This window comes from Mytilus galloprovincialis, chromosome 3, assembly GCF_965363235.1.
Source record: "Mytilus galloprovincialis chromosome 3, xbMytGall1.hap1.1, whole genome shotgun sequence".
Lineage (NCBI taxonomy): Eukaryota > Metazoa > Mollusca > Bivalvia > Mytilida > Mytilidae > Mytilus > Mytilus galloprovincialis.
This window is the reverse complement of record NC_134840.1, coordinates 21,594,072-21,882,429: the sequence shown is the minus strand read 5'-3', so window position 1 is coordinate 21,882,429 and position 288,358 is coordinate 21,594,072. Positions and strand designations below refer to the sequence as shown.

General features: G+C 32.4%; 5 protein-coding genes and 2 long non-coding RNA genes across 22 annotated transcripts; 3 read left to right on the top strand and 4 right to left on the bottom strand.

The window, feature by feature from the left end:
- The first annotated feature begins 3,086 nt into the window (after positions 1-3,086).
- LOC143067411 (lipopolysaccharide-induced tumor necrosis factor-alpha factor homolog) lies at positions 3,087-8,119 on the top strand. The gene is made up of 4 exons (XM_076240663.1): positions 3,087-3,198; positions 4,152-4,209; positions 5,729-5,927; positions 7,672-8,119. The coding sequence occupies exons 2-4, from the start codon at positions 4,155-4,157 to the stop codon at positions 7,775-7,777; spliced, it is 360 nt and encodes a 119-aa protein (XP_076096778.1). The 5' UTR covers positions 3,087-3,198; positions 4,152-4,154; the 3' UTR covers positions 7,778-8,119.
- Positions 8,120-10,117: 1,998 nt separating this feature from the next.
- On the bottom strand, positions 10,118-97,621 carry LOC143067415 (beta-arrestin-1-like). Of its 3 annotated transcripts, none has more exons than XM_076240671.1 (13): positions 97,085-97,621; positions 58,017-58,047; positions 54,093-54,153; positions 45,772-46,013; positions 36,762-36,821; positions 30,415-30,482; positions 29,511-29,646; positions 28,992-29,076; positions 25,667-25,739; positions 20,372-20,518; positions 20,005-20,091; positions 16,655-16,795; positions 10,118-13,756 (listed from the first exon to the last, which is right to left on the bottom strand). In XM_076240671.1, the coding sequence occupies exons 1-13, from the start codon at positions 97,138-97,140 to the stop codon at positions 13,666-13,668; spliced, it is 1,278 nt and encodes a 425-aa protein (XP_076096786.1). In that variant the 5' UTR covers positions 97,141-97,621; the 3' UTR covers positions 10,118-13,665. The 3 variants fall into 3 exon arrangements, with proteins under 3 accessions (XP_076096786.1, XP_076096788.1, XP_076096787.1); XM_076240673.1 differs by lacking the exon at positions 97,085-97,621 and adding an exon at positions 66,593-66,652; XM_076240672.1 differs by lacking the exon at positions 97,085-97,621 and adding an exon at positions 61,219-61,377.
- On the top strand, positions 65,632-68,535 carry LOC143067417 (uncharacterized). The gene is made up of 3 exons (XR_012975947.1): positions 65,632-65,791; positions 66,856-66,924; positions 67,939-68,535. It is a non-coding gene; the product is annotated as an uncharacterized LOC143067417 (long non-coding RNA).
- A 20,261-nt stretch (positions 97,622-117,882) lies between the features above and the next one.
- On the bottom strand, positions 117,883-142,219 carry LOC143067410 (autophagy-related protein 16-1-like). Its single transcript, XM_076240662.1, has 17 exons — positions 142,013-142,219; positions 140,826-140,931; positions 138,744-138,849; positions 138,115-138,188; positions 134,718-134,808; positions 133,290-133,450; positions 132,847-132,918; positions 132,338-132,416; positions 131,823-131,928; positions 128,979-129,049; positions 128,464-128,535; positions 127,927-128,047; positions 126,874-127,047; positions 125,996-126,080; positions 124,523-124,570; positions 121,397-121,495; positions 117,883-120,736 (listed from the first exon to the last, which is right to left on the bottom strand). The coding sequence occupies exons 1-17, from the start codon at positions 142,119-142,121 to the stop codon at positions 120,643-120,645; spliced, it is 1,668 nt and encodes a 555-aa protein (XP_076096777.1). The 5' UTR covers positions 142,122-142,219; the 3' UTR covers positions 117,883-120,642.
- Positions 142,184-224,470, top strand: LOC143067409 (phosphatidylinositol 3,4,5-trisphosphate 5-phosphatase 2A-like). 14 transcript variants are annotated; one of them, XM_076240652.1, is made up of 32 exons: positions 142,184-142,318; positions 160,134-160,213; positions 161,529-161,558; positions 179,121-179,300; positions 188,990-189,053; positions 191,064-191,205; positions 191,895-192,036; positions 193,284-193,418; positions 194,368-194,473; positions 195,509-195,586; positions 196,414-196,554; positions 196,799-196,928; positions 197,432-197,629; positions 198,121-198,320; positions 198,778-198,860; positions 198,932-198,966; positions 200,076-200,172; positions 202,216-202,354; positions 203,058-203,157; positions 203,701-203,792; positions 204,146-204,227; positions 205,078-205,223; positions 206,775-206,832; positions 207,217-207,308; positions 207,879-207,969; positions 213,161-213,257; positions 213,747-213,808; positions 214,630-214,868; positions 215,295-215,378; positions 215,923-216,069; positions 216,658-216,669; positions 222,315-224,470. In XM_076240652.1, coding segments are annotated over exons 3-32 (3,399 nt in total). In that variant the 5' UTR covers positions 142,184-142,318; positions 160,134-160,213; positions 161,529-161,556; the 3' UTR covers positions 222,540-224,470. The 14 variants fall into 14 exon arrangements, with proteins under 14 accessions (XP_076096767.1, XP_076096770.1, XP_076096766.1 ...); XM_076240651.1 differs by having other exon boundaries at positions 142,191-142,327; XM_076240653.1 differs by lacking the exon at positions 142,184-142,318 and adding an exon at positions 158,491-158,506.
- Positions 224,471-229,367: 4,897 nt separating this feature from the next.
- Positions 229,368-234,075, bottom strand: LOC143066358 (mediator of RNA polymerase II transcription subunit 11-like). The gene is made up of 3 exons (XM_076239312.1): positions 233,958-234,075; positions 231,797-231,937; positions 229,368-229,757 (listed from the first exon to the last, which is right to left on the bottom strand). Exons 1-3 carry the CDS (start codon positions 234,034-234,036, stop codon positions 229,594-229,596), a joined length of 384 nt encoding a protein of 127 aa, XP_076095427.1. The 5' UTR covers positions 234,037-234,075; the 3' UTR covers positions 229,368-229,593.
- A 2,628-nt stretch (positions 234,076-236,703) lies between these two features.
- LOC143067408 (uncharacterized) lies at positions 236,704-242,499 on the bottom strand. Its single transcript, XR_012975945.1, has 4 exons — positions 242,387-242,499; positions 239,784-239,910; positions 238,656-238,779; positions 236,704-236,840 (listed from the first exon to the last, which is right to left on the bottom strand). It is a non-coding gene; the product is annotated as an uncharacterized LOC143067408 (long non-coding RNA).
- Between the last annotated feature and the right edge of the window lie 45,859 nt (positions 242,500-288,358).

The window sequence follows — 288,358 nt, the reverse complement described above, 5'->3', positions numbered from 1 at the left end:
CTCTGTCTAATTATAGCTTCTTTGTTTCGTCGGTATTGTTGGGAGTAGTCAATATAGATAAATGTACTGATACTTCTAAATGATAGGGAAATGGAATGTAATAACCATACACTGTTTCGCTTTTAGTTCTAAGAATAGGAAAGAAGTCCTCATTTTTTATTATTCAAATGAAGACATGGACGAATGGTTACACACTTGTAAATGAATCGAGACTTACTTAAAATAATAATCTGATACAATAATCACATTTCACAATTTGTAATGATTGGCCAGTAAAATTTAATAGGATACGAACAGTGATAGAATCATTCTCGATTGTTTGTGGACTTGCTATTGCTTTTAAACTGTGATATTCGTAATTTTGATCATCTGGATTTTACTAAAAAAAATTATGTCCTTTTTGTTCAGTTACCTCTTCAACTGTTTCGGTTGTTTTACATTGATCATGATCATTGGCTTTCAAATATTTGACTTTGAGCGTTCGGGATGAAGGTAAAATTGGAATGGAAATGGGGAATGTGTCAAAGCGACAACAACCCGACCATAGAGCAGACAACAGCCAAAGGCTGTATATTTAGAAAAGCGCTTCTTACGCATGAACTGAATAACGTGGTGTTACCGCTATTGTTTATGTCTTAATCAACTAAGTTTTCAATAAGATCCCCAGTTATACTGCAAGTGCCACAATTGTAAATGAATTCGAGTCGGCAAACAATTTGAATCATAATCACTTGTCATTCTGGTCCATTATTCATTGAGGATTTGTTGTTATCATTTTCATTTGTATCATTTATTTTGGTTTCAGAGGAGTTGCGGCTTAGTGAAATCGTTCTCTTCCTTTAGAAGTATAGATTCAAGAAAGTTATTTGTTAGTACATTGAAATGGTTTTTACAAAATGTTCATGTTTAAAACAAAATTGATAGCGGAAGACAAAAGATCCAATAAATTATGTTTATAACCTATTTTCTGAATAGGCACAAGTACATCCTGTCATCACACGATACATATATTTGATTAAACTCCGTGTTGAAGGCCGTACCTTGACCTATAATGGTTAACTTTTATAAATTATGACTTGGAAGGAGAGTTGTCTCATTGGCACTCATACCACATCTTCCTATCTATTGAATCAAATATGGAGTGTATACTTTCCACGTCATATGATACATTATATTGTTATGTCCATGCCTGTATAGTAGTGGCGTTGTAGATTTAAATAAACGTAATATATGTATAATTGGGACATTATTAAACCATGGATTCCATTTCCACTAATTACTTTTAACCTTTACTACATTCTTTCAAAGATAAAAAAAAAACAAACATTTGTTTGAAATGCTGGCTGTTCCTGTAGCAACCTTAATACAAACACTATGCCTATGTTTTCCGGTGATATTGTTAATAGAGTCCGCAAGTTAAGTTACGATCCATGTAAACTTATTGGGCATTTGAATAAAATTATTCTGAATTAATGTCCATTAAAGATGTATGGAGATCTTTAAATATTGTTTTTATCGGTACTTACATTGATTTTGTTTTTAATAAATTCCGATCCGATCTGACGAGTGGACCAATTTCAAACTTATGTTTACAGTTTGTTTCTATATGTTTTGTTGTGTTACACCACTGTCCCAAATGAGAGGAGTATTTGTAACTTGCTATCAATTTCAACCCCGCCACATTTTGCATTTTGCATGTGCCTGTACCAAGTCAGGCGCCTGTAATTCATTGTTAATTATTTTATTCAAAATATATCTTAGTCTTTATTTATTAACATTAACAGTTTGTTTGAAAATAAAACACGTAAGTTGATGGTAAATCCAATAAGCTTGGAACTGTAACCATTTTCCAAAAGTGAAAATTTTCGTTTCAGTGGTGATCATATAAAAAAAATTGTACACAATTTTCGCTCACAACTTCCAGATATAGAAATAAAAAATAGATTCAATAATATTGAATATTTATATTACCAGCGTCGTAGCTAGACACTTGATAGCGCAGATACTTGACTATACGATGTTGCGGAGGAGGAATTGGTTATGGTCGAAACAATTTTACAAATACATAGATGCAGCATTGATTGATAGATATTCAACGTCAAGTTGCAAATAGTCCATACATAATATGGACGAAAAAAAAAGGATCAACCACACACAGTATGAAAGACGAGGAATTTAAAGGAGATTAAGACAAGACACGAAATCTCTTGAAGATCTATCAGTTGGGAGATCTATATACAAATAGAAAGTTTACAATGGGAAAAAATAAAACCTCTCCGTTGTCATAAAGTTCATTTCTTTTACAGCTTTTTTTTTTAGTTTAGACATTGTCTGACAGGGATTTTTATTTTTTTGTTTTAAAACATTGGTGCATTTTTTTCTATTAACTCAGTGAACAGTGTGATTGATGCATAATCATTGTCATCTATAGACATTTCTCTAATTCTATGGAAATATATCCCTTACCGAACCCATTGTGTAAAAAATTTAATCAACGTGTGGTTGCCGGTGATCTCAGAAGATGATTGGCTGAGTCAAAGGGTCATAACCTTTCTCTGCTCCCTTAAATGATCAAAATGTTCTAACAGGTGTTAATGAAATTGACAACTTCGCGGAAAGTGGAAGGCACTCGAAGGGGATTTTGGTTTAGAAAAAAAGGAAATTTATCTTTTAATCATTAGAGAAACAGATTATTACATAGTAACGCGTGGATTATCGGATTTATCCAATCTCGATAGTTTTAAAAATTATCCTCGCCGAGGCTCGGACTTTAAAATTGATAATTTAACTATCTCGATTGGATACATCCGATAATCCACTTATATCAATGTAATAATCTATATATTTATATATATCTTTAATTTACATATTATTTTTAAAATTTATGAAGTTTCTGCTTCAACTGAGTTTTCTTCATATTTAGAACTTATTTCATTGCTTTCACAATCCGATCACATTGATTGAAATTAATAATTCTTTTACGATATTTATTTTTAATTTATCGATGTACTGAGTGACAACCGTGATGCATATGGATAACCATAGGCCGCCTCAGGCGTATATCTGTAACAGTTTACTTCAAATCAAGCGCATGCCCACCATATTCTTACTTATCGAATCAAACAGACCCGTAAGTAAAAGTGTCCATTTAACACCAGGACAGGGCGGCAAAGTTTAGGCGAGTGAGCTAGAAAAAAGGTATGAAACAATTTAAATCACTTAAGCTAGATTACTTAAATACGCATCTGTTTCTTGTCCTCAATTTAATTTCCTAGATTTAATACAAAAGTTCGGTTCAAGAATCCAACAACGATAGTGAATAGTCTACACATTATAACACATACTCAATCGAAGAACTATGATAAAATATGCTATAACTTTGTCATAATAAGATGTCGCTATTTAAATAGAATATAGTGCAACACATTTAAACTTTAAAAGGGTTCATTTTAGATTCAGCATTGAATATGGACAAACATTTCTGTGTTTACACCTAAAATATGTTTTGAGTACCGACATACAGGTTCAGTTGCAAAACATTTTACGGCCTAACATTCACTAGAGATATATTTTAGTCAAAATATTTTTTTCTGGATTATGCTTTGGAGTTTGTTTCTTCCAAGCAGATGTCCTCACAACAGTAGATGATATAATAAGTGTAACTGAATGAACAGTATCATAAGTATCTTCTGCAGTGATAAACAGAAATGAATCTCAAAGTAAAAAAAAAGATTTTATATTTCTCTAATTGAAAATGCATTTTACTTTTATACATAGGGGTTGTTTCAAACTTAATTTTGCTGAACAGTTTTTCAAAAAAAAAAAAAGTAGAAGCACATAGTTTTTTTTGTACAAGTCAAGTTCAATGTCATGAAGATAGATACTGTAATGTATATTTATACCAAGATGGGAGGTTACCATTTATGATCAATACTTTAAAATTCCTGTTCAAATTCAGTGAGCTTAGATTAAACTTTACCCAATTTCTTATATTTTAATAAATGTGTAACCTAATTATTTGAATCATGGCTTTCAAACGTTTTGGTTTAGAAATTCCTGAACCTGAAGAGCACTTAAAATAAACAAAAGTTATAAAGTGATATTTTCATTTTGCAAATGGTATCCCCTCTATTTTATTTTGTTTATTGCAGATCATGTCAGTACAAGCCCCTGCTCCTCCCCCACAGGCTGTTGGATATTACCCACAAGGTAAGTAACAACTTCTCAGCTTTACTATTGTTCTACTCCATTGCCTGATCTGCTGCTCCATTCTTTCTCTACTCCTTATGGTGCTCTTCCTTCAAAATACATTGGATATTACTGCAAGGTAGGCAACAACTTCTCTGTTCCACTCTTTCTTTACTCCAAAGACTGCTCCTCAACATGCTGTTTGATATTATCATTAAGGTAGATAACAACTTCTCTACTCCATTCCTTCTCAATAGATTGCTTCTATTTTACATGCTTCTAGATTTTACCCCTTAAGGTATAAGCAACACCACATCTACTCCACTCTTTCTATACTCCATTGACTGCTCCTCTTCCAAGGTTATTACAAACAGGTTAAGTAATAACTTCTCTGCTCCATTCTTTCTATTTAACATAGACTGCTTTAACTTCACATTTGGATATAACCCACAAGGGATGCAACATATTCTCTACTCCATAGACTGCTTCCCCTCCAGACTTGGGTATAACCAACAAAGAAAGCAACATATTCTCTGCTCCATCTTTTCTCTACTCCAAAGACTGCACCTCCTTCACAGACTTTGGTATACCAACAAGGTAAGCAACATATTATCTGCTCCACTTTTCTCTACTCCATAGACTGCCCCTTCTCCACAGACGGGTATAACCAAAAAGGGAAACAACATATTCTCTGCTCCACTCTTTCTTTACTCAATAGACTGCTCCTTCTCCACATACTTGGGTATTACCAACGAGGTAAGCAACATATTCTCTGAGCCAGTGTTTCTCTACTCCAAAGACTGCACCTCCTTCACATACTTGGGTATAACCAACAAGTTAAGCAACATATTCCCTGCTCCATTGATCCTCTACTCCATAGACCGCCCCTTTTCCACAGACTTGGGTATTACCAACAAGGTAAGCAACACATTCTCTGCTCCAGTCCACTATTTTTCTACTCCATAGAGTGCCCCTCCTCTGTGGACTTGGATATTTCTAACAAGGTAAGAAACACATTCTCTGCTCCCCTCTTTCATTACTCAATAGACCGCCCCTTCTCCACAGAATTGGGTATAACCAACAAGGGAAACAACATATTCTCTGCTCCACTCATTCTCTACTCTATAAAGTGCCCCTTCTCCACAGACTGAGGTATAACCAACAAGGTAGGCAACACCTTCTCTGCTCCATTCTTTCTCTCCTCCATAGACTTATTATTAACAAGGTTAGCAACATATTCTCTGTTCCACTGATTCTTTTCTCCATAGACTGCCCCTCCTCCACGGACTTGGGTATAACTCACAAGGGAAGCAATATATTCTCTCCTCCAATCATTCTCTAATACATAAGTTACTCTTCCTATACACAATCAATTTCTTAGATTTTGTTTTTACTTTTGTTTTTTTGGTGTTAAAATGTTTGAAATATTGAACACATGTATGTACTGTCTAGAATATATATTCATTACTGAAACAAAATTTGATTTACATTTCTTTTTCAGTATCATAATGCAAATAACACATATATCTGTTCTTGTTAGGTCAGCCTGCTGGTCAATCACAACAATCCAGTACAACTGTAGTAATTCAAGGAAATAATGATGCTCCAATGGGTATGGCTCTTCAGGACTGTCCAATTACAACAAAATGTCCCAGTTGTAAAAGCAACGTTGTGACCCAAATTAAATTTGAGATTGGCTGTATTACAGTTTTGGTAACATTCCTTCTCTGTCTCTTTGGGTAAGTTCTAAGCAATGGTTTGGTATGTGCCTATTTAATTAAGAGTCTGTAAATTAAGTACCATCCAGCTTAGTCAGCTAGAAATACTTGATTTCCTAGCTGAAAATTAATGATTGAATTAAAACTTGAGATTTACAGTTGTATTAATTACTGGATTAGGCAGCAACCATTTGATTTCCGGGGGGTGGGGGTGGGGGCTATGGATTTTTTCCCAGACTTTTTTTCGCGAAGGTGAAAAAACAATATTTTTTTGGCAACAAGTCGAAAACAATTTTTTTCTTTTAGCATTACATATATTGGCAGCTGAGGGTCAAAAACAAATTATTTTTTTCTCCAAAAACTGGAAACAAACTTTTTTTTCCAAAAAAATCCATAGCCCTCCCCTTGAAAAAAAAGTTCAGATTTTTTGTATTGTTAAATTCTCTCTTATTATAAGTAATAGGATAACTATATTTGATATGTGCGTACCTTGCAAGGTCCTCATGTCTGTCAGACAGTTTTCACTTGACCTCAACCTCATTTCATGGATCAGTGAACAAGGTTAAGTTTTGGTGGTCAAGTCCATATCTCAGATACTATAAGCAATAGGGCTAGTATATTCGGTGTATGGAAGGACTGTAAGGTGTACATGTCCAACTGGCAGGTGTCATCTGACCTTGACCTCATTTTCATGGTTCAGTGGTTATAGTTAAATTTTTGTGTTTTGGTCTGTTTTTTTCATACTATATGCAATAGGTCTACTATATTTGTTGTATGGAATGATTGTAAGGTGTACATGTCTAGCGGGCAGATGTCATGTGACCTTGACCTCATTTTCATGGTTCAGTGGTTATAGTTAAATTTTTGTGTTTTGGTCTGTTTTTTTCATACTATATGCAATAGGTCTACTATATTTGTTGTATGGAATGATTGTAAGGTGTACATGTCTAGCGGGCAGATGTCATGTGACCTTGACCTCATTTTCAAGGTTCAGTGGTCAAAGTTAAGTTTTTGAGTTTTGGTCTTTTTATCTAATACTATATGCCATAGGTCAACTATATTTGGTGTATGGAAATATTTTATGATCTTTATGTCAGTAGTGCAGGTTTCTTTTGACCGTGACCTCATTTTCACGGTTCATTGCACAGTGTTAAGTTTTTGTGTTTTGGTGTATTTTTATTAAACTATAAGTAATAGGTCAACTATATATGTTGTATAGAAGCATTGTTAGCTGGACATGTCTGCATGGCATGGTTCATCTGACCTTGACCTCATTTTCGTGGTTCATTGGTCTTTGTTTAGTAATCTTGGTTAATGTTAAGTTTATGAGACAGTTGTAATAAAGCTTTATACTTAGGACTATCAACATAATATCAATGATTAGTATAGAAGGCGAGACATTTCAGCGTGTGCACTCTTGTATTTATTATATTCACAAAGTTCTCTCTGGAATGACAATTTTAAACTGTTATATAACTTATATTGATGGAGACTTTGTAAGGTTAAAAGTTTCTGACAAGGAATCTCAATTCTAGGTTCTGTTTTGAAGAACTTTCAGGATTCTCTGTCCTAATTATACACATCATTCAAAATTTTGGGGCAGAAATTTCTTTGGTTGGAGAATTTCTAGAACAGGGTGGTGTCAGATTAGACACCTGATCTGTATTTTAATCAGATTAATGTCTGTCTACAAACATGGCCTTAAGCACATTTTAAAGGCCAAAAGACTTGAATGTTGTTGTATATAAATGTCTCCTGCTTACAGGTTCTACTTGTGCTGCTTCATCCCATGCTGTGTAGGTAGATGTAAAGATGTCGTCCATTTATGTCCTAACTGCAAATACATTATTGGAAAATACAAAAGGATGTAAAAAAAAACACCTACAGCATGAAAATCCAAGAGGAAGATGCATTGTGCAGAAAACAAAATATTGGGAGAAAATGATGAAATTCTGAAGTGATGTGAAAGATATCAGATTTAAGGGATTGACAGATTATTGAGTGCTGCATTAATTTCCTAATAATAAGTGTATTATCTTCCTTGTGAAACTGTCGGATATGTAAATTAGACTTTGTTTCTATGAGGACACATTTATTTTCCTTAGTGCTGTTTAACGTTTCAAATTTGGTTTATTTATATTTCTATCATGTTTGCCATAGTATTCTTTATAATATATCTACATTTTTACAGAATAATTAAACTGAAACCACTAGATTGAGTTACATTCTTTATTTATTGATAGCCCATAGTGGTAAGTGGGCGCTTTCATAGTTCACTAATTTTGAGGAAGTTTTTTAGATTCCAAGAATTTATTTTCTTTTCTTCAGGGTCAATGATAGTTGTTGTATTTATTCGTTCTTGTGTTTTATTTTGTATATAGTTTTGATCAGTTTCAGATATTTGTGATTTCATCAGCAACCTCGTCACAAATTTCTCAACCTTATCTCATATCATGAAGCTAAACATAGTTATCTCTTCCAGTTGCCTATACTCGTTACATAAGGTAATATGTGCCTCCAGATAGTGACCAGCATGTTTTGCTGACCAGACTGCCATCACATTTATTCTGTGGTCTGTCATAATCCTTATTAAAAATCCTCTTGCAGCACTTATCAAATAAAACCACAACTTTCAACAGTGTTGGAGCCCAACTGGTTGACAGTACTGTGAATTTTATTTGTTATAAATAAAAGGTATAAAATTGAGAATTGAAATGGGGAATATATCAAAGAGACAACAACCTGACCAAAAAGCAGATTACAGCCAAAGGCCACCAATAGATCTTCAATGCAGCGAAAAATCTCACACCTCTAGATGGGCCTCAGCTGGGCCTAAATAAAAATGTGTAAACATCAATGAGACAACAATCTAGCAACACAAAAAATCCAAGACAACTCGAGTCTTGTGTTTCTGTTCAAATTCCAGAATTATAGGAATGCAAATGGTATTGCCAATCTGTGGACAAGGCATACAAGCAATAAAGCCCTGTACAACTTTTTTTTCTATTCAATAGTAGAGGGGCATCATGTTTTCTGGTCTGTGCATCCGTCTGGCTTCATGTTTAAGTTTTTGGTCAAGGTAATTTGATGAAGTTGAAGTCTGAACAAATTGAAACTGAGTACACAAAAAAGTCATGTTCTCCATGATATGATCTTTCTAATTTTAATGCCAAATAAGAGATTTTATCCCTATTTCATGGTCCACTGAACATAGAAAATGATAAAGCGAGTGGGGCATCAGTGTACTATGGACACACTCCTGTTATAGTTTCTTCATATACTGTGCTGTTTCACCAATGTCCTAGGTTAGGGAAGGGCATCCACAAAAATGTTTGTCCCTGCCTAATTCTGTATGTGCTTCAGTCCTAAGTAGGGATCCTGTAATTCAGTGGTTGTTGCTTGTTGCTGTATAACATTTGTTTTTCATTCATCGTTAAGTCTGGCAGTAAGTTTTCTCATTAATATTGTTTAACAGTTTTCAATTTGAGAGCTGGTATAGCTGACTATGCTATGGGTTTTGCACAATGTTGAAGGCTGTACAGTAACTTATAGTTGTTTGCTTCTAAGTCATTTGGTCTGGTTGAGAGTTTTCTCATTGGCAATTATACCACATCTTTTTATTTACTTAAGTGGCTACTACTTTAGGACTGAAATCTTTCCATCCACAGATGTATGTCTCCCCTAATATGTGGGGCAGAGTGGTCTCTGTATTCGAACTAATGTATCACTAGCCTGTCAACACTGAGGTTGTGAGTTCAAACCTCGCATGTGGCAAGGGCACTCAACTCCAATCTTGATTGACTAGGATTGTCAGTTTTCCTACTGAAGGTCAGTGGTTCTCTCCAGGGACTTTGTCATCCTACCAATGAAAATCTGACTGCAAGGAAATAGCACAATAGGGCTGAAAGTGATGTTTGTAAGCAATCAATCAAAGAAGATGAAGATAAAGATCTGTGTTGACATAGGCTGCAAATGTTGACACTAATGCTCTTAAACAAAAGAAACTAAAAAGAAGTTATAAAGCACAAAATGGTTTAGGGTTTAGAAAGTTCTGGCCAATTGTATTGGGCATAAGACTTGACAGTCTTCTCTAGAAAAAACCAACCCAGACAAATACTCAGGTCTTTTAGACAGATGAACAGAGTGGAGAGGTTACTAAACCTCCTTTTCCTGTTGGCCACTCAGGTAACAAACAGATAAAAGATTTCGACTCTATTAAGACAGATTTATTTGACATAATTATTACATGAAATGAACATGTATACAGACAACAAGCTAGAGTTTTGTTTGTCAACAAAGCACCATATAAATAAACAACTATATTAAGGTATACATCACATCTATATTATATGTACATTAGTATAAATACAGCTAACAATATTATATGATTTTATATGTATCAGATCTATCGGCATATGAACTTGGAAAATAGTTTTCCAAGTGACCATAGTAAATACAAACCACCTTTCCTCATTTATTTTAATAGATCTTTCACCTCATTTTAGATTAATTTGGATGAAAAAGGTGTAAAATTGAGGATATTTTATCTTCAAACAATATGTTATGATCAGGACTAAGCAGGAATTAAATTGCTATAGGAATACCATTAATGACCATATCAAGTAATTGCCTAAAACGAGGTATTTTCTATACAATATATATTTATATATGTGTAAAATGCATTGTGTAGTTTCTAATTCAAGCTTGAAATGCAGTGTGTAATTTTATATGCTTTTTAGTTTATTTTCAAACATACCATTGTTCAATACATTCTATCTTAATTATAATAATGTCAAATGAAATTGCAGGATTTTATATATATATCAAAATATAGTAATAAAATGTATCAAAATTAAATGTTACTGAAATTATGCATAACATGCAAAATAAAGCTTTATTTACTCCTCACAAGGAGATGATTCATAGAACTTTTGTTGGTCCTGATACACTCAAAATTTATGTAGTGTTTCAAGAATAATAGAAAAGTCGTTTCATCTTGTCTTAAGTCCTTCCTACACTACACTTGAATCTAACAGTTAAAGTTTACAGAGAGACTTTTACACTCATCAAATATTAAACTTCTCAAACTATTTTCAATGACTTCTGAGCAGCTAGTTTCTGCTGAGGGCCACAAATGTTGGAATTTTTAAAGACAATGTGGGCATCATTTTGAAAAAGAAATATTGTTTTGGCAAGCAATCAATACATTCTTATATATAATAGAAAACTAACTATTGAAGTTGAAATCACATTTACTATATTTCAACAAATTGCTCTACATACTGATACATCTGCAAATTGCTATTATGTGATTTGCTTTTAGATACATTTTGTGTTTCCATCTTAAAAATAAATACATTTCATATTCAGCTGCCAATAATCTTTGCTTACAGAAATTAATGACAAACACATCTACGTAAAGACAGGTCGGCTAATACAAACTGCCAGATATAACAGATACATATCAACAAGATAAAATACTGTGGATTCAATATTGTTCTTGGGGTACCAGTTTTTATGGATTTCGTTGGTACCTCGAAATTATTCATTCAACAAATGACACATTATATATATACCTATATGCAGACATCAGCAAAACCACGAAATTAAATATCCATGAATATGCAAGTTTTCCTTAATCCACAAAAATTGGTACCCACGAAATAAACAGAATCCACAGTAGTTTTCATTTTGTTTTTGTCACACAATATGTAAAGCAACAGTTATCAACCGAGGAATAACTGTCTAACATCATAGCAATAATTAAGTCAATTAGACCCCATCTCAATGAACCTTTACATAGACAGAGAGTTTCATAATAGGTGGTATAACTAAAGAGGTATATTCACTTAGAGGTAACAGCAAATTATATATAGGCTTATCAAAACATGCTTTCTTAACACTGATCTAAAATATGCATGCATTCTATTATCAGAGTCTATGGCAATCAGAGAAAAGCCTACTTTGTACTCTACATGAAGACGATTACATACCTTATCATTACAGAGGTATTTCTGTGGTCAAATAAATACTGGGACTAACACACTTACACAAGACTGACTAGATAAGCCATTAACAAGATGTTATCAAGATTAGGAGATATACAATGTATTGCACAACTAATAAATCTTTTGTCGACATAGTGTGTGGAAATTAATTCAATCAAGTAAATTTGCTCACTTTTTGTTATAAAAAATAATTCTTTAGAAATTTCAATAAAAAAAATTAATCTTCAGCAATTTAAACTTAATAACTAGATTTCTGGAATAAAATCATTTAAAATATTATGAAAAGTACAGACTGTTCTCAAATAGACTTATTTTAAGGAACAATTATGAATATTTGAATAACATAAAGTAACTATAAAAACACAATTCAACATGATTGCCAATAATATGATCTACATTTTAAAAATGACAAATATATCTCATTTTCATTCCAAGAAATTTCTCAGTCACTCATGATAAATGTTTGCCAATACAATACAACATTAATATAACATGTGGTTTATGGTACAAATTGACATTACTATGAAGCATAGTCTACACTTACATTGATACAAAACTGCTTTTATACAAAAATCGATAAACCCTTTTTAATATAGGCATATTTCAATATCTAAAAAGAGTCACTTATCAAGTAATTTGTGAAAAGAGCTGACTGCCATCAAATGAATGCTGAGCAAAGCAATGCAAAAAATTGTGCATGTTTATGCATTATCATTTCAAAGACTGAAATCTATTAGATGTATTCTCCTGTAATATTAAGGAGTATAATAGCCTTACTTGCCCTTTGTGAAAACTACCCTTAATTTTTTTTTATACTGATTAAAATCTTGTGCGATACAGGATTTAGAAAACCAACTTATTTTTATTGATACTTTATTTCTTGTTAAGCCCATTCCCCAAAAATTCTATGCCAAATCATATTAGCATATCCAAAGTGAATCAACTTAAATTCAATGGTGCACTAAATTGTAAGCCTGGAATCTTTTATGATTTTTTTCCCCAAAATCTAAGCATTTTTTTGAAAAGCTTCAATGGATTTTAGACTAGGATTTTCTATTTATGGAATTCATAAGATTTAGAAGTTTTTCCAGACCTATAGTACTATAAATACATTTTATGTAAGGATAATAATTATCATCGATGATGATATAGACTGATATTTTTCGTAAATGAGCTTTTTTCATCGAAATTATTTATCAACAATTTTATCAAATATCAGCTTTACTAATGATAGACTTTTTCCTGATAATAAAATCAATTCAATTTGCACTTAGTTATGCCATAAATTTTCTACCAATATTGTGTCCAATTTTTGAACAACAATTTTATTAGCTTAAAATAACTGGTGAAAAAAAGTATTAAAAATGACCCCATCATCAATTAAGGACTAATTTTATGTGTTGTGATTCTTAATTATGAACCCATCGTATATTCCCTGTACCAGATACTACAACTTCAACTGCCATCACAGTGATATTTCTCCTGTGTTTTTAAATTTTTCAACATCCTTAGTTAGGTTCAAATGCTGAAATTTTAAAATCAATCTATCCTATCTGAGATTGAGAAACATTGTATCTTAAACAGTAATCAATATCAATAATTTATAATTAATAATACATAATTAACAGGCAATCTAAAATAATAGCCAAGTTTGATATTTTTCCCTGTAGAAATTTTATATTACGGTTGATGAACAAGCATGGATTTAATAGTGGTACACCAGTACTAGAGATTTATTCCTAGGAGATTCACTATGCTTCCGTGTCATCTCCTTCATGTCCTTTCAGTCGTAACCTTGCAAAGTCTTCAAAGATGAAATCGTCATTCTGATCTAACTCACCACTGAAAAATAAAACAATTCTATTAAAATCACTGTTGAAAAACTGTTGAAAAAACTACAACACATTTCTGTATGGGTGTCACTAGTGGAGGCTGTGGAGCAGGAATTGCTTTTCCTTCTAGCATGGAAATCAAACAATGTTTTTGATGGGGGTCTATGTAACTCAATATTTAGTTTTCTATTCAGTGTTTTATTGTTGTTTTGCATTTTTGTAGGTTTTTTGGGAAGTCATGCTTTCTTCGGTTTTTTTTCTATTATGATTTTTGTCTGTCCCTTAGTATTTTCTCTCACTTATTTTCAAAAGCGCTAGAAGCTCTCACTTTGATAGTTTTGAACAAACAGAATTTAGATATGCCTCAAGAAACTATATTTCTGTCCTAACTAAAGGAAATAAAATAAGGACTTGTTTGAATAACCTTCCACACATTATTGAGTTCAGATTAGTTGTGAAAAAACTACCAAGGGTAGGGTGATCACAGATACCCCTTCCAACAACAACTGAGAGATCAGGATTTATTAAAAGTAGTCTAAAACATTCCATTAAAGTTTTAATCAAATTCAAAAAGGGGTTCTCCAATTATTATCTGGAAACCACAAAGTTCAACAACAAAGTACAATAATAGGGAATCAATGTCAAATAATGGTCTTCTATTTATCTTCTGGAATTAAAAAACATGTTTAAATTTTTCCCACAATCAAGTATCTTAACTCTGTAATGATAAAAGTGAAAAAATAACCACTATTTTTATTTAGAAACATATAGAGTAGATCATCATAGCATACACATTGTTATCATAGTATATATAAATGATGTTCATGGTGCAAACATTTAGATTGTACTAGTAATAGGAAGGAACACCAATATTGATTACTCCTGTTCATTGAGCATGCAAATAAATAATGATTGTGTGTTTGATATATGATGGTGGTCCTATACAAATTGTGATTAATACCATAAAATAGCTCCCTCCTACTGATTAGAACTTGTCATTTTCCATATCTACTGGGTTATCAGTTTGGCACTAACCTACATGTACCAAGTTAGAGAAAGTAGATATTCAGCTTTGAATGGGTGATGTCTGTTACTCAGAATGATATGGAAAATGACACATCATACTCTATGATCATCAATTTTATCTAATAATTTCTTAATATAACTTAAATGTTTTCAAAATGGTTATAAGGGCCAGAATATATGTTTCTGCAACACAATTTTGTCATTGATAATGGCTATTCAAATGAAGTTGGAGGGATAAAATAAATTTTAAAATATAAAACATGTATGAGCACGCCTTGGGTGCAGGAGTTTCTCCCTGCATTGAAGACCCATTGGTGGCCTTTGGCTGTTGTCTGCTCTTTAGATGAGTTGTTGTCTCGTTGAGATTTTTTCCCCATTTCCATTTTCAATTTTATGAATTTGTGACATTATGTAGTGTATAATTTCAGTTTGAATAAGTGATATCCCTTCAACAGAGGGCATTTAATCTTAGATACATGATTTTTTTTTATTAGTTGTTATTGGCTTTGAACTAGCTGTCAGTAACTGTCTGTACTCTCAAATCCTTACTTCCTGTCCTAAGTCAGGAGCCTGTAATTCAGTGGTTGTCATTTGTTTATGTGTTAAATATTTGTTTTTCGTTCATTTATTGTACATAAATAAGGCTGTTAGTCATTGTTGAAGGCCTAACTTGACCTATAGTTGTTAATTTTTGTGTCATTTGGTCTCTTGTGGAGAGTTGTCTCATTGGCAATCATACCACATCTTCTTTTTTATATGATATGGGGTTTTAAATTCGTGGATTTTGGTTTCTCATAAAAAAAAAAAAATGATCGATGAAAGTCAAACTACCTGTATTGATATGCTATGATAAAGTGTTCATTTAATATCCTCATAATTCTCGTACGTATGGGAAATCATAATTTCATGCTGGGGTTGCTTCTGATATGAACTGTTTTACAATTCAAGATACGTTTATAGCATTTGTTTATGTAACTGTTTTCTTTAGGTGACATGTTTATTGCCTTATTCACCACTTTAATGGTCTTTAATCTGTTAGTCACTCTATATAGAGTTAATTAATGTGATCACTACGATTTACACGTGTCAATGTTTACTTGGCAATTTCCTTCAATCCAGACAATTTGTAAACTTCGTTTCTAATGGCTTAAATTTTTCATTTTTTTTTTTGTAAAACCAAAATCCACAAATTTAAAACCCCACGAACTTGTATATGTCGCTCAAACCACGAAAATTGATATCCACGAATTAAAGTAGTTTCACAGTATGTCATAAAGTATACTTTTATAGAACTTATATGACATCACAATCTCCCAAAAGGAAGTTTAAACAAACTGACTCTTGCTTCATCTTGCAAAGTTGAATTTTAAAATGGCCTTTAATCTTAAATTCACCAGATATACCTATAATATGGGACAACAAGGTGATTATCATTATTTCGACATGCAGCATGACTTTCATAATATAGTTTTACAATTATAATATCTTTCCAGAAAATTACCACACATTTTAGTCCTCCTTTTTGCTAATGCATAAAAAATATTCATTACAATTGACTATATATTACTTGATCAAATACTTCTTACAATCTTTTCCATTTCCCTTTGCATTCTTATATTTATAAATTCACATATTTTATTCTCAGTGAATGAATTTTAAATCTTTGTATAAGTACATGAAAATGTTAAGAAATCAATGTAAAGCCTTAAGAAAAGAATAAGAAATATCACATACTTTTGAAGAATAAATTTTTGTACATATACTTTGATGAAAACTAAGGAAAATTTATTAGTTTCAATGGTTATAATGCTTCTATTCAAATTCATATTTGTTTTAGGTTAAATCTTGCAAAAAAAAGCCAAATAAATCTCCTGACACTTACTTAGTGTCCAGTTGTATAAGATTAGTGTCCACTGGAACATCTCCATCCTCTGTGGGGACCAAACTCACCGACCTTGAGGGAGGGGGAGACTCAAGAGGCTTTGGATGTGTCAATGTAAATGGCAGTTCTACGGATAAATCACTGAAAACATAACATCATACTTTGTGAGACATCACTGAAAACATAACATCATACTTTGTAAGACATCACTGAAAACATAACATCATACTTTGTAAGACATCACTGAAAACATAACATCATACTTTGTGAGACATCACTGAAAACATAACATCATACTTTGTGATAAATCACTGAAAACATAACATCATACTTTGTCAGACATCACTGAAAACATAACATCATACTTTGTGAGACATCACTGAAAACATAACATCATACTTTGTCAGACATCACTGAAAACATAACATCATACTTTGTCAGACATCACTGAAAACATAACATCATACTTTGTCAGACATCACTGAAAACATAACATCATACTTTGTCAGACATCACTGAAAACATAACATCATACTTTGTCAGACATCACTGAAAACATAACATCATACTTTGTGAGACATCACTGAAAACATAACATCATACTTTGTGATAAATCACTGAAAACATAACATCATACTTTGTGAGACATCACTGAAAACATAACATCATACTTTGTGATAAATCACTGAAAACATAACATCATACTTTGTCAGACATCACTGAAAACATAACATCATACTTTGTCAGACATCACTGAAAACATAACATCATACTTTGTCAGACATCACTGAAAACATAACATCATACTTTGTCAGACATCACTGAAAACATAACATCATACTTTGTCAGACATCACTGAAAACATAACATCATACTTTGTGAGACATCACTGAAAACATAACATCATACTTTGTGAGACATCACTGAAAACATAACATCATACTTTGTCAGACATCACTGAAAACATAACATCATACTTTGTGAGACATCACTGAAAACATAACATCATACTTTATGAGACATCACTGAAAACATAACATCATACTTTGTCAGACATCACTGAAAACATTACATCATACTTTATGAGACATCACTGAAAACATAACATCATACTTTGTGAGACGTCACTGAAAACATAACATCATACTTTGTCAGACATCACTGAAAACATAACATCATACTTTATGAGACGTCACTGAAAACATAACATCATACTTTGTCAGACATCACTGAAAACATAACATCATACTTTGTCAGACATCACTGAAAACATAACATCATACTTTGTCAGACATCACTGAAAACATAACATCATACTTTATGAGACATCACTGAAAACATAACATCATACTTTGTGAGACGTCACTGAAAACATAACATCATACTTTGTGAGACATCACTGAAAACATAACATCATACTTTATGAGACATCACTGAAAACATAACATCATACTTTGTCAGACATCACTGAAAACATAACATCATACTTTATGAGACATCACTGAAAACATAACATCATACTTTGTGAGACGTCACTGAAAACATAACATCATACTTTGTCAGACATCACTGAAAACATAACATCATACTTTATGAGACATCACTGAAAACATAACATCATACTTTGTGAGACGTCACTGAAAACATAACATCATACTTTGTCAGACATCACTGAAAACATAACATCATACTTTGTCAGACATCACTGAAAACATAACATCATACTTTGTCAGACATCACTGAAAACATAACATCATACTTTATGAGACGTCACTGAAAACATAACATCATACTTTGTGAGACGTCACTGAAAACATAACATCATACTTTGTCAGACATCACTGAAAACATAACATCATACTTTGTCAGACATCACTGAAAACATAACATCATACTTTATGAGACATCACTGAAAACATAACATCATACTTTGTGAGACGTCACTGAAAACATAACATCATACTTTGTCAGACATCACTGAAAACATAACATCATACTTTGTCAGACATCACTGAAAACATAACATCATACTTTGTCAGACATCACTGAAAATTAAATCATTTAGCAATAAGTATTGTACTGAAATTACACTGAACACACTTTGTAAGGAAACCAAGTATTAGAAAATCATGTAATTCATTAAACAAAATTTTGGTAGCATTTAGGTTGGTTTGATGGGGTGTATTGGTATAAGTACCATGCAAAGTAAGCTACCTTTAAAAACAATCTCATCTTCAATGATATGTACTTGGTTGTTGGAATTTGTAAGTGTTTGAAATATACTTCTTCTTCTTCTTTTGTAATTGCCTTCTGTTAGGAGCACTCGGATGAGACTGGTAAATTATGACAGTATCACTACTATAAAGTTCTTCCCATGTCAAAGTAAAACCTTGGGCAAAGGAAGATAACTCCAATTCTTAATACAATTTTAACAAGTAAGCATTGATAAATTTCTCGTTATGTTCATAAATAGGATGTATAGATTTTTGTACTCAATGCACTGTTCCTGTATGCAATTTTGTAGTAAAATGCAAATGCTGAATTCGATATTGCAATACTTCAACATTTAAAATCAGCAAAACATTCAAAGTCAATGAACCATGACTAAAGGTTACATCCTTATGCCAATATAACTACTCATCAAATATCTAAGATTAATCATAAGTGGTTCCCTTTCAACTGAAGTAATCACAAACCCAATCATGTAAATTTACAAAAGTTTCAAAGTAAATAGATCATGACTGAGGGAGAAGGGCCAAATAATCTCAATTAATATGAGTTACCAATGCCAATACAACCATCCTAAAGATTTATCAAGAGTATTTTCTTTAAACTGACCTTATCACAAACTTCAACATTTAAACTATGGGGAAGTTTCAAAGTCAATAGACCAATAGAAAAGGGAAGTGGCTAATAATCATCCTGGCAATGAGAAGTGATAATGCTTGTACTACTACATACCACATATCAGTGACTAAACATTAGTAATTCACTGTAGCTGCTGCACGAAACAGCACATCTAAGTTTCATCTTTGTTACTTCAATTTGTAAGATTGAGCATGTTAACAAGGTTTTCTTTCTTATCTTAAATCTAATTCAGGTCAACTAATCTTAGATGAATGATTGTTTTATTAGTTGTTATTGTCTTTGAACTAGCTGTCAGTAACAGTGAATACTCTCAGATCTGTACTTCTCTTTTTGTTGTTTGGATGTACAAGTACCCGGTCACGTCCACTCTGAGAGTTGTCTCTTGGCAATCATACCAATCTTTTTTATAGTTTGTTATTTTGACATATGAATCTACTTATAGTCAAAATAACATGATTCAAACAAAATTACATAATACCTACCCTGATCCAAATCCTAAGATAAGACGAACTTTAACTTTATATGACACAACAATCCCTAAGTTTTCTTTCTGACAAGTATCTGTCATTCTGAAAAAGTTTAGATATAACATGTAAAATATTGGTTCTGGCATATATTTGTTAGTTCAATACTGCAACATATAAGTTGTACTTCAGGTAGCAGTTATTTCAATTTAATCGGTCATTAACTATTGTAAACACAAACTTCATTTTTCACTTCTTATTTTCATCAATTCTAATATCTACCAGACTTTATTTGTGTTTTTTTTTATTATCTATATATTTATATACTTGCTGCTGGATTAATATTTTCCCATTTTTTTCATGTACTCTTGCTATAAAGACTTACATGGTTGAAGATCCCAGATTTGTATCTTCATGTTTTAGTTTACCATCCAAGGCTAAACCCCGTTTATCCCGATTATTGGTTAATAATGGAGTTAAGTGGTATACTTTACAAAATCCAGTTTGACTAGGTTGAATAGGAAATCCTTCTCTGTAAAAATAAAAACATGTTATTGATACAATATAAAAATGCTTGAAAAAAAATTACAATATTAAGTCAACAAGTAAATTCTAAATATTCAAAGTCTAAAAAATAATAAAGATATTCTAAAACGAAATTTTATCTCACAAACATCACTGAATATTGTAGAAAATGTATTCATAACAAAATTGTTCTTGGTAAATTTGCAGTAAGTTTTGCATTTTGAATACTATAAAGTATAATGTAGCACTATCTCAGAATTAATAGTCTTTTCTAATTGAGCCCCAAGACCTACCATTTAGCTCAAAAAGAATTCCCTGTGTAGTATTCATGTTTGTTAGCGATAGACACAAAATATCTACATTCAGAAGAGAGGGGAAGAAAAAAAAAAAAAAATAGCCAGTGAATACCTTTTTTGAATTTTACCTGCAATGAAATTCAACCCAAGTATCTTTTTTCTCTCATGTAACAATAGTCCATTTTAATCAAAAGCATAACACTCGGACAAGGAAAGTACAGACACATTATTTATAACATTTTTGGCTTGGTTATCAAGGGTAGCAAAGTATTAGCAAGCACAGCAACTTTTGTCAGCAAGCAATGGCATTGCCATCAAAACACCATACAGCACCATGTATGTAGACAAAAAGAAGGCAAAAATTCAGATATTTGTAAAAATAATGTCTTTTCAAAATGTTTATTTTATGTACTTACATGGCATTTAAGCTGTTGATTTTACTAGATTAAATGATTCAGTATCTTGTTTAACTTATGGGTAAGTATGTTTTGGGAATGAATAAAACAGATGCTTTTCAAGACAATGCCTAACTCATAATATAAATAAATGTTGACACAAATTATTAGTACATTATTAGCATGAGGAAGGGATTTCTGAAAGAGAAGGGAAAAGGATATTTGAGTAGTTTATGATTTATTATGTTCTTTATCAATGCATGCTTTGTTTTCTCAGTAGGGTGTTTCTAATTGATTCATTATACCAGTATTTTAAAAATCAAAAGTTAATCTGAAAAAAAATATCATACAGAGAAGTATGTCACACTAAATAATTTCTTTGTGAGAGCTCTTACTTTAAAAGAACAATTAACAATAGAATCATGTGACTACAATCTAACTTTGTTGCCATAATCCCCCTAGAAACCAACATTTTAATCCTATTATCAGATGTAGTACACAGCCATACTAAAAAACAAAGTTTGAAGAATTTTCCCGAGATTAATCCCGCCATCTTCCATTTCATTTGACCCTTGAGAACATAAATAGAAAACTTTGTATCTAATCACTTGATTATTTACTTTATATTTTCTTCCTTACAATGGCAATGTCTCCAAACTATTCTATGTTCAATGTGAATAAGATTTAATTGTTAACATAGTCTAAGATAAAAAAAATCTATTTTATAAGAAACTATAAATCAATATTCAATAGTGACTTTTAAAGAAACATGTATTTCTATACAGTACACACAATTCATTCAACAACCGTAACAAAAACAAGACTTGTTACAAAAAATTAATCAAATTTAACAACGTTCAAAATATTTCATACCAATGCTCAAAAGGTCTGTGAAAACTACCAATGAAAACAGATAGGATTTCCTAACTGCTGTTTACAAGTATGCATTCCAAGAAACCAATCAGAATAAAATGAAAATCTTATGGATTATTATTTCTAACAGAATAAATGATATTTCATATCCCCTGTTTGACTGTTTCAGATTTATACCCACTGTTTGGACATTCTCACAAACTCGGGTAAACTTTTCAGTATTATTTTATGTTAATGTGGTAAGAGATATCAAACGACAGAGAAAGTCATTCTGTAGCCCTACTTGCATAAGGAAAGATTAAAGTTGCATAAATCAAGTTGTTTCACCAAAGCAATTACAGAAAATAAATTTTATATTTATTTTCACATATATGAATTAAAATTATACTTTTAACACCCAATAATTTTTAAAGTAAGCAAGGGATGTCATGTTGGAAGGGAAAAATAATACAGGTTTAATCTACATGAAAGGTAATAATAAAATGATCTATTTGGTCTTTAGACTACTCTTTTGCTTTCAGTTTCTGGCAATCTTTCATTTATTGAAGATTCTTCACCAGTTGTTGACTATAAAATTTTATAAATACTCTTTTCAGTAAAAATGACATGATGCCATTGAAACGTTTAAAAACACCTAATAAACTTTCCTATGTTGACCATAAACCATAACCCCAACAAAATAAATTAGATATTTTTCAAAATGGGAGTGTTGTGTAACATTTTAACAAAAGTGGCCATCAAAGGATTTAATCTCTGTTATTCCATTATAGTATAAACTGTAACAATAGGTTCCATTTGGGCTCATTAAACATACTACTTGTACTGAAATGAGTTCATGGGTAACATGTGAAGAAAAGTGTTTTTTTTTTTCAGATTTAAGTCGTATAACTGTAGAATGACAGTAGTGAAAATCATCAAAAGGTAAAGAAATCATAACACTACTATTAAAAATTTGATAAAAAATTGAAATAATTCACAACAAACATACTTTCATGAGTGCAGGTGTCATAGCATGACTTAACTTATTCACATACATGATCATACATGCATAGTCATTGTTTTTCATTTAATTTCAATTTGCAAAACTATCATTTTCAAACTCGTTCAAGATATTGCTAATAAAACATGATACAAGTTTCATAAAAACCTGTCAAGAATTCTGCACATGAGAGTGCTAAGGATACAATTTTAAATATAATTAATGTTTCCAAGGAGCATAATTCTTTTAAAAATAATTGATTGGCACTGATTTCCAAGCTTGTCCAAGACATTGCTGATATAAACCCATGATATAAGTTTCATAAAAGCTGATAAGAACTGTACATGTGAGACCGGACGGCCAGTATTTACATTTATCTTACCTCCTATATATTTCTAGGAATATGATTGGTTAAAAGCGTCCGTGTGGAGACCATGTATATTCCGTATTAGGTTAGTAGGGAGGAGGGGATTATTTAAATACACGTTAGTAGTGGCTTACAACTATGGCACTATTTGATTATTCAAATGTAATGAAAGTTCTTTTTAATATTGTTTTATCAAAGTTGTTGATATTAAATTGTTTATGTTGACATTAGTTTTTTGGTGCAGTCCAATGAAAAGAGGTTCTTAAAATTGAATACTAGAACACTTTAATATAAAAATTAGAAGATGTAGTATGATTGCAAATGAGGCAACTCTAGTCTAAATTGAACAAATAAAGATACTTGGTAAGCTGAATTTGTTTCATAGTGTGCTAGTGACCTAATACGATAAATACTGGGTCAGTAAATTCCATATGTGGTTTGCTCTCACCCCATATGGAATTTACTGACTGCATATATATCGTATTAGGTCACTAGCACACTATGAAACAAATAACTAATAGTACCCTACAATGTCATTTTAATCTTAATCTATGACTTTCTACTTTTTTAGATGAAAAAAAAAAATGCTGTATAAAAATAAGTTTAAACGGTGGTAAGCTAACCCTGTAGTCAATATCAAATTATTAAAAACATTAGTTAGGTATTTTCTGTACATTTACTTGTGATAATGCAATGATGTATTTATCTCTTCAGTGTGTTAGGTAATAGACAAAATATAATCATATATATGTATCTGTGTAATAGCTGTGTATTTATTCCATAATAACTTTATGTAATGAGTACAATTATTTGAGGTGTAAAGTAAGGCATGATGCAATATGCCACAGTTATGTATTGCATGTAAAGTTAGGCGTTTCAAAGGATGAACTTATATCAAACAGAGTAAAAATGAGAATAAGAGAATTTTTTTATCAAGAATTTAATTACCTATGCAATTACTTACAAAATATCATGTATTCATGAGGGATCGGAAATGACAGAATTTTGTTTGGTGTCATGGCTAATAGTTTATTTTCACTAGCAAGCATTGTTTCTTTTTTATCACAGCAAACTGTATTAAACTGTAACCAAAAGCCAACATTTCAAAATAGCGCTTTCGAGTAATTCTTCATTCAGATCTACACATATCAGCTGAAAGTCCTCCACTTATTAGAAACTCTCAGCATTGGTTATCAAAAACGTTTATTGACATTTTAATTTAAAATTGTATTATCAAGGAGATAAAACTATTAATTGAGGATAAAAATAAACAACAAATATTACCCCATATCACTACCTTTTTGCTGATCTAATTAATACAAGTGAAAAGACAAAAATATATATATATATATATAATATGTATACTGGTTATATGTAGCTCTAAATTACTGTGCTGCAATGAAAATGTTTACCTTTTTGATATACTATAAGAAGACAAATGAAATTCATTCTTTAAATTAGAAAACAAATATTTTTATATATTCTCGTGAATACAAAACTTAATACAAATAATAAAAGGCAAATCATGCAATCAGACAAATAATATTTTAAAGAGATAGCAGTTATATTAACGCAATTCAAACAAGGTTTGTATAAATGAAAAAGAGATTATAAGAAAATGCATTTGGATTCCTAAGCACCCAATAGATATCTGAAACCCACAAACTGAACCATTTGTGTAATATAATTAAAACGAGTGACATGCTATAACCCCTGAATTTTGTGTATTTTCTGCTTTTATGGGCATAAATTTGAAAATATGTAAAATTCTATCATGAAATATCAACTGATTTTCACATTTTTTTAAAAATGTTTTAAAATCTTATCCTTTTCAGAATATAACTATGGAAAAATTGAAGCAACATGGATGAAGTTTCATTTTCATTTTGTTTACATTTGATTATAACAAGATTTACATTTCAAATGACTTTGTCAATTTGAACTTAAAATAACCCCTTATTGTATGTACAGTCCCATGGACAAGGGTGACTTTAAGTCCCTAATGTATTTTTCAATGCTATAGTTTAAAAAAGAAAGAGCTACCCAGTATTGAAAATTATCATTTCAGAATGTAGTGGTTTAGTCCATGACAATAACATAAACGTGTAAGTTTTGAAAGCAGAATCGGAACTTGAAAACATAATTTTATAAAAAAAAAGAAGTTATTCCAATATCTGCTAGCACAGAGTTTTGTAAAAGTGTACAGTCACCTTTCCTGTTTTGTGCCAATATAGGTTACACTTACTCGCTTTCCAGTTCTGCCACCGTACACTTGTATTGAGCAGTTGAAAATAAACATATGTCTGCAAACTGTCGAACTGTAGTGCAAAAGATAAACCATGCATTATAAAACAACATATATAAACTTGTGCAAATATTTATATCGTGTTATGTAATATTATATATACTTCGTAAACACATCTTATTAGAATCCTAAAATTAGTGGGTAGTGTAAATATTGGCAGTCATATCAGCATAATTGAGAGAAATTTCAAACAATTGATGCCAACTTATTATTGATGGTCTGCCATTCTTCATTCCAAAGAAAACTAATCAGTAATAATTAAGAGTTGAAAATGACAACTTTGGTGCCTCACTTTTGGACATTCTCAGTAGTCACACAAAAACTGTAAAGCAATGCCATGTAGTTATTCTTCTTCTGATATTTTCCATATATAAAACACTGAAGTTTTTCATGCTTGTTATATAATTCATTCTATATCTGTATGAGGGTAAGGTAAAACTTGTCTGATTATAATATAAGTTGTGTGCATGATGGTTTAGGATTAGGAATTCAGGCACAATTAATACCATTAACTTACGATTCTGATGAAAATTTTGTTGTCTCAAAATCATAAAATGAGACTTGAAACAGACATATCTCGGTATGCTGACAAACTAACAAAATACATATATTTTAGTAATTTTATACATAAGTTCAGGAATACAGAAAAGCTTTTTGCTTTTGAACTGCCAAAGATCAACTATAACACAAATGTCATTAATGCGGGGTTCACACATTGCCGATTATTGCTCCCGTTTGAGATCAGACAGGGATAAGACACAAAAAGTGAAAAAGTCAGATTACTATCCTCAATTATCTGGAATGTCCTATCATTGTCTGAAAGCAGTCATTTCAATTCGTAACCGATTCCTACAGGTCGGGAATGGTCCGGATAGTGTGGCAAAGCACTGCAACAGTTAGGTATGTCTCGTAACATTCAGGGGAACTCAGCCCATTTTGTCGAGTCGTGACTATGTCGTGACGAATTCTGATGTATACGATCAAAATCCTAACAATGTTCAGTGTTTTCTGGACAGTGTCCCATGGAAAGGGAATGATCTGGAGAAATTTTTCATTGCTGTTTTTCTGCTGATTGAGTCCAGATTGCATCCAGATCTTGTTGATTGCGAAACAGTCTTTGCCGAAACCATTCCGGAACAGTCCCGTTTTTAATATGAAATTCGTCAATGATACCCACATCAGAGTGCCGACAATTACAGAATATAATACGACTGAGATCCAATAAAGCTGTTTGCAATACGATAGAGCATACCATGATAGGATTATGTTCCGACAGTACATGATCATCCCGAGTATGCCAACAGTTTTCGAACAAATAACTTCCGTCAGTGTCGGTTTACTGTCTGCTCACTGTCTGATCTCTGTCGGATTACATTCAGTAGAACCGGTACGAAGTCGTGACAGACTCGGTCAAATTTTACCATGCCAAAGATACAAATCGGATTAGAAGCGGATTGAGAACGAGATTATCGGGACAAATTCGCTTGGAAACGGTTGAATATCGACGCTTCCTGAACAATATCTGATTGTTGTCGTGATTAAAAAAAAACTTTTTACAAATTTTTATTAAAGTTTGAATTTCCATCAATGATTCACAGGATCTTGATCAGACTTTTGACAAATTTTAATAGGGAAGGGTCCTGTCAAGGACGGCAGTAAAAATCTTGAATGTGTGACCCCAGCTTAAAAGAATATTTTCTCAAAATTATCATTCCCAAAATTGAAACTTGTATTCCCCTAACATGGATACTCTTTGACAAAGTTTACCTCATTATCTTCAAATAAAATAATAACTAGAATTGTCAGTACAAAGACATATAACAGAAGGTAAAGCACATATATTACCTACACAAGATATGAATACATGTCTCAACCTGACCTTTGAACTTCTAGATATGAACCAGACAAAATACCAATACATGTATTAACCTCGCCTCACGGTCATAAAACTTTCGAGCATGATTTTTGTACTCAGACACGAAAATCAACCAATCAAATTGCTGGATTTCATGTTTTGTGCATGATTTTTGTGCTCCGAGCACTGAGCAAAGTTTTATGCCTTCAAGGTCTGACCTTTGAACTTCCAGATATGACCTACACAAATTACAAATACATGTCGCAACATGGGCTTTGAATTTATAAATATGACCCAGACAAAATACCAATACATGTATCAGCTTGAGACTTAAAATTCTAGATATGACCTAGACAAAGTATCAATACATTTAACAGCATGGACCTTGAACTTCTAAATATGACCTTGATACAACATCAATACATGAATCTGCTTACCCCTATAACCTAAATATGACCTTGACAAAATATCAATACATGTATCAGCTTAGACCTGAACTTTTAGATATGACCTTGACAAAATATCAATACATTCAGCAGCTTGAACCATGAACTTCTTGATATGACCTTGACAAAATGTCAATACATGTATCAGCTTAGACCTGCACTTTTAATATGACAATTACAAAATATCAATACATGTATCAGCTGGACCTTGAACTTCTTGATATGATCTGGACAAATTATCAATACAAGTATCAGCTGGACCTTGAAATACTGATATAAATTTTGGACAAAAAATTATATAAACTGAAAACAGTTATAATACATATAACAAACATGATTTGATTTTGAATTTTGGTGTTTTAACTCCACTTTTTAACACCACATTTAGGCTATTTTGTGGCGGCCAGTTTTTATAGGTGGAGGAAGCTGGAGTGCCAGGAGAAAACCACCAACCTTTGATAGGAAAACTGACAATCCTAGTCAATCAAGATTGGAGTCGAGTGCACCTGCACGAGAGGGGTTCGAACTCACAACCTCAGTGTTGACAGGCTAGTGATTACAGTAGTAACTACTTAGACCACCAAGGCCCCCTAATAAACATGACCTTGAGTTAGGGGCATACCTAAACTTATAGTCATGAGCAATATAGTTCAGACACAAAATGACAAACATAAAAAGATGGAATTGATAAAAAAAGAGAAAAACTTTGTTAAAGGTATATGAATAGATGGAACAGATTGAACTTCCAAAGCCATCTGCAAGCCCATATATTATCTAAATTATTTTTGTTTCACAGATTCAGTTGTATATATTGTATTTTTATCTTTGTGATGACCTATTGACTTCTTTGCAAGATGATATGATTCTACATTGTACAGTATAAAGATGTAAAATTACAGTCAAATTTTACCACTTTACTCATACAATGTAGTTAGCTATCATGTCTGTCTAAGTAATAATTTACCAGAAATTTTTATTTTCTTGACTGTCTTATTTGTGTTATTATCCACCAGAACATTAATTGCAATACTTTCACCATGGTAGTATTTCTGAAAAATAAAAAGTAATTCATTTCAAAAGCTGTTCATTTTGTGGTTTTTATTTGCAGCAGTATCTTTAAAACTTAAAACTGTTTTCAAAACTTAATTATAAAATTTTCAAAATAAACTTTCAAGAACACCAAAACAAAAAGTTTCATAAAGTTATATCAGGAAAAGAAATTCCTGTTTTGACCTCTGTTTTATATACAGTGCTATTACAAGGTCACATTATTATTTAACAGTAAAGTATTACTGACTGAACTAAGATTTTTCTATATATAGTCAATGACCAGATAGAGCAAGTATTTGTGAAAGTCAAAGCCTTTGAGCAAATGATTACGTAACTTCAAAGCTAAATTTCATTATGACCATATAAAATACCATTGAAATATTGTATTCAAATGGCAAAAAAGAAGCAATGACAATGTATATTGATACTGTACTTCTTTATCTAATGAGGCTTCCAGTTTTATATTGCCAGGGCTCATCATGAATTCTTTGGTTGCCTCAGCACTTGGTTGTGGGGCCGGTTCTTCAGGGGCATATGTAAGCTTTCTAATTGCCAACCGGACGGAATTCCTACAAAGAAATCAATCTTACTAAAACCATCTAGCAATAATGCCAAACATTTTACAAAACTTTTAAATCCCACAGTTTCATTTAGGTGTCATTTTTTAAATTTTTTTTCTAATGTTTCATGTTTTTTTCTCTTAATGAACAACACATCAAATATTATTTGTAAGATATACAATCATTCCGCAGCCAGACTCAAGAATAAAGTTTATATCTAGTTTTTGTATCTTTTATATAAAATAAGGTCTTTGGTTCTTCTCGTGGGATCTTTTTCTTCATCACAAAGAAAAACCTCCTATCAAAATATTTTGAATTCCCTACAAAAAATTACATTTCAAACCTAACACTATGCTTTAAAATATATTCGCTTGATTTACATACAACTATCTTGAATTTGGCGTCATGGCAAAGTGGTAAATATAATGGAACACTTAAAATTGTTTAATTAGTAAACATTCATTACACATGTGTACAGTAATCTAGCTATCTGCAGGGATGGTTTATCTGAATTTGACTGATGCTTTTTAACTAACATAATCAATCTATGGTAATGAAAATAATAAATATCAAGATCACATACAACCCTTGTACAGATAAATCATGACGTAATATTTAACAGAGGTAGTCAGTTCTCTTCTGAAGTTTTATTAACAGATAAAAACACAGGTATTTCAGATTCTGTTGATAAATGAATATGATAAAACTCAAGTTGATATCCCTTACACTGAAAGTGAAAAATAAAAGTTGCTTTTTAATAACATCACTTCTGTATACCTTTTATGTGGCTTTTCATCGAGGTTCTCTGCTACATAAGTTTTCAATTCATAATCTACTCCACAAGGCTAAAATATAAAATATACAAAAAATATATATATATCTCCTTTTATTTGTATCATAAACAAATTATATAAGTAAAAAAAAAAGGAATATTATTATATTAGTAAAAACAAAATTGTGTTTGCTCAATACTTTGAAGTTTTGTTTTATGACTATAATGTCATCCACTATAAATCCTTGTCTGGAATTTCAAGAGGAACTGAGTTCCCTTATCTATTTTTAATCAAGGTTCATTCTTATTTTGTATAATATAATTTTGTGTTGTATTTTGAAATATTCTACTTTTTTGTGTTTTATTAGATATTGTCCTGTTTTTCCTTTATCCTGAGAAATTGTCGTTTCAGGCTCTAGCAATCAGTAATAAGTTTTCAAGTTTGAGAATTTACATGCTGCTTGCTTTTTGAATTTGTCAATGTCTTAAGACTACCTATCTATCAATCCACTATATGGTTACGGAGGGCTATAATCAAATATATTTTATCAGAATTTACTAATACAATATGAGCAAAAGCTACTAACCATTTCGAAGCACACGAGATCACCTAAGGTCACTTAAAGAGCATGAACTTCTAATCATTCCAAAGCACACGAGATCACCTAAGGTCACTTATATAGAGCATGAACTACTAATCATTCCGAAGCACACAAGATCACCTAAGGTCACTTATAGAGCATGAACTACTAATCTTTCTGAGAGCACATGAGATCTCCTAAGGTCGCTGATAGGGCATGAACTACTAATCTTTTTAGAGCATATGAGATCTCCCTCAGGTCACTGTTGGAGCATGAACTACAAATCTTTCAGGAGCCCATGAGATCATGTAAGGTCATTGATGGGGTTTAAGTTGATCAATATCTAGTTTTCTTTGGACTTTTGTTTGTCTTTCCATCTTTTTTTCTCTTATGGCTATATTTTTATCAATACCCTTCTCAAGTTTCTTCTAACTTTTTTTTGTCTTTCCATTTTTCTTTTTCTTTTGGTCATAGTTTTCTTCTACATTTATTGTTATCAATACCCTTCTTAAGTTTCTTTGAACCTTTTTTTGTCTACGTTGAAAGCAATGACCTCATTTATACAAAAGTGATAAAAAACAAATTAGTTTTACACACACTTAGAGGAAGAAAAAAAAGATATTCGAAGCAATAAAACACGCCATCATTACAGATGATAAATCATTCAGAAGTAGTTCTACTCTTAAGCTCTTTACTTTCATTATCCAATCTGATTAGGGAAAACCCAATATTTTGTCACGATTTTCCGAATGTTTAATTCTACAATCATGCACAGAAAATCTGTATAGCATTTTTATAAGATCTGATAAAACATCCATTTGATTTCTTTGCCAAAAGGAAATTAAGATTACACAACAATTTCAAGAAAATCGTCAGATTCTTTCTAATATTCTTTAAACACTTTTCCACTGATAAATAGCAGCATTTTCAATTCTTAAGTCAACTGTTGCAAGTCAATGCACAGAACATAAATGGCCAATTGTTGCACGACAATGCACTCAAACTAGAGAAGATAAATGATCTTTTGTTGCATGATAATTCACTCAGACTGGAGAAGTTCAATGGTAATTTTTTGCAAGATAACTGGAATTGTTGATGTTAAAAATTTATTATGGTTGTTGTCTGACAATAAGAAGTTCTTGCCTTTTCAATACCATGATTAAACTCGTTTCTATCCAGTATATTAGGCAAACATTAATCTGATTAGAACAGATATCAAAATATTTATTATTCTTATAATTGAAAAATCTCAAATATTCCTGACATTGATCTCTGAATCCTGCTGAAATTATTTTCTGAAGGAATTATATATAAACAAACAGACTAAAAACAATTCTTGAAACTATGAAATGACTGTCCCATATTTTTTAGAATACACATACAACTTTATACTGACAAACTATCATAATGCAACGCCTATTCTGAAATCCTTTAGTAATAAATCCTTTCCATTCATTTAAAAATGTTGTTCATCTGTTTAATGATGGGGACAGTTTTTTCAATGCAACCATTTGATGCATACTAAATTTTTAAAACCTGTAGTGATGTCTCAATATTTTCCTGTTTTTTTTTTGTAATGGAATAAACTGTTGACACAGAGATATGCCTTGCGTGTTATTTTATTTTAATAGTGTAATGCTGCATACATTGTATATGATGAAACTTTTACAGTAAACTAAGCAAAACTTTCAAAGTCAATGAACCATGTCTGAAGGTGCATGCATGCAGGGCTAAATAATCTCCATGAACATGAGGTATGTGATACTGCTTATCCGAAGGGATAACATAAACCAGTTATCTGTTCCAAGTGGTTCCCCATGTATTGACCTAATCAGATAATTAACATGTAAACTAGGCAAAAATAAAAATTCAAAGCCAAAGAACCATGACTGAAAAGACAGGCCCTTTAAATCTTGAAAATTAAGAGATTTAAGGTAGAAAGGTTATGGAATAAAATTCAGTTGTTTAAGTATTTCAGAAATTTTTGAGTGATTAGAAAATGATTTAACCGACATAAAGGATAGACAGTTAAACAAATATATTCAAGGGTATACCACCAATTCCAGGAATGATAAAATAATGACAAATATAACTATAGGAAATTGGATTTACACTCCTTCCCTTTGGTACCTGTTGTTTTTTAAAATATATTCCAGGACTACAACAATTAACTAAAATATAACTTGAGGTTACTCATTTTTGCACCTTTTTTGACAGTTTTTCACCTTTGTTTAATTATGAAACAGAAATTAGTGTTCATTGTAGATACAGTGTATATCCTTATAAGTTTTGTTGTTCCATAAATCTGATTTGAATCCCAAATGATTCATCTAAAATGGGTTTGACCTTACTCTAAGCAATCCAAGATTCTCTATTAAAGTACATAAATTGCATCCATGCTTAACCACACATCCATAAGATTTTTTTTTTATAATTTCTTCACACTTTTTAAACAATTTGATAAAAATTCATGCTTGTAATGCATTTCTTATCAAATGTAGGCCTTGAAATAATTTCTAATTTTCTAAAGTCAACTTTTTGCTGACGTTGCATGCAACATTTCCATAACATTACCAAGTTATTCATAATTTTCTATGCAAAATGTGTGCAAATTGGGTACTGGGTACAGTTTTGGTACTATTAGGTTGGCTTACACTTTATACAATTTGTATTACATAAAGAGAATTTTCTTGGCTAATTCAATCCATCTCAGTATAAAAGCAATCATCAAACTTTCTGATTATAACTGCAATAACCAGATAAACCTCCAAATTAAATTTCATATTTCATAAATTGCAGACCCAACATGCTATAATATTACTATGTTGACAGGAGATTAAATGGGAAAAAAATGTAAGAGAGATATGCTTGTCAAATATTACAAATGATGACTTTAATCCCCAGAGTAAATTGAGACAGTATTTTATTCTGAACAAATGTAAACACAATCTCATAAAACATTTATAAAATTCATTTAGGATGGCAAAAGTGTCAGAGCAGAAATACAGATAACCAACTACTGTATGATTTCCTAATGACACAATCATTAAAGTTCACACAGTGTGACAAATAGAATCATTTCTTATCATTTCCAGGGGAGGATGCAGGATTTTAGGTAAAGGGGGCACAAACTTATTTTTTTTTGCTGTGCAGATCAGTGGGGAAAAAAATTCTGAGGTAAAATTATCAAAATATGCTTTATTAGGCTGATGACAACCCATGCTTTGCAAATTCATGGGGGAGGGGGCATGCCCACAACCCACTCCCATGCCTCAATCTGGCCCTGATTTCTGCTATTTCAGAACACCATAATAGCCTTAACTTTAATGTTCTTTCATCATTGTGCTTAATATTTATCAAAATTATCAATGACCAGAACAACCTGTTACAACAAAGTTACAATAGACTTCTAAGTGCCAAAATCTATATCTTTAGTTCAATTTTTGACCAAAAAATTGAACACAAAATTCAGCATCTCCAGTATATAAATAAGGAGATGTGGTATGTCAGATTGCCAATGAGACAACTATCCCACCAAATTTCAAATGAAGTAGATGTAGAGCAATAATATTTTTTTTATAAAAACTCATGAAACATAGAAGATTGTAGATGATAGAGTCTTGTCAAAATACATATGGTGATAATACTGTACAGTTTCAGTCTGATTAATTACTAGATTCTATCAAATAAACCTCAAATACTGGCAGGTAAAAAACTAAATTTATACAGAAAAGAGTTTTCAGTGAAAAATTTGTTTAATTATAGAATTTAAAGATGCTGTTTAGTCTAATTTTGTGTAGTTCAGGGTTTGGTGGGTATGCTATATCTTTTCAAATGGCTTTTAGTAATGTTTTTATTTTGCCTTCATGTAATCAAAAGATTATTTATTTAATTAATGGTCACCATTATCTGTATTCTATTTTTTATGCTTTTCGTTTTGACATTTGTACCTATGACCAGTTCTTTTAAGGGAAATGACAACTAAAGTGATAGCAACAATTTTGTCAAAGTAAAACTTCAGACTAGTTTATTATTATTTTGATTACATTTTGAAATTTTTACTTCAAACTTATGACAGTATTTGTTATTAGGTATATTTTTAAACACAAAAGACATAAGAAGTCCTAAAGAGTTAACAGTAAATAATAAAGCTTAAAACTACATAACTCAAGATTACTGAAGGTTATGGATCTCAATCATTCTAAAAAGACTTTTCTCAACAATATTATTCCTAAATAAAACTCTGACAAGAACAGTTTCTGGCTTGAAAATATAGTTAGTGTTTATTGATCCTAGCATTTCTGAAGAATGTAATCATGGAGCCCAAAACTAGTAATACACAAATCATCACAGAACTAGGAATTCTCATTTTCAGTGAAAATACCTTATGAATGACATGCAAAAATCAAACAAGCTTATACTGTGTATCATAAAAAATCATTATGAAATCATGGAATCTCATAGCTAAAGAAACAGTGTAGTTTCAAAGAATAAGAATAAAGATTACTTTAACACTGAAGCTAGTAATCAAATATGAAGCATCATATGTTAAGAGGGAGGTACTGAGAGAAAGTGTGACAGAAATGTCTGTTGTTCATATCCAAATTTACAGCATTACGGTGTAGCTACATTGATGGGTAACCTTAAAAGAGGGACGAAAGATACCAAAGGGACAGTCAAACTCATAAATCTAAAACAAACTGACAACGCCATGGCTAAAAATGAAAAAGACAAACAAACAACAGTACACACGACACAACATAGAAAACTAAAGAATAAACAACACGAACCCCACCAAAAAACTAGGGGTGATCTCAGGTGCTCCGGAAGGGTAAGCAGATCCTGCTCCACATGCGGCACCCGTCGTGTTGTTTATGTGATAACAAATCCGGTAAATTGTCTAATTCGGTAGGTCACATTCATGAAAGGGAAGGGGATTGTAGTTACGACGTAAGGAACATATCCGATATCATTTGTGAAACGGCTATTCCATAACGGTCAACCAACTCATGATGGCGTCCGTAAAATTAACGAAGGGATGATTTCAACTTCACCATTTGGAACTCTTGGTTTAATAACTTCCTTGTGAGCAGCAACCCTCTATCAAGAAAATCATGATAGGAAATGCAAGCACGGAAATATCGTATCAATTGGGAGATACATACCCCGTATGCAGGTGCTGCTGGAATGTTGCTACTTAGAAATGGAAAGTTCACAATTGGAAAGCTGAAATCATCTCTTTTGTCGTAAAGTTTTGTTTTCAACCGACCCTCATTGTCAATTTTTAGATGCAAGTCAAGATATGAGGCCGACTTAACTGTATCTGTAGTATCCTTTATCTCTAGCTCGATTGGATAGATGCGTTCCACATAGTCACCAAATTTTGAATTATTTAGTGAAAGAACATCATCTATATAGCGAAAAGTAGAGTTAAAGGATATTGCTAACTTCTTATCTTTCTTCCTAAGAAGTTCCTGCATGAAGTCAGCCTCATAATAATAAAGAAACAAGTCTGCAAGTAGAGGGGCACAGTTTGTTCCCATTGGAATGCTGACAGTCTGTTGAAAAACACGTCCTCCGAATGTAACAAATATGTTGTCAATCAAGAAATCAATCAGTTTCAGAGAATTTTTTGTTCGAATCAGAGTGATCCTTTACAAAGTAGGATTTATCCCTCCCTAAGACAAGATACTTGTATCTTAACACTACTTCTTAATACTCAAAGTTTTGAATTCACATAACACTATGATTTAAGTATATGAAGTACAAACCTTCCCTGTATCTCCTGGTGCTGGTTGTAATGTAACTGAAGCTGGAGCATTGGGTGGCAACTGAAACAACAGAAAATCATTATTCACAAAAGACAAAATGTTCAGTTTTTCACACATTCATCGTTTTTTGTTTGTTTAATTTAACTTCAATAATCTGTCACAAATATTGAGAGATGAGATGGAGGAAAAAACACATGTCTACAGTGGTTGCTGTCTGTCATCTTAAAATAAGAAGATTTGGTGTATTTACCAATGAGACAACTCTCAACCAGAAACAAAACGACATAGAAGTTAACAGCTATATGTCATTATACTTGTTTTTTGCTTTGTGTTTGGTCATAAATCAGGCTGTGTTTTTTTGTTTGAATTGTTTCTCATTTTGTTTACCTAGGGCCTTTAAAGCTGACTGTACAGTGTGTTGCTCATTATCGAAGGATTTACAGGTGGTAAAAACTTTAAAAGTTCCACAATGGAAGATAGCTATAGTCCATATGGCTTGATGAGCCAGGAGATCTTAAACAAGTTCTATTGAGCAATCAAAATACATTAAACAAGAATGTGTCCCCAGTACACGGATGCCCCATCCGCACTATCATTTTCTATGTTCAGTGGACCATGAAAATGGGGTTAAATCTCTAATTTGGAATTAAAATTAGAAAGATCATATCATACAGAACATATATACTAAGTTTCAAGTTGATTAGACTTCAACTTCATCAAAAACTACCTCGACCAAAAACTTTAACCTGAAGCGGGACAGACGGACGGACGGACGCACAGACCAGAAAACATAATGCCCCTAAATGGGGCATAAAAAAATATTGCCATGTCTGTTAGTCTAATGGCCAAATACTACTATTGGTGAAGCAGACTTATATCAGCAAAGAAATGCATACTTAAAAAAATATCAAACAATACATTTATACAATTTTTAAGGTCAGACATAAACCTGATGTTCAAATTACAATTATTGTGTTCATCTTAAATTTTATCCCGATGTTGATATGTGAGTTTGGGTTTGGCTACAGGTTATTATCCTGTATTTTTCAACTCTTCTTATTAAATGAACTGTTATCAGTGTCTATATTATTGACCAGCAATAGAAAAATATTCATGATTATTTCACAAACTGAATGACAAAATATATGTTAGTACTTTTTTTTTTTGAAAACATATAAATGTGAGTATTTTTTATGCATTTATTAAACATTAACATAAAGAACTTGTTAAAAAATTCCCATTAAAAAAATTTCAATGTGTTAAAAAATTCCCATGAATAAAATATAATGTGTACAAAGAAATTTGAGTATATAATGAGTCTTTTCCTGATCAATATGCAGTAAACAAGTAAACTTTCGCCCACTCACACAATTATTAACTTATCTCTTATAACCTATTGCGTAAAACAACTTGATCATGTAAGCATAGTTGTTCGTAAATCATTATTACATTTGTATGCAAATGAAGCTAATGTATCGGATACTATTTCAAGATCAATCTTAAAATACTCTTTTGTTATAGTTTATTTTTCAATTTAAAAAATATATATATTTATTGAAAGGAAGTTGTGTCATCATTTTGACAATAAGAAAGTGTTTCGGTGTATTGCATTATCTACAGTTATGATTTATGTTGACATGGCTACCAGAAACAGCTAGACACAGGAAATTACTTTTACCAATTTGCAAGTCAGAAACTGGTCTTATTACATTTTTTGCATTATATAAATAAACATAAGTTATTTTTATTACAGATTTCTAGAAATAAATTTATAGACTGTCTACAGATTCAGTTCATTAAATGCTTTAATATGGTTTTACCTATTACAATATCTAGGTCTTAAATTCAGCTAGGACTTGTCATGTCATATAATTACAATTACTCGAAGCATGTTTGTGTTAATGAAGATTAGCTTTCAAATATTTAAGGAATCTAGACACATATCAAAAAAATGTGGACCAAAAATTGATTATATAAACTTTACTGCAACTTTACTTTTTCTAATGTTAACACCATGTTGAACTAATAACTGCATAATAACCTCTTTCACTTTTTTGCCTTTAATCAGCTTTTAAAAATTTGCAAGAAAAACAAGAATGTGTCCAAAGTACACGGATGCCCCACTCGCACTATCCTTTTCCATGTTCCATGGACCGTGAAATTGGGTAATTATCTAATTTGGCATTAAAATTAGAAAGATCATATCATAAGCAACAAGTGTACTAAGTTTCAAGTTAATTGGACTTCAGCTTCATCAAAAACTACCTTGACCAAAAACTTTAACCTGAAACTCCCACTTTCATTTTTATGTTCAGTGGACCGTGAAATTGGGGTCAAAAGTATAATTTGGCTTAAAAATTAGAAAGATCATCTCATAAGCAACAAGTGTACTAAGTTTCAAGTTGATTGGACTTTAGCTTCATCAAAAACTACCTTGACCAAAAACTTTAACCTGGACGGACGAACGGAACCACAGACGGACGGACGGACTATCGTAGGTAGGGCATAAAAAGATAGGAGAATAGGTATCCATAATTCCATATGACACCATTTCCCCTTACAGTATTTAATTTGATAAGAATGAGGCACTATACCTATGGGGTACTGTAATTAGTTTGAATCAAATGGAGACCAAAGCCTATAACTACTATATTTAGTTATGCTTTAATACAGAAGGAAGCCTGTAACACCCTCCATCAAATAGGACAACAACCAAGCTTCCTTATATTAAATGGAATCTCATTGGCACTCATACCACATCTTCTTACAGTTATCACTATTGTCAGCAGAATATACAGAAAATCGAATCCTGATGGACAGCAATAGTGATAATTAATTAAAAGTTGCTGGACCATGCACTAGAAAGCATTTAAATGGTCGTCAATCTGATATGCATGCCCCATTTTGTGGGGAAAATTTGTTGTTTGGATAGGAAATCACTGAAGCATGACTGGAGTGGGTCCCCTCTTAGGCAGTCAGTGGATCCCCTTATAAAAATTTCTGGATCTGCCACTGATATGTTTTGATAGTAATGCAACTTATTCGAAAATCAAACTGACATAAGCAAAAAAATTAACAATTTTTTCCCCTGTCGCTGGAAAATGCAATGCCTATCGCATGCAAGACAAAAATAAAGCTGATGAGAGAATTTGACAAAAATAGGATCACAGACTCAATGTGTAATGTGTCTTTAGGTATTCTTTAAGAAGATAAATCTATCTTTATAGAGAATGACAAAGAATTTGATATACCAACCAAATATATCTTCTACAGTCATTATCCTGTATCTTAAAGATATACTACCTCATGTTACAATATATAATTTATTTTTGAAGTCATACTGTGAAAATAGAACCATAATTAGAATCAGTTCTACGTCAAAGATTTTTTTCGGATTATCTCTAAACATATCATTTCCACAGTTTATATTAATCAATCTAATTTATGTATCGATAAAATAATCTATGCACACACAATTCAGTCACTTGGTACATTAATCAAAATTGAAGACTTTTTAAACAATTTTTTTCATAAAAGTAAGGGAAAGTCCTTTTATAATCGGTGATAAATCACATTTTTTTCTCACAAATAAAGTCAAATTAGAGGGAGGGCAGCAGACAAGAAATTTCATAAAGAATCCAAGAAAAACTATGAAAATAATTAATACAAAGAATACAGTAGGATTTCAGTGTAAACAACAAAATTTCCGGCATAGCCTTCATGAAATACGCTTGTAAGCAAACAAAACCCCAAAATACATACTACTGTGGATTCATCATTATTCGCTGGATATCTATTTTCATGGGTTTCGTGGGTACAGGTGAACCACGAAATAAAATTTTCACAGAAATACATATTTTTAATAGGCTTTGTATACAGATATTGTCAAAACCACAAAATCAAATATCCACGAATATGCAAGTTTTCAGCAATCCACGAAAATTGATACCAACAAATTCAAAAGGGTGTAATTACAACAGTAAAACCTAATACAATCAGATTGAGCTGTTTATAGCATAGTTTCTACCCCCTGTCAACTGATCCTACTTTAATACAAAGGTATCAGTTTATTATTAATAATATTATCAGGTATTATTGATAAGTATTGTAATTCAGGTAATGGAAGATTGTATGCCTGCTTTGTTGATTTTCAAAAAGCATATGATACTTTTATTCACACTGGTATTAAACTGAAACTCTTGGAAATCTGTGTTGGATCTCTATTCTAGATCTATAACATCATAAAGAATATGTATGCAATGAGCAAATCATGTATCAACATAAATAATAACTTAACAGAAAGTTATGGTGTCAAGCATGGTGTTAAACAAGGGGATAACCTTTGCCCTAATCTTTTCATATTTTTATTAATGATTTACTTAAATACCTACAGACTATAAATGATACTATAAACTTGAACATTGTTCATTGTTTAATGTATGCAGACGACATTATTTTACTATCAAGTTCTCCGGAAGGACTTCAAAAGAAACTTGATTTACTTGATCAATATTGTAATGATTGTTGTCTTACTGTTAATACCAAAAAAACAAAAGTTTAATATTCAACAAGGCAGGCAAATATATCCATCATATATTTAAAATTAAAAATGTGTTGCTTGAATGTGTAAATTGATACAAATATCTTGGTATTCACTTTTGTGCATCAGGATCATTTTCCTTTGCGCAAGAAGAACTGTATAAAAAAGCCTTAAATGCATACTTCAAATTATCAAAAGATTTATTGTTACTGAATCCTTCTGTTAAAACTAGTATGCATGTTTTCGATCATACAATTAAACCAATTCTATTATATGGTTGTGAGGTGTGGGGAATGTTTAATCCATTCACATCTAAATTTAGGAATGGCTTGTTAACCTTTCATCAAATTTATGATAAATGTCAAGCAGAAAAACTGCATTTAAAATTCTGTAAATATATTCTTGGTTCACTCAAAGGCAACAAATATAGCTGTTTTATCTGAATTGGGCAGACTTCCTTTATATTTCAATATTGTAAAAGCTATGGTTAAATACTATAACAGGTTAATAACAAATCAGTGTATATCTCCACTGCTAGATAGTGCTTTTCATGAATCAATATCTTTATCTGATGCAAAAAAACCTTCATGGTACGGTTAAGTCTCAATGTGATATTAAAAATTATTAAGTCTGCTAACTCAATAAACAACCAAAACATACTAAATGTAAATAGTAAGTTTATAAAAAATTGGTAGTAAACTATGCTCTTATGTACTTTATAAAAATAATTTTGTCTGTGAAAAATATTTATCTGTAATCCACAATGTTGATATTAGAAAAAATCTGACAAGGCTGTGTGTTACAGCACACTCCCTAAAGATTGAAAAGGGAAGGTATCAGGGTATTCCTCGACACGACACGATAGAACTTGTCCCAGATGCTCAAGTTCTGAAGTTGAAGATGAGTTACATTTTCTTCTTAATTGTACCTCATTAAATAATGATAGAAGTAAATTAATACTTTGTGCTAGGAAATATTGTGCTAATTTTGATATGTTGACAGTAAAAGACCAGTTTATTTGGTTAATGAGTAATGAGAACAAGGATATGAAATGTGTGATTTTATAAAACAAAATGAAAAATACTCATGATTCATACCATTGTGTTTTTTGTGTATTCTCTTTTTTCTCTGAGAGCATTGGGACAAGTTGTACTAGAGGCTGCATCAAGATCCAAATATTTTTACACAGAAATTTTACACAATATATTACTATGTCCTTTAAGCACCTGCCCTTGGTGGCTCCTGCATTTGGATTACAACATATTAATCTTATGTATGTGCTTCAGCCACAAGGAGGACTATAATATAGTAATTCTTTTTTAAGTATTAGTTTATGCTTGTGTTGTAAAATGTTTAATTTTTCAGATTTCTGTGAAGAGGCTTGAGTGTCCTTTAAGCATCTGCCCATGGTGACTCCTGCATATGAACAACAGTACTATTTGCTCCTATGCATCAGCCACGAGGAAGGACTTAACTCAAAGTTTTTTTTTGTTTTTTTTTTCTATAAGGATATGATGTTCTTATTCAATATTTAAGCTGCTATATTTAACTGTATTATGGATTTTATTTTGTATGTATTTTTTTTTCTGTTTTCTATTTGTATTAATAGTTTTTGAAGGCCTCATGGAAGATTAACATGTAATTGTCAAATGTGTTACCTTCGTAAAATAAAGAATTTCATTCATTCATTCATTCATGCTGCTTCTGGTGCATAGTCAATAATCACTAAACATACAGGATTTGATATGTGACTACATGTATTATTAACTCAATTTATATTTCATGTTTTTTTGTCAAATGTATTTCTATTTTTATTTTTGTTTATTGTCTATTGCAATTGCGTGATAAAAAAAATAATGTACTGATTATGCCTGTAATGGGTCCACTATTGTAAATAAAATATATCTTATCAGAGGTACCCTAAATCTGTTCCTTATTACACTACCTATTCTTGATGTCTACTTTGTTAACACACCTATATTAATGCCAAGATAATAACCTTACTGGTGTTATATAGAACTGTCTACATTAAAGAGTCAATAACACCTGTAGGAAATATAGCTGTGATGCAGTACAACCAGCTCCTATGAACATAATGTTTTTTAGCAAGCCAAATCAATATATAGTCGTGTATACACAGGAAAGAAGAGGACAAAAATTGATTGTATACCTAAGCTGTCACTGGTTCAAAACAATTTGGTCACATTAAATACGAAATGCCTTAATATCATGTGACCAATTCTGTACACTGATTGGATTTGTCTATTTTTAAATTAAATACAGACTTCTCTCTATTGTAAATGTCTTCACAGAAAATTGATTACCCATAAACTACAGCAGAAGATATTTTGTAGTGAAATGTATTTATATGAGTTGGGTTTGCCAATAGTAAATCTGTCATTATGTCTACTGAATAGTTAGATAGCTATATAAGGCATCAATGCTAAAAAGAAAACATCCTTATCTTAATCTCTAATATGCATTTGAAACTTTTAGAAATGGTATATTGTGCTTGCGATCATTTCAATGTACTCTTAGTTAAGATTGCTATTATAATTGCCTTTAGTTTAAATTACACCCAATATAACCCTGAGGCAAAGAAATTGGACCTCAATCTCAGACTGAGAGGATATGATGGTGACCCCAACAAGTTATGTTGGACATATCAAATATGCAACACTTTGTTTAGACTGGACATACAGGATTGACCTCAGGATAAAATTTGAATACCACAGCCCAGCCATGTCATAACTATTTCTTAAATAATTTAATTAGAATATGATAATTTCATTCATCAAGTAATAATAATGAGAAATATGTAAGTAAGTATAAGATTTACTCTATATAATACACAAGTTTTTCCTTTAATTTAATCAGATTACGTTTTGTCAGAATCAAACATGTTGTGGCAATTCAATAGATGAAATAGACTATTGCTACCATCTTAATGTAACACTGCACATAAATGAATTAAAAGACAATTTGATTTCCAATGTTTGAGAAGAAATGAAGTTAATCACAGTTTATTGTGTTAACTTGAGCAGTAATTGACAAATGAACCAGTAAATGTCTCCAATTATTCACATACAAATATCATTCACTTTTATTTCAAAATACAGCTATGTTGAACTAAAAACAATTCCTTAAAGATTAATTATTATTAACATCTGAAATTCTTTTACAGTTATTCTTATATTTGCTGATTAAAAAGTTTTAAACCGGCTCAACATGAGTTTTATGTACATGCATACATGCATATAAAGATATTGAACAAATTATCATGGCCTTACAAGTATCAGAGTAAAGGAAAGCTAGGATTTATGTAGGTTGATGTTTATAGCCACATTCAACCAGATGCTCCACAGGGCACAGCTTTATACGATAGCAGAGGTTGAACCCTGAACAGTTGGGGTAAGTATAAACACAACATTTAAGCTTGATACAGCTCTGAATTTGGATTGTGATAAAGTAGTTGACACAACATAGGTTTCTGACACAGAATGAATGTGGTCTAAGAACTTAAACTCAAAAACTTAAAAAATTTGAATTGGACTATTACCTATTATGGTCCAATATCCAAAATCTAAATACATGGTTAGATTCAGCGTATCAAATAACCCCAAGAATTCAATTTTTGATGAAATCAAATAAAGTTCAATTTTGGACCCTTTAGACCTCAATGTGGACCAATTTGATAACCGGACCCAAATATAAAAAATCTAAATACATGGTTAGATTCAGCATATCAAAGAACCCCAAGAATTCAATTTTTGTTAAAATCAACCTAAGTTTAATTTTGGACCCTTTGGACCTTATTGTAGACCAATTTGAAAACAGGACCAAAAATTAAGAATCTGAAGTTAAAGTGTGAAAACCAAATGTTTTCGGATGACACCAACGTGATACCAATATACGACCAAAAAATGTTCAATTTTTGCGGTCGTATAAAATGGTCAAAATTGAAAGGGAGTTAAATTTAATATGAATATTTCTTTAATATATTGGCAAAAGAAGTATTTGAAGTCAGCAAACATCTTAAAACCTTGCCACATTCTGTATGTCCCAAGTCGGGAGCCTATACTGTAGAGGTTGTTAGTTGTTGTCTTTTCTATCTGTTTTTGTTTATTGTTTTGTACACAAGTAAGAGAGTTAAGTTATCTTGTTTGAATTGTTTTACATTTGTCAATCAGGGCCTTCAATAGCTAATTGAGGGGGCATGAGTTTTATTCATTTCTGAAGGCCATTCGGCAAGCTTTAGTTGTAAACTGCTATGTCATTTGGTTTCTGGTGGAGAGTTGTCTCATTGATAATCAAACCACATCTTCTTAGTTTTATTTTTTATAACAATACATCTATCACTATTCACTAAAATCCAAAAATATGAAATATAATGAGCCAAATATGTATAAGACTCATACCAAATCTTCATTCATATTCCAAATTAAAAGAAAATAATAACTGTAAAATTACCTCAAAGAAGAAAGGATAAGCATTTGGACCTAGTTTCTTGATTAATCTTTCCTGAAGTCTTGTTAGTGGTCTTTGTTGGTCTTTAATAGGTGGATAAACTTGCATGGAGGCCAGAAAAAGGTCCTTTCTAAATGTAAGTCCCAAGACATCAAGGTCCTCCCTGCCATAACGGAAAGCTGCCAATACATGTGCAAAAACTTTTCTTTCTTTCAAATAGTCTGGATCAACCAGGACTACACCATCTGAAATAACATCAATTATACATTTAAATTTAAGACATTTTATAATTAAAACTTAAATGCCTGATTTGACAGTAGATCTTTTCTTACAAAGTAAAGATAGATAACTGCCCAATGGGACAAATTAGGGTAGACATTAGATCGATTTAAAACATCAACAATCATATAATTTTACATATATATGTCAAACCTAATAACAGTACCAAAATCATAATGGAATTCAGGATATATAAATAATGAGTATATCTTTTTTCATTATAAAAGGTTTGAGAGCTACTGAGTGTTGTTGTGTTCTGGATACAAAAGGTTTTAGAGCTACTGAGTGTTGTTGTGTTCTGGATACAAAAGGTTTGAGAGCTACTGAGTATTGTTGTGTTCTGGATACAAAAGGTTTGAGAGCTTCTGAGTATTGTTGTGATCTGGATACAAAAGGTTTTAGAGCTACTGAGTGTTGTTGTGATCTGGATACAAAAGGTTTTAGAGCTACTGAGTGTTGTTGTGTTCTGGATACAAAAGGTTTGAGAGCTACTGAGTATTGTTGTGTTCTGGATACAAAAGGTTTGAGAGCTTCTGAGTATTGTTGTGTTCCGGATACAAAAGGTTTAAGAGCTTCTGAGTATTGTTGTGTTCTGGATACAAAAGGTTTGAGAGCTACTGAGTATTGTTGTGTTCTGGATACAAAAGGTTTGAGAGCTTCTGAGTATTGTTGTGATCTGGATACAAAAGGTTTTAGAGCTACTGAGTGTTGTTGTGATCTGGATACAAAAGGTTTTAGAGCTACTGAGTGTTGTTGTGTTCTGGATACAAAAGGTTTGAGAGCTACTGAGTATTGTTGTGTTCTGGATACAAAAGGTTTGAGAGCTACTGAGTATTGTTGTGTTCTGGATACAAAAGGTTTGAGAGCTTCTGAGTATTGTTGTGTTCTGGATACAAAAGGTTTGAGAGGTACTGAGTATTGTTGTGTTCTGGATACAAAAGGTTTGAGAGCTACTGAGTATTGTTGTGTTCTGGATACAAAAGGTTTGAGAGCTTCTGAGTATTGTTGTGTTCTGGATACAAAAGGTTTGAGAGGTACTGAGTATTGTTGTGTTCTGGATACAAAAGGTTTGAGAGCTACTGAGTATTGTTGTGTTCTGGATACAAAAGGTTTGAGAGCTTCTGAGTATTGTTGTGTTCTGGATACAAAAGGTTTGAGAGGTACTGAGTATTGTTGTGTTCTGGATACAAAAGGTTTGAGAGCTACTGAGTATTGTTGTGTTCTGGATACAAAAGGCTTGAGAGGTACTGAGTATTGTTGTGTTCTGGATACAAAGGTTCGAGAGCTTCTGAGTATTGTTGTGTTCTGGATACAAAAGGTTTGAGAGCTACTGAGTATTGTTGTGTTCTGGATACAAAAGGTTTAAGAGCTTCTGAGTATTGTTGTGTTCTGGATACAAAAGGTTTTGGAACTACTGAGTGTTGTTGTGTTCTGGATACAAAAGGTTTGAGAGGTACTGAGTATTGTTGTGTTCTGGATACAAAAGGTTTGAGAGCTACTGAGTATTGTTGTGTTCTGGATACAAAAGCTTTTAGAGCTACTGAGTATTGTTGTGTTCTGGATACAAAAGGTTTGAGAGCTACTGAGTATTGTTGTGTTCTGGATACAAAAGGCTTGAGAGGTACTGAGTATTGTTGTGTTCTGGATACAAAAGGCTTGTGAGGTACTGAGTATTGTTGTGTTCTGGATACAAAAGGTTTGAGAGCTACTGAGTATTGTTGTGTTCTGGATACAAAAGGTTTAAGAGCTTCTGAGTATTGTTGTGTTCTGGATACAAAAGGTTTTGGAGCTACTGAGTGTTGTTGTGTTCTGGATACAAAAGGTTTGAGAGGTACTGAGTATTGTTGTGTTCTGGATACAAAAGGTTTGAGAGCTACTGAGTATTGTTGTGTTCTGGATACAAAAGGCTTGAGAGGTACTGAGTATTGTTGTGTTCTGGATACAAAGGTTCGAGAGCTTCTGAGTATTGTTGTGTTCTGGATACAAAAGGTTTGAGAGCTACTGAGTATTGTTGTGTTCTGGATACAAAAGGTTTAAGAGCTTCTGAGTATTGTTGTGTTCTGGATACAAAAGGTTTTGGAGCTACTGAGTGTTGTTGTGTTCTGGATACAAAAGGTTTGAGAGGTACTGAGTATTGTTGTGTTCTGGATACAAAAGGTTTGAGAGCTACTGAGTATTGTTGTGTTCTGGATACAAAAGCTTTTAGAGCTACTGAGTATTGTTGTGTTCTGGATACAAAAGGTTTGAGAGCTACTGAGTATTGCTGTGTTCTGGATACAAAAGGTTTGAAAGCTACTGAGTATTGTTGTGTTCTGGATACAAAAGGTTTGAGAGGTACTGAGTATTGTTGTGATCTGGATACAAAAGGTTTGAGAGGTACTGAGTATTGTTGTGTTCTGGATACAAAAGGCTTGAGAGCTACTGAGTATTGTTGTGTTCTGGATACAAAAGGTTTGAGAGCTACTGAGTATTGTTGTGTTCTGGATACAAAAGGTTTGAGAGCTACTGAGTATTGTTGTGTTCTGGATACAAAAGGTTTGAGAGCTACTGAGTATTGTTGTGTTCTGGATACAAAAGGTTTGAGAGGTACTGAGTATTGTTGTGTTCTGGATACAAAAGGTTTGAGAGCTTCTGAGTATTGTTGTGTTCTGGATACAAAAGGTGTGAGAGCTTCTGAGTATTGTTGTGGTCTGGATACAAAAGGTTTGAGAGGTTCTGAGTATTGTTGTGTTCTGGATACAAAAGGCTTGTGAGGTACTGAGTATTGTTGTGTTCTGGATACAAAAGGCTTGAGAGGTACTGAGTATTGTTGTGTTCTGGATACAAAAGGTTTGAGAGCTTCTGAGTATTGTTTTGTTCTGGATACAAAAGGTGTGAGAGCTTCTGAGTATTGTTGTGGTCTGGATACAAAAGGTTGGAGAGGTACTGAGTATTGTTGTGTTCTGGATACAAAAGGTTTGAGAGCTACTGAGTATTGTTGTGTTCTGGATACAAAAGGTTCGAGAGCTTCTGAGTATTGTTGTGTTCTGGATACAAAAGGTTTTAGAGCTACTGAGTGTTGTTGTGTTCTGGATACAAAAGGTTTGAGAGGTACTGAGTATTGTTGTGTTCTGGATACAAAAGGTTTGAGAGCTACTGAGTATTGTTGTGTTCTGGATACAAAAGCTTTTAGAGCTACTGAGAATTGTTGTGTTCTGGATACAAAAGGTTTGAGAGCTACTGAGTATTGCTATGTTCTGGATACAAAAGGTTTGAGAGCTACTGAGTATTGCTGTGTTCTGGATACAAAAGGTTTGAGAGCTACTGAGTATTGTTGTGTTCTGGATACAAAAGGTTTGAGAGGTACTGAGTATTGTTGTGTTCTGGATACAAAAGGTTTGAGAGCTTCTGAGTATTGTTGTGTTCTGGATACAAAAGGTGTGAGAGCTTCTGAGTATTGTTGTGGTCTGGATACAAAAGGTTTGAGAGGTTCTGAGTATTGTTGTGTTCTGGATACAAAAGGCTTGTGAGGTACTGAGTATTGTTGTGTTCTGGATACAAAAGGCTTGAGAGGTACTGAGTATTGTTGTGTTCTGGATACAAAAGGTTTGAGAGCTTCTGAGTATTGTTGTGTTCTGGATACAAAAGGTGTGAGAGCTTCTGAGTATTGTTGTGGTCTGGATACAAAAGGTTGGAGAGGTACTGAGTATTGTTGTGTTCTGGATACAAAAGGTTTCGAGAGCTACTGAGTATTGTTGTGTTCTGGATACAAAAGGTTTGAGAGGTACTGAATATTGTTGTGTTCTGGATACAAAAGGTTTGAGAGCTACTGAGTATTGTTGTGTTCTGGATACAAAAGGTTTGAGAGGTACTGAGTATTGTTGTGTTCTGGATACAAAAGGTTTGAGAGGTTCTGAGTATTGTTGTGTTCTGGATACAAAAGGTTTGAGAGATACTGAGTATTGTTGTGTTCTGGATACAAAGGGTTTCAGAGCTACTGAGTATTGCTGTGTTCTGGATACAAAGGGTTTGAGAGCTACTGAGTATTGTTGTGTTCTGGATACAAAAGGCTTGTGAGGTACTGAGTATTGTTGTGTTCTGGATACAAAAGGTTTGAGAGCTTCTGAGTATTGTTGTGTTCTGGATACAAAAGGTTTGAGAGCTACTGAGTATTGTTGTGTTCTGGATACAAAAGGTTTGAGAGCGACTGAGTATTGTTGTGTTCTGGATACAAAAGGCTTGAGAGCTACTGAGTATTGTTGTGTTCTGGATACAAAAGGCTTGAGAGGTACTGAGTATTGTTGTGTTCTGGATACAAAAGGTTCGAGAGCTACTGAGTATTGTTGTGTTCTGGATACAAAAGGTTCGAGAGGTACTGAGTATTGTTGTGTTCTGGATACAAAAGGTTCGAGAGGTACTGAGTATTGTTGTGTTCTGGATACAAAAGGTTTGAGAGCTACTGAGTATTGTTGTGTTCTGGATACAAAAGGTTTGAGAGGTACTGAGTATTGCTGTGTTCTGGATACAAAAGGTTTGAGAGCTACTGAGTATTGTTGTGTTCTGGATACAAAAGGTTCGAGAGCTTCTGAGTATTGTTGTGTTCTGGATACAAAAGGTTTGAGATCTACTGAGTATTGTTGTGTTCTGGATACAAAAGGCTTGAGAGCTACTGAGTATTGTTGTGTTCTGGATACAAAAGGTTTGAGAGCTACTGAGTATTGTTGTGTTCTGGATACAAAAGGCTTGAGAGCTACTGAGTATTGTTGTGTTCTGGATACAAAAGGCTTGAGAGCTTCTGAGTATTGTTGTGTTCTGGATACAAAAGGTTTGAGAGGTACTGAGTATTGTTGTGTTCTGGATACAAAAGGTGTGAGAGCTTCTGAGTATTGTTGTGTTCTGGATACAAAGGGTTTGAGAGCTTCTGAGTATTGTTGTGTTCTGGGTACAAAAGGTTTGAGAGCTACTGAGTATTGTTGTGTTCTGGATACAAAAGGCTTGAGAGGTACTGAGTATTGTTGTGTTCTGGATACAAAAGGTTTGAGAGCTTCTGAGTATTGTTGTGTTCTGGATACAAAAGTTGTGAGAGCTTCTGAGTATTGTTGTGTTCTGGATACAAAAGGTTTGAGAGCTACTAAGTATTGTTGTGTTTTGGATACAAAAGGTGTGAGAGCTTCTGAGTATTGTTGTGTTCTGGATACAAAAGGTTTGAGAGCTACTAAGTATTGTTGTGTTTTGGATACAAAAGGTTTGAGAGGTACACTTTAGAGTTACTGTTAGTTATTGTTTTGTCATTACAGAATGTTTGAGAGCTTAAATGAGTATAGTTGTTTTGTCAAAACAGAATGCTTTAAGAGCTACTGCCTGTTTTTGTTTTGTCATTACAGAAGGTTTTTAATGAGTATGATGTTTTGTCATATGAGAAAGCCTTATGTTCTATACTCATTGTGTTTTTGTTGCTATATATGTTCTTTACTCATTGGGTTTTTTTTTTGGTATAAGTTATCCTCGATTTTTTGTCACCCGTTTTGTGTTTGCACATACAAATGGATAACGGAATCATTAAAATATATTTTTGTACATTTAAATACTATTTTTCATCTTTATCATAAATAGCTATGGTTTTTATGTTTATATTGAACGATAATTGTTTAAGTTGTGTAATTTCTTATGCATACATAATACTTGTAATGGTGATAATTTTGATGGAGGATAATTGAAGGATAATTGAAGGTCGTTTGCACTTATATTCTGTTATGATTTGAACACTTAGGACTTTGCACTGTGATTTGAATAAAGCAATTAGTTTGTTTATATTATTGTTTATCTTATTGCATAATTTTTTTATATCCTATATTTATATTGATCTGACAGAAACCATTCTGACAGTATTTATAAACAGAGTAATCCTACACAAAACATCTTACAAAAGAGGCTGATTTATTTCTGTTTCAACATAAAATACCATTCAATTTTAAAAAGAATGACATTTGTGTTTCAGTTTTATCAAAGCAACCTGAAAAGCAATGTTTCTACTGAGACCGTACTCCTAGATTTAACATCAGTCTTATAGTGCCAGAATTACCTAAGATTAGAAATGGTTTCATTATAACAGTCTCATTATTCTATATTGATATTTAGAACCAAAGCCCTGGGAAATTTTCTGTAAAGTTTCTTCAAACCAATCAACACTTTAAAGGATTCATTTCACCATGATTAACAGATATTAAACTTCACATTATAAAAGAATGTTAAATTCAGGCTTAAATTGATTTTTATTTTATTTTAAAAAGATTCTGTGTATATAGAGCAAACTTTATGTCATAAATGTATCTTGATCATTTAACCTAGATGTATGTGTCTTATTTAAAAGATTGCTAGAATTTTATAGTTTGAACACAATTTTATAATAGATATATGATCTACACACACTTTTACAAAGCCACGACATGAAGAATTAAAGAAAAAAAACAGAAAACAGAAAACATTCATCTTGGCTCAAATTTAAATTGGTGCATGAAACCTACTTTTACATTAAATTACTGAAAATTCAGAAATTTTTTTATGCATTTATTTATCATTGTGGTTTTGTCATTTTAGACTAAAATGCGATTTTGATTTTTGCGATAATGAGAAGAATCCTGTTTACTTTATATAACAAAAATTCAAAATGTGAGTTTAAATTATTGCCATTATAACCCTGTCACATTTTTCGCAATAATTTCTGAATTTACAGTATTTCAACCAAGATTCTCATAGTTTTCATTCACATCATTATTAACCAATTTTCAAGTCAGTTTTTCTATCATAACTTTATTAAGATCTGTTTTTTGATTAAAAAAAAAAACGGGGGGGGGGGGGATTATTTGGACTCACACACTCAACTTTAACAGTCACAATTCAAACAGAATGTTGACTTCAACAGTGCTTATTTGTTTTCAGTACGAAACCCCAGAACCCCCTGGCATAACGGTTATGATTTTGTTATGATGCAGCCTTTTATATCTTTTAATGCAGTATGGGTTTTGCTCAATGTAGAAGGCAGTACTGCAACCTATGGTGGTTTGTGTGTTCTGTTGTACTGTTCAATATTTTGGGTAATTCCTGAAATCTTTTTTCTGCATTGACAATTAACAAATGGATTACCATATTTACTGGATATATGTATTGATTATCATTATTCATTGTAGAATATATGTTATCTTCAATATGCGTGAAATATTTGTCACTTGACGTAACACAAAAAACAACTATCTAACAAACTGCACTTGCAAATTGACTTAATAAATACAAATTAATTTGTTTAGTCATATAAAACTAGAGGCTTTTAAGAGCCTGTGTCGCTCACCTTGGTCTATGTGCATATTAAACAATGGACACAGATAAATTCATGACAAAATTGTGTTTTGGTGATCATGATGTGTTTGTAGATCTTACTTTACTGGACATTCTTCTTGCTACAGTTATCTCTATCTATAATGAACTTGGCCCAGTAATTACAGTGGAAAATATATTCTACAAATTTACAAAAGTTTACAAAAATTTATGAAAATTGTTAAAAAATGACTATAAAGGGCAATAACTCCTTAAGGGGTAACTTGACAATGTTGGTCATGTTGACTTATTTGTAGATCTTACTTTGCTGAACATTATTGCTGTTTACAGTTTATCTCTATCTATTATAATATTCAAGATAATAACCAAAAACTGCAAAATTTCCTTAAAATTACTAATTCTGGGGCAGCAACCCAACAACAGGGTGTCTGTTTTGTCTGAAAATTTCAGGGCAGATAGATCTTGACCTGATAAACAATTTATCCCTGTCAGATTTGCTCTAAATACTTTGGTTTCAGAGATATAAGCCAAAATCTACATTTTACCCCTATGTTCTATTTTCAGACATGGCGGCCATTTTGGTTGGTTGGCAGGGTCACGCCACACATTTTTTAAACTATACCTTTTAGGCCAGGTGAGCTAAAAATTGAAGACTGATTTTTTTTTTTTATATTTCATGATGAATGCTTAATTCTGTGTAAGCAAAAAAAAATGTTCTTTTTATTCACACTAACCTATAGGATCTATGTGTGTTATGTGGTCTATAAAATCTCTTTTTCCCAGGTAGGCTGTAATCTGAAAGATAATGGAATCATATAAAAAAAATACATCACATTGATATTATCACATTTTTATGATGTGATAAATATAGAGAGTATTATATGGCGTTTTTAATATATTAACACCAGTATCAACCTAAGACACCAATGTAATCCCTAGAACTTAGCCAGGTGGATTATCGATATTGAAAAAGCCATATCATATACACTTTATTATATATCTATATAAGGTGTGAGTCTTTCCTCCTCTGTACACTTCATAAATGGCACAGCATTAGCACAGCCATGATTTTTAATATGTTTAAATAATGCATGACATTTTGTTCATTTTCTTTATATCCAAGTTTAGATGCAGTTAGGCATTTTGAAGCACATGTCTACACGTAATTTTTGCACAAATGTTTTTTTTATTATAAAAAAAATAATAACGTTATAATCTGTAGATGCACGTGAACTCATCAAAACATTTTAATTAACAAATGTCATTTCTACACTAGTCTATCATTCAAAGTGTTTGGAGTAATAGACAGAATTGTATATCATTATATTCCCCCTTATATCGTTTTTTTTTTAATTTATAGTTGTTGGCTTTAAACTAGCTTTACACTTGGTCTTCATCCAACCTACAATAAAACCCTTGCCACAGTTGGATGTCCCTTTGGCAGTGTAGAATGTATAAATATAAAGTCTAGTCCAGTCAGAATGGGGCTGTTTAATATGTCTACGCTGTAGAGAGAATGCCATACTCTCTACATGTTAAGAAACTTGCAACAACTCTTTCAATTTCAATATAAAGCGATCCGAATGACAAGATTCTACAAATGAGAATGCATGATCCTTATTGTTCAGTCACTGTATTGAAAAGACTTCATGTGAAATAACTTTGGCATACCAGCATACAACTGAACAAAGTCAAAATTGAAGTGTAAGATACTGGCACTCATAACAACCAATTATTCAAATTGATAATATTTTGTCATTTTTGTATTAAGGATGCTTAATAATTTCTTTTCCCTGGTAATGCCCTTCAGATATTACAGAAAATATCTATTGATTTCTCTATCTCATCAGAACACAGCAGATAAAATGTCAAATGCAATTAACATCTTCTGATCATATGCTGAACCATTAATACATAGGAATTACATGATAGAGTAAATTGTTTTAATTAGTAAATCATAAATGTTTTCATCTCTGAAGGTCAATATACTGCTCTAGTGTAAAACCTTTCACTTATAAACTCCAAATCAATTATACAGACAATTTTTTGCCATTCACCATGTTCACAGCATCCATACCAAATGCCATGAATGAGTTATACACTGTTCACACTTAGGGACTCTATTTGTTGACAACAAAAAACAAAGGGAGATAACTGTGTCCTCGTAGCAGATGTGCCTATTCTAACACAACTGCATACCAAATATCATTGACCTACCACTAGTGTTTTTCCTTAAACTGACCTAATAATAATCTTTAAAATGCAAACTAAGTAAGTAAAGATATATATGTAGGACTCTAAAAGTGCGATGGGGTCGCTAAAGTATGATGGCCACGCTAAAGTGCGATGCCTCTATCTGCTAAAGTCTGATGGTCCGCGAAGGTATAGACGTAAAAAACGTAGTTTGATTATGACGTTAACAGTCGTTCACACAAACCAAATATGTAACATGTCGGAAGATAAAATTGAGAATGTTGACATTACAGTTTACTTTGTGGTCGTCCCATTGAAAGTATTGTCGATTTTATTGAAAAGTAACTTCGGTTAAATAAATTAAAATTTAAAGCGTAAATTATAAATTGTCGACTAAAACATCAATTTATACATTGTTGGAAAATATAGCATGTTTTTTGTACTTGCTACAAAAAAAAAAAGAAAGCTCAACGAACTTCGCTTTTTTCTCGCAGGTTAATTAAAGCATTCTACAAATACATTTTACTTATTTCGACAATGACCCAATTTTGTAATTTGCAACTGACGACTGTAAGGGGAGGTGATTACATTTATATTTTTTTTTTAAACTGTGTGAACGGCAATCTATATGTATATTAATATCCAATACCTTCGAATTGTTAAAAATTTATTTACAGGAAATATATTATTTCGTGACATCTAAATTACATTTTTAGCAATTAGTATGTGGTCAGTCTTCTAAATTTAGAAACAATCACATAAGCCTACAGGTAAATCATAAATATCAAAAAGAAGATGTGGTATGATTGCCAATGAGACAACTCTCCACAAGAAAAAGTCTATCACTTGCTATGGTATACCTAAGCATCCCAAGTTTTGCAAAAAGACTTTTTTTTTTTAATATCTATGTATTATATTTTCCAGCCTCGAAGCTAACCACATTGTTCCATCGTACTTTAGCAAACAATCATCCATCATACTTTAGCGTGACCATCACACTTTAGTGTATACCATCGCACTTTAGCGTGACCATCACACTTTAGTGTATACCATCGCACTTTAGCGTGACCATCACACTTTAGTGTATACCATCGCTCTTTAGTGTGACCATCGCACTTTAGCGTGACCATCACACTTTAGCGTGACCATCGCACTTTAGAGTACCATCGCACTTTAGCGTGACCATCGCACTTTAGAGTCCTACATACATAAAGTTAATTTAAATCATGACATAAAGAGGCATGCTAAATAATCCTCATGATAGTGAGATATTCCAATGCTTTTAAACGGTGTACCAATTTTATGGACCTAATATAAGGGGTTTCCCTTAAACTGACCTAATTACAAATACAATGTATATTGTTGCTTTCTAACAGTATCAATGAGTCTTAAGTTTTTGACTTGGTAAAGAAGAGACAAAATTGGAATATTACAAAAACACTGTGGTTTTAGGTTGGCAATTATTTTTGTCAATACATGACTTTATTTGTCAACAAAAAATCTATCTTCCACTATAACTTTAACAAAATGGGGAATGTGTTCATGGGACATAGATCAGGGGCGGATCCAGCCATTTTAAAAAAGGGGGGTTCCCAACCCAGGACAATGGGGGTCCAACGATATGTCCCAGGGGATGGTTCGAACCCCCGGAACCCTCCAGCAGGATCCACCACTAACAGATGATGATGCCCTGGATTGCATATCATATAAAGTTATAAAGGGACAAAACTGAAGAACATTAATCAAAGTGCTTGTAAGCACTGAAGGGTAAAGATTGTTTTAAAATTTTCAGTGAACATTGCATTGTATAAAGCATGGGTTGTAGTTGATTGAACTATAATTATGGACAAAGGAAGATAACTCCAATTTTAAAATTAATTTTAACAAATACATCATTGATATTTTTAGAACAGATATTAGATTCATATTTTTCCATTTGTAAAGGAGCATAACTCATAATGGTTTAAGTGACACCACTTAAATTCAAACTTGATCTGTATTTTATGGTAATAAGCATTGTGTATAAGTTTAATAACATTTGGTTGAGGCAAACTAAAGTTAGAGAACGCAAACAACAAATTCAGCATTTTTTTCATTTGGAAAGGGCATCAGGGGTAAATGTGATGCCACCAAAATTCAAACTTGAATTGACACGTTTTGTGGTAATAAACATTTTGTATAAGTTTCATAACATTTGGTTGATGCAAACTAAAGTTAAAGAACGGAAACCATCTTTGGGATGTACGTACGTATAGACGGACAAGAGTAAAACTTAATGCCTCCTCCGCTATGGCCGGTGCATAAAAATGAAGTAATTGAAAAAAGACAGATATGGCAAATTACAAAAAGTCAATTAGGTATTACTGTTTTCTGTATCAAGTTTGTTAATTTCCAATCGCCAAATACTGCAACAATATCACTGGTTTTCTTCAGGTGTAATTTATTATATGTAAATCAATACTTACTTTTGCATTTGGACTGCTTTTCTTGAAAACTCTGAAAAAAAACAATTTATTTTATTTGAAGTTGATTGTCAGATACAAACACTCATGTCAGATACAAAAACCTATACTTGAAGTGTGAACCAATCAAGATTGTCACAAATTTGAGGAAACTTTAATATAACACTGGTCATATGGAAAAAGTCAAAAACAAGAGCAGCAAAGTTGTCATCCTTATACAAATACATCCATGGAAAAAATAAAGAAGAGTTTTTAGAACTTATAGTTCTGCTTAAAATCTATATATACATGTATGGGACCTACTAACCTGCAAATATCATGGATGTTGGTTGCAAAGATCAATAAATATTGCCTAGTTATTAGTAAGTCAAGTGCACGTCTTTTATTATGTCATAGGTGTAGAAGATGGCACATATATTATATAATAATACATTAAATACGTCTTTTATTATGTCACAGGTATAGAAGATGGCACATATATTATATAATAATACATTAAATACGTCTTTTATTATGTCACAGGTATAGAAGATGGCACATATATTATATAATAATACATTAAATACGTCTTTTATTATGTCACAGGTATAGAAGATGGCACATATATTATATAATAATACATTAAATACGTCTTTTATTATGTCACAGGTATAGAAGATGGCACATATATTATATAATAATACATTAAATACGTCTTTTATTATGTCACAGGTATAGAAGATGGCACATATATTATATAATAATACATTAAATACGTCTTTTATTATGTCACAGGTATAGAAGATAGCACATATATTATATAATAATACATTAAATACGTCTTTTATTATGTCACAGGTATAGAAGATGGCACATATATTATATAATAATACAATTTCTTTATTTTACAATAGTCTGCACTGAATTGACAGAAATATTTAACATTCTGTAAGTGTCAATTTTTTACATGTATCAAGTTTTAATCTAATCTATCCTCAGTATTTTCTACCACTATCTTACATTTCTCCTACCAACACCCACCACCAAACCTTGTGTTATTGTATAATAGTAAGTATCTTTCAACTGTATTTGTTTGAAACACATTTGTTAACATAAAATTACAATGGTTTGAAGACCATTCAAAATTAATGTTGAGTTCACACGTAATTCGAATTAGTTTAATTCGCATTCAAAACGTTTTACGTCGTAACGTCAATTCTAATTCAAATTGAAATGCGTGTCAAATTCACTTTACTGTCCAAACGACCTTAACTTTTAATTCGTATTAACCAAAACATATTTCTAATGTGAATTGAGATTAATTCGAAATAGTTAATTCCAATCAATTCGAATTAAAAAAGACGAGTGTGTGAACGCGATTAGCGAATTCGATTCAAATTCAATTCCAATTAAATGTCCCTGTGAACGAGGCATTATTATTTCAGTTTAATTCTTTTAATGCAAATTAAATCATTTTAATGCTTTTTATCAAATTGTTTTTTTCAGTATTAATGCAAATATATAAATCCCTTTAAAATAATATTTGATACTTTAGATGTACATTAACATCAAACTTGTTCTGGATCTGTAGGAAGACCATATAACTCTAAACAAGTTTACTGCAATTCACAATAAATCTCCCCATAAACCCATCCCACTGAATGAGGTCAAGATTTCAAATAATCAAACTTCCAAATTGCTGTATACTGTTCTTTCAAAAGTAGTATTTGTTTACATAAAAATATTAACATTATTTGTGTAACTACCAAAGCAGCTTGTGTTTTTAAAAGTCAAAAGACATGTTGCTTTTACAGTTCATCTTTTGATGAATCATTTTTTTTTTCCTTCTATTTTTTTTTTTTTTTTTTAAATAAAGAGCACATATCTTCATTCAACACTTCCACTGGGGTTAACATCATATGGGTTATTAATTTCAATTCCTGAATAACTATTTTCCCACAAAGTTTTACCTTCAGAAATAATGTTTAGCTGCCTTACACTAACACAATTATCTTTTAGTACTTGAAGTTGATATATTCAGAAGATTCGGTGATAGCAGATCTAAAGACAGACCATAACATGAGTGTGAGTTTCTTAAAGCTTATAGCTGTGTTTATATTTATATGTGCTTTACTTGTTCTTGACCTCTAAACATCACAGATGATGCTTAAAAAATCTTCAAATATTGCAGAGTCAAATGCAATGCTCTTTGAAAAATGTACAGGTATTGTTTAAATTACTGTACATTCTTTATTACCCAATAATTGACGGCAGAACTTGAACACTTGCTATAGTGATGCTTAAAGTTAATTGACATACCTATTAAATATATGTAATTAAAACAACTTATGTTTATTTTTAACATTTTGTACTTGTAAATGTTTTAGTAGGGCTTTTGAGATGAAATAGTGCTAATTTTAACACTTGACCTTTTATTTGAACTTTTACACTCCTTACTCCACCCTCCCACATTTGTTCCTGCTTTAGTCCTTCATTCCTTATTTTGTAAAATGTCCACAAGTAAAATGGAATGCATTATCTTCAAAAATATTTTAAATGCCTTTAATCCATAATAATATATCCTAAACATTATTCAAAATCATCTAGAACATAGGTAACTCTAAACTAACAAAAGTTTTTTTTTATATTTCCAGTAAAACCACTGAATGAATACTTTGTTGTATCTAATTTGTTTACATGAAAACCATGTATCAATTACTAAATGATTCCTTAGCTACATGCAGGTGCATTGGCTCTTAGTTGTCTGCTGTTCAACTCTCAACTCTGGTAACCACTATCATTTCTCCTACCTAAACCTCCAATAACAAAGTCAAACAAAAAGTAATTGTATACCAGTAAATATCTCTCTTTCAACTCTAAATAATAATATTTTTTTTGCATTTGTATTTTAAAAACATAATAGGACAACGGTTCAAAGGCTATTTAAAATAAATTATTTCAGTTTAATTCTTTTAATGCAAATTAAATCATTTTATAATTTACATCAACATTTTATTTAGTATTTATTCATTCCACTATAGTACCTAATAAACAATATTTGTAATTTTAGATATATAAATATATCAGATGAATTAATTACAAATTTGACTAGATAAATCTTGATACTTGCCTTTTCATAAATAAATGACAAGAACTAGAGAAGGAAAAATAATCTCACAAAAAAATGAAGGCACAGTGAAAAGACACACACATATCTACACCCTACCTTGTTTTACTTGCTGAAATTTTAAGACTGTCTCCCACAGTATTTGCACAAGGCATGTTGGTCAGAGAAACAACCAGACACAATGAAGACTTGTTAAACAAATGACTTTTTACTTAATTAACTAATATCATTAACATGTGATCCTTTCAATCGGCTTTGTTGTCACGTTGATGTGTAGTACTTTTCTATTTTTGATGAAAGCTGATGAAGTAACATTAATAACAGAAGAAGTTCGTGACAAAGACCTTAGGTGATTACAGTCAGGTGAATGCCAATCAGCTCGCCAATCAGCTCAATCAATACCCTGATTCTGTTGATCACACTGTTTATTATTTCTGTGAAATATGTCAATAAAAAAGAATTCTTGCACATTAATTTTCATCAAAAAGATCTATAAAAATCAATTCTTTAACATAAATTTGTATAACACTCATCTCACTAATTAGAATGTCTAATCTCATATTTATAGATATTTGGATTACTAAGTGTTATATTCTTTAATTATTTATTTTCTTGAAGTTTCCAAAAAAAAAAAAAAATAAAAAAAAAAAATATTTGCTTATCTAAATTAAGATACAAAAGAGAAATGTAAAATCATAGATTTTCATAGATGCAAATATCTAAAATTGTCAATTTGTTATTCCAGGTACTTTAAATTCATGTATTTCTATTTCAAGAATTTAGGAACTAGTTATTAAAGTCTGTTGTCATAAAATACATTTATTTTGCAGGAAAGAGAGAGTTGTTGTAACAGTGGCAGGAAAATGAGAGTTGTTGTAACAGCGGCAGGAAAGAGACAGTTGTTGTAAAGCGGCAGAAAAGAAAGAGTTGTTGTAACAGTGGCAGGAAAGAGAGAGTTGTTGTAACAGTGGCAGGAAATAGAGTTGTTGTAACAGTGGCAAGAAAGAGAGAGTTGTTGTAACAGCGGCAAAAAAGAGAGAGTTGTTGTAACAGTGGCAGGTAAGAGAGAGTTGTTGTAACAGCGGCAGGAAAGAGAGAGTTGTTGTAACAGTGGCAAGAAAGAGAGAGTTGTTGTAACAGCGGCAGGAAAGAGAGAGTTATTGTTACCGAGGCAGGAAAGAGAGAGTTGTTGTAACAGTGGCAGGAAAGAGAGAGTTGTTCTAACAGTGGCAGGAAAGAGAGAGTTGTTCTAACAGTGGCAGGAAAGATAGAGTTGTTGTAACAGCGGCAGGAAAGAGAGAGTTGTTGTAACAGCGGCAGGAAGAGAGAGTTGTTGTAACAGCGGCAGGAAAGAGAGAGTTGTTGTAACAGCGGCAGGAAAGAGAGAGTTGTTGTAACAGCGGCAGGAAAGAGAGAGTTGTTGTAACAGTGGCAGGAAAGAGAGAGTTGTTGTAACAGTGGCATTGGAAAGAGAGTTGTTGTAACAGTGGCAGGAAAGAGAGTTGTTGTAACAGCGGCAGGAAAGAGAGAGTTGTTGTAACAGTGGCAGGAAAGAGAGAGTTGTTGTAACAGCAGCAGGAAAGAGAGAGTTGTTGTAACAGCGGCAGGAAAGAGAGTTGTTGTAACAGCGGCAAGAAAGAAAGAGTTGTTGTTACAGCAGCAGGAAAGAGAGAGTTGCTGTAACAGTGGCAGGAAAGAGAGAGTTGTTGTTACAGCAGCAGGAAAGAGAGTTGTTGCAACAGCAGCAGGAAAGAGAGAGTTGTTGTAACAGCGGCAGGAAAGAGAGAGTTGTCTCACAACACTATGATTGGAACAATAACCACTGTCCAATTAACATTATTAGTAGTAACCTGCAGGAACAAGTCATAAAGAACCTATATATATACATGTATATACGTAAGAATCGGTGAAAGAAAGTTATAATAGTTATCTTGGTAAATGGTGTTTATGGAATTTTCCACACTGGTGTTCAGTTCTATACACTCCTGAATACAGTCATTTTATACACCAACACAACGAATTAATTAATGAAGCATAACTTTACTCAATATTTAAAACTTTGTTTCCCTACAAAAATATATATATCTGCCTAAACCTAAAGCTTATTTTCAACAAAATATGATTGAAAACAGAGGAAAACCAGGTGCTCCGCAGGGCGCAGCTTTATACGACCCCAGTGGTCGAACCCTGAACAGTTGGGACAAATTTGGTCAAAATATTCAAGCTTGATACCCTCTGAATTTTGATTGTGATGAAATTTTTGACATAATATAGGTTTTTGCCACAAAATTAATGTGGTTCAAGATCTAACACATCTATTGCACAATACTGTGCAATTGAATATTTCTTATTGAAACTTTTCAAAATTTGAAATTTGAAAAATGTTGAAAAAAAAAAAAAAATCCCTTAAAAAAATGGTAAACTGAGACCCCCCCCCCCCAATTTATTGAAACCCCCCCTTGGAGCAATAACACTTAAACTCAATCCCAGCCTCCCCTTTGTTATATGGTACATTGTGGTACAATTTCAGAGAGATCCATGCAATTACACACAAGGTATTGTCTGGAAACTAGAAAAATGCTTGTTTTGGACCCTTTTTGGCCCTTAATTCCTAAACTTTGGCCCCATAACCCCTTAAATGAATGCAAACCTTCTACTTGTGATTTTTAACATTGCAGTATACTTTCAGAGCAATTGAAATACTGGTAAACAAGTTATAATAACTATCCTGAAACTAGAAAAATGCTTGTTTTGACCCCTTTTGGGCCCCTAATTCCTAAACGGTTCGGACCATCATCCCCCAAAATAAATCCCAACCTTCCTTTTGTGGTATTGAACCTTCTGAAAAAATTTTATTAAGATCTATTCACTTAAACTAAAGTAATTATCCGCAAAGTGTCTTCGGAAGACGACGCAGACGACGACATCATACCATTATACGAACCCAAAATTTTTTTGGGGTCGTATAAAAAAGCAAATAAATTACAGCTTGTTTTTCCCAGCACTTAATTACCATTGCTTTATATTATGGATTTTTAAGATAACAAAAACTGACTGATTGATTTATGGATTGATGTATGCTCAACAACACTTGTAAATTATTTCATGCATATTCTGTACAAAAACAAAATAATTACTAATTACATAGTTTTGTATGTAGACTATACATGTTAAAATTGCTGGTATTCAAGATGGACTATTTTCACTCACACTATTACCATATTTATTATTTGTCATGAACCATTGAAAATTAATTTCCTAAACTCAGCATTAACTGCATCTATATGTCAGATACTAAATTGAGTCCATCAATGCATGTAACTGTATGTTCTTTTTTTTCAATGGTTTCAGTGGTTTTTCTATGCACCACTAACAAAAGCAGTAAATCAAAATGATACCACATTCTCAGTGTTTTTTTCCTAGTGAGATCATCATCATTGACTTCTTATTTTTCATGGTCATATATTGTATACATTTTATATGTGTTTCTTGTTTCTTGTTTTTTATATAGATTAGACCGTTGGTTTTCTTGTTTGAATGGTTTAATTTTACACTAGTAATTTTGGGGCCCTAATTTATTGCTTGTTGTTCGGTGTGAGCAAAGGCTCCGTGTTTTAGGCCATACATTGACCTATAATGGTTTACTTTTATAAATTGTTATTTGGATGGAGAGTTGTCTCATTGGCATAAGACCAATGGATAACAACTGTCATATTCCTGACTTGGTACAGGTGTTTTATCATGTAAGAAATGGTGAGTTTAACCTGGTTTTAAAGCTAGAATTTTGATAAAAATTGAATTTGAATTGTTAGTCTCCAAAGTACAGTATTAAAAATCAATAGCAAAATCAGTTTATGGAACAATTAAGTATTTAAACAGAAAATATAGATCCCAGTAATTAAAGCAACAGAAAAATATTGGAACATTGAGGAAAAAAGATTCGTTACTGCTATGTTCGATATAGAAATTAATTAATCAACATTTGATGATACGTGAAAAATTTCATCTCCTCTAATTAGGAAATGTATATAGTTTAAAGATTACCGGGTCAATACTAATTTTCATTTCACTGAGATATAGATATATAATAAATGGGATCAATTTCAAAAGGTGAAAGGGGTGTCTCCATTTGAGATGTTTATCGTGAGTAAAGAGTAGCACTTTATACATAGCTGTGATGTATGTTTTCTCATATCTATCATCATCATTGACCAGTGGCGGATCCACCCCCTTTTTTTGGCCGATCAATGCATTTGAATGGGAGAATATAGTTGGAAACCCCCCCCCCCTCCTTTACTCTGGGTTGGGAACCCCCCCTTTTTTAAAATGGCTGGATCTGCCACTGTTGACACATATTTCATATAGGTTTGATACTTGTTTATTTACCTTCTTGTTAGCTTGAAAATAATGTATTTTTATGCCTGTTTCTTGCATTCAAATTTTATCCTTCCTACATCAATTCTATTGTGAAAAAATTACAATCAACAACAAAATTTGTTTACAGATGGTTTTTTTCTGCCAGGTCTTTCAAAAAATAGAAGAAAAAAAACTTCCAGTAGACAATGGTAGACAAAATGGAAAAGACCTAGCTAACAATCAACAATCCACAATCCACTAAACATCCCACAGTAAACTAAAGATAAGATCAAGAGGAACCCTATCAAAAACAAAGGTGAGCTCGAGTACTCCTGAAAGGAAGAGTATACTTCCTGCTCCTCAAGTGGTACTTGGATCTTTAACAATGTAAACAATGTAAATTTTTTAGTAACATTTTTGTGTCAATTAAAGTATGATGAAGGCATATTGTGTACACAAAATTCAATATTTCTGGAGTTGACTTATGATCATATATTGTGTATGGTTGTAGATGCATATTGTTTCAAGACTTGTTATGTTTGTCTTTTTCTGCAAAATAATTATGCAAAAAACCTTCATATTGTTTCTGACAGTTTATTTAATTAAATAAGAGATAAGGTAGGAAGTGATGAAGGCATATTGTGTACACAAAATTCAATATTTCTGGAGTTGACTTATGATCATATATTGTGTATGGTTGTAGATGCATATTGTTTCAAGACTTGTTATGTTTGTCTTTTTCTGCAAAATAATTATGCAAAAAACCTTCATATTGTTTCTGACAGTTTATTTAATTAAATAAGAGATAAGGTAGGAAGTAAATGTGTACTTCTCGCTGACTGTAAACATGTTTTGAGCAGATAAAGAATTACATCAGAGAACTGCATTTCTGATATCATTAAGGCATGATATGTTTTAGTAGCAGCAATCTAGGAATCCAAAATTTGCCAAAGCATATTTATCAATGATATATAATATTTTGTATGTTTACTGATTATTCCTCATTATTTTTAATCTCCGTTCTAGAAATGACTGCATTATATTTTTTTCTTCAGCATCTAATTTTCCTATAATCATGTTTCATTTGTATCAACAGAAATTAAAAGTACAAACTTACCCTGTCATCCAAAACGGCGCTTGTCTTAATCACAATAAAATTTTGAAAATATTCCTTACAAACATTTGTGTACATTGTTTTTCTCAGAATAAATCATCATCACGTCCTAGTTAATGTATTTTCACAGTCGAGGTTTTGGCAAAACTCTCACTAATAGTGATTGGAAAGTCATTACCCCTGCACAACTAAAACGAAACTAGCAAGAACCCTGTTCTACTTATATTTAGCATCTCTTTGTTAACACAAGAATGTTTCTCTCCTAGGAATTATGCAGCAGTCCAAAATCCTTATGAAAGATTCTTAACAACTGATTAATCACTTCTTGAATTATGGTAAGGCAATTTAAATTTCTATTTTCCAAGAGAAAATACACATTTGGGAGTTAGCTCTTATATAAACAAAGTTTCCACATTGCAAACCAGTCGTGTCAAACATCTTAATTTTGAGTATAAATCTCCCTAAATATCAATTAAAGAAGACTTTACAGTAAAGACAGCAATCCAACTACACTATAATCAAAAGTTATCTAAATATACATTGTTGCAACATGGACAATCAGACAAAATTATAATTGCATATATCTATTTGTGCATTGTCTGTAGTTTGTTCTTGTGTTTAAACAACTGGGTGAAGAACTGAGAATCATTTACCCCTTAATATTCAAAATAATATATGTTTATCAGATGTTTTTGTTTACAGTTAAGTACATATATCATAATTTGATATATGAATTCATTTAGTTTTTTAAATGATATCTATATTTTTTGATGAATAAAAGGTGTTTTCAATATATGCCAATGAGACAGAAACCAACAATTAGTTTTATACAGAAATAAGAAGATGTGGTATGATTGCCAATAAGACAACTCTCCACATCCACAAGATACCAAATGACTCAGAAATTAACAACTGTATATATGTCTTTTTCTTTTTGAATCCAAATATAAGCTGCATTTTACGTAAATAATATTCTATCCAATGTATTGTATCCATTTTAAGATCCTCTATAAATTACAATGTGTCAACAATTAGGCTTGTAAGAATGATGGTTTACCTATACATGAATCTGGAAATAGCTTTGAAAACATATAAAGAGCACATCTAAGTACAAGTGTTACATAATATAAAGAAATCAACATATTAAGCCGGAACAAACAGATAAATCATATATAAGTCTTTGAAATTCAAATGTATTAAATGTTTTCTTTTTAAATATCAAATTCTAAATCATAGCTATTTAAAGCAATCTAAGACAATCAATTTATTCCAATCTTGATTCTATATGAACCATCAATTATTAATGAAAGCCTGTTAATTTTTTAACATTTTTCATTTAAATATAAAAGTACTCTGATCATGGGATATATACCAGTGATGAATAAAAGTACACTGAGATACAAGCTATGAATTAAAGTATTCTGAGATACCAACTGTGAATAAAAGTATCCTGAGATACCAACTGTGAATAAAAGTACCCTGAGATACCAACTGTGAATAAAAGTACCCTGAGATACCAACTGTGAATAAAAGTACTCTGAGATACCAATTCAACTGTGAACAAAAGTACTCAGAGATACATGTACCAACTGTGAATAAAAGTACTCTGAGATACTAATTCAACTGTGAACAAAAGAACTTTGAGATACCAATTCAACTGTGAACAAGCTTTAAAAGTACTCTGAGATACCAACTGTGATTAGAAGTACGGGTACCCTGAGATAACAACTGTGAATAAAAGTACCCTGAGATACCAACAGTTAATAAAAGTTAACTCTAAATTGTCTAAAAGCACCAAGAGTTACCAACTGTTAATTAAATGAACTCTGAAACACAATTATAAAATTAATGTACTCTGAGATATCAAATATAAAATTAAGTACTCAGATTTACTAACTACGATTTTCTTACTGGCCTGCCCTATGTACTCATTTGTAGAAACCAAAACTCATATCTATTATATGTAGGAACTACAAAATATGAACTGCCTGCCTAAACAAGAACAACTATCAAATAGTTTTGTGGAAGTAATTGAACATCTGCTACAGTAGAATTGAAATGAATAAAATTGACATTCATAAATAAGAGTATACCATCCATTACATTGTTAAATATAATTTAAATGATGCATGAATGAATATGATTCAATATTGAAAAATATTGACTTTAGATGATAATGATATTATTAACTCAAGGCTCTATTCTGTTAGAATTATTAAGAAACTAAGGTACAATTTATCAATTAAAGCTGACCTTTGGCAGGTTTTTTTTTATTAATGTAAGGTCACTTTTTTCATATATAGTTCGAAAAGTTGAAGTATTCAGGTGCGAATCCTGGATTTAGAAAAAGGGGTCCCTTTGAAAGCCAATATGGAGTGATAAAAGTAAAGAACGGAGGGCTGGGTCAGCTCCCCCCCCCCCCTCAAATATGCCTCTGGTATTACATTGTAAAACAGCAATTGGCATTTTCAGGGTGTTTTAAGCCTAAAGGTATAACCAATGAATGTACATAAATGTTATTAAAAAAGGGAAAAGCAAAACTTCTAACATGATTACAATTGCCACTGAATTGTACCACGTCCTTGGAATTTTCATGAACATTGTGCAGACAATTAATTTCATTAAAATTAGTTTCAGTAAGGGAATATTTATAGTGCATATTATTGACATCCAAACCTACTGGTCTACACTAATATTACTTAGAATAATTTAATTGACTTCATTTGCCATATGATCTTGTTATTAAGAGAACATATTAATTTTCTCTTCTCTTGTTTATTTCTCATAATGACATCAACCGGCTCCATACTGACGATTTTTATTGCAAAATTACAATATTTCAATCAGTAACTATGATTCCAGACAGAGAGAATAACAAATACCTGAAAATAATTACTACATGATCAACAGCCTTTGATATATAACCTGAGCTGACCAGTAGACAATTTCTTTATACAATTATAGCTAGGAAATACAAATATGGAGAACAGCGCTTAAAAATTAAGGCAACCATGTGATATCATTAGTTGGTCGCATGATACATTTTTACAATTACTGTTCCTATGAGGAGCAAACTTCACACAATTAGCAGATAGTTTTTTAAGACACCCAAAAACAAGAATAAACTGCAAACATAATCAATTTTCCAAGTGAAATATTGAACCATTGTTCTTTTTCAATCATCTGTGTATTTCAATGGCGCCAGATACACATAGCCATCGGTCAACTGGGATAATGACCATATATACTTTCAGGGGTTGAGAATGATTTTTTTAATTACGTTAATATTGGAAATTGTATCTATATTATTGTTCATATAAATATGCAACAAAATACCATATCTAATTGCTTCTTGCATGAGGATATATTCATTGCAGATCAAATTGTGTGTTACTGCAACAATACATACAAAAGAAAAGATAGAATATCAATTAAAGGATAATGAAAGTGAAAAAAAAAACTGATTCAAAATCTTTCCTTATGAATTAAACTGTCAAAAACAAATGTTTTGTTGGCCTTGCAGAGCCAGGAAATATCAAGAATTAAGGCCCATTTGTTTACTTCCATGCTGTTCCATACTAAATGTACAGAATATAGACAATCAACCCAAGTCAAGGTTCTGAACATTATAAATTTACTTATGTATATATAATCATTATATATATGTGAAAGCAAATTTACAGATCTAACATTGTTGGGTTGATGTTAAGACAAGTTATATATATATATATATATATATATATATATATGAGTCTGAAAGATTGTGTAACAATACCGATAAATAGATGGAAAATAAAACACTAAAAAGTGTTGAATATCATTGCACAAAGATGGAAAAACTGAACAGATGATATAAATTATACAATAATTGCAAATATTTCGGCTCAACAAATGGCCTTCTTCGGTGACAAAAGTTTTAACAATAATGAGATATAATGTATAAGGTGTAAACATAGATCACTAATAATACAGGTAAGTTTTTTGTCGATTGATTTTAATCCAAAATCCTGAATATAATAATATTAACACTAGACTGTAAATTTAATTATTTCTTTCTATTGATTCCATCTGGATGGAGGACACCCAGTGTTTTTATCCAAAACCTCTCCCGATTTTCTCTTTGCCTATTTTGCCATGTACAATCCTGTTCGATCACAAGGATCTTCATGTGATCAAAATCTTTCAGGTTGTGATCTGGTAACCTGAAATGTTGGCTGACAGGAATGTACGTTTTTTTTGTGAGGTCACTCCTGTGGCCATTGAGGCGTTTGTGAAATGGCTGCATAGATTCACCAACATATTGGAGACCACATCTAGGACACTCAAGAACGTAAATAACGTTTGAGCTTTTGCAGTTGACATTGCAAAATATCTTGTATGTCTTTTCTGTGGTCTTACTGTGAAATGTTGATGAATGCTGCAATTGGTTGCAACATTTGCAGCGCTTGTCCCCACAAGGCTGACAATTACCTACAGTATGGTTAGTGTTTTATTTTCCATCTATTTATCGGTATTGTTACACAATCTTTCAGACTCATATAATTTTTCCTGTTTGTGTAGTATTGTCAATTTTGATGATCCAATACCTATTAAGTTTACTGGTTGGTAGATTCTTATAGACTCTATATATATATATATATATATATATATAAATATATATATATATATATATATATATAACATATATATATATAACTCTTCTAAACATCAAGTCCATTTCCTTGCGATGAATACCTAATACCAAATATGTAAAAAGACAAATATATGCTTCGGTTACATCAACACGTCTGCTTTGTTTATAATTCAAAATTTGAAAAACAAAAGACTTCCTCTAATCCTTATGTTTTTTTCACACATGAGTGATTCTGTACTTGAATCATCTGTAACTTTTAAGTACAAAATCAATAACTTCAAGTGAAAATCCTTTCTGTATATTTATTGATCAGAAGTCAGAATGAACTTTTGAGTATCATGATTTATATCTGCTGAATATACAATACCGACTCTTGAGAAATCTGGTTATCATGATTTTACCAAGATCTATATGTCAAGGCTGAGTTACATTACCCTTGGTGGTATGGAAGAAAGCCTAATAAGTCAAAGAACAGTCAGAACTATGTCTTGATAACAGGATGGGCTTATGACGGTCTGGGGAGAATGGACTTGTATGCTACAAAATTTTCAATTCAATCAAACTAGAGGCTCTTGAAAGAGCATGTGTTGCTCACCTATATGTGCATTTTCAACAAAGGACCCTCTCCAACATTGCAGACAAGAATTGAACCCATAACAAATATCTCTGTTTTGTTGATTTTGTCTTGCTGATCCTTTTGTCTGTTTCTATCTTCTTTAGTTCTTGCTTTGCTCAGCACACAAAAGAGGGTAAAAGAAATTCCTTATTCAATTAAGGGCTATCACTTCTATAAAGAGTGACTGTCTATTAACTATATTATTAGAAATTGACTTCATTGTGGAACTTGCCTTGTTGATCATTGTAATTTTAAAGTTTATATATATGATATAAGGCAAAAACCCCCAAAAAAGTAACAATTGTCATCAAAGGGCAATAACTCTAAAAACTCTAATAAGGAGTTGATCGATGATGAACACTCACACCATTTCTGCCCTTGTCAGATTTTATCTATTTATAACAGTTTCCAAAATAATTGTAAAACTTGCATTTCACCCCTTTGTTCTATTATAGCCATGTTGGCCATTTTAGTTTGCAAATGGGGTCATTGGACCCATTTTGTAAGCTAGATCCCTATAATGATGATTGTGGCCAAGTTTGGATTTTTGGTCCAATAAGATTTTTGTAAAAGTTAATGGACTATGGCTGACAATAAGAGACGATGGACGCCAATAGATGAGAAAAGCTCACTTGGCCTTTTGGTCAGGTAAGCTAAAATTCAGAAATCTGTTACAGTGACAGTTGAGTGTTACCTTCATCAATTAAAACTATAACCTAAGTATACAGAAAAGAATCCTTTAAACACTTGTCTTAAAGAAATATTTTCAGAGTTGCTGGACTTCTTCACAGTGCAGGAATAAAATTTTCTGTAAATTAACTATATTGAATCAAAAGTAGGCATAGACATCAGCATGTCTTGTTCTCCACAAATTAATTTAATTCACATGATATGACCATTATAAAGTAAGTCAATTTAACTTACTCTAGATTCATTTATTTTCAGGGTACTAATTTTTCAGGGATGAAGGAAAACTTGCATGTTCATGTATATTTAATTTTGTGGTTTTGGCAAAGTCTTCATACACGCCATTATAGCATTTGTCATTCGTTGATTATTTTCTTGTTTCACCTAAATCCACGAAATCCACAAAAATTTGTATCCACTGAGTAATAATGAATCCACAGGGTCTAAAGGAGTAAAATATCAGAGAAACCTTTAGTGTTTGAAGTCAATCATAGCACATGTTATCACACACACTTACATGCTTCTTGATGTGAACTCAAGAGGCAAGAGCTAGGTCGTTTATTTCTAATTTAGGCATTTTTAAAAGCATTGGATGAAGGTCAAAGAGACTATAATTTGCTAAAACTGCATTTGCATCCGTACACACCAAGTAAAAAAGTATAGTTTGATTTTGTTTTGGCCTTATATGGTCTAAAACCAATTAGATTATAAATCAGAGAACGTTACAACATGATACATGCCTCAATAGTAGCCTACCTCATACTTTGTTCCATTATAATTTCAGTATCTATCTCACTTAATGAATTATACACCATTTTAACAAACTGACAATATCTCATACATGTACATAGAAGTATAGATGCTGCATTTATGCAAATGAAAATCCAGCATATTTTGACTTGTGACATTCTTATTTCATTAATTTTTCACAACTTATTTGATTTTTATAGTTCATAATTTATCAGGAAATCAATGGAAAATGTCAACATAATTTTGTTTGTTGGTTTATTGATTAGTGTTGTCTGCTTATTTAGTGTCCAGTGTCAAATATTTCATGCCTTTTCATCCATGTTTGTTGGAAGACCTTAACAAATGGATGTGTAGGAATTGTAAAATTATATGTTTTTTTTATATACATGTATTATAGTTTGTTCTTATGTTTCCTGATGAGTTGACAGCTACTAGTAATCCTGATGAGTTGACAGCTACTAGTAATCCTGATGAAATGACAGCTACTAGTAATCTGTATGAGTTGACAGCTACTGGTAATCCTGGTGTGTTTACAGCTACTAGTAATCCTGCTGTGTTGAGAGCTACTAGTAATCCTGGTGTGTTGACAGCTACTAGTAATCTTTATGAATTGACATCCTGGTGTATTGACAGCTACTAATAATCCTGACAGTTGCCAGCTACTAGTAATCCTGCTGTGATGGCAGCTAATAGTAATCCTGATGCTTTGATAGCTACTAGTTATCCTGATGAGTTGACAGCTACTAGAAGTCCTGTTGTGTTGACTGTTTCAAGTAATCATCCTTCAGTGTATACAGCTACTAATAATCCTGCTGTGATGGCAGCTACTAGTAATCCTGCTGTGATGGCAGCTAATAGTAATCCTGATGCTTTGATAGCTACTAGTTATCCTGATGAGTTGACAGCTACTAGAAGTCCTGTTGTGTTGACTGTTTCAAGTAATCATCCTTCAGTGTATACAGCTACTAATAATCCTGCTGTGATGGCAGCTACTAGTAAGCCTGCTGTGATGGCAGCTACTAGAAGTCCTGATGTGTTGACTGTTTCAAGTAATTATCCTACAGTGTATACAGCTACTACATGTAGTAATCATTATGAGTTATGGGTTACAGGTTGACAGATACTAGTAATCCTTGTGGTGACTGCTACTGAGTAAACATTATTTGTCAATAGCTAATAGTAATCTTTATTAGTTGACAGCTTCTAGTAATCTTTATTTGTTGACATCTACTAGTTATCCTAATGTGTTGCCATGTACAGCTACTAGTTATCCTAATGTGTTGACAGCTACTAGTTATCCTAATGTGTTGACATGTACAGCTACTAGTTATCCTAATGTGTTGACAGCTACTAGTTATCCTAATGTGTTGACATGTACAGCTACTAGTTATCTAATGTGATGAGAGCTACTAGTAATTATTATTTGTCAATTTGTGTACAGCTACATGTACTAACAATCAATGTGTGCTATATGTAACTGCTACTAGTCCATAAGCCTGGGGTTATCAAGTTTATCTTAGGCATTCTACAGAGTAGTATCCATTCAAATTAAAAAAACATTACTGACAAAATGAAATAAAGGGCTGCGCTTTAGCACATGATACGCCCGTTGTTTGAAAGACGACGGGCGTATAAAAATGGCAAAAAAGACTACAATGACAATGAGGAGCAGCAAGAAGATAACAGGGAAAGTGAAGATGGTGAAAGTGACTCTACTGAAAGTTATGATCTAAATGAGGAAGTAGATGATGAAAGTAAGGATTTCATTGACGACGGGCGTATAAAAATGGCAAAAAAGACTACAATGACAATGAGGAGCAGCAAGAAGATAACAGGGAAAGTGAAGATGGTGAAAGTGACTCTACTGAAAGTTATGATCTAAATGAGGAAGTAGGTGATGAAAGTAAGGATTTCATTGATGATGAAGATAAAGATTTCATTGATGATGAGGAGGCCTCTTCTGAGAATGAAAATGAGGATTTTTCTGATGATGAGGACAGTGATTACAGTGAAGAAGACACTGATGATTAAACCTAGTTCAGCTTTTCAATATTTAGCATAAAAAACAAATATCATTAACATTGGCATATTACATAGAAGTCTTCAATGCAATATAAGGAAAGTGATATATGATTATGGGTTTTAGTAATTCTATGGCTGATTTCCAAATTTTATAGTAGTTTGAAAGAAGGTAATTTTCTTGGGGTATATTTGCTCATAGTTAGATTCTGTTGAACACAGTAAGGAATCCATACTAAATTATACAAAGAATTGTATGCAAAAGTTGTTCAAATGGTGCTTAATATGGTGGATAACGATTATTACCTTTTTATTGTTTAGAATATTCACAAGATGATCATATTGATAAATGTTTAGGAGACTTGATTTCCTCATTTTTTTCATAAAATCACACCCTTTAACATTTAAGGAATATTTAGTCACATGTTAGGATTTTCATGTTGTCACTTGTTCACTTATTATGTTCTATTGTAGACTAGTTATGTTTTATAACATTTTTTATTGCGCTCAACCCTTCCACCGAAACCGAACTCTATAAAAAAGCTGCAATGCTAAGGTATCATTTGTGATTTCAATTGCAACCAATTTTAACAAGAGTAAAACATCCTATATGGAAAAACAGTATTTGATTTTTATCCATAGCTTAGATAGTAAAAATGTTATCATAAAATGATATATGCCTCAGGAACAGTTAGTATCTCAGGGACTGCTAATGTGCTTTCATCCTTGCAACCATTCAATAATAGTACAAACGTATGACATTCATGGAACCTATTTTTTACAAGAAATTTAATGTTTTAAATTGAACTAAAGATTTTACAAATTTTATGTTTTCATCAGATTTTATTAAGTATTATTTGTTACATCAATAGATATAAACAATTCACCAAAGTTTCATGGACATTGGTGAAAACCTTTTTGAGTTATTGTCAGAAGTGTTAAAAATCCCTCTTTTTTATGAATAAAGCCCCATAAATCCAAAACTTAAAATCTGAAATTTATAAAAATTGAAAGGGAGCTTACATTAATAGATATAAACAATTCACCAAAGTTTCATGGACATTGGTGAAAGCCTTTTTGAGTTATTGTCCGAAGTGTTAAAAATCTCCCTTTTTTATGAATAAAGCCCCATTAATCCAAAACTTAACATCTGAAATTTATAAAAATTGAAAGGGAGCTTTCATCAATACATATAAACAATTCACCAAAGTTTCATGGACATTGGTGAAAGCCTTTTTGAGTTATTGTCCGAAGTGTTGAAAATCCCCCCTTTTTTATGAATAAAGCCCCATAAATCCAAAACTTAAAATCTGAAATTAAAAAAAAACGAAAGGGAGCTTACGTCAATAGATATAAACAATTCACTTAAGTTTCATGGAAATTGGTGAAAGTGTTTTTGAGTTATTGTCCGAAGTGTGGACGACGGACGGACAACGGTATACCATAATACGTCCAGTCTAAAAGACGGGCGTATAAAAATGTAATTGTATTTTAAAATTGATAAGACTTAAATATTGAGTAATTTTAAAGTATAAGTATATATCTTCAATTAAGAAAGAGCTACAAATTAAGAAGGTACATCTATCTCTGTCACTACCTCTCTAACGTCAGTAATTATATAAGGGAAGTGTTTGTCTGAAGTTTAATAAATCTAATAACTATCCACACCGTACCATGCTACCATCTACATCATTTGGTCTCTGGTGGATAAATGTCTACTTAGCAATCATACCACATACATCTCCTTATTTATTTTATTTCAACACTGGTTATCTTGACTTTCTGTTAAAGTACAAACCATCACAGACTATTATAATTATTGTGTGGAATAATCAAGCTTAAAATGATTGTCAACTTTATTTAATATCTAAGATTTGACTTTGGTTATCAGTATACAGTAAATTGTATCTTTATCCAAATAATTAAATAAAGATATGAATTATTATTTGTAGATCTGACAAAAGACAGTTTCCACTTGTCCATTGGTTTCTGATAAGGTTTCTGATAAGTTTATTTAACCTTTCTATAAGGTCAATGGCAGCTCAGTAAGATGACACATGCTACATGAAGGTAATGGGATCTAATAGCCAGGCAATATTATTAGTTAATAAGTCTTGTTTTAATGCTTATCCCAATTTGTCTTAGAAATAGCAGTTCTTTGCCATTTAACACATGTATGCAAAGGTACATGTATCATTATGAAAACTCTTCCTCATCTTGATCATAAATACTTTCCCTGCATGTTTTATTTTGTTTTCCATATTTTATTTCTCATCTTTTTTAATTTCTGTCAACTTCCAAGCAATTTTAGAGAATTCAATAAAGGATATTAGCAAAATTAATCACTGCCAAAGGTTTTATTTAAAGAGAACATAATCCTGAATAAGTTGCTTCTCTGAGCGCAGCTGGATACGACCGCAGAGGTCCAACCCTGAACAGTTTGCGCTTGATACAGGTCTGAATTTGGATTGTAATTAAATATTTGGAACAATTTTTTAATAGGTTTCTTACACAGAATAACTGTTAGGTCAAAAAACTTATGCTGTTGTGAATTGACACCCCCTGAAAAAAAAAATTGTACCCCGCCTTTTTTTATTTTATTTTGTGCAATACACTATGCTGTTGCAAATTCTCTAAAACTTGGCATCCAACTAGAATCACCCAATGTAGTAAATGGCTTATAAATAATGAGCTTCGGCTCCAACCTGGTAACTACGATTGCATTCTTTTTGGTCCAAAGAGAAAATTTAAAATGTATCACAAAACAAAACAATTCATGCTATTTAATGTATATGGGCCCAAGAAATACATTTACATCCCAGCTCCTTTGTTCTAACAGGGGTGATCTGAGCCGGATCACCCCTACCAGATCACCCCAGTTTGAGTTTCTTTGTTATGCATGCTTTCCTTTGTTCTGTAACATTTTGGCGGGTATGCCAAATCCACTTTAAAACTTATAATTAATTATACGGAAAAGACTATCTATCAAAATTCACGTAGAAAAAATCCAGTGTATATGCTGGGATTCGAATTCAAGACCTTTAGCATATCAAGCCACGACACATTCCACTACACCAGGACGACTGGATACGAACTATCAGTTATTTAACATACTTAAAGAAAGCAAGATATTTTTATAAGTGGGGCGAGTTGGCAGACCTGTATTCAATGTGGTTCAAACCCTTTTCGTTAATAAGTGAGTTGTCAGACTGATTGTTTAATTTGATTTTACACTTTTTCAAATTGAGCGAGTCGGTAAACAAGAGTGGGGCATTTTTTTTTTATAAAGTGGCGATATAGTGTGGGCCGATTGGCCAGTGGGGCGAGTTGACATTATTTGATATCTACTCATCGTGTTCGGGGGTCATTAAGGGTATACATCATACAGTAATATATAAAGTATATTATAATGGTTGTGTGGCGTTCGCAACTAGATTTTATGAATTGTAAATGGTTTTTCCGTCTAATCTCAAACAACTGGGATGTAAAATAGTTATCCCATTCGGACTTGGAGTGTCAGTGTTAGATCACCCTCTGGCCTCCGGTGATCTTACACTGACACACCGCGTCCTCGTGGGATAACTATTAAGTAGTACATGTATAAAGCAAACTTAATAATCTACTTAAAAAAATGTTGAAACCAGACTGAAACAACTTGAACTGAGTTATCATAATTATGCTCACAAAACTTTTTATATTGCATCTTATTGGGAAAATACATTTATAAATATTAACATTAACACAATAACCACAGTACATGGTCAATTCATTAAAACTAGTATTAATATGTCTTAAATCAGAGGCATCCAATCAACAGCATTTTGTTTTTATGCAATTCAGAAATGGAATTTGTTTGATTGATTAAATTAAGTTCATTATCCAGCTTCAAGTGTTTAAAAAGAAGTCAAGTGTCTGTCATATGCTAGATAATAACTTAATTACTATTATTCATTCTTTTAATACCATGCCCTGATTAAGTATGATATTTTTTTTGCCTTTAAATACCAACTTTAAGCCGATAATTATAAAGCCCATGCCATTGGAAATAAGGTTTTGTGGCTAATATGTTTAGTTTTAAAATATTGAGGTATTGAAATTTCAATGATTAATCAAAGGTTTAATGTTTTAATTGAATAATGAATTTTAATCACCTGCGTATATTCTTGATATTTTTAGATTGTTACAAAAACTACCTTCCTGACATGCTTTTCATGTTAACAATGTGCGAATGTATCCTCAAGGTTTCAACAAAAGGATATAAGTCTAGATCTGTTGTACAGTTAATAGACTACAGTATTTACCCTTTTTCTGAAGAAACAAGATCAAAAACAAACATGAAACAATTCATTGTAATATTTTTATTAATATGTATGTACTTTTTAATATAGTTTGGGATAAATTGTAACCACTCTCATGAGGTTGTAAGGATTTTTAAAGCATAAGGATGTACAAATGTTCAACAATTTTGGGCCTGATCTTAAATGTACTGTATCTCTTGTTGAGAAGACATCTATAGGTCTGTATCATCAATAATCAGTGAAGTAATAGACAACTTTCACTCTTGATTATACTCACACAACTTGTCATTACCTTTATTAGATAACTCTGATGGTGTTTCCTTGAGTACAGTAAATGGCGGAAAATTGATTCCATTTCCTTTTGAGACACCAAGAGAATTCGAATGTTTCATCGTTTAGCTTAAAAAGATGCAACTTTCCACCAAACACAACAGAAAAAGTCACAGTATGGCCTTCAACAATGAGCAAATTACATTCCATTAAGTCAGTAATAAAAGAAAACCATCATAATGAATATGCAGACTAACTTTAATATAATGGCACCATGACAACCTCATGGGTAAATGACCTTGAACCAAAATATATCCTGATTCAAGATGCATGGACACTCCCATAAACAGAGGTCAAAACATATGACACCCTCTACTGTCATGACATGGACAGGGCATTGAAGTTAACCTATTTAAGTAGCAATGGTGAAAAACAAGTACCATAGAGAAACAGGTCATTATTTACATTTTGAACTACAACATATTCCACATATACATGTAGTAATGGTGTCTATTACCCCTTTCATGCTATGCATTTTTAAACCGGGTTCGTCCCTTATCAGTTAATCCAGGTTAAATTTAGGCAGTGTGAATGCCTTAAACTATTACGTGACAAAACATATGGAATGACATCATATTTGACAGACATCCAGTTACCATATTTACAGGGTCACAAATTATGTAACCCATATTAAATTAGCGGCAGCAAGAGGGATATAAGTGTATTTATCCATTTTGAACCAGATGTTCACAGGGCGCAGCTTTATACGACCGCAGAGTTCAAACCCTGAACATTGGGGCAAGTATGGACACAACATTCAAGCTTGATACAGCTCTGAATTTGGATTGTGATTAAATAGTTGACACAACACAGGTTTCTGACACATAATGAATGTGGTCTAAGAACTTAAACTTAAAAACTTTAAATTTTAAATTGGACATTACCGTATTATGGTCCAATATCCAAAATCTAAATACATGGTTAGATTCAGCATATCAAAGAACCCCAGAATTCAATTTTTGATAAAATCAAATAAAGTTCAATTTTAGACCCTTTAGACCTCAATGTGGTCCAATCTGATAACCGGTGTCATATGGTATTTTGAACCCCCTAAAAAGTGAACCCGGGGTCAAAATACCATGCGGTAAAATGACCCCGGGGTCATTATACCGCATGGTATTTTGACCCCGGGGTCATTTTTCACATATGGTATTTTGAACCCCCCTGCGGTATATTGAACCCCCCTGTTTTTGATAAATAGTATTGCAGATAATCTAATTTACAATTTATTGGCTATCATTTTTTTTTAATTTGTGGTTTTAAGTAGGGGGTTCAATATACCGCAGGGGGGTCAAAATACCATGGCTAAGCAAAATTTTCAAAATATCTTTTCCAGCATGTTTAACACATACAAACCACTTATTGGAGTATTATAACTATGTTAAGGAGTTAGAATAGCTTGAATTTTTGAAATTCAAGGTCTATAGTAGGGGATTCAATATACCGCAGGGGGGTCAAAATACCATGGCTAAGTAAAATTTTCAAAATATCTTTTCCAGTATATTAAATACATACAAACTACTTACTGGAGTAATATAACTATGTTAAGGATTTAGAATAGCTTGAATTTTTGAAATTCAAGGTCTATAGTAGGGGGTTCAATATACCGCAGGGGGGTCAAAATACCATGGCTAAGTAAAATTTTCAAAATATCTTTTCCAGTATATTAAATACATACAAACTACTTATTGGAGTATTATAACTATGTTAAGGAGTTAGAATAGCTTGAATTTTTGAAATTCAAGGTCTTTAGTAGGGGGTTCAATATACCGCAGGGGGGTCAAAATACCATGGCTAAGTAAAATTTTCAAAATATCTTTTCCAGTTTATTAAATACATACAAACTACTTATTGAAGTATTATAACTATGTTAAGGAGTTGGAATAGCTTGAATTTTTGAAATTCAAGGTCTATAGTAGGGGGTTCAATATACCGCAGGGGGGTCAAAATACCATGGCTAAGTAAAATTTTCAAAATATCTTTTCCAGTTTATTAAATACATACAAACTACTTATTGAAGTATTATAACTATGTTAAGGAGTTGGAATAGCTTGAATTTTTGAAATTCAAGGTCTATAGTAGGGGGTTCAATATACCGCAGGGGGGTCAAAATACCATGGCTAAGTAAAATTTTCAAAATATCTTTTCCAGTTTATTAAATACATACAAACTACTTATTGAAGTATTATTACTATGTTAAGGAGTTGGAATAGCTTGAATTTTTGAAATTCAAGGTCTATAGTAGGGGGTTCAATATACCGCAGGGGGGTCAAAATACCATGGCTAAGTAAAATTTTCAAAATTTCTTTTCCAGTTTATTAAATACATACAAACTACTTATTGAAGTATTATAACTATGTTAAGGAGTTAGAATAGCTTGAATTTTTGAAATTCAAGGTCTATAGTAGGGGTTCAATATACTGAGGGGGGTCAAAATACCATGGCTAAGTAAAATTTTCAAAATATCTTTTCCAGTTTATTAAATACATACAAACTACTTATTGAAGTATTATAACTATGTTAAGGAGTTGGAATAGCTTGAATTTTTGAAATTCAAGGTCTATAGTAGGGGGTTCAATTTACCGCAGGGGGGTCAAAATACCATGGCTAAGTAAAATTTTCAAAATTTCTTTTCCAGTTTATTAAATACATACAAACTACTTATTGAAGTATTATAACTATGTTAAGGAGTTGGAATAGGTTGAATTTTTGAAATTCAAGGTCTATAGAAGGGGGTTCAATATACAGCAGGGGGGTCAAAATACCATGGCTAAGTAAAATTTTCAAAATATCTTTTCCAGTATATTAAATACATACAAACTACTTATTGGAGTATTATAACTATGTTAAGGAGTTAGAATAGCTTGAATTTTGAAATTCAAGGTCTATAGTAGGGGGTTCAATATACCGCAGGGGGGTCAAAATACCATGGCTAAGTAAAATTTTCGAAATAACTTTTCCAGTATATTAAATACATACAAACTACTTACTGGAGTAATATAACTATGTTAAGGATTTAGAATAGCTTGAATTTTTGAAATTCAAGGTCTATAGTAGGGGGTTCAATATACCGCAGGGGGGTCAAAATACCATGGCTAAGTAAAATTTTCAAAATTTCTTTTCCAGTATATTAAATACATATAAACTACTTATTGGAGTATTATAACTATGTTAAGGAGTTAGAATAGCTTGAATTTTTCAAATTCAAGGTCTATAGTAGGGGGTTCAATATACCACAGGGGGGTCAAAATACCATGGCTAAGTAAAATTTTCAAAATATCTTTTCTAGTATATTAAATACATACAAACTACTTATTGGAGTATTATAACTATGTTAAGGAGTTAGAATAGCTTGAATTTTTGAAATTCAAGGTCTATAGTAGGGGGTTCAATATACCGCAGGGGGGTCAAAATACCATGGCTAAGTAAAATTTTCAAAATATCTTTTCCAGTTTATTAAATACATACAAACTACTTATTGAAGTATTATAACTATGTTAAGGAGTTGGAATAGCTTGAATTTTTGAAATTCAAGGTCTATAGTAGGGGGTTCAATATACCGCAGGGGGGTCAAAATACCATGGCTAAGTAAAATTTTCAAAATATCTTTTCCAGTTTATTAAATACATACAAACTACTTATTGAAGTATTATAACTATGTTAAGGAGTTGGAAAAGCTTGAATTTTTGAAATTCAAGGTCTATAGTAGGGGGTTCAATATACCGCAGGGGGGGTCAAAATACCATGGCTAAGTAAAATTTTCAAAATTTCTTTTCCAGTTTATTAAATACATACAAACTACTTATTGAAGTATTATAACTATGTTAAGGAGTTAGAATAGCTTGAATTTTTGAAATTCAAGGTCTATAGTAGGGGTTCAATATACTGAGGGGGGTCAAAATACCATGGCTAAGTAAAATTTTCAAAATATCTTTTCCAGTTTATTAAATACATACAAACTACTTATTGAAGTATTATAACTATGTTAAGGAGTTAGAATAGCTTGAATTTTTGAAATTCAAGGTCTATAGTAGGGGGTTCAATATACCGCAGGGGGGTCAAAATACCATGGCTAAGTAAAATTTTCAAAATTTCTTTTCCAGTTTAGTAAATACATTAAAACTACTTATTGAAGTATTATAACTATGTTAAGGAGTTGGAATAGGTTGAATTTTTGAAATTCAAGGTCTATAGTAGGGGGTTCAATATACCGCAGGGGGGTCAAAATACCATGGCTAAGTAAAATTTTCAAAATAACTTTTCCAGCAAGTTTAATAAATACATACAAACTACTTACTGGAGTAATATAACTATGTTAAGGATTTAGAATAACTTGAATTTTTTGAAATTCAAGGTCTATAGTAGGGGGTTCAATATACCGCAGGGGGGTCAAAATACCATGGCTAAGTAAAATTTTCAAAATATCTTTTCCAGTATATTAAATACATACAAACTACTTATTGGAGTATTATAACTATGTTAAGGAGTTAGAATAGCTTGAATTTTTGAAATTCAAGGTCTATAGTAGGGGGTTCAATATACCGCAGGGGGGTCAAAATACCATGGCTAAGTAAAATTTTCAAAATATCTTTTCTAGTATATTAAATACATACAAACTACTTATTGGAGTATTATAACTATGTTAAGGAGTTAAAATAGCTTGAATTTTTGAAATTCAAGGTCTATAGTAGGGGGTTCAATATACCACAGGGGGGTCAAAATACCATGGCGAGGTATGTATTAAACTTGTGGGAAAAGATATTGGAAAATTTTACTTTGCCATGGTATTTTGACCCCCTGCAGTATATTGAACCCGTTACTCTAGACCTTTAATTCAAAAAATTCTGGCAATTCCAACTTTTTTTTATGTAGTTAGAATACACCAATAAGCAGTTTGTATGTATTAAACTTGCAGGAAAAGTTATTTTGAAAATTTTACTTTGCCATGGTATTTGGACCCCCCTGCGGTATATTGAACCCCCTACTCTAGGCCTTTAATTTCAGAAATTCTGGCAATTTGAACTTTTTTATGTAGTGAGAATACACCAATAAGTAGTTTGTATGTATTAAACTTGATGGAAAAGATATTTTGAAAATTTTACTTTGCCATGGTATTTTGACCCCCCCCCCCCCCCCCTGCGGTTTATTGAACCCCCTACTCTTGGCCTTTAATTTCAGAAATTCTGGCAATTCAAACTCTTTTATGTAGTAAGAATACACCAATAAGTAGTTTGTATGTATTAAACTTGCTGGAAAAGATATTTTGAAAATTTTACTTTGCCATGGTATTTTGACCCCCCTGGGGTATATTGAACCCCCTACTCTTGGCCTTTAATTTCAGAAATTCTGGCAATTTGAACTTTTTTATGTAGTAAGAATACACCAATAAGTAGTTTGTATGTATTAAACTTGATGGAAAAGATATTTTGAAAATTTTACTTTGCCATGGTATTTTGACCCCCCTGCGGTTTATTGAACCCCCTACTCTTGGCCTTTAATTTCAGAAATTCTGGCAATTTAAACTCTTTTATGTAGTAAGAATACACCAATAAGTAGTTTGTATGTATTAAACTTGATGGAAAAGATATTTTGAAAATTTTACTTTGCCATGGTATTTTGACCCCCTGCGGTATATTGAACCCCCTACTCTAGGCCTTTAATTTCATAAATTCTAGCAATTCTAACTCTTTTATGTAGTAAGAATACACCAATAAGCAGTTTGTATGTATTTAACTTGCTGGAAAAGATATTTTGAAAATTTTACTTTGCCATGGTATTTTGACCCCGCTGCAGTTTATTGAACCCCATACTCTTGGCCTTTAATTTCAGAAATTATGGCAATTTAAACTCTTTTATGTAGTAAGAATACACCAATAAGTAGTTTGTATGTATTAAACTTGATGGAAAAGATATTTTGAAAATTTTACTTTGCCATGGTATTTTGACCCCCCTGCGGTATATTGAACCTCCTACTCTTGGCCTTTAATTTCAGAAATTCTGGCAATTTAAACTCTTTTATGTAGTAAGAATACACCAATAAGTAGTTTGTATGTATTAAATTTGCTGGAAAAGATATTTTGAAAATTTTACTTAGCCATGGTATTTTGACCCCCCTGCGGTATATTGAACCCCCTACTCTAGGCCTTTAATTTCAGAAAATCTGGCAATTTGAATTCTTTTATGTAGTTAGAATACACCAATAAGTAGTTTGTATGTATTAAACTTGCTGGAAAAGATATTTTGAAAATTTTACTTTGCCATGGTATTTTGACCCCCTGCGGTATATTGAACCCCCTACTCTAGGCCTTTAATTTCATAAATTCTAGCAATTCTAACTCTTTTATGTAGTAAGAATACACCAACAAGCAGTTTGTATGTATTTAACTTGCTGGAAAAGATATTTTGAAAATTTTACTTTGCCATGGTATTTTGACCCCCCTGCAGTTTATTGAACCCCCTACTCTTGGCCTTTAATTTCAGAAATTATGGCAATTTAAACTCTTTTATGTAGTAAGAATACACCAATAAGTAGTTTGTATGTATTAAACTTGATGGAAAAGATATTTTGAAAATTTTACTTTGCCATGGTATTTTGACCAACCTGCGGTATATTAAACCCCTTACTCTAGACCTTTAATTAAAAAAATTCTGGCAATTCTAACTTTTTTATATAGTTAGAATACACAAATAAGCAGTTTGTATGTATTAAACTTGCTGGAAAAGTTATTTTGAAAATTTTACTTTGCCATGGAATTTTGACCCCCCTGCAGTATATTGAACGCCCTACTCTAGGCCTTTAATTTCAGAAATTCTGGCAATTCTAACTCTTTTATGTAGTTCAAATACACCAATAAGTAGTTTGTATGTATTAAACTTGTTGGAAAAGATATTTTTAAAAATTTACTTTGCCATGGTATTTTGACCCCCCTGCAGTATATTGTACTCGGGGGGGCCACTTGCTATATAATTAGTGGTAGGGATGAGCCGCTGGAATAGGTCACTTTTTCATGCTCTATGATATATGAAAAGGGTGAGAAATTCAGATGAAATATATCAATAGGTTGATATTATCACTTGCTTGATTATATCATAAGTATCTGAAACTAATCAGATGTCCGCATTTATTCTTGATGCGGTTAAACCACAGTTGTAAATCCATCAGTTATTTGTCAAACCAATTAAACTCTATTTATTCTGATGTGGTATTTCCACTGATGCCAGTGATAGATGCAATAAATCCAACTATTTTGACATTTGCACCTAATTATCATTCAAGGGTTTGTATACATAAAACATGATAACAATTAATTTATTTAAAGAAATTCCATTGTGACAGCGTCCTTTACGAGGGAACGGCAATGAAACTGTTTCTCAGTTTTTAATTAATAATTAAACATGTTACGCTCTGGGGTGATATTACATTTATCTGACCATAGATGTAAAACCATCTATGATCTGACCAAACGTCTTTTATATGTATTGTATTTTGGAATTGAAATATCTTTATAATGAAAGATGTAAAATGGGCAATACGAAAAAAGTGTTTAAGATATATGACGAATTTATTGGAAAAGAAGGTGATTTTATTGCGACTATTTTGCTTCTTAACAAGAACGTAATGATAAGCGGTGAAAATATTGAAATATATCTATAGGTCTGTTTTTTGTTAATTAATATATGACAAGGTATATATTTTTGATTAACAAAATATATGAAAAGGGTGGGGTACTTGATGTCTCAGCTGCTCACCCCTACCAAAAAAAGTTTGAAGTGGCCCCCCCGAGATATTGTACCCCCTAATGAGACCTTTAATTTCCAAAAATCTGGCAATTTGAACTTTTTTATGTAGTAAGAATACACCAATAAGTAGTTTGTATGTATTTAACTTGCTGGAAAAGATATTTTGAAAATTTAACTTTGCCATGGTATTTTGAACCCCTGCGATATATTGAACCCCTTACTCTAGACAATTCAAAAAATTCTGGCAATTTTAACTCTTATATGTAGTTAATATACACCAACAAGTAGTTTGTATGTATTAAACTTGATGGAAAAGATATTTTGAAAAATTTACTTTGCCATGGTATTTTGACCCCCCTGCGGTATATTGAACCCCTTACTCTAGACCTTTAATTAAAAAAATTCTGGCAATTGGAACTTTTTTATATAGTTAGAATACACAAATAAGCAGTTTGTATGTATTAAACTTGCTGGAAAAGTTATTTTGAAAATTTTACTTTGCCATGGTATTTTGACCCCCCTGCAGTATATTGAACCCCCTACTCCAGGCCTTTAATTTCAGAAATTCTGGCAATTCGAACTCTTTTATGTAGTTAGAATACACCAATAAGTAGTTTGTATGTATTTAACTTGCTGGAAAAGATATTTTGAAAATTTTACTTTGCCATAATATTTTGACCCCCTGCGATATATTGAACCCCTTACTCTAGACAATTCAAAAAATTCTGGCAATTTTAACTCTTATATGTAGTTAATATACACCAACAAGTAGTTTGTATGTATTAAACTTGATGGAAAAGATACTTTGAAAATTTTACTTTGCCATGGTATTTTGACCCCCCTGCGGTATATTAAACCCCTTACTCTAGACCTTTAATTAAAAAAATTCTGGCAATTCTAACTTTTTTATATAGTTAGAATACACAAATAAGCAGTTTGTATGTATTAAACTTGCTGGAAAAGTTATTTGGAAAATTTTACTTTGCCATGGAATTTTGACCCCCCTGCAGTATATTGAACGCCCTACTCTAGGCCTTTAATTTCAGAAATTCTGGCAATTCTAACTCTTTTATGTAGTTCAAATACACCAATAAGTAGTTTGTATGTATTAAACTTGTTGGAAAAGATATTTTTAAAATTTACTTTGCCATGGTATTTTGACCCCCCTGCAGTATATTGTACCCCCTAATGAGACCTTTAATTTCCAAAAATCTGGCAATTCTTACTCTTTTATGTAGTAAGAATACACCAATAAGTAGTTTGTATGTATTTAACTTGCTGGAAAAGATATTTTGAAAATTTAACTTTGCCATGGTATTTTGAACCCCTGCGATATATTGAACCCCTTACTCTAGACAATTCAAAAAATTCTGGCAATTTTAACTCTTATATGTAGTTAATATACACCAACAAGTAGTTTGTATGTATTAAACTTGATGGAAAAGATATTTTGAAAAATTTACTTTGCCATGGTATTTTGACCCCCCTGCGGTATATTGAACCCCTTACTCTAGACCTTTAATTAAAAAAATTCTGGCAATTGGAACTTTTTTATATAGTTAGAATACACAAATAAGCAGTTTGTATGTATTAAACTTGCTGGAAAAGTTATTTTTAAAATTTTACTTTGCCATGGTATTTTGACCCCCCTGCAGTATATTGAACCCCCTACTCCAGGCCTTTAATTTCAGAAAGTCTGGCAATTGGAACTCTTTGATGTAGTTAGAATACACAAATAAGTAGTTTGTATGTATTAAACTTGCTGGAAAAGATATTTTGAAAATTTTACTTTGCCATGGTATTTTGACCCCCCTGCGGTATACTGAACCCCCATACTCTAGGCCTTTAATTTCCAAAAATCTGGCAATTCTAGCTCTTTTATGTAGTTAGAATTCACCAATAAGTAGTTTGTATGTATTTAACTTGCTGGAAAAGATGTTTTTAAAATTTTACTTTGCCATGGTATTTTGACCCCCTCCCCCTTTTTTTACCATGGAAAATCAAAACTGCCCTTATATATATATATATATATATATATATACATATGTTATAATTACAAATAGTTAAAGCATTCAAGCTACATATGGTCTAGTTATAATGTGTCAATAAGTATTTTGAATGACATTTTGTTGGTAAAGACTTCAGAGCACTTATACCAAGCAAAGATATTTCTTTTTATTAAGCATGGAAAATGTACCTCCCCTTCTTTTATGAATGATTTTTTAATTTATGATAAGCTTTAGAATAATGTAAAATGTTCTAATATTCATCTTGGATGAAAAAAACAGGGGGGTTCAATTTACCATGGGGGTTCAATTTTCCATACAGGGGGGGTTCAATTTACCATGGGGGGGTTCAATTTACCATAGCGGTATTTTGACCCCGGGGTCAATTTACCATGGGGTTCAAAATACCATATGACACCGGGCCCAAACATCAAAAATCTAAATACATGATTAGATTAAGCATGTATCAAAGAACCCCATATATACAATTTATGTTGAAATCAAACAAAGTTTAATTTTGGACCGCAATTTGAACCAACTTCAAAACTGGGCCTATAATCAAAAATATAAATACAGGTTTAGATTCAGCATATCAAAGAACCCCAAGGATTCAATTTTTGTTGATATCAAACGAAGTTTAATTTTGGACCACGATTTGGACCAACTTGAAAACTGGGCCCATAATAAAAATTATAAGTACATGTTTAGATTCAGCATATCAAAGAACCCCAAGGATTCAATTTTTGTTGAAATCAAACCAAGTTTAATTTTGGACCACGATTTGGATCAACTTGAAAACTGGGCCCATAATAAAAAATCTAAGCACGTGTTTAGATTCAGCATATCAAAAAAACCCAAGAATTCAACTTTTGTTGAAATTAAACAAAGTTTAATTTTGGACCCCAATTTGGACCAACTTGACAACTGGGCCAATAATCAAAAATCTAAGTACATGTTTAGATTCAGCATAACAAAGAACCCCAAGAATTCAATTTTTGTTAAAATCAAATTTAGTTTAATTTTGGACCCTTTGGACCTTAATGTAGACCAATTTGAAAATGGGGCAAAAAAAAAAAGAATCTACATACAGTTAGATTCGGCATATCAAAGAACCCCAATTATTCAATTTTTGATGAATTCAAACAAAGTTTAATTTTGGACCCTTTGGGCCCCTTAATTATTCCTAAACTGTTGGGACCAAAACTCCCAAAATCAATCCCAACCTTCCTTTTATGGTCATAAACCTTGTGTTTAAATTTCATTGATTTCTATTTACTTATACTAAAGTTATTGGGCGAAAAACCAAGAATAATGCTTATTTGGGCCCTTTTTTGGCCCCTAATTCCTAAACTGTTGGGACCAAAAATCCCCAAATCAAACCCAACCTTACTTTAGTGGTCATAAACCTTGTGTCAAAATTTCATAGATTTCAATTTACTTAAACTAAAGTTATAATGCAAAAACCAAGAAAATGCTTATTTAGGCCCTTTTTGGCCCTTAATTCCCAAACTGTTGGGACCAAAACTTCCAAAATCAATCCCAACCTTCCTTTTATGGTCATAAACCTTGTGTTTAAATTTCATAGATTTCTATTAACTTTTACTATAGTTATAGTGCGAAAACCAAAAGTCTTTGGACGACGACGCCAACCTGATACCAATATACGACCAAAAAATTTTCAATTTTTGCGGTTGTATAAAAACCTGAATAATGACAAACGATGAAACCTTTAAAACTTCCATCACTTTTTGGGCAAAACAAGTTCACTTTGCATAAAGTGTCGTTATTTGAAAACATGGAAAGTAGTTGATGTGGAATTTCTCTGAAGTGGTCTGGAGTGCGGTAAAAGAATCAGAATTCAAAATAATGCATCTGTGATGAAAAAGAAATGTAAATATGTACAGTGGACTGATGCGGGTTTCAGTTTGGTGCTTACTTTTCTATTTTTGTTGAAAGGGAAAATCCTAAACTGGTTTAATTTTTTTCAAGTGTCTGTGTGAACTCGGGTAATTAATTCTGATTACAAATGTAGTTATCGCGGGTTTGACCCATAGCATACTTCATAGTGTGAACACGGTATATGTTTCTTAGAGGACAAGGTCATGGCTAGAATTTTGCTAGAGAATTCTTAAGTACACTGTATATGAGTTAAAGTAGTACATGTACTTAAATGTTACTAATTAGGTCAAGCAGGTTGAGCTGACCAAAGATTTTATGAGTCTTTTATAGTAGTTTTTTTTAGGAGTTTCCCTATATAATATGAACTATTTCTGAATCTTATTTAGGTGACAAGCAGTCATGCAGAATAAGAATAAATATCAATATATATATATATGATAAAATCAAAATGGTTAAAATATACAAGGTTACAACAAAAAAATTTAATCAAAATATAATTTCTGATTATGTACCAGGAAACAAATTTGGTTTTCAGTCCTGTATAATCACACTCAATCTACAAAAATAGATATTTATCAATACAAATCAAAATTATTTCAGAGAGGTTACTCTGACATTTAATTTCCACTTAATCTTATAACCTATTTCTGGATGACCTGCAAGTTGCTGTAATTTCCTATTCGAATTCTAATTATACTTTGTGAATGATTGAGATAGTTGATATGTTATTCCACTTTCAGCACTATATACATGATATAGCCATATTGTTGTGGCCAGCTTTTATTGGTGGTGGAAGCTAGCGTGCCAAGAAAGTACCACAGACCTTGTAAAGGAAAACATGCAATGCTTAAGTCAATTAAGATTGGGAGTCTATTACACCTGCTACCTACATGTATAGGGTTCCAACTAACAACCCCAGTGTTGACAGATTAGAGATACAGTATATGAACTACTAGTGCATGCATTTTTTTGTATCCAGACCACTGGGCCAGGGAGACTTAAGGTGTCAGTAACTGAATGTACTCTCATATCTATACTTAGTCTTTTTGTTGCTGTTTTTAGTCTGATGTGTATACAGTCTATACACATTTGTAATTTTAGCCAATATTGGCTCTAACTGACCCAGCAGTTTTAGAGAAGTTCTCACAATGAATTGTATTGTTAATAGTTTATCTTGTGAAAAAAGGTTGGTATGCAATGTCTCTTTCTGTGAACGTGAACAAAAGAATAGAAAGTGAGGATTAGCTGTTCTTCCTCAATAAAACAGATGATTTCCTTAGAAACTACGCATACATATACCATTAGGAAGGATATATGTGAAGATAACATCATAACATTATTATAGGTGTGTACACATCTTAAATCTTAAAAATAAAATTCTCCATCACTGTGAGTGTATGTGCAACTTGATACTATATGTACAGCAGAGGTCTAAACCATGAATAGTTAAGGTTTGGACACAACAGTCAAGTTTGATACAGCTCTGAATTTATATTGTAATTAATTAAACATTTGACACAGAATTATCTTTCCAACACAAAATGAATGTTGTCTAAAAATATATATGTCTTTGGAACTTGGAAGACAATATATACAATGTCATACCTTTATACTACCACACAAAAAGGGGAGATAACTCTCTTATACCATGATAAGCTTATTGCTTCACATTCTTTAATTTATATATCTTACATTAACTGAATCCAGTGAAACATCAAAGCTATATATTGTTTTTCTCGTCTGTTAAATTATAAGGATTTATATTTTACCGCACTCCATCAAGCTTTTAATTTTGTTAGGCATAAATAATAGTTTGAGATATACATGTATACATACTAGCACATGAATGCAGTACATACAGATATACATGTACTTCTAAGTACTGATATTTTGTTGAACTTTTAATCAAGACATTCCATTTGATAACATCAAAAAGATTTCATACACTCAAAGGCTGCATTTCAACTTGATAAAGTAAATAAGTAGATACTAATTACAAATCTAAAGATGATGTAAAGTACATGTACAAAAAAATGTACATGTGATGTGGCCATTGATGAACAAAAAATGTCAAACGTTACAAATTAAAAAAGCATATTATCATATACTTAGACTAAATAACATATGAATTTTACCGTATGATAATAGCATTAAATTAACGTATATTTCATATTTTTTCCAATTAGTGCTTAGCGGGCTGATATGAAAAGTTTATCACATGCTTCGATTGTTATCACATGCCTTTCTGTAACGTTATCACATGGCATTCCGGTGATACTCAGCAAATTCCGGAAAATACACCTCAATACTACGTTTTCAGTGAAAAACATTACAAAGTAGTGTACAAAACAATTATTTGGATACTGGAAAATATATTGTGTAAAATAATATAAAAAAAAAAAAAAAAAAAAAAAAAATAATAATTATTTAATAAATGCATTTTTTAAAAGTTTCAAACATAATTTAGAAAGTTATTTTAAAAAAGGTTGACTTTTCCAAACAATGTTCATTATGTATATTGTTGAATTATTTTTTTTTATCGATTCGTCCATGTTAAAATGGTTTTTTTTTTCTCTGTTGAGGCATATGTTAGAAAGACTCATATCGAATGTACCAAAATTTGGGTCCGACGTCCCTGAACTTTTCACTCTTTGAACTTCTTTTCTAAAAGGATCATTATATGAATCTGTTATTTTTCTTTACTGTTGAAGCATATGATAAAAAGATCATAACATGTCATTTTTCATATCGCATGTATTATCAGCCCTTGGTCAATATCAGCCCTCGAGCCATGCGGCTCTTGGGCTGATATTGAACCTAGGGCTGATAATACATGCGATATGAAAAATGCCATGTAATAATCTGATATTATATTATGAATCTGTCAAAAATGATACTGATAAATAATGTTGTATATTATTATTAACTTTTATGTTACTTTGCCTAGGCAAGAAGCTTAAGCCATTGAGCACTTATTATTATTAAACCGGCCACTGGCCATGGAAAAAAATTGTTTACCTGTTCAAAACTCTGAAAGTAAAAATTCAGAATACAACTTATATATAAATTGTTTGGTTCATGATACAACCAACAGACATGAAAGACAAATTCAAATTCCCTGATTCAATGTAGTTGATCTTCAATGGTCCCTTATTTACATTCTAGTATTCAAGTTTCTGTTTGAATGGAACTAAAAAATGCTGTAAATTTGGTCTGATATGGGTTGTTATAGTCAAGAACTGGGTTACCAGTAACAGCTATAGTATGCCCACTATTTCAAAGTCAAAGAAAACAAATTCAATCTCATTGGTGGGTTCCCTCAGTGTCAGCACATGCTGTAGTGTAAGACTCAACTATCAAACCAAAACCAAACATCTTTGTTTTCCTGGGTCGAATTTATCAGTCCTTCTTCCAAGTGTACATGTACCTACATTTCAGTTCTATGAATTATTGAAAAGGTCAAATATTGTTAACAGTATCTCACCCTAAAAATTGATGTCTAACAACCATCAAACATTCAATCAATACAGCATTTATACATGTAATCAGTTATGCTAGACAAATTGGAGTCAATTATAAGATACAACTGCAGGAATGAACGGATCATGAATAATGATGAAAATTTAATTTTCAAATTTATTAAATACAATGTACATGTATTCAAAAACTTGCAAAAACCAATCCTGCTTCAAAATTATAAATACTTTTATTATTGATGTCAGCTGACCTAGGTTTGACCATTTGTTGATTTCCAATATTATTGTGTAAGGTGAGGAAAACCACCTTTGTACAATTTCAGCTATTTCATCACAATTAACAAGTTTTCTCATGGAACTGCATCTGGTTTGCACAACCATTAATAATCTATAAGATCATCTATCGGTACATATAAAATACTGTTTTTGAAGTTTGGAAAATAAAGTAGGATCTTTCTGCAGTAATCACATTATTTCTGTACTTTAATATATCAAAGTCTTATAAATAACATGTGATCAGTAATAACTATATGTAGATCATATGAAAAATGTATGATATGCTACAGTCATTGACAGTAAATTTCATATACATGTACATGTAGATATCTGAAACAGATATGATCTGCTACAGTAAATATGGATACATTTTGTACATTATCTAAGACAGATTTGATTTTCATTGTATTACATTGTATTACATGTACATGCATGTACAGTAGAAATGGATATCTGAGACAAATATGATCTACATACACTAACAGTGTACGTTTTATTTCAGTAAACATGGATATCTGAGGCTGGTACATGTATGATCTGTTACAGAAAATACGGATGTCTGAAGCATATCATGTAATCTGTTATGGTATGGATGCTTTAAAAATATATTATTTTTTAAGATATTGGGGTCTTTAGCAGATCATATAATCTGTTACGGAATGGAATCTATGAATGTCTAATAACATGAATAAATATATTACAGATGTATGTGATCTGTTAAAGTATGGATGTTTTCAAAAGATCAAATTACATTGTATCTGTTAATGAATGGAATCTATGGATCCCTTTACTCTCTTGTTGCGCTATTTATATGTGGTTACACTCCGTTTGCCAAGAAAAACCGCAGCTGGACCTCAATATATGATGTTATAAATAAACAAACAGAGACAACATAAGCTCATAGAGCTTTTAACCAACATAAATGTTAAGCAATGATGACCTAATATGCTTCAATTGGTGACCATTTGAAGAAAAGATTACACAATAGAAGGTACCTGGTATAATCTTATTTTACTTTAAAGAGATACAATAGGTTTAGCGAAAAGGTGCTTGCATAAATGAAAAAGAATGGACATATGTGTGCCTTGGGCACACTCAGAACAGTCAGTGTTGACATATGTGTCCCTCCTGCAGCAAGAGGGTTTAAAAGATACAGTGGGATTTACATTTGAAATCATGATTATGTGACTAGATGTTTAGCTGAATTGAGATCTTACTTTGATGGATTCTCGGTTGTCTTCATGTGTACAATGTATGGATAGACTACACATATACATATACATGTATATGCTACCTTTGACCATAACAGAAGGTCTGACGGAAGAATGAACCTTTTATATTGACGAGAAAATGAAGAAAGGGCCCATAATGATATTCTATGTTTAATGTTTAAGAGTTCCATATTCATTCCTACCTGTACCAAATGAAGAATTGGCATTTAACCATTTATTCTGACAGAAGCCATATGAAACTCATTCAATTCTACATGTTCTAATCAAATATATTTACCATAAACATGAACCACATGCAGTTTCCATAATTTACCAAATTCATTTGTTTATTGTAGTGTACCAACAAAAAATGATGGCTTCACTATGTTTTGTGAAATATCAAGATTATGAACAAACTAAATACATATTTGGTATCAAAGTTATGATGTACTTAAATTATTAATTGATTCAGACATTCTGTATCAATAATTTACTTGACATGTTTATTTATTTACAATATATTTCAATTTGGATTCACCTGGTGCATAACTCACCTAGTTCCCTGTTTATGCTTCTGGTCATCAGAATCTGTTTGTCCGTTCCCTGCCATTTGTCGGTATTATGAATAATATTTCCAATAGCCCATTAACAGTTAATAAACAAACGATTACTGTCCAATACACTATTTTAAGGAAGCTGAGTCTAAACGGACTGAGTGAGCTGCTTAATCCCAGTATCTGAACTACAAACTTATAACGTTTTTAACGATTTTGAAAGCTATCATCTTGTAAAATATTATAATTCAAATTTATAAGATCATAGAGATAACAAACAGTTTCGAGTCTGCATCATACGAGATGTAAAATCGCCATGTTGACGGATGTTTTCACCTATAACCTTTTTCAATAATCACTTTAAATATGAAACAGACATTAGTACATTTTTCGCATTGCTTCCAAAATGTATGCTTTGTAATGAAATTCGATTATTTCACCATGAATTACTAAGTTTTGATTATAAATACAAAAATCCTCGTTTGATTTCCATTAAAATATTATCGTTTCATGTTCTCCGTTTATTGACACATATGTCACGTGACTAGAATACACATTTTGTATGACGTCACGATAGGGAATTCCCTCCGGGCACCTGCTACACAGTGGATACCCATCATTTTATTCAACATAAATCTCATCCCAGAATGGAGAATGGAAAACATTATTTTCCAAAGAAACGTTTCATCATTCTCAGTGTGTTAGTACGGTTTTAGATTAGACAGAGGGTTGATTAAAAGACCATTTTAGAAATTATTAAACTCATCTTTTAACTTAATAATATTCTAATAGCACATTGCTGGCGGGAGAGCTTCAATCGTGTTCTTTTTGATAATATGTGTCTTAGATATAAAAGTTGGTGCCATCGTCCGTCCCTGTAATCAAGATCATAGGACATACGTATCTGTTTGTATCTCAGAGACTCAGAGAAACCAATCGGATTTGTATACCAAGATATAGTTTACTAGACATTGGCCTGAGAAACCGCTGTTATATCTATGGAGAAACTATACATGATACCACTGATTATTTAAAAATCCTTTCAATAAATTATAAAGGCAGGTTTTTTTATCAAGGCTTTATAACGGTTCCGACTTAGATGTGTTTCGTATTTGCACATGACCGTAAAGAAGGTAAATTCTGCAGTCTTTGGACAAGGTTCACTAATGGCACAAAATGGCATAAAATATCAAATTTATCCTAAAACACCAAAAAAAGTCACAATTTAGTTCGTAAATGGGTTTAGTTTAAAAGGCTTATTGCTAAATAAATCCGATCTATTCATAAAAGTACATAATATTCACCAAAGTAAGCCCATTTGGGACATTTTGTCAAAATATGATGATTTTGTGCAAATTTTCAGATCTAAAAGGGGGGTCTCACTGGGGGCTTCTGATCCCGGATCCCGCTTACTGTTTTGTCAGATTCCCGTATCCCGCTCAAGGCCGTAACTACCCTTGAGGCAAGTGAGGCAATTGCCTCACTAAAATTTCGACACTGATTATTTTTTTTTTATATACATATATGATATATATAAATATAATAGTCATTTGTTGTTCTGTCTCAACCTTAATTTCTATAACTTGTCATCATTCCTTTTAAACTATTCTTCCTGGATATAACTCAGCATCTCAACGGGTGATGTTTCTCGATTACATTAACCTAGTAACGATAATCATCATGGATCTTTAGTTAAAAACAGGCTCTTGCAGAAAAAGAAAAGCGACACTGAAGGTAAAGAAGGAATAATTCTAGTAAACTAGTGTTTTTTGTGAACAGAGTCTGATTATTGCATATAACTTCGTTAGAACAATCAAAAAACGATAAGTAGACTGACAAATACAGTACTGGTCTTCGGAAGGGGGCAGTCCTGTCTGCGTATTCATTTCTCCGTTTCACCAACTTTTGACAAATCAAGTACTGGGCATCGCAAGGGGGCAGTCCTGTCTGCGTATTCATTTTACGAACTTTAAACTTTCTCTTTACAGAAAAATGAAATATAAATAATATGAAACATGAATGCATGGATTAGTTTTTATCCATGTTTCTTTAACCTTAAAAATTGAAAGAATATCCCATATTCCAATTTGATATTATTGAGGAATGGTAGAACCTTAAACACAGGATTTTGTCTTTACTTATTCGGGACTACGGAATTTCGTTTCTTTATATTCGGGGTTTCGGAATCGGACACCCCCAAACCCTAACCCCTAAATTTATAGATTCTGGAACTAAAATACCACCAACTATTTCCAGAAATAATTTGAAATTACGGAACTACATGTACAAACGTCAAAAACTCCATTCCAATTCCCCTGTACCCATATATACTTACTCTATAGATAGAATCATATACATGTATCTTATCTCATTCTATCCCTAGTTTGTCTACTCTTTGTCAGCATAAAAGCGAGTTTATTATTTTGTAACTTCGACTGTATGATGGTGCTAACAGGAAAGCTTAATTCCCTTTTGAAAACAAAACTGTTACTACCGATGATGCTACCGAATTGCTGATGGAGAAGGAATTGGAAGAAGACATTGATCATTGTGTTGATGATGATGTGCTACCTTTAGAAACACAGACTGCCCTGAAACGACTGAAAACTTGGAAAAAAGCATGCATGAGTGGCGAGAGATTGTGCGGTCTTGCCATGCTCCATGTTCATCGTGATAAGGATATCAGCAGACCAAATTATGATTCTGAAACGATTTGACTGAACCAGCGAAAAAAATTTGGAAAACTCTACTGAATCGATGTTTGTTCTATGCTCTGGCAGCAGACTCAAATCAGTTATATTTGGATGATTATCTTACATATAAATTTAAATAAAGTTGTTAAAAATTTGATGTTAGTAAAAGTCTTAAAATATGAAAAATTTATATAAAAATTGTCCAAATTCAAAACATTCTCAAACTCTCTAAAATGCCTAGAATGCAGGATTTTGCACCATTCATTTCATACCCTCCAAAAAAAAATTTCACCTCGCTTCGCTCGGCTCAATTATTTTGCCTCACTAAAATTAGATGCCTAGTTACGGCCTTGCCGCTTACACTATGTACGTAAGCAAATCTCATGTTTTTGTAATTTCTCGTCGGAGTGTCCCGCTAGACTGCATTTTCCGTTTTCACGAAGCAATAATTTGACTTTCACGTGTCACGCTTAGACCCCAATGAGACCCACTAAAAGCTTTAGAAACACCTTGGTCGCTAACTATGATTCAAAATGTGTTGTAGCCAAAAGATTCCGATTTTGATATAAAATTCATCAATATAAAAACGTTTTAGATCGTTATGTGGATGGAGGCCAAGGTTAAAATAATTATACCAAAAACAATAAAAACGATAATGTTTTTGTTTTACCAAAATTGGCCGTGGAATTATACCTAATATGAGAAACTGCACATTTACCTTTGACCTTTCATCTTGTCCTTAATTGGAAATGAAAAAAATGAATGAAGCCATGGTGTCGTAAACTGTTCATAAAGCTTTATATTTCAGAAGACGTAGACGCTTCATACTTTTATGCAGATCATGCCTTATACTACGAAATTTCCGTCTGTAATATATCCATTGTTCTGAACTCATGTTCATGGTTCAGATGCTGGTAGGGTTAATCTGATTATGACCTAATTTTCATGATTCATTGGTTAATATCAATTTGTCAAGGTTGTATCTGTTTTTCGGATACTTTAAGCAGAGACATATTGTATTATATGTCTCTGCTTTAAGCAATATGTCAACCCTATTTGGTGTGTGGGATGATTGCATGACCAATATACATGTTGGCTGGCAAGGTTCACCTGCTTATGTCCTAATTTTATATAATACATAATACATTGATTAATGATCAGTTAGAGGAAGGGATACTGTCGTAGACGTTAGAAGTGACAAAGTACAGGTGCCTGACCATTTCGGATGGAAGCAATGAATCAGATCTTCTCTAACATTGCATGGTAGCTAAATATTGATTTTTTATAATACATATTTGTGTATGGTTTGATTGCAAAGTGTACATGTCTGTCTGGCAGAGTTCTCCTTAACATGACCTCATTTACATGGATAATTTGTAATGTGAAGTTTATGTGATACTTTTAGTAAACCTTAGACTTTCGAAATAAACCAATCATGAAAAGTATGACAGGTGAGACATTTCAGCGTGTGCACTTTTGGTATTTATAATATATAATACTAGTAGTTATATTTACAGGATTTTATATAACTTATAGTACTGGCTTTTAAGTTTGTCCGGTTATTTCCAAACAGCCACCCTCAATCGTTTCGTGGTTCTGTGACGCAGTGGATCGAAAGAAACAACTGTCAAAAACAAAGTTGCTCACTGAACACAAGATTATGAACTCAAATAATGTTCCAATTCAGCCTAAATATGCCGCTGTGAATAAATAAGACAACATCCCCCGAATGGTTCTACCTACATGACTGTAAAATGCTAAGTGTTTTTTTTTGATTTTTTGATTACCCAAAGATCATTGCTTACCATTATTCATAGTATTTCCCTCATTCCTTAAAAGTTCATAAACTAGTCAACAAAAGAAACCATACGTTTATCATAAAATATAATATATAGGAATAACTGTTCAATTAGCCAATGAAAATCATTTATTTACAAAACAATTGCATATGCATATGACTGAGTATATGATTAACAGAATCTGACCAAATTTGAAAGTTAGAATATACCAAGTTATTGAACACAGGGGTCAAATATATTTTTCGGAAAATTATGACAAAAGTCGGCACTGAATTTCATAGATGAAAATAAAGTTTTCAAATATCTGCAAAGGCATTCAAAATTTTAAGCAGACCATGTTTAAGTTTTATGTTCTAATATCGATTTTTGAAATAACAAAAATTAACAAAAAAAATCGAGTTTTTGCCTTTAAATCAAGGGTTTCGATAGGAAAAAAAGACTGTGTAAAAATCAAACCAATTGGACAATTATTTACCTTGGTACAGTGTTTCAAATTTCATTACATATGGAAAATACATTGCCTAGTATATATCGCCTGCCTTTCTGATTTTCAACACTGTTATAACCCAGAGACAAACATTTCAAGGCTTGAAGATGACTGCATTCTTGATACAGTTAAAATTATAACGACTATGTTAACAAAAATGCACAGCGAAGCCAATCTAAATATGCATAATTCCCAGCAAAATTCATTTGCACTCGATGCAATGATGTCAGTTGAACAAGAAGAATCAATTCACGCACAGTTAATAGTTGGAGACTTGGCAAAAATGCGTGATGAATCCAATGGTGCTGTTACAACACATGGGAAAGTACACGTAAGAAAGCAACTGAGAGCTACGGATAATCATTTCACAACCGTGTCTGCATACTCAGTATAAAAGCATTGTCTATTTATTGAAATGATCAAATACTAACAGTTTTACAAAGACCTTGAACTATCCTTAGCCAGGGCAACTATGTGTTTGATCGTCAATTTTGGAGTAATTGTTATAGGTTAAATTGTAATAGACCTGCTTTTAGTCTGCATGGTGAATGTCAAATTAAGACCACTTTTATGTCCAAGGATATATTAAGGGGAAGCATGCGGACACATATAATCTTCTTGATCGCATATATACTATATGACTTTTTGTGTCTGTAATGTAAAGAAAGAACTATTTGCAATCAAAAGGGGAAGTATCATTTTAGTAAAGACTAAGTGATAACTAACGGTGACCTTAAGTTGTTGTTAATTTCTGTGTCATTTGGTCTCTTGTGAAGAGTTCTCTTATTGGCAATCATATCACATCTTTCTTTTTTTTTTTATCATAAGAGTTTGAATCACGATAGTAGTTTATTTTTAGTTGGGACTCACGACTCTCCAGACAAAAAAGGGGAAATCAATGTACATTTGATGATGAAGAAACAAACTATTTGAATCTTGTTACAAATAACAGTTGTCTTTAAACTCTATAGTTTGTGCTGACCTAGCTAATTTTACTTATGTGTACAGTTTCATTTAAACTTTCAGTGTAAAAATTGTAAAATTTAACTAAAAGGTACCTATTATCTTTATTCATATCACATTTTTTGTGAGTGACAATCTACTTTTGTGCAACAGTCAGCTAACCTTAATGGCCTCTGTTTAACTACATCCATGCTTAAACCCTTTAGAATCTATTCTCTTCAGTATTAGTGAACGTTACTGGACGTTATCACTTAAGATTCAAAGGGCTGATTATGAATGGATTTTATTTTTTACTTTTGTGTAAGTTGCGCGAAGAGATAAAAAAAAAAAAAAAGATTATTTAAAATTTCCTCCGTAAGAAGTCGCTTTATTTGCTTAAGACTGTGTGAAAAATCAATTATTAGAAATAACTATTTATTAGCCGTTCTACCCGTGGGAAATTATTAAAACTGATAACGGTTTTGATAAATCATACTTATCATCCTGACAACAGTCCATTTCTATTTGAGAACTTTTGATAAGCCATTGGTCATCCTAGTAAACTGTAGAAGCTTCGTACTGCAGTGTTCCAGAACAAATTTAAGAGATTTTATGGCGGATTATTGGCTAGAATTGTGTCAATTCCTGATTCAAACAATGTGTTAACCAGTATCAAACAATGCACGAGTTTGTAGACATAGTTCAATGCTTTGCTCATTGATGAATGCCGTACGGTCACCCATAGTTGTTAATTTTTGTATCATTTGGTCTCTTGTGAAGAATTGTTTCATTGGAAATCATACCACACCTTATATATATATATATGTGTCGTATGGAAGGTTTTGTTGTACTCGCTTATACAACATGATTATGGTTTGGCTGTGAAACAGCATAGCCTTAAAAGAAAAATGTTTGGTGTATGTCAATGAAATAGCACTCAACGACAGCGACAGACAAAAGACCAAAAGACATCCAAAAAATGGAAAAGAAGGAACATGTACATTATGTAAAGTCCCAAATCGTCCCGAATCAATTAAACGTGTGAGTAATCCCAATAGCTCTATAGACTTGCAACAACACAAAGTTGACTAACGGAAAAGGCATTTCGGATATAATATATGAACATAAAGTGTATTAATTTTTTTCTTCCCCTTTGGTCCCAGTAGAACAAACGACATAGAAGAGAGCAACATACAACTCGATTCTGAAGAAGAAGAAAAACCCGATACGCAACTCTATGAAACGGTGTAATCATTGTCAGTCACTGTCTCATACTAGAAACCCTGGCAGTCACTATATCATGCTAGTTATAACTGTCAGCTTTTCGTAAATTACGCAGATCAGCAAGTAGCATGCAGTGTGACAGTTTTTTTTTAAAATTTTTCTCTATACTTTCCATACCAGATTCAATCTTTTTTATACTCCGTTTTCTGACATGTTGATACGAGATCGGGTTTTAATTATATAAGTATTATCTATAGCAATATCCTTAAATGGTATCGGCTTTTATACAGTGTTATATAGTGACTGCACGAGACAGTGACTGGCAGTGATTACTAGCATGAGATGCTAGATAGTGACTGACAGGGATTACATATGTGAGATAGTGACTAGCAGGGATTAATAGTTTGAGATAGTGACTGACAGGAATAACTAGCATGAGACAGTGACTGACAGCTATTACTAGTGTGATAAAGTGACTGAAAGTGATTACATTTGTGTGATAGTGACTGACAGTGATTACTGGTGTGAGATACTGACTGACAGAAATAACTAGCATGAAACAGTGATTGACAGTGATTACCATTGTTATATAGTGACTGATAAGGATTACTAGCGTGAGCCAGTGACTGACAGTGATTACATGTCTGAGATAGTGACTGACAGTGATTGCTAGTGTGAGATAGTAACTGACATGCAGTTATTACTAGCGTGAGACAGTGACTGACAGTGATTACTAGTGTGAGATAGTGACCGGTAGGGATAACTAGCATGATACAGTGACTGACAGTGATTACTAGTGTGATAGTGACTGAAAGGGATTACTAGTGTGATATAGTGACTGACAGTGCTAGTGTGAAACAGTGACTGACAGTGATTACTAGTGTGAGATAGTGACTAACAGTGATTACTAGTGTGAGAAAGTGACTGACAGTGATTACTAGTGTGAGATAGTGACTAACAGTGATAACTAGTTAGATATAGTGACTGACAGTACTAGTGTGAGATAGTGACTGACAGTGATTACTAATGCGAGATAGTGACTAAAATTGATTACTAGTGTGATATAGTGACTGACAGTGATTACTAGTGTGATATAGTGACTGACAGGGATTACTAGTGTGAGATAGTGACTGACAGTGATTACTAGTGTGAGATAGTGACTGTAGGGGTTACTAGTGTGAGCTAGTGACTGACAGACAGTGATTATTTGTGTGAGATAGAGACTGACTGATTTGTAGTGTGAGATAGTGACTGGTAGGGATTACTAGTGTAAGCTAGTGACTGACAGTGATTACTAGTATGAGATAGTGACTGACAGTGATTACTAGTGTGAGATAGTGATTGACAATGATTACTGTCGTGACACAGTGACTTGCAGTCATTACTAGTTTGAGACAGTGACTTGCAGTCATTACTAGTTTGAGACAGTGACTTGCAGTCATTACTAGTTTGAGACAGTGACTTGCAGTCATTACTAGTTTTAGACAATGACTTGCAGTCATTACTAGTTTGATATAGTGGCTTGCAGTCATTACCAGTTTTAGATAGTTACTGACATTGATAACATATGTGAGTTAGTTACTGACAGTGGTTACTATCATATAGTCACTAACAGTTAAATAGTGTGAGATATGGACAGACATTGCTTACTAATAGGAGATAGTGACTGAAAGTGATTACATGTGTGAGATAGTAATTGACAGGGATTACTATCGTATTAAAGACAGTGACTGACAAGGATTACTAGCATGATACAGTGACTGACAGGGATTACTAGCATAAGACAGTGACTGACAGGGATTACTAGCATAAGACAGTGACTGACAGGGATTAGGCATAAGACAGTGACTGACAGGGATTACTAGCACGAGACAGTGACTGGCAGTAATTACAATAGCAGTAGAATATATTGGCTGACAGGGATAACTGGCCAAATATAGTGAACTTAGGCAGCAACGATTTGATTTTCGGGGGGGGGGGGGGTCTATTGATTTTATTTTTCGAGAAACAATCTTTTTTTTTCGCGACAAGTCGAACACAATTTTTTTTCTTTAAATTTTAGCATTACATATAGTGTCAGCTAAAGGTGAAACAAACATTTTTTTTCTCAGGATCAAAAACAAATTATTTTTTTCTCCAAAAACTGGAAATAAACTGATAGTGATAATCGACACGAATTAGTGACTCACAGTGATCACTAGAATACCAGTCACTAACAGATTACCAGCGTGTGATAGTCAGATAGCGATTACTTGTGCGAAATATTGACTGACAGTGATTACTAGCATGAAACAGTGTCTGACAGTGATTACTAGTGTGAGAAAGTGACTGACAGTGATTACTAGCCAGAATGTGATAGTTACTAACGGATTACTAGTGTGAAAAAAGTGACTGACGTCACTACTAGAAAGAGACAGTTACTAACGGATTACTAGTGTGAGATATAGACTGACAATGATCAATACATACTTATTCTAGATGCATTCAGGAGCAACAATATTTTTTGAAACTCAGTGTTGTATTATCCCTATTTTTAATAGGAACATATAATATGTCTCACCTGTAGGCATAAAATTCAGAGAGAAGACAATCTGATGAACAGCAACATATGTTGCTTAATATTTTAAAGTTGCTGGACCATGTGCTAGTGGGCAAAGGTTCAAATTGGTCAACAAACTGAGATGTAAATACAGTAATTTAACTTTACAGAAAATATTGTTGTTTATAATTTATAAGTAGTTCCTATCAAACTAATTTTAGTAGAAAACTTAACATTGAGAATTGGTAACTAATTAAGTCACTGACCATGTATTGATAGTAATGCAACTACATACAAAATTAAGCAGAAAATATAACAATTGTTGATGCATACTTTGCCGAAAAAGCAATACCTATATCTCGCCTTCCGTGACATTCAATGCAGGTGAAACAAAAATACCAACATAATCCCTTTCTTTAAGCTGAATGATCAGTGCCTTAGAATATCACTTATATCATCAAAGGACTTTACTTTACCTGACTAATTGAAATTTTGGAAACTGTCAAATTGGAAATAAGAAGTGTTCTCCTTTGATAATTATAATCATGTGCTTTATTTGACTGCAGGGTAGATATAGTGAATTAGAAAAAAAATCAAGTTTTGTCCTGGTCTTTACCATCATTAAAGTAGAAGCAAAATAATTATTCATTGTAAGTTTCTGGACTACTTAATATACTATAACTCAAAGTAATGGAATATTATTAAAACTGATTGATTCTTTCCAGACAGATTGTGCAGGTAATTGTGGTAATTGCTATTGGTAATGATAGACACTGCAATAGGGAATTTCAATTTTCAAAATACTGCTAGTGATTTATAAAGTCTAATACATCCTGTGAAAACAATAATTGTGGGTCCATTATCAGGTTCAAATCATTATCCACAGGCTAAACTTATTAAGTGGTGGAAATATCACTTTGCTGTTTGTTGTCCTATATGTATGTCATAATTTCCAAAGAATCTCAGCAACCACAAATCATAAAATCTTTATTGTATATTATAATTATACATTATGGCAAAGGTCAACTTTCTTAATTTTAATATTTTTCCCTGAGGCCAAAAACAATGTACAAAGATGAATCTATTGATAACCATTGAGTAAGTGAAATCTTCTTTAGTCCACATATGCGACCTAGATTATGGGTATAAGAGATTTCTTGAGTGATCCTCAGGTGGTTCATCTTCGCTAGTGAAGGGGTGACGCAATGATAAATATAGGCTAGCGAAAACGACAAAGTCATAAAAAGTATTGCCTTCAAAATACCCTTAACCCAAATTGACCTCCCAAAACCCTTATACAGATAAGAATGGGTGTGTAATTATCACTAAAAATGTCTCATCCAAAAATTTCAAAATATTTTGAAATTTGCCAGGTTTATAAGCAGATCATTAGGTGACTAGTGAAAATTTTTAACTACTGAGCAAGAGAATATGAAATGTAAATTAAAGAACAGAATTTGACATGTAAATAAAAGAACAGCACTTTCCATTTCAGAAATTAATGTTTCCAAGGAGCATAACTCTTTAGAAAAAAATTGATCGACACTGATTTTGAACTTGTCAAAGACATTGCTATTATAAAACTATAATATTCATAAAAATCTAGCAAATATTGTAAAAATGATGGCACTCATGATGAATTTTCCATATAACTAATGTTTCTAAGGGGCATAACTCTATAAAAAATAAATGATCAGTACTGAAAAATTAAATGATTTGTCGATCTTGTCCAACACATTGCTTAAGGTGGCTAGGGCCTTTTCGAAGTTTCTATTAGAAGTGTAGTAATTTTTAATATTTTGTGAATTAAATTGGTCGAAAAAAAAAATAGGGGTCCCAGACCATTTAAGCTCAAATTATTACTTTTAAAGAGGTATTTAAAAGGAATTGTTTTTCAATGAAATGATAGGGAAAATAGAGGTGTTGACATATTTTCATCAGAATACCAAAAAAATGTTCTCTGACACTTGGTCCAAAACTGAAATATAAAAGGCTGAAATATTGTTTCAAAGAATGAGCAAATAAAAAAAATAGGTCACCAATAAGAAAAAAAAATAATTTGGCATCAAACCCAAAATTTTGGCAGGAAAATGATGAAATTGGGTGAAATGTCATTTTGAGTCTTTCACAGATACACATAATAATGATAATAATTTGTTAATGACAAAAGTACAATAATCTAACATTTTTAATCAATCAAAATATTAAAAAAAATAATAGTGAATTCACGACACAAACTTTTCGTGTGCCCCGTAATTCATGCGTGAAATTATGCGCAGTCGAATAGTCCAGATCCACCTTGAATAAACCTATGATATAAATTTTTATAGAAATGTGACAGGAATTATACACAGGAGAGTGCTAAAAAGACCTGACAGACAACTGTCATATTCCTGACTCAGTATAGACATTTTCCAAACGATGGGTAAAACAACATTCCATAGGTTATATGTAACTGGGGTAATGTAAATTTGTATTTCATGCAAATAAAAACTCGACACAATAAATTAACATTATTTATTTCAGCAATATTAAACATTTATTATAAATAACATTAGATACCGTAGTAAACAATAACAAATGATTGATGCTCAGAATACTTTTTCAGTAGCTGATTTTATGATAAATTCATAGATAGAGAAATATGGATCATTTTCTGCAAGCAACAAACTCTAAGGGCAATAATGATACCCTAAACCTTAATGTATTGACCTTTTCTTAAGGCTTAGGAGTGCACAAAAATGTGTAAAAGGGGAAAGCTTTGAAAATGATAAGTAATCCATTATCTGAAGATATAAAGTTAAAAATATTGTCCAACTTGCATTCAATTCAATTTATCTATTAACTTGAAAATTATAATGAAATCTTAACTTTATTGATGTGCACATATTATGTTAATAATTGTTTTTGTCTGTATAAGAATAAATATTTGTATATCAAATCAGTCAACCATCTTTTTAAATGTTGACTTTCTTTTCTTTTTAATAGCTGAACACGCCTAGTTCATGTGTAACACATCTCAAGTTAAGGTGTTTGAATACGTATTTGATGAGTTCCAATTATTATCTTTCAAGTGAATTATTTATAAGCAATGTCTCATTGCTAATTTTGACAAAACTGATTGGCTGCTAAAGCGAATTATTATATCACTACTTCACTTACTAGTACATTAATATTATAATTGAAAAAAAAAAATCATACATTTTTTTTTCTATATCTCATAGCTATTTCTTTCAAAATTTGGATTCCAGTCCTACAATAAATGTGTGAAAAACCTATTTTAGCTATAGTATATACAATAGTTATAAATCATATCAGGTAGGTATCTAATATGTTTAAACTTTCAACTTTATCAATTAATAAGCTCTATATTCTTATCACATTGTAACAAAATAACAGATGAAAGTAATTGATAAAATTATATAACACTTACATAAAATTTAAAAAAAACACCCCATAGTTAGGAACAAATTACTCTTAAGCTTCTTAGCTGAGACTTACTATATCAGTCTTAAGGAACGTTGTGAGTGATTTATCAGTGATGGAATGAGAAACAATATGTTTAACTAATAGAAGTTATCAGGTTATATATTTGACACTATTTTAATCATGTTTTACTAAATATAGAACTATTCTTCCCATAAATTATGTAATAATTTGAGGAGGAAAAATTAATAATAAGCACTTATGTGTGGTATTTTGTAGCACTAACAAAAAGTATGTAATTTGAAAAAGAAAAGACGGAATTTCAAACAAATATAGACAGGGCAGATATACAAGATATATAGATACTCATTACAAGTGGTTTTCTCAATTATCTTCTTTAGTCAGGTTTGGAGAGGCAAAGATTTTTATATACATAATCAAATTGGATGTAAATAAACTGTTATCACAGAGATATGTCTCGCTGTTTTTGTAATTTCAATAATGCAAATGTTGAAATTAAAAGACCAACACTTTAACATGTAAGTTTTGCAAATATTCCAAGTCAATGAACCATGACTGAAGGTACATGGCTAACCTATCTCCATGGAAATGAGATGTGCCAATGCTAATACAACCACATACCAAATACCATTGACTTGTTATAAGTAGTTCCCTTTAAACAAACCTAAACCCAAACTAATACATGTAAACTAAGCAAAATTTCAAAGTCAATAAACAATAACCAGGGGTGGATGCAGGAATTTTCGAAAGGGGGGGTGCTAACCCAGGGCACCCAGGGCAAAGGGGGGGGTGCAAAACATATGTCCCGATACAAATGCATTGATCGGCAAAAATAAAGGGGGGGGTGCGCACCCCCGGAACCCCCCCCACCCTGGATCCGCCACTGATAACTGAGGGGGTGTGTTCAAATAATCTCCATGGTAATGAGATGTGCCAATGATAATACAACTGCATACCAAATATCATTGACCTATCAATAGTGGTTCCCCATAAACTGAACTAATCACAAAATAATACATGGACACTAAGCAAAAGTTTCAAAGTCAATAGACCATAACTGAGGCGGAGGGGCTAAATAATCTCGGTGATGAGATGTGTCAATACTAATACAACTGAATACCCAATATCTTTGACTTGTCATCAGAAGTTCAACATAAACTAGACCTAATCACAAACTAATATATTGTTGACGCTGCCACCGTCATCACTGGTGCCGGAAACAGCATACCTTTGCCTTGCTTTTTGACTCCTTCAAGTGAGACAAAAATAGCAGTGGCTGTTCATACACAAATCAGCCTGAAGGAGATGAATTTTGGTGTTTGTACAAAACAAAATTAATTTTCAACTGAGGAACTATTGAAAAATATGTTGTAATAATTGCTAGAGCTAAAACACTACTTGCTTGTTAAGCCATACACTTTGGATTCGTTCCTACAGGCAAGAATAGTATAGAGGTATAAACCAAGGGATACATGTAGTATAAAATGGCTTGAGACTTTTTCCTACATACCTATGACAATAGTAAGTGACAATCACAGAACTATAACTCTCACAATTTGAAAATGTAAGGGTGAAAAAAAAAAAAAATAAAATAAAACAGGATATACTATATCTACAAATATACCCACTCAATAACACTGCCTATTCAGGGGCGGATCAAGCCATTTGTAAAAGGTGGTTTCCCAACCCAGGATAGAAGGAGGGGGGTTCCAACTACATGTCCTCATTTAAATGCATTTATCGTCCAAAAAAAGGGGGTTCCAAGTTCCAACCCCCAGAACCCTCCCCCAATCTGCCACTGCTACTATTGAAAAAAAAAAAAACATCTTATGGTCACAAGCATAAAATACTACTTGATAACAAGTATTCAAACAAACCTTTTTTCTTCGTCCCCCCCCCCCCCCCCCCCTAATATTGTTTATTATGTATTTAACATTTGACATTTATCTTAAGTAAAATAATTCTTAACAATAATGATCACTTCTTAAGACATAATTAATGATAACTAATTAGTAGAATGCTATTTTGGAACTAAGTAGACTGAGCACGGCATTCATTATAATTGACATTTAGTCATGATAAGAGAGAAAATAATCAAAGTTATGTAATTCTAACAATCTGTATTAACAAATACAGAAAAAATTGAAATAACAATTCTGGCGACAGTTCAATCAATAAATAATTATACACATTTACACATCTTCTTTAGATAATAACATATTTTCTAAATTCAATTTCCATTCCCCAGTTGGATGCCTGTGTTGATCAGCAAAAACAAGAAATCTTTAAATGAGGACGAAAAATGATTTCAAGGACATTTAGGTGAAGAAAAGATTTATTTCTCAAGTTTACCAAGTATCTTAATGGAGAACTGAAAGAGAGGGTGTTAGACGATCTTATAATTAGGACTGCAGTGCAAAGGAATGATAGAAATTTTAATTATGACCAATCAAATGGCACTGTGTCATATCATCAATATATGAACAACATACTTAAAGTTATCACAACAATACCTTTATCAGTTCTCATATATTTTTTATGAAGTATCATGCAAAAATCCTTGGAGAAATACAACAAGTTGATTTGTTTATTAAAACATCAAAGCACAAAAATACTTTAAAGACGGTTTCTAATAAAATAAAATTAAGGTTTTTGTGTTTACATATTCTGATCTTTGAATGGCTGTAGATTCTACCTGTATACAAAACAATTTTAGGGTGTATAATATGCAAACTCTTCAAACTCTTTTTATTAAATTACGTAGAATACAAATACAATATAGCCTGAAAATGTACCAGGAAAATTAGGTTAAAATTCCGATAGTAATAACACAACAACCAGTTGTCAAATTCATCTGCAAATTTCAGGGCAGATAGATATTGAATTGACAAACAATTTAACACCTTGTCAGATTTACTCTAAATGCTTTGGTTTCAAAGTTATAAGCCAAAATCTACATTTTACCCAGATGTTCTATTTATAGCCATGGTGGCCATCTTGGTTGGTTGGCCGGGTCACCTGACATATTTTTTAAACTAGATACCCTAATAATGATTGTGGCTAAGTTTGGTTAAGTTTGGCCCAGTAGTTTCAGATGAGAAGATTTTTGTAAAAGATTACAAAATATTACAAATCAAAGCACCAAAGGGTGCTATAGGCAGTTAATCAAAAACCCAAAGGCAAACTTGGCCACGTTCAGATGAATAGTGTAAAGAATTAGTCAAAATATTTATCTCAGGCATTGTTCTCAGCTATTTCTAAAGTATCAAATAATGCTTGTACAGTAACGTTTATGTTATGCAATCCTACCCTTTCAAAAGTTATTTCCAATTTATATTTATAAAGATTCAATGTCTGAGATTATACACATACACTGTCCTATGTTAGGGGAAAGTTTTGGGCCAGTTAAGATGTTTAAGCCGCCACATTCTGTATGTACCTGTTCATAGTGAGGACCCACTAATGCGGTGATTGTTGCTGTATATCATATTTATTTTTCATAATTGTTTTGTACATTTTTAAAATTTTATTAATTTCTTGTGTATACTTCTGATTTTAGTATGATGTCCAAGTTATTGTAAATGCTCTTTTGTTCCGTTGTTGGAAAGTTCCAGGCGGAAAGAACTAACTAGCTGAAAAGTTCTCCAGAACTTATTAACTACATTGTAGTTACTTTGTTCTTCCTCTGGTTTAAAAGTTCCACCTGAACAAGTGACTAGTTGAAATAGTTTACATTTTTGTTATCATGGTTATTGTGTTAAGGGGCCAGCAAAAGCAATCCTTTGGGTGTAGGAGTTTCTCCCTGCATTAAAGATCCATTGGTAACCTTTGACTGTTGTCTGCTCTCAGATCTGGTTATTGTCTCTATGACACATTCCCCATTTTCACTGTCGATTTTTTTTTACGTCTCAAATTATAACTGAATTAAAATATGTTGATTACGGTTTAACTGTCTTCCATTACTAATATCATAATTAACAAGAATGTGTCCATAGTACACGGATGCCCCACTCCCACTTTCATTTTCTATGTTCAGTGGACCGTGAAATTGGGGTCAAAACATTAATTTGGAATTAAAATTAGAAAGATCATATCATAGGGAACATGTGTTCTAAGTTTCAAGTTGATGTAACTTTACGGCCTAGCCAAGATCAGATGTTCATTTCATAATGGGTCTATGTTATAGGCTTGTAAAGACAAGAAGATAAACTTAACACAAGTAATACATCTTTGAACTGAAGAAGAGAATGTAGGGTTTCACAATGAATATCAAATATCATGTATAGGTGTTACCGTTTTGAAAAAAAACACTAAAATACCCGCTGAAAATGGGCAAAATTTCACGTTATGTTGTTTCATTTAAAATTAAGCTGTTTTTATCAATTGATAGTTAATAAGTGCATTTCATTTGAACTACATTATTGGTTCACTGTTATAGACAATTTATTCATCTTTCTTTTACTGCTTGTTGCAACAAAAAATCTTCAGTGGTTACAAAGTTATGATAAAAAGTGGAATACTATGCGTTCGTTATGCAATTTTGTACTTTTGTTTTTAGCTTGCTCAGTGTAGTGATAAAAGAGAAAAATAAATCAAATTTATGCTGTTATGTGTTTTGTTTTCTCTTCTAGTATATACATTATCAAAATCTACCTCATATATCAATATTGCAGTACCCTAGCTGGAGATATATGCCATCAAAGTTGGATATACAAAAAAAGTGAAAAAAATGTCTTGTCCGTAGACATGCATTCCCTAGTAAACTGGAAGTATAACAGCATTAATGTTGCATTGCTAAGTTCCTGTCCTTTTGTAGATATGAAAACACTACTTACAGTTTTTTCTACCATCTATTAATAGAGGAAGAATTTGAAAAATATGTCAGAATGTCTTGTCCGTAGACACGTGTCTTGTCCGTAGACATGGCTTTTTATCAATATTGCTTGGCTTTATGGGTCTTAATTAGTCCTATGTGTTGTTTAAACTTAGAAATATCTTATTTTTAATTAATTAATGGCAATTTAAGTGTTCTAATTTTTTGTAAAATTAATTTACAGGAGTGGATTTTAAAAAGTGGCAGATTATCAGTCATAAAAAGCATACCTTACTTTACTTCAATATCTTTATTCCAGTTGCTGCTTACCTTAAAAGACTAACTAAATCAAATGAAGCAAAAGTATTTCTCCCTATCTGACTTTATTTTTCGCATTTCAGTATTACCAGTAGATGAGGAAGTGTCTACGGACAAGACACTTGTACATAACAAGTATTAAATTCAATTATTTGTCTGCTTTGGAACTTAAATCTTATTTATAGATGATGAAAGTTATCTATTCAAATTAAAACTCAGTATTTTCAAGATAAATATAGTCACAATTAAGTCTAACAGATTTTTTTTTTAACTGGAATTGTCTTGTCCGTAGACATTACCACAATACATTTGTATCCAATTTCCTTGAGTTCAGCCTAATTTGATAGATAAAATGTATGTCATTTTTTGAAGAGAACACATCCAACTATGTTAAAATTGAGTTTCAATAATAGTTTGATTGTTTAAAACAGTCAGATATATGGATTTCAGTAAAAAGAATGTGTCTTCATTTTGGCTTAATCAATAAATTATGTAGATATGTAAAGAATTATGGGTACATTTTTATATTTTCCAAAATTTAAAAAACACAGCTTAAAATTTATTTGGTAACTTTTATTCTTAACTTTAACAATCATCTTTGAAAGCATTTAATTGATTCTCAATAAAATGTCTTGTCCGTAGACATTATCACAAGGTATTTGTTTCCATTTTCTTCAAAGTTAAGCATCATTTGATAGATAAACCTGATAAAATGTATGTTTTTTTTTCAAGAGAACACTTTCAACTATGTCAAAATTAGGTTTTAATAATGCATTTCATTAAATATGAATGCAATGTCTTGTCCGTAGACAAAACATATCAATTGTATTGCTAAGTTTGATTGTTTATTGTAAGAATATGCATCAAGTTATTTTAATGTTCTATACACCAAAAGAAAGGGATTTTTTGGAAGTTTTGTTATTTATAGATTAGTTTAAGTATAGTTTGATCAGATAAGATTAATGATCAAAGACAGCTACTGTTGTTTGAAATAACTGTGAGTTAAACATGTTCTTCTCATTTTTTTTTCAATTAAAATATTTGACATTCAATAATTCTAAACATATTTTGTTGTCTTTGTCATCGACCAAAAATCTAACACTGGTGACCATGTCTTGAAGGCAACCATTAAAGAAAATCATACAGTTTTTAAAAACCATTTATTTAAAAAAAATTTAAAATATTTCTTTCAAAATCTGCATGTAATTATATAAATGCTTCCAGTGTTAGCCTAATGATGGCAATTTTTCATAATTTAAACCATTTCTGTACCAAAATATCAAAAGAGTTTTTTCCTGAGGTGACACTCAATTTTGACTTCATGTGAAACACAAAATGAACATCTGATTGTGGCTAGGCCGTTAACTTCATCAAAAACTACCTTGACCAAAAACTTTAACCTGAACTTTGCACAATCATTTTCTATGTTCAGTGGACCATGAAATTGGGGTCAAAACTATAACTTGGCATTAAAATTAGAAAGATCATATCATAGGGAACATGTGTATTAAGTTTCAAGTTGATTGGACTTCAGCTTCATCAAAAACTACCTCGACCAAAAACTTTAACCTGAAGCGAACGGACGGACTCACAGACGGACGCACGGACGAACGGAGGCACAGACCAGAAAACATAATGCCCCTCTACTATCGTAGGTGGGGCATAAAAAACATTTATTTAAACTTTCAATAACTGTAATAGTAAGAATTAAGAAAAACTTGTTTGTAACTTCAACTTGTTGAAAACATATATATTAAACGTTTCTCAAGTCTCTTTAGTCGACTCGTTACCTTTTTATCGTATCATGCGATTTCTTTTCTTATTATTTTCATGGGGAAATCGTTTACCAGCATAAAGTTGCTGAAGGAACCGCATAGAATTGATTAACGAGTGTTTAAATGTGAAAAATTATAAAAAGAAACATATATAAAAAAAGTCGTATTTTTCTGTACCGGAAATCGAAAAGTCCTTGTAAATCAAAAACAATTACGGTATGATACGCGTCACAAATTCGGACTTAATATTTTACAAAATATGCGACTTTGAAGTTAAATAATGCCGTCCTTTAGAAAACAGTTGTTAAAGTTTACATCTTAATATTTATTGAACCACATCGAGCTTAATCAAAGCACGTGTATCATTATGTTACATTGTACACAAAAGCGAAACAATCTTAAAATGACCTTGACATCGACCAATCAGAAAACTACAATAACAACAACTTAATTTGACAAGCATGAAGGTGATGTGCTAGAAATCGGAATAATATTAACAAGAAAACAAATGAGCATACATTAAAGATTACTGAATAAAGATGATTTAAATAATCTAAATCAGACAAAAAAACGAATAAAATGATTATAATAAAGTACCTATGTATCATCAGAATTCTGATTCCCAATTTAAAAGGTACGCAAATTTCGTCTTCTATGTAATTTGAAATTGCCGCCAACTTATATCAGCTTATTAATAGACTACTGACGTATGTAATACGTATCGATGACAAACAATATTCCTACGACTTTTGCCATCTGGGAAATGTAAACGACTCATCTTTATAGATTTTCAGCGATCAAATATTTCATACAATTGTTCTTTGACATCTTAGCCCACAGCACAAGGGGTTATAAACTATAGAAGGATTTCTATCGAGCACTACTTCCTATGTCCAACTTCAAAACTTTTGGGAAAATCGACCGTTTTTATGGTAATATTTTTTATATTCCAAAATAAAAAGTATGAAAAAAGTGCCCAATTAGTTATAAATAACATGATAGCCAGCCAGATAATAAAAGTGGCACATATTTCAGCATTTATTGGGTAGAACATAAATCTAGGGTGCTCGCATAAAGCAGCTTAACTGCTTAAAAATTGGTAAAACATGATTATAAAGGGCAATAACTCCTTCAGGGGTCAACTGACCATTTTGGTCATGTTGACTTATTTGTAGATCTTACTTTACTGAACATTATTGCTGTTTACAGTTTATCTCTATCTATAATAATATTCAAAGTAATAACCAAAAACAGCAAAATTTCCTTAAAATTACCAATTCAGGGGCAGCAACCCAACAACCGGTTGTCAAATTCATTTGAAAATTTCAGGGCAGATAAATTTTCACTTGAAAAAACAATTTTACCCCATGTCAGATTTTCTCTAAATGCTTTGGTTTCAGAGTTATAAGCCAAAATCTATATTTGACCCCTATGTTCTATTTTTAGCCATGGCGGCCATCTTGGTTGGTTTGCCGAGTCACGCCACACATTTTTTAAACTAGATACCCCAATGATGATTGTGGCCTAGTTTGGTTTAATTTGGCCCAGTAGTGTCAGAGAAGATTTTTGTAAAAGTTAACGACAACAGGGCCAGGTGAGCTAAAAATTATCTTTGAGACCATCAAAAATTTATATTTCAGAGGTGACTGAGGGTGAAAAATGAGGGAAAGCTACATTCCTAAAATATTAATATATGTATTTTCTTCTTTAAACTAGAGGCTCTAAAGAGCCTGTGTCGCTCACCTTGGTCTATGTGAATATTAAACAAAGGACGCAGATGGATTCATGACAAAATTGTGTTTTGGTGATGGTGATGTGTTTGTAAATCTTACTTTACTGAACATTCTTGCTGCTTACAATTATCTATATCTATAATGAACTTGGCCCAGTAGTTTCAGAGGAGAAGATTTTTGTAAAAGATAACTTAGATTTACGAAAAATGGTTCAAAATTGACTATAAAGGGCAATAACTCCTAAAGGGGTCAACTGACCATTTTGATTATGTTGACTTATTTGTAGATCTTACTTTGTTGAACATAATTGCTGCTTACAGTTTATCTCTATCTATAATAATATTCAAGATAATAACCAAAAACAGCAAAATTTCCTTAAAATTACCAATTCAGGGGCAGCAACCCAACAACAGGTTGTCCGATTCATCTGTAAATTTCAGGGCAGATAGATCTTGACCTGATAATCAATTTTACTTCATGTCAGATTTGCTCTAAATGCATTGGTTTTTGAGTTATAAGCCAAAAACTGAATTTTACCCCTATGTTCTATTTTTAGCTGTGGCGGCCATCTTGGTTGGTTGGCCGGGTCACGCCACACATTTTTTAAACTAGATACCCCAATTGTGATTGTGGCCAAGTTTGGTTTAATTTGGCCCAGCATTTTCAGAGGAGAAGATTTTTGTAAAAGATTACTAAGATTTACGAAAAATGGTTAAAAATTGACTATAAAGGGCAATAACTCCTAAAGGGGTCAACTGACCATTTCGGTCATGTTGACTTATTTGTAAATCTTACTTTGCTGAACATTATTGCTGTTTACAGTTTATCTCTATCTATAATAATATTCAAGATAATAACCAAAAACAGCAAAATTTCCTTAAAATTACCAATTCAGGGGCAGCAACCCAACAACGGGTTGTCCGATTCATCTGAAAATTGCAGGGCAGATAGATCTTGACCTGATAAACAATTTTACCCCCATGTCAGATTTGCTCTAAATGCTTTGCTTTTGAGTTATAAGCCAAAAACTGCATTTTACCCCCATGTTCTATTTTTAGCCATGGCGGCCATCTTGGTTGGTTGGCCGGGTCACGCCACACATTTTTTAAACTAGATACCCCAATGATGATTGTGGCCAAGTTTGGTTTGATTTGGCCCCGTAGTTTCAGAGGAGAAGATTTTTGTAAAAGTTAACGACGACAGACGACGACAACGACAGACGACGGATGCCAAGTGATGAGAAAAGCTCACTTGGCCCTTCGGGCCAGGTGAGCTAAAAAGAATCAGTTTATTTATGAATTGTGTTCTTATAATTTTATTGAATCTTATGTTGCAAATACACAACTATGTCACAAGCACATGAAAAACCTGTCCCCTTATTTTGACTATTTTTAAAAATCCCATAAATCAAGAAAAATAAACATTAAAAAAAAATCAAAGGAAAATAAAAAATAATAATTTTCAAAAAATTTAAAATTTTGTCAATCAAAGTTGAGTTATCCTACAATGTTCTCTGAATAGTCAAGTTTTTAATTATTAAAATGCTATGAACTCTGAATGACAAATCTAAATATCATAGACATATTAATTCATTAGCACCTGCCATTGATGGGAATACACATTTTGTTTATTCATCAAATATATTAATCATCTTAGCATTTTCATCCATTATATTATCTGATCTGCACCTCTCACAAAAACACCATCTGTGTGTTTAAGGTTCAATTACATGTAGTACAAATGTTTGTAACTGAATCCAGTGTGTTAGTAGTCCATTCTGATTGATATTTATATGTCTGACCATAAGACTGCCTTCTTCTGTTTGTCTGCACTCAGAACATATTGTCCAGAAGGATGCCATGCACATGCTAGTACAGCATTACTGGAAAAAAAAAACCACCAAATATTACTGCATATTGTGACATAAAATTACTACCTCTGTGTATCATCCTATTTGTTTTCAGTCAGATTAGAGTAAAATTTAATGTTAAGTATTTCAGAGATGAGTTTCATACATGGAAGGCCACTACTTGTTAACAATCACGACATGTACAATTTATTCATTAATCTTGTTATGTATGAGTAGTAGTAATGAGCCTCTAGAATAGGGAAGTTTTTCAAGCTTCATGATATGCGATATGGTTGAGAAACAAAGAAGGAATATATGACAAAGTTTCTGATTGATTCAAAAGTATTTGAAACTAATCGGATGTCAATTTTGTTCTCAGATGGGATTGAAACTACAGATGTTAATACATCAAATCTATTGATCACTCCATGAAAAATTGTTTCTCACTAGATTTTTTTGTCAACAGATATAGAATAAGTTAAGTATTCCTGTTATTCAAAATATGTGAAAAGGTTGGGGTTATCAATCTCTTGATAATTAATAAACATTTAATAAAAAAACACCTTATACACCTTATTAATGGTTACAATCCTTGTTTAATGAACTCAGATTTAATTATAATGTTTATTTCAAATTTAAATGGGAAATAAGTTTTTATGAATGTTTATTAATATCTTTTCAAATGGTACATACTTGTGTTCTTTGAGTACCCTCTCTACTTTTTCTTTGGCAATGTTCCAGATAAAGATTGAACCATCATGTGAACCTGCTATAGCATAAGTACCATCTGGGCTGAAATAGACAGATACATTTATAATCTCTTTGAACCAGCTATAGCATAACTACCATCTGGGCTAAATAAACAGATACATTTATAATCTCTTTGAACCAGCTATTGCATAACTACCATCTGGATTGAAATAGACAGATACATTTATAATCTCTTTAACCAGCTATAGCATAACTACCATCTAGTCTGAAATGGACAGGCACATTTATAATCTCTTTGAACCAGCTAGAGCATAACTACCATCTGGGCTGAAATAGACAGATACATTTATAATCTCTTTGAACCAGCTACAGCATAACTACCATCTGGGCTGAAATAGACAGATACATCTCCAACATTTCTTTTAGAATGCTAGTGTTGATGGATTGCTGTCTCGACTCAACATCAATTTTGAATATGTTAATAAAAATAAAGTTGATACAAAAATAATGAATCTTGGTTGAACCAGCTATAGCATAAGTACCATCTGGGCTGAAATAGACAGATACATTTATAATCTCTTTGAACCAGCTACAGCATAACTACCATCTGGGCTGAAATAGACAGATACATTTATAATCTCTTTGAACCAGCTACAGCATAACTACCATCTGGGCTGAAATAGACAGATACATTTATAATCTCTTTGAACCAGCTACATCATAACTACCATCTGGGCTGAAATAGACAGATACATTTATAATCTCTTTGAACCAGCTACAGCATAACTACCATCTGGGCTGAAATAGACAGATACATTTATAATCTCTTTGAACCAGCTATAGCATAACTACCATCTGGGCTGAAATAGACAGATACATTTATAATCTCTTTGAACCAGATACAGCATAACTACCATCTGGACTGAAATAGACAGATACATTTATAATATCTTTGAACCAGCTAAAGCATAAGTACCATCTGGGCTGAAATAGACAGATACATTTATAATCTCTTTGAACCAGCTACAGCATAACTACCATCTGGGCTGAAATAGACAGATACATTTATAATCTCTTTGAACCAGCTATAGCATAACTACCATCTGGGCTGAAATAGACAGATACATTTATAATCTCTTTGAACCAGCTACAGCATAACTACCATCTGGGCTGAAATAGACAGATACATTTATAATCTCTTGAACCAGCTATAGCATAAGTACCATTTGGGCTGAAATAGACAGATACATTTATATTCTCTTTGAACCAGCTATTGCATAACTACCATCTAGTCTAAAATGGACAGGCACATTTATAATCTCTTTGAACCAGCTAGAGCATACCTACCATCTGGGCTGAAATAGACAGATACATTTATAATCTCTTTGAACCAGCTAGAGCATAACTTCCATCTGGGCTGAAATAGACAGATACATTTATTATCTCTTTAACCAGCTATAGCATAACTACCATCTGGACTGAAATAGACAGATACATTTATAATCTCTTTAACCAGCTATAGCATAACTACCATCTAGTCTAAAATGGACAGGCACATTTATAATCTCTTTAACCAGCAAGAGCATAACTACCATCTGGGCTGAAATAGACAGATACATTTATAATCTCTTTAACCAGCTATAGCATAACTACCATCTGGGCTGAAATAGACACGATACATTTATAATCTCCTTGAACCAGCTATAGCATAACTACCATCTGGACTGAAATAGACAGATACATTTATAATCTCTTTGAACCAGCTACAGCATAACTACCATCTGGACTGAAATAGACACGATACATTTATAATCTCCTTGAACCAGCTATAGCATAACTACCATCTGGACTGAAATAGACAGATACATTTATAATCTCTTTGAACCAGCTACAGCATAACTACCATCTGGACTGAAATAGACATGATACATTTATAATCTCTTTGAACCAGCTATAGATAACTACCATCTGGGCTGAAATAGACATGATACATTTATAATCTCTTTGAACCAGCTAGAGCATAACTACCATCTGGACTGAAATAGACAGATACATTTATATTCTCTCCTTATTTTCACTGATATATATCACGATTTCAACAATATTTGCTGTTCAACTTTTAATCCGTCCCCTTTTATTTTGGCCTTACAAGATATATATAGTATTAGACCATAATATTCAATATCTATGATATCGGGTGTACATTACAATGGGTAGATAAATGCCTATAGATGTTAATTACATGCACAAAAAGACATTTTCCACAACAGATATCACACAAACATGAAAAAAAATGTTCAATCATGTTTCCTTTTAGTTTTACTTGAAATGAACAAAAACTGTCCACAAAATATTGAGTATGTATCCACTGGTCTGATATTAACGTCCCTGTTCTGATAATCTATTCCCACTGATGGTGTATTATACATTTATCTCCTGAGCCTGAATGAGATATGAAGATTTGTTCACCCAAGAATATTCATATATCAGGAGGAGTCTGCCCAAGGGAAATATAATTTTTTTCAAGGGTGAGCAAATCTTCATATCCCTAATGTCTACGGAATTGAATGATTTATTCCAATGCCATATATAGATGTAGGAAGATGTGGTGTGAGTGCCAATATGCTTTGTTTACTACCTGAACACAAAATATTAGTTTACATACATTTTTTTCCTAACACACTTGTTTTTATAACTACACACAATCCCATTGATAAACAATACAGATCAAAAGTGAATTTTTTGTCTTTTTGTTTTAGTGTCTGAAATAAATTTAAACATGATAATGATTTTTTGCTATCGCTATTTAAAAAGTTCAAAATGTTAAGTTCATTAACCATGTGTAATGTCGCACAATGAAGTCCCACCATTTCAGAGGGGAATATGAAGACTTGTTCAATGACATGTGTGATAGTCTCCACCAATCAAATATTGATGAAACTATCAATATGTATAAACAGCGGAATAATACTAATTGTTACTTTAAAGGTCTTATATATTGAACACATATTCTAACCAATATTATATTTAACTTTAAAAAGTAATAAGGAGACTTGTTGTTTCTCACTTAAAAATATAGAAGCAAACAAAATGAAAGATATGGTGTACCTGAACACTGCCCTTGACCAGTCACAGCTCACATTAAAGTGGTCAGCACTGAAAAATAGAAAATAATTCAGATAAGATTCTTCCAGGAAGACATGAATTACCTCCCCTCCCTATTGGCTTTAAAAGAATTTGAATAATCAGAAATGAACACATAGATGTTCAACTTGGTGCAATCAGCTGCCAAATTATTCCCACAAACATAACATGGCATCTCTTCAATTTTATAAAAAGTTAAATGAAAACTTAAAAATGATTGTTGATTTATAACAGATTCTAAAAAATATAACAAGCATATCTTCTTGCTTGATTGACTTACTGTCTCTTTGTTCACACTTACTTATGTGTATAATTCTAAACATCTTATTTCGACTTCGGTTATTGTCCAAAAACTTAATGAGTTGTACACAGAGGTCTATAGTTCTGAAAATGGTTCAATTGTAAGCATCCTAAAATGAATTCAGCAACTATTTTGAATATATATGTTTAAATTTGAGTACCAGGTAACATAGTTAAAGTCCCTAGACAAAAATTAGAAGTGTAAAATTTTCTTCAATAAAATTCTAAAATAAGCACAACCACATGTATAAAAGATAAACTTTTTCACAAAGTTTTAAATAATAACCCTTAATGGCAAAACATATGTACTTACTATAATGAAGAAGACACTTGGTTCATTCTCAAATCTATGACTATGTACTGTCTATAATGAAGAAGACACTTGATTCATTCTCAAATCTATGACTATGTACTTTCTATAATGAAGAAGATACTTGATTCATTCTCAAATCTATGACTATGTACTTACTATAATGAAGAAGACACTTGATTCATTCTCAAATCTATGACTTTGTACTTACTATAATGAAGAAGACACTTGGTTCATTTCTCAAATCTATGACTATGTACTTTCTATAATGAAGAAGACACTTGATTCATTCTCAAATCTATGACTATTACTTACTATAATGAAGAAGACACTTGATTCATTCTCAAATCTATGACTATGTAATGAAGAAGACACTTGGTTCATTCTCAAATCTTTGACTATGTACTTACTATAATGAAGAAGACACTTGGTTCATTTCTCAAATCTATGACTATGTACTTACTATAATGAAGAAGACACTTGGTTCATTCTCAAATCTATGACTTTGTACTTACTATAATGAAGAAGACACTTGGTTCATTTCTCAAATCTATGACTATGTACTTTCTATAATGAAGAAGACACTTGATTCATTCTCAAATCTATGACTATTACTTACTATAATGAAAAAGACACTTGATTCATTTTCAAATCTATGACTATGTACTTACTATAATGAAGAAGACACTTGGTTCATTCTCAAATCTTTGACTATGTACTTACTATAATGAAGAAGACACTTGGTTCATTCTCAAATCTATGACTATGTACTTACTATAATGAAGAAGACACTTGGTTCATTCTCAAATCTATGACTTTGTACTTACTATAATGAAGAAGACACTTGGTTCATTCTCAAATCTATGACTTTCAGTGAATCATCTCTAGTACAACATAACAACTGGGAACGATCTGAAAACATATTTCATAATTCTGTTTTTGAATATTATTCTCTGGATTTTTGTAGACAGTGAAGTCAAATAAGAACTTTTTGTCACAAGATAATAATAGAAATAAAATAATTGAAGTCATCTAGAAAACATGTGCTTAGAGATTAATATGGGATTCTGTTTCCAAAACAACAAACACATGAATTTTATTGTATTTTGAATGACATAAATCATTTAGATGTGAAATATTATGTGCAAATAATTGTTATTAAGGACAAAATATTAAGAACTTTCAACAAGGAATTCAGTACTGAGGAGGAACAGTGTTTAAGACATAAAATTGAGAATAGTATCTCCTCTTTTTAACAAGACACCTTTACAGTAAAGTTCTTGTAAAACAGCGACAAAGTCAGGTGGTTTTATAAAGGAAGGTCTTCTGGTATAACCAACAAAAACATCCTATCAACAAGTAGGTTCAAATTAATTAGCTTTATAAAGTTTTAAGGTTTTAACTTTTTTGTGAATAATCTTTTTTTTTAAATGAAGACAAGGAGAATGTCTTGTCTGCTTTTTGAGAAAAACTAAATATTGGTAAGACATGATTAACAACACAATACTTTGGGGATACGTATATATTCAACTCTCCATTTCTAATAATCCTTATAAATTGATTCTGTCATAAGCATATAGAATTAAATAAAAAATCTGACATTGTCAAGACATGTCTGAATCATAAAATAGACCTAATATTTGAATTGGTTTTGGCAAATACAACATATATCTATTTTTTAAATCTAACATCATAGTATTATTACCTGAGGATACATCTAGTGAAGTCAGTCGACCCTGAAGCATAATTTCTGTGTTACTTGAATCAGTACGACTGTCCCAGAATCTTAATCTCTTGTCAAAATGTCCACTGATTATGTTTGAGCCTTGCAAGGTCACTAAATCATTGCAACTTGACCCAGCAAAAATTGTTTTGATACCTAAAACAGATGAAGATAAAATATTAGAAAGAAATCTACATCACATTTCTATCATATTAAAATACAAAGACTTAAGATCTAAATATCCAGGAAGATTCTGTATACATGCATTTTACCATATACTCTTGTGGTACACAAAGTAGTGAAAAGAATCAACCTGCTTGTAAGCACTGAAGGGTAAAGATTGTTGCAATTTTGCAATTTTGTGAATTAAAATAAAACGATTGCATTAGCTACGCAAATTACAAAATTGAGTTAGAGTAATCTGCATGTTTTATGACCATACATTTGTAATTGAACCTATTTAAATCACAGATTCATACACCATGCATTACTTATGTAAATTAAAATAAGGAAAATTCTTCTTCATAAGTATGGTAATTCAAATACACATCATACTGTTACTTGAATATCTAAGTATCATATATCATTAACAAATTATATAACATTGACAGGATAGGATCTAAAGAATGATCACTTCACAGCACTATTTTGTTTGAACTATGTAAGGTAGCAACCTTAGAAGATTTAGATATCAAGTCAGTACCCATGCAATCTTCACCAATACCAGGCATTCTGGATATATATGCTAACTGATACTGGTTAGGGAACATAATAAAGGCTTTTTAGTGTAAACCATCTTATTTTTGCACACAATTTATTTCTCGTTTATCCCTTTTTAACCCAATTCTTGGTAATTAAATTACACAATTTTCTAACCTCATTGATGTTTTTATATAAGGGAAGACCCAAGTTTTACAGGTTTGCAACAATCTATATTCACTTTATTATTCTACCTGTCAAAGTCGCTATAAATTGCTTTAAAAAATTGGTTGGTTTACAGTATTTCGGACACTGTCAATAGTTACTGGTACTTACAAGCTATTCTCGTGAGGTCCCAAATTTTTAAGGTTCTATCATGACTACCAGATACAATTTTGCTACAGTCTCCTAAAAACTTTGCAGCTAATACTTTACCACTATGCCCAGTTAACGTACTCTGGAAGTAGAAAAAAGACAGAATAATGTCATTTCAGCTTGACTATATCTAACACTACTATGTATCACTTACTCATTTTAAGACCTTCCGTATAAAAGCAACCAAAGGATTTTACATCAGCTTATTTGAAGATATGTTTATCCTAATCCATAATAATCATTGCAGCAAAACAAGGATAAGACATAGAATTTTTAGTGTATTTGAGAAAAGAATTTTCACCTGTCTTCATGTTTTCATAATAATATCTGAGTTTTCAATTATATCATAAATACACCAAAAAAATTGTAAAAGGGAAATTTAACTATTTGATAGACCTGTTCTATATACCGTTCCTGCTTCTAGCTATAACAATGATTTCAAACCTGAAGTTAATTTAACTCTAGAGATGTTTTCATAAAATCAAGGTCATTACTTACCCTTAACCTTTGATCTGTAAGAGACCAAACACGGCTAGCAAAGTCATTTGATGCTCCCAATATAAAGTTTTCCTGAAAACAAATAAAATAATCTGTATCATAGTTATCAAAGACATAACAAGTGATATAAAATAATCTTTGAAAAAATTCAGTCTTAGATTTAAGTTTCATATATTATTATTTTTGAGAAACTCTTGGTTATACATGTATAAAAAACAAATAAGCATTTAGATACTCTCACCTACTGCAATATATGATTTTTTGTTAAAAGGCAATGAACTCTGCAACTGAGGTGAACTCACTGATGAAATATGTAATCTGTAAGGTGTATACTTTTCTGGCATACAATTAACAAAATTAAAATTTTTACAGCTGTAAATCATTTGAGAGCAAATTATCCAACTTCCTATTCAGAAAAAAATTTGAACTTGCTGTTTTTCAAAGGAAATGTTAGCATTTTAGACATTTGAAGTCTCATGGCTCTTGAACAAGAACCTGTTAACATTAACACTTACTTCAATACCAAAATCTAGTGCCATAATACCCTGGTTACTTCCAGTTAATATTCCTTTACTCTGACATTTACCTAAAATATGAGAGTGGTATCAACATTAACTTAATAGCTATAAAGTTCTATGTTCTTTATGGAACCTGTTACTTAGTATACAATGTACAAGAATAAGATTGCTAAGTTGTAGTGAAAAATAATAATAACAAGTACTGTATGAAGTGACCACTACACATGATACTAAACAATCTGACCAAGTTTGGTAAACAGCCTCAGAGGAGTTGCAAATAAGATGAATTATTGACTTCCAAGCTAATAATACATCAATGTTTTTGAACTAATTTGAACAAAATTGAACTAAATTGACTGCTAATAGCAAAACATTATTTCCCATTTTTGTTTTTATAAATGTTTAAAAACCAAAATACATATTTCAATTTTTTGTCTCAATCATAACTAATAAATCATATTTAATAACTAGGGAATAACATTTATATTGTTTTATAATTATTTAATAATACTATTGTGTACTGTTTTATTATTATTGAATAATATTGTGTACGTTTTATTAATATTGAACAACATTGTGTATTTTTGAAAAACTACAACAACATTGTGTACTTTTTTATAACTAATGAACAACATTGTGTACTTTTTTTATATAATTAATTGACAACTTTGTGTATTGTATATACACTGTGTCTATCCATATCGGATCCTTTACGCGCAATTCAGCGGTACGCGGCTCCTTTGTGAACAGATAACGGATCCTTGCCGTAAACATAAGGTGAGTTAATCTAAACGTTCCTTTAAAATTGTGTTTTATTCTGTCTAAACACTCTGGTCAACAAAAAACAAATATCAGGCGGAATAAGCCAACTATCAAGGTAAGTATATAGATGTATTTTATTTCGTTAGCTATTATGATTACGAAATAATCACTGAAACAAGGGAGTGCAATTGTATGAAATTGCGAAGTGATGTTGACATTTTCCAGACTTTCAAGCATTTCTTCCCTGTTTTTGCTGATAAAAGTACTGAATTGTATTAGAAATTGACGTTCTTTTATTGGGTAGAACAATCTACCCAAATTCTAATGTTCAGTCTCCTGAAATTAGTTCAAAATGTTATAAAATTTGTGGCAACGGATCTTTATGATCCGTTTCCAACACGGTCTTTTAATTCTATCTGGAGCTTATTGTACAGGGGAAAAAATTAACGGTCGCCAAGTCGCCAATGGCGACCAGAAATTGACCTGGGCGATCTTTTTACTCAGTTGTGGTAGCCCAGGTGGCGAATTGAAAACAAGTTATTGACTGACTGAAATTCGCCATTTACCGTGACTCCAAGTACTGGCTACTTCACGGACAAAAATGTAAATTCAAAAAGAAAAATCTTTTTAAAATGTATTGCATCAAAGTCGCGGTCGCGATAAACAAGGATGTCAAATCAGTGTTTACCTGTGACTAAATATAGTTCACGTTAATTCAGGTCACTGATTGGTCGTCTATTTAAAGTCGGAATGTATCGTATGCTTGCAAGGATGTCAAGAGAGGTGTTCCAATGGTCATTAACAATATAAAGCAATCACGGTTTTGGCTTCAAGAGAGCGAAGAAAGCCAGGGAAGATGACAATAGCATGTCATGAAGTAATATCAGTCAAATAAAAGAAAGTATGATATATATAATGCTGCTAAGAATCTGGAAAACAGTACCTTTTGTAGTTAAATTTTCAAAGCCCAGGTGGTGTACAGAGAATGAAGGTCAAAAACGAAAGTAGAGTATTGTCGACCACAATAAATAACATTTATAGTTAAAAATGATTTATGTTTCTTACTAACTGAACAGTTTACAAAAAAAAAAGAAAATCAGAGAAGATATCAAGTTCATGACAACGCTTTTGGAATACATGAAATAGTCGCGAAAAAAGGGGGGGGGTTCATTTGTTTACAAATGTACGTAGTTTAATACGCAAAATGAATCGACCAAGATATTTAATAAATAAGATTATTATAGAAATAAAATGAAATATTTCATCTATCATCTTCATGTATTCCAGAACAGAGAATTCTTTAGTTGTCTTTAAAAGATATGTAAAAAAATTCTTGTACACAGGGCATGAAGATTCCCATTTTGCAAATGATTTTTTTTTTAATGAAATTTGATTGAAGTCAACAACAAAGATAATAAAAAAATAACTTTTTCCCAGGCATTTAAATCACCTCCAGGTATGCTCAGAATGCAGGATTTTGAGTCTGAAATTTCAAAATTTTCTTAGGGGGCATGCCCCCAAGCCCTACCTAGGAAGTTCAGCCTGCTTTGCGGGCTTCACCGGTGATAGTAAAATTCTGTGGGCTACTGACTTTTTGCCTGGGCTAACTGATTTTCAAGTCTAGTAGCCCAGGTGGCTACTGGCCTTCATAAGTTAATTTTGACCCCTGTTGTATACTCTTTTATACTCAATAAAATGAAATGAGCAATTAAAAAATGATGAACTGTTTATTCAAATCGATATTGACAGAAATAACATGCATAAAACGCTGTTTTTTGGAAAAAACAAAGGTTATGTGAGACACTTGCCCACTTTTTCTTGTAAAAATAGCCTGTTATTCTTAAAACTATCTATAGTCATAAGAAGAGTGGATCAGTTTGACATTCTAAAGTTCCGTGAACTAAGAATTTAACACAAAATACCTCTCTGATTTGTTGTCATCCATAACTTTCTAACAACACCACGTTGTTTTTACGGCAAGGATCCGTTATCTGTTCACAAAGGAGCCGCGTACCGCTGAATTGCGTGTAAAGGATCCGATATGGATAGACACCATGATATAACAGAATCTATTGTTACCTCCACTTATTTCCCATAATTTGATCTTTCTGTCTGAACCCCCTGTTGCAAACATAGTTCCAGATGGACTCCATTTAACAGCATTTACTTCCCCATCATGGGCCTCCTATAATATATCAATATTAGACAATCAGCATGTTTTATTGTCTGTGGACCTAAAACTTGGAAATAACTGCTCAAAAAGCTTTCTTAGAATTCTAATGTAATATCAAAAATTTATCGATATTTTATTTCTGCATATATGCAGTGTTTTTCATATTAGCTGTCAGTGAAGAAGTCCAACAATGCATAAAATTCCTTTAGATATATAATAAGCAACATTAACAAAACAATTTCGTTGGGAAAGTGCTTTTGATTAAGAAGACAATATCTGACATTATATTTCATAATGAGGGGTTCAATCCCTATTAGAATTTATATAAGGTACATACAATAAAAACTGTACCAAATGAAATTTACATGGAAAAAATTAATGAATACAGTATAAGTTGAAATGAAAGGTGTTATAAACTTACAAATTTGTGCTGTGCTTTATTTGGTAAGGCAACACTAACACAGATGGGAACAATACCCGGAACATAAATACCAGCTTCACTATAAATAGAAATAAATATAATGTGAATTGTAACAATATTGAAGCAAAAGAAAACTGAATTAGAGACATGCTTGAAAGATTTACAACAGCTTAGTTAGACCGGTTTGGACTAAGTTAAATGACTATCTTATTTTTATTTAAGAAAATTGGCATTCAACAAGTTTTTATTATTGTTTGTTTACGTGTCTTGGTGACTTTCAGTTTCACATTCATGCATATTCCTGTAGAATGTTTATATTTCCACTTCAATGACATCATTTACACTGATTGACCTCTGGTAACTCATTCATAAAAGCATACAACGTAATGGGAACAGTCTAAGCAAATCTTGACATTGCCAATCAACTGACATACAATATATTCATATTTTACCCAGGTGTGTACTCAAATCATTTGAAGAACATCAATATAAGAATAACAATTACTAACTTTTCTGGTCTGATTTCAACAGGTTCTTTTGCTGCATCTATAAGTTCTTTTTGTAACTTGGCTTGTCTTTTTCTGAAGGAAAAAAAACCTCCATTAAAACTATGTGATAAATAACAAATAAAAACAAAACCACATATATAACACCATTAAGCAAGCTGTCATGTGACATTTAAATCCGTTTAGTTGGGTTTGATTGGTTTCAGATACTTCTGAATCTTATTTTGGTCAAATTTCTGTGTTTTTTTATAATTGCCTTGAAAAAAAGTTTTACATAATTTCAATTGTTGTTGAAAATATTACAACTTACAGAAATTCAAATCTCATGTAACTTATTTTGCCTTTATCTTGCAAAGCATACAGTAGCCCTTAAGACCTTGTGCAAAAATGATGTTCAGAAGGAACATTTTTGGCTGTTGAAAAAAAAAATTGAATAAATAACGTACTTTATTTGAATATCATTATCTTCATTCATTTTGTCTGCATCTTTTGCTTTTACATGCATCCACCTAGTAATTAAATCAGCATTTTCATCCTGAATTTTTCTGTACTTTTCTTCCATGGCTGTAAATGCTAATCCTAAAGCCTGGTGTTCATCTTTTAACATCTGGAATTAAAAATCTTTCTTTACAAAGTCCCATGTGAGGAACTGTACAAGAACATAGGATTACATCAAAGAAATACAGATAACAGATATTTTCAAACAATTTTCTTTGTCCTAGGGAGATGAATTTCAATAAAAACTCAAACTAAATCTTAAACTTTATAATATGACTTTATACCAAATATCTAATACATTTTTTCAGATGTTACATATAAATAAATGGGGAGTGTGTCCATAGGACACAGATGATGCCCCTGCTTGCATATAATGTTAAAAGGGACATAACTCAAGAACTGTAAATGTGTACTACCCAAATTTGTACTTGATTTGAGTTTTGTAGTAATAAGCAATGTGTATAAGTTTCATAACAGTTAGTTGAGTTTCTTTCTGTAATTATATTCTCTTTTCATATATATATACATAAAAATTAATTTACAACTATGTTTATTGTTATAAATAAATAGATAGTCAAATGTATTGCTAATATTACTGTATGTTTCTTTGATGTGTTGTACTTGTTGTAATTCTTGAAAATAATAAAAATTTAAAAAAAAAAACAACATTTAGTTGAGGTAAACTTCAGTTAAAGAATGGAAACGAAAAATTCAGCAATTTTTCCATTTGTTAAGGGGCATAACTCTAGAACTGTAAAAGTGAAGCCACCAAAATTCAAACTTGATCTGTGTTTTATAGCAATAAGTATTGTGCATAAGTGTCATAACATTTGATTGAGGCAAACTAAAGTGGAGAACAGAAACCAATTTCGAGATGTACAGAGGGACATTGGTAAAACTTAATGCTCCCTCCACTATGACGCGGGCATAAAAAGCAGAAAATTTTAATTTTCCTTCAGATTTCTATTTTTTACAGTTCTAGAATTCTTAATAAACTCTTAATCTAAAAAATTCCCTGTTTCCAGTCTATCTACAAATATAGCAACTTTAAAAAATATTTCATCCCCACACAACTTGTGATGCAATTGCATCAAATCTGAATACAGTACCTTACATCTATTTAATTGGGTGTTTGAGGGATTGTTGTCTCATCGGCAATCTTAATACATCTTATTATTAATAAGTCCATGTTTTTATATCAGATGTCCAAATAAAACGCAATTTTGCAAGAAATTATGTCCATACTAAATATGTCCTATAAATCATAATGATCAATAATATTGGATAAGTTTCTTTTTTTTTTAAATCAGTATTTTTTGTTCTTCTTCATTTTTTATATTCAAACATATCTCTAGTAAAAGCTTTATTTTAAATACCTGGTTAGTTTGTTCTAATTCTACAATTGTCATTTCTAAATTCTTGATTTCACTTTTTAAAGCTAGAACCACTGCATCGGTATCATGTAACCTATAAAATAGAAAACAATAACATTCTAAATCTGTGGTAATAAAGTTTTGATAAGACAAGGCTGTAAATACAGATTCTACCTCTGCATCAATTGTAACAGAATATCATGTTTCTAAAGACTTTATATTTTTAAATTTGAAATGCAAGCTATTCATTGGTGAAAATGAAATAATGCCATCAAATTTTGAAGCTTTCCTCTGATTTCTGATTGTGATGACAAGTTTAAGGTAACCATGCACAGTGGCGGATCCAGAGGGGGCTGTAGAGGGCGTATGCCCCCTTTGCTGGGACTTTTTTTTTTTTTTTTTTTGGTAAAATGATTAATCAGACTAGATTTCCTGAACTTTGCCATTTTCCGTGTATTTAATTTTTATACAACAATTCTTAACTTATTTAAAAGATATTTTTCGCTGGTATTTACGTATACCGACTATGGGGCAGTCATGTGATTCGCTTTGGTAGAGTTGACCAGTGCGTCGAAAAAATGTCACTCGGTCATTTTTAAATTCAAATTACAGTAACAAATTGCTTAGGCTGAGAATGACAATCATGACACCTTCAAAGTGAGACGGGATTGAGCAAGAACGTATTGACTTTTATTTCACAATTCCACCAAACAGAAAGTAAAACTCTATGCAGTACACTCTCATGAAAAAAAAGTTCCACAGCAATATTATTTACATACTTTATAAACATGTTTAACCCCAAACGCCCTAGTCTATTTCAAAACAACATAGCTGAACAATGATCCCCGGTCAGTATTTAAAGCGCTAGATAGATTTAAAGCTAATGTACTTAGATTTGAGGAGAAAGTCTGAGATATTTGAGAAAAAAATCTAACTCTGACGTTTGACTTAAACAAAAATTTCTGGATTGAAAACAATAATCTTGTCCATATTTTTTTACTATTAGAAACGACAATTTCCAACAAAATTATTTAGCATTAAATGAACATGATGAATAAAAACGGGCGTATTTTTTTGGGGCCGGGTTTCCATATCTGACCGGAATGTCTGTTTCGCCGAACTGATATATTGAATACTTTTTTTCAAAACCAGACTGCAAACTGCCTACTGGGTGTGGCCTTTATGTCTCCATTTGACGACCGGGCATTCATAAATTCGTTGTCATTTCAGACTCATTGTAAACTTTTGGTTGATTTGGAAACCCTTATTTCTCTTATTTGGGTGAAACTTTTCAACGAAACATTTGGCTAAACATTGCTTGTTTGTATTTTAACTCGTGTCTGTCGTTTTGTAAATTTCATTGAATAGCCTGGGGTATATTTTGCTTACAAAAAGAAATCTGTAAGTTTATCCTAATTTAACATACAACACACGATAATTTGCCATGTCTATGTTGACAAGTCCCACATCAAATATATCAGTACTGATAGCTTTGGATCCATACTATCATTTTATGATAGACATTTGATAGGGAGAATTAATACAGCATAAAACATATATCCAACCCTTACAATTTACAGCAATTGTAAACTACACATGTTCCACGTCAGGAACCGTTAAAGGGTGCATTTTAAACTTATTTATGTTTTTTTAGCCCAAAACAGGTCCTAAAAATTTTTCTACAAATTTCACCCCCCTTTCCAAAATTCTGGATCCGCCCCTGATGCATGTTGATGTCACATTGAAAGAACAAGATCTCTTTGCAAATCAATAAAAATAAGAAATATAAAATTTGCCTAAAAATACTCTGTAGGTCACAGGGGTGTAGAAATATTTGTTGTAAGCACTTGTCTCTGGGCAAGTAAAACTAAAAATTTAACTTGTCCGGAAAAAATTTTACTTGCCCTGATGATCCCAATAAATATTGAAGTATTTCTTGTTTGCTAATATATGATTCTTACTTAGCACTATTGTGCATCACAAACAAATGAAATCTATTTGTTTATATGGGTCAAAAATTTAGAAAAGTAGGAAATGAGTTAACATCAATGGGACAGAAACCTAACAGCAAACCAACCAATGAAATGACATGTAAAGGACAATTTTGCAGCAGTTTTGGAATAAAAATTGTAGCCAGTAGGTACATAATAATTATACTAAATTTGAGGACAGTGATTGAAGAAATGTAAACTAAATTATAGATTAACTCTCAACTGACACACTTGTTTTTTCTTGATTATTTATTATTGTCTTGATGTGCAATTAAAGCGTTCCTTCTATTTACCAGTTTCACAACAAATAATGTTGACCTTTCATCTATAAATAAAACAAAAACTTAATTTATTTTCCGAATTTCCGTCTTTTGATAGCCAGGGGCAATCTGATATCCACAATGTCTGAAATTCTCGCTTCCGTTTTTTTTTTTAAATACTCTGTGTCTTCCGTTTGCATTTAAGGTTTTCTACTCGATTCATGATTCTTTTTGCCTTGCTTACCCAGCTTTTTATTAAGTATTTGTCAATCTGAATCTCGATACAAAATTTAAAGAAATGACACTTCCAGTAAAAGATGGATGAAACTAAATCGATGATCCCGGGTCAATGGACAAAACCAATGCAATGTTACGCGACTCGGGTTCGCATACTTATTTTTATTTATTTTGGTAATCGATCTATTTCCAGTATGATGTAACATTTATCGTCATGAACATTGATGTTTTTAGTTGCTGAACATTGGTTTATTTTACATAAATTAAACATCTTTATACGTTTTGAAATTAATTTTATGTTTTTGTTGGATATGTACTTTGTCTTGTATATTTTTTTACTTGTCCACGGGCAACCAAGACAAAAATAATACTTGTCCGGTTGTTCAAATGTACGAGTGAGCGAGTCGGGCATAGCATTTCCACACCCCTGCGTCACTAGAGAACCAGATTCAACCACCAAATCTAGTACAATTCAATATTTCTTCACTCTAAATGGTAGAATTTTAAATACTTTTTAAAAGAGGTTTGGCCTAATTTTTGTTTTAATTCACCTTGCAACAGGCCACCTACAGATTCTGTCCAAGAGTTGTTGCTGCAAGGGTTCTTTAAAAGTGAAAATGGAAATGGGGAATGTGTCAAGGTGATGGCAACCTAACCAAAGAGCCCAAGGCCACCAATGGAACCATTTAAACCTGATTTGGCTGCCTCTTTTAAGTCCTTTTTAGAATATAAGCATCGATATTCTGACCAAACATGGCTGCATATTTAACATTCTTCACAGTAAAATCCATGCCCCAGTTGGGGAGTCATATCCCTAAGACAGAGAAACTAAGACCAAATTCTACATCCCTGTGAGTAGTATTGGCCTGAACAAATAGAAGATTAACATGTAACGTTTAATTAGATACATACTTTGCATCTTTGATCATTAACTCTCTTTCCTTTTCTTGTAACAGCATGTTAAGGTCTATAATCTGTTGTGAATTCTGAAAATAAAAAAAAATTTGTGGGAAAATCTATCAGTAGATAATGGTACCCCGGTAGATAGAATTTTGTATTAATAAAAAGTCTTTACCTACAAAACTCTAAGAGGAGTTAAAAGAGTTGAATAGATTAAACCATGCAACATATTCCTGAAATTTTACAAATAATTGAAAATAGTACAAATATTCAACAAACAACCTACAATTATAAAAAAAATATCAGCAAATTTAAAATTGTGATAATTTTGTATAATTTTGTCATACTTGTTAATGTACAAATAACATGTAAAACAAAGGAGGTACTAGCTTAACAACAGTAAGATGAGTATGACAAACACTTCATGTACACTAAATGTGGATGGTTAAACAAAGTATGGTGACATATAGTTGCTTATTATTAATCCTAATTGTTTGAAATCTGTTGGATAGTTGTCAGGGCTTGTGCCATTAACAATCTTACAACATCTGCTTATTCTTAATGGACAGATAGATAAAAAAAAAAAACAGTAAAAAAATGTGTCTAAATATCCTTAAAAAAATATTCCAATACTTTAATACCTCTCCTCTCTTTTTGTGTAGTTCTGTAAGTTCCTCTTGTAACTTGTACAGTTTTTGGACATCTACTGAATGAGTCTTGTCATTAAAACCAGGACTACTCCCACCACTGTAAAAGAAGGAACATATGTTCATGACAGGAAATTGCTATGGATAATTGAATACTGGTATTATCCTCAGAAGAACATGCAGCCTTTTTAAACCTTTCCTCCATGGATATTTTTTATATACTTGATTCACATAGGATTTTGTAAAAAAATAAATTCATCAGGCTTAAAGTATTAATGCATTGTGAAATTGAATATTTCATCAATGAAAATCCTCATGAATATCCTTTTTATATTAGATACAAATTTAATTAAATCTGATACAGATTTTTTGTAAGCAAGATGTTTCAACTGAGGCACTACACAGGCGTCATTATGGAGTAAAGGGGGTTGCATCAAAAGGTTTCATCATAAAGGAAAGTATTAAGTGCAACATTATTTTCTTAGGGAGATATTATGTACCCTGGTACTATATTTTTTTAACATAAATTCATAAATAATGATATTTTATAATGTTGATTTACAAAGGAACTAGATGCAATTGGATATTTAAAATTAGTTTATAATCAAGCAAGCCAGGTCATTTAAACATATCTAAATTTACAAACTATAACAACTTGTACATTGACAGAACTTACATTTCTTGCCACTCTTGCATACTTAATTCACATCAACTTTCAAACAATTCAATAATAAATTATCACTTCCTTTAATAACTTCCCTATGTATCATAATTCTAAATGTAGATACATGTACTTGAGCAACAATGTAAAAGGTTGGCACAAATCACAAATGTTGTCTACATGTAAATATGATGCAAATCAGAAATCTTATAGGATTAAATTTATAACAGAGAATTAATACTAAAAATGATAAGATTTAAATTTTATACATGATATATCCTAAAGTAAATTATTAAAAAAAAAATCTGGAAAAGAACTATTGATTATCAAAAATTATGTGGTAGAATTATAAATAGCAAGATATGTGATCAATGTATATTTTGATATTGGAGTAAAATGATACACTGAATAAAAAAATAATAATGCAAATAAAGACTGAGGAGAAGTTTATGATGATGCATGACAAAACAAACAAGAGGCTGTCACAACGACAGCAAACCGGATTTATTAACATTTATTTGTGTCCTGGTAATATCACAAGAACCATAACTGATGAACAGTGAAAGTGAAAATCGTCAATATCAAATTTGACCTCCATTTTGTCATCAGTATCAACATATTAAAATTTGAAAGAGCTTAGGTCGAATGGTTCATGAGTAAATGCAACAACATGAATCGAAACACCATTTTTTTATCTTTCAAGAACCATAACTCCTGAACGGTAAAAGTCAAAATCGACATTATTGAACTTGACCTCCATTTTGTCATCAGTAACAACATATTAAAATTTGAAAAGCTTTGGTTGAACAGTTCACGAGTAAATGCACGGACACGACTGGAAACACCATTTTTCAATCTTTCAAGAACCATAACTCCTGAACGGTAAAAGTCAAAATCGTCATTCTTGAGCTTGACCTCCATTTTGTCATCAGTAACAACATAATAAAATTTGGGAAGCTTTGGTTGAACAGTTCATGAGTAAATGCACGGACACGACTGGAAACGCCATTTTTCAATCTTTCAAGAACCATAACTCCTGAACGGTAAAAGTCAAAATCGTCATTCTTGAACTTGACCTTCATTTTGTTGTCAGTAACAACATATTAAAATTTTAAAAGCTTGGGATGAACGGTTCTTGAGTAAATGCACGGACAACATTTGGTTGCCGCCCGCCCGACCGCCCGCCGTACATCCCCAAATCAATAACCGACATTTTTGTCACAAAAATCTGGTTAATAAAATGAATAGTCTTGTTTGTACTCACCTAGTTCAGTAAACTATTGACCTTTATTTTCAAATTTCTGAAACATTTCCTACAACAGACCCTTACAGGCACAATAGTTGTCACATTGACATTCATACCACATCTCCTTATTTTCATTTAATCTTTTTTCAAAATGTGTACATATAATTACCCTTGTTCTGATAGTCGAGTGTTTTCCTCCTTCAGTCTGTCAACTTCAACTGTAAGCTGTGCATTTTTAGATTTTAAACTTGAAGCAATATCAAAACTTTTACTATCTGAAAGTAGAACAACAAATGTTTTGATATATCTTATGTTGCTGATAATGTTTACTACCATTAGCAGTTTCTGTATAACTGTTTGTAACTAGTTGTAACGATTGATGGCAAAAATGTAAAAACATCATCATGAAAGAGACTATTCTTTAAGGGTCATCAATAAATTCAATCATTTGATATTTTTTTAAATCTTGTATTTCTCTTATACATTTTTGTAGTTCTAAAGTATGTAGGCAAAAATGCAACACAATCATCAAAAAGAATACTCCTTTGACATGGTGTCAATAAATGAATTTAGTCATTTAGGATTTCATAGATATGTAGTTGAATCTGTTGATGGTCAATTGTATGTTTACAGTTTCTGTCTTATCTAACACAGTTTTAATGATAAGTGATAAAATGGAAAAATTCTCTAAAAAGAAGTCAATCAAGAGCAATAACTCATATAGGAGTCAATAGATCATTTCAGTAATAAAGACAATTTTTAGATCTTTTATTTATGATCATCTTTGCTTGCTTGTCTGCTGTTTCTGTTTATCTTTTATAGTTTTCAATAGCCGGCACTAATCCCTCAACCACTTTGTAGAATGTAGCCTTCGAGCCTCTGATGTTTTCAGTGTTTCTGGAAAGGTGGAATTTCAAGCTTTAAAAGTATTTGTAATGCAGCATGTTCCTAAGCAGAATGAAACGCACACAGGGGCAGATTCAGCCATATTTAAAAGGGGGAGTTCCCAATAAAAGAGAAAAGGGGAGGGGGTGTCCAACTTTATGTCCATATTCAAATGACGTCAAAGAAAAAAAAATATAATAGCCTTTTAAGACGTCGTAATTATTTGGACTGGTCTAGTCCTAGATTACTTTGACGTCCAATGGCTGTTTTGTCCAATGGCCCCTGCCTGTCTTGCAAAACAGCTGTTGGACGTCAGAGTAATTTTATGATACAATAAGATTAGGCAATGTAAATTAAACACATCATCATTACATGGTAGGAGTAAATTGTTAGTGTCTTTATCTCACTCTGGCATGACTCTCAAATCTGGCAAATATAAATTTTATGACAGTCAAACGCTCACATACTTACATGATTGAATTAAATTTTCAAATGGTTCTTTTTCTCTTTTGTTGCGTAATTTCAGTTGCTGGAAAATATTTTGTTTCCAATCAATATCTGAAGTCGACATTTCTTTCATCCTTGATTTGTTATTTTTGAGTTGTCCTCCCTTGAATCCAGGTTGTTTCAAGGAAATGTTCCGAGGTTGTCCGAAAGAGTTCCGAATTATTTAGCAGACTTTCCTGTTAAGGACAAGGAACTGAATTAGTTTACTGAATTTTGAATATTTATGTGTTTTAAATTTTGCCAGCTTTTAAGAACAAGAAAGTTGAAAGGGTGAGAAAAGTGAGTAGTTCTATTTTAGAGCCAGCATTGTTACATAATTGATTTAAAAACAACTATAGTAGTAGTGTGAGCCAAAATTTGTTCCTGTAAAAAAAGTTCCAGTGGAACTAATTTCACAGGAAATATGTTCTGGGAGAACTTTTTTCACAAACATTTCTATATAATTTGTTCCATCTCTATGAAATAAGTTCCACACTTTAACTGGTGAAATAAGTTCTGGGTTTGTGAGATTTGTTCCTCACCTGGTGAAATAAGTTCCTTGTCTGTGAAATATGTTTCACTGGTTAAACAAATGTTAAACAGGTTATCTTATATACTGAGTACTTGTCATCAGTGAGTTTAAAAATCATTATAAAAGACATGTATTAAATTGATAATGTAATAAATAAAAAGTGTAAACATCCAATTTGGATCTTGTGGAGTAAAGCAAAAGTTTAATAACATACTCAATTAATAATACTAAAAATGACACTTATGAACCTGGAAAGAGTAGAATAAGAAATAATAATAAAAGTCATAAAGAAACAGAAGACACACTCTTTTGAACTGTGCCATGACCTTACCTAAGATCATGTATGATTAAAACACCTATGACAGATCAACAGGAAGCAAGGAGGTCGAGTACCAAATAAATGATAAAACTTAGATACAAATTATGATACATTATCATCGCTTTTATCTTCTTCCTACAGTCATGCCTTCAATTGTAAATGTACCCCATGCAAACACAGTACAGCATTTAGCGCTAGCTTGCATTATAATTTTAAAGTGTAACAAGAAAATATTTCTCTGTGTGATTATGTTAAAGGTACTTATTTTCTGTGAAATAGGTTTGATAACATATTCATTGATTTCTATAAAATGCCTCCTTTCAAAACTAATATCACAGGAAATAATTTCACTTTTTTTTTTAAATTTTAATAGTGGAACAAACTCATTGAAATGTGACTTTTGTTCCAGAACTTATTTCACATAAGGTTAAAAAATTAGTTCCGGAACAAATTTTATAGTGCTGGAACATGTTTTGTGTGATATTTGATCCGTGATATTTCTGGCGGAACAAATGTCACACTGGGACAAATTTTTTGTTACAGTAGCAGTATACATGTAGTACACATGACTTGTTTTTTTGAAAGAAAGAATAATCTGCTAATTGCTAATCACAGCAGTGTCTGAGAACATAGACATTATACATAGGCAGTCAAACGTTCCCTTTATAGAACAACTGCCTGTATCTGAGCACTCAAAACTGCATTTACAAAGGTTCATCAAAAGAAATTTAAAATTATGGCGGTGTTTACACTACAAATCTGCTATGATGTACAGGCAAAACAATGCATTTAGGAAACACAATAGGTATAGGCAGATCCAGGGAAGGGGCCCTATGTGTCAGATTTGATTGATTATATAGGGAATCACTGAAGCATGACTGGAGCCAACCCCCTTAGGTCAGTCTGTGGGCCCCTTTATAAAAAGTTCTGGATCCGCCACTGTTAGTTTCATTTAATACGGTCCACTCTGTTACACAGTACTAATCAACTTATATAATTTGCAGATGTCTATTGTCCATCTATTGTCCATTTAAATAAATACTACTCACAAAATTTATGATATATATGTTATATATATATACAACTCGTCTAAACATCAACCCAACAATGTTAGATCTGTAAATTTGCTTTCGCAAATTTTTGGTTCTTCCCTCACCGGGATTCGAACCCATGCTACTGTGATATCGTGACACCAAATCGCCTGCACTGCAGCCGTCCCGCTAGACCACACGACCACCTGGGCTCTCAATAAAAGAGCTTTCGCTGGCCGTGTGTTACCTTTCCTCGTCAGTTTTAATCTAGCGGCGTACTACAGTACATGATATATAAGGCATGAAGATGTTATTGTTACAGATCATCTAAATTATCTATAGTAAAGGATCCTACAAATTAATGTAATATACAGTCACAGAAAATAATTATAGTTATAAGTACGTCTGAGTCAGTGACAACTCTACAACAGATGTATCCATCGGATCGCCATCAATGATGGTGATACATGGCTGTGTACATAATGTATATACAACTCGTCTAAACATCAACCCAACAATGTTAGATCTGTAAATTTGCTTTCGCAAATTTTTGGTTCTTCCCTCATCGGGATTCGAACCCATGCTACTGTGGTATCGTGACACCAAATCGCCTGCACTGCAGCCGTCCCGCTAGACCACACGACCACCTGGGCTCTCAATAATATATATATCACATTTTTGGGCCTGTCCCAAGTCAGGAGCCTCTGGCCTTTGTTAGTCTTGTATGATTTTAATTTTAGTATATTCAGAGTTTTGATAATGATGTCCATTATCAATGAACTAGAATACATTTTTGTTTAGGGGTCAGCTTAAGCATGCTTCTGGATGCAGTAATTTCTTTCAGCATTGAAGACCCATTGTTGTCTCTTTGACGCATTCCTCATTCCCATTCTTTATTTTATATATGAGGGGAGCTTCTCAAACCTATTTCCCAATTTAGTTTATTTTGACATCTTCTGCCGGAAAGATTTTTTATGCCCACCTACGATAGTAGAGGGGCATTATGTTTTCTGGTTTGTGCCTCTGTTTGTCCGTCCGTTCGTTCATTCGTCCGTCCGTGCATCCGTTTGCTTCAGGTTAAAGTTTTTGGTCAAGGTATTTTTTGAAGAAGTTGAAGTCCAATCAACTTGAAACTTAGTACACATGATATGATCTTTCTAATTTTAATGCCAAATTATAGTTTTGACCCCAATTTCATGGTCCACTGAACATAGAAAATGATAGTGCGAAGTTCAGGTTAAAGTTTTTGGTCAAGATAATTTTTGATGAAGTTAAAGTTACATCGACTTGAAACTTAGTACACATGTTCCCTATGATATGATCTTTCTAATTTTAATTCCAAATTAAAGTTTTGACCCCAATTTCACGGTCCACTGAACATAGAAAATGATAGTACGAGTGGGACATCCATGTACTATGGACACATTCTTGTTTTTAGCAAAATTCAGAAAAGTTTATAATTTTCTGAAACATAAATCCATTTAAAGTGTAATTATTTAGTTCCTGTCATGGCTTAAAACTTCTCCTGGCCATATTTCATGTATTTACACTACAAATTTCACTGTGAGTACGTACAGACAAACCTGTACATCTGGAAAGGTTTAGAGCATAGATCATGTAGATTTACAAAATTTAAATGCATTTTGAAGTTTCAGAATATTAGAAACTTGACTAGATTTTGGTATTCATTTTTTGGAAAGATTGGAACTTGTTCTAAATCTTTCCTTAGACACTGGCCTCCCTAACAACATGACAGGTTAGCTACTATTACTGCATGTATTAACACTGAAATATAGTTCCCTATAGTTCTCATGTATGTGCACATAATACACATATAAACTGTGAAAAATGGGTATAATTTGGAGCAGTTCATTCAAGAATGTATGTAATTAAGGTGTGTTGATGTGCAGGCTTTTTTAAAGCATTTTGATTAGGTTATTGAGTATTGATACAATACTAGTATGATTGAAAACTGTCATTATCACCAAACAATCAGGGACAAGGTGGACCTTAAATTACTATGTCCCACCTCCTTTGATATATAAGGATGATAGATTTATTTATTGCCTATTACTTTTGATCTACATTAAATAAAGTGATTCTGTAAATTATGTCTGAAAGATAAATGATTAATTAAGGATTAACACGAACTTTAAAAAAGAAATGAAATATAAATATAAATATGAATATATAAAAGGTATTCAAGTTTATAGGCCTATAATTTACTTGATAAATTTCCAATAACCATCTGTAATAAATCATCAATTTAGGTTAGTTCACTTTTTTTATGGCCCCGCAACGAAGTTGTCGGTGCCATATAGTTTTACCCTTGTCCGTCCTTCTGAAATTCCGTAATTCCGTCATTCCATCATTATGCAACAAACCATTATACAGAGTTTTTTTCTAAATGCCTTCAGATATTGGGCTGATTTTTGGTATGTTAGTTAACCATGATAAGTTACAGATCAAGTTTAAGTTTCATTCTGCTTCACTAATTTTTGCTGAAATTACGGGCTCTGGACTTTGAGAAATTGTTGAAAATCACAATTATACGAACTTTTTTTCTAAACGCCTTTAGATATTGGGCTGATTTTTGGTATGTGAGTTAACCATGATGATTTACAGAACAAGATTAAGTTATGTTCTGCTGAACTAAGTTTTGCGGAAATTACAGGCTTTGGACTTTGAGAAATTGTTGAAAATCACAGTTATACTAACTTTTTTTCTTAACGCCTTTAGATATTGGGCTGATTTTTGGTATGTGAGTTAACCATGATGAGTTACAGATCATCTTTAAATTTCTTTCCGCTTCACTAATTTTTACCGAAATTACGGGCTTTGGACTTTGAGAAATTGTTGAAAATCACAATTATACGATTTTTTTTTCTAAACGCCTTCAGATATTGGGCTGATTTTTGATATGTGAGACTACCATCAAGTGTGTGTCCACATGTACTTACATTGAAATTACAGATTTTTCAACTTTATGGGACAGGGCCATTCGTGTTGCTTTGACACATCTAGTTTTTATCAGAAATTGGCTTGAAACAGTTTTAAAATTTTAAAACTTTTATTTATAACAAACCATTTTTTTATTAATTTATTTCCCATCAAACATATCTATTTTAGTCATTTGAATTTTTATAAGAAGTGAATATATATTTTTGCTATTAAGAAAAATCTGCATTTCAGTAAAAAAAGTCTTTTTAATTTATTTACGTTGAAAAAGTACATTCCAATGCCCTGTTCTGAATAAAAACTTTATAAATTGATTAAAAGGCACTCTACAACTTTTAATCTTCAATGTCATATAACCTATGTTTCAACTAACAAAATGCCCCTAAACAACATTTTTAGATTATATTTTTTGACACTTTAAAGTTCTTAGTTGTTGGACTTGAACTTATGTCTTACAAGGAATTGCCTGTTTATGCAATTTTCAGCAATACTGTTTTATTAATGTTCTTTTGTCCCCACCATACCTTAATATGAAATTATTCAAACAACTCATCCAATCTTTGATTTCTGTTCCTCTTGAAGGTGCCAAAATAATTAACTGTTTTATGTACAAAACAATATACATGTACAAGAAAGAAAAAAAAAATGCCTATTTAACTTTTATTGATCTGTTGATTGGGGGTCTGACAATTAAGTGCATTCAATTCTTTATTACTTTTAACAATATAGTTCATCAGGTGCATAAGTTATTGGTCTGTTGATGAGCAGGCCTAATGATCAAATAGTAAGTACAAAACGTAAGTAAATTATTTATTATAGTGACATGTGTAAATATGTACAGATTATAAATATACAATACATTTGTATATGATATATATTAATACACCTGGCCTAATGGACCTATATAAGTCACTTCAAATAAAACAATATATCACGTTGTTGGAAATAACAAATTATTCATAAAATTATCTTTTTGTTGACTCAATTAAAAGTTAATTTTAAAATTAAAGTATATAGATACTAAGCTATTTTTAAACAAAATTGAGTGTTTTAGAATATGCCTGTATAACGTATTTGGCTAGTTTTCGAGTATGGCTAATATTTAAAAAAATCAGTTTTTCATTATTGTTCATAGATATAAAGGAAGTAGTTAACAAAAGTTCACTAAAATCATGTTTTCGTATATCGGAATATGTACATGTACATGTATATCAAGTGGTCGTTTTTCTATTTAAAAAAAAAAATAACTGTTTATTGTTATTGATTGTTGAAGATATTCTTATTTAATAGTAAAATAGATATTTTAATACATTTCTTCTGCCATTGCCTAAAGAATATTAATACGAATACGAATACAAATTTGTTTATCATAGTGACATTGTGTATATATATATATATACAGTATAATAATAATATTTGTCAATACAATGTTTTTACACCCGGCCCATTGGACCTATAAGTCACTTAAAAAATATAAATCTTAAAATCATTTCATAGTAAAGTCCTGTAGTTCAATTATTTACATAAATGTATTGTCTGCCTTTTGTAAATGCTTGTAAAATATATTTAGCTGTTCTTCTTGGAAAATAAATTAAAAGTTGTATTAATTGTTCACAGTGGGGCAGTGATAAAAATGTTTCTTTGCCTGGTATAGCTGAGTAAAGTTCATTTCGAAGTACATTATATAAATCACGGTAAATAAGGAAATGAATTTCACTTTCAATTTCATTTTTGCTACACATTTTACAAAGTCTGCTGTCCTCAGGTTCGCCACTAAACCATCCTGTTTCAATTCTTAGAGGTAGAATGCCGCATCTAAATTGAGCCAACATCGACCGTTCGTTGCGTTGTAGGTTAAGCTTCACGTATGCTTCAGCAGAGAAATTGTTTTTGAAAGTTTTGTATGTTTGCAGTTTTGGATATTTATCTTAGTTTTTAAACCAATCAAGACTATTAATATTAATTTCTTATTTTTAATCAGTTTTAATGAAAAACAGTCCACTTAAAATAAGAATATTAATTAATTCCTTTACTTGGTTCATAATTTTTTTCTTCGAATTTGGTGGTTACATCATTCTTCACGATGAACTGCAAAATCTACAGGCCCGGAGCAAAATTTTTGAAAATTTTTAGTTAATAGATTCTGTTGGCCTGTAGATATGATTTTTACAGGCCCAAGAGCAATTTTACCAGCCTTGGGCTGCCTGGACTGTCACTCAGCGTGAAGACTGTTACATAGATTTTGATTTTATTTGAGAAAAAAGTTAAAAAAAGATATTTCCCCCAATTAATACGTCGGAGCTACATATATATGGTTTATGCATAGACTTTTTACGTGTCCCCTCAAAATGTTGCTTTTTTTGCCCTCCCCTCCTTTTTTTCAAAATCCTTGGTCTAATCTTTTTATTATATATATATATATATATATATATATATATATATATATATATATATATATATATATATATATATATATATATATATATATATATATATATGTAGTTATATATTTTTTATTTATAAAAATGTAAGGATCGCGAAATATTAGAGTTATCCTTCTTTATATGGGACATTATGTTTATAAATGTTAGTGTATAATGAAAGTAGTTTTTATGTATATTTGTGTTTGTTATGATTTATATGCTTGTCTTTGAGCTATATGTTAAGGTTTAAATTTGAATTTGAATTTGAATTTGAATTTGAATTTGTATTTGAATTTGAATTTGAAATTGAATTTGAATTTGAATTTGAATTTGAATTTGAATTTTGAAATTGAATTAAGTGGTATTGAGTTGAGCATGCCGATGAAAGCAGACATGAACATTTTTGCTGAGAGAATCCTTCAACGTCATTGAATTGGTTATGTCAAATTGGTTTCATGGATAAATATTATTATCCTTACATCGTATATTTTATGATTTGGATAATATTTTGTTGTTGAGGAAGGTTTCTGCAGATATATTCAGGTTTGTTTGAGACATGTAGACAGATGGGGTCCATTAGTAGTTTCACTGTGGGAAACTATCAGACCAATCTAGTTGATGTCTGAGGGTTTTAGTTGTTCCCCTAATGGATCTGTAGTTTCTTTCCGAGATCCTTTATCATAGTATTTTCGGCTTTCCTTTACCAGGAATACAGCTGGGCATTTAGCGGTATCGGTTTGGATTCCAAGTATGTCCTCACCGGTTTCACGTTCGTTGTCTAGGCATTTGTGCGGCATCCAGGGTGATCGCGCGCGACCTTATCCTTTATTTTGTATTTAATGTTTTTTTTTATTATGCATTTTTTATATTTTTGAGGATGAGCGAATCAGGTGAGTGGGTGTGTTCGTATGCTTTATTACATTGTACTTATTGTTTTGGGGAAGGTTAACTTTCTGGTAGACCCGTCACTGCCAGGCTGGGAAACTGGATAGGCAAATGCTTACATTAAATCTGTACCAATATAGTGTGTTAAATGTCTTCCTTTTTACACCATAACACATGGTGGTGCTCCTACTAAAGGAGGAAGATACAGAACATACATACATACATACATATTTACATACAAAGTTAATTTGAATTTGTACATACTATGCATATTTAATCATTTGACCCTGTAATCTACAAACAATTTGCAATATACAAACTCATGTTGGGACCTTCCAACAGATTAATAAATGCTTTATAATGGACATGGTCATAAATTATAACCTTAGAATTTACAAAATAATGTTTAAATTTGATATTTCTTACCTCATATATCTCTATATCAACATGACAAGATCTACAAATAAACTGACATAGTCAAAATTGTTTGGAGACTCCTAAAAGAAGGTTATTGCCTTTGAAAGACAGATTTCAACCATTTGTTTGGTTTTGTATAGACCAATATCTTGCTATTTCTATGCCCTGCCTACGATAGTGGAGGTGCATTATGTTTTCTGGTTTGTGGGTCCGTTTGTTCATTCGTCCGTACGTTCGTTCCGCTTCAGGTTAAAGGTTTTGGTCAAGGTAGTTTTTGATGAAGTTGAAGTCCAATCCACTTGAAATTTAGTACACATGTTCCCTGTGATATGATCTTTCTAATTTTAATGCCAAATAAGAGTTTTTACCCCAATTTTACGGTTCACTGAACATAGAAAATGATAGTACGAGTGGGGCATCTGTCATAGAGGCATTTTGAGTAATTTTTACCTTCAGCATTTTGTATAGATTTGGACTAGTTCTTATTATTTGTGGTGTCATAAATTTAGAGAAATCATCATGTGACAAGTTCAAGTTGAGTTAATTATGTGTTATCTAATTAATTGAACATTCTCATTAGCATCAGTATTATTAGTTGACATAATTGTAATTATGAATTTGTACTAATTAGAGTGAATTCGTTTACTCAAAACTTGTCATGATAAAATAGTATATATGTTGTTAATTCAATAAGTAAGAACAGAATAGGATAGTAACATCAATAGAATTGTATTATTACAGTAGGAGTCATATTATGTAGACACTTACCATTGTATGTGATTTTGGTTTGGAATTAAATTAGAAAATCTTACTGTGAGTTTGGTATTAGTTCAGTGCCAGAGCTAAGTTCACGTTTTCAGCATCTCTAGCTGACCTCAACGTTTTTCTAATGATTTTACGTATAAAATTATGACCCCGTAACAAGGAAGCCAGCAGCCTCTTTGTTACACATCTGTGTACTTGGGACACATTCTTGTTTAGAGTTACCTTTGGTTATGTTTGCCCCACAAATAAATATACATCCTTAGAGTTTCAGACAAGGTTCACTTATGGCCCTAAATGGCCTAAGATATCAACTTTATTATAAAACACCAAAAAGTTCATAAATTGGTTTCGTATATGGGTCTATTTCAAAAGTCTAAATGCTCAATAAATCAGTTCTTTTTATAAAAGTACATATTACTCTCCAAATTAGGCCCATTTCGGACATTTTGTCAAATTGTGATGATTTTGGGCAATTTTCAGACATTAAAGCTTTAGGAAAAATTTGGCTGCCAACTACTATTCAAAATGTTTTGTAACCAAAAGATTCCAAATGTGATGTATAAAAACTTTTTGGATCGTGAATGGCGGCCAAGGTATATTATGCCAAAAACAATTAAAATTTTGACCAAAATTGACCAAAAATTGACCTGAAATACAAATAATGTATATTTAAGGGGTCATGCATAGCTTCAAAAAATTTAAGAAAGGTGCCAAAAAAGTATATATAAGTCTTAACAGTATTATTACAAGTATTTCTATTTGCAATTTGTAATTGTTTGGCGATTAAAAAACTTTTAACCCTTCATGAACCTTCTCCTTTTCAGTTAAGTGCATTCCTGATGCAGGTATTCCATCAAACCCTTTAAACACAACAGATTAGTAAAAGGGACGTTCTTATCTCCTATTGATTATTAAAAAAAAATCAACTTTTTTGTTTGCCTGTTTTCTTTCGCCTATACATTAAAGTGTAATTTTATAGCAATGGTACAATCAACAGTTACTCTTTTTCGTCTTTTTAACATTTTAAAATTTGTTGTGTAGGAGTTATGGAACTTAAGAAGCAAAAATACAGCAGACATGCACTAATGGATCAGCTATTTATTTGCATACATACAAGATATAGGGTTGCTTGAGTTGCCATAACTTTTGGGTAAACTCAAATTCAAAGTAAAAAATATCAATGAACATTTATTATTACCCCAAAACATAGACCTTGTTTGAATTTGGGTTGTGTAACCTATATCTTTCTATTTTCCCCTGTTTTCTGTTTTTGGGGAAGACGGCTTCAAGCCGTCAATCCCCAATGGGGTTGACCAGAGTGACATTCCCTCACATCATTCATTTTGTTTTTATAGCGTGGAAAACCCCCCAACAAATCTTACTGAGAATGATGAGATGGGGAGACACAAATGAATAAATTGACTTTAAACACTTTTTTACACATTTCCCTTTTGTTTCTCTCGAAGTTATCGTATATTGAGCTCTCCTTTACACTATTTACGTTTCTTTTACAATCCGGAAAAATCAGTATGACGAGATATTCTAAATATATCCAACCTACATTATATTTTATAGTGACGTCATTGTTGGAATGCCACACTACGCATAAGCAGGGATATCCTTCACTGGTTATTGAAATCATTCTCAAAGATTGTGCACTTATTAAAAAATAGTATTTGTTAAATTTAAACATAATGATGTTTGCTGTAGATGATTCAAACATCAACATGCAAAACTTTAATTTGTAGGTCAACAACTTTCAAAGTAAACAGGAAGTCCGAGGGGCTACATGAGATGGAGGAGAGAAACGATCTTTTCCATTTTTTTCTGTAAATCTCTGTTTTGAGAATCTTCCTCCAATTCAGGAGCACCTCAATTTATGAGCTAATTATCCACTAAAATAAATACTTAAAATGTGACATTTAGTATATGATAAGTAGTCTTCAATTAAAACTAAATTTTGTGTACCAACATAATCATTGTAATAGTTACAATAAAAATTACAAATGTTGCATTTTGTAGTTTAGTCCGGCGGCTACAAGCATATTTCAGACGAATTGTGCACATCCTGTTACAAGCATGAAATTTGGCATAGACCTTCCTCAACTATTACTCTTTTATTTCAGATAGGGAGGCATTTGAAAAAAATGATTCACTTCCGGTAAAATCCAAAATGGCGGACGTCATACTTAAATCAGCCCAATATCGAAGGCTAGCGTGTAAAAATGTGTTATTATCATGCTACTATCATAATATTTGGTACAGACCTTTGTTTTTTACTACTTTTGGATAAATTAAATAGATTAGATGTCTTCAGAAACCCAACTTTCGGTTAAAATCCAATATGGCTGACATTGTACTTAAATAAGCTTATTTTTTAGGGAGGGTAACTGAAATGTGTTTTAACGTATTGCTACTATCATTACATTGTGTATGAACCTTTCTTTGGTGTTTCTGATGGATACAATGCATAAGACATATGTCTTAAAAACCCTTTCTTCCGGGTATATCCAAAATGGCGGACAGAGAAATATCAATTTTTTATTCAAATTTTCATTTTTTTCAATATGTAAAGAAATGATTTTATTTTGTGCTGGTCATTAAACTTTTAGCTTAAAGTTATCCTAAAAACCACTTATTCTAGCATGTTGTAAATATTTAGATATAAAGTTGACACTTCCGGTTAGAAATATGACGTAAATTTCAAAGATGAGTCCTCAATCTATTTCTTCGATTTAGAGTTTTGGATAGATTGATTAAAACAAAATAAAATCACTATAGTACTAAAAATTATTTAAAATTATTACTATTTGGCCAAGAATACATGTTTATTCACAGTCACCATGACATGCACACATCGCAGTGCACGGGATACCCGATTTTCCACATTAAAAATGACCGCGGAATCCTTTCTTACATCCACAATGTATAAGCTTTTGACAAAATGATGAGGCCTCAAAAAGAGTTTTTCAAAAGTTATCCTCTTTGTCCCCGCCTGGAGTGGGTAGCATAAGAGCCAATCCCAAGCTCGTCTCCCTAAACACCTGCCTAAGGATATTGCATTATTTACATGCTGGAAAAGACTACACCAAGTTGAGGGAATAGCCTCGAAAAGCCGTCCCTGTTGCGCAAATAGTTATTTTCTTGCTTCGTTAACCATGTTATACTCATCTGCTAAGTTTGTGCGATCTTACAGTAAAACCCTGGTGATTTAGTCTGATTAATCATTATTCTTTTTGTTAAAGTCACATCTTCAAATGCAATCAATGTCTCCCACATAGTCTTTTCCCCCCTTTCAAGCAAAGAGAGAACCATATCACAACAGGTAAAGACATGGATAACAATAAGTGTTTCAGATCACCCAGATCACTCATTGCCTAGTGCATTTGAAAGGCCATTGATAGATATTAATCCAAAGTCTTTTGCCCTCCCAAACACAACGTCTACCCCTATGTCACGGAATAGCGAAACAGTATTGACAACATCATCATTAACGACTGTTCGAATCATGACTCGTTTAAGTGCGTGTTTCACTGCATCAGACACATGCACCATGATTTTAGTGTCTGCCTCTAAATGTGAACTTGGTGCTGAACTTGAAATACATTACGTGGTGGATAAGATAGAATATCCTGACCATTTGTTGCTATAACTACCATACGCATCCAAGACTTCATCCACTCGTATTTCAGTTTCAAGGTATTTTATTTAGGTAAGGACATAATACCCAATCAGCATACTCAGTAGGCCGCAATTCACAATCGGAGAGCTGATTTCCAACATTTACAAAGACATTGGTATTGTTTCTCACATCTTAATAAATTCTGCAAAAACACATATTTTCTTGCCTTGTTAACCTAATCTGTTTCTTTTTTTTTATCTTCCAACAAAACCACATATCGTTTTCAATGACATTAAACATCAAATCCATATGGTGATGTTGGCTGGTCAATCATCATTCTAAATGCTATAGTCACATCTTCAAACTCCATTAATGTCACCAACGCAGTTCCTTTTCCAGCGAACGTGTTATCTTTTAATGCCTAGTGCATTTGAAAGGTCATTGATTGATATATATCTTATACTTTTCCCCCTCTAAATGCAAACCAAAGTTTGTCTGCCCTATGTCACGGAATAGCGAAACAGCAATGACATCAGTATCGACTGTTTGAGTCATGACTCAGTTTAGTCTATGTTTCACTGCATCAGACACATCTATCTTGATTCTAGTGTCAGTCTCTTCGTGTAAACATGGTGCTAAACTTGAAACATCATCAAGTGGTGGATAACACTAAACATCCTGAGCATTTGTTGCTTCAACTACCTTGTACTCAAAATTGTATTTCTCTCAGAAAACTTTCCCATCTTTGAGGATGTTTTTAATCCTGGGTTCGTCTGTGTATTCCCTTTCCCCTAAATGTTGCCCTTGCTTCTTTTAGCAGCTTTAAAACTACCAGTATTTCGCTATTCCGTAACAAAGGGGCAGACGAACTATTGATTGTATTTGGGGAGGCAAAAATCTTTGGATTAATATCTATCAATGGCCTTTCAAATGCACTAGGCAATGAGTGATCACACACTTTTATTTCTGACCAATACCTTATGACGGGTTGTGATACTGTTCTCTCTTTGCTTGAAAAGGAAAAAAAGACTGCGTGGGAGACATTAATGGTATTTGAAGATGTGACTTTAACATAAAGAATGATGATTGATCAGCCTAAATCACCGGGGTGGTACTGTACAAACTTATCAGATCTAACATGATAAACGAACCAAGAAAGTCAATTTTTGCACAAAAGGGAAATCTCATTTTAAGTGAGGCTATTCCCACGACTTGTTCTAGTCTTTTCAAGCATGTAAAATATACTAATGCAGGTGTTTAATGAGACGAGCTTTGGATTGACTCTTATGCTACCTAGTCTTGTCACTAATGGATTGCGAAGGGACAAAGAGGGTCCCTTTAAAAAAAACTCTTTCTGAGACCTCATCATTTTTTCAGAAGCTTGTACATTATGGATGTAAGAAAGGATTCCGCGGTTATTTTTAATGTGTAAAATCGGGTCTCCCGTGCACTGCCTTGTGTGCATGTGGTGGTGATTGTGAATAAGCATGTATTCTTGGCCAAATAGAAGTAGTTTTAAATATTTTTTAGTACTATAGTGATTTTATTTTGTTTTAATCAATCTATCCAAAACTCTACATCGAAGAAATAGTTTGAGGACTCATCTTTAAAATTTACGTCATATTTGTACCGGAAGTGTCAACTTTATATCTTAGCATTTACAACATGCTAGAATAAGTGGTTTTGGGGATAACTTAAAGCCAAAAGTTTAATGACCAGCACAAAATAAAATCATTTTCTTTACATTTTGAAGAAAGTTGAAAATTTGAATAAAAAATTGATATTTCTCTGTCCGCCATTTTGGATACTTCCGGAAGTAAGGGTTTTTAAGACATATGTCTTATACATTGTCTCCATCAGAAGCACCAAAGAAAGGTTCATACACAATGTAATTATAGTAGCAATACGTTAAAACACATTTCAATTACCCTCCCTAAAAAATAAGCTTATTTAAGTACAATGTCCGCCATATTGGATTTTAACCGGAAGTGGGGTTTCTGAAGACATCTAATCTATTTAATTTATCCAAAAGTAGTAAAACACAAAGGTCTGTACCAAATATTATGATAGTAGCATGATAATAGGACATTTTTACACGCTAGTCTTCGATATTGGGCTGATTTAAGTATAACGTCCGCCATTTTGGATTTTACCGGAAGTGAGACATTTTTTTCAAATGCCTCCCTATCTGAAATAAAAGAGTAATAGTTGAGGAAGGTCTATGCTAAATTTCATGCTTGTAACAGGATGTGCACAATTTTTTGCAAAGCCGCCGGACTAGTTTAAACCTCTTTATTCATGAAATTTTACAAATATTTCAAAATGTAGGATTTGGAAACAAGCTTCACACAGTTTAAATCAATCATATTGTTATTTTTATTAGTACCTGTATCCCTGTGATGAGATATGTAACTGGGAACTTTATCAATGGAAATTTAAAACTGAATAGATTTTTCAGTCCTAACTTTCTTAAGAAAAAAATTTAAAATCTTAAGAGTACTGTCACAAAAAATGGAAAATGGCCCTAGCCTGCAGTTCAGTCATACACTATTAAGATTTCAAAAATAATTGTAGTTGTTGTTAAATGACAGAATTCAACTAGTTGGATTTTAGATAATTAACTATCAACTTTAATTGTATGTTTAGATTTAGAAGATGCAGATCTCTTCCATTGGTCTAAATTGTATCCTAAACTAAAGAAACGAAATTACATTAAACAACAATTGATTCCAATAGTGTCAACCTTCCACATGTTCTAGCTGTTCTTTTTTTTCATTCTTCATATGAAGACTATCAAAAGATAACCCCCCCCCCAAAAAAAAAAAATGAAATAGAAACAAGGGCCGTCTTTCCCCTCAGAGCTATTCAGCTCTTTGATTTTCTTTACAATTGGAAAAATTGCTGAATTTTTGTTTCCGTTTTCTAACTTAAGTTTGCTTCTACCAAATTTAATGAAACATATACATAATACTTATTACCACAAAACCCAGATTAGATATGAATTTTGGAAGCATCACTTTTACTGTTCTTGAGTTATGTCTCTTTATAATGTTATATGCAAGCAGGGGCATAACCTGTGTCCCTTGGACACACTCCCCTATTTACTTTATTACATATTTTGTTAAAGTAGGAAATGCAACCCAATAAAAAGCTCACAAACTGCAAAATAGTTTTGTCTGATTCTGTATCATTACCAGCATGAGATAGAAAATGGAAGAATTTGACACAAGTATCTAGTAAACTTGATATGTAAATAATTTTGTTTAGTATGGAAATTAGGTCATGATAAGTAGTACATCAACTATATTAAGCACATTTTTTTAAGTAGAAGATAAGTTTATAAGCTGAAATATGTAAATTTACATTTTTTAAACATAAGATTTAGTTTCCTTTAAAATTGACACAAAATCTAGTTAAATTCATTTTTGTATATATATAAATATTTAAACTTCCTTAATAAACCCTAACTACTTTTGGGAAGTAATTACATACTGTGATACAAAGAGGAAGTTTATTTATATACTAAGGTCAGTGTGTTCAAAATTCTTTATAATTTAAATCATATTCTTTTAATATTTTGAAAAGATATTTTGAGAAAAAATTATGGAGCATGCATGTGAAAGTTTACAAATGTACTATATAAAGAAGAAAGGAACATAATAATTTCTTAGCAGCTGACTTTTAATCTGCATTTAATCAGACTTAGAATTAGCTTACTACATGAAGTTCCCTTATTATTTAATTCATCAACTGTTAAAAACTAGTGGAATTATACGTATGCTTTTCTGCTTTAGGAAAAACTAGTATATAATAAAAAAAAAATTCAGTTTGGTTAACTTTTTTATGCCTAGGCAGCTAGGTGTCTACATCCTTAACATTATACAGTGCAGACGATTTGGTGTCACATTATCTCAGTAGCATGAGTTCCAATCCCAACGAGGGAATAAAAAAAAATTGCTTACAGATCTAACATTGTTGTGTCTGTCTGTCTGTCTGTCTGTCCTAAACAGAAAAATATAAACTTGTGGCCAAGATGTTATGCCACAAACATAAGGTGTCAATATCTTTTTTGTACACCAGATCCGGATTTTGAAAATAAATATCTCTTCTGTGATGTTAGGGATCGGAACAGTATTTGTTTATATATATATATATATATATATATATAGATAGATAGATACAGTGCAGGCGATTTGGTGTAACAATATCTCAGTAGCATGAGTTTGAATGTTTGACTATGTCTGTATAGATTATCGGGTTTTCTACACATTGATATCGTAAAATATCAGCCGCGAGCCACAATGTGAACCTTTTTGGTGAGTGATCGTAGCGAACGAGCTAAAAAGTTTCACATTGTGTCGAGCGGCTGATATTTTACGATATCTATACGAAGAAAACCTGATTATCTTTTTATCGTTCTATTACTGGTCGTTTCTTTCTCCCTAAGACAGTTTTACGCTTGACAAAAGCAAGCTTGATAACGTCTCCTCTCGCATTGTGACGTCACTGATAACTTCTCCTCTCACATTGTGACGTTGCTGATAATGCCTGGTCTTGTTTTGAAGTCTTGATACGAGAATTACGGAGCAACAGAGCAGGGTGGTATAGGCGGAGGGAAGGACGATAAGATTTAATATTTGGTCTACAGCTTGATAATGTTGAGTTGTAGCAAGTAAGCAAGTTAAACATCTGCCCTATAACCAGGTCCTGTTCTACAACACTCATTCTACAAGGAACATTTTTCTTAGCTGACCTATTGAAGTGAATGATTTTAAAATTTGGTCTGGAAATCGTCACTAATGCTCCAGTGTATTCATTTTGCCCTAATCAGTGAAATGCAGTGATGCAGGTCCAGACCAGGTATTGGACTTGTTTATAACACAAGTTACATAAAGTATTATATAAATTTATGTGGTTGGGTTTATCTGTATTTTTATATAAACAATTATCTTCTACAATTTGTAACTAATAATCAATTTTAATGTATGAAAAAGATTTTTTCTCCATCGTAGATTCTCTAATGTTGTAGGATTAAAATTTCATCTATGGAGAAAATTTGCTGTTTTGAAAATTGAAAAGTGATTATCAGTTACAAATTTTAAACAATAAAGTATAAAGTATTATAAAGTATAGATATTTTATTTCCTTTTTCAGACAATAAACCTTGACCATCTGATGAAACTGAGACAATGGACTCTGTGATAAAAACACCCTGACACATTTAGAATAAGGAAGTAAGTAAAATTATATCTGTATGTGTAGGCGTATTCATACTTATATTAAGATACATGCTATTGTGTAACATTTTTAGGTGGTTTCCTTGTTTTTTCGCAATGTTATATATAATTAATGCTTAGAAAAATTACCATTGCCTTTTATATAGTTGAATGTGAAACAAGGCAAAAGCAAAAATAGTATGATAACTATTCAGATTTCAGGGAAATAGAAATGTATTAACCTTTATATTTTATCTTATATATATCTTGTCTATAAATAAAAAGTATTAAAAAATTAAAAATGCAACATATCCGAATACTAATATAGCAGATGATATCCCACATTGAGAGTCAACTGTGTGATAAGAGCAATCAGCAAGATAAGGTCTACAAATTAGTCAACTTAACTGAAATTGTCATCAACTCCTTTTTTGGAAGCTTTAGCTATTATCTTAAGATCTAAAATAGATAAAGACAATCTATAAACAGTAAAAAAAAAATCAGCTAGATAAGATCTGCAAATAGATGAACATCAACTGAGTGCTGGACCAACATCTTTTACTAGTTCATGCCCCAAATGACAAATTTTTAACAATTTTAGCTATTTTCCAATTATCTTGTCAGAAAACAAATTACATCAATCTAAACAGCAAATATTATCAGCAAGAAAAGATCTAAACAAATTTTGATTTCAATTGATGGAAATAGTCCATTGAGGTCATTGTCTTTTTTAAAATGACATGACAACTTTGTTGAGATATCAGAGTGCATCAATCTTACTTAGTGTGTGAAAAATTGATGCAAATGTTACTTATTATTTCAATGTTACATATTTTTGCCAGGCTCCTGGAATTTAAGGTTTTGTTTTTAGCTTGAGAATGAATGTTAAAAATTATTTCAGGATTTTGATATACATGTATATTAACACTAATGCTATATTTTTCCTTATTTTTATGAAAACTGCAAATTCGTAGTTTTAACATACTGCGGTTATAATTTCATTTATATTTAAGGGACAAAATAGTTTTTAACTATTAAATGCAGTTTGATTTTTATATGGATTAAAATTTAATTATAATACACTTGGCCTTGAATGTCTTAAACTGTGTCTATAGCCTCGATTATAATGGCTGTTTGTCTTTTAATATACATACATTTAAAATGATTTCATTCCTCATCTCATATTTCATTTATAAATAAACAAAAACAAGAAAATGATAGGTATGAATGAACTTACAAAAAACAATCTTAAATGAAAACACCAGGATATGAAGATTTAATTTTTGTTAGTTTTTGTAGAACTTTAAATGTGTCTTTATTATATCTTATAAAGCTACAAGGATTGGACAGTGCTTTATAAAATGTAAGTTATAGCTTGGTGTGGCCATTTTCTAAACATTGCTGTATTCAGATATTTTATGCTTTAATTGATGATGAACTTAGAAATGTAGCTACATTTTAAATAAATTAATTTAAGAGATTGTTTTATATTGGCTTGCAATTTGTTGAATCTATTCTTTGCTTAAAAATTTGTATCTATTTTGCTGATAAGATTAAGATGTATGTTCACAAGTCTCAAACCAATGCATTGCACTATTGTGCTAAATCTAAAGCCTCGGTCACACCTTACCGGATAACTCGAACAGACGCCTAATGGATAACTTTTTTCAATCCATTCATGTCCCTTAGACGTCCGTCCATATCCTTTGCATGTCCGTTAAGCGTAGGTTTTATCTGTTGATGTCTGTTCTGTCCGGTGGAAAATTTTGGGCATGTTCAAAACTTTGAACGGACGTCCAACGGATAAAATGTTCGTTGAACGTCCGTTAGACGTCCGTTTTGTACTGTACTCTTCTGTTTTGTTTCTGTTGTGCGTCCGTTACATGTCCATTATACATCCGTTGGAGGTGTGGAAGATAAATTCACCAACGGACTTCTACGGGATGTTTAACGGATAAAACAGATGTTGAACGAATGAGAAACGGACGTATAACGGATAAAACGGATGATGAATGATTCTGAAACGGATAAATGCCAAGTGAAAATTTCACGTCAGAAATGCCAATGATTGGTATGTCAGGTTTCTCAAGTTCATGAATTCACAATCAATCACCTCTTATTCAGGCCAGACACTGCCCTGTGGCGGCATTTTGAAGAACAAACCAAAACCAGTTACACGGAAACATTTTTATATTTATGTGATTTACATGTATTATTATTGTCGCCTTTAATTTTTCCGTATATCTTGTTCATCCGTTTTATCCGGTACGCTTCCGTTAGGTGTCATTTTTATGCAGTACTCGTCCTTTGGGTGTACGTTCGATATCCATTCTGTCCGGTACGTTTCCGTTTCTCGTACGTTGCATATCCGGTGTATGTCCGTTATGCATTCGTTACACGTCCGTTTTATTCGGTCAGTGCATCAACGCACTCCCAACAGATAACAATGTTGTCAACGGACAACTTTTATTTTCATACGTTAGGCGTCTGTTTGTGCTATCTGGTAAGGTGTGACCGAGGCTTTTAGAATTCAATTTGATAGTTCCTCTAGGGAATGTATCTTGAAAGTAGTACCAAGAGACTTGATTTATCAACACATATTGTTGCTCTTGCTTATATTATAGAACACAGGGGCGAAAAATAATGCATGCATAACCTTATCAATGGTACTTTTCAAAACCCTATGTAACTGTAAGCTGGGCCAAACCCTTGAATTCTTTGCAGTGAGATTTGCTAGTAAAAAATGCCTATAATTACATATGATTTTGCCATGAGTAATAAAGCTGTCTAATTATCTTTGAATCAGTGAAAGATGAGGGTAAATTAAAGTTCCAACTGACCCTAGAATAGAATTGATCTACAAAAAATTACAGAATACATTTGTACTCTGAAATTAATATAGATGTAAAGGAAATTAAAAATATTATTTTGATATCAATTTCATTCTTAACTTACATTCCTTCCCAGAATTAAGTGTTATTACAGATGCTTTTCTCTCAACTGTGAACTTAGATAAATATTTTTGATATTGTAATAAGATCAGTATTTCACAGGATGACTTGTATTTAAACTTTTTCAATAGTCAGCTGTTCATCACATCCATGTGACTTTATGGGACTTAAGATTTAAAATTTTCCTGGGAGTTTCCCTACTTTTCTTATCAGAATTATTTCCCTTAGACTTGACATGTACATCTTCATTTAGCATTTGTGCTGCTTGAAGGAAGGTAATATGCAGGTTAGGCTTATTTTCATATCAATGTCTGAATGTTATTTTTTTTTTAATTATTTATTTTTTAAAATGTATAGTTTTGATCACCAGTGGCGAATGTAAATATAACTATTTGAAACTTTTATTAAATATTTAATAAACAACTCAAAATGTTTTCTCACAGTTGAAGAATTTGTAGGTGAAGTTTCAGGTGTTTATGAGCAGCCTTGATATTTATCCCCGGCTTAGTATATATCTAGGATTTTGATTGGTTAACGCACGTCGTTACAAAACCCATAGCCCCTGGGTGTTGCTAACCCATATCCCCGGACGTTGCTAACCATTATCCCGGGGAACTTCACGCAAGTTTTCCTAAGTTCCATGCTTGCTCCTTGTAAAATATTTAATTCTGTAGATTATCCATGATGTTTGTAATTAAATATTTAATTCATTAACGATTTTGTCCTATTATGCCGATCAATTACACTGAGTGACTCATTCCATTAAATGCATCACTTGACTGCCACATTTATAAGGAATGGGACTACTGACCTTGCTATGCAAATGACCCAAGTTGACGTCACACCATCTATGACGTAACTCTCACGTGTACAACATTGAGTGCCAAATTCGACTTAATCCAGTTTCTCTGTCTCCGTATTAAAAACTTCTTATATTTGACTACCTGTAGGGTTCTACCATAGGTAATACCCTACACCCCGTAAAAAATATGTAAAATTTCCGAATTTCAATAAAACTTTTTTAGATAATGAAAAAACGTTGTTTTTACGTTACACTTTGTACCCGAATTTCCATAAAACTCGCCCGATTCGGACTAAGACCGGGGATAAATTCGTTATCTATGTTCATATCCGTAGATATGGATATGAACGTAGATAACTTATAATATATTGAAAACCTTAAAAAGGAGGAGCATATACTTCAAATCTTTTGTTGAATGAACCATAAACATTTTACTTACTTTTGCAAAGTTGAGGACCCTCAGCAAGATAGTGTAATAGAATTAGTTTTTATGCCCCTGCCATAGTAGAGGTGGCATTAAGTTTTTACTCATGTCCGCCAGACTCTTGACTGTATGACTATTCGTCCATACATCCCAAAATTGGTTTTCATTCTTGTCGAGCCTGCAACTTTTGTTGCAGAAAGCTCGACATAGGGATAGTGATCAGGCGGCGGCGTTAGCTAACTTCTTAAAAGCTTTATATTTTAGAAGGTGGAAGACCTGGATGCTTCATACTTTGTATATAGATGCCTCATGTTACAAAGTTTCCGTCAGTCACATGTCCAATGTCCTTGACCTCATTTTCATGGTTCAGTGACCACTTGAAAAAAAAGTTCAGATTTTTTGTAATGTTGAATTCTCTCTTATTATAAGTAATAGGATAACTATATTTGATATGTGCGTACCTTGCAAGGTCCTCATGTCTGTCAGACAGTTTTCACTTGACCTCGACCTCATTTCATGGATCAGTGAACAAGGTTAAGTTTTGGTGGTCAAGTCCATATCTCAGATACTATAAGCAATAGGGCTAGTATATTCGGTGTATGGAAGGACTGTAAGGTGTACATGTCCAACTGGCAGGTGTCATCTGACCTTGACCTCATTTTCATGGTTCAGTGGTTATAGTTAAATTTTTGTGTTTTGGTCTGTTTTTTTTCATACTATATATGCAATAGGTCTACTATATTTGTTGTATGGAATAATTGTAAGGTGTACATGTCTAGCGGGCAGATGTCATGTGACCTTGACCTCATTTTCATGGTCCAGTGGTCAAAGTTAGGTTTTTTGAGTTTTGGTCTTTTTATCTAATACTATATGCCATAGGTCAACTATATTTGGTGTATGGAAAAATTTTATGATCTTTATGTCAGTAGCGCAGGTTTCTTTTGACCATGACCTCATTTTCACGGTTCATTGCACAGTGTTAAGTTTTTGTGTTTTGGTCTATTTTTCTTAAACTATAAGTAATAGGTCAACTTTATATGTTGTATAGAAGCATTGTTCGCTGTACATGTCTGCCTGGCCTGGTTCATCTGACCTTGACCTCATTTTCAAGGTTCAGTGGTCTTTGTTTAGTTATCTTGGTTAATGTTAAGTTTATGTGACAGTTGTAATAAAGCTTAGCTTTATACTTAGGACTATCAACATAATATCAATGATTAGTATAGAAGGCGAGACATTTTCAGCGTGTGCACTCTTGTCTAACTTTAGTTTAGTTTGCCTCAACTAAATGTTATGAAACTTGTAATAAACAATGCTGAATATCACAATACATATATCAAGTTTGAATTTTGGTGGCGTAATTTTTACTTTTTTAGAGTTATGCCAATTTACAAATGAAAATTGCTGAATTTTAAGTATTCGTTCGTAAACTATATATTGGAACAACCAAATGTTGTGAAACTTGTGCACAATGCTTTATATTACCACAAAATTCTGACCAAGTACAAATCTTGGTAGCTTCACTTTTACCCTGACAGAGTTATGTTCCTTGAAAAAGTATGCAAGCAGGGTCACCATTACAGTAAATTATAATAAAGGTCACATTTGGTCCATAAAATAATAATAATAAAATGAGGTCATAATATAGGGGTTGATATTATTATAAAATCGGTAGAACCAGGTATTTCCATTTTTGGCTTAGCTAATTTTGAATATGTGTGTGAGTTTTATGCATATATATATGTACAAGAATTTGAAATATGTATACTGTTTAAAAACACTGAAAAAATTTGAAATCATTAATTAGACTAGAACACACCCACAATATTTTTAAAAAGACCCCCAATCCTTTTTTGAGGAGTGAGACATTAAAGTGATATTTCCAAATTCATGTCCCTAGGTTTTTTTTTCATTCAACATTTTTAAATTGGACAAATGTATAAAGATCAATGTTAGAACCAGTATAGATTATTTATCTCTGAAATTATATGATGGAGATATAAATAGTGGTAAATTTTACTGTTTATCAAAGACTAAATGACCTCAGTTGCATTAAACCTTTTTTTAAAGTGTTTATATACAGGTTTAAGTGTTAAGTAAGTAATTATAAGTACCTTTGACATGTTTAAGTATATTATGTACATGTAACAGTATTTAACTGTAACTTCCCTATAGAAATGATTAGCATCTTACAGTTATATTTATATCCTGTTATAAACTTTACTCTGAATTACCAAAATTGAATTAAAATAAGAGGAAATATAAAAAAATACACAACTGCAATGTACAATGAAAATATTAGAATTATTGTTACATTCATACAAAAGAGGTCCTGGAATGTTCACTTGATACATAGAAATTAGAATAGTGTTGTTATATTAAAAATCTAATTGTTTGAGTTATGTGATTAATATTAAATGATGGATTCAGACATGGATTTATTAGGTGAAGTGTTTGATTTTATGGTTGACAATGACTACCAAGAAGCTACTAAGGAATTGGCTATCATTTTATCTGTTGGTAATACTAGGTAAGAATTCATAGACATCTCACAGCAGAGGAATGAAATGCCTATTTAGGTCTTTCCCCTACATGAGGAAAGACCTTATTGTTTTACTATTTTTTTATTCCTTGTTCTTTTTGTTTTTTGATAAGATTGGTTTGAGTTTTTTTATGCCAATGAATTATTTGCAAGCAGAGAAGTATGTAGCTTATAGAGAAAGTTTTATTGCCATTTAAACTGACCAAGGTGTTCATCTATGAAATTAGATTTTAAACAAAGCATGCTGTTATTGCAACAATTACATTATTTGTAAACTGTTGAAGGAACAGCAGATTTAACATTAAAGCAGGGCTTTAACTAAACAGCATTGATTAAAAACACACATGAATACAGCCAAAATACAAGAAACTTGAAAACAACTTCTTCAAAGCAACTAATTTACGTGAGCTAATTATAATAGCATCTTTTGCTATCAGATATATAACGTGAATGCAAATCGTCGCATATATATAAAACTTGGATCTTAACCTATTTAATTACATTAAACAAATTTGAATCGCCTTACAATGGGATAGTTAGGAATAAAAGCTCAATGAAGTATCCACGGAAATAAGTTGGTTTACAGTATATGATTACAGACAAAATACAAGAAGCTGTTTAAGGAACAGATACAAAACAAGGCCCTATAAATTACACTGATAAAATCAATGTATATGATTAAGGATGTACTTTGGTGAGGTTTTAGAATTTGTGTCAATTGTTCGGACTCCTTGGTGTTTTTCCATACAACACAATGTAAAATATTTTGCCCCATAACACCCATTTATTTTTTCATATAAGATTTAATACCTCATGAAAGATCATTTACCAAAATTTTAGAAGATTATTAATTTTCTTTCTTTTGTTTTGAGACCCGATAATACCAATGCAAATATAAGGTAAAAGTCCGAGTCAGTCTTTCCCCGCCATATTTTAAATCTCAAATATCTCAAAAAGGAGGTCCATGACCTATAAATATTTTTAGCTTATATTAATCCTTAATTGATGCTCTTCCAGGTTATAGTACCAATTTTAACTTCTTAATTTATTAATTTTCACCTAACCTCACCTAAGTACATCCTTAAAGTCAAAATATTAGAAACAGTTTCAATTCCATGCTTTGTGCTGTATATGTAATGCAAGTACCATATGTAGGGAAAAGTAAACAGTTTACTCTATGTTTATTCAATATACATGTATGTGTGGTTTTTCGATGCTGTTATGATATATGCTTTTGTGACTTAGGTGACCAAGTAATGTTAATTTCATTTCACCTCTGGACTGCCACTAGGGGATAGGGTATTAATAATTGAATAGTTCTGGCTTGAATCAAATACACGCTCTTTCAAATCAATAAATATAGTACACTTTTGGTAACTGTTTGACATATATCTATACAAATCATAATTAAAGCCTGTCACTTTAAAGTAATTGGTTGACATTTGTCTTTACAAAACATTGGAGCTTGTCACTTTTTTCACAAGAGAGAAGATTTGAATGCGTCTTTTACTTCCAAAATATAACAAAACATGACTAAAAAATAAACAGGTAGTTATATTTCAAGTTTTATGGAATACAGCCTGTATAAAATATTAGGTGATTAGATACATTTTTCTGTTCATCTTTAAGATTATTTTGTATGCAGATCTTCTCCCTAAACCTGTGAATGTTATTCCACAGGAAACCTAAATAATCTTCATCATACATCTTTTGGTGTTTTATTTTTTGGAATGATATTTTGAGTTTTTGTAATTTGTCAATTTCTTCATGAGGGAATCAATTTATTAGTTCGCCTTCAAATCATGACTTTTGGGGTTACCTATCTTATAATAAACTGGTAAGTTCTTAACCTTTTGCCTATATCCTGGTGGTAAGTGTCTGTTAAATTTAGTACCATTATAATTTTATTTAAAATGTGCAAAGAAAGCTTGAGAAGCCATTATATGAGTTAATTGATCCAGTCTGTCTAAATCATTGGTAGTTATCTGACAAGGGGTTACCAACCCTGACAAGTATGAAAGGGAGGCTATCAGCTCTGATAAAAATGAAAATAAAACACATGTGCTGTTAATTATGATGCATGTAACATGTAAACTTGATAATGTAGAAACGTTGATATTTATCACAGACACCATTTAATCTGATTTGTTGTAATGTTTTGTTATTCAGTGCAATAGTAGTGTATCATATTTAATTTATATTTTTTGAGTTATCTCCCCTGAAATATGATTTTTCAGACATTGCATGGGGTATAACAAATATGTTTAAATATTAATTTTTGATCTCAACATAAGAGTACGTATCTCTTGCTGAATATTTTATCTTAGAAAGTATTCATTTACCCATACCAATAGAATATTACATCTATATTTGAATGTAGTTTTGAATCACTAGAAAATAAGGAAACTGCTAAGCAGCTGACTTTTAAAATACACTTGGTACCAAGCTTATTCACCAACATGATTATTGAATTAAAAAACACACAACCAGACTGACTAGAAGCAATCACACTACCACTGCAGGAGTTATTTGCCTGTTTGAAATGACAAACACACAACAAGAGCATTCAACCTGCCTCAAAATAGGCAAGCATTGTCTTAAGACAACCCAATAAACTGCCTCTGACTAGAGACAATCACAAGACCATTGAAGGAGGCACTTCGGTGTTGAAATGAATATCAATTATATGGTCATTTTTTTCTTTCTCATAAAATTCCTTAGAAAAATAAGGATTTTCTTCTCCGAGGAATAGATTACCATAACCATATTTGGAACAACTTTTTGGAATTTTAGGTCCTCTGACTGCTCTTCAACTTTGTACTTGTTTGACTGTATATTTTTATCCAAGCGTCACTGATGAGTCTTTTGTAGAAGAAACACGTGTCTGCCATATTAAATTATAATCCTGATACCTTTGATAGCAATTGGACTTTTTTTAATTTACCTTTTTGTCAAATATTTATACATGTATCAATAAATGTGCAATACAAATGAATTTACCTTTTGCCCAAGATCCTTCAAGAAAAAGGAAAAAAGATGGTTAGGAGGAAAGTTATCAAAAGTCTTGGACTTGAGAAATTAGTGCACATTTCAAAGATGGTGTATGTGTTGAAGTGATGTAATAATTCAGAGTTATCATTTAATCAGTCAATGGGATTACATCAGAATCTGCAGATAAAAGTTAAGTGAAAAACCAAAAACCAGTTTCTCAGTAAATATTTGCACACAATATAATCAATAAATGGGGATAGGTTTCTTAGAATTCTCAATCAATTTGATGACTAATTTGGACTTTGATTGAACTGTTATAGTAATGTGATATATAGTATTGATGAAATTGACATATCTATCAAGATAGTTAATTAATTCTTAATCCTGTACTTTTATTGTTTTTGAGGTAACAACTGATTTCTGCAGACATATTTACAACAATTGGATTATTTTTTTAGAGAAAATTAAGGCAAAGAAATTGATTTCTTTTATAATTTATTCATGCTAACTAATAGTTTGAGATAATTGAAAGATGTTAAGCTGTAGGATTATCTAGGTGCATATTAAGCATCAATGCCACTTGGGCATACAGTTTTTAAGCATCAATGTCACTTGGACATACATATTAAGCATCAATGCCACTTGGACATACATATTAAGCATCAATGCCACTTGGACATACATATTAAGCATCAATGTCACTTGGACATACATATTAAGCATCAATGCCACTTGGGCATACAGTTTTTAAGCATCAATGTCACTTGGACATACATATTAAGCATCAATGCCACTTGGACATACAGTTTTTAAGTTTGTTCATCCATTCCAATATTTATTTCTCAACTTTAAGTTAAGTTTTAGGTTTAGAATGAGGCATAATCAAGAATTATGTGACCTAGATTACATGCTTCAGTTAGCATGTTCATGCTGTCAGTATATTGACATGATGTAGGTGAGGTATGAAGATACAGTTTGATTTGATGTTAAGATGATGAGGACAGGGCATAAAAAGCACTGTGCCACACAGTAAATCTAAACAATTTGGACTATTATGTCACTTTGGATGATATAGTGTATGCTTACCTTAAGTTTTTCAGAGAGACTTTAGGTAGAAAACCTTGGTCAAAGTTTTACATGGCTTTTGTATAGGGATGGTTTTGTATTTTGTCTGCAGCTTTATAATTTTAAGTTGACTTTTAACAGCTGCTATTATATAAAGGCAACCACTTCCTTTTTGCCTACAGTTTGAAATTTTACAGCAATTATTGTACAAGGAAAACTTTCATCAAACTGTTCTTGGCTTCTATGAAAGGAAGTTAATGTATTTACAAATTCAATGAAACACCAAGTTTCACCCTCAACATCTTAAAAGAAGTTCAATTAAGTTTCACTCACAATATTAGAGTATTACAGAGAAATTTTGCTTACTTTAATAGGTTTTACATCAATTTAGTTTAAACCAATCAGTACATTGTGTATAGGCATCAATGAATCTTGATATATATAGCAGCTAATAAATAGTACCAGTGCAAAACACTTCCACTCACTCTTACTAAAATTCCTGGCCTTCGTAACCCTACAAACTATGTAAACCACATATCTGTTCTGTCAAACAGAAATTTTATAATGGTCATCGTACTAAGATGTTTACAACTGCTGTTGGAGATGAACATTTAAGATATATCTGTACTGACAAGTCAGAAAACATTTATCATATTACCAGGTGGACTTTGGATTAAAGCAGCTGACCCCTATCATCTTTTTTCTAAACAGAACTTAGATGTCATTATTTATTTTCTTTTACAGATGTGAATGTTTGATATTAGGATTAATGAATGTAAAAGAAGATTTGTTTATTTATTGTACTACATAAATCTGGAAAGGCCCTGTATGTTTATACTTAGTAGTTCACTGATAGAACAATTATTGATGAGAACTCTGACAAATTGAAGAGAAATACAGATTATGTTCATATTTATGGACATATTATCATTCATAGAACAGTATTTCATTAGCCAAAGAGAATACTTATATTTATAACACCTGTCAGACAGAAGGCATTCTCAATCTCATAATCATTGTCTGCAAAAATCAGTTGTTACCTCAAAAACAATAAAAACAGCTGATTTATATCAATATCTCTTTTTTTACTTTCAAGGAGGTTTTAATCAACAGGATATTTTTAATGTCATTTGAACCTCCTTTGCATTTTGATATAGAGTCTCTATGGTCAAAGAGAAAGTGCTAAATCAGCTGATTAGTTTAAGTTCAAGAAGATCAAAGAACATTTTAAGATCTTATTATGAACAAAAAACTTTCAACAGATAGTCTTAAGTTAACCTATGAAAACATGTGATAGATACCAGTAAATCATATACTAAATTTCTTTGAATTAATCTCTATAAAAACATATATTTTTCAAAAGACATGTAAAGCTGCCAATTAATTTTTTTTTATCTAAAAAACTTATTTTAGATTGATGTTACTTTCAACAGGTGATAAAAATTTCAGTGTAAATATCCATCTTAATTTTGAAAGACTGTTTGTCTGTTTTGGCAGATTCCCTGTTCAGGAAGCTTGAATTTGTGTATTGAAAAACAATTATATTCATTAATAAGATTGAAGTATTTGTAACTATCAGTGAGAAGCCAACAATGCATGCTAAGCTGCTCATTGTTGAAGGCTTCACAGTGCCCTATAGCTGCTAGTACTTGTGTCATTAATGATTTGGGCTCTTGTGAAGAGTTGTCTCATTGCCAATCATACCACATCTTCTTTTTATAAGCAATAATAAACATTAAGACTAGGGTATCTTCATAGAGACAACTGCTTATTGTTGAAGACTGTGTATTGACCTTTAGATGTCACTTGGTTATTTATTGTCATTTGTTGTCATTGGGTTGCTGTCTCATATCTTTCATGTATAGTAAATAAAGTCTACTGAACCTTATTGATTGTATATAAAGATGGACATGTGGTTTACCTAAGATTTATTGTTACTGAGGCAGGCTAATTGAATTATTACAGGTAGGTTTCACAGGTGTAAGATTTCACAGCTGTAAAATACTATATTTCTTTCAATCAGCTGATTTGTATGGTCGGTTATGAGTAATACAGGCTGTAGGTCTATTAGTGATCTATGGTCAATATATTTCCTGATTGCTGGAATTATTTGTTATCAGTAGAAGATTGAACATTGAAGTGATTGTGGAATCTTGGGTCATTTTAATTGAAGTTTATTTTCATTTTAAAAGGATAATTTTCAAGATTACTTGGTCGAATTTGATTTCTCTATAGGACTGATGTTATTGATGATATGTTCATTGTGACTATCAGTAGATTATAACATTGTAAAAGGATTATCGTTCTGATCAGATAACAAATGAATTTAAAAGATAAATAGTGGATTTAACAATAAAATACATGATTTTGAAAATTTCACTTATCTCATGATTTGTAATTTCTGTTATATTTTGAATATGTGGGAACAATATTATGTTTGAAAGATTAAATATCAAATTAAAGAGACATAATTGTGATTTTTGTGTTTTATAATCTCTGTGGATTCCTGAACCTTCGTTGCAATGATAATGACAATGATTTCAGAGATTTTACTTTTAACACTATAATAACATGGAATATATTAGCTTTATTGTGATGAACAAAGAATGGAATATTTAGGTTTGGATAACTAAAGTTCTTGAGCTAATCAGAAAAGACAAGAATTTCCTTTGTGTGTTTGGTAAATTAACTCTTTCTGATCTGTAATGAGAGCTGTCATTCTAGACTTTCAGTGATGTCATCTTTAAACTGATGTGTCAAAATGTATGGTAATTCTCTGCATTGCTGTGAAAGGATAAAATACATGTGTTCCAGATGGTGTTAAAGTCTGCAGATGTGGGATTTTATATTCATGCATGTATTTAAAAATGCTGGACTAATACAGATTTAATTGACACATTTTTTGAAAATGTCATTTAAATCGTACTGACTGTGATGTTTTATTGATATTTGACTTTGGATGTTGAGTCTAAATTCTTTATCGAAAACCCAGACAATTGAATAATTTTTAAGTGTTTTGATGTACAACTTTAGACAAGATTTTTAGAAATGATGCATCTGATTGAGAGCTCTACAATTTTCTAATGTAATTTACTTGAAAGTATATACTTATTGTGACAGCTGAGAAATGGATAGGACAATGCTATTTTGTGGATTTGTTGAAGGCGTGTGGCCTTGGGATAGAAGGTAAGCTAGATTGTCAATAATGTATTAAAGTAGTACTAATACTGCTTAATTTGTTGAGTGATGATGCATCTGACATAATACATTATATGCTAAATATATGATAATGTCCTATGCCTTTTTGGATATAAACCTTTTTGCTGCCTGTATTTGATGTCTTTGAAGTGGGTTGAATGCAGTATAGGGACATGTAGTTGTTTCCATATTTTCCTTGGTTTAATTGGATTATGAGATCTCTCATATGCAATCATATTACTTAACATATTGACAAATGATTGACTGAATTAGAAAATTTATTTAAATTTTAAAAATGAATACTTTTTTATGATTGGAAAAATATATCAAAAACTAAATATTCACAATCATGAATTTAACATATCATGTAGAAATTTAGTAGATGTACTTATCTCAGCTAAACATTTGACAGAGCTGTTTCTCTAATTGAATTATGATTGTTTAATAGATGTATTTAGAACACTTGAAAATGAAAGAAATCTCATTATAAAGATGCCAGTGCGTACTGTTTGATGTATCTCTGGTTTATAAATGTTTTGATTATTTTATAACTAGTGTGGCAGGAATCTTTCATTTCCAGGTTTGATGAACAGTTAATGGGGCGTTAAATATCTGATTTTTATGAAATCTGGTCTGACATGGGATTATGGTATAATTTTTTAGAAGTAATAAAAGAGAAAAATTTACGGTTGTAATTAAATAGATGTTTCAAGAAGAAGATAAAAATGGGGCTTTTTGGAGGTATATTGGTTGCTGTAGTGTAGGAAGGAGAGACATGAAGGAACAATATTAACTTTGTATTAGTACTTAATCATCATGCATGGTCTGATGTCAAATGGTATTACTGTGGAGGAAAACAGTGTCTTATATAGTTAACAATTTAAGATTGCTGTCTGGTTAACAAATCCTACACATCTCCTTTTATTCACATCAGGTTCTAAACAAAGTCATATAGCAACTGATAATAACGATAAAAATTGAAAGATATCTGTACACCATCTCAATCCTCCAGACAGGAAGAAAAGCATGGGATTTAAATATGGTGACAACTTTCAGCCTCATAATATGAAATAATGATCAAGTACTTTTTAAATACATGTACCTGATATTTATTCGATTAAAAAACAACAACAAAAAATTGGTGAACATTTTAGCCACAATGGAATTATTGCATTGCTGTTATACGAAGGAAGAACAATGAAGTGAATATAGTACTCCCTTATTTTACCTCAATGTTCAGAATGTTTGTAGACATAACTTTTAACAACCAACTATCAAATTATAGAAATATAGATGGACCAATTTACTTATGATCTTTACATAATGGTGATTATGGCAGTTTTTCAAAAATCATGCAATTTTGAATAGTTAATATGCACTAATTGCCAGGTTTTAATGCCAATTGTTTAGTAAAACCAAGTGTTTCAAGGAGAAGTTTCTCTTTAAAACTGTACCTAATATTTACTACAGAAAAAGGAACCAAAACAAGGTTCAATTTTAATGCTATCAAGCAACGTGCAAGTTACTTTTGAAAGACCTCTTTGCAGTCGGTGATAATGTACCTCAAGTAGAAAGATATTTTGGAACTTTATGGAATTTATTTTGTACTTGGAAGACTAAAAGAATCTTTTTGGAAAACCACCAAACAATCCATTATGTTTTTTAAGTAGAAAGTAACTTAAGGAAGATAGCTGGCTATATTTTATTATAAGTTTTATAGCTCTTAGAATTTTGACAATAAATGACTCCATTTACTTACACTTAGACTTAAACTTTATTGAGACAAACTAAATATATGTTTAGTGCAAGCTGAAGCCCCTTTTGAGTGTCAGATTTTCATGTTGTGTTGAGGACCCTTTGGTGGACTATGGCTGTTATCTGCTCTTTAGTTGATTGTTGTCTCTTACTTATTCCCCATTGCCATTCACAATTTTATTGGTGTCCTAATTCATTTCCTTAAATTTACTAGTATACCTCAAAAGGTTGAAAATAATTTGTTCATACAATTGTAATATTCTTTTATCTATCTCTATATCATATGAATTCAAGAAAAACTTTTAATCTGACCAGTCAACCTGTCTGTTTCTTAAGGCATATCAGTCACAAAGGAGTATTCAAATGATATAAAAGTGTGATTAGACTTATGAATTAAATAGAGTGATGACAAGTAAATAAGTAAGTTGTGATAATGTAATAACAGATGACATCTGTACATTGGACATTTTTACTTGAATAAAGAAATGTTATTTGTACATTTACATGAAATGACTGACCAGAAGGTCAATAGACCAGCTGTGACATTTGATTAAAAGTCACTGACAGTCGGTCTGTTATCATAGCATCTTTTTCTGATCTGATCTGATTGTACTTTTTCTGTATAGTCATTTTTTAAGAGGTCAATAAACGGAGTACATTTGTTATTTGCATAGATAAATACTTAACTATTGTCTTGGTATAAATCACAAGTAACTGTTATCATGTAGCTAAAATATTGAGAATTAATCTTTATTCTTATTAATTTTCATAAATGTTTTATGACATCTCCTGCCAAATTTGCATAATCTGTGTGAACAACTTCCCTTTAAAATCAATTTTAATGTGTGAGCTCTATATTATTTCAGAATTGTGGAAACTATGTCTGTGTGTAATTGTACACTATATATATTTATGCTAATTTCTTAATATATATTCAGTTCTAAAATTGAACTTAAAAGGCAACAGCATTATCAGTTAATCAATAAACAATTAGACATTGAAACTTAAAAAAAATATGGTAAAAATAAACTCTACAAAAGATGTTCCAGCACCTTAATGTACCCTGCGTTCATTATTTTATCACTGAATAAACCCCTGCAAAATGTCTTAGCTATTTGTTTTGACATTCAGCAAAATTTCCTGATCAAAGGAATGAAAATAAGACTAACAATTATGGGTCTTCAAAAAAATAGGCTGAAATCTGTGAACTGACAAAGTCTCAAGACAAGGGAGTGAGAAGTTCACAAAGATTCTAAATATGAAGAAATATATCTACAAGTACCTTTTAGTCTTTTTTTATTTTTTTTACAACTAGCAATTATTTAAATGCACTTTTGACGTAACAATTTTCCTCAGCATACTACATAGTCATTATTCATTAAGTATACCTTTGGTTAGTTCACCGAACAGTGGAAGGGTTTATATAAAAGGACCCCATTCTTGGCAGGACTCAAAAAGGTCAACAGCAGTTTTTTATATGGTATCCATCTTTTGGGATATGATCCTACTCACCCTCTGTTAAAGTTATTAAAGGGTCCAGAAAAAAACAATGGAATTTAATGTTCCTCAGCTAGGAACAGATACATGTGGTGTATTTGTTTTTGAGCTCTCAATCTGCTAATAATCTGCTACAGGGTAATCATTAAATTAAATAGTTTGTGTTACATAGAAATGCCATGTTGTTTAAACAAACATTTCTGGTCATATATTTTCTACTGTCAGTGAGGAATTAAGATTCATTCCAGACAAGCAATAAATGTATGTATGCAAAGAATTACTCATTTGTTTAAAAATGAGATGTAAAATAATAGAGGTAGTTAACATATGTACTAGTAAAATAGTGCAATACAAGAAATATTCTAGGATCTTAGAGGTACTGTGCTATTTTATTTATATTATGCAGGAAATAGTGTAATTTCAAATGGGTAAAAAGTGAAATTTCACTGACAATATATATGTATGTATGCAAAGAATTATCTCAGCAGCATGGGTTCAAATCCCGGCGAGGGAAGAACAAAAAATTTGCGAAAGCAAATTTACAGATCTAACATTGTTGGGTTGATGTTTAGACGAGTTGTATATACATTAAGTACACAGCCATGTATCACCATCATTGCTGGTGATCCGATGGATAAATCTGTTGTAGAGTTGTCACTGACTCAGACGTACTTATAAATATAATTATTTTCTGTGACTGTATCTTGCATTAATTTGTAGGATCCTTTACTATAGATATTTGAGCTGATCTGTAACAATAACATCTCCATGCCTTATATATCATGTACTGTAGTACGCCGCTAGATTAAAACTGACGAGGAAAGGTAACACACGGCCACCAAAAGCTTTATTTTGAAGCCCAGGTGGGCATGTGGTCTAGCGGGACGGCTACAGTGCATGCGATTTGGTGTCACGATATCTCATCAGCATGTGTTCAAATCCCAGCGAGGGAAGAACAAAAAATTTGTGAAAGCAAATTTACAGATCTAACATTGTTGGGTTGATGTTTAGATGAGTTGTATATACATAAAGTACACAGCCATGTATCACCATCATTGCTGGTGATCCGATGGATATATATACATATATATATATATATATTATATATATATATATATATTTATATAAACGAGTCTAAATTGAAAACTACGTTCAAACCTATGATTGCATTGGATAAAAACCGCAATTTTTATACGTGTGCAAGAAAACTGTGCATGTAAAACAAATTTCGTTGTAGAAGGGTCTGAAAACAGCACAAACGACATTTTCCAAAAGACCAAAAAAGTGAAAAAGTATATTTAAACAAAACGCATTTGACTAACAGGTTGAACAACTGATGTTCTTTAACCCTGCTGACTGCCATTGGTGATTGCCAAATAAAATTGATCACAAGATGAAACAAAATGGATCTTAATATAAATTTAATACTAAACAGAAAAAAAATTTATATATATATATATATATATATTAAATCTAGCCTTAATATTGATGTATTTCGATTTAGAACAAAGGATGATCCAGCATTTCACAAACTTTTTGCTAGGATATATATTTGCTTATAAAGGTTATAAAATTATTATAATTAGATTTATAAATATGCATGGAGGACTAATGCCCCCTCAAAAAGTGAAATTATATATGATGTGAATATTTTGTTAGTTTTTAACTAATATAATAATGTTTATTTTTTTTGTGATAACTAGGTGGACTAAAGGCACTCGTCCAAGTTTAAGGCAGATCCATACAAGGATGTCTGCTGCATACTTCCACAGAGGAATTTCCAGACTTCGTGCTGAAGAACTCCTCCAGCAGGCAAAGGATGATGGAAGTTTTCTTGTGAGAGACAGTGAGACTTTGTCAGGGGCATATGTGCTATGTTTACTGTAAGATATTTTTATGTTATACTAACTTTGCTTATGTAGGATATTACTTTTTTATTTTCATTGGGTATCTTTAGAATTGATCTTATAATTACTAATTACTTGTGGTCAAAAAAGGGTTCTGCAGCTTTATAATCATTGATAGATGTTAGCAATTAAAAAAAAATGATGTTATTCATGTGACACCATTTAGTTTGAAATGTGAATTTTGGTTACTAATAAGATCATAAAAAGAGTAACAATGATGGTTAAGTCATTTACAAATTGTGACTTGGACGGAAAGTTTTCTTATTGGCACTCATACAACATCTTATATCTATTTACAAACATAGATATTGGAAGATGTGGTATAAGTGCCACTGAATAAGACAGCTCTCCATCCAAGTCACAATTTATAAAAGTAAACCATTATAGGTCAAGGTACAGCCTTCAACACAGAGTCTTGGCTTAATTCAAACATCAAGCTACAAAGGGCCCCAAAACATTACTAGTGTAAAACAGTTGAAACAGGAAAACCAATGGTCTAATCTATATAAAAAAATGAGAAACGAGTAACACTTATGAATCACATCAACAAACAAAAACTACTGAACATCAGATTCCTGAATAGGGACAGATGCAAACAATTGCTGCTGGGTTATGCCTTTCACAAGCCCAAAACAATGTTTTCTTGTGACATCATAAAAACCCTTTGATTTACAATTATCTGACTCCTTTTAAAGCTAGAAAAAATGGAAGAATATATTGACAGACCAATGAAATACAATATTTATGTCTCCCTGTTTTATCCATAAATTGAATAATATACTTCATTTCCTAAATAGTAATGACTTTTTTATTCTTGAAAAAAGATAAGACAAGATAAATGACTGGGCTTTGATAAAGAAATCATGTAATAACATACATTTTGAACATAATAAAATTTTAAACATCAGCACTAAGACTCCAGTTTATCAGCTGAAAATTGTGAAACATAGTTAAAGAACATAATTATAAAAATATTGTCTTTCTCATTTCCATGATGCAGTACACACAGAAAACATTTAAGGATTTACTTAGGTGAGGTTTTGGAATGTGTGTCAAATGTTCCGACTCCGTGGTGTTTTTCCATACAATACAATGTAAAATATTTTGCCCCAAAACACCCATATATTCTTTCATATAAGACTTAATAGCTCATGAAAAGTCCTTTACCAAAATTTTAGAAGATTCTTGATTTTCTTTCTTTTGTTTTGAGATGCAAATAATACCAATGCAAATATAAGGTAAAAGTCTGAGTCAGCCTTTTCCCGCCAAATTTTAAATCTCAAATATCTCGAAAAGAAGGTTCATGACCTATCAATATTTTTAGCTTATCTTTATCCTTAATTGATGCTCTACCAGCTTACACTATCAATTTTAATTTCTTAATTTTTTAATTTTTACCTAACCTCACCTAAGTTACCCTTAAGGTAGGCAACGCAAAGCCATGTGAAAAGTTTTTACTTAAAACTGTTCATGTTATGATTTAAAGCTTTTACATGTGTGTGAAAAATAGAACCAAACAAACAGAAAAAACAACCACTAAATAAATTTGAAAATATAACAGGTATTAGTATATAAAAAAGTTTCTAATATTTATATAATCAACATGATCAATCTGTGGAGATACAGAAAAGGCATTGAAACAGAGGCAACTGACATTCATTATGTATTTGACCTAATGTCCACTGAGTTAAAACCCCAAAATAGTTTTGTACAGTTATCCAACAGAATGTTTCAAATATTTCTGAAAGCACTTTTGTTTTGAGATAGGGAGAGGAAGCAAGATAATATCAAATGACTTTGATCGAGGATGGAAAGGTCATTGGTTGTGAGACTCTTATCCTACAGGAGAGAGTTGCTAGAGATTGAAATCAAATTTTTAAATGTAGCTATTTATCATTTTGTAAAATGTTTTGGCAAACTTTATGAATTCACATGGATCAGTTAATGATCACCTATAGTTCATCTATCTTTCCAATAGATCACATGCACACCAGGAATATTGAAATATTTCTAAAAGAAGCTATGTGTGTTTTGAAATAAGGTATGCAGATCGAAGGAAACTTAAAAAAACCAAGGAGTTTTCAAATCTAATATTTTACAGCAGATTTCAGAGTATCTATATGTTTTAAAAATAGTGAACATAGACTAACACCTAATTTTCAAAATGTAGGTTAAGGTTAGCCTTAGACTTTAGGAAGATACAGGAATTTTTTATGACAAAATCCTTGTCTTATTAATCAAGTACCACAATCTACAAGAAAAAGATAAAATCATATTAACATCTAAAGCTTGAATCAAATGTTAAGTTAGAATTGAGTTATATTTTAATTTTTTCTATCATGTAAATTTTGTGATGAAATAATAGTTATGGTAGTGATGATGGTTGAACATAGCAAGATCAAAACATCCCTGGAAACATGTATCAATATATAAAACTTTTAGATCTTTAATCAACCACTTGATTTATTTCGCTCTGGTGCAGATTTTTCAGGTGCATTTGTTTGCAATTGTAAATCTGTGAAACTAATATAAATATAAACTTAGCCAAGTCAAACTAATGTGAAATGTAAAATAATGCATTTATGCTAAATACTGTAAATTCATAAATTTTGCTTTCATTTTAATATTATCACAATTTTTCTCAAATATTCCACAAAGGCAGGAAATGAGAGATTGATTATAAGATTATGACTTCAGGAAATGCTGTAGATAATACTATCAAAATAAAAAAACAAGAATTTTATTCCAGTGAATTATAACAATCCTTTGCTAAAATAAGATGTCATAAAATTTTCTAGATTTACTGAAGAGACAAACAATACTTGACATATCCCATCTGGTTACACAATGTTCTTAACTAATTTGATTTTAAGAAAGGATAGTTCGGAAATCGTTTGACATAAGCAGCAATAGTGAACTGCCCTTCACTTTACGAAAGTCTCCTAGTAGGGTAAACTACTGACTACTATAAATTTGTAGTGTAAATACAATATTGATGGAAATATAACGTGGAATTTGTCAAAGTCAGCAATTTTCAGCTTTCCAATTGTTCTACATCAGAAATTGGTAACCATCATTAACAAAGTCTAGAATATCTACTTTGTATACATAAATATATCATATTGTTTATAATGATTGATCATTTTATTTATCATATGTAGGTAGTCATGCCAAAAATTTGCTTTATCAGCATTTTTTTTATTGAAAGTGTTTATATAGAATAAAGGAACTATAGATATATGTTTATTTATCATATTCAGGATTCTTTATAAAATTTTTAGGAAATTTTATATTAGGTCAAACATTGATCAGTGTAATAAAGTAGTTTTATCAGGATTATGACAGTTGTTATGTATTTGTTCGCTGTATTTGAGCTTTCGAATTTGTCATCTGCCTAGGGGCTTTCTGTTTAGAATTTTCCTCCAAGTTCAATATTTATGTTATTTTACTATTCAGCTACATTGAACATATGTTTAACCTGAGCATCCCAAACCTATTAAAAAATGAGTAACTCCTGCTGTTTAAACTTAAAATTTATTACCGCTTTATGTAATGATCCCATCAATTTGCACCTGATATTGGGTAATACATATGTAATACAGGTGTTTGGATTGTTTTCTGGCCAAAGTAATAGTTTAAATATAATCTTTCAACTTATGTCTGGAATTGATAAAGTCTAGTTTCACTTTGCAATCATTATCAGCTGTTCTTACTTTCAGTTTATCAACACCTGTGTATGACACTGTTAGTGGAACTACATTTATCATGGGTATCCACTCATCCAAGTACTTTTCTTGGGAAAGATGTAATGTTGATTAACTACTGTAGACAAAATCTTGAGAACTGGTTCATCAGATATAATGGCATTTTTTTTAGTTGAAAAATTGAGAAGGATGTCATTATTAGAGCTCATTCAGGGAAAAAAGTAAAAAAGAAAAGTCAAATCATTTATACTTAGAATTTGGATGGAAATCATAAACTCCCTATCACTTTTACAGTGAGATGCTTATAGGTGTTACTGTAAAATTTTACCTATAGCTCAACCTGTTTTTAAAATTGTCAACACAATAGGGACATTTAAATTGACCAGTTGGTATTGTTAGATTTAAATCTACCTTGATGCTACCTGTAAAAAAATTTATTCCCCTAACCAAAAGTTTCAGCATGCTTTTTTCCTGAACTTTTTTTTACCTAGGATTATTCTATTGAGAGATTTTTATTTTACTGTCATTCAAAATCTTATGAGTGATCAAGCCAAACAAGAATGACTTTATCATATATTTTATTTTCTTGCAGTTAATTCAAAATTGCATGACCTAAAATGCACTACATTTCATCTAAATGTTTGCATAGCCACTACTAGCAGTGTTTAATACCCCAAATAATCCAGTCGTAATATTTCACTCACTTTAATGAAACCTCAAAATCATATTTGAATAAACAATTTCATTTATTTTTTTACACTAATATTTGACATCTCATCCAGAATTCCAAAGATTTTAAATAATTCCCAATTTTATTCATTTTTCACTACTTCACTAGATTTTTTTCTAAATCCATAGTATGAATTCTGATTAACTTCCAATGATATACATCCTAATTTAACAGGTGCAGAATCTATACATAATTCAGAATCATTTCCATTACTATATTCCAAATAGTTATCCTCATTTATATTTTGTAAAATTTTATTTATATTTTTACTGTATATCACCTGATTTTAATATATCCACAGTAAACATTTTATTTCATTTCCTATAATAAATTCCCAAATCAAACAATATTTGATTCAGAATTTTATAATGACTATTAACAATTTCACATTCACTTAAAACATTTCCTCATGTTAGGAATATTTTAGAATAGTTTACTTTCATTTTTCACTTTATCACTAGATTTGACTATATCCACTGCATTACTTCAACATTTTATTTCATTTCCTATAATAATTTCCAAATCAAACAATATTTGATTCAGAATTTTATAATGACTATTTCCAATTTCACATTCACTTTTAAAAAACATTTCCTCACGTTAGGAATATTTTAGAATATTTTACTTTTATTTTTCACTTTATCACTAGATTAGACTATATCCACTGCATTACTTCAACATTTTATTTCATTTCCAAGATCCCATTTAAATAGGGAATCATCTTAAATTTGTAGTAGATCCCAAAATTAATAATGAATATTTCAAAAATCACATTTAAAGCCACAGAAACATGTTGGATGAACACACACTATATCTCCTACTTGAATTCCAGTTTTGAAATTTTTAAATCTTTAACATAACTAAATCCCATCGTATGAAAAATTGAATTTCCTTTAGTGAACACAGCATTTTATGCACAAAACTCCCACTAATATTATAATAAATTTCAAATAAAAAACACATCAAGGTATACTCCAAACTTATTTTGAATTTTATATGTACAACATCATATGTAAGCCCCACAAAATGGTTTGAATGAATTATTTCCTCCTTGATGTCCTTCATGACAATAAAATCTTGAAAGAAACACATCACATTTTAAGAAGCAAAATTGCTATAAAAAGTCTGAGTAGTGAATTCAAATAAAATAAATCCAATATTGTACACACAAAGACACCAAAAGATTTAAAATATTGCAAATAATAATCCAAAATGAGAATCTTGAAGGGTCATGTGAAGAAAAGAACAACATATCCCTCTGAAAATTTAAACTGTAAACACCTGAGGAGCTATTTCTTGTTTCACTGGCAGCTGGACAATACTATGTATAAGGGTTGGAATTTTAAAGAAGCATTTTGGTGTAAAAACAGTTTAAATTTTCAAACAAATTACAGTGACTTGACTGATAGTGTTGCTATCCAACAATTGCAATTCATTCAAAATTTTGACCAAATTGCAATTTGTTTTATTAAACCAAATTGTTCAACTGGTCAGAAATTTGAACAAATTGTTCAGTCAAAATGTGAAAGTGCAAGGTGATAAAATAAATCATACTTACAATCCTATAAGACTTTAACTCCACTGTGTTGATGTTATTTTTCAATTAGTTTATCAATCTGTATAGTTATATATAGCTATTACCATACTAAAGGTGAACTGTTTTATTTGTAATTGCTATAAAAATGTCCAAACTAAGCTTTTATATAGTTTTTCTTTCAAAATGTATTCTATATTCATAAGAGTCACACAGTATATGAATAAAAACATCATATTCAGTAAAATAATTTGTAAAATTGCAATATATTTGTAGGAAGGGGAGATAATCTTTTTTGGTTTCAAAAAGTCTTTATTCAAAAGAATAGTATTTTAGGTTATTTTCCCAAGGAAACTTATCAATAGCATATTGTTATTTCACATATAGTTTACTGAATATATGATGTATTATTTTAAATGATATATGATTCTTATAAATATAAAATCCTTTTCGAAAGAAAAACTATATAAAAGCTTAGTTTGGACATTTTTATAGCAATTCAAAATAAAATAGTTGACCTTTAGTATGGTAATGGCTATAATATAACATATATGATATAATATATCAATACAGTGGAGTTAAAGGCTTATAGGATTGTAAGTATATTTTATTTTATCACCTTGCACTTTCACATTTTGACTGAACAATTTGTTCAAATTTTTGACCAGCTGAACAATTTGGATTAATAAAACAAATTGCAATTTGGTCAAAATTTTGAATGAGTTGCAATTGGTATAATTATATTATATCATATATGTTATATTATAGCCATTACCATACTAAAGGTCAACTATTTTATTTTGAATTGCTATAAAAATGTCCAAACTAAGCTTTTATATAGTTTTTCTTTCGAAAAGGATTTTATATTTATAAGAATCATATATCATTTAAAATAATACATCATATATTCAGTAAACTATATGTGAAATAACAATATGCTATTGATAAGTTTCCTTTGGGAAATAACCTAAAATACTATTCTTTTGAATAAAGACTTTTTGAAACCAAAAAAGATTATCTCCCCTTCCTACAAATATATTGCAATTTTACAAATTATTTTACTGAATATGATGTTTTTATTCATATACTGTGTGATTCTTATGAATATAGAATACATCTTGAAAGAAAAACTATATAAAAGCTTAGTTTGGACATTTTTATAGCAATTACAAATAAAACAGTTCACCTTTAGTGTGGTAATAGCTATATATAACTATACAGATTGATAAACTAATTGAAAAATAACATCAACACAGTGGAGTTAAAGTCTCATAGGATTGTAAGTATGATTTATTTTATCACCTTGCACTTTCACATTTTGACTGAACAATTTGTTCAAATTTCTGACCAGTTGAACAATTTGGTTTAATAAAACAAATTGCAATTTGGTCAAAATTTTGAATGAATTGCAATTGTTGGATAGCAACACTATCAGTCAAGTCACTGTAATACATATTTATTTTACAGTGACTTGACTGATAGTGTTGCTATCCACCAATTGCAATTCATTCAAAATTTTGACCAAATTGCAATTTGTTTTATTAAACCAAATTGTTCAACTGGTCAGAAATTTGAACAAATTGTTCAGTCAAAATGTGAAAGTGCAAGGTGATAAAATAAATCATACTTACAATCCTATAAGACTTTAACTCCACTGTGTTGATGTTATTATTAAATTAGTTTATCAATCTGTATAGTTATATATAGCTATTACCATACTAAAGGTGAACTGTTTTATTTGTAATTGCTATAAAAATGTCCAAACTAAGCTTTTATATAGTTTTTCTTTCAAAATGTATTCTATATTCATAAGAATCACACATTATATGAATAAAAACATCATATTCAGTAAAATATTTGTAAAATTGCAATATATTTGTAGGAAGGGGAGATAATCTTTTTTGGTTTCAAAAAGTCTTTATTCAAAAGAATAGTATTTTAGGTTATTTCCCCAAGGAAACTTATCAATAGCATATTGTTATTTCACACATAGTTTACTGAATATATGATGTATTATTTTAAATGATATATGATTCTTATAAATATAAAATCCTTTTCGAAAGAAAAACTATATAAAAGCTTAGTTTGGACATTTTTATAGCAATTCAAAATAAAATAGTTGACCTTTAGTATGGTAATGGCTATAATATAACATATATGATATAATATAATTATACCAATTGCAACTCATTCAAAATTTTGACCAAATTGCAATTTGTTTTATTAATCCAAATTGTTCAGCTGGTCAAAAATTTGAACAAATTGTTCAGTCAAAATGTGAAAGTGCAAGGTGATAAAATAAAATATACTTACAATCCTATAAGCCTTTAACTCCACTGTATTGATATATTATATCATATATGTTATATTATAGCCATTACCATACTAAAGGTCAACTATTTTATTTTGAATTGCTATAAAAATGTCCAAACTAAGCTTTTATATAGTTTTTCTTTCGAAAAGGATTTTATATTTATAAGAATCATATATCATTTAAAATAATACATCATATATTCAGTAAACTATATGTGAAATAACAATATGCTATTGATAAGTTTCCTTGGGGAAATAACCTAAAATACTATTCTTTTGAATAAAGACTTTTTGAAACCAAAAAAGATTATCTCCCCTTCCTACAAATATATTGCAATTTTACAAATTATTTTACTGAATATGATGTTTTTATTCATATACTGTGTGATTCTTATGAATATAGAATACATTTTGAAAGAAAAACTATATAAAAGCTTAGTTTGGACATTTTTATAGCAATTACAAATAAAACAGTTCACCTTTAGTATGGTAATAGCTATATATAACTATACAGATTGATAAACTAATTTAGAAATAACATCAACACAGTGGAGTTAAAGTCTTATAGGATTGTAAGTATGATTTATTTTATCACCTTGCACTTTCACATCTTGACTGAACAATTTGTTCAAATTTCTGACCAGTTGAACAATTTGGTTTAATAAAACAAATTGCAATTTGGTCAAAATTTTGAATGAATTGCAATTGGTGGATAGCAACACTATCAGTCAAGTCACTGTAATCTTTTACTGATTTAGAATTTTAGGTAAAAAATAGATAAATCATATATATCAGGGATTTAGAACAATGAAAACCAAAACTATTTTCTTCCCTATCAATTTTTAATAGAATAATCCTAGGTAAGAAAATCTTCAGGAAAAAAGCATGCTGAAACTTTGGGTTAGGTGAATAAAAATCTGTACAGGTAGAATCAAGGTATATTTTAAATCTAACAATACCAACTGGTCAATTTAAATGTCCCTATTGTGTTGACAATTTTAAAAACAGGTTGAGCTATAGGTAAAATTTTACAGTAACACCTATAAGCATCTCACTGTAACTAGTCTAAACCACAAGCTTGCCCTTTAATGATAAGACAACATTTATAGCAGCTTTTGCCTTTTCTGTTTGTTATTTAAGATGCAAGAAATGTATTGGTGTGTTTGTGTCAAACCAAAACCATGCAGCAATGAGCATGCTGTTTGGAATAAAGGTTATACATAATCCCATGATAGCCTACAATTTTTTAAGAAACATCTTTAAATATAAAATATTAATGATATAGCAGGTCCAGACTTATTCATTTTCTTCAATATTTTATGAATACAAAATTTGCCTTAAAATATCACCTGTTTAATGTTTTAATCGATTTGTTTACTTACAGGCACCAGAACAGAGTCCACCAGTACAGAATTCTACCTGGGAGGGATGGCAAGCTGTCAGTGCAGGTATTACATATACTGTGAATTCACTTTTTTTTGTGGGGAAAACTTACATGTTCGTGGATATTTGATTTCGTTGTTTTGCCATAGTTTGCACACAATCCTATAGGGAAATTGTCATTTTTTATACATATAATTTCGGGGTTCACCAATACCCACGAAATACACGAAAGTTGGTATCCAACAAATAATAATGAATCCTCAGTAGTTCATATAATTCTTAATTCATCCAATATATTAAATATTTTGTATAAATTGAGAAATTGAGTACTGGTAATCTTGCATATGTTCTCAGACAAATGTCAGAAAAATGATGATTGTTGGTGTATTAATGCTACTTTTAAAGGCCACTTTTGGGCAGCCAGTTTTTATTGGTGGAGGAAGCAGGAGTGCCTGGAGAAAACCTCTGACCTTCGATAGGAAAACTGACAATCCTATTCAATTACGATTTGATTGGAGTGCTCCCACATGAGCAGGGTTCAGTTGTTGACTGGCTAGTGATTACAGTAGTAGAACTACTTACACTACTAGGCCACTGAGGCCCCCAAGAAAAAAATGAAATTGAAATAACCTTTGAGGAGTGATTTGTTATTTTTGATCTTTTTCTTTGTGTTTCCTGACAAATATTTCTATATCTGATATTAAAAAAAAATGTACTAGATAATCCAATAGTTATGCTTTGCTGTTTATGCACTTAGTCCACAATGATACCGCTATAAATAAAACGGAATAAGTTGTATGTTATTTTGCTAAATGATCTGATATAAGATGTCAGTCAAAATGCATACCTGCCAACTGTCACTTTTTGCGGGGAATTTCCCCCATGGAGGCTCTCAAATTGAGATTTTGAAAGAGCAATTTTGTCCACAATTTGAACAAAACAATTAATTTTACAATGACTTTAGGCTTATAAAAGTATGAAGGAGCCAAAAAAACAACATTAAAATGTATGTGCAGGCCCCCTTGAAGGTTTTTGAGGACTATGACAGCCATCTTGCACGCAAAACCCCCATGGGCATTTTGAAAAGTTGGCAGGTATGAAAATGTAACTTATAAATCATATTAGTTCAAAAGCAAAGAGCTGAAAGTTGCTCCTTTTTGTAGAGCCTTCGACTTTAGTCATAAAAGCGAGACTAAGCGATCCTACATTCCGTCGTCATCCGCGGCGGCGGCGGCGGCCACAAATATTCACTCTGTGGTTAAAGTTTTTGAAATTTTAATAACTTTCTTAAACTATACTGAATTTCTACCAAACTTGGACAGAAGCTTGTTTATGATCATAAGAAAGTATCCAGAAGTAAATTTTGTAAAAATAAAATTCCATTTTTTCCGTATTTTACTTATAAATGGACTTAGTTTTTCTGCGAGGAAACATTACATTCACTCTGTGGTTAAAGTTTTTAAGATTTTAAAAACTTTCATAAACTATCCTTGATTTGTACCAAACTTGGACAGAAGCTTGTTTATGATCATAAGATAGAATCAAGAAGAAAATTTTGTAAAAATAAATTTCCACTTTTCCATATTTTACTTATAAATGGACTTAGTTTTTTTGCCGGAAACAAGACATTCACTCTGTGGTTTAAGTTTTTAAAATTTTTATAATGTTCTTAAACTATCCTGGATTTCTACCAAACTTAGACAAAAGCTTGTTTCTTATCATAAGATATTATTCAGAAGTAAATTTTGTAAAAAAAAAATTCACTTTTTCTGTATTTTACTTATAAATGGACTTAGTTTTTCTTCCAGTTAACATTACATACAGTCTGCAGTTAAAGTTTATAAAACATTTATTAGATTCATAAACTATCCTGGATTTTTTACCAAACTTGGAAGCTTCTTTCAATCAAAAGACAGTATCGAGAGGGAAATTTTTATTGATGTTTTTACTCATTTTTGTTGAGTCTGCGATTAACAGCAAACGTAGGCGAGACACTGGGTTCCGTGGAACCCTTACGAATTTTTAAATTGAATAATGAAGTCTGAAATGATAAGTTTTATTATTTGTTTTTGTAGACTGAGGGTGCTAAACAAGAATCTTCATATAACGATCTGAATGCTCTAATTGGTGATTATATGACAAAGAAGATGAAAAACGGTTTAATATTTGCCATGAGGTTTCCAATATCTCCTGAAAGGGAGGAAGAACAAGATTCTGGTATATATCTGAAGACAATTTGATATATTTTCTATTTTTAGTAAATTATTTACATTGATATTTTTAGACCTTCTCTTCTGTCAGAAGGAATAAGGTTTTTTTAATTATAAAAAAGATGTGGTAAGATTGCCAATGAGACAACTCTACACAAGAGACCAAATGACACAAAAATTAACAGCTAGAGGTCACCGAACAGACTTCAACAATGAGCAAAGCTCAAAGTCAGGCTATAAAAGGCCCCAAAATGACAAATGTAAAACAATACAAACAAAAAAACTAAAGGCTTAACTTATGTACAAAATGATGATTGAAAAACAAATGCAAGCTGCTTTAACTAAATGAGATGAACAGCACTGTCCTAAGAAAAAGGTTTTTAATTGTCTTGTTTTGAAGAAAAGAAGCCCCCCCACCCCAAAAAAAAAAAAACTATTTTAACTATACTTTGTTGAGATGAAACTTTGATTGTTTCCCTTCAAATTTGACTATTTTCACGAATTAATTCAGTCTAAATAAGTTTGAGAACTGACGAACATGAATATTGCCCACACCAGATAAATCATTTTACAAAGGGTAGATCTTTGTTACCATATTTACTTGGAGGCTCTAAATAGATATGTATGATAATGATAATAATGATATTGCAAATAGGTAAATAATGTCGTTATAATATAATAAGATTTATTTTTCAGATGAAGAGGACCAAGAAGAATCTAGATTGATTCCAATGAGTCCGAGCTCAACTTCAGTGTGTGGGAGTGAGTCTTTGGATAACTTCCAAGAGAGGGTATATACTGAACTTCTACAAAACTATTCCAAGTTAGATCTCAGCAGGTAATTAATTTCCTTCAACAAGAGTAACTGTTAAAATAAAGTATAAAACCACTGCAGTTTAACCAAAAAAAATGTATCTTCTACTTCCAATCGATGAACTCTATCAAGAACTGTAGAAAAAATCCAACAAGTCAAGCACACTAGTTCAAAAAATGTATCAACTGGATTTAAAAACTATCATAATATCATTTCAGAAATAATTATGCCCCCCACTCCAAAGAAGGGGTATACTGGTTTACCACTGCCAATCAATCTGTATGTCTGCATTATATCTGTTAGTTTTTTTCACAACAACTATATAATAGTAGCCTTTTGGTTAGTTTCACCTGGTTATGCCAGCTAGCATGACACAGTTTTGGTTCAGATTTCAGTTGATACTAAAAATCCAGTTTTCCAGAAATTTGTATTTTCAGCAACTATGAATAAAAATGTCCTTGAAACTGTTACATTGTTTTGGCATCACACAATGTGACCTCATAGGTATAGTCCAGATGCCAATCATACCCCCACAAAGCTTTTTACGCCCTCACTGAAGTGGAGGGGACATTAACTTAGACCCTTGTCTGTCTATACGCCTGTACATCAGTACATCTGAAAGTTGTTTTTTTTCGTTCTGTAACTTAAGTTTACCTCAACCAAATGTTATGAAACTTATACATAATGCTTATTGTCAGAAAACACAGATTGAGCTTGAATTTTGGTGGCATCACTTTAACTGTTCTAGAGTTATGCCCCTTTACAAATGGAAAAATGGTTGAATTTTTCGTTTCAATTCTCTAACTTAACTTGGCCTCAATAAAATGTTATGAAACTTATAAACAGTATTTATTACCACAAAACACAAATACAAATTTGGGTAGGGTGACTCATGCTTTTCTGCAGTTATGTTCCTTTATAACTTTATTAAATATGCAAGCAGAGCCATCATCTTTGTCCCATGAGCACATTCCCCAGTTATTTTTTGTTTATTTGTGCACTCCCCCTTGAGCTTTGTGGTTAATTTTTTGAGAAATGACAAACCATAAAATATTTGGAATCCAAATGGTGGCTTTCTGTAAGTATAGGCTGGTAGAACGTTGAATCTATTCCTTCAAAATATTTCCAATGAAAATGATCATTCCAAAAGATATTGCATAAGAATGTTTTATTGTATTGAGATAACATCATAAAATGTTAAAAATGTAAAATGTACCATTTTCCAATGGATAAATTAGATAAATATTAGATTATATATGTTTGTTTTGCAGCTGTGATGATAACCTTAAAAACTCAATGAAGAAGTACATAGAAAATGGCTTTAAGAAGGATATCAGTACATCAGATACATCTACACTCCCAGAATTCAAGAATATGATGGAGTTAGCTGCCCTCAATCTAAACAGGTTCATCTATATATTCAGAATTGCTTGGCTACATGTTAACGAAAAAGCATCTCAGAAAACTTTTCATATAAAGACTCATCTGGTCAAAAACAAAAATTAAAGGTTTTCATCTAATAAAATTAAGAATGGAAATGGGAAATGTGTCAAAGAGACAACAACCCGACCATGGAACAGACAACATCAGAAGGTCACCAATAGGTCTTCAATGCAGCGAGAAACTCCGGCACCCGGAGACGTGCTTCAGCCGGCCCCTAAACAAATATATATACCAGTTCAGTGATAATGGACGTAACTCAATTTAATGAAATGGATAAATGCATAATAATAACAGTAGTGTTTTGGCTAGATGGTTACCTAAAGTGTAAATTTGTTAAAAAAGAGTGTGGAATTTGTCAATATTAGGATCTTTAAATTGAAAACTCTGTATGCATATTTACCAAAATAATACAATGATTGGTCAACTTCCAAAGAAGATCTGTTGGTTAGAATATATATTTAATGGGTTATATGTGTAGGTGTTGCTTTTCTGTTGACCCTCAGTATATTTTAGTATACCGAAAACAGTAAAAATATCTTACAGTTTTAAACATCATGGTAAATACAGTTCACATGAATTTTAGTCATCAAAAGAGACTAAAGACAAATTCCAAAATTTAGACATACAACATTGACTTGATGTATTTAAATACATGTACTGAGGTTTACCACTAATGAAAATAATAAATTAGCTTTATTTAGGGTTGGTCTAGTATTCAAAAACAGGGACACAACATAAGCTCTATGGAGCTTTTAGGCAACAAAATAAATGTAAGCTCTCAACTGTATAATTTTCATGTGAAAATAATATAAAATGACTTTTAAATAAATGTAAGCTCTCAATAGTATATTTGTCATGTAAACATGATATAAAATGGCTTTTGTAACTTTCTCAATCTTTTTTTTTCAACAGAGAACTTGACATGTACAGAAAGAAGCTGATGCTATTCAACAATTTATTTGACTTAGCTTCTATTAAGAGAAGAGGGAGTCTGGCTTTAAGGCAAAACTCAGTGGAGGTAATTATATCTTGAACCAATTGAAGAAAACTATCCCCCCCAACCTGGCCTACACAATACAAAACTTTCTATTGTTGGATTGGTGTTTCATTTATATTTTCTCCACATCCTTTTGCTCATTCTGAATGGTAGCAAAACATATATTTTGCAGTATAGATGAAATAGGAACACTTTTTTGTTGATCTTTATTGTAGTCAATTTGAACTAGCCATGTCTAGCTTGGATTTGAGCATCTTTAATGATTAAATAAGTTAAAATATTTTCCATGAGCCAATTTAATCTACTAAAGAAGACACTTATAAAAAGTGTCAAAAATCTGTAATCAAAAGAACCTGAAGTTTGAGGCCAAAATCGGTCCTTACCAGACCTACTCCTTTCTTGTTTCTTTTCACTGCATTGCTTAAAATAAACCGGAATCTGCTTGATTTTTAAAAAAAAAAAACAGAAAAGTAAAAAAAGTCAACCAAGAACCAGCTTAGAATTATAAACTACAAAATGTAGTTGGTTATTTTTTCTGTATTGTTGTTTTATACTGACACATGTGTTTTGTTTAAGCTTAGGATCTTTCAAACATTAATGTGATAGATATAAATTAAACATTGTCGTATTCTAGTGATAACCATTAAGTACAGATTTTCTGTACACTCTCACCATATTTATTTTCTTTTACACATGCTATTCAAACTTCTGGTTTTAACAGAAACAAGTTTCTAATTTGATTTTTGTTGACACATTTTAACACTCTTGAAGTATTCTAGAATCATTTACAAGCAGTTTCAACTTCTATTTCATGATGGAAAACAAGTTCTTTTCCATTAAGATACTGAAATAAACCACACATAATTTGATATTACTTGAGTTTCATTAGACATTTTCTAACAGTTACAAAAGGTTGTTTAACTGATATCTAGTTGTGAGAAGGGGATGCAAACAATGTATCAGTGCAAGCTATACAAGCCTGAAATTGGTATTAAAATTTTGGAGAAAAATCCACTAATAATACTACAGGTAGAATTTTTTTTTTCTTATTTGCAGGCCACCACTTCAGACATTCCATCTATGATAGACAAGATGAATCAATGTAGAGATGATATCTTAACTATAGAGAATAAGGTAAGAGATGATATCTTAACTATAGAGAATAAGGTAAGAGATGATATCTTAACTATAGAGAATAAGGTAATTATTACAAATGTAGAGATGATATCTTAACTATAGATAATAAGGTAATTATTACAAATGTAGAGATGATATCTTAACTATAGGGAATAAGGTAATTATTACAAATGTAGAGATGATATCTTAACTATAGAGAATAAGGTAATTATTACAAATGTAGAGATGATATCTTAACTATAAAGAATAAGGTAAGAGATGATATCTTAACTATAGAGAATAAGGTAATTATTACAAATGTAGAGATGATATCTTAACTATAAAGAATAAGGTAAGAGATGATATCTTAACTATAGAGAATAAGGTCATCTGTTTTATTGTGCCTCTCCCAACTCTTCTTGATTTATGAACTTAAAGTTTTTTCTTATCAGTCAATCTGTTACAAATATATGACATTAATACAATAAAATTTCCATGCCAGTAAATAATTAGTAAGACTTATTACAGTTTTTGATTTATTGTTCCGTTTTAGCCTTCCTGGCCGAATGATCAAGTAAGCTTTTCTGATCACTTGGCATTCCTCATTCATTGTCCCTCGTTGTAAACTTTTACAAAAATCTTTTCAACTTTAACTACTTGGCAGAGTTTAACCAAGCTTTGTCACAATCGTTATTGGGGTATCTTGGTTTATTTTTTTCATTTAAGAAAATTGAATACCATATAACGTAGATTCTATACAGTTGACACATTCCAATTCCAATTTCTGTTCTAAATTCTTAATTGTTCTCATTACTCATGATAATGACAGAAAGTGTTTGTTTCAGGTACAAGAAGCATTACAATACACACAGCCTGTTCAGTATGACTATCCGTATACAGATGTCAATGAGGCACAGGTTCCAATAACTACTACACCATTCCTCTCCTCACTGAATACAAAGATAGTACCAACAACAAGTTTTGATGTAAGTAGAGTCTGTCTCATTTTACATTTATTTGTAAATTTGAAAAGTTTTAAATGAAATTGTCAAATGATTTATAATGAGGACATTGTAAAGCATATAGAAAACATAGCAGTGGAATTGATGAGATTCTACTAAACTGCTAGGCGTGGTCTTGAACATTTTGATGCAGGGAAAATGTAAAGGTACAAGAAAACTAATAGTTTGAGTTTCTGCATTATTAAATGAATATGTCTTGTATTTCCAGGTGAAAATGTTAAAACATGGCAAGATTCCATTTAAAATGTCCTTGAGAGCAGATATACAAAAAGGTCAACTATTATTAATAAAACCAGCCAAAGATAACTTAGACCATACAGCTCTGCAACAAGACCAAAGTAAGTAAACAACTTAAATATAATTAACTCCAGAATAAACAATACTGCAGCATCTGCAATCTATGATGAGAAATGAAAAAAAAATACAAAATTTTGATCAGACAATAGGTTTAAAAAAAAAATCAGTTTTAACAATAAAGTAGTTACAGTAAGACTGTTTGACCTATGTCTTTCTCGGAACTGTTTGAATGTTAGTATTCTAGCCACAGATAATATTTCAAGCAAGATAGCTAGAAAACTACCAACAAAAATACTTTATTCAAAATCAAACATGGCTGTAGAAGATAATGCTAGTACTTGTGTATGTATAAAGTAAAAACTGATGAAATGAGTTCAAAATAACTTTTAACAAAAAATATCGTTGATTCTGGCAGATATAATGATTTAACAGTCCACACAATAGTATATTTCAATGAGTCGCAACCCAACAAGGGGTATGCAACATTAGTAGTTTTATGGTGAAATATGATGTTTGTAAATACATAATATTGTTTTGTTTTCAGTATGCCAGCTTGTGAAGAATACAAATGACAATACAAGATTGGATATGATTTTAGATAATAAAAAGAAACAGATATTTTGTTTTGAAAATGTACATAAACGTGAAAACTTTTGTCAACAAATAATGCATATGAAAAATAAACATTCCAAAGGAAATAATGTGGACCAAATTTCTCTTTTTGTGGGAACATGGAATATGGGTAAGAATTATAGTCTAAATCTTTAAAGCTCAGCAAAATTGTGCTGTTATTTAAATCTGCACTTTATACTTCTTTATTTTTCCTCATATAAAAGATCGTTCCTTTGTAAGATATATGATTATCTTTGTAATTTTATGTTTAAGAGGTCTTTATACTGTAAATTTTAATAGCATAAAGGTTATGAGTTGACAAAATACAAGTGCATATAAAAAAGGTGAAAATATTAATGTTTTTAGACCTTAGCAAAACAAAGGATGTGGGGTATCTGTCTCTGACCAAAATCAGTATATACACAATAAAACAATCGCACAAAAATCAAAGAAACAGAGCTTTTATTGCTATTCTTCATCTTTTAGTCACCTATCTTTATGCAGAAAAATGATTTCTCCAAGGTAGTAATTTTGTAGTATTTATATCATGTGTTTATTCCATGTGACAAACCTATAAAACAACATTGGACTAAGATTTGTGATTTTGATTTTTTCTTTCAGGTGACAAAGCTCCAACACAGAATATATCATCATGGTTACAGTGTCATGGCCGAGGTAAAATAATGGACCATAAAATATTTGGACACATTCCTTATGACATATATGTGATAGGTACACAAGAGAGCGCCATGACAGAAAAAGAATGGGTCAATTTCATAAAGAAACAGATTACACAGTGTGGATTTGCTGAAATAGAAGTGGTTGGTGTTGTCGAATTTTAATCTTTTATGGATAAAGTGTTTTGGTTGATAAATAACTATAAAATTATTAGGTCTAGTAGGTAAATGTCATTGCATCACAAAAGACCAAATGGCACAAAAATTAACAACTATGTGTCACCGTACAGCCCCCAACAATGAACAATGCCCAGACACATAGTCAATTGTAAAATGCCCAGATATGAGTTTGAAAGATCATTGATAGTTTGTTTATCAAAATTTTCCTAAGGCAAAATCAATGACTTAGGCTTATGAAGGCAAATACCCTGTTTCTACAAGACTGAGAAAATCCAGTATCATTGACTTAAATCAAAGATCAAAGGAAAATTTTAGAAAATAGTACATACCGCGGTATTTATCTAGGAATTACAAAAATAATTTTAGTACATAGACTCTGAATATCCCAGAACCTGAAAAGATTCATTTCATTTTTTTCCAGGTTGAAGTGTGTACATTATGGGGAATTAGATTAGTAATTATAGTTCAGAAAAAACATTGGCATAGTATAAATAGAATACAGAGGTCATCTGTCAGGACAGGGATAGCCAATACATTAGGTAAGATATTATACATAGTATAAATAGAATACAGAGGTCATCAGTCAGGACAGGGATTGCCAATACATTAGGTAAGATATTATACTACTATATATACACTATATTGTTATCATTTTGTCTGTCTATCTGAGCTTATGTTTGTCTTTTGTGTCCAACAAAATAGGTCAATTTTTTCTGAAGAACAGAATGACCTTCTGTATGTGCCTGTCTCAAGTCAAGAACCTGGAATTCAGTGGCTGTCATTTGTTGCTTTATATCATACTTGCTTTTTGTTCATTATTTATCATCATTTATTTGAAAGGAGTAGGTCCAGTAAGACCCTTTTTTGGCCCCAAAATATAGCAGTTTTACAAAATTGTTAAAATGTAAACTTTAAGTTATTTTTTTGGACAGTAGAATGCTTCTGCTACATAAAACTGGGCTGTTTTTGACAATACAATGCACATATATCGGGTACAAGCACCATTAAGTCATGCTAAATTACTGAAATCTTCACAATTCTAGCATTTTAGTTAAATTTTAGACGGTTTTCGTGTAAAACGAAAGTGGCCGCATTCGTGTTCATCCTTAATATTGAAATGTTAGTTGTATTTGATGATAATACATAACATATATAAAGGTTGAGGATGAACATGGATGCGGCCACTTTCATTTTTGACAAAATCCATCTGAAAAGTGACATTTTTCGGCATATTTGGCAGATTTTTCATATTTGAGCTTGAATTGGATCGTTTTAAATGACTAAATCAGTTAAAATCTTTCACATAAACTAATTGATTCAAATGAAATAGACACTTAAGTGTTTAACAAATGGTCAAAATCTTTCGTCAGATGAACCTGAAATTTGAGGCCAAAATCGGTCCTTACCGGACCTACTCCTTTAACCCCGAAACACATTTCCCTATTCATTTAAATGCATTCTACAAAGCAATAAATTGTATAATGAAAACAGCACAAAGTCAACTACCCTCTTCTAAGGAAAAAAGAATGAACAAAACCCAATGCAAAAAAACACCCCAATATATGGTAGTTGATCACCATAGAAATATATATTGATTTCTGCTAGAGTTTTATGTTTAGAAGAATAATTTCTCTCTCAACATGAAATGAAAGAAAAGCAAAAATACAAAATTTTTCGTTGAATAATGATCTATTGATTTATATATATATTTTTTTTCAGGTAACAAAGGTGCTGTTGGCATTTCATTTTATTTTAGAGGAACTTCTTTCTGTTTTATCAACTCACATCTTACATCAGGAGACGAAAGAAATGAAAGGTAGGGAAAAATTGCTTCATTCTAATTTCTTACATTGTCCTTGACATAAGACATAAAGGTTTATTTAGAGTCGGTATAAACAAACAAGTACAAACATAAGCTCTGAAAACCTTTTAAAACCGACAGAGTCGGCAGGTCATGTTTTAAAGTAGAAGGGTTGGTAGGTCATGTTTTAAAGTAGAAGGGTTGGCAGGTCATGTTTTAAAGTAGAAGGGTTGGCAGGTCATGTTTTAAAGTAGAAGGGTTGGTAGTTTATGTTTTAAAGTAGAAGGGTTGGTAGGTCATGTTTTAAAGTAGAAGGGTTGGTAGGTCATGTTTTAAAGTAGAAGGGTTGGTAGGTTATGTTTTAAAGTAGAAGGGTTGGTAGGTCATGTTTTAAAGTAGAAGGGTTGGTAGGTTATGTTTTAAAGTAGAAGGGTTGGTAGGTCATGTTTTAAAGTAGAAGGGTTGGTAGGTCATGTTTTAAGTGTTATTAAAATTTGCTGTTACAAAATGATACAAATTATTATAAATTAAGGAATGTATCTCCCTCATGCAAAGCTCTGATTCCTTTCACGGATTTGGCTATACTTTTTGGACCTTTTGGATTATAGCTCTTCATCTTTTATATAAGCTTTGGATTTCAAATATTTTGGCCACGAGCATCACTGAAGAGACATGTATTGTCGAAATGCGCATCTGGTGCAAGAAAATTGATACCGTTAATTTTATTACTATCACTGGGTCGATGCCTCTGCTGGTGGACTATTAGTCCCCGAGGGTATCACCAGCCCAGTAGCCAGTACTTCGGTACAGGCATGAAAATACGGATTGTTTTTTGTGTTATTAAAATTTGCTGTTACAAAATGATACAAATTATTATAAATTAAGGAATGTATCTCCCTCATGCAAAGCTCTGATTCCTTTCACGGATTTGGCTATACTTTTTGGACCTTTTGGATTATAGCTCTTCATCTTTTATATAAGCTTTGGATTTCAAATATTTTGGCCACGAGCATCACTGAAGAGACATGTATCGTCGAAATGCGCATCTGGTGCAAGAAAATTGATACCGTTAATTTTATTACTATCACTGGGTCGATGCCTCTGCTGGTGGACTATTAGTGCCTGAGGGTATCACCAGCCCAGTAGCCAGTACTTCGGTACAGGCATGAAAATACGGATTGTTTTTTGTGTTATTAAAATTTGCTGTTACAAAATGATACAAATTATTATAAATTAAGGAATGTATCTCCCTCATGCAAAGCTCTGATTCCTTTCACGGATTTGGCTATACTTTTTGGACCTTTTGGATTATAGCTCTTCATCTTTTATATAAGCTTTGGATTTCAAATATTTTGGCCACGAGCATCACTGAAGAGACATGTATTGTCGAAATGCGCATCTGGTGCAAGAAAATTGATACCGTTAATTTTATCAAAGTAGAAGGGTTGGTAGGTTATGTTTTTCAGTAGAAGGGTTGGTAGGTTATGTTTTTCGGTAGAAGGGTTGGTAGGTTATGTTTTTCAGTAGAAGGGTTGGTAGGTTATGTTTTTCGGTAGAAGGGTTGGTAGGTTATGTTTTTCAGTAGAAGGGTTGGTAGGTTATGTTTTTCGGTAGAAGGGTTGGTAGGTTATGTTTTTCGGTAGAAGGGTTGGTAGGTTATGTTTTTCAGTAGAAGGGTTGGTAGGTTATGTTTTTCGGTAGAAGGGTTGGTAGGTTATGTTTTTCAGTAGAACTTGCTGGCAATTGATTTTTGTTTATGAATGTTGAAGTTAAAGTTACTTGAGAGGTTGCAAATTGCGATCCTGTTAAGAATGATTTCTAAAAATGATTGCTGTAACTTACATATTCTTCTAAAACATGTGTTTTGTTTCGTAGGAAAATTTCAACCAAGATGAATTTTAAAACAATGTGGTAATGTTATGCTTAAATACAGTTTGTTGTAAAACCTTTTAACAAAACAACCATTTAAAATTCCAATAGAATGCTGTATGTCATTTGAATTATTTGATAAATATATTTCCAATTGATATCTTTATGTAAAAAGTATTTATTTTACAGACGGAATGCCAACTATCGAGATATTATAAAAGGTTTATCATTAGGACAGAAACATTTAGATTTGTTTGATGTAACTAACCAATTCCATCATGTCTTCTGGTTTGGTGATCTGAATTACAGAGTGGAAGATAATATAGAGGTTAGTTTACAATCTCATTCTCAATATGTTTTACACTTTTTCTCTAACATTTTGTTGCAACTTAGGACATTTTGTTGGGACAACAGCCTTTATTTAATGATATTTGTATGTAAAGTTTGATTATTTTATAATTTGAAATAAATTCTTTTATAGGGTTTAGTAACCAATCAATATTTCAAAGAATTCTTTGAAATTTTGATTGTTTACTAGACCCTATCAAAAGGGATATGTTTTGGCTTCTAGTATAAAATTGTTATCATGAAAATAAAAAAAACATATTTGTCTAGTGAAACATCTGAGAAAATACACATTATGACTCATTAGGGGCCTTTAAACAATAAATATTTGTTTGTATATTATCTGATTTGTTTTTTAATTTTTTTCTTGATTGTTGTTTAATTGCTATTCATTTATATATGCCTTGGTGCTATATTTTGGTGCTTTCAAAATATAGAGCCTTCATTAAGAGTTGTATTTGCAAATTGAGAAGGTTATTTTCACCACAGCTGTTTACTTAGAATGAAAATGGCAAAGAGTAAGATATATATTTGTACTTGTACAGAGGCGGATTTAGAGGGGTTTTCAGTGGGCCTAGGCTCCCCCTGTTGAGGGAAAAACTGGTTGATTATATAGGGAATCAATGAAGCATACCTGGACCGCCGCCAACATTTAATGTTAAATATTTCAAAATATATTTTTTCAGGTTATTTTAGAAAAATGTGAATCTCAAGATATACAGTATTTACTTGGTAAAGATCAGTTGCTGAAAACACAACATAATAAAAAGGCTTTTTGTGGATTCGGTAAGATTTATTAAATTTAATGATCAATATCACTGTTTAGAGCAAAAATTAATTTTGGTACCCTTAATTTTATTATATTAATAATTTATTATGGGTTTTGACACACAATACATATATTCTTTAAGTAAAGAAACTTTTGGTTTTTAAAGAGCTATGTACTCGTTAATTTTGTTTATTTACAAAATTGGAAAAAAAAAAAACATTTAAAGGTAAACTTATCATATAATGCAAAAGATTGTTACTGAATGAGTTTGTTATAATTTAATGAAAATTATCAATATTGTTTGAAAATAAAATAAAAATAGTTTTATGAAATGTTTAAAAATGAAATTAAGATTTTTGAAGTGGAAGCTGAGTTAAGTATTTTTGTTTTTGAAATGTTAGCTTTTTAAGTGGAAGCTCAGCTAGGAACATTTTGATGTCCGTCCATCTGATTACTTCCATAAGTAAGAGGAACATGGATATTAAAAATCTATTTATAGTGTTAAGATATTTAGTATTGATTTTGAATTAGTACAATATGTGCTTTTGTGTACATTTCAGAGGAAGCTAGAATCGAATTTATGCCAACTTATCGATTACCTAGACATAAACCGGAGTACAATTATGATTGGCTGAAAAAGAAGAATAGTGGGGTGTGTACAAAATTAATGGCCAGAACAGAAAAATAAGTGTGCAATTCTTTTTTGATGCTGTCTTATATTTTAAGTATAAAAAAAGGTCAGTGGTATTTCAAATAATTGCTGTAACACCTAATCACTATTTGTTTGCCACTATTGGATATCACAGAGGTTCCCGTAAAATGTTGATCCAGAAAAGAGAAGCGATTGTTATATGACGTTAAAGTGCTACAGATTTTAAAATAGTAATAAGGTCTATATTGAATGTCTGACAACTTTTCTAAGTTTTTGATAGCTATGATTTCAAACAAAACTACACAATAAATTGTTAGAAGTACTCATTGTTTTAAATGTGACATATTTTTCAGGATAGAATTAATGCCCCATCATTTTGCGATAGAATATTGTGGAGGTCATACCCTGAAACTTATATTGAAAATAAAACTTATGGTAAGTAAGTTTTTTTACTACTCTGCTTGTGCATGATTCACAAGTTAGAAATTGTACTTGGGTCTTAAAATAAAGATTGAATATTGAAATATTCTGTATGAAATGAGGATAAAACACATTTTCTATTTCATTTTCTTAAAGAATACATTTTGTTCTATTAGTTTTGGTTACCAAACCTTGTGCTTCAATATTTAGTTCTTCCCTGAATAGTTAAAGATATATTATTTGGAAAGTTCTTTTTAGTATCTAGGACCAATGAAGGAGTTATATTACGAAATGAAAGGTGCCTTATATAAATAAGAAGATGTGGTATGATTGCCAATGTGACAGCTCTCTACCAAAGAGCAAAATGATGTAGAAGTTAGTAAATATTGGTAACAATGCAGTCTTCAATAATGAGCAAAGCACATACTAAATAGAAAGCTATCCATTACAAGAAAAAAAAATCTAACTGTAATATATAAGACCATATACCACCAGAATGAGCACACATTATACTGCAAACACACAGCACGAGCAATAAACCTTGCAGTCAAAATAAAAATAGGATACATGTATTATCAATATTTATCCTGCATCACAGTTCATCATGGATGTTCATGTAAAACAAAAATATGTCTGCAATCAATAGTGATCGTTGTATAATGTCAGTAGGTCTAGCTTTGTGTTATTAATAATTGTGATAAAGTATATTTTGGTCTATACAATGATTGTAAAATGTATCTTGATACAGACAACTTATGAAGGGGTTGTAAAAGTCAGTCCTGATCACATGTATTTAAAATTTTTATTTGCTTTATATTGAAAGAACAGTGTAAGCACTTTAACAGCACATATTTTATTTGAGCAGGCTGTGCAGAAAAAGTTTTAGGCAGTGATCATCGACCTGTTTTTGCTTCCTTTAATGTTGGAGTTAGTTCAGATTTTGTGATGAACAGAGATTCTTTAATAGAGGATTCCCCAGTGGAAATATTATTTGATGAAATTGAAGCTCAGGTAAATATCTTAAGATCTCATGTTTTTTTAGAAAGTAAATAATTGTCAGTGGGTAATATAACTGTCTTTACATTTGTACAAATAATGGGAGTGAATTATTGGGCCATGAGTCATGAGGCTAATGTTAAATTGATAATTTGATTGATTGATCAGTCCATTGACATGATTGCTTGGTGGATTAATTAAATGATTGGTATGAATTGAACCTTTTTAAAAGATTCATGTTGATCATTACACCAACAGGGAACTTGAATTAACTCCTTTTTGACATTAGATTTATTCATCCCTAATTTCATGAGACGTTTGTTTAACAATGATGGGATCTGTATTTTTATGCCCCATCCGTTTGTTCGTCCGTTCGTCCGTCCGTCTGTTCGTTCCGCATCAGGTTTAAGTTTTGGTCGAGGTAGTTTTTGAGGTAGTTCAAATCCAATCAACTAGAAACTTAGTACACATGTTCCTTATGGTATGATCTTTCTAATTTTTATGCCAAATTAGAGTTTTTACCCCATTTTTACGGTCCACCTAACAAAGAAAATGATAGTGGGGATGGGGCATCCGTGTAGTTGGGACTCATTCTTGTTTTTAAAACAAATTATCAGTGTGCAATACACTTATTTCTTTTCTATTGCTAAAGAAAATGTATAAAAAAAGAGAAGCCAAAGATATCAGAGGGACTTTTAAACTCATAATTCCAATATAAACTGACCATGGCTATAAAAGATCATAAGTGGAATATAAACTGACAACACCATGGCTATAACAGATCATAAGTGGAATATAAACTGACAACACCATGGCTATAAAAGATCATAAGTGGAATATAAACTGACAACACCATGGCTATAAAAGATCATAAGTGGAATATAAACTGACAACACCATGGCTATAAAAGATCATAAGTGGAATATAAACTGACAACACCATGGCTATAACAGATCATAAGTGGAATATAAACTGACCATGGCTATAAAAGATCATAAGTGGAATATAAACTGACCATGGCTATAAAAGATCATAAGTGGAATATAAACTGACCATGGCTATAAAAGATCATAAGTGGAATATAAACTGACCATGGCTATAAAAGATCATAAGTGGAATATAAACTGACCATGGCTATAAAAGATCATAAGTGGAATATAAACTGACCATGGCTATAAAAGATCATAAGTGGAATATAAACTGACAACGCCATGGCTATAAAAGATCATAAGTGGAATATAAACTGATAGCACCATGGCTATAGAAATAGACAAACACAAAACACATCATAGAAATCTAAAGGCTGAGCAACAAGAACCAAAAAAATCCATTTAAAAAAAACAATTTGACTTATAAAATATCGTTGAAATATCATGATGTCATGCACATCTGTTTGTTTTTTGTTTACTTGATTTATTCTTCATTGTTGGTCAGGAGATGTCTTTTTGATTTAAAAACTTCAATAAAACAAGTCCTTTAATGTACAATGTACATCAAGTTCTGACAATAAAATTAAGAATTCTATGTAAAATCAAAGATCACAACTACCCTTTCTTGTCTTTTTAGGTTAAGACCTGTTGTAAACAGTCTTTTGTGATAGAATTTAGATCAACATGTTTACAAGGTATATTATGATATTATTGATATTATTTTGTTTGTGACTTGTCTACTACATTGTACTAAGAGCATCCAACTTTAAAAAGAAAAAGAGCAAAAAAAAAAACCAACAAAAAATTTAAGGTCAGTTATATCAATATGAGAATTTGAAAGATGTTGGTTGTTAAAACGGACATGCTGTTTTGTTAATGAATCTTTATTTATCCTTATAATAGATAGATTGTCCTTGATATGTAACTGTTTAGAAAACATTGAATCAGATAAAAAACAAAATCTACTTTGTAACATACAGTTTGAATACAGGAGGAATATCTGAAATTTTTCATTCAATTAGAAAAAAAATCTGTGAAGTTTTGTTTTATTTTTATAAAAGAGTTTGTTATTATTTCAGAATTTGTCACCAGTCAGGCAAATGCTACATTTTTAGAGAACAAAACAGGTTTATATACCTGTCCTGTATGGAGATCTCCACAACTTCCAAAAGTAAGTTTCCATCTTATGTAGTGGTCATGCATGTTAAATTTATTTTCATTTTAAAGACACAACTGATATTATTGGAAAATTGATATATTATAGAATCCAAGTGATGTAACTTTAAAATCCATGTGGTACTGTGGATTCATTATTATTCTAATTTTCGTGGTTTTCAGGGGTACAGTTCAACCACGAATTTAAATGTTCAACGAATTACAAATTTCCTATCAGGTTGTAATCAGACTTTGGCAAAACCAAGAAATTACATATCCTCGAAAAGGCAAGTTTTCCACAATCCACAAAAATTGGTACCCACGAAAATAAATCAATCCACAGTATAACTAATTTTTACTCAATCACTAATCATTGATAAAATATTACATCCACAAATCCATTTCAATTTTGTCTTTACTAGTGTTATTCTTTAAGGTCCTTGAGATCCTATATGGAAGCTGACCATAAGGTCCAGATAGTCTTCATATGTTTAACTCTACTCCTTTCACACCTGTATGACTTGATTCCCCAAATTTATGAAAAAATATCTGGCTTTTTAAATAAATTTGGATTCCTCCTTTTTAGTTGAAGCCATTGTTTGGAGACCAGGATTACCTAGAAGAACAACATATAATGGTGGCAGTGCGATCAAAAGATGGGGACAAGGAATCATATGGTAATCATTTTCATTTTCTTGTGAAATATTTGTTATTTTTTCAGTAGATAAAAATTTATCCTGTGCCAACGACTATCTGTCCATTCCAAAATGCATTAATCAGGGTTGTGAAATGTGGACAATATATATGAAAAATATTTGACTTTTTGTATAAGGACCGAATTTGAACATAACCTTACCTGAAAATAACCTGATATAGGGTATTCTGATAACAAAGCCTTGATTTATTGTCCTAGTTATATTACTCTGTACTACTTGGTTTAACTCTGAATATAAGTACATTAAGTTTGTATCTGAACAGATGTTAGTAATGTTATATTGATTTGATCGTAGAATACTGTTTACCTGAAATAATTAGCATTGTAATAGAAGCATTTGACATTATATTCAGTAATTCTGTTATTGGACTGGAATTTCTATCCTTTTAACTGGATCTGCTGAATTAAACATAGCTTAGCTCTAATGTAGTTGTTCCCTATGCCATCAATGTAGGAAATGATGTAAAAGTAGAAATAATTTTCATGAAAGCGAAGGAAGTAAATTCTGTTTTTATACGACCGCAAAAATTTTATTTTTTTTGGTCGTATATTGCTATCACGTTGGCGTCGTCGTCGTCCGAATACTTTTAGTTTTCGCACTCTAACTTTAGTAAAAGTGAATAGAAATCAATGAAATTTTAACACAAGGTTTATGACCACAATAGGAAGGTTGGGATTGATTTTGGGAGTTTTGGTCCCAACATTTTAGGAATTAGGAGCCAAAAAGGGCCCAAATAAGCATTTTCTTGGTTTTCGCACTATAACTTTAGTTTAAGTGAATAGAAATCTATGAAATTTTGACACTAGGTTTATGACCACAAAAGGACGGTTGGGATTGATTTTGGGAGTTTTGGTCCCAACAGTTTAGGAATTAAGGGCCAAAAAAGGGCCCAAATAAGCATTATTCTTGGTTTTCGCACAATAACTTTAGTATAAGTAAATAGAAATCAATGAAATTTAAACACAAGGTTTATGACCACAAAAGGAAGGTTGGGATTGATTTTTGGAGTTGAGGTCACAACAGTTTATGAATTAGGGGCCAAAAAGGGACCCAAATAAGCATTATTCTTGGTTTTTGCACCATAACTTTAGTATAAGTAAATAGAAATCTATGAAATTTAAACACAAGGTTAATGATCATATAAGGAAGGTTGGGTTTGATTTTGGGAGTTTTGGTCCCAACAGTTTAGGAATAAGGGGCCCAAAGGGTCCAAAATTGAACTTTGTGTGATTTCATAAAAAATTGAATAATTGGGGTTCTTTGATATGCCGAATCTAACTATGTATGTAGATTCTTAATTTTTTGTCCCGTTTTCAAATTGGTCTACATTAAGGTCCAAAGGGTCCAAAATTAAACTTAGTTTGATTTTAACAAAAATTGAATCCTTGGGGTTCTTTGATATGCTGAATTTAAAAATGTACTTAGATTTTTGATTATTGGCCTAGTTTTTAAGTTAGTCCAAATGGGGGTCCAAAATTAAACTTTGTTTGATTTCATCAAAAATTGAATAAATGGGTTCTTTGATATGCCAAATCTAACTGTGTATGTAGATTCTTAATTTTTGGTCCAGTTTTCAAATTGGTCTACATTAAGGTCCAAAGGGTCCAAAATTAAACTGAGTTTGATTTTAACAAAAATTAAATTCTTGGGCTTATTTGATATGCTTTATCTAAACATGTACTTTGATTTTTGATAATGGGCCCAGTTTTCAAGTTGGTCCAAATCAGGATTCCATATCAAGTATTGTGCAATAGCAATTAATTTTCAATTGCACAGTATTGCACAATAGCAAGAAATATCTAATTGCACTATATTGTGCAATAGCAATTAATTTTCAATTGGAGTTATCTTTCTTTGTATAGAATAGTAGTTGATAATATATGTTGGAAATTTGCCAGACATGACTATGATGTCATTTTCTATTTCTATTTGCCAATAACTTTATGTAAATAACTTCATTGGAAATTTGCCAATATAAAATGTTGCTGATGAAGCTTTTTTTCCTTATCTTATCTAAAATGTTTTTAGATAATGTATGTTGGACATTTGCCAGACATGACTATGATGTCATTTTCTATTTTTATTTGCCAATAACTTTATGTAAATAACTTCATTGGAAATTTGCCAATATAAAATGTTGCTGATGAAGTTTTTTTTTATTGTTTTATACAATAAACAATGTATATTCACTTTTACTACCAACCAATCTTTACCATTCAGTGATAACAAGCACTTTATTTTACATTTTAATATTTTATGATGTATTTAAAAGAGTAGTTATTGTTGCAAACTCCATTAGAAATTTGAATTGATATCAGTTTTGGAAAAAGGGAAACGGGGATGTGAAAAAAAGGGGGGGGGGGTTAAATTTTTCTCATTTCAGATTTCACAAATAACCAGTTGCTCCGCAGGGCGCAGCTTTATACGACCGCAGAGGTCGAACCCTGAACAGTTGGGGCAAGTATGGACAAAACATTCAAGCGTGATACAGCTCTGAATTTGGATTGTGATCAAATTTTTGACATTACATGGTTTTTTTTTACACAAAACAAATGTCAAGATTTTACAAATCAATTAAAGATTTCTTCTTCAAACTTTTTAAATCTAAAATTAAATAGTTGACACAGCATAGGTTTCTGACACAGAATGAATGTGGTCTAATGAACTTAAAAGTTTTTTTTTGCCTTTGAGCAATTCACTATGCTGTTGAATATTAATCCTCTCAAAAAAATGTTTGAAGAAATTTTCTTTTTATTTATGAAATCTGAAATGAGAAAAATTTAACCCCCCCCTTTTTTCACATCCCCGCTTCCCTTTTTCCAAAACTGATATTAATTCAAATTTCTAATGGAGTTTGCAACAATAACTACTCTTTTAAATACATCATAAAATATTAAAATGTAAAATAAAGTGTTTGTTATCACTGAATGGTAAAGATTGGTTGGTAGTAAAAGTGAATATACATTGTTTATTGTATAAAACAATAAAAAAAACTTCATCAGCAACATTTTATATTGGCAAATTTCCAATGAAGTTATTTACATAAAGTTATTGGCAAATAAAAATAGAAAATGACATCATAGTCATGTCTGGCAAATGTCCAACATACATTATCTAAAAACATTTTAGATAAGATAAGGAAAAAAAGCTTCATCAGCAACATTTTATATTGGCAAATTTCCAATGAAGTTATTTACATAAAGTTATTGGCAAATAAAAATAGAAAATGACATCATAGTCATGTCTGGCAAATTTCCAACATATATTATCAACTACTATTCTATACAAAGAAAGATAACTCCAATTGAAAATTAATTGCTATTGCACAATATTGTGCAATTAGATATTTCTTGCTATTGTGCAATACTGTGCAATTGAAAATTTCTTGCTATTGCACAATACTTGATATGGAATCCTGATTTGGACCAACTTGAAAACTGGGCCCATAATCAAAAATCAAAGTACATATTTAGATAAAGCATATCAAATAAGCCCAAGAATTTAATTTTTGTTAAAATCAAACTTAGTTTAATTTTGGACCCTTTGGACCTTAATGTAGACCAATTTGAAAACTGGACCAAAAATTAAGAATCTACATACACAGTTAGATTTGGCATATCAAAGAACCCCAATTATTCAATTTTTGATGAAAACAAACAAAGTTTAATTTTGGACCCCAATTTGGACTAACTTGAAAACTAGGCCAATAATTAAAAATCTAAGTACATTTTTAGATTCAGCATATCAAAGAACCCCAAGGATTTAATTTTTGTTAAAATCAAACTAAGTTTAATTTTGGACCCTTTGGACCTTAATGTAGACCAATTTGAAAACGGGACCAAAAATTAAGAATCTACATACATAGTTAGATTCGGCATATCAAAGAACCCCAATTATTCAATTTTTGATGAAATCACACAAAGTTCAATTTTGGACCCTTTGGGCCCCTTATTCCTAAACTGTTAGGACCAAAACTCCCAAAATCAAACCCAACCTTCCTTTTCTGGTCATAAACCTTGTGTTTAAATTTCATAGATTTCTATTTACTTATACTAAAGTTATGGTGCGAAAACCAAGAATAATGCTTATTTGGGCCCTTTTTTGGCCCTTAATTCCTAAACTTGGAACCAAAACTCCCAAAATCAATCCCAACCTTCCTTTTGTGGTCATAAACCTTGTGTCAAAATTTCATAGATTTCTATTCACTTTTACTAAAGTTATAATGTGAAAACCAAGAAAATGCTTATTTGGGCCCTTTTTGGCCCCTAATTCCTAAAATGTTGGGACCAAAACTCCCAAAATCAATCCCAACCTTCCTTTTGTGGTCATAAACCTTGTGTAAAAATTTCATTGATTTCTATTCACTTTTACTAAAGTTACAGTGCGAAAACTAGAAGTATTCGGACGACGACGCAGACGACGACGCCAACGTGATAGCAATATACGACCAAAAAATAAAAATTTTTGCGGTCGTATAAAAAGAAAATTTCTTCAAACATTTTTTTGAGAGGATTAATATTCAACAGCAAAGTGAATTGCTCAAAGGCAAACAAATTTTTTTAAGTTCATTAGACCACATTCATTCTGTGTCAGAAATCTATGCTGTGTCAACTATTTAATTTTAGATTTTAATAAGTTTGAAGAAGAAATCTTTAATTGATTTGTAAAATCTTGACATTTGTTTTGTGTAAAAAAAACCATGTAATGTCAAAAATTTGATCACAATCCAAATTCAGAGCTGTATCACGCTTGAATGTTTTGTCCATACTTGCCCCAACTGTTCAGGGTTAGACCTCTGCGGTCGTATAAAGCTGCGCCCTGTGGAGCACCTGGTTGATGATTGATATAAAATTGAATATCATGTATATTGGATTTATTTATGTTTGTGGATATGGATTTTCTTGGATTGAGGAAAAATTGTATTTTGCTGGATATTTGATTTCATGGCTTTACCAAAGTCTCCATATAATGTTATTAAAAAGTGTACTAAAAAAATCCATGAAAATTGGTATCCCAGGAATTAATAAAGATCTTCCAGTATCTGTCTTACTGGTCAGACATTTAGTGCAGTTGCATAATTTTTTTTAAACACACCTAGAATAGATTTTAAATATATAAATCAGAATGCTCATAAAACTTTTATTATTTTCAGGGGAATGTGTGGTTGCTCTGAAGAAAAAATTTGAACAAATTCCTCAACAATTTGAATGTATGCTACTTCATCAAGGGGAAGTTACTGGCAGACTAAAGTAAGTGTTCAAATTGCTTTAATATAAAACTTAAAATCACAACAACAACAAAAAAATCAGAGGAAAATTCAAAACAGTAAGTCCCTAATCAAATGACAAAAGTTCATGTAGTAACTTTAATCTACAGGGTGAAAAGTAAAATTACAATATGCTGAACTCTGAGAAAAGTTCCTAATCAAATGGCAATATCAAAAGTTCAAACGCTTCAAACTAATGGATAACAACTGTTATATTCCTGACTTGTTACAGGCATTTAATTGTGTAGAAAATGGTGGATTAAACCTGGTTTTGTATCTAGCTAAATCTCTCACTTGTATAACAGTCGCATAAAATTCCATTATATTGACAATACTTTCGAACATATTTTAAGCATAATATTAAACATTTCTATTTAAAAGTTACTATAGTATTGTTCTGGGGGCATATATATTTGATTGTTTTTAGAAGTTAAAAAAATTCTGAATCTAAATTGTTGTTGTTTAATTTCAGAGGAAAAATGCATGTGTTAGTTGGAGGAACTTCCAGGAAGAAGATTTCTATAAAATCATATGGTAGTTAATTCTTCAGATAGATGTTTAAACTCTTCAAAACCATTCTTCTTTTACTGTTTTAATTATAAATTTGAATGTTTAAATTGTATGGATTCAAAGATTATAACATTTTGCAAAGTTATCTAACAATTCCATTTCTATTGATAATAAAGATTTACCAATATTTCTCAGATATTTAAATCTTTTTCTGAACAAAAAAAATGTCTACAGTCACCTTTCATATTTTATATGCCCCATTAACAACAGCAGGAGCATTTTGTTTTCTGTTCTGAACATCTGTCTATTCTTCTGTTAAAATTAGGGTCAGGTTACAGGGGCGGATCCAGCTATTTTAAAAAGGGGGGGTTCCTAACCCAGGACAAAGGGGGGGTTCCAATTACATGTCCCCATTCAAATACATTGATCGTCCAAAAAAAAGGGTAGGTTCCAACCCCCGGAACCCCCCCCCCTCTGGATCCGCGCCTGGGTTACTGGTTTAATTGAAGGTATATATACCCTGAAGTTATGTTTGCATCAACTTGAAAATTAGTACACATGCTTATTATGATGTGAATTTAGAAATAAAGCTGATTTAATGTTTTGAACCAGATTTTGCAGTTAACTTTACATGGAATGTGATAGTGTGAGCTGGGCCCCATTTCCTATGAAAATTTATTATAGAAAACCTAATAAGGTTACAATTATTACACTTAATATCAGAAAAAAGAGATTAAATATATGATACACATAAGAGTTAGTCATTTTAATTATTTCTTTCCTTAATAATACCTTGTTGTTCATTAGAAAAGGAATAATAACTTTTGATTATGTATTTTTTGTAGAACTTGTTGCCTTTGACACAGATACAGAAGAGTATTGTGATCCTGATCTGATCCATTCTGATGTCACTCCTGCTACGCCAGACGTTATCCGCATCACTCAAAAATCTCAGATGTCTCCTACAACTACAAAACAAACATCTCCCTTAGCTCAATTCAAACAAAAAGGAACCAGTAGACCAGTAACTGACATGCCAAGGAGTTCTCGTTCAGAGGAATATGAAGAAATTTCTGTTGGTCAGGTATCTTATCAAACCAAATCAGTTCTTTTAGCTGCTTACTTATCAATATATTTATGGAAATAAAGATAATTAATTGTTATCAGTAACTGTTCACTCTGAATTTAAGTTTTTTTCATCCAAATTTTATGAAACTCATATACAATGCTAAGAACCACAACACCCTGACACAGTTTGAACTTGAACAGTAAGTCCTTTACTGTTCCATAGGTTTGCCCCTTTTTAACTTGGAAAATTGCAAAGACTGAGCGGGGGCATTCATATTCTTGAACACATTCTTCTAAAAATATTTTAATATGCCGTATTCTTAAAATTTTATAGTGGTCAGATTTATTCTTCAAGTCAATAATTTGGTATTTATTATCAGTCTTTGATTTATAAACTCTTTCACATGACAAATGGATTAATACTGACATACATTCTTTGTAGAAAACAAGACCAGTTACTGAGGTTCCCCCCGGTAGAACATTTAGTAAGAGAACACCACAATATGAAGAAATAGATCTGTTACAGGTTAGCTGATATATAAAGTAAAAATGTACATATTTAATATAAAACATAGAATCAGGATGCAAGAATGCATACATACTTATTGTAGACATTTCACTTATAGGTCCAAATTAAACCATTTTCATGGTGATGTTTTATGCAAAACAATATTCTTAAATAATTGGAACATCATAACCTACATTGTATGCTTGATTGTCTTGTCTTAAGCATTGCATTTATATAAAATATAAATGCAGCTCCCTTTCACATAATTTTTAAGATGAGGCATCATACATCATCAAACTTTATATTTAAACAGTGAAATTACAATAAATAAAAAAAAAAGTTTTGTTTCAAAGATATAAAAAGCATACACAAAATTTCAATAATCTTTGTACTGTATGTTTATTTTTGCTTCTGCCTGTTCTGTCCTAGGGAAAGGCGTCAAAGAACTGAATTTTTAAAGAAAATAATGCTATATGGATGTCCCATTTGAACAATTACTATCACTTGGGTATGGTTTTAATTATACAAAGGAAGGGTTTGTTATAATACTTTTTTTTTACAGTTTCCAGAGGCAACACAAACTACTGGTGCTAGGCGTAAACAGCTTCCACCACCATCCTCAGACTCTCCCATCTCATTCAGTGCCCCACCTGAAGTACCCCCACCTCCATTACCAAAGAAACAGGCTTCATATGTCAATGTTATACAGGTAAGTTTCCATTCATTTGAAGGATTAGATATTGTTTTATTTCACTGATTGGCTTCTTTTAGGTTCTTAAGAATTACTGATACTTTTTATAGCAGGTTCTATAAATTCAACTTGAGCCAATGTCAGAATTAAAGGAGAAGGTTCAATAAGTGGTCAATATTCCTATTTCTAACAAAATTAACATATTAGACTAGAATATTTATTGTTGTGGAACCTGTGTTTCTAAGGCCTTCATGTGTTAAAAACCTTGACAATTATGTCATTGCAAATTTCACCAAAATTTCTCAATCTTTGCCTATTTGTAGTGTAAATTTTGATGGCTTTTAAGAATAGCTTGTCAGAATACTCCTTTTTCATGTTCTCACTTTTCATCAACTTGAAAAACTTGTAATGATGAAACATTGGACTTAATACTTGGGGTCTAAATGGGGACCTTACTGAACTCACTCCTTTCAGTATGAGAAATAAGATCTCCATTGATTGGTACTTACTGGTTGTTGTCACTGCCATCTTTTCATTAATTGTGTCAATTTGTAAATCAAAATTTATCAAAAGTAAACAGTAATATTTATTCACTTTCGCCAACAGAGTGCATCTCAGGTATGTAAGCTGTTGTTTGATTGGTGTTTAGTTTTTTCATTGTTTCTGAAAATGAGCGCTAATGTTTGTTTTCAATTAATTTAACTAATTTATTAATTTTATTACTTCTAGATCTGTTCAAGTTTTATGTCATGTCAGTTTTAAAACTACTAATCTACAAAATTGTCACATCTTAACAAAATGTTTTCCGTTACTTTCTAACAATAGTGCTTCATCAGAAAAAGAATTAAAAGGGAGGGTTTTTATTTATCCTTGCGATACATGAAACAGTAATCATAAGGAGGAGTTTAATTTCAACATGTGGCACGGGAAGCAGTAACAAAATAGTTAGGGAAAATCAATTGTCATCATATTCTGACATCATTGTAGATGAATTGATGTGAAATTACAAAAAAAATATAAAAATTTGTCTGTAGTAATCACTAATGTATCAATTTCACATTGTATTTTGACTTATATGGATAATGGTTAGATTTACTATGTTTATGTGGAAGTACCTCATGTGCATTTATTCTTCACTATGGTTGTGGAATTGTTTTAGATTGAAGACTTAATATGTTTAAAAAAAGTATTTAACATGAAAAGTTAACAAATTACATGTTAGATAAATAACCTGGACAGCTGATAGCCAGTTTTTGATAAAATAAACCTGTCAATGAGTTAATGAAAAAGACCAAAGCTTCCTAACTTCAAACCATGAATTGCAATTAAGTAATTGATAACCCTTTGTTTATTATGATGTTTTAACTCTGCTGAGCTATTTAAATGTTATTTGCCTTATTTTACTAAGGACACATAATAAAAAGAAAGTAAGTATCTACATAGACCATTTTGTTGTATGCATGTAAATATATACACAGTATGTTTTGTGTTGGCTTTCCCCGTACATGTATTACTATTGAATGAACAGGATATAAATACTTAACAAAATTGGGATAAGTGTTTATTATAACAAAGAATCACTGTGTTTAGTTTTTACAGTTAATAGAAAAGTTGTACTCCAGTTAATTGATTTATTTTTAATCGATTGAGGACAAATGAATTTTTCATTGGTATATGATTTTGTGGTTTTACCAAAGTCTACTTACCAATAAATAGAAAATTGGTATTTTGCTGAATATTTGAATTTATAGTTAATATATACTCTGGATATCCAGGAAATATGGTTACCCATTAATTCACAGTATTTTGATTATTAGGAAAATTAGTACATTAGATAGTTAGGCATTATCAAACAGGATCTCATTGTGCTTCTACATTATTGTCAAATTAAATTTGGAACAAATATATAATAGAATTTTAGATCATAAATTGACTCCAGTGTTGAATTTTCTAATATAGTGGCTTTGAAGTCTTTAAGTGTAGCTTTTCCAACATTAAGATGATGGTTTTCTTTCAAGGATTTATTGTTTAAGCATTAAAGTCAACCGTCATCTACTCATTGTTAAAAAAATTGAATTACTTTTTCTTATTATATGTGTATATTAATATAAGTACTAGAAAGATAATACATTCAATAGTATTACAAAGGGCATATACATTAGTTGAACTTTGCACATGAAATTTTTTTATATCCTACCATCAGCAACATTCTTATTAAGTTGCTGAAACATCAAAGAATACTGTGTCCAGCTTCTAGATCAGTTACTAAAGTTTTTATAGCTTTCTTTACCTCTTATTGGCTTAATCATATATATGTGTGTGCTCTTTGTAGTACTTTTGGATACAGGGTGTATAAGTGTTCCTTACAGGTTATTTTAAGTGGATTCCAAACAAAAGTGTGATGCCTTGATTTAAAAAAAAAAAATAAATGAACTTTCCTTTTTTTTTTTTTTTTTTTTTTTTTTTTACGTCTTAGGACATCATAACCTGTTGTGTTAAGTTCTGACTCTGACCTTTTTCTTTGAATTCCTTTAAAATATTCCTGCATTCAGATTAATACACGAACCTGCTCATTATGTATCCAGTCCAATCAATAACAAAAGTTAATTGACCATCATGAAATCAAACTTTGTTGTTTTAGTAGGCTTTAACATACTACTACATGATCACACCTTTAATGATTGTACTCACCTATTGTGTGTTTTTACTGTTCTTTGCCCTGCCTTTATAAAACCTGTAGGGAACATGATGGAACAATAATATCTTTGAATAAACTAGTATTAGTGTTAACAAGTTTTTATATTTTATATCATTAATTCATGTAATATAAATAGATCTAACCAATTTTTAACTTAGTTTTAATTTCTTGCCAATATTTAGTTTATATCTGTTTATTAATTTGCAACTTAACACTGTAGATAGTTTATTAGTATAACCTTAATTTGATTTAAGGGTGTGAGGTCTGCCTTGTAGCGGCATTAGCCTGCTCTTTTTTCGAAATCTACAAGGGTGTCTTAAACGTGCAAGAGATATGGCTCTCTCTTAACACGGGTAAGCCATTTATAGTCCCCTTCCGACGGACTATCATCATTTCCTCAAGACCATACACACAAATGGTGTCAAGGGAGAGCCAAAAATTCAGTCCCTGAAATTTTCATCCCGAAACGGGAATAGAACCAGGAACCTTTGTGTAAGGTGTATGTGTCCAACTGGTATGTGTCAACTGACCTTGAACTCATTTCATGGTTCAGTGGTTATAGTTGTGGTTTTGTGTTTTGGTCTGTTTTACTAATACTGTTAACAATAGGTCTACTATATTAGGTTTATGGACTGATTGTAAGGTGTACATGTCCAACTGGCAGGTGTCATCTGACCTTGACCTCATTTTTATGGTTCAGTGATCAAAGTTAAGTTTTTGAGTTTTGGTCTTTTTTTCTTATACTTTATGCAATAGGTCAACTGTATTTGATGTATGGAAATATTTATGATGTACATGTCAGTCTTGCAGGTTTTATTTGACCTTGAACTCATTTTCTTTGTTCATTGCTCAATGTTAAGTTTTTGTGTTATTGGTTTTTTTTTCTTTTAAAGTATAAGCAATAGATCAAATATACTTGTTGTATGGAAGGATTGTATCATGTACCAACACATTTTTTTTTTGATTGGTTGATCATGTTGAATGTTCTTTTTTGATTGTTTGATCATGTTGAATAATCTTATTTGATTGGTTAATCATATTGAACTTTCTTAATTGATTGGACTATCATGTTAAATGTTCTTGTCTGATTGGTTTATCATAATTTAAAAGTTCATTTATAGATAACTGTATTTACTTAATTTAATTTTATGTTAATCAATTCTAGCTTTGCTGTTGCTTAAGTACATGTAGATATGGTGTTCAGCAATATGTTGCTTGAATGCTTAATATCAAATGTTTGTTTGCTATGTGCTCTTTGAAGAATGTTTCCCTTACACTGCTATGTTGTAATGTCATGTGTCATTTTTATCATATGTTTATTTTTAATACAAAACAAATTTTTCTCCCTTAAAAAAATCATTCAATTATTAATTTGGCTGCACATAAAAATAAACTTTTAGTGATGAAAATACGTGTACCAATACTTAGAAATGAAAATGATGGGTTTTTACCAGGAGGTATTTAGTGTTCCCATTGAATAAACTCCACAGATAACATATTAGCTATTGTATTTATTCCTCAGGACAGCTCATCCTTATTTAAATAGCCTGATGAACACCAACTGATTTTGGGGTAAAAGTTTTATTCCCTTCACATGTTTAACCCAGCAACGATGAGCCTGTAGTTCAGGGGTTGACCTTGGGTCATGTCTGTTATATCTTTTATTTGTCTGGTTGGCAATAATACCACATTTTCTTATTTTGATATACTTATACTTATCAAAATGGTGATTTTGATACTCCTTATAGCTATTATGAAATCTGCGCTGCTTAAACTTTTGACTTCGGTCAACAATCACTCTTGCATTGTGGCATCAGATATTTTCTATTGTGACGGCAAAATTTTACGGGAACCTTTGTGATGTCCAGTAATGGCAGACAAATAGCAATAAGGTGTATTATTTTTCCTTTCGTACCAACATAACTTCAGTATTATAGGACTCAGCTTCTGTATTATAGAACAGTTTGATATTTGGTCTTGAAATATATTATACATGTATTGGATTGCACACAAGTGATTTTCATATCTGCCGTGTAACTGCTTTCTTTGAGTTTTTATTATACTCATTAAATATAGACTTTACATCAATGTAAAATAAGGAGTATGAACTTGTTGGATATACTTTTCACAACATAACATACCACTTCTTGTTTCTTATTTTGCACTTTTTATCTGTTCTATTTATGTTGGGTTTTTTTGTATATAGATTTTACAAATATGTATGATACAGTAAGGATTTTTATTGTTACAACTAATTAACAGCTTGAGCGGTAGAAGAGAGTCTTAAGGGTGGATGTGCATGGACAAAAGGAAATAAAATCACTATTTTATGATTAAAACAGCTCACACATTGCCTTTTTACCAATTGGCTCATAAAATGGTGAATACTATGCTTAAAGTACAAAACAGGTGAAATAAAAATTACTAACACATTGCCCACCCACAAAATATTTGGTATCTTATTCAAATATAGTGCAGACTTGATCTACTCAATTCACAGTTTTCAAGGAAGAACATTTTTATAAACCCAATTTTGATTCAGACATTATACATTTGCTTGGTGCATAATGTTGAAGGATTTGAAAATAATTGACATATACCAACAACACCTTTGTGGACTCTGCATCAGATGTGCTGTACAGTTGCAGGATACTTTTATGGCAAAAAACAAACAGAAATATACATTTAACTGCAATAGTGCCTATTATCACCAAAAGCGAACTTACTCTATACAAATGACTTTTTAAATCAAGCTTTAAGAAAATTATTTGGAAGTCTTCATAAAAAATGACAAAGTGTAACAGCCAGTTCATGAAAAGCATGTTGTGTATAAATTGTATAAAAATTTGCATCTAGCATGATACTATTACAAACAAAATAGCAATATTAAAAGTTTTCTGTTGAAATGTCTGTGTTTTTTTTTAAAGAAAGTCTACTTATTGTATTACTTTGTTTTTAAAACATATAGAGATATACTATACCTATTACACAAGTGTTCATACTTAATATACAAATGTTTTTGGCCTTTTATAGCGGACTGTACAGTGTGGATTTTGCTCATTGTTGAAGACCATATAGTGTTCTATAATTGCAAACGTCCACATCATTTGAACTCTTTTTGGCAATCATAACACATCTCCTCATTTCTTTACCTATTATACAAGTGTTCATACCTATCATACAAGTGTTCATACCTATTATACAAGTGTTCAAACCTACTTTACAAGAGTTCATTCATATTATACAAGTGTTCATACCTATTATACAAATGTTCATACCTATTATACAAGTGTTCATTCATATTATACAAGTGTTCATACCTATTATACAAGTGTTCATACCTATTATACAAGTGTTCATACCTATCATACAAGTGTTCATACCTATCATACAAGTGTTCAAACCTATCATACAAGTGTTCATACATATTATACAAGTGTCATACATATTATACAAGTGTTCATACCTATTATACAAGTGTTCATACATATTATACAAGAGTTCATACATATTATACAAGTGTTTATACATGTGTACATATAAAACTTTTTGTCTGTATTTTCAGGCTATGTTCCAACAGCAGAATCAAGTACAACCTAGAAACGATGTTGCTGATTGGTTAAATGGATTAAGTTTGCAGCAGTATATTGATAATTTTGTTGAGCATGGCTTTGATTCCATGAAACATTTACGGTTATCTCGACAGGACTTAGTAAAAATAGGGATTAAAGATGTCACTCACAGAGATAAAATTCTTAGCAGTTTATTTGAATTTGATAGCAACTGCTGATATTTTAAGTTATCCATGTTAATATCAATAATTTCTTTGTATTAAATACCATAACTTAATGTAAATTGCCAAATATACAATAAGATTATGAACATTAGCATCTGTAAATGGTAATAACATTTGTATAACATCACAAATCTTAATCAGGCTTTTTATTGGGAATAAATTCTATCAAACTGTTTGATTCACACTGTACTGAATAAGTGTTCTAAAGACACTGATGTGATTCATATGTCTTCTTGTGCTTAACTGATGCTTGTTTTTATTTTAAATTCTGAAAGAAAGTGTATACCAAAGATTTTTGAAGTCAAATCCGACATGCGATATTCTTGATGTGACTGACACCATTATTGACATGTTTGTGATGAAGGGGCCAAATCTTAGTCATGACTTATTTTTTGTTTAATAGTTAATTTCAAACTATTTATTCTTCAAACCATTTAAATTCAAAACTAACAGTTATTTTTTAAAGCATTATCATTTACCCTCCACAACTCAGCTCAAACCATCCCATGGGATCAGAATTATTTTTGGGGGGATTCAATGACACAACAAACACATCTATTTTTAGATAATGGGTACAATAAACTTTACATATTGTATAGCCACCCACATCTCTGTTGTTACAAGTTCACAAAGAAATCTCCCCATTTTCTGCTTTCAGTTTAGTTCAGTTTTCACTGACTGATCATGCTGATTGAAGATTTAGATTTGACTAAACTTTATATTTCTAATATAACTTTATATTACTAAGAGTAAGAGCTTGTCTTTCTGCTAAAGACTGATAAACTATACATGTGTTATACATAAAGTAACTTAGAATATTTTTATCACAGTGTCATAGCCTATACTATTCTTGTTATAGAAAGAAGGCTAACTTTTTAATTGAAGCTGCACAGTTTCTTTTTTAGAACATTTAACATAGGTGATTTTATTTTTTCACATGTTTTTTTATAATGGTGAATAAAAGGAGATAACTCAGATTTAATGTGTCAATAAATCAGTATATCAGCAACACAAATACAAGCATGTTTAATTAGTTTATTCTTTGCTCCCATATAGGTCCTTGTTTATAAGTTGTTGAATTTTTATGGTGCTATTTGTGTCCGTTTTCTATATAAAACATTAACTCCCAGTAAAGGGAGATAACTTGTACAGTACATTATTTGTATTTGATTCTTGATTTGTATTATATTGTATATGGTCTGAGGAGGTATTATACTTCATTACTAATTTGCTGTTTATTGTATTAACAAGATAAGAGAATGAGAAACTATCCTATTTTTTCATGTATATTTATATTGTAAATTTCAAGTCAAATGTACCCTGTTATTTTTAATGTTTATATAAGTTACCCAGTAAACAGTTATTAACTTGCTCAGTGATGTTTTATGTTTGCCAAATCAACAGTTCAATTAAAAAAGCCATTGTCCCTCCATCTGTTTGTAAAGGGTATGGTAATTTTCATCATTATTTTCAAGTACATTACAATTTCAAAACTACTTTATATGATAACTCAGACAGAGTGGTCAAAAACTCATGGCATTTCAATTTATCACTTATTAGGGTGTAAATCCCGTCACCTTTTTTGCATTTATAAAAGCATTACATGAACTTATGACTTTTCAGTATTTTGCCAATTGCATAATTGAACTAAGGGATCTTGTATCTTACACATGTATTCATTTCATTGTGACCCTTTTTCTGTTTAGTATTATAAGATTTTAACAAGTTATAGTATATGAATATACATATATACATCTAACAAAAATGAGTCTCTTTATTTTGAAGATCTGACATTTATATGACATAATATATACTATTTTCTACACACAAGTGTATTCGAGAATTGTGTTTTATAACTGTTGTTGCTGGAATTATAATGAAAATATTTTATATGTTATTTTCATAATAAAATATTAAAATAGCTATGTAATTTGTTTGTCAATTAACAGGGACTTGGGGAAAATTATGTCTTGTTGGAAATGACCATAAATATGCCACTTATTCTTGTAATTCGGGTCCTGGGCCACAAGTGTAATAGAATCTGCTTACCCTTATGGAGCAATTGAGTTTCATGGTCAAAAGGAAAAAAAGGCCACATGCACAAAACTAGACAGAGTGATTGTATTAAATGTTTATTATTTTTTAATTCAAGAAGCCTATTAAGTCCTTTCCACCACAAGGCATTCATTGTTGTTTTATGACAACATATAAATATAAACCCAAGTGGAGCTCAAAGAACATCAAGTTGCAGAAAATAGCACAAGAATGTAACCTCCAAACTTTATAACCATTGGTCAGTTTTTTGTCTTACTTTGAAGGAGACATAGGTATCCTGTTTCCAGCAGCTTCAACAATGTACTAGTTTGTAATTACAATGTAGGTAAAGTTCATGGTAAACCACTAGTGGTAGTTCAATGATTCTTTTATATTTGATATACAATTGTATTAGCATTGGCACATCTCATTTCCATGGAGATTAGTTGGCCCTGCCCCCTCAGTCATGGTCTATTGACTTAGAAACTTTGCTTACTTTACATGTTTTAGTTTTGATAAGGTGAGTTAATGGGAAACAACTAGTAGTAGCAGTTGTACATATCCCATTTCCATGGAGATTATTTGGCCCAGCCTGATTAGTCGGCGTCCATTGACTTCGAAACTTTCATATGTTTTCATGTATAATTTTGTGATAAGGTCAGTTTAAGGGGAACCTTAAATGGTAGGTAAATAATAATTTGTATGCAGTTATATAAGCATTAGCACCTATCATTACCATGGAGATCATTTGCCCTCCCTCAGTCAGGGTCTAATAACTTTCAAACTTGTGCTTAGTTAATATGTATTTTTTTGTGATTAATTGATATTTGGTATGCAAATGTATTGGGATTTGCAAGTTTTCATTTCCATGGAGATTTTAAAACCCCACCCCTTCATTATGGTTCATTGACTTTGAAACTTTTACATAGTTTAAAAGTTAATTTTGTTTTTAGGTTGAATTGTTTAAAGGGAACAACTTATGAAATATCAATGGTATTTGGTATGCAGTTGTATTAGCATTGGCTTTCCATGAAGATTGTTTAGCCCTGTACCTTTATTCATGGTCCATTGACTTTGAATTTTTCATAACTTGCATTTCAAAGAATTGCATTTTTAATTTTAACAGCATTATCAAAATAACAAATAAGTGAGACATGTCTCTGTGCAAACAGTTCTGGTGTTTTTTTGTTTTAATGGGTTTTTTTTCAAGATTGAATAGAAATGTGACGAACTGGAATATGTAGACATACAGTGTTTATCAAATATATGTCAAGCCAAATCACTTCCAGTCTAAGCAAGTCAAATTTAAACTAAAAGACAATGCTCAATACATAGTCCCCTATTGTTTAAAAATTCCTTGTATTGGAACATAAAAATAACTTGAACTCTAACTTGTCATGATTAAACTATATCCTTATTATCAAATCAACATCTTCAAGCATGATGAAAAAAAGTAAGGAAAACTGGTTATTTTAGTGAATTTTCCAAGTCCAAGGACCACAACTCTGCACAAAATCATCTAACTGGAAAAAAATTCAAACTTGAACTGTAAATTGACATGATAAAACAATACACCAAAGATCATTTCAATATCTTCAAGCATGAAGAAAAAACTGTTGATAACTTCGTCAGTAGGGAACTAACAAGCAGAAAACATGATCTGTCTCATTGCCAAAGGTAAATTTCAAACAGAATTTCAAACAGAAAAAAAAAGAAACAGCTGTATTTAGAGAGCAATTTATACACTGTCTTAAATATGCATATTTTACACTAGTAGTTTGGGGGCCCTTTTTGTTTGGTGTGAGCCAAGGCTCTGTGTTTAAGGCCATACATTGACCTATAATGGTTTACTTTAATGAATTGTTATTTGGATGGAGAGTTGTCTCATTTGCACTCACACCACAAGACATTACTAAGTTGTAAAACTTGTGTCTGATCCTTTTGTCATTTTGAACAATAAAATATGTTTGGACTAAATTCACACCACATCTTCCTTTATCTATATTTATTGAGAACCCAATGAAAGTTTTCTACAGTGCCATCTCTATATGACCAAGGTATTTAAACTTTTGCAAGTTCACCTGTCCTATTGAATAAATACAATAGCTATTGTTCTCTGTGTAGTTTATCTCGTCCTGAATATGCATGAAATATTTGCCACTGGACGTTAAGCAACCAACAATCAATCAATCTGTGTAGTTTATTCACTGGGACCCTTTAATTTTCTTCTGAGAGAAATCTATCACTCATTGATTAAATTACCCGAGTATTTTTTGCTGTATAATGAGTCCATCTATCTTTTTAAGTTTTCAAGATAGTAGGCAAAACATAAAATGTTGGTAAAAATCTTCATTAAAAGAGCTAATACTCCTACAGTAGACAAGTTTGATTAACTTTGGCCCTGTAGTTTTCAGAGGAGTAGATTTTTGTAAAAGTTAAGAATGACGGACAAGAAAGGACAAGTAATTAGAAAAGCTCACTTGGTCTCTTAGGCCAGTTGAATTTAAACAGGAAATGTTTCCTCCAATCAGTAGTCACCTGTTCTGCTTAACAAATCTCTAAGGGACCTTTTTATACGACCGCAAATTTTGAAAAAATTTTCATCGTATATTGCTATCACGTTGGCGTCGTCGTCTGCGTCGTCGTCATCGTTGTCGTCGTCTGAATACTTTTAGTTTTCGCACTCTAACTTTAGAAAAGTGAATATAAATCTATAAAATTTTACAACAAGGTTTATGACCACAAAAGGAAGGTTGATATTGATTTTGGGAGTTTAGGTCCCAACATTTTAGGAATTAGGGGCCAAAAAGGGCCCAAATAAGCATTTTCTTGGTTTTCGCACTATAACTTTAGTTTAAGTTAATAGAAATCTATGAAATTTCGACACAAGGTTTATGACCACAAAAGAAAGGTTGGGATTGATTTTGGGAGTTTTGGTTTCAACAGTGTAGGAATTAGGGGCCAAAAAAGGGCCCAAATAAGCATTATTCTTGGTTTTCGCACAATAACTTTAGTTTAAGTAAATAGAAAATAATGAAATTTGAACACAATGTTTATGACCACAAAAGGAAGGTTGGTATTGATTTTGGGAGTTTGGGTCCCAACAGTTTAGGAATTAGGGGCCAAAAAGGGTCCCAAATAAGCATTTTTCTTGGTTTTCGCACCATACTTTAGTATAAGTAAATAGAAATCTATGAAATTTAAACACAAGGTTTATGACCATAAAAGGAAGGTTGGTAATGATTTTGGTCCCAACAGTTTAGGAATAAGGGGCCCAAAGGGTCCAAAATTAAACTTTGTTTGATTTCATCAAAATTGAATAATTGGGGTTCTTTGATATGCCAAATCTAACTGTGTATGTAGATTTTTAACTTTTGGTCCCGTTTTCAAATTGGTCTACATTAAGGTCCAAAGGGTCCAAAATTAAACTTTGTTTGATTTTGACAAAAAATATTGGTTGGGTTCTTTGATATGCTGAATCTAAAAATGTACTTAGATTCTTGATTATCGGCCCAGTTTTCAAGTTGGTCCAAATCGGGGTCCAAAATTAAACTTTGTTTGATTTCATCAAAAATTGAATAAATGGGGTTCTTTGATATGCCAAATCTAACTGTGTATGTAGATTCCTCATTTTTGGTCTTGTTTTCAAATTGGTCTACATTAAAGTCCAAAGGGTCCAAAATTAAACTTAGTTTGATTTTAACAAAAATTGAAATCTTGGGGTTCTTTGATATGCTGAATCCAAACATGTACTTAGATTTTTGATTATGGGCCCAGTTTTCAAGTTGGTCCAAATCAGGATTTAAAATTATTATATTAAGTTTTGTGCAATAGCAAGTCTTTTCAATTGCACAGTATTGCGCAATGGCAAGAAATATCTTATTGCAAAATATTGTGAAATAGCAATTTTGTTTTTAATTAGAGTTACCTTTCTTTGTCCAGAATAGTAAGCAAGAAATATCTAATTGTAAGAATTTTTTTTATTTGGAGTTATCTTTCTTTGTCCAGAATCAACTTAAATCTTTGTTATATGTACAATATACAATGTATATTCACTTTTTACTACCAACTGATAAATTAAAATAATATTTACCATTCAGTGATAACAAGCAGTTTTTTTACATCTTAATATTTTATGATGTATTTAAATGAGTAGTTATTGTTGCAAACTCCATTAGAAATTTTAATTGAGATTAGTTTTGGAATAAAGGAAAGGGGGATGTGATTAAAAAAATTGGGTTCAATTTTCTCATTTGAAATTTCATAAATAAAAAGAAAATTTCTTCAAACATTTTTTTGAGAGGAATAATATTCAACAGCATAGTGAATTGCTCTAAGAGAAAACAAAAAAATCAATTTCATTAGAACACATTCATTCTGTGTCAGAAACCTATGCTGTGTCAACTATTTAATCACAATCCAAATTTAGAGCTGAATCCAGCTTGAATGTTGTGTCCATACTTGCCCCAACCGTTCAGGGTTCAACCTCTGCGGTCGTATAAAGCTACGCCCTGCGGAGCATCTGGTTACAAACTTTACAAAATGCTACATTTATTTCCAAAATCAGAGATGTTGAAAATGTTACAACCAATTGAAGGCTTTTTCTGCTAACTAGATTAAGAATGTTTCTTTAATACTGCAGTTTTGAAAGGTTTAAAATCCTCACAACCTATATATTTGTAGATGAAACATAAAGAAGGACACTGTTATTAAGGTGATAACCATACATTCCTGCTCATTCCTGTTTTTGAAACAGTTGACAAGAAGGTCTACAAAAAGAAAAGTATCAAGACTTTATAAAGCATTTATTGTACAATTTTGACAATATGGTGACTATATGTACATGGTCTGGATCTTACACCTCACAAAGATCACATTTACATGCATTTTTGTTGTTCTTTAAAAATATTAGAATTTCTGACAAACTCTTGTCAGTTTTTTGTATCCTTCCAAGACAACATATATACGGACATTGAGCATCATCTATAACAACTTAATATGAGTCACATGATATTCAAGAGTCAGACATTTGTAAAGTCTTGGCATGAGGTTTTTGAGGACTAAGTTCATGATGGAATCTTTCTAGAGTAGCCAATCTGCTTTTGATATGATCTATTCTGTGATAAGCTAGAGTCAAATCTTTAGACGCTGCATATGATGATCCCTCATGAGGCTGACCTGAAACAGAATCAATTAATAATCAGGAACAATACACATTGTATAAAACTGTCTGCATATTGACAATCAACAGGAAAAATTCTTAAACTGATTTTGACAGCTAGGCAAAGGAAATCCATTTCATAAAATAAAAGTTCAATGACTTATGAATTAAATCCACTGAATTTCAATTGCCATGGCAATTGAAAAAGAAATTGATTCCTCTGTAGTGACCTTTATAAGTCAAAATTGTAATTAAAACAAGAATGTGTCACAGATGCCCCACTCCCACTAGCATTTTCTATGTTCAGTGGACCCTGAATTTGGGGTCAGAACTCTAATTCGGCATTAAAATTAGAAAGATCATATCATAAGGAACATATAAATTAAGTTACAGGTTGATTGGACTTCAACTTCATCAAAAACTACCTTGACCAAACACTTTAACCTGAAATGAGACACACAAACAAACGAACGGATGAACGGACAGACGCACAGACCAGAAAACATAATGCCCCTTTGCTATCGTAGGTGGGGCATAACAAATAATTAAATTAACAGTTGACAGTTTTAAGTCTAATTCTTTTGTTTTTTTCTTTGATAACAGTTTAACTAGTAAGTAAGAATTGTCATTGATTCTTTTCAATGGCAAAAAAACTTTAAAAATTAATGATCCATTCATTTGATTTCTGTAATGACATAAAACTTAAAGGAGTAGGTCCAGTAAGACCCCTTTTTGGCCCCAAAATATAGCAGTTTTACAAAATTGTTAAAATGTAAACTTTTTGTTATTCATTGGACAGTAGGATGCTTCTGCTACATAAATTTGGGCTGATTTTGACAAAACAGTGCACATATATCGGGTACTAGCACCATTAAGTCATGCTAAATTACTGAAATCTTCACAATTCTAGCATTTTAGTTAAACTTTAGACGGTTTTGGTGTAAAACGGAAGTGGCCGCATTGGTGCTCATCCTCATTATTGAAATTTTGTAAGTTGTATTTTATGAGAATACATAACATATATAAAGGTTGAGGATGAACACGGATGTGGACACTTTCATTTTTGACAAAAACCTCAGAAAAAATGACATTTTTCAGCATATTTGGTAGATTTTTCATATTTCAGCTTGACTCCGTGCGTTTTTATGACTAAGTCAGTTGAAATCTTTCACATAAACTAATTGATTCAAATAAATTAGACACTTAAGTGTTTAAAAAGTGGTCAAAATCTTTCGTCAGATGAACATGAAATTTGAGGCCAAAATCGGTCCTTACCGGACCTACTCCTTTGATACATGTATAACTAATTTGGTTAAATATTTCAAATAACATTTTAGCACCCAAAAAAATGTTTCAGCAGGGTTTAAAAACATCAGCTGTTCGACCTGTTAGTCAAATGCATTTTGTAATAATATACTTTTTCACTTTTTTGGTCTTTTGGAAAATGTTGTTTGTGATCTATATACATGTAGACTCCTCTATCTACGACAAAATAATTTTAATATGCACACGTATAAAAATTGTGGTTTTTATCCAATGTTATCATAGGTTTTAACATTGTTGTTTTTTAATTTAGACTTGTTTATATATAATATAGTTGTAAATTACATGTTCCTGGGGAAAAAATAGAAACAAAGATTTCTAAAAGTACAAATGTAATCATATGTTGTTTCCTATTTTTCTTATAGGCTACATGTATTAACTATTTCAAAATAATGTGTCCATTTTCACGAATTTTTCATGAAAATTTATAAAGGTTAAAAGTTATACACCTTGAAATTCTTAAAAGAGTAAATGGATAAAATTCTGTCTTGATGTTTTCTCTAGATAATATGTCTTTATCATTAATGTAGTCAAAAATCATATACATGGGGATCTTTAGTTTAGATGTTTAGATTTGGACAACAGTTATTATATTTGATTGGACACTGAAATTCATGGATATAGCCATTCAGAAAAAAAGCCATGAACATTTGTACCCCACGAATAAAGTACTCTCACAGTAATTCATACATGTATATAAACTAACCAAAAGATGACTGATAAATAATCTTACCTGTAGAAACTTGTGTGAGGTAGTTAATATGGTTTGTCATTTTTTTCTCTACTTCCATCAAAGTTTTCATGAAAGTTGTTGTATGTGTCTCTATTTGTTTAGCTTGTGGCTTTTCTTTGGCTAATTCCTGGAGAGCTAAACCTAAAAAAAAATAATGTTGTTTTATGAGTTTATCATAATGTGTTTGACAGGATCCTGGAGACAGGTCATTAGTTCCTAACATGTAAGCATCATAATATTTAATCTAACAATACAGGGGTCGAAATTAGCGCTAGTCCAGTAGTCCGGGACTAGTAAAATTTGCGTCGGACCAGTAGATTTTGTCAGCTGGTGGTCCGGCGGTCCAGTAGAAATTTGTCGATAAAAATCACTGATCTCCTTTTGTTTACAAAACAATTTACCTGTGAAATCAATTACACGGTACTGGGGAGTATTACAATTGATCAAGTTAATTAATATCTCAGGTGAGCGTCCTTCACAACAATATAAAATGTGGAAATTCTTGGAAGGAGTTAAACGGCTGGACAAAAATATTAAGATAATTTAATCCTGTCCCTTCCTGCTCATTCTGCTGATGCAGAAAGGCGATTTTCTGAGATGAAACTTGTAAAGAATGATTGGTGATCACAATTGCGTCCAACTGTTTTATCAGATCTTTTGTTCATTATGTTTCACACTGAAGATATAGCATCATTTGATTATTTGATCATTAGTCCCGGCTATTGAAATGTGAAATATTTCTTGACAGCGCTCCAGACGCCCTAGTCAGACACCTCGGTATGGTTGTCATGAGGAAGACAATGTTGACATTTTTCCTGTCCTTGATCCTGATTTTGATAAAGAAAATCATTGAGATTACCATAGCCTTTATCAAAATCAGAATAAAGACTATTCCTTTGTTACTTAATATGTAAACGAAAGCATCAAAATTAAAAATCTGTCATTTATATTAGTGTTTGTCAAATTAATGTCATTTTTTGCAGGACCAGTAGATTTGGAGCCGGACCAGTAGAGTTTTCAGTCCACTGGTCCGGCTGGCCAGTACACAAAAAAGCTTAAATTCGACCCCTGCAATACCCACATGTCTGCTTCTGCTTACATACATGACATATATGTAGATAAATATGGGTTGAATCAGTGGCGGATCCAGAGGGGGGGTTCCGGGGGTGCGCACCCCCCCTTTATTTTTGCCGATCAATGCATTTGTATCGGGACATATGTTTTGCACCCCCCTTTGCCCTGGGTTAGCACCCCCCCTTTCGAAAATTCCTGCATCCGCCCCTGGTTGAATACTGAAAAATCAATCATTATAATCTATAGATCATGTTTCACTATGACTATACATTTTTTACTTTGATTAATCTACACATTTCAAGTGGAAATATGTATCTACATAAGTGTTGTAACTTGTATGCATAGAGATATTAATTATAAAAATCAATGACACACGACCAAACCAAAGACAATATGGGATGATATGAAATGTTTTTCTTTTATGAAAGGGCATTAGTTAATTATTCTAATGCTGTTATAAGCTCCAAAATAGCAATTGGTCACTTCAAATTTTACTAATTTTCTGTTTCACTGGTTTTACAAAAACACTCAAGAACACGAAATGTATCAAATCTTCATTACTTCAATGATTTGTTTAGTTTAACTTTACAAATCCTTGGTGTCTTAAAGTTGAACAGATGGTCACAGATTTTGTCGGTGATAAGGGCAGACAATTCTCAGCCTAAAATATTTAAGATTACATTATTTTAACTGTTTCCTAATGATATACCCGCTCTATAAATAGCTGTTGCAATTCCCCTCTCGATAATATCAAGTTGAACAGATGTGATAAGGGGAGATAATTTTCACACTTAAATATGTTAAGTTCCATTACTTTAAGTAACATTTATCTTCTATTGATTTCAAATGACATGAAATATCAAATTGTTTACTAATAATTTACCAGCTCTATAAATAGCTTTTGCAATTTTCCTCTGAATAATATTGAGTTGAACAAATATAAAACACAGATAATTTTTTGTCTCTGATAAGGGGAGATAATTTTCTCGCTTACTTAAAATATGTTTTGTTCCCCATTACTTTAAGTAAATTCTATCTTCTATGGATCACATGAAATAAATAATCAAATTGTTTACTAATAATTTACCAGCACTATGAATAGCTGTTGCAATTTCCCTCTCAATAATATCGAGTTGTTGGATTCTTTCGACCGGACCGGAACCCATTTTTTTTTTATATCGGAGTCGTTTTCGGGATAGGAATTCAGTTTCCGGAATCTATTATATTTTTTGCCTGCTCACACGATGGAATAACAACTGTTATTTCTTATACAGCAGGACTACTGTTATCTGATTGGTTAATTACTCCGGTGTAAATAACACCTGACCCTGGTTCACCCCGGGATAAATAAAATGTTGCCAAAAAATAGTCTTTTTTGGTTTTTTTTTTTTTTAATTTATGAAAAGTATGATACTTTGATGGGCTTATAAGTTTGTATTTGACTAAATTATATATCTTCTGCTCATGAAATGTACAAAACCGTAGTGTTATGGGTAGTTTTATTTTTTTCGTGCATTTTTCATAAAAGAAATTTCAAATTTGAAACTTTGTGACCATTTTGAAAAATAATGTGAAAAAATTGGTATTGTTTATATCTGTATATTATATTTTTTCAGCAACTTACATATCTAAAGAAACAGTTTAAACCACAAAAGGAAGAATACAAGCTAAATTATTTTTATTAAATTTGAGATTCTTTACCTGGACACGGTTGAAAAATTCAATTAATGGTCACTACTAATGAATTACGAATAGAAGTCTAGATTATAGCTTGATTAAAGATATGAAAACACCTTTAAATTGTTTGTTATACTCTTAATATAAAAAAGAAGATGTGATATGGTTGCCAATGAGACAACTATCCACAAAAAGTCCAAAATGACACAGACATTAACAACTATAGGTCACCGTACGGCCTTCAACAATGAGCAAAACCCATACCGCTGTAGACCGCTAAAAAATCAAGAAACAATACATTCTGATGAATAGAAGCGGTAAAGTTATAATTTTGTATCAATTATTGACATTTCTGCCTTTTTTGCAAATCTCCACAGGAATTTTAAATGATGACTTTTTTTGTCTTCCTCAAGTTAGATTTTATGTGACTATTTTCTGCGTACATAGCAAATGAACCTCATTGTCTTAAGACGTCTCGAGACAGTCTTGAGACATACACCTTATGTCTTGAGACATAGAGCATACATCTTAAGACATGAAACCTTTTAAGATGTGTCTTGAGACATGGAATATATGTCTTAAGACATATATCTTCAAGACATTTTTGCAACTTCAAAAATTGTATCCTCTTATCCAAGACGTCTTGAAAAAAAATGTAAATGTCTTGAAGACATTGAAACAAAAAAATACCAGTGGCCCTTAAAATATATTTTAAACACATAAAAATCGTTTTTATATGGGAAAAATATTTTGTTAGAAGACAGCTAACAGACAGAAGATAATTTAAGGTAATTTCCGTGAATAATGACAAGAACTTTTTATATATAAAATTGATGATTTTTTACTTCTTCTGAGATCAACAATGCTTCCTGATTAATGTTTTTTTAAGGGAAAACTAGAATTCTAAAGTTCCTCTGATGTTCTAGGTCAAAACATGTCATGGAGGATTGAATTGTGTATACTTCCCTGAAGAGATAAGTGGATGTTGCTCCACAAATTACTATTTTTTTACTTTGGAATTATTTTTAATTATGGAATTTGCATAATTTCTCGTGTTTAAAGTTTAAAAAAAATTCCATGTTTATTTGGTATTATGATCATTTAAGCGGTTCATAACATTTTCCATATATTGTATTTTGGTTAGATAGTGTTGTGCACGGCACAGTACATTCTATTGAAAATATAATGTTTTCTTTGTAATAGAAAGTGTTGTGCGCAGCACAGAACATTTCAGTATAGAATAGACATGGAATTTATAAAAAAAAAATCAATAACAAGAAATCAAGCAAATTCCATAAATCAAAGTAATTCTTAGTTCAAATAAAAGCCTGTTTATTGCAAATGTTAACCAACCCGTCAATCAAATTGACATGTTCTTATTCTGATATGCAGGTATTTGCTACTGGCCTTAAAACACAAACCTAACCCTGTGCCATCAGCAAATGTGTGCATAAATAAATTTCTTGGAAGAGGGGTCTAAATACAGCACAAACAACATTTTCAATCACAAAAAAATGAAAAAGTATATTTTAACAACTGCATTTGACTAGCATACTAACAGGTCCCCCAACAAATGATCTTAAACCCTGCTGATTGCATTGATTGCTAAATAAATAGATCACTAAGTGTACAAAATGGATCTTAATATATACTAAACAAGTTTAAATTATAACAGATTTGGTTTGAATGCCAATGAGACAACTCTCCATCCAAGTCACAATTGGTAAAAGTAAACCATTATAGGTCAAAGTACAGCCTTCAACAGAGCCTAGGCTCACACCAAACAGCAAGCAATAAAGGGCATCAAAAATTACCAGTCTAACCCTTTTCACACAGGGAAATCAATGATCTAAGATACATAAAAATTGAGAAGCCAACAATTATTAAACACATAATAAGCCCACTTAACATCAGGTTCCTGACATAGGAAAGGTGCAAACAAATGCACTGGGTTTAAACGTTTTATCTGGCACCAATCTTCACCCTAACCTGATACAGTGGTTCAAGCATTTAAACCAGTATTGTTCTTTATCGAAAATGTATAAACACTTCCATGACTTTAGTTGTCATATCTGATTTTATAGCCATACACATGATACATGTACCTTCCAAAATAAATGTTTCTCAACCCTACAAATATTCACAGATGACAAATATTTCAGTTCTGTTTTAGTCAACTTTAATTTTCAAATAAATATAATTGTATAAGCAACAAAAATGAACTAAATTAATGTCAAATATTTGGTTCCAAACTATGTTTCTTTTTTCTTGCATGCTGGAGTTGTTTTCTTGTCTGTAAATAAAAATTGAAATAAAATATTAATTTACATAGCATTTATGAGTTTGTTTATTGATAATTTCAGCTTTTAAAAACAAATCACATCACATACATGTAAATTAGGTGGTTTGTTTTCTTGTTTGAATTGTTTTACATTCGTCATTTCAGGGCCTTATATAGCTGACTGTGGTATGGGCTTTGCTCATTGTTGAATGTTGTACAATTAACTATAGTCATGATCATGATGATAGTTGTTAATTTCTTTGTCATTTGGTCTCTTGTGAAGAGTTGTCTTATTGGCAATCATACCACATCTTCTTTTTTTTATATTTGGGACATTGAAGGAAACAATTCTTTTAAAAATATTTGATCTGATATGATTTTCAAACTTGTCTAAAATATTGATGACATAAAACTTTAAATAAATTTCATAACAAGAGTGCACACACTGAAATGTCTCGCCTTCTTTACTAATCATTGATATTATGTTTTGTCCTAAATATATAGACAATAACTGTTTAGTGTCTTTAAATATCAGCTGTATTTGTACGAGGCTAGGAAACCAGGTGTATGCAAGCTTTTAGTGAGCTGTGCGACTAACATATAGTTCATACAATATTTCCATACACCAAATAATTAGTTGACCATATAGTTTATTTTTTAAAAAGGCCAAAACTTAAAAACTTACCTTTGACCACTGAACCATGAAAATGAGGTCAAGGTCAGATGACACCTGCCAGCTAGACATACATGTACACCTTATAATCATTCCATACACCAAACATAGTAGACCTATTGCAATATATAAGAAAAACTGACCAAAACTCAAAAACTAACTATTACTGCTGAACTGTTAACTATTTAGTTCAGTAGTTTAGATATCATAGTTTAGTCTATATAGTCTTTAGTTCTATTTGTATGTATCTTTGTATTTACAGTGACTTGGTGGGTTTAGATTAAAGATGTACAAAGAATACTTCAGTCATTTATAGCCAAGCCAATTAACAGAACCATAAAAATGAGGTTAAGGTCATATGACACCTGCCAGTTTGACATGTACATCTTTAGCTTACAATCATTTCATACACCAAATATAGTAGACCTATAATTTTGCATACAGTTTAAAAAAACAAGACCAAAAACACAAAAACTTAACTACAACCACTAAACCATGAAAATGAGGTCAAGGTCAGATGACACCTGCCAGTTGGACATGTACACCTTTCAGTCCTTCCATACACTGAATATACAAGACCTATTGCTTAAAGTATCTGAGATATGGACTTGACCACCAAAAATTAACCTTGTTCACTGATCCATGATATGAAGTTGAGGTCAAGTAAAAACTGTCTGACGGGCACAAGGACCTTGCAAGGTACGCACATACCAAATATAGTTATCCTATTACTTATAATAAGAGAGAATTTAACATTACAAAAATCTAAACTTTTTTTCAAGTAATCACTGAACCATAAAAATGACGTCAAGGACATTGGACATTTAATTGACGGAAACTTCATAAAATGAGGCATCTATATACAAAGTATGAAGCATCCAAGTCTTCCAACCTCTAAAATATTAGGCTTTTAAGAAGTTAGCTGCTGCCGCCAATACCACCGGATCAATTTCCCTACATGTATGTCAAGCTTTCTGCAACAAAAGCTGCAGGCTCAACAAAAATCTGGATAAGAATTGTACACATTAGAGCACTCATAAGGCAATTTTCCATTTGATGAATGTTTCCAAGGGGCATGTACATTGTATATGCATTATCTATATATATACATGTATATCATATAAATGTTAATACATGTAGTTAAGTCTTAATACCTTAAACAAACAGCCTTCAAGTTCCTCAGGTATGCCAGGATTGCCCAGGAAACACTTTCTAGTAAATAAGATGTGTCCTATCCCTATTGATTCATTCTCTGGATTTTATATGCAAAATATTCCCCTGAAAAAAAATATATGATTACTTACATGTATCTAATTCATGTGTTCATGCATTTTTATATCATGAATTTGTTGTTGAATAACTCAATGACATTGGAAACAAATGTATTGCATTACTTATCAATGTTTATCATAAATACATGTACATGTACTTTGACCAAGAGGATAACATTCTGTGGAAAACTTTCATTTCTTTTACAATAAATATATATTTTGTGTACATGTACAAAAACAATTTCATTAATCTCAGGGATACAACTTCCAGTGCATACATGTACTACATGTACATATTTTTGCCAGCTGGAACTCATTTACTTTACTGAATAAGTTAGTTTGGACGAAATTTTGCAATTGATATACATATATATTGTAGTTTGCTGTACATGCCATAGTAATGCATAAACAAGTAATTGGTACTGAATTGTATTTCAAATAGTAAATCTAGCTATTTAAAATGCAAAAATATTATAAAGCATTCTATATAGAAAAACATACAATGTACGCTGGGAAAAATGTCTCAACATTGTTTGGTAACCATGGTATTTTTACCCGAACTAATAATATAATAAATATCAAATTATTTTTTGGACCATAACTCTGGACTTAATCATCAGACCAGAATACCAATTAAACTTGATCTAGATAACTTGTCATGATAAAACTTTTCAACAAACATTAAATCAATATCTTCAAGAACGAAGAAAAAAGTGTGGAAACTGATTTGCTCGACTGATGAATTGACAGACAGACGGACAGAGTGTAAATCTAACGTCCCCATTTACTTCATTGGTAGGGGACTAATTTAAAGCAAATTACAAAATCAAGATTCTTTATTTAAAGCAAATTTATTATAAAGTCATGAAAGTTATTAACATAAAGAGTAAGCAATTTTTCTTCTTAAAATTCATTTAAGGTACAAAAATGTAGCAGGATAAGCTGTAAACCTTCACTCCCAATCCCAACTTTGGGAACACTGATAATTTTTATTTTAATATAAATACTTACATATATCTGTTTCTAGCTGCAGCACATGTCTGCGTTCTTATTTCTTGTGTACTTCATTTTACTCCTTTAGCCTTTCCAGTCCTGGGGCAATTTGCCAAATGTGTCATTTCTTGTGAGTCCTAGTAGTCTAGAAATAGAATATTAAAATAATATTTGTGTGTTTCCTTCTACAATTCCTTTATTCATGTTATTTATTCCAATTAATAAGTAAAATCAATTATCATGTAAATATAATGAATTTATCTCTCGCAAATATTTTCCAATCATGTTCATTGATCATGTTGATTTTTGATCAGCTAGGAAACTAATATAGTATTTTTGAATTTTAAACAACTATTTTTAAGAAAAATTCTTTATTTGATAAAATTGAGAATGGAAATGGGGAAGGTGTCAAAGAGACAACAACCCGACCTTAGAGCAGATAGCTATTGACAACAGCAGAAGGTCACCAACAGGTCTTCAATGCAGCGAAAAATTCCTGCACCCAGAGGCGTCCTTAAGCTGGCCCCTAAACAAAAATACATATATACTAGTTCAGTGATAATGAACGCCATACTAACTCCAAAAACTCCAAATTGTACACAACAAACTAAAAGTTAAAATAATACAAGACTAACAAAGGCCAAAGGCTCCTGACTTGGGACTGGCGCAAAATTGCGGTGGGCTTAAACATGTTTATGAGATCTCAACCCTGACCCCCTATATAAGATGTAAATCTAACCAATGCAGAAAAGTAAACAACAATACGCACATAAAAATTCAGTTCAAGAGACATGAGAGAAGTCCGAAGTATATACATACATACATGACATACTGGTACTTCCAATAACATATCAGCAGCATATGATCATGATGATATGTTTAATGTTAAAAATCTTCACAATTAACCACAAGCTGCCAACTTAAATGTATTTAAAGTATATTCAAGATGCAGATCTAGGATTTTCAAAATAGGGGGTCCTAAGGCCCACGAAACTAGGCAATGTTTGGACATGTTTGAGTAGAACATGTAAAATATTCTATGCATTAACCTAATATGTTGCGCACTGTAAAAAAAAAAAGGGGTGGATAAAATTACAATGACCAATTTGTAGCTAATGTTCCTTGTCTATTGGATAGAAAATACCGTGGCAGATGTAGATTATCGCATAAATAAAAGATTTATTTAAAGTTGGTTATACATATATAACAATACAACATGAGCTCTGTAGAGCTTTTATCCGACATAGATTATTAAAGTATTATCAGTTTCACCCCAAGAACATCATTTTTTCATGAATAAATCTTTAAGTATTTCACCTTTATTTTTATAAGGTTTGCAAAAGAACATACAACATTCCTATTTTTTAATATATTTTTAATGGTACGTGTTTACAGTGCCCAGTGGTACGACTTGCCATTGGTACGAGTTACTCTGGTATTCATGAGTTTTCGGTGGTACGAGTGAATCCATGACAAATCGCCCCACTCCTAATCACCCCACTTTTGCACACACTCGCCCGGCTTTATAAAAAAACGCCCCACTCTTGTTTATCAACTCTCCCCACTTATGAAAAAGGGTAAAATCCCATTGCAAAAGGGTTGAACAACATACCCCACTTATGCCATCTAGTGGGGTCGGGACAAATAGATATACCACAATGAATTTATTAGCGTCAATTCTCCCCACTTATAAAAAAAGATGCAATCCAGTAGTATATCTATGACTATGTCCCTGTCCCACTTCAATACCTATACACCTTCGTGAAGCTCAGTTTGGGACCCCCATACTTCAGAATCAGGCTATCTCAAAGATAGAGACGGTCCAAAGGCGAGCTGCTTGGTATGCCTGCAACAGGTTTCATAATACTAGTAGTTTATCAAACATGTTGAACACACTAAACTGGCATATTTTAACACAATGCAGACTGCATGCACGCCTGGTTATGATGTACAAGATCACACATCACCTTCTTGTTATACCATCTAGCACAATTCTCATTCCATCAGACTCAAGAACCAGGTGCGGATCCAGAGCTGGGGTCAATGCATTTGAATGGGGACATGTAACTGGAACCCCCCCTTTGTCCTGGGTAAGGAACCCCCCCCCCCCCCCTTTTTAAAATGGCTAGATCCGCCCCTGTCTCCAATATTATTTAAAAAGCTTCATCTCCTGTACATAGTTTTAATCACCACATCTGTTCTTTGCACCATTTTGTAAATTTATAACTAAAATTTTAACGGGATTTTACCCTTTTCACAAGTGAGGATATTTTTTTTAAAGTGGGGCGAGTTGGTGAAAAAGTGGGGCGATTTCTCCTGCTTCCGGTACGAGTTAACCTGTTAACTTGCTTCCATCTCGTCTAACCCTTCAGACCTATTTGTAATCGCATTTTCCACTGTTTCATAAGTGGGACGGGCGAATTGATAAACAAGAGAGGGGCGATGTTTAAGAAGGTTGGACGAGTAGAAATCTCGGACTAAACAAAGTTGGTCATGTTGGGGAAAAAGTGCCTGTGGAAAAATGGGGCCATTTTCCAATGGGGCGAGTTGTTAAATGGATTCTAACTGCAGGAAATTATTGAAGGGTGAAAATCAAATATCTCAATCTGTAAAGAAATTACCTTTTCTTCGTTCTCCTTAACGATGCTATCATATCCATCTTTATCTAACTCTGGAAACCGGTCAAGATGCACTTTCACTGCTAATATAATCCTTCACAAGTGTTGTCACTTTCACTTCCGGTATGACGTAGTTTGACAAAAATCGTGCAGACGAAAATTTTAAGGTGAGGCCAAACAAACAAAAAATATGAATCTGATATTGTATGTAAAGGTGTGATATCCAACATAGTGATATTTACTTAGTAGCATTTTTTATTAAGCAGGTTTTTTTTCTAGTTTGCCCAAATATCAGAAATTAAAGACAAAATGTAGAAACATGGTTTTTGAGTGTCAGAATATGTATTTCCAACTGAAGGTAGCCAGACCAGAACCAGCATATTTATTTTCTGCTACTCTAAAAAGTGACATAAAATCTGCAACCCTCTCCCCCAAATGATCTTACCCTTATAAAATCCCAGTTTGTATGGTTCAGATCTACAGGCATAGGTGAATTTAGGTGGGGTAGGCTAAGGGGGGCCTTTTCAGAAAAAAAATGGTTGGTTATGTGTAATGTCTATAGTGAATCACTGGAGCAAGACTGGAGCAGGCCCCCTCTTTGGCAGTCCGTTGGCCCCCGCTTATGATCATTTCTGGATCCGCCACTGAGATCCCACACTTTGGTAGGATAAAGTGATAAAAAAAAGGGGACTACCTGAGTGGAAAAAAGGGGGTGGGGTGATGAGGTAATATTCAATGTTGATTTTTCTGGTTGCTGTGCTGGTCTTAATTGAATAGTTTGATATATTATTTGATTAGATTTAGTTTTTATTTCTGCAATTGTTTAAACAATCATTGTATTCATTCAATTTATTGTAAGAGAGGGACGAAAGATACCAAAGGGACAGTCAAACTCATAAATCTAAAACAAAATGACAACGCCATGGCTAAAAATGAAAAAGACAAAAAGACAAACAATATTACAAATGACACAACATAGAAAACTAAAGAATAAACAACATGAACCCCACCAAAAACTAGGGGAGATCTCAGGTGCTCTGGAAGGGTAAGCAAATCCTGCTCCACATGTGGCACCCCTCGTGTTGCTTTAATATTTGATATCAAATCTGGTAAATAGTCTAATTTGGTAGGTTACATTCATGAAAGGGAAGGAGATTGTAGTTACGACGTAATTATTCAGCTCAACTTTGGATGCTGTGATTTAGGCAATTTAGGTTTTATGCCCCATGCACCTGTGATAGTTGAGGAGCATTATGTTTTCTGGTCTGTGGGTCCGTTCATGCATCCGTCTGTCCTTCTGTCTGTATGTTTGTTCACCTGTCTGTCCCACTTCATGTTAAAATTTTTGGTCAAGGTAGTTTTTGATGAAATTGAAGTCCAATCAACTTGAAACTTAGTATACATGCTCCCTATGCAGATATGATCTTTCTGATTTAAATGCCAAATTAGAGTTTTGACCCCCATATCATGGTCCACTTTACATAGAAAATGATAGTGTGAGTGGGGCATCTGTGTCCTCTGGACACATTCTTGTTGTATTCTACATGTTCTATTCTATTATTCTATTAATCATGTAAGAAATAAGTGTGAATATGATATGCATGTATGGCAAGCAGACAGAGACATTTATTTTATAATATATATATATTTTCTTTTTTGAGGCCAGAATACTTATTATTTTCATTTGTGATATTAAAAAAGAAATTATTGCCAATGAGACAACTATCCACAAAAGACCAAAATGACATAAACATTAACAACTATAGGTACATTGTAACCATACAGCCTTCAACAATGAGCAAAGCCCATACTGCATAGTCAGCTGTAAAAGGCCCCAATAAGACAATGTTAAACAATTCAAATGAGAAAACTAACGGCCTAGATTATGTTTTTCAAACTTTACATTTGCTAATTGCTAGTAATGGGGTACAGAATATTTATTTCCAGAATCTGCCATCAGATATTGTCAGAATCAAATGCCATGGTCATACAAGCTAATATTTGTACAATTCTTTCTGACACCAATATACAATAAGGAGATAGGATGCCTATTAAATGAGACAGCTTATAATTTACCACTGTTCAAATGAGTGGTCTTGTAAGCAATTATTTATTGGCAATCATATTTTGTAGCCTTCAACAATGAAAAAAAACTGACTGTATATATTTAGCTACAAGGGAACCAGCATAAAAATATGACACCATTCTATTTTAGAAAAACTACTGGCCAAATTTATGTTTCATTGGTCAGTGTTTTCCAGCTTAAGTTAGTTTTTCAGACACTTCATGTACTGGTACCTGTATCTCTAAACCTTAAGCTCAGCTAAATTTGATGTACAGAATGATTGTAAGATGTACATGTAAGTTTGACAGTGTTAATCTGACTATGACAACATTTTCATGGTTCGATCGTTGGCCAATTTTTAGTTTTCCTGATTAAGTCAGTTTCTCAGATACAATTCAGTAATAAATAGAGAATAATACATGGCAAAATCCGTATCATATTTCGTATCATCCCGAGACATCAATATCAGCCCAAGGGCCTTTAGGCCCGAGGGATGATATTGGTCGAGGGTGATACGGCATGTGATACGGATTTTGCCATGTATTATACGCTTTATCATATGTTTCAACAGAAGGGTATTATATGAACTGTTTTCTGATTCATAACACTGGGTTACCTTCAGATCTACTTCTGTCTTGTTTCAATGGCCTTAAAAAAGAACTGCTCAATTACTAATCCGAAGCACCTTGGTTACCTTACAATTTACGTGCTGTTGTTTTAAAAATATTTTGTTTATTTTTGTATTTTTTATAGTTGCATTTAGTGTGCCAAAAATTTTTTAAAAAATTTGACGTTCTTGACGTCACATACAATATGAAAACGACGTTCATGACGTCACATACCAAACAATGACGTCATAAAAAAAAATGGAGGAAAATTTTTCATAAGCAAAAAAAACAAAAAACTGACTTTATGTAAAAAAAATAAATAAAAATAAATGTAGGGGTGTGATAAAGGGTAGGGGTGCGATAAAGGGTATGCGATAAAGGGTATGCGATAAAGGGTGTGCATCAAAGTTGCGCGATATGGATTAAACAGCAGGCTATTTATCACATATGCAAAACTACTGTATTTACTACTAAACATATGATAAGGTCATATATATACACCAGTCCAAATCAATATATACTAGTCTGGGGTATCAGATTAGTGGCTAACGGTTCAGACTGTCAATGTTAACTTTTTCTGCTATATTAAAGTCAGTTTCTCAGATTCTATTCAGTAAGAAGGTCATGAATAATTGAGGTCTGGAATAAATGTTAGGTGCACATGTCTGTCTGGCATGGTTCATTTGACCTTGCCTGAATTTTCATGGTTCATTGGTTCTGGTCTGTTCTGTTCTGTCTGTCTGTCTGTCTGTCTGTCTATTATGTCTGTCGATTCTGTTCTGTCTGTTCTGTCTGTCAGTTCTGTCTATTCTGTCTGTCTGGTCTGTCTGTCTGTCTGTCTGTCTGTCTGTCAGGTCTGTATGTCTATTCTGTCTGTCTATTCTGTTCTGTCTGGTCTGTTTTGTTTGTTCTGGTCTGTCTGTCTGTTCTGTCTGTCAGTTCTGTCTGTCTATTCTGTTCTGTCTGGTCTGTCTGTTTGTCTCTGTCTGTCTGTCTGTCAGGTCTGTCTGTCTATCTTGTCTGTCTGTCTAGTCTGTTCTGTCTGTCAGTTCTGTCTGTTCTGGTCTGTCTGTCAGTTCTGTCTGTCAGTTCTGTTCAGTCTGTTCTGTCTGTCTATTCTGTTCTGTTCTGTCAGGTCTGTCAGGTCTGTCTGTCTAGTCTGTTCTGTCTGTCAGAGGTCTGTCTATTCTGTTCTGTCTGTCAGATCTGTCTGTCTGTTCTGTCTATTATGTCTGTCTGTTCTGTCTATTATGTCTGTCTGTTTGTCTGTCTGTATGTCTGTCAGGTCTGTATGTCTATTCTGTCTGTCTATTCTGTTCTGTCTGTTCTGGTTTGTTCTGGTCTGTCTGTTCTGGTCTGTCTGCCAGTTCTGTCTGTTCTGTCTGTCTATTCTGTTCTGTCTGTCAGTTCTGTCTGTCTATTCTGTTCTGTCTGTCAGTTCTGTCTGGTCTGTCTGTCTGTTTGTCTGTCTGTCAGGTCTGTCTGTCTATTCTGTCTATTCTGTTCTGTCTGTTCTGGTCTGTTATGTCTGTCAGTTCTGTCTGTTCTGTCTGTCTGTCTGTTCTGTATGTTCTGGTCTGTCTGTCAGTTCTGTCTGTTCTGTTCTGTCTGTCTGTCTGTTCTGTATGTTCTGGTCTGTCTGTCAGTTCTGTCTGTTCTGTTCTGTCTGTCAGTTCTGTCTGTTCTGTCTCTCAGTTCTGTCTATTCTGTTCTGTCTGTTCTATTATGTTCCTGTTCTGTCTGTCTGTTCTGGTCTGTCTGTTCTGTACCTGTCTATTCTGTTCTGTCTGTCTGTTCTATTATGTTCCTGTCAGTTCTCTCTGTTCTGGTCTGTCTGTTCTGTACCTGTCTGTTCTGTTCTGTCTGTCTGTTCTATTCTGTTCCTGTCAGTTCTCCCTGTTCTGGTCTGTTCTGTCTTTCTGTTCTGTCTGTTTATTCTGTCCTGTCTGTCTGTTCTGTCTGTCAGTTCTGTTTATTCAGTTCTGTCTGTTCTTTCTGTCTGTTCTGTTCTGTTCCTGACTGTTCTGGTCTGTATGTCTGTCCGTTGGTCTGTCTGTCAGTCTGTCTATCAGTCTTTCTGTCCGTCAATCTGTCTGTTACAAATTGTGTGGACTCTATATCAAGAGAACTGATTTCAAAGTATATATATATATATGTTAGAGTTAGAATAACTATAAACTTTCACTGAAAATTGTGACCGATAGAATTGAATTTTGTATCCAGAGCTCACACACAAATACACTGATCCATGGTTAAAACTAATAAAAAGGTTTTAATTAAAATATTACTTTCCCAATTTATTCCATTTGATATTTTCAATTTTCTATCAATGAATAACGATATTTTAACTCTAGGACTTCTGATGTCATTATAAAGGCAAATTTTATATTTATACTAGTGATATAAATTTGTATCAGATATTCATGATATTTTCATAAAAAATTACAAAATAAAACTAATTACTTTTTACTTTACAACCAATTGGTACTCATTCATTATATTTATTATCAATTTTTCCAGGCAGTTGAATCTACAATGATCTATGGACCAAAAATTGAAGAAGAACCGAATACATGTGTGAATAGATACTGTATTGATTAGAATAAAACTGCTAAGGTCAGTATGACATTAAAAATTAATTAATTGTGATTAAATCAGTATACAAAAACATATTTTTTATGAAAGCAGGCAGCAAAAGTCTAGTTTGTCCATAAGAAAATCAACTTTAAAAGTATCTCATTTTTTTTTTAAAGGATTGAGGGTTATAAATGAACATTGATTGGTTAAATATTACTCAGTGTGTTTGAATTTGTTTGTTAGCTTTTTGGTCATGAATGTTTGTCTCTGTTTAATTAACTGTGCATTTGTAATCAGATATCGCAGATCAAATTTATTCGTTCATTGTGTAATCATACGTTTTTTGATTGAGTTAAGTCTGCCAATTGATATTTTATCGTATGTTTTTCTATGTTGTGATGTTATGCTATTGTTTCAGAAAAAGGGAGAAGGTTTGGATCCATTAAAACGTTTAATCCCGCTGCAAATGTTTGCACCTGTCCTAAGTCAGGAATCTGATGTACAGTAGTTGTCGTTTGTTTATGTAATATATACATGTTTCTCGTTTTGTTTATATAGATTAGACCGTTGGTTTTCCCGTTTGAATGGTTTTACACTAGTAATTTTGGGGCCCTTTATAGCTTGTTGTTCGGTGTGAGCCAAGGCTCCGTGTTGAAGGCCGTACTTTAACCTATAATGGTTTAATTTTTAAATTGTTATTTGGATGGAGAGTTGTCTCATTGGCACTCACACCACATCTTCCTATATCCATATAGTACAATACAATACTACTACTACATGTACTAGTCAAGGATTAGCTTCTTAAAAAGTTGATCAGTTTAAGTTAAGAATGGATGATGATTTTACATGTATCACAAAATTAATTGACATATATATCATGTATATTGGATTAGTCAGGGATTTGAAAAGAAAGAATTTATGTGACATCAACAAACCACAGACTGTAATGACTTCACAGGAATGGTGAAAATTTTACACATCATTTTTTAAACTAGGAATAACAAGAATAGGAAATAAAACGTAGCTTCAACTTAGAAAGAGCTCAATAATACCAATTGACCAACCAACAATGATGATTAATTATAAAAACAGTAGTTTAATGTAGACCTGAATGAGGGGAAAAAAGACACAGGATGTTAGGACTCTATTTAGATTGGACCACTTACATGGCGACACTTTTACAACAGGATTCCTACATGTACTAGAGTTACCAGATGAGCATAATATGCTGAAATTAGAAGATATCTTTTCCTGTCCAGTGGCAAGTAATATCATCTGCATTTTTTGGAGGACCTCTTTAAACAGAGATATTATAAATGGTAGAAAAATACAAAATATATTTGACACCAGTTTAACCTTATCAGACTTTAATGAATCATTCTACATGAAACACATATCATGCATCTCCCACACTATTGCAATCTTTGGATTAAATTATGGGGTAGCTGGCGACTCACAATTACCCATACATTTGATATATATATATACAAGACATCTGATCAATTAAGAAATAATTTATGAGGCTTGAATTTATTCTGATTTTACTATATTTTGTATGTTGGCTCTATATGCTAAATATTTTTTCCATGATCAGTATTGAAGTTTGATTTGTAAAAGGATGAAAAACAGCTGAACCATACTGCTTCAAAACATATGAAGTTCGAAGCTTGAAGAATAGCTTGTGATTAAGAGAAACTTCATAGAGTAGCAACTGGAAACAACTGATACTAAGGTAAACAAACATTTACAACAATTTTCGTACGTCCTTTAACAATGAGCAAAACCCATACCACAAATTAAGTCAGCTATAAAAGGCCTTGAACATGTTGAAAGAAAAACATATAACTTTAAATTTAAACTAGAAAACTAACGGCTATTATCAAGTTTATCCAGGCCACAGAAACAGAGTGAAACAACTGTACTAGATTTGATAAATCCTTTGTTTCTGACAATCAATGATATGTAAATTTCACTCTCATTTGTATGACAAAGAAAGATCCCACCTTATACAGATTTTGAATATTGGAGTTATTATACTGCTCTCAATTAATGACTCATCAGCAATTGTCATTATTTGTGAGAAAATTTACCAGAAATAAAAATATATGTAGTTCAGAGACACTTGAAACTAGCAGAGCAAACCAGAGCAAGCCAGACGTTTGTGACAGATTTAGAAACTACTAAAAAATGAGAACAACCTGACGGAAGAGCAGAAATTTAATAGCCAAAGACAGGCCTTCTTTGAATTGTCAATTCAAGTTGGTATAGTCTGTCCACTGACAACCGAACCCCCTAGTTTGACCTTTTGAACCTACGTGAGTTAACACATCACCAACCATGGGTCGGGGCAGTTTTAGTGGAGTTTCAAGATGGCGTCAAATAATAACAACAAACAAAATTGATACAACATAACTGTTTTTTGACTCAACAGTATTAATGCCGGCTACTGATGGGATATCACATTCAAAATAAATCAAAGCTCTTTAAAGGAAACCAAGCCACGACTGCCTCATGTGCCTAGAAGCCAATTTAGTGAACTGGGATCATTTTATAAGACTTCAGGAAGGATTCAGTGAAGGTTTACAAAATGGACCAATATTTTAAATAATTCACCCACCACTGAACAGCTATCTTTTTTTAACATCGATTTGCATAAAATGCTATAGGCAGGTGACACAGAAGGGGACTGTACCATCAATTTTCTGAAGGTTACTGTAATTTCACAGAAGATATGGATGTTATAAAACAATATTTGATTATAGGGACAAATTATGAATATTTAATTTAAAACAGGCAAACTTATATAACTTCCTTATCTCCTTCTATCCTTGTTTTAAAAGTTTTGAAAATTATATGAAAGAAATATTTCTAAACCTTTATTCAGATGTGTGCTAAGTTTTACCATTTTCCATCTGTACAAAAGTCCCTGAGAGCTGGTTTCCATTCTCTAACTTTAGATTGCCCTTACCAAATGTTATGAAACTTATACACTTCCCGTACGAAAAACATGACACGTACTCCGGCTGGACAGTAGCCGTACTGAGAACCGTACTTATAATAATTATTTGGACTTTTCTTTGAATGTGTTATAATGGATAACCCGGCTGGACTTTCAGCGAAATTAGCCGTAAACCGGCTCGAAATATTTAAATTAGCAGGAGTCCGGTTCAGAAAGTCCAACTGGACTTTCATAAAAGTACGTCTGAAAAAATCCAGCCGGCATTTCTGGCAAAAATATGGCCTCTATAAAGTTCAGCTGGACTTTACAAAGTCCGGCTGAACTCATAAAAGTTCAGCTGGACTTCAAAAAGTTCTGTTTGACCTTTAAAGATGATCTCAGCAGGGGCTGATCCACAAAAAAGGGGGGGTTCCACCCCTGCAGAGCCCTCCCTCTTGATTACTACTGCTTAGTTTTTCTTCAGATGGTGGATTCGTCTGTTATGATATGCATCCCTTGTTATAATCTGAAAGTAAAAAAATAAAACCAGATGGCATTATATACAATGTATATGCATATACTGCTTATTTCTTTTTCTTTTTTCTACTGTCTTACTGGTTAAATCAAGAAACGGGGAATTGTGAAGCTAAATGCTTACTCCTAAAAATGTGTGGTTATAATTATCATGATTTATATATATTAAGACTAAATAAATCTAAAGTGCATAAAATAAAAGTAAAGCTTTGAAAATCACTCAAACTGAAATATTTTGCATAATTAAGTATTTAATGTAGTTTTTTTAATTCTTTTTACTCTTCAAAAATAAAAATTAAGCTATTTATAATGTTGTAATCATTTCATCAATATGTTGAAGAAAAAAGAGCATATCAGATTGTACTTACCAGAATATGCAATCCAAAATACATGCAAACAGCAATCTTCCTAAATTGAAATTGATGCCAGTCAGAAGGATCCATCTTCTCTAATATAATGTGAAAAGAACTACTTCCAAACATTTTCTTAATACATCCAATTTAAATTTCTCATTTTGTTTAAGAAAGAAGACACATCTTCCTGTTTATTCCAAATTCAAATTTTGTTGTATTGCAATACATGAGGTTGTTTGAGGAGCTGTGAAAATTTTTCTTCTTATGACTTCTTGCATATGTCTTAATTTTGAATATGTGATATATTAAAGAAAAGAAAATCAATTATTAATTTGTTCAATTATGAAATGTTTAATAAAAGTGATAGTTATTGCAGATATATGTATTTAGAAATGTGTTATCCTTCAAATGGCCTCATGATCAACCTCTGTGTAGATGCTACTTCCTGTGGCCTGTCCAGACTGAGGTTAATTGAAAACAGATGGCACTCTCTACAAGACTACTGCTATTAAATCACTGTTATGGCTCAAGTTTCTAATTGATATTAAAGAATGATGATAATTATTTATTTAATGCATTCATCTTATTAAATATAAATATACTTAGTCTAGAAAATGTATAAATTTAACCTATTAATAGATGTAATTTTGCTAGGGGTTTTATTTCATGAAAAAGTAAAAATGTTAAATAATTGTTGAAAACATATTTAACTGGGATATAATTCAATCAAAATTATATCACCTATATTAAATTTCAACTTTCCATTTACAGTCTATTTTAAATATTTTATAATGGAATTGAAAATTTTAGGGGAAAAGATCACATCTGGTAGTTTGATCTTAAAGTGTATATATTGTAAAAAAATATGATATCATTATTATAACTTGCAAATTTTCATTTATAACTCTTATCCATTTTGATAGAAATTCAAATTGTTCCTTTCAAAGAACAGAAGCCTAGTGACAAACTTTTTATTTCTGTAAGGGAAGATTTGGCTGATGAAAATTTTCTAAGTCTTAATTCCTGCTCATAAATGACTGTAAAATTTTCTAAGACAAAAATCCTGCTGATCATTCTACAGAAAGAATAATTTCCCTCAAAAGTCCAGCCGTGTTTATTTTTTTGTCAGAATTACAAAAAGTGCGGTTGGACTTTTAAGAAAATACCGGCTGGCAAATAACCGAAGTATAAGAAAAAGTACGTGTACGGCTCATGTCAGACTGGACTTTTCAAAGTCAGACTGGAATACGTCTCAAGTCCAGCTGAAGTCCAGTTGAACTCCTGTTGAAATTTTCGTACGGGTTTGCTTATAACCACAAAATACAGATCAAGTATAAATTTAAGTACTGCTACTATAACCATTTTTTGTACTTGTATAAATTTAAAAAATAAGCAGAAGCATCATATATGTGTCCCATGGACACTTTCCTCATTCATTCATGCAGCCAATGATTCCTATTTTATTATATTATACATATATACCTACACACATCCAAATATAATGAACAAGAATGTGTCCATAGTACACAGGTGAACTACACACACTCTCTTCTTCTATATTCAGTGGACCATGAAGTGGTGGTCAAAACTCTGATTTTATAATTTGAAAGATGATCATGTCATAAGGAACATGTATGTGTATCAAGTTTCAAGTCATTTGGACTTCAACTTCATCAAAAACTACCTTGACCAAAAATTGTAACCTGAACACTTGAACTATCATTTTCTATGCATTAAAATTAGAAGGATCATATCATACATGTCAAAGGGAACATGTGTACTTAGTTTCAAGTTGATTGGACTTCAACTTCATCAAAAACAACTTGACTAAAAACTTTCACCTGAAGCGAGACAGACAGAGGGACGAACAAACAGATGCACAAAACAAAAATATAATGTCTTAAGCTTGGTTTGCTGCTTGGTTTTTATTGTAATGGGCCAAAAATAACTTGTGTTAACAAATTGTAACATTTGTCCACTTTGATTACTTGTAGATTTTTTAAAGCAAAGAGATTTCCATAATTTAGTATGTATGTTCAACTGAGTTTTTAAAAAGAAGAGAGCTGTTCTGACAAGTAAGTATCTATAATTACATACATGTACATGATGTATAAAACCTCGAATAAAACCTGTGATTTTTTTCAGATATATTATGTTTGGTTTTTTTGACAGATCCTAATGTATGATCTGACCCCAAAGATATTTTGGACATTTTTTCACCATAAATATATATATATTATTAAACTTCCTACTTTACAAAATTTTTCTTTAACATGGTTTCATCTGGGAATCCTGAATCTGACAAGGATCTACTTTTATGCTCACCTGGCCAACTCACCTGCTCACTTGGTGCCCGTCGCCTGTTGTCAGTCGTCGTTGTCCGTCGTCGACCTTAACTTTTTACATTTGAACTTCTTCTGGAGAACCACTGAATGGAATGGAACCAAATATGGCAAGAATGTTCCTTATAAGTTGCTGACCAAGTGTTGTTACTTTGTAGTCGATCCATTATCCAAGATGGCCACCAGCGGGGGACTTAATTTAACATTGGACCCCAGGTATGGAATCTTCTTTGAGAGAACCACTGAATGGAATGAATCCAAACATAGCATGAATGTTCCTTATGAGATGCTGACCAAGTGTTTGTTGCTGATCCATTATCCAAGATGGCTGCAAGCAGGGGACTTAGTTTAACATAGGACCTATGGGAAATACATACAAATGACTTGTTTTAGAGAGCCACTGAATGGAATGAAACCAAACATAGAATGAATGTTCCTTATTGGATGCTGATCATGTGTTGTTACTTTGTAGATGATCCATTATCCAAGATGGCCGCCAACAGGGACTGAGTTTAACATGGGATCCTATGGGAAATACATACAAATGTCTTCTTTTAGAGAACTTCTGAATGGAATGAAACCAGACAGGGCATGAATGTTCTTTATGAGATGCTGACCAAGTATTGTTACTTTGTAGCCATCTACATTTGGAATGAATCCAAACAAAGCAATATTAAACCAAATTTGGCCTTAAACATCATTATAAGTCTCTGTAACAATTTATTGACTTTTCAATATTATTTCAAAATCCCAAGTAGAATCAGGTGAGCGACACATGCTCTTGAGAGCCTCTAGTTATAGTTGACTTTGATAACTGTTGGGTTTACTTAAAACTTTTCTTATATTAGTAGACTTTACAAGTATTCAATTCTTAAGCATGTCTAGCTGAAAAACTATGCTAGTACGTACAAAATAAGCTTCAAATCATAATTATTCAGTTAACTTATAAACAGAAATAATGGGGTAAAACATTCAATCCAACAGAATTTAAAAAATAATAATAAAAGCATGTGCATGGGTAAAATATAGGCTTCAATAGCTAGCTGCTCATACAATGTGTCAAATTCTCAATCTAAAGTGATGAATAATACTAGAGCTGATATATCCGAACTTTTTAGACTAAAGGAAAATATATATTCATATATTGCAAACAACTACAGAAGAATTTCTGAACTTGGGTTATGGAAATAGTTTACCAAAAATAATAACAACAATTTGTAGAGTTATTGCCTTGCCAAGGACATGATGAAAAATGAGTATTTCAATTCAGATTAAGGAGGCTCCAGGGTACAAACAATTTAGCAAAAATATAAACATTTTTGTTTTCATTACAAATTTTATTTATTACACCATTAGTTGTAACTTCATGATATGGTACAAAAATCGACCAAAACATCAATTTGTTTTGGCCACAGATGACTTTTAAAATGTTTATATCATTAAAAAAAGCTCAAAATTATCTCCATTTTGGTGAACAAATGCTATTTTTTTGCATTGAAATTTAAATATCTTTTTAAACTCATCAGTGACCTATATATATTTTTTTTTCATACAAGCTGTACGTAAACTTAACTATTGTAAAAAATAAGCAATTTCTGTTATTAGGTTAATTTTTAGCTCACCTGGACCGAAGGGCCAAGTGAGCTTTTCCCATCACTTTGCGTCCGGCGTCCGGCGTCTTCCGTCGTCTGTCGTCCGTCGTCCGTCGTCGTTAACTTTTACAAAAATCTTCTCCTCTGAAACTACTGGGCCAAATTGAACCAAACTTGGCCACAATCATCATTGGGGTATCTAGTTTAAAAAATGTGTGGCGTGACCCGGTCAACCAACCAAGATGGCCGCCACGGCTAAAAATAGAACATAGGGGTAAAATGCAGTTTTTGGCTTATAACTCAAAAACCAAAGCATTTAGAGGAAATCTGACAAGGGTAAATATGTTTATCAGGTCAAGATCTATCTGCCCTGAAATTTTCAGATGAATCGGTTAACCCGTTGTTGGGTTGCTGCCCCTGAATTGGTCATTTTGAGGAAATTTTACTGTTTTTGGTTATTATCTTGAATATTATTATAGATAGAGATAAACTGTAAACAGCAATAATGTTTAGCAAAGTTAGATTTACAGATAAGTCAACATGACCGAAATGGTCAGTTGACCCCTTTAGGAGTTATTGCCCTTTATAGTCAATTTTTAACCATTTTTCATAAATATGTAATCTTTTTACAAAAATCTTCTCCTCTGAAACTACTGGGCCAAATTAATCCAAACTTTGCCACAATCATCTTTGGGGTATCTTGTTTAAAAAATGTGTGGCGTGACCCGGTCAACCAACCAAGATGGCCGCCACGGCTAAAAATAGAACATAGGGGTAAAATGCAGTTTTTGGCTTATAACTCAAAAACCAAAGCATTTAGAGGAAATCTGATGTGGGGTAAAAATGTTTATCAGGTCAAGATCTATCTGCCCTGAAATTTTCAGATGAATCGGTCAACCTGTTGTTGGGTTGCTGCCCCTGAATTGGTAATTTTGAGGAAATTTTTGCCGTTTTTGGTTATTATCTTGAATATTATTATAGATAGAGATAAACTGTAGACAGCAATAATGTTCAGCAAAGTTAGATTTACAAATAAGTCTACATGACCGAAATGGTCAGTTGACCCCTTAAGGAGTTATTGCCCTTTATAGTCAATTTTTAACCATTTTTCATAAATCTAAGTAATCTTTTACAAAAATCTTCTCCTCTGAAACTAATGGGCCAAATTAATCCAAAATTGGCCACAATCATCTTTGGGGTATCTAGTTTAAAAAATGTGTGGCGTGACCTGGTCAACCAACCAAGATGGCCGCCACGGCTAAAAATAGAACATAGGGGTAAAATGCAGTTTTTGGCTTATAACTCAAAAAACAAAACTTTTAGAGGAAATCTGACATGGAGTAAAAATGTTTATCAGGTCAAGATCTATCTGCCCTGAAATTTTCAGATGAATCGGTCAACCTGTTGTTGGGTTGCTGCCCCTGAATTGGTAATTTTGATGAAATTTTTGCCGTTTTTGGTTATAATCTTGAATATTTTTATAGATAGAGATAAAATGTAAACAGCAATAATGTTCATCAAAGTAAGATTTACAAATAAGTCAACATGACCGAAATGGTCAGTTGACCCCTTAAGGAGTTATTGCCCTTTATAGTCAATTTTTAACCATTTTTCGTAAATCTTAGTTATCTTTTACAAAAATCTTCTCCTCTGAAACTACTGGGCCAAATTAATTCAAACTTGGCCACAATCATCTTTGAGGTACCTTGTTTGAAAAATGTGTCCGATGACCTGGCCATCCAACCAAGATGGCCACCACGGCTAAAAATAGAACAGGGGTAAAATGTAGTTTTTTGCTTATAACTCTGAAACCCAAATCATTTAGAGGAAATCTGACAAGGAGTTAAATTGTTAATCAAGTCAATATATATCTGCCCTGAAATATTCAAATGAATTGGACAGCCGGTTGTTGGGTTGCTGCCCTCCAATTGGTAATTTTTAAAGAAATTTTGCTGTTTTTGGTTATTATCTTGAATACTATTATAGATAGCGATAAACTGTAAACAGCGATAATGTTCATCAAAGTAAGATCTACAAATAAGTCCACATGACCTAAATGGTCAATTGACCCCTTAAGGAGTTATTGCCCTTTATAGTCAATTTTTAACAATTTTCATTAATTTGGTAAATTTATGTAAATTTTTACCAAATATTTTTCTCTGTTACTAATGGGCAAAGTTCATTATAGATATAATTGTAAGAAGCAAGAATGTTCAGTAAAGTAAGAACTTCAAACACATCACCATCACCAAAATACAATTTTGTCATGAATCCATTTGTGTACTTTGTTTAATATGCACATAGACCAAGGTGAGCGACACAGGCTCTTTAGAGCCTCTAGTTTTATTTCGATGTTACCTTTTTATCTCTTATTAGTAAAACAGAAAAAAAGAATCTTAATAACAAAAATGCATGCTTTTTTGGAATGCAGATTGTGAGCTTAAATGAAGGGTAACCACATGATATTTTTATTTCATTTTCCTATTAAGTATTGGATGTAGTTAATATATACCAAAAAAATAGTGATATCCTATATTTCAGAAAAAATTTCATTTATACCTGCAAGCTCCCTTAAGATCATTTTCTGTTTATCTCAAGAATAAAAGAATGATAACTGTAGTTTGTAAATTAAATAATTTTTCATTAATTTTTTTCAGAGTACTAGTGCCAAGATCTAGACATTTATTTGGGAACATAAGAAGACTTCTATTAGAAGTGCATAACATCTGCCATAGATTTCGAATCCTGCCCTATAATGAAGTCATTTTGGACATCAATTTAAGGAACAGACATGGATCTATATATTGCAGAGCTCAATTTGAATTGGTTAAAAGGTCAGTTAAATCTCTAAATTGGTATTTTTCATATATTCTTTTATATATATATATATGTTTCTTGTTGCTTGCTTGCTCATTTGGTTTCTTTTCTAGACTTATAATAATCCACTCCTCTCCTGGAAGTGATCAGATTTTGATTTAAATTGAATGTTAAAACTGATCATTGACTGGGTAGGTTTGGAGGAAAATCAACAATGTGTTATTAATATTGGACTTGTATCTTTTTGTAACAATGGTACCTTTGGATTGCTCTATGTTTTTTAATTCTAGATGGGTTTAAACTTTTATTGTTAAAATATGCATTGGCTGTGTCTATGTTATTTTGAAGATAGAATGGAAATTTCAGAAGTTTTCATGATTATATTTTCCGGCAGATATCAGTAGTCTGAACACAATTTTTTTTTATTGCAGTTCACTGTTGCTCTTGTTCATCATTCATTATTAAATTCAGCTTTTAACAAGATTTTTATAAATATGCCTTCCACAATCAATTGCATAACAATGTTTATTCACAAGTAATGGCAGTATTCATAATTCAGCATTCTACCAAGTTACAGAATAAACTTGTACTGATCCAAATATTTTTGTGTGATGCATACTCCCCTAAAGTGACACAATCTTCTTTACTGTGAAGTGCATTTTGGACTGTCTTTTCATTGATTTTTAAGTCAGTGTTGTCTTTCCTTATTCAAGTTGTGAGTTTTGTCATTTCCCCCATTCCCGTTTTTGTTTTCTTTCTCTTTCCTCATATAACTTGAAAATTAAATTTACATTTAAGCTGAAGATGTCAAATTCTAACTTATTGAAAACCCATAACTAACTATGAAGATTTTGATTTATTGATTTAAAAAAAGGGAGAATGGGGGAGGGATTTTTGTTATTTATTTGGTTTATTTGGGGGTTTATTTTGAATTTCATTGCCTTAAGTTTCATTAAATCTTCCTTTATTCATACACAGAATAAAGGATGTGGTCTGTTTTCAAATACACCAAACACTATTCTAAACCAATGTCTCAAGACATGGATGTGACAAAAATGTGTCTTGAGGCATATCTCAAGACACACTTTTATATGTCTCAAGATGTCTTTAAGACATGTCTTCAAGACACAGTGTCTATAAGACGCGTCTTTAAGTCCGTCTTGAGACGCGTCTTGGAAATTTGTCTCAAGACATCTTCAGACGTCTCAAGACCATGAGGTTCATTTGCTATGTATATTTGGGGTATAATGCCAAAGATTAAAACTTAAGAATCTTCTGTTGCAAATACTTTCGGGTTAGGGTCAAATTTATGGTAGATTGACTGGACTATATGGGGATTGGTCGACATTGCGCACATAGATTAGGCCTATAACTTCTATGTCATTTGGTCTCTTGTGTAGAGTTGTCTTGTTTATGATAATTTAGGGCCGAGTTCACTTGAAACTCTTGAGTTTACTTTACTTACGTGGGTTTCAACAATCCTGTATTTTTCAAAAGTTTTTGACACTGTACCGCATAACTAATTATTATTAAAAATGGGAGAATATGGCATTCGAGGACAACCAAACAACTGGCTAAATAATTATGTTTCTGGCACAGAGAAAGATGAAACTAGTAGTAGAGGAAGAACAGTCGGTAAAAGTGGACACAGGAGTTCCACAGGCAACAGTCCTTGTCAAATCATCAGAATGGCTGTTCGCCTATGACTTTTTAATAGACAGAACCACCAAAACAGAGAAAGACCACAAACTGCTGCAAAAAGACCAAACTAATCTAGAAGATTGGGCAAATAAATGGGGTATGCGATTTAAAAAAAAAGTTACATACTTATTATATATAAGCATTAAATACAAAAGCTAGAAGGAGTTTATGATTCTGTTCACAGGAACCTAAAAAAACTACTTACATTTCTCGAGTGAGATCAACAATGGATAATGCAGCAACAGTATGGGACCCCTACAATATAAAAGATTCAAACAAGCTGAAACCAATACAACGAAAAGCAGCGCGCTTTAAAACAGACGATTACAGAACAAGAGAAGATGGCTGCGCAACAAACAAGCATACAAAATTAGAGCTACAAGAATTACAACTGAGACGAACATGCCAAAAACTTGAAATTTTGTACAAGGTGGTTGATGCAGATGATTCCTGCTTATTTTGTTATCTTTACTATATTGCTTCCGCTGATTTGTGCTAATTTTAGAAACTTTATGTGCTTTTAATGTGCTTTTTATGTGCACACCATTTTATTTGTGCTTTTGTGTTTTATCTCATAATTGCATATATTAGTATATGTTTAATTTTGTGTGCATGACTCGATATGTATGTTTTGTTTTACTTGTTGTTATGCCGGTTTTAAAAGCTCTTCAGAGCTTATGTTTGTAATTGCTATGTTTATGCCGACTATAAATAAAGCTTTATGTCTTATGTCTTATCCAGACGACTTCCTAAAATCAGCAAGACCAAGACGAATGAACCATCACAGCTAAAAAAATTGACAATAACCAAGTAACTAACATAATTGAAAAACAAGTGGGAAACAATACTAGGTGTTTTGACATTCCCACCAGCAAAACACCGCAACATTAAAACTCTTTCATGTGTCCACAAAAAAGAAACTATTGTGCGCGCAACAAGTGTGGAGAGCTTTAAATCTGCTCTCGCGAAACGTCAGTAAATCGACGGCGCCTTAACTCTCGTTTTATAAAAGTCCGAATTGGTAACTACAATGTACCCATTCAGATACAGACAAAACATACTCCAAATTCAAGCAAAAACCCAAAAGAAACGCACGACATTATGTGGAAACCTTATTTGTAAGGAGTTATGTATCATAGCTTCGGAAGCCAGTGCATAGTTGGAACTTTATTCTAGTAAAGAGGTACCTAAAAGTTTATGTTCGTATACATTTATCATCAATTACCATGTTTTCCTAGTGTTTATGACGTCTTTACATTTAAATCATTGAATGTGTCCTGAGTTCTGTTTTGTCTATTCATCTATAAGTTGTCTTTTTAAAATACGCTTGTGGTTTGCAACTATCTGGTAAAAAAAGCCCCTTTCAACTTGCACTGAGTGTCTATCGCCTTAGACTTCTCCCCGGAAAGCTGTTACACATCAACGGAAACACAAGCTCAACTGTCATCGACTATGTCCAGTACCCCATACCAGTCAGGCCGTGAGACATCAACAGCAAAATAACCTCTGATATCACTGACTGTGTTCAGTGCCATAGACCAGTCACCCGATAGGCTGTGAGACATCAACAGCAACATAACCTCTGATATTACTGACTGTGTTCAGTGCCATAGACCAGTCACCCGATAGGCTGTGAGACATCAACAGCAACATAACCTCTGATATCACTGACTGTGGTCAGTGCCATAGACCAGTCACCCGATAAGCTGTGAGACATCAACAGCAACATAACCTCTGATATCACTGACTGTGTTCAGTGCCATAGACCAGTCACCCGATAGGCTGTGAGACATCAACAGCAACATAACCTCTGATATCACTGACTGTGTTCAGTGCCATAGACCAGTCACCCGATAGGCTGTGAGACATCAACAGCAACATAACCTCTGATATCACTGACTGTGTTCAGTGCCATAGACCAGTCACCCGATAGGCTGTGAGACATCAATAGCAACATAACCTCTGATATCACTGACTGTGTTCAGTGCCATAGACCAGTCACCCGATAGGCTGTGAGACATCAACAGCAACATAACCTCTGATATCACTGACTGTGTTCAGTGCCATAGACCAGTCACCCGATAAGCTGTGAGACATCAACAGCAACATAACCTCTGATATCACTGACTGTGTTCAATGCCATAGACCTGTCACCCGATAGGCTGTGAGACATCAACAGTAACATAACCTCTGATATCACTGACTGTGTTCAGTGCCATAGACCAGTCACCCGATAGGCTGTGAGACATCAACAGCAACATAACCTCTGATATCACTGACTGTGTTCAGTGCCATAGACCAGTCACCCGATAAGCTGTGAGACATCAACAGCAACATAACCTCTGATATCACTGACTGTGTTCAGTGCCATAGACCAGTCACCCGATAGGCTGTGAGACATCAACAGCAACATAACCTCTGATATCACTGACTGTGTTCAGTGCCATAGACCAGTCACCCGATAGGCTGTGAGACATCAACAGCAACATAACCTCTGATATCACTGACTGTGTTCAGTGCCATAGACCAGTCACCCGATAGGCTGTGAGACATCAACAGCAACATAACCTCTGATATCACTGACTGTGTTCAGTGCCATAGACCAGTCACCCGATAGGCTGTGAGACATCAATAGCAACATAACCTCTGATATCACTGACTGTGTTCAGTGCCATAGACCAGTCACCCGATAGGCTGTGAGACATCAACAGCAACATAACCTCTGATATCACTGACTGTGTTCAGTGCCATAGACCAGTCACCCGATAAGCTGTGAGACATCAACAGCAACATAACCTCTGATATCACTGACTGTGTTCAATGCCATAGACCTGTCACCCGATAGGCTGTGAGACATCAACAGTAACATAACCTCTGATATCACTGACTGTGTTCAGTGCCATAGACCAGTCACCCGATAGGCTGTGAGACATCAACAGTAACATAACCTCTGATATCACTGACTTTGTTCAGTGCCATAGACCAGTCACCCGATAAGCTGTGAGACATCAACAACAACATAACCTTTGATATCACTGACTGTGTTCAGTGCCATAGACCAGTCATCCGATAGGCTGTGAGACATTAACAGCATCTTAACCTCAGATATCACTGACTGTGTCCAGTGCCCTAGACCAGTCACCCGATCGGCTGTGAAACACTAACGGCAACGCAACTTCCACTAGAACAGACTTTGTCCCGTACCCTATATCAGTCACTCGATAGGCTTTGATACGGGGCGCCGAATGGGACTCTTGTGGTTTTGTACAAAATTCAATTCTGTCATAACAAAATCATTTTAGTCTTACAAAACTATGTGCTACAGACTTGTTTTGTGAGAACTTCAATTTTGTGATGACAAAATTCATTTATGTAGACAAAATTCATTTTTGTAGACAAAATTCATTTTTGTAGACAAAATTCATATTTGTCATGACAAAAGTCAATTTTGTCTAAAAGATATGCAAATATAAAAACATTTGCATACAAAATTGACTTTTGTTACCTGATATGGAAATTAAATCACAAAAGTCAATTGTGTGAGGTAAGATACAATTTTGTGAGACAAAATTGACTTTTGAGAGACAAAATTAACTTTTGAGAGACAAAATTCAATTTTGTGAGACAAAATTCAATTTTGTGAGACAAAATTCAATTTTGTGAGACAAAATTCAATTTTGTGAGACAAAATTCAATTTTGTCAATTTTGTTGAGACAAAAGTCAATTTTGTTAATTTTGTTGAGACAAAAGTCAATTTTGTCAATTTTGTTGAGACAAAAATCAATTTTGTCAATTTTGTTGAGACAAAAGTCAATTTTGTCAATTTTGATGAGACAAAAGTAAATTTTATGATGACAAAATTCAATTTTGTAACAACAAAATTGACTTTTATGAGACAAAATTAACTTTCGTGAGACAAAAATCAATTTTGTTGAGACAAAATTCAATTTTGTCAATTTTGTCAATTTTGTTGAGACAAAATTCAATTTTGTCAATTTTGTTGAGACAAAAGTCAATTTTGTCTCACGTTGGTCAATTTTGTCTCACAAAAGTCAATTTTGTTAATTTTGTTGATCACAAAAGTCAATTTTGTCAATTTTGTTGAGACAAAAGTCAATTTTGTCAATTTTGTCTCACAAAAGTAAATTTTGTCTCACAAAAGTAAATTTTGTCTCATAAAAAGTAAATTTTGTCTCACAAAAGTCAATTTTGTCTCACAAAAGTCAATTTTGTCTCACAAAAGTCAATTTTGTGTAACAATAGTCGATTTTGTATGCAAATTAGTTCACAAAAACCAAACTAAACTAATTTGAATAAAAAAATTGACTTTTGTCGCCCAATTTTCAAATTAGGCAACAAAAGTCAAGTCTGTGTAATAAAAATGAATTTTGTCATGACAAAAGTGACTTTTGTCCGCTGATAGATAATTTTGTATGAAAAAATTTTAAATTTGTAGTATGATACAAATTTTGTTAAACTGAACTCATTTTTGTTGAACAAAAGTCACTTTTGTCCGTACAAAATTGAATTTTGAGTACAAAACCACAAGAGTCCCATTCGGCGCCCCGTATGTGAGACATCGACGGCAACACAACATCTAGCGCTTACGTTAATCTTATCATATCATCGATTTATCTACCGGGCTGAAGTACGTCCATTATTCATAGTTCATTATTCATTATTCAATAATGAATAATGAAATAGTTCATTATTCACTATTCAATATTGAAAAATGAATAATGAATAATGAAATGGTTTATGTTTCATTATTCAAATTGAAGCGGTGAATAGTGAAAAAAATATTAAAAAATTTGACCGTGACACTATAGCTATATTTTGATTCGCAATGACCATAAGAGGGTTTACGGACGACCTAAATGCCACAATATGCATAAAAATGAGAAAATATAAAAAAAGAAGATGGTATTATTGTCAATGAGACAAACATCCACAAAAGACAAAAATGACACAGACATCAACAACTATAGCTCACCGTACAGCCTACAACAATGAGCAAAGCCCATACCGCATAGTCAGCTACAAAAGGCCCCAATAAGACAATGTAAAACAATTTAAACAAGACAACTAACGGCCTTATTTATTTTAGAAAATGAACGAAAAACAAATATGTAACACATATAGACAAACGACAACCACTAAATTACAGACTCCTGACTTGGGACAGACACATTCATAAATAATTCAACGGGGTTAAACATGTTAGCCAATTTTGAATAATGGAATGGACTGCTGGTACCCTTCAGCCCCTAATTATAGATAAACCTTATATCTCAATCGAAAGCTAATTACGAGAGGAACAAAATGTATATAGTCAACATGTTCCGCAACGCATATTAGAGAACTTGAATGTCGAAATACGCGTGAAAATTAAGAAATAGCCAATTTTGAATTATGAAATGGATATTTTGAATAATGGAATGGACTGCTGCGACCCTTTAACCCTTAATTATAGAAAAACCTTATACCTCATTCGAAAGCTTATTACGAGAGGAACAAAATGTATATAGTCAACATGTTCCGCAACGCATATTAGAGGACTTAAATGTCGAAATACGCGTGAAAGTTAAGAAATAGCCAATTTTGAATAATGAAATGGATATTTTGAATAATGGAATGGACTGCTGCGACCCTTTAACCCTTAATTATAGAAAAACCTTATACCTCATTCGAAAGCTTATTACGAGAGGAACAAAATGTATATAGTCAACATGTTCCGCAACGCATATTAGAGGACTTAAATGTCGAAATACGCGTGAAAATTAAGAAATAGCCAATTTTGAATAATGAAATGGATATTTTGAATAATGGAATGGACTGCTGCGACCTTTTAGCCCCTAATTATAGATAAACCTTATACCTCATTCGAAAGCTTATTACGAGAGGAACAAAATGCATATAGTCAACATGTTCCGTCACGCATATTACAGGACTTAAATGTCGAAATACGCGTGAAAATTAAGAAGTAGCCAATTTTGAATAATGAAATGGATATTTTGAATAATGGAATGGACTGCTGCGACCCTTTAGCCTCTAATTTTAGATAAACTTTGTACCTCATTCGAAAGCTTATTTCGAGAGGAACAAAATGTTTATAGTCAACAAGTTCCGCAACGCATATTAGAGATGTAACGAACGACCTAAATATCGAAATACGTTTGAACATTAAGAAATAGCTTATTTTGATTAATGGAATGGACTACTACAACCCTACAGTCCCTAACAAAGGCAAATTTTATACACCAAATTAAAGCGTATTGATAGAGGAATAATTTGAGTATAAATGAAAAGTGCTGCAATGACCACTAGAGAGGTTACGGAGGACGTAAATGCCAAAATACGCATGAAAATAAAAAAAAATAGCCAATTTTGAATAATGAAATGCATATTTTGAATTACAGAACACTTGTCTTACAGAATGAACTGTTGTGACCCGTTGACCCCTTATTACAGATATACCTTATACCTCAATTGAAGGCTTATTAAGAGATGAACAGTAGCATGATTATGAGAGTTCTGCCACACACCCATTTTGAGGTTGGAGTCGAGGGAAAAGTTTTCTTTGTGGATGAAATAAACACACACACACACACACACACACACACACAAATAGAAATTCACAGATATAATAAATACAATGGACTTTAAGATTACAAATATGTCTGGTCAGAGATAGAATACGGCGCAAGAGGTAGAAATTCTGTAAAAAACTGGCCGCTGTTAAGGCCAATCGAGAACAGCGCTGCAATGATGAGGAAAATATCAAATTGCGAAAAGTAGGGCAGGACTCAACCTTGATTGTCAAAGACATTAAAGACTTCGACACGAAGTAAAGGCCTGCAAAATTATAACCTTGTGCTGGAAAGCGGAAACTATTCGCACATGGGGATGTGAGAGATTAAATAAGCAACTGACTATCGTCTTGGTAAAGAGAGAACCGATGGAGCTGTGCAAATTGTGAGCTATGGGATGAAAAATCATGACGCACCGCGTACGTTTCTCGACTTTCTTATTTTTATAAGGATTGTAGGATCGAAAGTGTTCGAATATATATGTTTTGTAGGCCCGAAAACTGGGTCTAAAAAACAGTAAATTGGGAATGGTGGTTTTGGGGTGACCTAAATTGATTTTTTTTTGTTATGATAAAGACATTGATCCAATAGTGAACATGGAGTTAGTAGTTGACAACGTCAAATATAGCCAAAATGAACCACCTTCGAGGGTAATCCCGGTTGAGGAAATATCAGTTGGTTGAGAGTTGATAGAAACGAAGACAAATCTTAAAATTCATCGTCGTCCCAAACCCTACACGAGGAGATTGTCACCCAGGCAAAACAACTTGAGTTGAAAGGGGTTAGCAGGCTGATCGACTGCTAAAGAAGGTACAGGAAAAGATTTTAGAAGATAGGAAAGCCATTGTGGATAAAATTGAGGTACATTCGCCGAATAAAACGTTTAAAGATTTATTTACTACCTGGAATATGACCCCGCGTATTGGCATGGACGTGCATACCTCCTTTAGGGTCTCTCTGATGTCACGAATGGAAGTTAAAGACGATTGGACGTTTTAAGGGGCAAAACAATGTGATAATGCACTGTATGTACCTTTGTAAATATTAATCCAACAGGTAAGGCGGATGATGAGAACGAGGGATACTTTCACTCGGGAAACTAGATTTTCACCGCGGCCACGGACTTTGTTGAAACCCTTGAGGAGATGGATAAAAAGATCGTAGAAGGCCAATTGGACATATGACAAAACTAGGGAAATGGTGAATACTTCCTCGGTCCAGCGGAGGTGTATCCCTTCTCGAAAGTACCTTTCTTCTTCGGAAATTCGCGGTGGTTGAATGGGAGGGAAAGGTTCCAATACAAATTGTTTTTCATGCTCCTTATGACTTACGGCAACAGGGGCCATCTTGATAGCGGTGTTTGTTGGTATTGTACTGGCGAACAAGATCGTCCAGGACATCGATATAGGTGCGTGTGGAGTTGGCTGAAAAGTTTCGAACGTTTGACAATACTCGAATTCTCTTCGTTTCCGCTGGAGTAGATATCGATACCTTGCTTTTGAAGCAGCTGATTTACGTGTTTGTTGTAAAATGTTTGCCTTTGTCTGTCGATAGCTTCTTGGGCACACCGCTTGGAATGCATTCAGCACCGTCACCCCTTTTTTTCTTGAGTGGTATAATCCAGCCATATTTGGAAAATACATCGATAATGCTCAGGATAAATTCATTTCCCTTGTCCCTGGAAAAGTCACTCATATCAAAAAGGTCGCCCGCCCAGGTCTCATCCACACCACCCACCGCTACACAGCGTTTATGAAACTAGCGTCGAACTGGTTTGTGAACCCCTCAGCTAGCTCATCGGTCCAGCGAACATTTTTTTAACACCCAGATCGAATCCAATTTTGGTACTGATGATGGGTCCGACGATGCTGCAGTCCAAGTGTTAAGCGAGGCTACATTGTAGCATAGCTTCGTGAACGATGGAGTTGTGTGCGGATGAATCACTGTACTGGGCATAACAAAGATCGAGGTGATATGCTGCCTCGTCAACTTGATAAATGGGTTTTGACCAAGTCTTCAGGGTGTCGTCGGGAAGTTGTCGCTTTCTAAGTTAAGTCCCTGGCCTGGTGAAGTTGTGTCCGGGTAGATGCATTTCCATGGGTAATCGGTTGATTAGATTGTTCATGAACCCTGTATCGGTTGTAGCAACAAACTGAGACATCTTGGCATCGCACACCTTGCAGTTGCCAACCTTTCACCGTCTCCCGTTGCTGGTCATTACCTCGCTGGTGTTACCTGTGGCCGTCTTCCTACGACTTTCACACAGAAAATCATCGCTATTTTATTTTAATAAATGAACATTAAGGACATTTCATTGGAGTGCCAACGCCCACACGAGAAGTAATCACTACCTCCTACTTCAATGATCGATAAGACGGTCGATCATTGGGAAGTCGGACTGTGGTAAGACGACGCAGCTAAACAACCTATTCCTGTGCGATGGATGGCTCCGACTACAATCAATTGTTCGTCTTCGGATAATCCATTCACCAACCTATCTACCAGCTGTTGGAGCAAGCGCTGGAATAAAGCTTCCCCAAAGAAGATATCCGAGACCTCCTACAGTGCAGGGCAAGTCACCCTTCTCGTTGATCGATGTGGTCAACACCTTACTACCACCACGACACCCGAGTATCGACACTTTTTTCTTCGAGCAAGGAAGTGATGTACTAGACCCCCGAGAACTTGATCCCAGCCGCAAGAACCTCATGGTGTTCTACGATGTTGAGAAAACAGAACACGTGTGAAGACAACGACGATTGTTTCTACCTGTGCCAGAACTACTTCACACTGCCCATCCAGTTGATCCTGGAAAATGCCTACTTCTCCTGCATCTTTCAGCAGAACGCTGAGAAAAACGACCACATCCGACGCAATCACTGCAACGATCTCACCATAAACAGTTTGACGCTCTGTATAAGAATTGCTGTTCCAAGGCAAATGGAAAATATCGATTCAAACTTAATGATTGCTATGCGGTATAAGATAAAGAATGGATCAGCTCGAATATTTCTTTAGGTATAAAGAATAACTGGACACAGTTCGAATGGCCCTGCAAATGCAATTTTGAGTGGATTCCAGTCGATATGAGGAGCATATGTTGAAAATGCGGTTGCGTGATTCTTCACCCGATCTAAAGCGGTGGAGGTGATTTCAACGCAAGGACATCCACCATTATAGTAAGGTGGAGCAATTTTCTCAATCCCAATGCCCTGCTAAGACGATTTGAGGCCATCAGTGCACATACCCATGACACGTGAATCTATCGTAGAAAAGGGATCCGTATCAGCTGTGTAATACCTTCATGTGCAACTCATAAATTAGGGCGTTCGAACAAACGCTTAGGGTCGTGCAACAGCATTTGATCTATTAGATAAATGACGTAAGTTGCAAGACACCAAACGGAAGATTCAAGCCAGTTATATGCAGCATCGTCTCGACAAGACTGAACTTAGCTTGGACCTTTAAAAGGTGTTCAAGCCTGCTACTCATTACACGACATACAGACACCGTCTTCGGAGCTCGAACACAGCAGCATTTGCAGCTCAGTATGCCGACGTTGGTATCTTCATCGGAAGCTCACTAGTTACTTTTGACGGCGATAATGTTTTTATAGATAGAGTGAAGTACAAAGGAACCCTTAGCTTCTGGGAAGTCATGGTAAAAAAGAAACCATAATCGTTCGAGGTCGACGACCCTGACGACTATGCAGAGATCCTTAAAAGTTCTGGTACTATGTATAAAGGAAATTCCATCCTTGCAAGAACCCCGAAGGCGAATAAGAAGTACATGTGGAAGGGAATCGTGTCCCACATCTACCAGAAGTATTAGTTTGGCATTGAGCTGCAAACCGTGCCTTTTTCCACTTCAAGCAACTTCTCGATCACTTGGAACTGTGTGCTGCAGCTTACCGAGCAGGAAATAATGGTGTGCGCAACGAAATTGTATCGATTGTCCATGCTATGAAAAAGGGTAGACATATCAGCATCGAAGAATATATGGCGCTTCATCATAGCATCCTATAAGTAAAGGTTGCAAATCAAGAAAGGTTACGTCTGAAAGTACGCATACGGTGGTAGAGGACTGTTTGAAACAATCGCCAGTTTGCCTGCACACATGTTTACTTCATCTGCCACCAAAACCACAGGAAGTAAGGCCGTGAGCGCAAACACCAATGCAGCCTTTAAAGGTGTTGCAAAAGGGGCCCCAAAGCCGTCGATTACGTGGTTGATAAAGTTACCCGCCCCCGAAACCACAGAATGTCCACTCAACAGTCCAGTGTTCAACGCAGCAAACCGCAGCAAACCAAGTTGAACAACCTGATCTCCGGTTCTGGCATTGGTACCATCCACGACTTCGTGCAGCGCTTTAAATAAATACATAATGTCCAACGTCCTTATAACCACCGAAGGGTTAGCCTTCGACGAAAGTCTCCAAGAATATCAGGTTCACGCATACGAACCTCAAGCTGGTGCCAACCTGAATAATCCAGGTGAGATCCGAATCAACATCGAAACCCAAGACTTGTTCCTCCATCCCGCTGAAAATTATCTCTTGGTAGAGGGGTGACTGTACAAAAACGACGGTAGTGCATCTGCTTATGCAGATCTAGTGCCTCTCATTCTTAATGGTTTCATGTATCTCTTTAAGACCATCAGTTACAATTAATGCAAGCTCTCAAGCTAGCTGATCGAACATCCCAGTCGTTGCTATCATCATGCTGGGAATTTTGATTTATTCCAACAATTTCTCCAAATTCCAAGGATTCAACTAGCTGTGGTACAAAGAACCATCTACCAAAGCCGAGGCCGAAAACACAGGGTTTGCAGCATGGCATGGGTATATTATCAACAAGCCCGCAAACAATAGATCGTTTTCATTCACCATACATCCGAGACAAATTTTCGGCTTTGCAGACGATTACAACAAGATTGTGCATCGATCAAGCACGAATTGTCACTCGTACGCGACTCGGACGACAATGCCATCCTGCTACTGCCGTCAACGACGTGGCGAAAATCAACCTGTGGACGTGGCGAAAATCAACCTGAGTAAGATATCTTGGTTTGTTCCTCATGTCCTTCCTTCCTTCCGATGAAAACAAAACTGCGGTTGTACAAGACCATCCAGAGAAAGAGTAAGATCGATTGTGGTTTCCGAATACGACAGTGTGATTCTACAAGTGTTACCCCAAACATACAGTTCCACTGGCGTTTGTCTGCCAAGAGCGGTCGGGAAAAACCGAGATACATCATCGTAGTACGATCAGACTCAAAATGCAATCGTGTTCGACCACTGCCAATTGCGAACTATCTACGTCACTCTCATCGCAGACCGCTACCCGGCGGAAGACTTCAATGCGAGTTTCACCCTAAGAGGAACGATGACTCTCGCCAGACTCTATCAACGTTGTCAATAGCATCAACACCGTCTTGGGATTCAAATGGCCGATTGACACGTTCGGTTTGATCACAAACGGCTATACAAGACGGGGAGCTCATTGTAAATACCACCAGAATCAACATCATTCTTGGGAATAGTGATATTAGTGTGGCGGCTACACGTATATTTTAGACGATTTGTACACATCCTGCTACAAGCATGACATTTGGCATAGACCTTCCTCAACTATTACTCTTTCATTTCAGAAACGGAGACATCTGCAAAAAATGTCACACTTCCGGTAAAATCCAAAATTGCGGTTATCATACTTAAATCCGCCCTATATCGAAGGCTAATATGTGAAAAGGTATTAATATCATGCTACTAACATAATATTAAGTACCAACCTTTGTTATCTACTACATTTGGCTATATGATAGAGATTAATTGTCTTCAAAAACCATACTTCTGGTATAGTCCAACATGGCGCACATACTACTAGAATAAGCTTATTTTTAGAGAGGGTAAATAAAATGTGTTTTAATGTATTGCTACTATCATTACATTGTGCAGCAAACCTTTTTTTGTGTCTCTCGTGGATACAATGTATAAGACATATCTCTTTAAAAACATTACTTCCGGTAATATCCAAAATTGCGGACATAGAAATATCTATTTTCTATTTCAACATTCAACTTTTTCAATATAAAAAAGAAAACGCTTTTGTTGTGGGTTTTGTTGCTTGTCATTAAACTTTGTTTTCTAGTTCTCCACTAAATTATTCTGATCTAAATTTTTAAATAACACTTCCGGTAAAAAAAAAAACAATCTGGCGTAGATTTAAGAAATGAGTCTCTTTGATTTAAAGTTTTAGATAGATTGATTAAAACAAAATAAAATTACTAAAACACTAAAAAAAATCAAATTACTACTTTTAGGCTAAAACAAACATATTCATTCATTGTCACCACCACATGAAAACAAATCAGTGCAGGGGAGACCCAATTTTTCACATTAACAACGACCGCGACATCCTCTGTATTTATATCTGTATATAGAATTGAGAATGGAAATGGAGAATGTGTCAACGAGACAAAAAACCGACCGAAAAAACAACAGCAGAAGGTCACCAACAAGTCTCCAATGTAGCGAGAAATTCCCGCACCCGGAGGCGTCCTTCAGCTGGCCCCTAAACTAGTACTAGTTCAGTGATAATGAACGCCATACTAATTTCCAAATTGTACACAAGAAACTAAAATTAAAATAATACAAGCCTAACAAAGGTCAGAGGCTCCTGCTTTGGGACAGGAACAAACATGCGGCTGGGTTAAACATGTTTTTGAGATCCCAACCCTCCACCTATACCTCGAGCTAATTAATGTAGAAAAGAAAACGCATAACAATACGCACATTTTAATTCAGTTCAAGCGCAATTCGAGTCTGATATCAGAAGATGTAACCAAAGAAAATGAACAAAATGACAATAATACATAAATACAACAGACTACTAGCAGTTAACTGACATGCCAGCTCCAGACTTCAATTAAACTGACTGAAAGATTATGATTTCATAATATGAACATCAGGCACAATCCTTCCCGTTAGGGGTTTAGTATCATATCATCATAACATAAATGAGAAGAACATAACCCGTGTCATGCCAACAACTATTTTTTGATAAATGTGTTTAGTTCCGATGCAAATACCCTATAAGTGAATCAATATTAACGCCAAAATATGCAATCTTTAATGACCTGACAACAGTATCGTAACTATATCCCTTCTTAATAAGTCTATTTAAGGGTTTTGTTTGTTTCTGAGGTGAATACTGACACATTTGTGCTTTATAAAGAATATTTTCATAAAAAATGAATACATTGTCGAGACCAATTCTGGATTTAATATAACGGTTTGAGAGAGCGCGCAGATATATTGACGAGCATTAAGAGCAGATGTGACGCTCCCTACGCTTGATGCACACACTTAGTCTACAGTTTTGTGTAGCTGATTCGACGCGATCACTGTCTTTTCAAAGAGTGAGTTTGAGTATTGTGGTACCGGTGTTTTGCTTAGTGGAATGTCAAAACACTTAGAGTGATTCTAACTTGTTTTCCACAATATTTGTTGGGTGGTAATTTTCGAACTTCTTGCCAGTTATGTTTCTCTTAGGACGTGCTTTTTTGTAGAAATTCGTCATGTTCAATAACAGGAATCAGCCCCTGAACCACTTTGTACATAAACATCAACTTCTAGCTTGTTCGTCTTGCAATTGTAAAGAGGTCTTGTAGTTCCAGTTTGGCAATCATATTGGAGACACAACCGTCCTCTCTTGACTTGTAATAGATGGTGATGAATCTTGCCGCTTGCCGTTGTATCCTTTCTAGCTTATTTGTGTTTGTTACCGTGTATGGGTTCCATACTATGGCTCCATATTCCATCGTTGATCTGACGAGCGAAATGTTTAATATGTGGGTGGTCCATTTGAGGTCTTCCAAAATATTTAGGACTAGGAACGGGTCATGCTTGACTTGTTGAAGTATGTGTCCACTTAAACTGTAGATTGTATGGCTTTTGTTTCTGATGCTTAGGATGTAGAATCTTTTGCATTGAACCGCATTCCCCAGTACATCCACAATGTACAAGCTTCTGCCAAAATGATGAGGCCTTAGAAAGAGTTATTAGTAAGTGATCATCTTTGTCCCTTCGCCATCCATTAGCGCCTGAACTGGGTAGCATAGTAGCCAATTCCAAGCTCGTCCCCTCTAAACACCTGCCTTAGTATATTGCACGTTTTACATGCTGGAAAAGTCTAGACCAAGTTGAGGGAATACCCTCAATTAGTCTTCCCTTTTGCGTAAATAGTTGGTTTCTTGAATCGTTAACCATTTTTACCTCATCTGATATGTTTGTGTGATCTTACAGTTAAACCTCGGTGATTTATGCTGACCAATCATCATTCTTTACCTTAAGTTCACATCTTCAAATTGCCATCAATGAAGCCCACATTTTTTCTCCTTTTCAAGCAATCAGAAAACTATATCACAACCGGTAAAGACATGGACCACAATAAGTGTTTTTAATCACTCATTGCCAGGTGCATTTGAAAGGTAATTGATATACTAGTATATTTATCAAAAGCTTTTTGCCCTCCAAAACACAACCCATAGTTCGTCTACCCCTGACACGGAATAGCGAAACAGTAATGACAGCATCATCAGTAACGACTATTCGAATCATGACTCGTGCAAGTTCGTGTTTCATCACATTAGACACATGCAACATGATTCTATCGCAGCCTCTTAACGTGAGCATGGTGATTAACTTGAAATACATCACGAGGTAGATAAGATATAATATCAGGAGCATTTTTATAAGAAGCAAGAGCTTCATTTAGGGAAAGGGGAATAGACAGACGAACCCAGAGTCCAAACAAAATCCTCAAAATTGGCAAAGTGTTCTGAAAGATAGCGACAATGAGTAAGAACTTTTAAGTTTTCATTCGCAACAGATTGCTCAAACGATTTTGAGGAAAAGGTAGTTGTAACAACACTTACTCATGATGTTTTGTGTTATTCACCACATGATGATGTTTCAAGCTTAGCACCATGTTCACACGAAGAGGCTGACACTTGAATCAAGATGCATGTGTCTGATGCAGTGAAACACAGACTTCAACTGAGTCATGACTCGAACAGTCGATACTGGTATTGCTGTCATTGATGTCTCGCTATTCAGTGAAATAGGGGCAGACGAACTTTGGCTTGAATTTGGAAGTGAGAAAAGCTTCAGATAAATATCTATCCATGACCTTTTGTTACAGTTTGCTGGAGAAGGAACTGCGTTTTGGACATGGATTATTTTTGAAGATGTGACTCTCTCATTTAAAATGATGATTGATACCCAACGTCTCCAGATATGGATTTAACAATGTCGTTGATAGAACGATCCGTGGTTTTGTTGTAAGATCGAACAAACCTATTAGATGGGGTTAACGAAGCAAGAAAACATATGTTTTTTGGAATAGGAAATACTTAGGGAGGCTATTCCCACGACTTGATCTAGTCTTTTTCACCAAGTATAAAACGTGCATTATACCATGGCGGGTGCGAATGAGTAACAAACTTTGTATGTGTTTCTATGCTTACTAGTCAAGACGCTTATGAATGGCGAAGGGAAAATATGATCCATGCGAACCCTTTTGGACAACTCTTTGTGAGGCCTCTTCATCTGATCAGGAGCTTGTACATTATAGATGTAAGAAAAAATACCACGATCTTTGTAAATTTGGAAAATAAACTCTCCGATTGTGAATAAACATGTATTTGCGGCTATAAAATAGTAATTTTTAAGATGTTTAAGAACTTTAGTGATTTTATTCTGTTTTAATCAATCTATCCAAAACTCTTCATCGAAGATATGGATTGAGTACTCATCTTTGTAATTTAAGCCATATTGTTTTTTCCCCGGAAGTGTTAACTTTGTATTTAAACATATAAAACTGAATAAAATTAGTGGTTTTGAGGATGACTTAAAGCCAAAAATTTAGTGACCGGCTACAAAAACATTTTCTTTACATTGAGAAAAAAGTTAAATATTAAAATGAAATACAATATTTCTATGTCCGCCATATTGGATATATCCGGAAGTAGGGTTTTAAAGAAATATGTCTTATACATTGTATCAATGACAAGCAGCAAAGAAAGGTTCCTGCTCAATATATTGATAGTAGCAATAGTTTAAAATACATTTCAATTACCCTTCCTAAAAGTAAGCTTATTTTAATACAATGTCCACCATGTCGGCTTTTACGGGAAGTAGGATTTTTGAAGACGTCTAATCTATATCATATATCCAAAAGAGTACATAACAATGGTGTGTACCAAATTTCATGATAGTAGCATGTTCATAACGTCTTTTCACATGCTAGCCTTCGGTATTGGGCTAATTAAAGTATGATGTCCGCCATTTTGAATTTTACCGGAAATAAGACATTTTTTTCAAATGCAGGATGTGCCCATTTTTTCACAAAGCCGCCGTACTATATCAACCATATAAGTTATGTAAATGGTATTACAGCAGTCTTCCATCTACAGCTTTTTTTCCCGCAGACGGTCCTGGTATAAAAATCATTCAAACCCCCAAGAAACTAGTATACTTACCAGTGATCTTGCAAACCAGCAATCGCATGCAAACATATCTCAACGACTAAGACGGTAGGCAAATCGATCGAGAGATATGAATAAATGACTTATCACGAATTAGAATTAAGAAACTAAATGGGTCCATCAATGCCCATGCTACGTCAATCTTCAAAGACCCAAATGTTGCTAAACACCTATTCGACCTCCATGATAAATATGTTGTTGTCCCCGCAGACAAAGCCCCAAATAACATCGTTTTTGACTGTAAAAGTCATTACATTGAATGCTTGATAAACAAATTAGGTATAGACAATTCACTTGGAAACTCAACATATACCCTCACAACACTTGCTAAAGAGGAAATCCTGGATAATCATAGGTCTTTTCTCTGTTCCTTTGGTATTTCAACCAAAGATGAAGAACTGGATCTTCCATCACTGCAATGGATACATAAGTGTCCTTACAAACAACGGTATATTGCTGGGTCTTCCAAGTGCTCCACGAAACCCCTTTCTAAATTATTAACATCTATTTTATCAGCAGTCAAATACGGGCTTCAAAGTTATTGTGAAACTGCCTATTCTAGTGGTGGCGTGAATCAGATGTGGATACTTAAAAATTCCAAAGATCTTTTTGAGTACATACAATCTAACTCTCTTTCATCTTGTAACAGTATTAAAACATTTGACTTTTCTACTCTTTACACAAGTATTCCACATTCCAAACTAAAAGACAAATTAAAAAGAGTTGGTATTATTTTGCTTCATAAAAAAAGAATGGCCAACGTAGATACAAGTATCTTGTCTTAGGGAGGGATAAATCCTACTTTGTAAAGAATCACTCTGATTCAAACAAAAAATTCTCAGAAACCGATATTATCAAGATGCTTGATTTCTTGTTTGACAACATATTTGTTACGTTCGGAGGACGTGTTTTTCAACAGACTGTCGGCATCCCAATGGGAACAAACTTTGCCCCTCTACTTGCTGACTTGTTTCTTTATTATTTTAAGGCTGACTTCATGCAGGAACTTCTTAGGAAGAAAGATAAGAAGTTAGCAATTTCCTTTAACTCTACTTTCCGCTATATAGATGACGTTCTTTCACTAAACAATTCAAAATTTGGTGACTATGTGGAACGCATCGATATATCCCATTGAACTAGAAATAAAGGATACTACAGATACAGTTAAGTAGGCCTCATATCTTGACTTACATCTAGAAATTGACAATGAGGGTCGGTTGAAGACAAAACTTTACGACAAAAGAGATGATTTCAGCTTTCCAATTGTGAACTTTCCATTTCTAAGTAGCAACATTCCAGCAGCACCTGCAAACGGGGTATATATCTCCCAATTGATATGATATTTCCGTGCTTGCATTTCCTATCATGATTTTCTTGATAGAGGGTTACTGCTCACAAGGAAGCTATTAAACCAAGAATTCCAAATGGTGAAGTTGAAATCATCCCTTCGTAAATTTTACGGACGCCATCACGAGTTGGTTGACCGTTATGGAATAACCGTTTCACAAATGATATCGGATATGTTCCTTTCGTCGTAACTACAATCCCCTTCCCTTTCATGAATTTGACCTACCGAATTAGACTATTTACCGTATTTGTTATCACATAAGCAACACGACGGGTGCCGCATGTGGAGCAGGATCTGCTTACCCTTCCGGAGCACCTGAGATCACCCCTAGTTTTTGGTGGGGTTCGTGTTGTTTATTCTTTAGTTTTCTATGTTGTGTCATGTGTACTATTGTTTTTCTGTTTGTCTTTTTCATTTTTAGCCATGGCGTTGTCAGTTTGTTTTAGATTTATGAGTTTGACTGTCCCTTTGGTATCTTTTGTCCCTCTTTTCTTCTACAACGGACTGCCAAGTCTGCATTCGTTTGTCCCATCCAAAGCTGGCTCACCTCTCTAAAGGTTCAAAAGATTACCAAGCCACTCCCAAAAAGGTACTGGTGGAATGAATCGGAAGCTTGAGTACCACCGAAATGAAGGTAAACGCAACAAGAAGGTGGATATCTACCCATGTTGGCAGGGCTGGAAATAAGGGCACTCCCCATGATAGCAAAAGACCATTCTACCAGCCTTGGGTGTTGGAACCTTGCGCGGTTTGGTTGGTGAAGCCGGCAACAAGGCCTTAAGGTCTTGATTGTACCTGTAGCGTGGTGGATGCGTTTGCGCAGTGAATCCCAGTGTCAACAGTCTCTACCTCAAATCCTAAAACGCCCGGATTACCTATGGGACTGGACTTTACTTGAAGCGTGGTCAGCAATTCCACGACGGTGCTGGTCTGATCTTATATTTGGATGCCAACAGCCTCTTCAAAAACATTCCCCTCCTCGGTATGCTCCTATAAAATAGATGAACGATTTAGATTCTGGGTACCGGCGACTGTAGTCGAATGTGTGTAGAATCAACTCGATACAGAAATTGAAGGTATCAAACTACATTTAACGCCTATGTACGTCTGGACAAAGCTGTATCTGTAACACTGTGTGCTTGTTCTGTGGGTAGTTTGGTGTTAACCAGCAGTACCCTGGGTTCAACTTTGACCAGCACAGGTGTTAAAGCCACCCTTCCTCTGGGATTTCTATCTTGCTTGAATGCTATCACCGTAATGGATCTCACACTATTTTCTAGGCATGTAACCAAAAAGAAAAAGAAACACCACGATACTTTGCGATTGGCCCAGTCCAAAAAGTCCTTGGTTGAACAATGTGTCAGATCTGCTTTAGCTGATGATGAACAGATCGATGATGCCAAGTTTGACTCAAAAACTACTACGACCTTAAAGATCAGATGCAGCAACCCATGTCAAGTTTCAGCGAGGATCTGTCTAAATGCTCCTTTTAGGTTTTTCCTACCATCCCCAATTCAATGGTTTGAACCCCATTTTCAGGCCTAAACAACATATTCTCACACTACCAATCATACCATTTTTATTAAAAATATAAAAGTCGTGGTAGTCATACCCTGTGTGCCTGTTTTTAACTCACCTGAGTGAGCTTTTCTCACCATTTGGCGGTCGTCGTCCGTCGTCCGTCGACGTCGTTAACTTTTTACATTTTGAACTTCTTCTAGAGAACCACTTAATGGAATAAAACGAAACATGGCATGAATGTTCCTTATGAAGTTCTGACCAAGTGTTGTTACTTTGTAGCCGATCCATCATCCAATATGGCCGCCAGCGGGGGACTTAGTTTAACATAGGACCCTATGGTAAATGCATACAAATGACTTCTCTTAGAGAATGACTGAATGGAATAAAACCAAACATGGCATGAATGTTCCTTATGAGGTGCTGACCAAGTGTTGTTACTCTGTAGCCGATCCATCATCCAAGATGGCCGCCAGTGGGGGACTTGGTTTAACATAGGACCCTATGGGAAATGCATACAAATGACTTCTTTTAGAGAACCACTGAATGGACTGAAACCAAACATGGTACAAATTTTCCTTATGAGGTGCTGACCAAGTGTTGTTACTTTGTAGCCGATCCATCATCCGAGATGGCCGCCAGCGAGGGACTTAGTTTAACATAGGACCGTATGGGAAAGGCATACAAATGACTTCTTTTAGAGAACCACTGAATGGACTGAAACCAAATATGGTACAAATTTTCCTTATGAGGTGCTGACCAAGTGTTGTTACTTTGTAGCCGATCCATCATCCGAGATGGCCGCCAGCGAGGGACTTAGTTTAACATAGGACCCTATGGGAAATGCATACAAATGACTTCTTTTAGAGAACCACTGAATGGAATGAAACCAAACATGGCATAAATGTTCCTTATGAGGTGCTGATCAAGTGTTGTTACTTTGTAGCCGATCCATCATCCAAGATGGCTGCCAGAGGGGGACTTCGTTTCACATAGGACCCTTTGGGAAATGCATACAAATGATTTCTTTTAGAGAACTACTGAATGGAATGAAATCAAACATGGCATGAATGTTCCTTATGAGGTGCTGACCAAGTGTTGTTACTTTGTAGCCGATCCATCATCCAAGATGGCCGCCAGTGGGGGGAATTAGTTTAACATAGGACCCTATGTGAAATGCATACACAAGTCTTCTAGAGAACCACTGAATTGAATGAATCAAATATAGCCTGAATGTTCCTTTCCTTATGAGGTTGTGTTTTTAGTTTTAGCCAAATTTTATATTTGTTTATATGATTTCAAAAACCCAAGTAGAATCAGGTGAGCGATACAGGCTCTTGAGAGTCTCTAATTTTTCATTTCATAGCTCACGATTTGCACAGCTCCATCGGTCTCTCTCTTTGTCCAGACGGTGGTCAGCTGCTTGTTAAGTCTTTCACATCCCCAGGTGCGGATATTTTTCTCTTTCCAGCACAAGGTTATAACTTTTGCGAACCAACACTTCATGTCAATATTTTAAATGTCTTTGACAGTCCAGGGTGAGTCCTGACCTACTTCTCGCCATTTGAGGGTTTCCTCATCAGTATTTTCCAAAATTTCTACCTCTTGCGCCATTAACTCTCTGATTAGACATATTTGTAATCTTACTATCCATTGTGTTTATTCTATCTGTGGATTTGTTTTGGTGTATTTTCTTTTTTCCACAAAATTACATTTTCCCACGACCCCAACCCCCACTTTTCCCCTTCTAGCCCAACCACCAACGTTTTGCCCTCTTAACCTCGTCAACGAGCGTGCAAGATTTTCGGATTTTTAGGTGCAGTCCAAGCAGAAATTACCCTCAAAAATGTTCAAGGTGAAGCGTATTCCGATTTTTAGTCCCTTGTTACTGCGCGGAATAAATTGACTATATACCATTTGTTCCTCTTTTTATAAGCTTCCGAATGAGGTAAAAGGAAGGTCTGTAATTAAGGGCTGAAGGGTCCCAGCAGTCCATTCCATTATTAAAAATATCCATTTCATTATTCAAAATAGACTGTTTCTTATTTTTCACGCGTATTTTGGCATTTACGTCTTCCGTAACCCCTCTAATGGTCATTGCAGCACATATCGTTTATACTCAGTCTATTTCTCTATCAATAAGCTTTTATTTGGTGTATAAATTTTGACTTTATTAGGGACTGTAGGGTTGCAGAAGTCCATTCTATTATTCAACATAAGCTATTTCTTATTGTTCAAACGTATTTCGATATTTAGGTCGTTCGTTGCTTCACTAATATGCGTTGGGGAACTTGTTGACTATATACATTTTGTTTCTCTCGTAATAAGCTTTAGAATGAGGTATAAGGTTTATCTATAATTAGAAGCTAAAGGATCGCAGCAGTCCATTCCATTATTCAAAATATCCATTTCATTATTCAAAATTGGCTATTTCTTAACTTTCACGCGTATTTCGACATTTAAGTCCTCTAATATGCGTTGCGGAACATGTTGACTATATACATTTTGTTCCTCTCGTAATAAGCTTTCGAATGAGGTATAAGGTTTTTTCTATAATTAAGGGTTAAAGGGTCGCAGCAGTCCATTCCATTATTCAAAAAATCCATTTCATTATTCAAAATTGGCTATTTCTTAATTTTCACGCGTATTTCGACATTTAAGTCTTTAATATGCGTTGCAGAACATGTTGACTATATACATTGTTCCTCTCGTAATAAGCTTTCGAATGAGGTATAAGGTTTTTCTATAATTAAGGGTTAAATGGTCGCAGCAGTCCATTCCATTATTCAAAATAGCCATTTCATTATTCAAAATTGGCTATTTCTTAACTTTCACGCGTATTTCGACATTTAAGTCCTCTAATATGCGTTGCGGAACATGTTGACTATATACATTTTGTTCCTCTCGTAATAAGCTTTCGAATGAGGTATAAGGTTTTTCTATAATTAAGGGTTAAAGGGTCGCAGCAGTCCATTCCATTATTCAAAATATCCATTTCATTATTCAAAATTGGCTATTTCTTAACTTTCACGAGTATTTCGCCATTTAAGTCCTCTAATATGCGTTGCGGAACATGTTGACTATATACATTTTGTTCCTCTCGTTATAAGCTTTCGAATGAGGTATAAGGTTTTTCTATAATTAAGGGTTAAAGGGTCGCAGCAGTCCATTCCATTATTCAAAATATCCATTTCATTATTCAAAATTGGCTATTTCTTAATTTTCACGCGTATTTCGACATTTCAGTCCTCTAATATGCGTTGCGGAACATGTTGACTATATACATTTTGTTCCTCTCGTAATAAGCTTTCGAATGAGGTATAAGGTTTTTTCTATAATTAAGGATTAAAGGGTCGCAGCAGTCCATTCCATTATTCAAAATAGCCATTTCATTATTCAAAATTGGCTATTTCTTAACTTTCACGCGTATTTCGACATTTAAGTCCTCTAATATGCGTTGCGGAACATGTTGACTATATACATTTTGTTCCTCTCGTAATAAGCTTTCGAATGAGGTATAAGGTTTTTCTATAATTAAGGGTTAAAGGGTCGCAGCAGTCCATTCCATTATTCAAAATAGCCATTTCATTATTCAAAATTGGCTATTTCTTAATTTTCACGCGTATTTCGACATTTAAGTCTTTAATATGCGTTGCAGAACATGTTGACTATATACATTTTGTTCCTCTTGTAATAAGCTTTCGAATGAGGTATAAGGTTTTTCTATAATTAAGGGTTAAAGGGTCGCAGCAGTCCATTCCATTTTTCAAAATATCCATTTCATTATTCAAAATTGGCTATTTCTTAACTTTCACGAGTATTTCGCCATTTAAGTCCTCTAATATGCGTTGCGGAACATGTTGACTATATACATTTTGTTCCTCTCGTTATAAACTTTCGAATGAGGTATAAGGTTTTTCTATAATTAAGGGTTAAAGGGTCGCAGCAGTCCATTCCATTATTCAAAATAGCCATTTCATTATTCAAAATTGCTATTTCTTAACTTTCACGCGTATTTCGACATTTAAGTCCTCTAATATGCGTTGCGGAACATGTTGACTATATACATTTTGTTCCTCTCGTAATAAGCTTTCGAATGAGGTATAAGGTTTTTCTATAATTAAGGGTTAAAGGGTCGCAGCAGTCCATTCCATGATTCAAAATATCCATTTCATTATTCAAAATTGGCTATTTCTTAACTTTCACGAGTATTTCGCCATTTAAGTCCTCTAATATGCGTTGCGGAACATGTTGACTATATACATTTTGTTCCTCTCGTTATAAGCTTTCGAATGAGGTATAAGGTTTTTCTATAATTAAGGGTTAAAGGGTCGCAGCAGTCCATTCCATGATTCAAAATATCCATTTCATTATTCAAAATTGGCTATTTCTTAACTTTCACGAGTATTTCGCCATTTAAGTCCTCTAATATGCGTTGCGGAACATGTTGACTATATACATTTTGTTCCTCTCGTTATAAGATTTCGAATGAGGTATAAGGTTTTTCTATAATTAAGGGTTAAAGGGTCGCAGCAGTCCATTCCATTATTCAAAATAGCCATTTCATTATTCAAAATTGGCTATTTCTTAACTTTCACGCGTATTTCGACATTTAAGTCCTCTAATATGCGTTGCGGAACATGTTGACTATATACATTTTGTTCCTCTCGTAATAAGCTTTCGAATGAGGTATAAGGTTTTTCTATAATTAAGGGTTAAAGGGTCGCAGCAGTCCATTCCATTATTCAAAATATCCATTTCATTATTCAAAATTGGCTATTTCTTAACTTTCACGAGTATTTCGACATTTAAGTCCTCTAATATGCGTTGCGGAACATGTTGACTATATACCTGTTGTTCCTCTCGTAATAAGCTTTCGAATGAGGTATAAGGTTTTTCTATAATTAAGGGTTAAAGGGTCGCAGCAGTCCATTCCATTATTCAAAATATCCATTTCATTATTCAAAATTGGCTATTTCTTAACTTTCACGAGTATTTCTCCATTTAAGTCCTCTAATATGCGTTGCGGAACATGTTGACTATATACATTTTGTTCCTCTCGTTATAAACTTTCGAATGAGGTATAAGGTTTTTCTATAATTAAGGGTTAAAGGGTCGCAGCAGTCCATTCCATTATTCAAAATATCCATTTCATTATTCAAAATTGGCTATTTCTTAATTTTCACGCGTATTTCGACATTTAAGTCCTCTAATATGCGTTGCGGAACATGTTGACTATATACATTTTGTTCCTCTCGTAATAAGCTTTCGAATGAGGTATAAGGTTTTTCTATAATTAAGGGTTAAAGGGTCGCAGCAGTCCATTCCATTATTCAAAATAGCCATTTCATTATTCAAAATTGGCTATTTCTTAACTTTCACGCGTATTTCGACATTTAAGTCCTCTAATATGCGTTGCGGAACATGTTGACTATATACATTTTGTTCCTCTCGTAATAAGCTTTCGAATGAGGTATAAGGTTTTTCTATAATTAAGGGTTAAAGGGTCGCAGCAGTCCATTCCATTATTCAAAATATCCATTTCATTATTCAAAATTGGCTATTTCTCAACTTTCACGAGTATTTCGCCATTTAAGTCCTCTAATATGCGTTGCGGAACATGTTGACTATATACATTTTGTTCCTCTCGTAATAAGCTTTCGAATGAGGTATAAGGTTTTTCTATAATTAAGGGTTAAAGGGTCGCAGCAGTCCATTCCATTATTCAAAATATCCATTTCATTATTCAAAATTGGCTATTTCTTAACTTTCACGCGTATTTCGACATTTAAGTCCTCTAATATGCGTTGCGGAACATGTTGACTATATACATTTTGTTCCTCTCGTAATAAGCTTTCGAATGAGGTATAAAGTTTATCTATAATTAGGGGCTAAAGGGTCGCAGCAGTCCATTCCATTATTCAAAATATCCATTTCATTATTCAAAATTGGCTATTTCTTAATTTTCACGCGTATTTCGACATTTAAGTTCTCTAATATGCGTTGCGGAACATGTTGACTATATACATTTTGTTCCTCTCGTTATAAGCTTTCGAATGAGGTATAAGGTTTTTCTATAATTAAGGGTTAAAGGGTCGCAGCAGTCCATTCCATTATTCAAAATAGCCATTTCATTATTCAAAATTGGCTATTTCTTAACTTTCACGCGTATTTCGACATTTAAGTCCTCTAATATGCGTTGCGGAACATGTTTATATACATTTTGTTCCTCTCGTAATAAGCTTTCGAATTAGGTATAAAGTTTATCTATAATTAGGGGCTAAAGGGTCGCAGCAGTCCATTCCATTATTCAAAATATCCATTTCATTATTCAAAATTGGCTATTTCTTAATTTTCACGCGTATTTCGACATTTAAGTCCTCTAATATGCGTTGCGGAACATGTTGACTATATACATTTTGTTCCTCTCGTAATAAGCTTTCGAATGAGGTAGAAGGTTTTTCTATAATTAAGGGTTAAATGGTCGCAGCAGTCCATTATATTATTCAAAATATCCATTTCTTTATTCAAAATTGGCTATTTCTTAACTTTCACGCGTATTTCGACATTTAAGTCCTCTAATATGCGTTGCGGAACATGTTGACTATATACATTTTGTTCCTCTCGTAATAAGCTTTCGAATTAGGTATAAAGTTTATCTATAATTAGGGGCAAAAGGGTGGCAGCAGTCCATTCCATTATTCAAAATATCCATTTCATTATTTAAAATTGGCTATTTCTTAATTTTCACGCGTATTTCGACATTTAAGTCCTCTAATATGCGTTGCGGAACATGTTGGCTATATACATTTTGTTCCTCTCGTAATAAGCTTTCGGATGAGGTATAAGGTTTTTCTATAATTAAGGGTTAAATGGTCGCAGCAGTCCATTTCATTATTCAAAATATCCATTTCATTATTCAAAATTGGCTATTTCTTAACTTTCACGCGTATTTCGACATTTAAGTCCTCTAATATGCGTTGCGGAACATGTTGACTATATACATTTTGTTCCTCTCGTAATAAGCTTTCGAATGAGGTATAAGGTTTTTCTATAATTAAGGGTTAAAGGGTCGCAGCAGTCCATTCCATTATTCAAAATATCCATTTCATTATTCAAAATTGGCTATTTCTTAATTTTCACGCGTATTTCGACATTTAAGTTCTCTAATATGCGTTGCGGAACATGTTGACTATAAACATTTTGTTCCTCTCGTTATAAGCTTTCGAATGAGGTATAAGGTTTATCTATAATTAGGGGCTAAAAGGTCGCAGCAGTCCATTCCATTATTCAAAATATCCATTTCATTATTCAAAATTGGCTATTTCTTAATTTTCACGCGTATTTCGACATTCAAGTTCTCTAATATGCGTTGCGGAACATGTTGACTATATACATTTTGTTCCTCTCGTAATTAGCTTTCGATTGAGATATAAGGTTTATCTATAATTAGGGGCTGAAGGGTACCAGCAGTCCATTCCATTATTCAAATTGGCTAACATGTTTAACCCCGTTGAATTATTTATGAATGTGTCTGTCCCAAGTCAGGAGTCTGTAATTTAGTGGTTGTCGTTTGTCTATGTGTTACATATTTGTTTTTCGTTCATTTTCTAAAATAAATAAGGCCGTTAGTTGTCTTGTTTAAATTGTTTTACATTGTCTTATTGGGGCCTTTTGTAGCTGACTATGCGGTATGGGCTTTGCTCATTGTTGTAGGCTGTACGGTGAGCTATAGTTGTTGATGTCTGTGTCATTTTTGTCTTTTGTGGATGTTTGTCTCATTGACAATAATACCATCTTCTTTTTTTATATTTCCTCATTTTTATGCATATTGTGGCATTTAGGTCGTCCGTAAACCCTCTTATGGTCATTGCGAATCAAAATATAGCTATAGTGTCACGGTCAAATTTTTTAATATTTTTTTCACTATTCACCGCTTCAATTTGAATAATGAAACATAAACCATTTCATTATTCATTATTCATTTTTCAATATTGAATAGTGAATAATGAACTATTTCATTATTCATTATTGAATAATGAATAATGAACTATGAATAATGGACGTACTTCAGCCCGGTGATTTATCTAGGGTTGTAACAGAGAACACGATTTGAAGATATCGGAAAACAGTGTTCCCGTCAAAATATATGTTCTTCTAAAGATACAAATGCAGTCAGTATTTGTTGTATTTAATAAAAGTGGTTTTTTTCTCCATAATTCGAGAATTGAGTATTAATGGTTGTTTTCCGATTGTTCCTGTTGAATCATAACTTGTATATACTTATTACGATAGAGCCTGATATTGCATACAAGTATAGAGTTCTATTTGTGATTTAAGATGATTTCCTCTATGTGTTTTACCAACTTTTGGTCCTCATGCTCTTCAAGTTCGTACTTTATTTGGCCTTTTTGACTTTTTTTTATTCGAGCGTCACTTATTAG

What these genes read in the sequence shown, in the direction of transcription:
- LOC143067411 (XM_076240663.1), top strand. Translation starts at nt 4,155, where the DNA reads ATGTCAGTACAAGCCCCTGCTCCTCCCCCACAGGCTGTTGGATATTAC. An exon ending in TGTTGGATATTACCCACAAG is followed by an intron (nt 4,210 to 5,728) that starts GTAAGTAACAAC and finishes TGTTCTTGTTAG; the next exon opens with GTCAGCCTGCTGGTCAATCA. An exon ending in TTCCTTCTCTGTCTCTTTGG is followed by an intron (nt 5,928 to 7,671) that starts GTAAGTTCTAAG and finishes TCCTGCTTACAG; the next exon opens with GTTCTACTTGTGCTGCTTCA.
- LOC143067415 (XM_076240671.1), bottom strand. Translation starts at nt 97,140, where the DNA reads ATGGCAGGGAACGGACAAACAGATTCTGATGACCAGAAGCATAAACAG. An exon ending in AAAGCAGTCCAAATGCAAAA is followed by an intron (nt 54,154 to 58,016) that starts GTAAGTATTGAT and finishes ATTATCTTTCAG; the next exon opens with ATTACAGCCTACCTGGGAAA. An exon ending in GTGGCAGAACTGGAAAGCGA is followed by an intron (nt 20,519 to 25,666) that starts GTAAGTGTAACC and finishes TTATTTTTACAG; the next exon opens with AGAAGGATTTCCTATTCAAC.
- LOC143067410 (XM_076240662.1), bottom strand. Translation starts at nt 142,121, where the DNA reads ATGAAAGAAATGTCGACTTCAGATATTGATTGGAAACAAAATATTTTC. An exon ending in ACTCGACTATCAGAACAAGG is followed by an intron (nt 138,850 to 140,825) that starts GTAATTATATGT and finishes CTTCTTTTACAG; the next exon opens with TGGTGGGAGTAGTCCTGGTT. An exon ending in TACACAAAAAGAGAGGAGAG is followed by an intron (nt 138,189 to 138,743) that starts GTATTAAAGTAT and finishes TTTTATTTTCAG; the next exon opens with AATTCACAACAGATTATAGA.
- LOC143067409 (XM_076240646.1), top strand. Translation starts at nt 166,787, where the DNA reads ATGATGGATTCAGACATGGATTTATTAGGTGAAGTGTTTGATTTTATG. An exon ending in TAAGGCAAAACTCAGTGGAG is followed by an intron (nt 194,474 to 195,508) that starts GTAATTATATCT and finishes TCTTATTTGCAG; the next exon opens with GCCACCACTTCAGACATTCC. An exon ending in GATCTCCACAACTTCCAAAA is followed by an intron (nt 207,309 to 207,878) that starts GTAAGTTTCCAT and finishes CCTCCTTTTTAG; the next exon opens with TTGAAGCCATTGTTTGGAGA.
- LOC143066358 (XM_076239312.1), bottom strand. Translation starts at nt 234,036, where the DNA reads ATGGGTTCCGGTCCGGTCGAAAGAATCCAACAACTCGATATTATTGAG. An exon ending in AACAGCTATTCATAGTGCTG is followed by an intron (nt 231,938 to 233,957) that starts GTAAATTATTAG and finishes ATTTTTTTTTAG; the next exon opens with GTTTAGCTCTCCAGGAATTA. An exon ending in CCTCACACAAGTTTCTACAG is followed by an intron (nt 229,758 to 231,796) that starts GTAAGATTATTT and finishes ATTCTGTTTCAG; the next exon opens with GTCAGCCTCATGAGGGATCA.